This window comes from Balaenoptera physalus (genome assembly GCF_965194825.1).
Source record: "Balaenoptera physalus genome assembly, chromosome: 7".
In the NCBI taxonomy this organism is placed as follows: domain Eukaryota; kingdom Metazoa; phylum Chordata; class Mammalia; order Artiodactyla; family Balaenopteridae; genus Balaenoptera; species Balaenoptera physalus.
Window position 1 is genome coordinate 119,471,633 of NC_138886.1, and position 288,358 is coordinate 119,759,990.

The 288,358-nt window shown below is 37.2% G+C and overlaps 2 long non-coding RNA genes across 4 annotated transcripts; both read left to right on the forward strand.

The window, feature by feature from the left end:
• Window positions 1-40,232: 40,232 nt before the first annotated feature.
• On the forward strand, window positions 40,233-158,675 carry LOC309664103. 3 transcript variants are annotated; one of them, XR_014265612.1, is made up of 5 exons: window positions 50,878-51,986; window positions 83,217-83,287; window positions 129,968-135,870; window positions 144,270-144,403; window positions 155,881-158,675. It is a non-coding gene; the product is annotated as an uncharacterized lncRNA (long non-coding RNA). The 3 variants fall into 3 exon arrangements; XR_014265611.1 differs by lacking the exons at window positions 50,878-51,986; window positions 155,881-158,675 and adding an exon at window positions 40,233-42,871 and having other exon boundaries at window positions 144,270-149,874; XR_014265613.1 differs by lacking the exon at window positions 155,881-158,675 and having other exon boundaries at window positions 144,270-149,874.
• Window positions 158,676-162,413: 3,738 nt separating this feature from the next.
• On the forward strand, window positions 162,414-222,283 carry LOC309664114. Its single transcript, XR_014265627.1, has 3 exons — window positions 162,414-167,291; window positions 188,187-188,428; window positions 211,514-222,283. It is a non-coding gene; the product is annotated as an uncharacterized lncRNA (long non-coding RNA).
• The last annotated feature ends 66,075 nt before the right edge of the window (window positions 222,284-288,358 follow it).

Here is a 288,358-nt window from a genome sequence, read left to right on the forward strand (position 1 = left end):
TCTACATAAGCCTGGGCTGCCTCTGGGATATCCTAGCAGATAGTTTCTAGAGGCAAATATGCTACTTTGTATCCCTGCAGTGAGATCTTAGTCAGAGACCCAGATGAAATCAACGGGAAGGAGATAGTAACTGCTGTCATGGAAGTGTAGGAAGCTCTCTATAAAACAGGTGAAAGACAAGCGGGAAAAGAGGAGCGCTTGGATCAGAACACCACGGAAAACAAAAATACAAATAGCAGAATGAGGACCCTGGTCACGCAGGTAGAACGAAGCCAGCCAGCTACAGAGCAGGAACAACAGGATGAGAAGCTCCGAACCACGGCGGAAACCATGATGTAAAATGCTGTAAGCGTCACTAAAAGGTGAGGACTGAGAAACAGGTATTAAACTGACTTGAAATTTTTTTAAAAGGTTGCTTGCCTGATGGAAGAGCAATTTCCACCAGGTCGGGTGAGGGGCAGGAGGCAGGTGGACATGGGTTGAGAAATGGATAGGAAATGGGGAAGTCGAGACTCCAAGTCCAGGCAACTCTTGGAGAAGTTTTGCTAGGCAGTGTAACATGGCACCAAGGATGGGAAGAGAAGGGAAGAAATTATTTTTTTCCTATGTTTAACACATTTTAAAGATTTAAGGGTTTCGTATACCTTTTTTAAAAAATGAGGATGATATATAGCCTGTAAAACGGTGAAAGCCAAATACACAGAGAAAAGGAGAAAAGTCTTTGAGGATGGAAGAGTTTTCTGCACAAAGCAAATATAAAGAGCACAGATACAGAGATCAGTCTCAGGCAGAAAGCAGACTCTACATCCACGTAACTGGAGAGAAGGAGAAAAGGACCAGTGTGGACCAGCGTGGAATGGGCTCAGATCTGATGTCTTCCATCTTCCCTGTGAGGACAAAGGGAAAAAAATGACGCTTACGTAGAATGAAGTCTAAGAAGCCGAACTGAAGGTCTGAGGTTTATATACAGTAGTCACTGTAACATGGGAAAGCAATGACGTGTTTGTAACCAGAAAAACCATAATCGATTCCCGTAACGAAACTTTACTTGCAGTTTGCGTTGCTCATAAATGATCTGGGACACTTGGTCACAAATACGGACACCTTCCAAGCAAACCAATTAACAGTAGCCACTTCTGTGAACAGAAAGGTCACTAAAGAGCAAAAGTAATAGCAAAAGGAGCCATGCCCACCACCAGGGCTTGTTCCTGGGATGAACCCAGGATTCAGCACTTCTGGCCCCTGCTTGCCCCCTAACGGCTGCCTCTGGGCACTGATCAAACTGCTTCCTGTTTCAGGGGAATCATCAAAGGTCTCCACACTGTATCCTCCTAAACATCCTCAGTGTCTCTAACCAAGTTCCAGTCCCAGGCAACAATTCATCTTCCTGTCTGACTCATTTTTTATCCAGGCAGTTTTCTGTCAAAATCAATCTACTTTACTGGTCATCTGGTCACCAACTTCAATCTACTCCATGTGATAAATAACTCTTGGAAAGCAGAGGAAGATTTCATGTTAAGGTAAGATTTTTCACTACTGACAGGAAACTAGTGCTAAAGATTTTCAGTATGTCATCACCTTTGTAATACAGCTAATAAAACAGTGCTTGACCTAATATATTTAATCATAGTTTAGTGGCTGACAGTTTTTGGTATCAACTTTAGATTCTTATTTCGCAGGGATACTCTCTCAATATTTCTTAATACTAGCTTTCATTTTTTAAAAGGAATGATGAAAGGTTAGGTCTTACAGCATAAGATCTGGATCAACTGTCAGTTCACACCTTTAATTTTACACACTCTTCAGTGAATATACTTTAATGTATGGAAAACAACGAATTGTTATCCACTTCCTTTTGCTGGTTTCAATAAATGTTTTTTTTTAATAAGTTTATTTAATTTAATTAATTAATTAATTAGTTTTTGGCTGCAGTGGGTTTTCATTGCTGCGCGGGGGCTTTCTCTAGTTGTGGTGAGTGGGGCCTACTCTTCATTGCGGTGCATGGACTCTAGGTGCATGGGCGTCAGTAGTTTTGGCATGCAGCTCAATAGTTGTGGCACACGGGCTTAGTTGCTCTACAGCACGTGGGATCTTCCCAGACCAGGGCTTGAACCTGTGTCCCCTGCATTGGCAGGCGGATTCTTAACCACTGCGCCACCAGGGAAGTCCCTTCACTAACTGTTAATGTACTCTTTTCTTATTTTCCTCTTTAGTAATTTTATATTTAAGTGGCCTTATTTTGATTTTGGCTGTTAGGTATGGAAGGTGGAAGAAAAAATAAATTGTCTTTAAATATTATAATCAATCTTCTAAAAAATCTAGAAACAACTCTCAAAGCATGTACATTTTAAACATTAGAGAACTTTTTCGACAATATTGGAAAATGCCATAAAGGAGAATATTAAATAATTAAGTATATTTGTCAGTAAATACAAATTTAAAGGGTTTGAGAATACACAGGAGCTGATGGAGTTTGGGTATGATTTTAGGCATACTTAAGGTGAGAGATATTAGAAGCAGGAAGAGACATAGACAATTTAAGGCAATTAGAGATTTTGAAAGAGACGGAAGATTTGGTTAGTGATGGGACAATCAAGGCATGGAATCCATGCAACACTGGACAATGCAGAGCAGAGTAGGCTCTGAGCACCCAGGACAGGGCATGTTCCTAGACAGAATTCTCCTACAGCTTAAATATGGCCCACCTATTCATAAAGCCAAGGGGACACCCTCTATTTTACTACAGAAGGGATGAAAATTGGCTTTTAGAGTCCTCCTAACTCCTAGGTCCTGTGTCCAGAATACAGGCAAATTGAGTTCAAAAGTTCGGCAGATTTAGGAAGGCATGAGCAGGTCTACGTATGCAGCAGGGATGTTGGTAAATTAAGGAAAAACAATCAGATCTGTAAGCACTGTTTTCTGTCTTCAATGTTTTAACAATTGGGGGTTTTTTTTGCTCTCACACTGGGGGAAGCACACGGGATCTACAGCTTAATGTGACTAAATACTCTGGAGCAGCACTGCTCCAGGATGAGGCCGGGGCTAAATGGTTAGGGTTTTGCACACAGACTGACGGCACAGGCCACTAAAGACATTTTTAGAATTTTTAGTACAAATAAATCTTGTCCAGCTTGCCCACCTGTGCCAACTGGGTAGGCAATCCAGGTAATTGAACACTTCTTTATATATTTTGTTCTCTATTGTAGTTTATGTAGTCTATTTCACTCAAACATGTTTTCTGAATGCCTGACCGTATATTTGTTACATTAAAGTATTTATTTTCTGTATCTACAGGCTTGAATAATTAAGATACATTATAGTCACTTAGAAAATAATTGCAGATGTCCTTTGAACAGATGAAAAGCAATGTAACAGACTTCAAATAAGAGAGGTATAAATACAGTTTAAATAAACTATATGTAAAAATCTAAAGGATATATGTATATACTGAAATCAACATACAAAAATTGATTTTATTTCTATACAATAACAGTGAAAAATTCCAAAATAAGACAATCCCATTTACAATATCATCAAAATACCAAAATACATAGGAATAAATTTAACAGTGTAAGACATACACTAAAATCTGTAAAACACTACTGAAAGAAATTAAAGATATAAGATATAAGTAAATGAAAGGACATTCCACATCCATTGATTAGAAGACTTGAAACTGTTAAGATGTCAATACTTCTTAACTTAATCTATCAAGTCAACAGAAAGCTTATCAAAGTCCTACCTTTTTTCTTCCTTTTTTTCAGAAAATGACAAGTTTATCTGAAAATTCATGCAGAATTGTAAGAACACAGAACAGCAAAGCCATCTTAAGAAACAATAACAAAGTCATAGAATTCATGCTTCCCAATTTCAAAAGTTACTACAAATAAGAGTCATCAAGTCAGTGTGCAGTTGGCAGACAGGTTAACACAGAGCTCAATGGAGTGAAACTGTGAGTCCAGAAATAAACATGTACATTTTTCGTCAATTGATTTTGACAAGGAGGTCAGGAAATTTTAAGAGAGAAAGGATAATCTTTTAATCAAATCTTGCTGGGACAATTGTATACCAAACATGCCAAAGAATATAGGTGGCCCTCTTCTTTACACCATACACAAAAACTAACTCAAACTATAGATCATACGTACAAGTTAGCACTATAAAACTTTTAGAAAAAAATATAGGAGTATATCTTTGTGACTGTGGGTTAGGCAAAGCCTTTCTGAATACAATAAGAAAACCACAAACAGCACAAGTAAAACAGGTAAAAAGGACTACATCAAAATTTGAAAACTTTGTGCTGCAAACAATACTGTCATTAAAGTGAAAAATGCAGGCCATAGAATGGGAGAAAATGTTTGCAAAAGACATATACTTTAAAAGACTTTTACCTTGAATATAAAAAACAGTACCCCTAAACTAAAAAATTAAAATAACAGTTAAAAATGAGCAAAATATTTTAATAGACAGTGCTTCAAATAAGACACACAGAGAGACAATAACTGTGTAAAAATATGTTCAACATTTGTGATCTGGGAAATCCACATGGAAACAGGAAGGATATACCACTTCCCTTTCAGTAGAATGACTATAACCAAAATGACAATAACAAGGGTTCGTGAAGACACGTGGAAATTGGAACCCTCAGACAATGCTGGTGGAGAGATGTAAATGTGCAGCCACTTTGGAAAAAAGTTGGGCAGTTCCTCAAGATGTTAAACAGAATTACCATATAAATTCACAAATTCATTCCTTGAAAGATAATTAAATTAAAACATACATCCAGGGGGAGCTTCAAGATGGCAGAAGAGTAAGACGTGGAGATCACCTTCCTCCCCACAAGTACATCAGAAATACATCTACATGAGGAACAACTCCTACAGAACATCTACTGAACGCTGGCAGAAGACCTCAGACCTCCCAAAAGGCAAGAAACTCCCCACGTACCTGGGTAGGGCAAAATAAAAGAGAAAAAACAGAGACAAAAGAACAGGGACAGGACCTGCACCAGTGGGAGGGAGCTGTGAAGGAGGAAAGGTGTCCACACACTAGGAGCCCCTTCGCGGGCGGAGACCGCGGGTGGCGGAGGGGGGAGCTTTGGAGCCACGGAGGAGAGCGCAGCCACAGGGGTGCGGAGGGCAAAGCGGAGAGATTCCTGCACGGAGGATCGGTGCCGAGTAGCACTCACCAGCCCCAGAGGCTTGTCTGCTCAGCCGCCGGGGCGGGTGGGAGCTGGGAGTTGAGGCTTGGGCTTTGGTCGGATCGCAGGGAGAGGACTGGGGTTGGCAGCGTGAACACAGCCTGAAGGGGGCTAGTGCGCCACGGCTAGCTGGGAGGGAGTCCGGGAAAAGGTCTGGAGCTGCCAAAGAGACAAGAGACTTTTTCTTGCCTCTGCTTCCTGGTGCACGAGGAGAGGGGATTCAGAGCGCCACCTAAATGAACTCCAGAGACGGGCACGAGCCGCGGCGAACAGCGCGGGCCCCAGAGACGGGCATGAGACACTAAGGCTGCTGCTGCCGCCACCAAGAAGCCTGTCTGCGAGCACAGGTCACTCTCCACACCGCCCCTCCCGGGAGCCTGTGCAGCCCGCCACGGCCAGGGTCCCGTGATCCAGGGACATCTTCCCCGGGAGAACACATGGCGGCCTCAGGCTGGTGCAACGTCACTCCGGCCTCTGCCGCCGCAGGCTCGCCCCGCATCGTCTGTACCCCTCCCTCCCCCCGGCCTGAGTGAGCCAGAGCCCCCGAAGCAGCTGCTCCTTTAACCCTGTCCTGTCTGAGCAAAGAACAGATGCCCTCAGGCAACCTACACGCAGAGGCGGGTCCATATCCAAAGCTGAACCCCAGGAGCTGTGCGAACAAACAAGAGAAAGGGAAATCTCTCCCAGCAGCCTAAGGAGCAGCGGATTAAATCTCCACACTCAACTTGATGTACCCTGCATCTGTGGAAGACCTGAATACACAAAGAATCATCCCAAATTGAGGAGGTGGGCTTTGGGAGCAACGATATATATTTTTTTCCCTTTTTCTCTTTTTGTGAGTACGTATACGTATGCTTCTGTGTGTGATTTTGTCTGTACACCTTTGCTTTTACCATTTGTGCTAGGGTTCTGTCTGTCTGTTTTTTCATTTTTTTTTTTTTTTTTGGAAAGTTTTCAGCACTTGTTATCATTGGTGGGTATGTTTTTTGGTTTGGTTGTTCTCTTTTTCTTCTTTTTTAATTACTTTACAAATTTTTGGGCTTCGCTGGTGGCGCAGCGGTTGAGAATCGGCCTGCCAATGCAGGGGACACAAGTTCGAGCCCTGGTCTGGGAAGACCCCACATGCTGTGGAGCAACTAGGCCCGTGAGCCACAACTACTGAGCCTGCGCGTCTGGAGCCTGTGCTCCGCAACAAGAGAGGCCGCGACAGTGAGAGCCCCGCGCACCGCGATGAAGAGTAGCCCCTGCTTACCACAACTAGAGAAAGCCCTCGCACAGAAACGAAGACCCAACACAGCCAAAAATAAATATAAATAAATAAAAATTAAAATTTTTTTTTAATAATTATTTTTTGTTTTTTATTTTAATCTTTTTTGTTTTATTTTATTTTATATTTTTCTTTCTTTCTTTCTTTCTTTTTTTCTCCCTTTTATTCTGAGCCGTGTGGATGACAGGCTCTTGGTGCTCCAGCCAGGCAACAGGGATGTGCCTCTTAGGTGGGAGAGCCAAGTTCAGGACATTGGTCCACAAGAGATCTCCCAGCTCCATGTAATATCAAATGGTGAAAATCTCCCAGAGATCTCCATCTCAATTCCAAGACCCAGCTCCACTCACCGACCAGCAAGCTACAGTGCAGGACACCCTATGCCAAACAACTAGCAAGACAGGAACACAACCCCACCCATTAGCACAGAGGCTCCCTAAAATCATAATAAGGTCACAGACAGCCCAAAAAACACCACCAGACGTGGACCTGCCTACCAGAAAGACAAGATCCAGCCTCATCCACCAGAACACAGGAACCAGTCCCTTCCACAAGGAAGCCAACACAACCCACTGAACCAAATTTAGCCCTGGGGGCAGACACGAAAAACAAAGGGAACTAAGAACCTGCATCCTGCAAAAAGGAGACTGCAAACACAGTAAGTTAAGCAAAATGAGAAGAAAAAGAAACACACAGCAGAGGAAGGAGCAAGGTAAAAACCCACCAGACCTAACAAATGAAGAGGAAATAGGCAGTCTACCTGAAAAAGAGCTCAGAATAATGACAGTAAAGATGACCCAAAATCCTGGAAATAGAATGGAGAAAATACAAGAAAAGTTTAACAAAGACCTAGAAGAACTAAAGAGCAAACAAACAGTGATGAACAACACAATAAGTGAAATTAAAAATTCTCTAGAAGGGATCAACAGCAGAATGACTGAGGCAGAAGACCGGGTAAGTGACCTGGAACATAAAATAGTGGAAATAACCACTGCAGAGCAGAATAAAGAAAAAAGAATGAAAAGAATTGAGGACAGTCTCAGAGACTTCTGGGAAAACATTAAATGCACCAACATTCAAATTATAGGGGTCCCAGAAGAAGAAGAGAAAAGGGACTGAGAAAATATTTGAAGAGATTATATTTGAAAACTTCCCTAATATGGGAAAGGAAATAGTCAATCAAGTCCAGGAAGCGCAGAGGGTCCCATACAGGATAAATCCAAGGACAAACATGCCAAAACACATATTAATCAAACTATCAAAAATTAAATACAAAGAAAATATATTAAAAGCAGCAAGAGAGAAACAACAAATAACACACAAGGGAATCTCCATAAGGTTAACAGCTGATCTTTCAACAGAAACTCTGCAAGAAAGAAGGGAGTGGCAGGACATATTTAAAGTGATGAAGGAGAAAAACCTACAGCCAAGATTACTCTACCCAGCAAGGATCTCATTCAGATTTGATGGAGAAATTAAAACCTTTACAGACAAGCAAAAGCTAAGACAATTCAGCACCACCAAACGAGCTCTACAACAAATGCTAAAGGAACTTCTCTAGGCAAGAAACACAAGAGAAGGAAAAGATCTACAAGAACAAACCCAAAACAATTAAGAAAATGGTAATAGGAACATACATATCGATAATTACCTTAAAAGTAAATGGACTGAATGCTCCAACCAAAAGACAGAGACTGTCTGAATGGATACAAAAACAAGACCCGTATATATGCTGTCTACAAGAGACCCACTTCAGACCTAGGGACACATAGAGACTGAAAGCGAGGGGATGGAAAAAGATATTCCATGCAAATGGAAATCAAAAGAAAGCTGGAGTAGTGATTCTCATATCAGACAAAATAGACTTTAAAACAAAGACTATTACAAGAGACAAAGAAGGACACTACATAATGATCAAGGGGTCAATCCAAGAAGATATAACAATTGTAAATATTTATGCACGCAACACAGGAGCACCTCAACACATAAGTCAAATACTAACAGCCATAAAAGGGGAAATCGACAGTAACACAATCATAGTAGGGGACTTTAAAACCCCACTTTCACCAATGGACAGATCAACCAAAATGAAAATAAATAAGGAAACACAAGCTTTAAATGATACATTAAACAAAATGGACTTAATTGATATTTATAGGACATTCCATCCAAAAACAACAGAATACACTTTCTTCTCAAGTGCTAATGGAACATTCTCCAGGATAGATCCTATCTTGGGTCACAAATCAAGCCTTGGTAAATTTAAGAAAATTGAAATTGTATCAAGTATCTTTTCTGACCACAATGCTATGAGACTAGATATCAATTACAGGAAAAAAATCTGTAAAAAATACAAACACATGGAGGCTAAACAATACACTACTTAATAACCAAGAGATCACTGAAGAAATCAAAGAGGAAATCAAAAAATACCTAGAAACAAATGACAATGAAAACACGACGACCCAAAACCAATGGGATGCAGCAAAAGCAGTTATAAGAGGGAAGTTTATAGCAATACAAGCCTACATCAAGAAACAGGAAACATCTTTAATAAACAACCTAACCTTGCACCTAAAGCAATTAGAGAAAGAAGAACAAAAAAAACCCAAAGTTAGCAGAAGGAAAGAAATCATAAAGATCAGATCAGAAATAAATGAAAAAGAAATGAAGGAAACGATAGCAAAGATCAATAAAACTAAAAGCTGATTCTTTGAGAAGATAAAGTTGATAAACCATTAGCCAGACTCATGAAGAAAAAAAGGGAGAACACTCAATTCAACAGAGTTAGAAATGAAAAAGGAGAAGTAAAAACTGACACTGCAGAAACACAAAGGATCATGAGAGATTACTACAAGCAACTCTATGCCAATAAAATGGACAACCTGGAAGAAATGGACAGATTCTTAGAAATGCACAAACTGCCGAGACTGAACCAGGAAGAAATAGAAAATATGAACAGACCAATCACAAGCACTGAAATTGAAACTGTGATTAAAAATCTTCCAACAAACAAAAGCCCAGGGCCAGATGGCTTCACAGGCGAATTCTATCCAACATTTAGAGAAGAGCTAACACCTATCCTTCTCAAACTCTTCCAAAATACAGCAGAGAGAGGAACACTCCCAAACTCATTCTACGAGGCCACCATCACCCTGATACCAAAACCAGACAAAGATGTTACAAAAAAAGAAAACTACAGACCAACATAACTGATGAACATAGATGCAAAAATCCTCAACAAAATACTAGCAAACAGAATCCAACAGCACATTAAAAGGATCATACACCATGATCAAGTGGGGTTTATCCCAGGAATGCAAGGATTCCTCAATATATGCAAACCAATCAACGTGATACACCATATTAATAACGTGAAGGAGAAAAACCATATGATCATCTCAACAGATGCAGAGAAAGCTTTCAACAAAATTCGACACGCATTTACGGTAAAAATCCTCCAGAAAGTAGGCATAGAGGGAACTTTCCTCAACAAAATAAAGGCCATATGTGACAAACCCACAGCCACCATCGTCCTCAATGGTGAAAAACTGAAACCATTTCCACTAAGATCAGGAACAAGACAAGGATGTCCACTCTCAACACTATTACTCAACATAGTTTTGGAAGTTTTAGCCACAGCAATCAGACAAGAAAAAGAAATAAAAGGAATCCAAATCAAAAAAGAAGAAGTAAAGCTGTCACTGTTTGCAGATGACATGATACTGTACATAAAGAATCCTAAAGATGCTAACAGAAAACTAGTAGAGCTAATCTATGAATTTGGTAAAGTAGCAGGATACAAAATTAATGCACAGAAATCTCTTGCATTCCTATACACTAATGATGAAAAATCTGAAATTGAAATTAAAAAAACACTCCCATTTACCATTGCAACAAAAAGAATAAAATACCTAGGAATAAACCTACCTAAGGAGACAAAAGACCTGTATGCAGAAAATTATAAGACACTGATGAAAGAAATTAAGGATGATACAAATAGATGCAGAGATATACCATGTTTATTGGATTGGAAGAATCAACATTGTGATAATGACTATACTACCCAAACCAATCTACAGATTCAATGCAATCCCTATCAAACTACCACGGGCATTTTTCACAGAACTAGAACAAAAAAATGCACAATTTGTATGGAAACAAAAAAGACCCCAAATAGCCAAAGCAATCTTGAAAAAGAAAAACAGAGCTGCAAGAATCAGGCTCTCGGACTTCAGACTATACTACAAAGCTACAGTAATCAAGACAGTATGGTACTGGCACAAAAACAGAAATATAGATCAATGGAACAGGATAGAAAGCCCAGAGATAAGCCCACGCACATATGGTCACCTTATCTTTGATAAAGGTGGCAAGAATATACAATGGAGAAAACACAGCCTCTTCAATAAGTGGTGCTGGGAAAACTCGACAGCTACATGTAAAAGAATGAAATTAGAACACTCCCTAACACCATACACAAAAATAAACTCAAAATGGATTAAAGACCTAAATTTAAGGCCAGACACTATCAAACCCTTAGAGGAAAACACAGGCAAAACACTGTATGACATAAATCACAGTAAGATCCTTTTTGACACACCTCCTAGAGAAATGGAAATAAAAAACAAAAATAAACAAATGGGACCTAATGAAATTTAAAAGCTTTTCCACAGCAAAGCAAACCATAAACAAGACGAAAAGACAACCCTCCGAATGGGACAAAATATTTGCAAATGAAGCAACTGACAAAGGATTAATCTCCAAAATTTACAAGCAGTTCATGCAGCTCAATATCAAAAAAACAAACAACCCAATCCAAAAATGAGCTGAAGACCTAAATAGACATTTCTCCAAAGAAGATATACAGATTGCCAACAAACATATGAAAGAATGCTCAACATCATTAATCATTAGAGAAATGCAAATCAAAACTACAATGTGATATCATCTCACAGCGGTCAGAATGGCCATCATCAAAAAATCTACAAACAATAAATGCTGGAGAGGGTGTGGAGAAAAGGAAACCCTCATACTCTGTTGGTGGAACATAAATTGATACAGCCACTATGGAGAACAGTATGGAGGTTCCTTAAAAACCTAAAAATAGAACTTCCATATGACCCAGCAATCCCACTACTCAGCATATACCCTGAGAAAACCATTATTCAACAAGTCATGTACCACAATGTTCATTGCAGCTCTATTTACAATAGCCAGGACATGGAAGCAGCCTAAGTGTCCATCGTCAGGTGATCGGATAAAGAAGATGTGGCCCATATATACAAGGGACTATTACTCAGCCATAAAAAGGAACAAAACTGAGTTATCTGTCATGAGGTGGGTGGACCTAGAGTCTGTCATACAGAGTGAAGTAAGTCAGAAAGAGAAAAACAAATACCATATGCTAACACATATATATGGAATCTAAAAAAAAAAAAGAAAGGTCACGAAGAACCTAGGGGCAAGATGGGAATAAAGACACAGACCTACTAGAGAATGGACTTGAGGACACGGAGAGGGGGAAGGGTAGGCTGGGACAAAGTGAGAGAGTGGTAGTGTATATATGGACATATATACACTACCCAATGTAAAATAGATCGCTAGTGGGGAGCAGTCGCATAGCACAGGGAGATCAGCTCGGTGCTTCGTGACCAGCTAGAAGGGTGGGATATGGAGGGTGGGAGGGAGGGAGACGCAAGAGGGAAGAGATATGGGGATATATGTATACGTACAACTGATTCACTTTGTTATAAAGCAGAAACTAACACACCATTGTAAAGCAATTATACTCCAATAAAAATGTTAAAAAAAAAAACAAAAAAAAACCCAAAACATACATCCACACTAAAACTAGTACACACATGTTCATACCAGCACTGTTCACAGTAGCTGAGAAGTAGGAACAACCCAAATGCTCATCAATTGATGAAGATAAATAAAATGTGGTATATCCTTATTACATATGGAAGATGCTATCATATAAGCTAATGATGTACATGTCCCCATAGGATGATCTCATACCTCACCAATATCCTTCCTGTTTCAGGATAAAAATCCCTCAAGAAGCTGAAATATTCTGCTACCCTGCATTGGGCATTTCTGAATTTTCAGATTATATTATAAACTTCATTAGGTCAAGCACTGTGACCTCTAGATCACTGCTCACGTATGTGTATGCGTTCAGGAAATTGCTGCTAATTGCCTCTCTTGCATTTAGACAATTGTAGGGAAGCTGAGCAAGGCAAAGATTTAAACTGTCTTCAGCGAAGATAAAATTGCTTTGAGTTACGTGCCAGACTAGTGCAAGAGGACACAAAATACACGGGCAAATGAAAATGCCAAAATGTTACTCTTTTATGAAAGATTAGCTGAAATGTAAAATTTACTGAACATATCTTGTATTCTTCCCTGTGCCTGTTAAATACTGAGGAAGGATGCAAAGCTATATGCTAGCTGAATTTAGGTAATTTACCTAGAAATAAATTTCATTCTCTAAAGCATTTCTCTCATTTGCCAAACAATTATTCTATATTTTGCAAAAATGAAGTATTTCCATGTTCCTCCTTCAAACAGCAAACAATAAGGCAACATGATATTAAGATGTTGATATCTCATACTTAAGCAAGAGAAAGAAAGCAAAAACATCTTTAATAGTTTACAACTTAAATAATAGATTGATGACATTTTGATATTTAAATGAAGAGAAATATACATTTTACTCTATAAATGTATCTGTTCATTCAACTTAATTATAAAAGAGGTAAATAATGTTTTATGATAAATGGATATGTCTGCTGCTTTTATTTCTCACAGTAATTAAAATCAGAATGATAGCTGTTTAAAAACAGTTGTAACCATGACAAATTGTTCTTTTTGGTATTCATCAGAATCTAGGCAAGTTAATGAATGAAAATATTGACAGTTACATTATTTAAAACTGTTTGAATCTTATTTAACCACTATGATTAAACACAGATATTTACTGAGCAATTGCTAAACACAGGATACAATACATAGTAGGGAGGGGAAATGCTTAAAATTAAGACCTTAAGGGATTTATAATCTAATTATGATATAAGACAAGTACACAAACATCTAAAAGCAAAAAAATGTTAATTGCCAAAGTAGCCAAAGTATTAACATGGCATAAAGATGTAAAATCTATTCTGTTTAAGAAAGATTTTTTTTTAAAGAATATCAGGTAGTATTTGAATGGACCTTTTCATTTCATTGCTTATTTAAAATTCAGAGGCAGAAAACTGAACAAACCTTGTTTTTATAGATTATATTATGGCATATTCATTCTCACTTAATTCATGATGCTATATAATGCCCAATAAAAAGTGAAAAGGAAGCCATATAATTTGTTTCTCTGATGTCATAGGATTGAAAGGCTTCTACTGGAAGTTAAGAGATCCTGAGTTACTTAGAGGAAAAAAAATAAGCTAAGTGAAAAAAGACATTAACAGGTCCCAATTTACAGCTCCCCTCATGCTCAGTTTTCACCTATTTCCCCAAAGAAATTGATCTCTGGACAGAGTTTTATGCCTTTTTTCTTTGTCCTCTTTTGGCCTCTCTTCATATCCAAATTTCAAACTGATTTTTTCTCTTTTTGGTATTTTAAGCATTTTATTTCAAAAGCACTCATTATTGTACAATTAATAAATGGCATGTGACATTCATAACAAATAACTGATTTGGAAATTAAATGACTTTAACAGTCTATGGAACTCAAACTGAATTTCCAGTCATGGTGGGATTTATGTTGAATCAACCCTCCATCCCCTATGTGAACAAATTTATAAATTCAAGCAGAAGATTCTATGGTTAGGATGGCAATTTATACTTCCTAATAAACAGCTTTCCACATTGTGAGACATAGTAGAGGTTCTTTGTTTTCCATGAAGAAAGAATTTAATGAAGATAAGAGCTAGATAGAAATGTATTCATAGACTCAATCTACAAATATCAATGTTTGTACATGCCTATTATGTACTGGGAATACACTGGTGTACAAGATAAACAAGTTTCCTTTCTCAGTGTGATCAATAGATGAAATAAACATATCAGCAGTGAAAAATTGGGATGCAGGTACTTAATAAAGATGAATAAATCATAAAGTATCTTACCACCTTTATTTAAGATATAATTGACATATAACATTGTATAAGTTTAAGGTGTACAATGTGTCATTTGCTATACTTCTTTCTATATTGCAAAATGATTACCACCATAGCATTAGCTAACACCTCCATCACATAATTATCATGTCTTTTTGTGGTAAGAACATTTAAGATCTCCTCTCTTAACAGTTTTCAAGTATATAATACACTATTATTAACTATAATCACATGCTGTAAATTAGATCCCCTGAACCTATTCATCTTATAACTGGAAGTCTGTGTGCTTTGACCAACATCTCTCCATTTCCCCCATTCCCCAGCCTTTTAACTTCCATTCTAGTCTCTGTTTCTGCAAGTTCAGCTTTTTTAGATTCCATACATAAGGGATACCATACAGTATTCGTATTTCTCTCACTGACATATTTCCCTTAATGTCCTCAGGGTCCGTCTATGTTCTCAAAAATGGGAGGATTTCCTTTTTTTTCTCATGGCTGAGTAACATTCCATTGTATGTATGTGTGTGTGTGTGTGTGTGTGTGTATACACACACACGCTACATCTTCTTTATCAGTTCATCCATTGATGGACACTTAGGTTGTTTCCATATCTTGGTATTGTGAATGATGCTTCAGTAAAAGTGGAGAGCAAATATCTCTTCAAGGTCCTGTTTTTATTTCCTTTGGATTTATACCCAGAAGTGGGATTACTAAATCATATGGTAGTTCTATTTCTAATTTTCTGAGGAACCTTCATACTATTTTGCATGGTGGCTGCACAAATTTATGAGGGTTCTCTTTTCTCCACACCCTTACCAACACTTGTTATCTTTTCTCCTTCTTGATAACAGCCATTCTAATAGGTGTGACATAACATCTCATAGTTTTGATCTGCATTTCCCTGATGATTAGTGACATTTGGCACATTTTCATCTACCTGTCGGCCATCTGTATGTATGTTTTGAAAAAGTTTTATTCAGTTCCATTGCTCATTCTTTAATCATAATTTTTTTCTTTTGCTATTTAGTTCTCTTGAATTCCTCATACATTTTGGATATTAAGCCTTTATGATATATATGAATTACAAATATATCTCCCATTCTGTAGGTTTCCTTTGCATTGTGTTGATGGCTTGCAAAAGCATTTTAGTCTGATTTAGTTCCACTTGTTCATTTTTGCTTTTGTTACCTCTGCTTTTGGTGTCAAATCCAAATTCATTTCCAAGAATAATGTAAAAGATCTTTCCCACTATGTTTTCCTCCAGGAGTTTTATGGTTTCAGGTCTTACATTCAAGTTTTTAATACATTTTGAGTTGATTTTTGTGTGTGGTGTGAGATAAGGGTCCAGTTTCATTCTTTTGCAAGTGGCTGCCCAGTTTCCCCAATACCATTTATTGAAGAGGTTATTTTCTCCCCATTGCATATTATTGATTCCACTATTTTAAATTAATTTATTGTATATGTGTGGGTTTATATGTGGGCTCTCTATTCTGCTTCATTGATCTAGTGTCTGTTTTATGCCAATAACATACTGTCTTTTTTTTTTTTTAACATCCTTATTGGAGTATAATTGCTTTACAATGGTGTGTTAGTTTCTGCTTTACAACAAAGTGAATCAGTTATACATAATACATATGTTCCCACATCTCTTCTCTCTTGCGTATCCCTCCCTCCCACCATCCCTATCCTACCCCTCTACGTGGCCAAAAAGCACCGAGCTGATCTCCCTATGTTATGCGGCTGCTTCCCACTAGCTATATATTTTACGTTTGGTAGTGTATTTATGTCCATGCCACTCTCTCACTTTGGCACAGCTTACCCTTCCCCCTCCCCATGTCCTCAAGTCCATTCTCTAGTAGGTCTGTGTCTTTATTCCTGTCTTGCCCCTAGGTTCTTCATGACCATTTTTTTCCCCCTTAGATTCCATACATATGTGTTAGCATATGGTATTTGTTTTTCTCTTTCTTACTTACTTCACTCTGTATGACAAACTCTAGGTCCATCCACCTCACTACAAATAACTCAATTTCGTTTCTTTTTATGGCTGAGTAATATTCCATTGTATATATGTGACATATCTTCTTTATCCATTCATCTGTTGATGGACACTTAGGTTGCTTCCATGTCCTGGCTATTGTAAATAGAGCTGCAATGAACATTTTGGTACATGTCTCTTTTTGAATTATGGTTTTCTCAGGGTATATGCCCAGTAGTGGGATTGCTGGGTCATATAGAAGTACTATTTTTAGTTTTTTAAGGAACCTCCATACTGTTCTCCATAGTGGCTGTATCAATTTGCATTCCCACCAACAGTGCGAGAGGGTTCCCTTTTCTCCACACCCTCACCAGCATTGTTTGTAGATTTTTTGATGATGGCCATTCTGACCGATGTGAGATGATATCGCATTGTAGTTTTGATTTGCATTTCTCTAATGATTAATGATGTTGAGCATTCTTTCATGTGTTTGTTGGCAATCTGTATATCTTCTTTGGAGAAATGTCTATTTAGGTCTTCAGCCCATTTTTGGATTGGGTTGTTTTTTTGATATTGAGCTGCATGTGCTGCTTGTAAATTTTGGAGATAAATCCTTTGTCAGTTGCTTTATTTGCAAATATTTTGTCCCATTCTGAGGTTGTCTTTTCATCTTGTTTATGGTTTCCTTTGCTGTGGAAAAGCTTCTAAGTTTCATTAGGTCGCATTTTTTTATTTTTGTTTTTATTTCCATTTCTATAGGAGGTGGATCAAAAAAGATCTTGCTGTGATTTATGTCAAAGAGTGTTCTTCCTATGTTTTCCTCCAAGAGTTTTATAGTGTCCAGTCTTACATTTAGGTCTCTAATCCATTTTGAGTTTATTTTTGTGTATGGTGTTAGGGAGTGTTCTAATTTCATTCATTTACATGTAGCTGTCCAGTTTTCCCAGCATCACTTATTGAAGAGACTATCTTTTCTCCATTGTATGTCCGTGCCTCCTTTGTCATAGATTAGTTGACAATAGGTGCCTGGGTTTATCTTTGGGCTTTCTATCTTGTTCCATTGATCTACGTTTCTGTTTTTGTGCCAGTTCCATATTGTCATGATTACTGTAGCTTTGTAGTATAGTCTGAAGTCAGGGAGTCTGATTCCTCCAGCTCCATTTTTTTCCCGCAGGACTGCTTTGGCTATTCAGGGTCTTTTGTGTCTCCACACAAATTTTAAGATTTTTTGTTCTAGTTCTGTAAAAAATGCCATTGGTAATTTGATAGGGATTGCATTGAATCTGTAGATTACTTTGGGTAGTATAGTCATTTTCACATTATTGATTCTTCCAATCCAAGAACATGGTATATATCTCGACTGTTGGTATCATCTTTAATTTCTTTCATCAGTGTCTTATAGTTTTCTGCATACAGGTCTTTTGTCTCCCTAGGTAAGTTTATTCCTAGGTATTTTATTCTTTTTGTTGCAATGGTAAATGGGAGTGTTTCCTTAATTTCTCTTTCAGATTTTTCATCTTAGTGTATAGGAATGCAAGAGATTTCTGTGCATTAATTTTGTATCCTGCTACTTTACCAAATTCATTGATTAGCTCTAGTAGTTTTCTGGTAGCATCTTTAGGATTCTCTATGTATAGTATCATGTCATCTGCAAACAGTGACAGTTTTACTTCTTTACCAATTTGTATTTCTTTTATTTTCTTTTCTTCTCTGATTGCCATGGCTAGGACATCCAAATCTATGTTGAATAATAGTGGTGAGAGTGGACATCCTTGTCTTGTTCCTGATCTTAGAGGAAATGCTTTCAGTTTTTCACCATTGAGAACGATGTTTGCTGTGGGTTTGTCATATATTTCCTTTCTTATGTTGAGGTAGGTTCCCTCTATGCCCACTTTCTGCAGAGTTTTTATCATAAATGGGTGTTGAATTTTGTCAAAAGCTTTGTCTGCATCTATCGAGATGATCATCTGGTTTTTACTCTTCAATTTCTTAATATGGTGTATCACATTGATTGATTTGCGTGTACTGAAGAATCCTTGCATTCCTGGGATAAATCCCACTTGATCATGGTGTATGATCCTTTTAATGTTTTGTTGGATTCTGTTTGCTAGTATTTTATTGAGGATTTTTGCATCTATATTCATGAGTGATATTGGTCTGTAATTTTCCTTTTTTGTAGTATCTTTGTCTGGTTTTGGTATCAGGGTGATGGTGGCCTCATAGAATGAGTTTGGGAGTGTTCCTTCCTCTGCAATTTTCTGGAAGAGTCTGAGAAGGATAGGTGTTAGCTCTTCTCTAAATGTTTGATAGAATTCACCTTTGAAGCCATCTGGTCCTGGACTTTTGTTTGTTGGAAGATTTTTAACCACAGTTTCAATTTCATTACTAGTTATTGGTCTGTTCATATTCTCAATTTCTTCATGGTTCAGTCTTGGGAGATTATACCTTTCTAAGAATTTGTCCATTTCTTCCAGGTTGTCTATTTTATTGGCACAGAGTTGCCTGTAGTAGTCTCTTAGGATGCTTTGTATTTCTGCGGTGTCTGCTGTAACTTCTTTTTCATTTCTAATTTTATTGATTTGAGTCCTCTCCCTCTTTTTCTTGATGAGTCTGGCTAATGGTTTATCAATGTTGTTTATCTTTTCAAAGAACCAGCTATTGATCTTTGCTATTGTTTTCTTTGTTTCTATTTCATTTATTTCTGCTCTGATCTTTATGATTTCTTTCTTTCTGCGAACTTTTGGTTTTGTTTGTTCTCCTTTCTCTAATTCCTTTAGGTACAAGATAAGATTGTTTATTTGAGATTTTTCTTGTTTCCTGAGGTAGGCTTGTATTGCTATAAACTTCCCTCTTAGAACTGCTTTTGCTGCATCCCATAGGTTTTGGATTGTCTTGTTTTCATTGTCATTTGTCTCTAGGTATTTTTTGATTTCCTCTTGGATTTCTTCAGTGATCTCTTGGTTATTTAGTAACATATTGTTTAGCCTCCACGTGTTTGTGTTTTTTACTTTTTTTCCCTGTAATTCATTTCTAACCTCATAGTGTTGTGGTCAGAAAAGATGTTTGATATGATTTCAATTTTCTTAAATTTACTTAGGCTTGATTTGTGACCCAAGATGTGATCTATACTGGAGAATGTTCCATGCACACTTGAGAAAAAAGTGTAATCTGCTGTTTTTGGATGGAATGCCCTATAAATATCAATTAAATCTATCTGACCTATTGAGTCATTTAAAGCTTCTGTTTCCTTATTTATTTTCATTTTGGATGATCTGTCCATTGGTGTAAGTGAGGTGTTAAAGCCCCCCACTATTATTGTGCTACTGTTGATTTCCTCTTTTAGAGCTGTTAGCAGTTGCCTTATGTATTGAGGTGCTCCTATGTTGGGTGCATATATATTTATAATTGTTATATCTTCTTCTTGGATTGATCCCTTGATCATTATGTAGTGTTCTTCCTTGTCTCTTGTAACATTCTTTATTTTAAAGTCTATTTTATCTGATATGAGTATTGCTACTCCAGTTTTCTTTTGATTTCCATTTGCATGGAATATCTTTTTCCATCCCCTCACCTTCAGTCTGTATGTGTTTCTAGGTCTGAAGTGGGTCTCTTGTAGACAGCATATATATGAGTCTTCTTTTCGTATCCATTCAGCAAGCCTGTGTCTTTTGGCTGGAGCATTTAATCCATTCACTTTTAAGGTAATTATCGATATGTATGTTCCTATGACCATTTTCTTAATTGTTTTGGGTTTGTTTTTGTAGGTCCTTTTCTTCTCTTGTGTTTCTAAGTCTTCTCTTGTGTTTCTCGAAGGAATTTAGAGAAGTTCCTTTAGCATTTGTTGTAGAGCTGGTTTGGTGGTGCTGAATTCTCTTAGCTTTTGCTTGTCTGTAAAGCTTTTGATTTCTCCATCGAATCTGAATGAGATCCTTGCCAGGTAGAGTAATCTTGGTTGTAGGTTCTTCCCTTTCATCGCTTTAAGTATATCATGCCACTCCCTTCTGGCTTGTAGAGTTTCTGCTGAGAAATCAGCTGTTAACCTTATGGGAGTTCCCTTGTATGTTATTTGTTGTTTTTCCCTTGCTGCTTTCAATAATTTTTCTTTGTCTTTAATTTTTGCCAATTTGATTACTATGTGTCTCGGCGTGTTTCTCCTTGGGTTTATCCTGTATGGGACTCACTGCACTTCCTGGACTTTGGTGGCTATTTCCTTTCCCATGTTAGGGAAGTTTTTGACTATAATCTCTTCAAATATTTTCTCAGGTCCTTTCTCTCTCTCTTCTCCTTCTGGAACCCCTGTAATGCGAATGTTGTTGCATTTAATGTTGTCCCAGAGGTCTCTTAGGCTGTCTTCATTTGTTTTCATTCTTCTTTCTTTATCCTGTTCCGCAGCAGTGAATTCCACCATTCTGTCTTCCAGGTCACTTACCCGTTCTTCTGCCTCAGTTATTCTGCTATTGATTCCTTCTAATGTAGTCTTCATTTCAGTTATTGTATTGTTCATCTCTGTTTGTTTGTTCTTTAATTCTTCTAGGTCTTTGTTAAACATTTCTTGCATCTTCTCGATCTTTGCCTCCATTCTTTTTCCGAGGTCCTGCATCATCTTCACTATCATTATTCTGAATTCTTTTGCTGGAAGGTTGTCTATCTCCACTTCATTTAGTTGTTTTTCTGGGGTTTTATCTTGTTCCTTCACCTGGTACATAGCCCTCTGCCTTTTCATCCTATCTTTCTGTGAATGTGGTTTTTGTTCCACAGGCTGCAGGACTGTAGTTCTTCTTGCTTCTGCTGTCTGCCCTCTGGTGGATACGGCTATCTAAGAGGCTTGTAACCTTAATATTTTCATACCAATCAAATCCATATATATTTTGAGTGCTTTCTTAGATTTTGATTCTATTTTAATTGATATTTTCACTCCACAATTGGCATAAATACTGTTACCATAAATTCTACTGGGAGTAATAATTCATGTTATAGAATATAATCAGGTTCTTTTAAATAGGAAAAGAAATCTAATGACTAAATTATAAGAAGGTCTTGTAGTGCTTCCAAATATTATATATCATTTCTGTTCTGCATTTTAAATGTGGATTCCAAAGCATAATGGAATATGCACAGTATGAAAATAATGTGGATATGATGATTGCCTTGCCTGCTAAATATGGTCCATTTATAGTCTGTCTTACAATTCAATGCATTTTCTATGGAATTTACTGTGTTATAACTCAGCATTAAGCACTCAGATTTTATCAAGTATCATCATAAAAATCATCCATATGAAAATCATTTTTCATGGTCTATAATACCATCATTTTCTCCACACAGAAAATGTGTGAAAATGCCAATTTTCCTTTTTACATTCAATCTCTGAAATACTCTGAGAGAGAAACCACCAACAAACAAATATAATCCAATAATTTAAAATCTGCTGGGTAGCTTTAATATTTTGCTATACTATGTTTTGTTTACTTATTTACTTTTAATGGTAGAGGCTTATCAAGGAGGCCAAATATGTGGGACTATATACCTGCATACATTTTTGATATTCATACTTCTTGGAAAGTTCCAAAGGAATATCCACATCTGGGAAAATTCTCTATAAAGCTGCTGTGATGTAATTCATAGGGGGAGGAGACTCACTGTAAATGGCACCTTTTTGACAACAAATTACTTTTTCTAGTTCAATTAGTCTGGGTTATATAAATGTAAAGATATTTATCAAAGTCAAAAGAAAATGACTTGCAAATGAAAGTTAAATAATTTAAGTGTAGAATCTTTATTTTTAGCAGGGAAAACTGTTGATGACATAAAATTAAGAATGGAGGGAAACTGGGAGTACAAACACCCTAAGTTAGAAAGGTTCTAGAAATAAGTCCATCTGAGCAGACTGCCCTGGGTAACAAAACCACCTGCAACTGCAGTCACTCTGAGCTTCCTGCCCATAAAATCCCCTCTTTTCAATACTGTCTGTAGCCTTGTAGCATTTTGGAGTTCAACATAAATACTGCTTTTTATATATTGGTGTTTTCTAGGGATCCATGTGAAAGCAGAGTCTGAGAAGAAAGAAAGAAAGAGAAGCTACTGTAAGAGTGATTACTGACATCAACACGGAAACCAACAGGTGCTCTTTCCTGTGCGGGGCTTCAGAGGAGAGTAAGATGCTTCTCAGAAACATCAGCCTGGGGAAGGACCTTGAGAAGTGGTTACCACGAGTCCATCTTCCCTCTGCCTGAGATCTGCCAGAGGTGACAGCTCAGGCACAGATGTACAGAACAGAAGTACAGGGGGCAGAGAAGTCACAGTTTCTACAGAAGACTTAGTAACGTAATAGAACCTCTGTTACATTACTAAGTTCATGAAATAATCTGGCTGTGACTGGTACCACAGCTATCCTTGACATTCACCTTCTCCACCTTCTGCCACGCAGGCTAGACTGTCCTTACTCTCAGCCATGAATGTCCGATGTAGGACTCCTGCAGGTGTCTGTACCATATGAGAAACCCCAGAAGAGGTGAAGCTCCACTTGGCATACGCTGAAGTGAGAGGCTTAAAAACCATTCCCTTGCAGCCACAACTGAAATCAGAGGTGCATGAGAGCTTCTGGGGCATTCAATTCATTGGGAATGGCCTTTCCTGGCTGCACATACAACTGACCCAGCTTTTAGGCTAGCTTCATTACTAGAGTAGTATTGTTTCTTATCAGCATTTTATTCTTAGTGTCTTCTAGTTCTGGGGACTCAGTGGACAGTTAAGAGTTCATGAAAGAACACACAAATGAAGTAACTGATCTTCCCAGATACCCAAACTAGTCCTATCACATCCTGCATCCTTCTTTTCCTGGCCATTCTACTTAAGAAGTACCTTCCTACTCAATCCCCTTCCTTACCTTGTAGTACATTCCCTGCCATGCTGTTTGCATTTGCCATCAAATCTAAATTCCAAGGGTCAGAGAAGAAATAGGAAACAAAATCATATGCACAGAATTGGATCACGTTACCTGTCTATAAAATAGGCTGTCAGCTCCTTATTATTTTCAGTATGAAATACCAAATACTTTGCCTGGTCAATGAGGTCATTCACAATCTGGGAATAACCTACAGCATCCTCTCAAATCATATTACTACACTTCTATGTCCCAACACCAAGAAACTAGCAAATCCTTTTCAAAAGCATCATATTTTCACGCTTCTCTCCCTTGCTGTTCACTGCCCACAATGTTTTTCTCTCCTTTCTCAGTGTGAAAAACACTACTAAAGAATCTAGGTTAAAAGTTAACTTTCTTTTATTTATATCTTCTTTTATTTCTTTAGGAACAGTCACTCAGGCCACTTGTGACTTTCCTATCATATAAGTCTCCTCTTTTCTGTGATCCTCACATGCCATTTTTTTCACAAGTCTGAGAACTTCCTGAGGCCAGAATACACTTATCCTGATATCCTTGATATTATGCTAACTCATAGGAAAAATCCATCTCTTGATAAAAAGGAAGGAAAGGAGGAAGAGAGTGAGTGAGACAGGGAGGAAGGATGGAAGGGCAGAGAAGATGAAAAATGCCTTAAAGTTCCCCCTAAATGCCCAGTGGTCGCAGATGGGATCTGTGGATGTGACTACCTCATTCACACATATTTTTAAGTCTTTCAAACTTTTCTCTCAAGAAGGTCCCACAACACATTCTTCTGGCCTCAGAGGTAAAGAAAGTCACCCTCTGCATTTCCAAATTCTCTACACAGCGGAAAAGATGGTCAGCATGGGAAACTCCAGCCTCCATTCCGGGACAGGGATTAATGGGACAGCAGGCCGCTTGGAACTAAAGGTCACTGCACACATAGAAGGGTGTCCTGGCCATAATGTTTTTTTAATCTTCTGAGAAATGTGCACCTGTGGACATCTGGTGTAAGAACAGCAAGGATACTTCAGAGGGCCTAGCCTCCTGTCTGTGCGCAATCATCTCTCTCTCTCTCTCTCACACACACACACACACACACACACACACACACACATATACATGGCCCCTGCAGGCATGTCAGCTCTCATTCACTGTCTCGAGAAAGGAAGCTTACAGAGATGGCTGTGTTCTGCCATATGGCTGTTCTGTGACACCTGATTCTGACCTGCTCTTCTTAATTTCCTCTCTGCTCTGATCTCTTACAAGTTCCCTTACCCTAGACTGAGTGCTGAAGTGCTTCTCTTCTGTAGAGCAGGACTTGTGTTATATGCAGGGCACTCAGCTCACTCTATCTATTAAGATGGGTTTCAGACTGAAAACTCCTACCATGTATTTTCTGGCTGGATTTCCTGGTTGTGTCCTGAGCTGTCCATCTTGGCTTGCCCACTCTGACTGTACCTGTTTCCTCTCAGAATTAACCCAAGATTCAGATGCTGACTTGGAGACCTCATCACGACACCCCAACCATCCTAACCATCCAGCCTCAAACCTCTGAAAACCTGACCTTCCTCCTACACCCCTCAGATACAAATGATGACATAGTCTTGTTAACTCTACCTTCTAAATGTTCAGTAACCCTGTGATTCACTGTAACTGCTTTTATTAAAGTCTTAAAAAAAAATTTTTTTTTACCTCACCTGGTACCCAGCACATTGAAAGCTATCAATAATTGTTTGACAAAAGAATTAATTAATAATATTAAAGCCTAGTAATGTACCTTCATGGCTTCATTCCAACCTCTCTTGAATCCATATACCACCTTTTTGCCAGATTTCCCTATTTCAATAAATTAACATCCAAATTCCTTTGCAGGGCATATAGGGTCACTTCCCACTGAGCACTGCTCATATTTCTTGCTTTATCTTTTGAAGTCCCTGTATGGTTGCAAGCATTCTTTCTTCTTCCAGGAACTGCCACTGAGTGAAATCTCATTAAATTCTTCAAGACTAGGGATTTCCTCAGACAGAACTCTCATAAAAATGTTCTGCAGAAGCACTTTTTGTAATACACTGTCCCAGTCCCTCCGTCCCCGAACTAGATGTGAGCTCACTGAAATGAGGATTGCCCGCCTGGTCTAATAAGCAGCAGACAGCCTGGCACAGAGCAAGTTTTCAAGATTTTTAAAATAAACTGTATCCCTATTTCTCATCTTTATGTTTTGCCTTTACTTTACTTCTCAGACTGCCCCATCCTAACCTCAGCTTGGTCCACCACCCTGCATGGTTACAACAATCCAGCCTTCTAAGGCTACATGAGTATACAGTCTCCAGTTTATAAACAGAATCACATCTTTTTGAAACTATATAAGACAGAACTTTAAAATCCATTTTTTACTCCTTAAGAGAAAGAATAGAATCTCTAAAGTTTGTTGGGGCAGGCCACAGAGGGATAATCTACATTTTCAAATAAATAAAACAGAATACAGTAGCCAGTAGCCTTTTCACAGAAGATGATTCCAGGGGAAAAGGAAGGCACACCTCTTCAGTAGCCTCCAAACTGTGCCACATGCCACACAGATCTCACCAAGCATGATCAGCCAGTTGGGGAGAGACACTGGCTGACTTGCTCAGGAGGTGTGAGGTCCATGTCAGGTGTGGGAAAGAAAAATAAATGAGATTGCACACCCACTTTCAGGGAGAGCAGTCTTCACAATACTCTTTTGGGGCAGGCAATATTACATTCTCATGGAAAACAAACGACATTCTGAGGCCACAGTTAATAAATGGCAAGGCCACGATGGGAACCAGGTATGTCTGTGCCAACAAACCTGTGTTTTGTAACTCATTTTCCTGCACCTGCAGAAACACACAAGCCAATGACTCTGCTCTAATTTATCCAACAGAAATCTTCTGAAAGAAAACAAGACAGACTCTTAATTTAATGCACGGGTTATGGGAAATAAATACATTTTGGTCCAAATATACAAAGTGTAGGATTTTGAAAAATAGCTAATAGATTGATTAGCAATGAAATTCCTGAAGAAAGTAAGTGAGATGTATCTTAATTTAAAAAGTACAGCCATTTTCTCTATTTTCTGTGATTTGGGGGAAAATCTATTTTGTTTTGAAAGAAGGAAATTACCAGACATGCAATAGTAGATTCTTTTAGAATTGATACTTCTAGAGAAAAAAGAGGGTAAAAGATGGTTTCCTCAAGGGAGGTTGATGAAAAGGATATGCAAAATGTTTGATTTTTCTGAGTTCACAAAATGAAGAGGGCTTCCCTGGTGGCGCAGTGGTTGAGAATCTGCCTGCTAATGCAGGGGACACGGGTTCGAGCCCTGGTCTGGGAAGATCCCACATGCGGCGGAGCAACTAGGTCCGTGAGCCACAACTACTGAGCCTGCGCGTCTGGAACCTGTGCTCCGCAACAAGAGAGGCCGCGATAGTGAAGAGGCCCGCGCACCGCGATGAAGAGGGGCCCCCGCTTGCCGCAACTAGAGAAAGCCCTTGCACAGAAACGAAGACCCAACACAGCCAAAAATAAATATAAAAATAAATAAATAAATAAAAAAGATTACTATAAAAATGAAGAACTTCTGCAGGAAAACTGAAAAGCTGATTCTCTTGTGAACCCCCTTTTCTATAAGCAAACCATGAAGCTTTCCAGGAGAACTAAAGATCCAAAGAAGAAAAATAGTGCATGAACCTTCCTTTGGAAGCGTTCCCTTTTCTCCTGCAATCTTTTTTCTTCCTTCTTCTATAATACGCAGGCGTTATCTGTCACCCTTAGTTTCTCCAAGTCTCTTCTCCTCAATGATGTCGGGGAGAGCCTTCTCCCCAGGATTCAGAACAATCTCTCTGAACCTCTTTCCTCTTCCGTATGCACTCTACACACTCATTTAGAATCGTCTTCCTAACTCCCTTCAACACTTCAGATGATACTCCGGGCTCCTACAACTTCTCCCACCTCAACCAGTAACTTTTCTTCAACTAGATGCAAACCCAGTGGTGTGCTTAAAGGCTGTTAATTCACAAACAGAAGTGGAATGGGGGTAAAAAAAAGGAGGGTGGCAGATTTTTTCATTACTGTTATTAACCAGTAGTTGAAGGAAGCAGAGATCTAGGATTAAACGGACACATATGCATATTCTAGTCTTTCCTGCTGTCCAGGAACTTGTTCAATCAATTAGCCTGAATTTCCTTTCCATCTTAATACTTCCAACACCACTGTTTCCTTTTCTTCTGCCTCCAAATATACTCAGATATTCAAATCCAAAAAAAAATATTTTTAATAACTTGCAATCATTTCAAGCTATTTTCTCCATTTTTAATCCTTTGCTACTAAACTTTCCAGAACGTTCGTTGTCACTTATGCCTAAAAATCCTTTATTTTTTTTAATTTTTCTTTTTTATCATTGTATCGATAATACAAAGTTCAAAAAGCCAAACAGTTCTACGTGGCATCAAAAAAATGTTCAGTTCCTTACCCCACCCTCTCCACCTGCAAAGTTCACCATCCAGAGTCAACCTCTGGGCATTCTCAAGATGTTTCTCCTGTTATTTAATTCTTACTGCTACATAATAACTGCTACTTAGTTTTCTAATATTGGACAGTATAGAATACCTTCCAAAACACAAAAGAGAGAAATTTCGGTCTCTTCTATCATTGTCCCCTTTTCCCCAAAACACAGGAGCCCTCTGCTCTCCTCCCCTAATGTTAGTTTAAAATTTATGGTTAAATCCATTTTCAGGATTTGCAGCGTTTTATTAATAAAAGTTGTTCAATGCTGACCGATACTGTATGATTATATTTTCCTTCTTGTCCATCATGGTTTTTTGAAGTTACTAATTCCTGCATCTTTTAACTTAGTTATTTAACCTAATTACCCATCAATTATTACTGTAAGAACATGAACATCTTGCCACAGGACTCTCCTAACATGCCACGTATGGGAGGTACCTGATCCATTCCTTGTTTCCTCCTTAGAGCAATCTCCTGAGGAGCCCTTAACCTTCTTACTCTAACTGTATGAGCTGCTCTGTATTTTTCTGTTTATGTCTCTGTTTTTTCCAGTAAGCTGACAATTTCTCTAGATAAGGACTGTACCTCGTTTAGCATTTTCTTCCAAGCCCTAGAGAAATGCCTGGATGTAGTAAATATTTTAACTAAATGGATTGGTACAAATCATATCATTTTCCAAGCCCCAGCTGACACTTGTACTCTTCTCTTGAATTATGATCTTTTCTCATTTCCCTATTAAATTCTCACAACTCTTTGAGGTACCTACATCACATTTTTTGCCTTGTACAAACTTACTTTTGAATACACATAATTCCCTAGTTAGCAAACATGAATTTTTGTTTGTTTCACATAAAATCTTACACCTAATGATCACACAATGAGTTGATTTCAAAGAAGTAACAGGAAAGGATAAGTAAGATATTTCTTTTTTTCTTTTTTTTTGCTACCAAATTTCACCATTTATTTGGGGAATTTGGTGGGGATCAATGTAAAAAGTTTTAAGAGTGACTGGCAGTGGCCCTATGCAATTGCCTTGCACAGTTATCAGACATTAATAAGTCCAGTGTGTAAACTCAAAGAAAGTCAGTATAACCAAATGTGTCTGTCAAATATATTTCATTTAAAATGTTTTCTCCAAATAAATTTTTATCACAACACAGAGATAATCACAAGAAGCTTAATACCCATCCTGGAAAAACAGATGCTATAAAAAGCAAGACCAGGGGAGTAGAGCATTTTTGTGAAATAAGACATCTAGCAAAGAACATTCCATGTGATCTAATTGTCAGGAGATTATGAGATATAAGATTTCTAGAGTAGTCTGGCAAAGGATTAATCACTGAGGACAAGAAAAAAGGAACTAACAAATTCTCCCAGTTTCAAAAAGCACTACTTATTTCTTAACTGTTAATTAACGCAAGAATGAAAAACAGATGAATTGAAACTTGATTAGGATTTTATGTTCTAAGCCTGAAATTCTCCAGTTGAAAATGTTAGGACTTCTCTCTGAGCCTTATAATATTTAAAAACTCTCTTCCTCCACACGCAGACAATGTATCTCTGAGAATTCTCTGAGGCACGTCACGCCGGAAACAATCAGTGAAAACGTACAAAACTTCAGTATATGTTCACTATCCTCTAAAACAGACCTGCATTTGAGTTGAAAATAATAAGCTTCTTGGGAAAATGTATTTTCTCTCACTGACAGAGGGTTCAAACTGAGAGAAGGCCGTTAGGAGGCTCCAGGACAGAGCAGTGGAGCGGCTACAGGTGTAGACACTGGATCCCCACCGAGATGGTCTTGTCCCAGATTCACAGCCATCTATGTGAGCCACAAACCTCCCTGCACACATGCTCCGTATCCTATAAAATGAGGAGGACACCCAGTGGGGTGAGATGGGCCCACATGTAGTGAGGGCCCTTTCAGGACTTGGCTGTGCTGTGGGTGAAGGGATCAGGCAGACAACTGGACCTCAGCCGGGTGGGTCAGACCCAAGGTATAGGCTGTTTATCCAGAGATAAACCTTTCAGGGGTGTTCATGATCAAGATGCACCCCACTGTACTCTTTGGTTTGCTTTTTGTTTGTTTTAAAGACAAAATAGTAAATTCTTATACAACCACGTAGAGGTCTCTGAGAAATGCATAATGAATACCTGAATGTATCACATCAGGTTAAGAACTACTGAGACCAGATTCTCTCCTCATCTCAGGACCAACAAGACAACAGCAAAGACATACTTATTGTGAATGAAAAAGGTCACCTGCCCTATCAGTAAACAAAGGTTGTTGCAGCCATCAAGCCACTGCAGCTGCCCCAAACGGTGAGCCCTGAGGGGATTCAGGATGGAAACAGGATGCCTGCCATCAAGGCCTCAGCCACTGCAGCCCCCACCATGGTGCACCTTGAGGGGACTCAGGATGGGAAAGCACAGGACACAGGCCCCAGAGAGCTGAGGTGCACATCAAAGGAATGATTTCAGTCAGCCCAGACTCTTGCATCTTCCCATACATAGAAAACTGCTAAATTCCTTAACTTCAGATAGCTGGCTTTCTTTAATTACCAGTCATCTTTTGATGTTCCAACTACCTGGTCTTTTTTGCAAGACCCCTATAGATCCTGGCTCCTTGCTTACCTCCTGGGAGCAGCCCCTCAGAGCTGTCTGAGATGCTGCATCCCAGGCTTAAGTCCTCAGTTTTGTCTGTCAGATAAACCATAATTCTCAACTGTTAGGTTGTGCATTTTTTTCAGTCGGTACTATTTTCTTAACACTAGTGGGTCCATCATGGGGAAATGTGTTTCTTGCATGCTCTGTTGGTAAGTTAAAAAAAAAACCTAATACATTCTCCCTAAAAACAGATTACAGAGCTCAGGGTCCCAGATGAGTATTATAAAAACATGTTTAATCCATAAAAAACTGAAATATCATACATCAGCAATATTATTATTTGGTTCTATTTTATAGCTTATTTTTCAATTACCTTATATTTTATATAAAATATTAAATGACTAATAAACCATAATTCAGCAATTTTATATGAAAAAGTATGTGCCAAAATTCAAATAAAATACAATTGTTATTGCTTTCTTTAATGGCTAAAATTTATATACTATAATTACATTTTATTTCCATATTTACGTTTTTCTCATAAAAGTGATTTTAAGAGACACACACAGATACATGAAATGCAGCAAAAGACACTAATTAGAAGTCAGAAATTTTTAGTTAAAATGTCCTTTGACTTTGTGCACGTTTTTCCCTCATCCTGCTTTATTCCTTCCCCCTCTTACCTTTAACTTCTATTCACCCTTCAGCTTGCAGTCAAGGTTTGGTAGCTCACCTTGTCCTGGGCACCACACACATTTCTTTTTTTTTAAATTTTTATTTTATATTGGACTATAACTGATTTACAATGTTGTGTTAGTTTCAGGTGTACAGCAAAGTGATTTAGTTATACATGTACATGTATCTATTCTCTTTCAAATTCTTTTCCCATTTAGGTTATTACAGAATATTGAGCAGAGTTCCCTGTGGTATACAGTTGGTCCTTGTTGGTTATCTATTTTAAATATAGTAGCGTGTATAAGTAAATCCCAAGCTCCCAATCTATCCCTCCCCGCACCTTTCCCCTTTACCACACACATTTCTAAACCAGAAACCAAAACTCTCTCTACCACCTTCTCAGTAAAACACATGAAGAAAATATTAAAAAACAAAACTCACAACATAATGAAAAGCTAAAATTCTAATAAGATATCCTTTCAGAATTTGGAAGGAGTTTCCAGCAATTATAAATATAAACACAGTGGGGCTGAGTTGGAAACTGAGAAATATATTGGGATCTCCCTCATGGCTGTACAGTTTTTAAGTCATACAACAAAGGCAGCCTGCTTGGTCATTCAAACAGAAAAGTGGCAGCCTCTTCTCTCTCAGGATGGGGACGCTGAAGGAGACAGATGCCTTGTTGCTTCAGCCCTCTTTTTAGTCACCGCTGCACAAAGAGATATACACTGTAATAGCATATCTTTCTAATAAACACCATCCTTTTTGACAGGAACAAGAAGAACTCTGCTAGCAGAGCAGGCTAGGAATTTTAGTTCTGAAGATGCTCCATGAGTTCAAAGTGACAAACAGCCACCTCAAAACCATGAAAATCTTAGTGATAACTTAATACAGTATTTTCAAGACCTGTATATTGAGAAGAGCAAACCACTGGGAAGGGGAATTCAAGACCTAAAAAAAGAAAAAGAGAGAGATGTCTTTCACATATTGAAAGACAGTATTTTAAAGGTATGTACTCTTCAGATGTCTCTGTAGTTTCCATGCCAATTCCTATCATATTTCCAACTGAATGTTCCACAGACACTGACCAGCTGATTCTACCATTTACATGGAAATCCAAAGGACTGAGATTGGCTAATACAATTTAGAAAATAAAGAACAAATAGAGTACTTTAACCAACTGAAAACATTCAACATCCATTTATGATAAAAAACTCTCCAGCAAGTGGCCATAGAGGGAACCTACCTCAACATAATAAAGGCCGTACATGACAAACCCACAGCTAACATCATACACAACAGTGAAAAACTGAAAGCATTTCCAATAAGATCAGGAACAAGACAAGGATGTCCACTCTCACCATTATAATTCAACATAGTTTTGGAAGTCCTAGCCATGGCACTTAGAGAAGAGAAAGAAATAAAAGGAATCCTAATTGGAAAAGAAAAAGTAAAACGGTCACTGTTTGCAAATGACATGATGCTATAAATAGAAAATCCTAAAGACAGTACCAGAAAACTACTAGAGCTCATCAATGAATTCAGTAAAGTTGCAGGATACAAAATTAATACCCGGAAATCTGTTGCACTTCTATACATTAACAATGAAATATCAGAACAAGAAATTAAGGAAACAATCCCATTTACCATCACATCAAAAAGAATAAAATACCTAGGAATAAACCTACCTAAGGGGGCAAAAGACCTGTACTCTGAAAACTATGACTCTGATGAAAGAAACTGAAGACGACACAATCAGATGTAAAGATATACCATGTTCTTGGATTAGAAGAATCAATATTGTTAAAATGATTTCAAGACTTATTTTAAAGCTACAATAATCCAGACAGCATGCTAATGACATAATGGGTAGACATTTACACCGAAATAATAGAGCAGGGTCCAGAAACAGATGCACGCATATGCGTGGTCAATTTTCAACAAAATCAAGGCAATTTAATAGGAAAAAGATAATTTTTTCCGACAGTGCTGAAATACCTGGATATTCAGTCTAGGGTGGCCTGCAGTTTTTCTCACCATTGGATTGCCCTTAGACATCCTGGCAGCAATGCCATGGAAATGGAGCTGTGCCCTCTCAGTGTGTTCTGTTGGGAGGTACCAATACCCTTACTTCTTGCCACCCTGATCAGTTGGTGTAACTGCTCTCTGCCTGAGATCCTCCACCGTAAAGTTACATAAGTTTGCCTTTAACAAGTCCCTTGTGGGGAGATACCTGGAGACTATGCAATTATTTTATTTTTCATCACACTTTTTCCAGGTAATCTTAGCAGCCATCAATCAACCTTGTCTATGACATGTATTACAGAACTGTTTGCCTCATGGTGATTTTCTAGTACCCTCATTACTTCTACCTTCAATTGTTAGAATTCTACTGTAGGGAAGAGTTGTTCTTTCTTCCCCATTTAGTTATTTATTAGTTCACTTATGTAAACATGAACTAACTGATATTTATCCTATTTTATAGGTAATAGGTGAATATTATCATTATTCATGTTTTGTTCACATTATTCTGGCTTTGGTCATTGAGAACTCTTTCAGGTGCCTCCTGTGTGTCCCTTTAACCTGTCACCATCATTTCTAAGCACTTCTTTGCCTGCTGGCACCCTAAGCTATTCCAGTTTCACCTCTGACTTTCTCTGCCCCATCACTGCATTTAAGAATTTCCTTAAGGAGCTCTGGCATGTCTAATTGGATAATGGTGTTTAGAAATCCAACCTGGGTCCTAGATTTACCTGTTGCTTCTGGGTGCTATTGCTTTTAGTCTCAGCAGATAAAGCTAGGAAATCAGTGTATGTACTAACACACACGTGTATACATATTTTATCTCTGTATCTGTGTGATACTTTTTTTTATTAGAAACTAACAAAAACCCTTACATTCATAGCAATACCTCCAATCCCAATCCAACACTAGGGTTTGTTCTAATCTTCCCTCTTTCCACTTGTTCCCTGGCAGTGAGAAAACTGGCTGCCATTATCCACTATACATGTTTCTTATTAGTTTAACACTAGTGTGCACATAAATTGGATTCAGAAGTCACTACAGTATGTATTTGTTTATGGTTCATTTCTCCTTGACTTTACAATATATAGTCAAAACACTGTTTCCCAACATCACTTAAGTTAGTTCTTTCCTTCTCCAACCTCTTGAGTGTAGTTACATTATTCATCTAGAAGATAGATTTACGTGCTACTGACTACATTCCACTTGGGGCTTCCTCCATAACTGTTTGATTTTCATTAGCTATTTCCTTAGGATATATGACACAATGCCATGGTTCTAACAGTCAGAGAAATGAAAAAAGCTAAACTCCAAGTAGTGTCTCCCCTCTCATACCAATTACCTCATTCGTATTTCCCCATGATTTCTACCCCACTCCCATCAACTTTCTGTAGGCAAGAAATCTTATAAGTTTCTGATATTGTTTTATTTTGTACAATGTCTCTCAGCAATGAATTGCAGTTTTCAGTGTGCAGATCTTGTGTTTCTTGTGTCAAATTTATTTCTAAATATTTACACACTATTGTAAATGAACAATTAAAATATTCTTTTTGGATTTTTAGTATATGATAGAGAGAAATACAACTGATTCTCTGTATATCAAACTGTATCTTTTAGAAATATACTACCTTGCTAAAATCAAGTCCTTTTCCCTTTTTTTGCCTCATTGCACTAAGATTTCTAGTAAAATCACTGAATCAAAATGGTCCACATGTATACCTTTGTTTTGTAGCATCTCTGGATTTTGTTTTGTTCTTCTAAATGCTGTTGGTTTTAGTAAGCAATAACCTTGCCTGAATTTCAAATGTGAAATATCTTACTCCACAATGTACAACCCCTGATATCTCTACTCTGTTTCATATTGATTTGTTTAAGCCCAGCACCCCTAGCTGCTTCCCCTGTGTCTTCACAGTTTAGCAGGCAGTGATTTGAGCGGTTGTTATGCTAAGGTTTTATGCCAATGAGGCTTCTACCCTTTGCCTTCTCAGTAGATTGTGGATTGAGGGTCACATTGAATGGTTCAGCAAGTTTACAAATTTCTCCAGGTTTCAAATTTTCTCTAGGTTATCTGGGATGTCCAACAGGCACTGTTTAGTAGTCAGCAGGGATGCATAGAAGGTTTGTAAACTCAGTCTATCTATGGCCCTCTCACTCCCCAAATAACTTTTTAGCTGCTCTATCAGCCACACTGAAGTGACTCTATGCTTTCCAGCCAGAAAGAAGTGTCTGTAGCCTGAGCTGGGAGTGAGGGTGAGGTAGCAAGATGGGACAGCATCCAAGCAAGAAAGCCACAAACTTTCCACTAGCAGTTTTCATGTATACGCACTTCTCAACTTCTCACTGCCTTTGGTTGATTTCTAGTGCACTGAAATTTTAAAAAATAATTTTTTCCAGTTGCATACTTGTTTTGAGGAATTTGCTTGACTTTCCCACACTTCCATTACCAGGACTTCAAAACATTTTTAATAAAATACAGAAAAAAATATTCATGAATCCAAGATAGGTAAAGATTAAATAGAAAAAAAGCACTGAAAAAATATATATGAAATATATATATGAAACATAAATGAAAAAATAATAAATTTGACTACTTTAAATTTAAGAATTTTTGTTCATTAATAGATATCACTAAGAGAATGAAAAGGAGAGAATATGTGCAACATATTCAACCAAGAACTTACTCAAATATAGTTCTGTCTTGTATGGCACCGGAAGGAAGGGAACAGTTGTAACATCACAGGCCCATCAGCATGTCCCTGAAGGACACAGAAGAAGGAAATCCTCTCTGTGTGCAGCACTTTGAGAATCACACCTGGATGGTAAGTTTTGCCTTTAAGGTGAAATGGCTAGAGGTCCCGATCTACACTGATTCACTGTCTTGATAGTAACTGTATTAGTCAGGGTTCCCCAGAGAAACAGGAGCGCGAGAGAGAGAGAGCGAGAGCGAAAGAGAGAGAGAGAGAGAGAGCGAGAGCGAGAGCGAGAGAGAGAGAGGAGATATTAATTGATTTTAAGGAATTGGTTCATGCAATTATGGAGCAGACACGTCCAAAATCTGCAGGGTGGATGTACAGGAAGAATCAATTTTGCAGTTCAGTTGGAAAGGCTGTCTGCTGTCAGAATTCCTTCTTATTTGCGAGGAGTCAGTCTTTGTTCTATTAAGGCCTTCAACTGATTGAGTGAGACCCACCCACATTATGGAGGAGAGTCCACTTTACTCAAAGTCCACTGATTTTATCTCAGCAAAAGAACTCCCTCCCAGACACTGGGTGCTGTGGCCCAGCCAACCTAACACATAAAATTAACCATCAAAGTGAGAGACAAATAAGTGACAACTGAAAATGTGGTCACTGACATAAGTACACCTTAAACTTACAGAGTGCTGTATGTCAATTATATCGCAATAAAAGTAAACGGGGGAAAAAAAAAAAACAAGAAAATCTGGTAACAAGTAGGTCTGAGGAAGAGATGTTGATAGACGTTTAAGAACATGTACCAAAGTATTTGTGTCCCTATGAACACCCAAAACAACAACACTGGAGAGAAGACTCTCCATAATCTTGTGCATAAGATGGGCCCTAATAGGGCAGCATAAGCAAAGAGCAGTCACTGGTGACAAGTTTATCAAATTTAAGCTCTTCATAACAGAATAGGCAGCAGTTGATCCTCACTGGAATAAACACCTTCTGTAGATAGGCATCTTCCTTCCTGCCCATCCTGTATCTAAAGAATGCTTTGTTTATCAATGTTGTTTTCTAAACAGCATCATTTCTGACCAAGGAACTCATTTCATAATGAAGGAATATGACAATGGACTCATGCTCACTAATTCCTAATCTTATTAATGTCCCCTTACCCCAGATGAGGGGCATAAGCATGGAAGAGCCCACTGAAGTCCAGTTATGGTGCCGGCTGGGTGACAACACTTTGAGACCAAGTAGGTCTTCGTCAGCACAAGGGTGAGCTACATGTTGAAGGCAGAAGGTTGGCACACCCTCTTAAATACTGAATTCAATGGGAAAAGTGGCAAGTTTGGGATCTGACTTTTTAAAAAATGTTATTGGAGTCTAGTTGCTTTACAATGTTGTGTTAGTTTCTGCTGTACAGCAAAGTGAATCAGCCGTACATATACATCTATCCCCTCTTTTTTGGATTTCCTTCCCATTTAGGTCACTGCAGAGCACTGGGTAGAGTTCCCTGTGCTATACAGCAGGTTCTCATTAGTTACCTATTTTATACATGGTAGTGTGTATATGTCAGTCCCAATCTCCCAATTCATCCCACCCCCGCTTTCCCCCTAGGTATCCATACGTTTGTTGTCTACATCTGTGTCTCTATTTCTGCTTTGTAAATAAGATCGTCTATACCAATTTGTTCAGATTCCACATGTATGCGTTAATATACGACACTCGTTTTTCTCTGACTTAATTCACTCTGTATGACAGTCTCTAGGTCTATCCATGTCTCTACAAATGACCCAGTTTCATTCCTTTTTATGGCTGAGTAACAGTCTATTGTATATATGTACCACACCTTCTTTATCCATTCCTCTGTTGATGGACATTTAGGTTGTTTCCAAGAACTGGATGGGGTTCTTTGCCTGTTATTGAATCATCTTCCATCTTACCGCCTTCCATGCGCTCCATATTTCATAAGAGAAGCTGGGAATCCGGTCACCTGTGTGCTTTTCCCCAGAAGGTCTCTGGTCAGAGTCTGATACTGAGAGGTAGCCACGTGAGATCTGGAAGGCAGTGACTTCAGGAGAGAAGCCGCTGTCCTGGAAGCAGGTGCACACTGATGTGAGAGCAGATGCCGGAGCTCTGGGGCTCTCCAGATGGCTCTAGAGCACACCTGCTTCCATGCTTCTGACCGAGACCACTGGTGTCTGTTCCATCAGTACCTGCAAAGGCCGTGCAAACCTCTCCTTTCCTATGCTAAGGTCCTTATCCCTCTAACAAATAGCGTGACTGTGGCTTTTCTCTCTTAGGTGCCTCAACGACCTATACAGTTACACAACTATCCTGCACTTTTCTTTGAATGACTGAATTGGAGGCATCTCTGAGGATGAGGAGAACAGTGGAAGGAGGTGACAGATCTGCTCCTCACTGGAAACCCAAGAGTTTATCTAGAGTCCTCTAAAGACTTCTGGTCAAAACCTCGAATGCTTTCTAAATGACACACTCTAATAATTTTCTTGAAAAGTTTAGGCTTTTATATCAGTTACAGAGGTTTAAGAAAGAACAATTTTAACTTTTTTAAAGCTTCAATGGAGCTGATCTTAAACTATCTCAGGTGTATGACTTCATGTGCAACCACTGCCTTTTTCGTCAAACGGAGACGTTTGTTTCCGCCACACAGGCTCGTCAGTGGCTCTCACTGAGGGCTGACTTTACCTCCCAGGGGGATATTTGGCACTACCTGCAGACAGCTCTGATGGTCACAAATGGGGGTGAGAGGGTAGTGCTGTGTGCACAGAGATGGTAGAGGACAGAGGGGCTGCTAAACGTCACACGATGCAAAGGACAGCCCCCAGAACAAGAATTAACCTGTCCAAAATCACAACCTAGATGCTTACAAGGGTGATGTAATTATTCCGAATTTAGGGATAGTTAAACCGTGGCTCTGAGAAGTTAATTTATGATCTCCAGTTACACAACTACTAAATAAAATAGTCAAATTCTTGTTCTTTTCACTACATGTATGACTTCTAAGCCTAATATTAAGCAAGGTTGTTTTTACCAACTGCTAAGTGAGAAAACTTTAGAAATGCCAGACTTCACATTGTATTTAAGTGCACAGGATATGAAACAACTTGCAATATGTGAAAACTGCAAGCATTCTCACCCATAAAAAACGTTTTCTCCCCAGCTGTACAGATTAATTTTCTTTTTCAGACCTATTTTTCTGAGCAAAATTATCTGGTATACAATGTAGAAATACTCTGTATAAGTAAATAAATGTATTTTACAGCACAAGTTTATCTACGGAAACTAAATTTTTATACCATTCCCAGAGGTCCTACAAATAAATCGCAGTCGCTTTGTGATAATCACTCTAAAACACTAACAGATCTGTATATACTTTCTGGATACCCCTATATATCCCTGTTATGGGCTGAATTGTCTCCCCAAATTTCATATGTTGAAGTCTTAATCCTTAGTACCTCAGAATGTGATTGTATATAAAGATACATTCTTTAAAGAGGTAATCAACTTCTAATGAGGTAACTAGGGTGGACTCTCAATCTGATATGACTGGTGTCATTGTAAGAAAAGGAGATTCGGACACAGAGACACAGAAGGATGACCGCGTGAAGAAGCAGAGAGAACACAGCCGTCCACAAAAGGAGAGCAGCCTCAGGAGAAACCAACCCTGCCCACACCTCCATCTAGGACTTCCAGCCGCCAGAATGGTGAGAAACAAATTTCTGCTTAGTCACCTGGTCTGTAACGTTTGTTACGGTAACCCCAGCAAACAAACCCACTCCCCACAATAGAGCACAGCTGCACGCACACCTCAGATGCAGGATGTGACCAGTGTCACATTCCTAAAGCTCCTACACTATCTTCCTTACACTGACTGCCACGGAACCCTTGCCTCCCCTTCACCATGCTGTCTCCTGCCATCAGATATCTCTAAAATGTGAGTGAACAATGGCAAAGCCAGTCACCATGGCTTGGTTTGCTAGAGCAGACTTTCAGATATGTTTCTGTGGTAGTTGATCCTTAGGCTTAAGAGTAATAGACATTTAAGTGAAGATGGAGAGAATAATTTTTCCTAACAATTAGCAGTAATGAGTATAAAAACCTCAAAGAAAACGAACTCTGTGACTCAGGATAGGCTCTCAGATTAATACTCCACTCTCTGTAAAAAATGATTGCTGATATTTGTTCTCTTACATAGATATATAGATATAGATAGATAGATATAGACAGATACAGATAGACATAAATATATATATATATATATACACACACACACACACAAAATCAGTATCCTTGTCTTTTAAGACTTATTAAAAGAGTGGAATGGACTTTTGGTTTATTGCAGAGAAAGGGTATCTTCTGGGCTATTAGAGAGAAAGGGCATCTTCTTGGTTTACATAGATGTTTTCTGAAAATGATAATTGGAATATAATTTTCTCGAATTTGTAAGACAGAATTTTGTGCCTAGTATTTATCATATCTAATGTTTTTTAAATAAACAAATTAAAAAGGAGACTAGACAATGTAACTTCTAGTCACATCCAATGTATAAGATGTTACTTTAACTCCTTCATTTTAAATGACTATTAAATATTGGTCACATACTTTTCCCAATATATTTTAGATTAGAGCTTACATGCTTTCTATACAGATAAAACAGCTTCCTGGCTTTGTGTAACATACCAGCTCATGACTGTAAAATGAGGCAAATGGTTGCTGAACCAAAATTAGAAAGCTATCAAATGTACTTTAGAATAATATGACAAACCATCACTCAACCTGGGATTCACTAAAATTTGGAATAAGAAGAAATTAATACTAGATAAAGTTCATATCTAAAACTTGCCTAATTTTACTCAGAAGCTTGTGTCCAAAGCCATCTATGAAATCCACCCCCCCAAATTACCTAAGGTTTCCACAACTTCTTGTTAAATTAAACCGTCATTTAATGTGCATATTCAGTATCCCCCAACAATTCTTCCTCCCTGTAAGAAGGTAATTCCATGGAAATTACATGACGCCTAACACTTAACCACTCTCCTGCATTCTTTAACATTTTTATTTCCTTCTCCTAATAATGTTCAGGTCTCCCCAGTGCAAACACTTTAACCCGTCCAAGCTAGATTTAAAATTTATCCCTTCCATACGCACCTCCATTTTCACAATTTCAGTCATCGCTTGCCTGCTATGCCATCTACTTCTGTAACTTCTGTATCGCCTCTCAAATTTCTGCTCTTAATTTTCAACTGATGCCATAAAACATTTAAGGCCAAGTTTTCTCTCATAGGTCAAACACAATCTAACACTAAGTCTGATGCACCAGAAGTATCAGAAATGATTTTGAGCTCAAGTTATTCATGGTATTAAGAGAATAAAAATGGCATACATTCTCCAATAGTAACTGAAAATTATAAAAATATAACCATATAACCATTACGAATGCCAACAGCCATAATTGTTTGTATAAATATGAGAATTTCACTAGTCTGATTTCACAAGACTTGTCACCTGAGAATCGTTTAAACCTTATAAAAAATAAATAAGAATTCCAGTTTCAGCTAATATGGTAAAAGTAGGAATAAACATTGCTTCTAACTTTACAAGAAGGAAAAAGCTAGAGATCTGCAAATTAACAACTTTGATTTAAACTATCAGGGAACTGACGTCACACAGAAAATAATAAGAAATTCAAAAAAAAAAAAAAAAAATCCACCGCCAGGGCCATGTGATGTTCATTAAGTCTAATGCATAAGGAATCCACCTGAGAGGCAGCCCTTGTTAGGAGCCACGCGGAGGAGAAGCCCGAACGGGAGCTCTTTGCCCAGAACACCTGCACAAGACCACGTGGGGTCTCACAGCCACGTGAATGCCCCGCACCAGGGGCCACAGGCCACCCGCTTCTTCTACCGGCCTTGTCCCCACCCTCTGTGAGGCTGTCACCAAGAACATGCCTGAGTCCTGTCAGAGCCAGACAGGCTGGGACCGCGTCATCTCGGAGTGGCCACGGGAGGGCCCTGCGGGGCTCAGGACAGCTGTCCAAGCTCATCTCTTCCCGGGTCCGCCAGAACCAGACGGACCACATGGGCCACCACCTGGACAGAGAGATGGGCCAGAACCTTGTGTGCTGAGGTTTGCCAACAGGATCTATGGCCCATCCGGAACCTGGACATCACCTGTGTCAACCCTTACCTTCAAGAAGCCCTGAGGCCCTAGGGTGCTACTTCGATGAACTTGGGGTCATCCTGGACGTGATGCAGAACCACCTCCTGCAGACACTGTGTCTGGGCCACCGAGAAGCCCGCCTCCACCGACTGGGACAATGTCCCTTACCAGAAGGTCCCGGTGCGGAAAGGTACCTCCGAGGTGCAGGTGACCTACGTGGTTCCGGGCAGTGGGCAGGACCAGCCCTCCGACCCACCGAGAAGTTGAGGGGGCGAGGCCACCAAGGGGGGCCTAGACGACCCCATGGCCCCCGCGGGGCCACCTCCGGCACCCTGGCGGTTTGGCTGCCGTCCTCCTGGTGTTGAACCGAGGGGGCGGGGGCCCGGCATCCTGCGCCGCGGCCCAGCCCTGAAGGAGCGCGAGGCCGAGGCGGGCGGGCGGCTTTTTTCCAGCGCCCCAGGCCGCGGCAGCGCAGCCTGACGAGCGCGCACAGTCCCAAGAAGGTGACAGCGCCGCCTGCCCTTCAGCTCGGAGTCGGAGCTGCAGCTGCGCTCGCGGCGTTGACTGGACTCGGCGCGCCGCTCCCCGCACCTCCGGGAGCCCGTGCGCCGCGCGCGCAAAACGTGCGGAGGAGACGCGTGCCCGGCGTGACCCCTCCCGCGGGGGCGAGGCCCCGAGGCCGGCGAGCGGAGGGCGGGACAGGGCCTTCCGGGAGCCGGGCGCGTACAGGTGAGTGCGTCTGGGACCCCCCCCCAACCCCGCCCCTTGGCCCCGTCTGTCGTCTGTCTCCGTCCTTCCCACCTCCGGACCCCACTTAGGAGGACTCGGGAGCCTAGGCCTCAGCCTCCCATTCCGGCCCGGAGTCTCGCTGGTGGCCCGGCGACATGCGTCAACCCCAAGCCCTGACTGTCCCCGCCGCCGCAGGCCCTGCCTGAGCCAGTCGTGCCCACGGGACTGGGACAGAGGGAGGGAAAGAGAAGAGTGACCCTTCCATCTGTCCCGGGAGGGGCAGGGGGCCAGCCTGCTCCCCTGTGTGTGGCGGGCAGGTCCTCCGAAGGCTGGCGAGGGCGCGGCCTCTGGAGGACGCAGGGCCACCCCAGCCTCAGCGCCCCTCGACGTCCCTGGTCAGCAGCGGGGAGGGACCTCCGTCCTGCCCAGCAGGCCCCCCCGTGTCCCGGGCCCCCTGGACGACCCTCTGCCCAGCCAGCTCCCTCCCGCCTCCCCAGCTCTGCACTCCGCGGCCACCCCCTGGGCACAGGGCCCCCTTTAGAAACAAACAGCAACAATAATAACAACAAAAACATAAAGCAGGGTATTAGGAAAACCGGAGTGAAATTCAGTCCCTAACTAATTTAACTGCGGTACAATTACTATAATATACCTCATTTAAAGACAGCAAGGAAAAGGAGCAGAACTAAGTAACTTTGGAAAGCAGTGTTTCGATTGAATATTGTAAAGCTCAAAGCAAAGGAAAAAAAAAAAGTATAAAAACACTGTAATGTAGTTGGTAAATTTGTTTCTCATTGGTATGGTCACCAATTCTGAAAAGCCTTCAAACACATACTAGGGTTAAAGCGATGCTTTGTCAATAATAGAAACCAGATTTCTCACTGCCAGAGAAAAAAGTTACAAGTAAGCAAGAGAGGAAATGTTGATCAAAACTTGTGCCGAATGAGAGATACCACTATTAACTCCTTTTTATTTTAAGAGATGTAGAAATAAATATAGATACATGTGTGGGTTAGTTAGTACAAATATCCACATCGTTAGCAATATAGATATATGAGTTTCCTATCTCTGTCCTCTGAGAACTGTACAGTTGAAACGAGTGGTACATACCATTCCCCAGTAAAAGAAACCATGGTTCTTTGAAGAAGTGGCTGATTCTAGGCAGCAAAAATACAAAGTAGGTCTGGAACATCTTGTAGTTGCAAAAATAAGGAATTGCTAAAAATAAAAGGGGGAGGGGTGTCCCTGGAAAATCTCCCAATAACCAAAGCAAGAAAAATATGAGCAACAAAACAAATATGATTATACTGAATTATAACTGAAAGAATGATTTTAAAAACCAGGTAAGGCCATCCTGATAGTAAAGTGATAGAATAAATAGAGAAGAAGAGATAAATCTACCTTATCAAAGAATTCCAATTAATAAATGTAAAAGTAATGAGGAAAATAATCACCATTTGAGCACTAGAGTAATAATTGCAGTAGGCAAAATCCACTGATGGTTGCTAAAATTAACCGACTTTAAGAAGAAACAGAGGGACTTCCCTGGTGGTGCAGTGGTTAAGAATCCGCCTGCCAATGCAAGGGACACGGGTTTGAGCCCTGGTCCAGGAAGATACCACATGCCACGGAGCAACTAAGCCCATGCGCCACAACTACTGAGCCTGTGCTCTAGAGCCCATGAGCCACAACTGCTGAGCCCGTGCACCTAGAGCCCATGCTCTGCAACAAGAGAAGCCACTGCAATGAGAAGCCCACGCACCACAACGAAGAGTAGCCCCCGCTCGCCACAACTAGAGAAAGCCAGTGCACAGCAATGAAGACTCAACGCAGCCAAAACTAAATAAGTAAATAAATAAAATTTTAAAAAGTAAGAAATAGAATAGTTGCATAGCCTCAAATGATCTTCCCCAAAATATGTATTAATTACTGTGGTGTATTTAACATATGTCCACAAATTCTTTGATATTTCTTCCAGGATTTGAAACTTAACTCCCTTTTCCTTGAATGTAGGCTGAACTTAATGACTCACACCTTAGAAAATAGAGCATGGAAAGGGAAAAATAATGATTTTAGGGTATTCTGTCTTCAATTTCATAACCCGGCTCTATTCATGAGAAAACATCAGATAAACTGAAACTGTGGGACATTCTACAAAATACCTTCAAATATGTCAAGGCCATGAAAGGTAAGGAAACAGCAGGAAATGTCATAGATTGGAGGAGAATAAGGAGAGGATTGACTAAATGCAGTGTGATGTCATAGGTGGGATTCTGACTCGAAGACAGACACTAGTGAGAAAACAGTTGGCATCAAATATTATATGTGGTTTAGTTAAGTGCATTGTCCTAACATTATTTGCTTAGTTTTCATAACTGTACCAAGGTTACATTTATCAAAACTAAGAAGATGAGATATTAACATTAAGAGACTGGGTGAGGTTTCAGTGGGAATATTTTGCATTATTTTTTCCATTTCTCCTATAAATAATATAAATTATTTCAAAGTATGAAATTTTTAAACGTTTATGATACATCCAGACAATGGAATATTATTCAGCAATAAAAAGAAATAAGCTATCAAGCCTTGAAAAGAAATGGAGGAACCTTAAATGCATATTACTAAGTAAAGGAAGCCAATCTGAAAGGCTACATACTATATGATTCCAACTATATGATATTCTGGAAGAGCCAAAACTATAACTATGGTGACAGGATCAGAGGTTGCCAAGGCTTGGAGGGGTGATGGATGAATAGGGGGAGCACAGGATTTTTTTGAGCAGTGAAAATACTCTGTATGAGACTATAATGATGGATACATGTCATTATACATTGTCCTAACCGATAGAATATATGACACCAAGAGCAAACTATGGACTCTGGGTGATTATGAGGTGTCCTTATAGGTTCACCAGCTATAAGAACGTATCACTCTGGTGAGGGGTGTTGATAACGGGGGAAGTTATGCATGTGTGGGGCAGAGGGTAGATGGGAAATTTCTGTACCTTCCCCTGAATTTTGCTGTGAACCTAAAACTGCTCTAAAAAATGAATTCTTTAAAAACATTTAAAAAAAAGCTAACAAAAATAAAAGTGTAGTGAATGTAATGAACATTTTAAGTAATATAAATATGGATTATCCTTAAAAACATTTAAGCAGATATTGTAGAAGTTTTTCGTAAACGTAAACATAGGAACAGGCCGTAAAGGTCTACTTCTAGCCCATTGTGGCTGAATCTTGCTTATGATAGAATAGAAAAAGATGATTATCATAACCCTGAAATTAATGGCAGACATTTAAAACTCTTGTTTCCAGGTAAGCAGTGTAAATGAAGTGCCTACATGGTATCCAAGCACACATGCAGAGTTCCATTTTCATTAACACATCATTGCCAATTTGAAACAAAGTATCAGTGAACAGCATTTATACCTTCAGAAGGGAAACTGTAAATTCAAAAAGATTATAGTTGAGAAGCAGAAGTAAAGGTGGTATTCAAATCGAAAACCCAGTGACATATAGAAAGTGAAATGTCAAATATTTATGCTAACTTCTCTTTATGGGTAGCCTAGGCACGTAGAATACAAATTACTGTGTGTTAAATTACTATCAATAATATTGTCAGGTTTTCTACAAAGATTTGAAAAATTTCATGGAAAGAGATTCCTTGCTGTTACTACAGTACTTATTAAAGCAATTTCTAATCTAGGTTGTTTAAAAAAAATTCCTTTCCAATATATGTGATAAAAAAGGGATTTTCCTCTTTTGATCACAAGGACTTTAGAATCCCTTGAGAAAATAATTGAAGTGGTCTGGCCATCCACATAGATTATCAATTTAGTCCATTGTTATTTTGGCATAGTCTTTACTGACTGCAAGCTGGTGCTCTCTTTCTATATCTTAGGCTATATTCCCAAGCAAAGGGCACGTTAATTGTTCTGGAGTGAACACAGATTTAATGCACTGTGATGTCATTTTTATGTGTGTTAATTGCTCAACTTTACATTAGAATCAGTCATAAACCATAAACTATTTTGTATCCAACAGTGTGCCAAAAATATGAGTTACCCGCAGGTTAACTGTCTGTCTTTACTCATCCAAGGAGAGGAACTCTGTTCCTCAGATACGGAATACTTAGAATATCTGTGCCAAAATGCTCAAAATTCACTCATTATAGATAAACATAATCTAGAGTATGTCAGTTGGTGCAAACTTTTTCTTCTAACTGCTGACAGGTATTCTTACAGAATGACCATTCTGTTGTACTTGTTTGTAGATTGTGTCCTTCCAAAAGTTAAACTCACTCATTTTTTACTCTGCTGTGCAGTAAATAACCATCTGATCATTCTAAAGTGCTGTCATTGGAAGAGCCTAGAAGAAGTTAAGGTGAATTGGCATTTACCTCCAAAATGATAAGGATCATAGAGTAGAGTTACAAAGGATATAAAGAGACAATTCACAAAAAAACCCTCAGTAAGTAGTAATTCTATTAAAGATATTCAACTTCATTTGAATATTTTATACTTGAATATATAGGAAATATAAGTTACAAGTCTGGAGGGGGACAATTTGTCAGTGTTGTTTCTCAAAATGAAGTGGTGATTCCTGTCCTAGATCTTCAGTGACAGACAAATTATGGAGGTGGGGTGTGCGATGTGAAAGTTCAAAACAGTGGGGACAGCTCCATATAAAAGGAATTGTATAATGTACACCATTTGATATGTTTGAGATATATGATAAAGAAAAGTGATGAAATATAATTTCTGATGAGAACTGGATTGGGTGTCAGAACATGAAAAGTTAAGATTAAGAATTTCAAGTACGTAACTATAACAAGTCAAATTTAATTCCATGCTCCATCACTTACAAGATCAGGGAGCTTAGAAAAAAAATCACTTAACACCAACACTTCAGTTTTTCCATCTGTTAACAATGATAATAAAAATACCTACTTAATAGGGTTAATAGGCAAACTAGGTTGACTTTGCTTGCATTTAATAATACAGGTATATACCATTATTGTCATGATGTTGAAAGTCAATTTCAAGCTCAAAGACAGTAATCTGATGAAGGATTGAGTAGGAAGTCACTTTATTTCAAATAGCTTCTGGCTCAAAATTAGTCTCCTAGTGATTAACACCCGATTTTCTACAACATGTATATACAAGCAGAAAGAAATACAATGGATGGATGTTAATTTAATAAATGTTATTCACAGTGATAAGTTATCAATGAAATAGCACGTCCTACTCTCAGTGCATCAATTATGGAATTATTCTTAGTTTGGCATGAGATTCTAAATCTTATATCTAAGGGAAATAGTTCTCTTTGTTTAAATGAGCAAATGTATGAACTTAAAAAAAAACTAATCTAAAATGCTATGTGAATGATAAGGACTCAGTGTGTATTTATTGAACAGATAAATGGACTCCTGAGGAACTGGGAAGCCTCGATCAATTTATAGAAAGAGCAACGAGTTTAGGATTCAAGACCGCAAATCTTCCTCTTCACCCCTCTCTTTCTCTTCTTTGCGTTCTTCCTTTCCTGAGAAATTCAGGTGTAGAACTCTCAGGTGGGACAAAGCAGGGAAGGCGCGGGGCACAGTGGCTCAGGGTGCGGGGCAGAGCGCAGGTGGGCTGGGGCTAGTTTCCATGGGGACAGCGGAGGCCAGGGAAATCACAGGAGGGAAGGGCCTGTACTCAGAGGGCGGGAATCTGATGGGGAGAGGAGTGCCCCCGTCTCGGCGAGGGGGAGGGCATGGCACTTAGAGTCAGGTTTAGAGTCAGAGCCACAAAAAGGTCAGCAGGGCCCCCAGGCAGGAGGGCGACTCGGTCAGGGAGGGTGTGCAGTGTGAGGAGGAGGTCCTCGGGGGAGGCAGACAGCCGAGTTACCGTGAAGACAGCGGCCCTGAAAGCGGGCCCCAGGGCCAGGTCACCGCGGGAGAGTCACGCAAGCGGGCGTCCTCACCCGGGTATCGGGGCCCAGGCAGGGTAACGAGGATATTCTCACATGTAGAGCCAAACCGAAGTGCGGCGAGGAGACCGCATGGAGGAGGAGAAACCCAGAAAGAGGAAAAACTAGACTGAACCTTGTGGTTTGGATCTAAATGGGATATTTCACTGTGAACTCATGGTCTTTAATGCTTAGAAATGGATGTAGAAATAAATATGGATATTAACATGGATGTGCATATGTCTGTATGTGTGTGTGTGTGAATACATACATGTACAGCCTCTAATACCCACTGAGATGGCTTGGAGTGTGGAATAAAAATCAGCACGTCTAGTGGCCATAACTTGGTTTCTACTTAACATTATCCCCCAGAACAAAACCAAAACAGAGCTATTTGGAGAAACTGGTGATTTATGGACTAGGGCAAAGAAAATACAAAAGAACATGGAATATCTTCTGCCAGAAAGAAAGGCATTGCTAAATGAAAAAAAGGGAATATGACAAAGGACACAAAATGATAGGATTCCCTGCCCAAAACTGGGACAATTTGAGGATCAAAATAAATAATGATAGTAATTAAAAATAGCCCATTAAACAAAAGAGGAAATCACGGTCACATATAGACATAAGTAAATAGCTGAGTAAATTGAAATTTTAATGAAGTATGGAGAATTACTTAATTACGATGCATCTCGCAGAAAAATGCTTGTTAATTGTGATGGGAGGCATAACTTTATAGTGGAGAAGTCTGGCAGACAGTAAGTACCTTGTTTAATAAAGTGAGCACGTGAATTTCATCAGTAAATTGAAATATTGTGCCAACCTGTACGTGCAATGAGGATATAGCAACATTTGGAATGAGAGTCCTCTGACATTCCTGCCTAAGATACATAGCTTGAATCTAGTTATGGTGAAACAGGCAAATGTGATTTGAGAGACATTACAAAATAAATACCCAGTAATCTTCAAAAACTCAAGGTCACAAAAATCAAGAGAAGCCTGAGGAACTCATCTAGACTCAATAAAACTAAGAGACAAGGCAGCAATGTGCTCCATGACCCTCAGCTGGAACCTTTTGAACTAAAAGGCATTACTGAGACATGAATTCATCCTGGGATCAGATGGTATTTATGTTAATTAGATGATTTTGACAGTGAATTTTAGTTGTTTAGGAAAGTGTCCTGTTTGTCAGAAATATATAGTGAAGTAAAGAGGAAAGATGAGACGTCAGGTCAGCAAATTACTCCCAAGTGGTTCAGAAGAGACTTATTTTTACTGTCAATTTTTCTGTTAAGCTTGAAATTGTTAAAATAAGAAAAATTAAAGGTGGAGAGCAAAGAAGTTTACTTTTTAAGTAAAGCTCTTATTTTTACAACTGAGTTTGTGGAAATTCAAATGGAAACATGAACACAAAAGTACAAGTTCATTTAAACATGTTTTCAATCTCCTTCTATCCTGATAAGGTCAGGCAAACAACCATAATATAGTCCAGTAGCTGTTAAATTGAAGTTGACTTTTCTTTGCTCTGATTTTCTTAAACTGACTTCATATTCAAGTCATTTTTTAAAAATTTAAGGTATTTCATTTATAACAGATTTTTTTGTAAAAATAACTTGTGTGCATATCTTTCCTCATTCAATTTCCCAGAGGTACCACTTTCTAAGGAACACCTACCTAAATAAACACACACACAAATACATATATATGAGTGTACTTATGCACGTGTATCTCACACATCCACCGATACACACAAATGTATGTATAGTATATAATATACAAATATATACGTATATTTTATGTATATGTATATTTGTGCATGTACGTGTATGCATGCACACATGTATATTTTCCCCAAAAAATTTGTATTGCATATATTTTTCTGAAACTTATATTTACTTACCAGGTAACCACGTACGTATTCCCACATGTATCTGATACACTTGAAATCATTATTGAGTTTATTACAAATTTTAGTGCAACAGATATTCTACAATCAACATCTTAATGTATATAATATATATGTATATATAATATATATATACATATATATTATATATATATATCTCATTATAAATATGGATGGATACATCTTGTAGAATAAATTCTAGGATGTTAAATTCCTGGGGCAGGAATTTATGTATATATATAAACTTATTACCAAACTGATATTCAAGAAATTGTGCTCATGAACATTCATACCAACAGCCTAAGGAAAACAGTATTCTCGCATCCTCATCAATACTGGCTGTTGTCAATATTTTAAATATTTGCCGAATTAGTACTTAACAAACATTACCCATTATAGTAGTTTTCATTTTTTAAATTGTGATAAGGCTGGACCTCAGAAGCTTTCATTTTGTGTAGTTTTGGAATTGTTTAGGGATCATTTTAATTATTGGTTTTGAAAGTTAAAAAAAAGTACCTATTTAGCTATATAACATGAGCCTGGCATATATATATATTTTTAAGCCTGGCATATTTTTTCAGGGCGCATTTCTTTGTCAACTTTTTCAGCTGTCATGAGCATTGAGAAATGCAATTATCAACCAAATTAAAATATTAAGGGGAGCAGATCAGTAGATTATCTCCTTGTAAAACAAAAAATGGACAGCTGTTGACATATGCATGGAACTCTTTCAGTCCATTGACAGCGCATGTCTGAGAGCTTAGTCTAGACCAGGCACTGGTCTGGATACTGATACAGTAGTTAACACCATAGACAAAAATCTTGCACTCGTGGAGATTATATTCTACTGAAAAGAATGTAAATTGGATGTCTCAAAAATTAGGGACAACATATTATAAAGTCTATAAATATTATACAATCTTTAGAAAAGGGAAACATTTGCCCAGGATTCTGAATCTGAAGTCTGAAGGCAATGAGATTCTGTCTCTTGGTGGGAGCTCAGATGAACCGTATTCAATCAAGACCCTTTCAATTTGATTCAAATTATTCCCATGGACACATGTTTTCTTACAATACAGTATCGTCATTTACAGCCTAGTTAGAAATAACTGACTCTTTCAATTTTTAGTGTTATTTTATAAATTTATAACCAGATCTACTATGTGCTGATTTTGATTTTACAATTTCCAGGAAGAAAGTCAGAAAGAAATTTCACTTCCAAGTGCTAGGAAGACGTGTTCCTGTTTCCTTCATGTATCAGGTTTGGAAATACATGACATAATTACTGTATTATGTTAAATAGTAAGATGTATTCATTTAATACTAAATGTAATTTTTGTGAACTTTTTGGAATTACATTTTTTTCCTGATGTTGATTATATAATTTCCTTGCATATCAATTATTTCCATTATGGCATATTCTCATTTTACAATTTCCAGTTATTCTCTACAAATTGATTTTTTTTAAGATGGCATGAAGTCAAGAAATAAAATGCCACTGAATTGATAATTTTCCATTCCTTGCTGACTAATATGACTGTCGGAGTTAAACATTTCCACAATTGTAATGGTTATAATTAATGTTTATGTTTTAGTAGATTCTATTCAGTAGTATGTGATCACACCAATATTTTTCCTCCTAAGATAGAATACAAAAGGTTAAATATTTTTTCACTTAGAAAATGAATTTGAGTTTAAAGATATTTTCAAATTTTTAGGAAATTTATGAACTTTCAGTCTTTTTTTGAGAAGTATAATAATCACAGTAGATGAAGTTTGGGGATTTGGAGTTTGCAGATTACTTAATTACATGGAGAAGGTTACTCATACATAAAATGAAAAGGGTACATAAAATCAAATAATTTTGATATTATATATATTTAAATCCATAGTTAATTTTATAATTTCCAAAAAAAATAAATCACTAGAATTAAGTGTGTTAAGCTGTGGAGAAAAAAATATCAAAGGATAGTGGGGATACAGATAATTTCACTATTTTCCTAAAGATGTTTTTGTATTTCTAACATTTTTTTTTAGTGCCCAAAATCAAATATGTAAATATATCTTGAATACTTGTCCTGGGATAGACATAGACACTTTTCTATGCATTTTAGAGACATTATATGATTGAAATTTAATCATATAACTACTTAAAATATTAAATTACATAGCATCCTATGAATAATCTATTGTTTAAATACAATCCTATTATTTCTCTCTAAATAGGAAATTGTACAGTGAGGATTTTTACCCATATTGTCTTTCCCCTGAATCCCCCAAACATCCACTACTCAGTATTGACCTGTTGTTTATCTACTAGTTATAAACAGAAAAATTTAGTACTAAAATGATGTTTAGCAATAAAGTAGAAATAACACATTTTAGCTTGAATAAATGACACAGTTAAGAAGCAGCAAAAAATAGTCAATTCTGTCCATGGACATTTAGGTTGCTACCTTGTCTTGGCTGTTGTGAATAGTGCTGCTGTGAACATAGGGGTGCATGTATATTTTTGGATTACTGTCTGGGTATATGCCCAGGAGTGGGATTGCTGGATCATATGGTAATTCTATTTTTAGTTTTCTGAGGAACCTGCATACTGTTCTCCATAGTGGCTGCACCAATTTACATTCCCACCAACAGTGTAGGAGGGTTCCCTTTTCTCCATACCCTCTCCAGCATTTGTTATTTGTAGAATTTTTAATGACGGGCATCCTGACTGGTGTGAGGTGGTACCTCACTGTAGTTTTGATTTGCATTTGTCTAATAATTAGTGGTGTTGAGCATCTTTTCATGTTCCTATTGGCCATTTGCATTTTTTCTTTGGAGAAATGTCTGTTTAGGTCTTCTGCCCATTTTTGATTGGGTTGTTTGTTTTTTTGTTGTTGAGTTGTATGAGCTGTTTTTATATTTTGGAAATTAAGCCCTTGTCAGTTACATCGTTTGCAAATATTTTCTTCCATTACATAGGTTGTCTTTTCGTTTTGTTTATGGTTTACTTTGCTGTGCAAAGCTTGTAAGTTCGATTAGGTCCCATTTGTTTATTTTTGTTTTTATTTCTATGCCTTGGGAGACTGACCTAAGAATATTAGTATGATTTATGTCAGAGAATATTTTGCCTCTGATGAACAATAGTGTCCTACTGTGTAGCACAGAGAACTATATTCAGTATCTTATGATAAACTATAATGGAAAAGAATATAAAAAAAGAATGTATATGTGTATATAACTGAATCACTTTGCTGTACAGAGCAGTAATTAACACAACACTGTAAATCAACTATACTTCAGTTTAAAAAAAAAATGAAAAGAAACAGTGGAAAAAAGTCAATTCATAATATTGTATCAATAAAAATAACAGAAAATTCATAGTAGTTTTAATCAAAAGTTAGTTCAGTGAATACCATCTTGTCAAAATGTAAGATAAATGCAAAACATTTTATTCTACTGAGTGGTAACAGTGAGAAAAAAGCAAATAGTCAATAGTGCCTTACAAAGTAAAGAGTTTTGAGAGGTTAGTTGCTCAATACATGTTAATTTTCAATTGTGTTTTTGTAAGATGATTTTTATTTAGCGTCCTACTGTGTAGCACAAAGAACTATATTCAGTATGTTATGATAAACTATAATGGAAAAGAATATTAAAAAAATGTATATATGTGTATAACTGAAACACTTTGCTGTACAGAGCAGAAAATAACACAACATTGTAAATCAACTGTACTTCAATTTAAAAACATAGCAGAAGTCAGCCTTAGAAACAGCAGTTGAAGGGGAACCAGAATAGTGTTGTGTTTCAAAAGCTATGTAAGAATTTTGAAAGAGAGAACAGTGGTCAGCTATATCTGGTGAGGCAGTGATGACCAAATGCCTGTGGATTTAGATAAAAATACTAGAATTAGCAGTTAATAATGGGAACATTCAAGAGTCAATGTCATCATTGTAGCAAATGGCAAAGCCATATTTTGCTAAATATATGCTTTAAATATTTTAGGAAAAAAGTAGGATTATATATTTTTCATTATTCTTATGAAAAGGAGAAAGACAGTAGGGTTTTAGCGCCTAAGGATAACATAGTCAGAGTTCTTCTTTACTTTTTCTTTTTCTCCCTTCCTCCTTCTCTCTCTCTCTCTCTCTCTCCTCTTTCTGCTTTACTGAGGTATACTTTTATTAATTTTCATAACACTATCTTTTGAAGAGTAGAATGTGTAGCATACAGTAAAATTAATCAATTTTAAATGTACTGCTTGATGAATCTTAACAAATACATATAGTTGTGTGATACCAGCACAATTAGGCTATAGACCATTTTCACAACCTCAAAAATTCCTTCCTAACCATTGTGGATAATTCCCATCTCCTACCAAATTAGGAAAGCACTGGTTTGCTTTCTGTCACTATAACTTTCCTGTTTCTTGAACCATAGGGAATCATCACCAGCCTTCTCTCTCTGGAATCCATCTCATGGTAAATTTGCAGTTCATCCATCTTGTGAATAAACTACATTTAGTTTTATTGCCTGGTCATATTCAGTTTTGTACAGTTATTCATGCATTCACTTGAAGGTGGACATTTGGTTTGTTTCCATTCTGATGCTGTTTTAATAAAGCTGACACAAATACTCACTTGCAAGTGTTTTTGTGGACATACCCCTTTCAATTCTTTGTGATGAATACCTAAGAGAAATGGGTGAGTTCTTGCTCTGTATCCTCATCAACAGTTGGTAGTGAGAGTCTTCCTATTTTTAGGCGTTATATTGGGTGTGTAATATTATCTCATTGTAGCATGAATATGCATTTATCTAATGAGTTAAGATATTGTGCATCTGTTCATATGTTATGAAATTATTGGTATATTTTCCTTGACAAAATCCATATATTTTTACAAATTTTTGATTGAATAGTTTGTCTTGTTTTTGAATTGTAGGTGTTTAATACATTTTTGGATACAAATTATCAGATATATATTTCACAAATATTTAGCCCAGTCTGTGCCTTGCCCTTCAATGTTCTTAATTTTTCTTAACAATGTCTTTTAAAAAGCAAAAGTTATCATAACTTGCTTATTAGCTCTAATAGCTTCTTTGTAGATTTCTTATGATTTATTATATGGAAGGTTGTTATCTCCAAAGAAGAAAAATTGTGTGCTTTATATTTATTTTGAATGCCTTAAAAATATAAGCAGTGAGAACAGATACCCTTGTCTTTGAGTTGGATCTTAGGAGAGGAATATTTATTTTTTTCATCATTAAGTATAGTATAAGCTATTAGTTTATCATAGTTGTCATTTTTCAAGTAGAGGAAGATTTCTTCTGTACATAGTTCACTGAGTAAATGCCATAATGAATATTAAATTTTGTCAATTTGTTTTTGCAGTTTTTGATAAAAATCAAAGATTCTTCTACTTTACCCTATAACATAATGGATTACATTGATTGATTTTCAAATATTAATCTTGTATTCATGAGATAAATCCCATTTAGTCATGATGCACTATTCTTTTATAAGTCACTGGATTCAGTTTTTATTTTATTAAGCTTTTGTGTTTCCATGTTCATAGGAGTTATTGGGAAGTAATTTACTTTTCTTGTAAGTTTTTGTCTGATTTTGATATCTAGTACTGGCCTGATAAGATGAGTTGGAATGTATTCCTTCATCTTCAATTTTTGCATGATTGTGTTTGTCATTGGTAACTTTTCTTCTTTAAATATTTGGTGGAATTCACCAGGGGGAAATAACTGGGTATGAAGTTTTCTGTGTAAGAAGGTTTTAAATTAAAAATTGTGTTTTGTCTATAGATACAGGCTTCTTCACATCATCTTTTTCCTCTTGAGTGAACTGTGGTCGTTTGCGTCATTCAAGAAATTTGACCACTTCATCTAAGTTGTCATAATAAAGTTGTGAGTAGTGAATAAAGTTGAATAAATATGAATAAAGTTGTTCATAATCATCTTTATTGTCTTTCTAATGGCTATAGGCTCTGCCAGGGTGACTTTTTCATTCTGATATTGCTAATCTATTTCTTCTATTATTTTGTCTTGATAAGTCTGGCTAGAGATTTATAAAATTTATTAATCTTTTCAAAGAAACAGCATTTGTCTTCATTGGTTTTTCTATTGTTTTTCATGTTTTCTGTTTCATTACTTTTGTGTCTTCATTATTTTTTCCTTTGGTTATTTATATTTCCGTTCCTCTTCTTTTGTTAGTTTTTTTTCAGCTAAAAGCTGATATCATTGATTTTAGGATGCTCTTCCCTTTTAGTATGTGTTTAATTCTCTCCTTTTGTCTCCAAACACTGCTTTAGCTTGCATGCCACACATTTTTATGTTTGGTACTTTCATTTTTATTCAGTTCAAGACATTTTCCAATTTCTCTTTTGATGACTTTTTTCCTCATGAGTTATTTAGAAACTTGTCATTTAATATTCAAATATTTGGGGGGTTTCCAGATATGTGTGCGTGTGTGTGTGTGTGTGTGAATACACAGATGTAACATAGATAGATAGATATAACATAGGGATACATAGTTGATATATAGTTTAATTTCTTTGTGATGAGACAACATATTCTATGTAATGAAAACCTTTTAAGTATTGTGGCACTTATTTCATAGCACAGAACATGTTCTATCTTGGTGACTATTTCACGTACACTTAAAAAGAATGTGTCTTCTTCTGATTTGGGGTGTAGTGTTCCATAAATATTAATTACAACACAGTGAAGATAGTTTTTCAAGGTCTTTTATATCCCCCTTTTAAAAAAAAAAAAAACTTTTATTCCTTAACTGTGCATCAATTGATATTTTTACTTTTAGTTCTATCATTTTTTGCTTCATGTATTTTGAAGCTGTATTTTTAGGTATACAAATATTTAGTGTCTTCTTTCTTCATTTTGATAAATTGGTACACGTTTAATTATAAAAATACCTTTTCATCTCTTGTAATATTTCTTACTGTGAAGTCCAATTTTCCTTTAATTAGTATAAGAACTCCACTTAATTTTGATTAATTTTTCAACAGTGTGTTTCAGTGTTTTCCTTTCTTATTTTTAAGTCACTTCCTGTGTATGTTTTATCTGTGTTTATATATCTAGTTCAGTTTGACCCCCTCTATCTTCTAATTAAATGTAGTTAAATGTAATTATTGATACGTTTGGGTGTAAAAGTACCAACTTTCTCTTTATTTTGTATTTGTCCCATTTTTAAGTTTTCCTTTTTGTTTCTTTTTTCATGCCCACTTTGGGTTCAATATTTGTATAATTTTGTTGTATCCCACTATTAGTGCATTAGCTATAGCTCATTCTTTTACTTCTTTAGTGGCTGCATAGGGTTGACACTTTACAACTTTAGCTCATCCTAGTCTGCATTCAACTAATAGCGCTCCATTTTGTCAATAGTGTAAGAACCTTAAGACCATATACATCCATTTCTCCATTTCTCATACCCTTTGGTATATTATTGTCATACATTCACTTCAACATATGTATTATAAATATGTGTTTTTCCTTTGCTTTAAACAGTTTAACATATTAACAAATAATGTATTTTACATTTATCTGCAATTTTTAAATTTAGACATTTTTAACTGACAACCTTTTCCTTTAGCTGAAAAAAAACTTCCTTTAACCTTTCTTATTGTGCAGTACTGCTGGTGTGAATTCTTTCAGCTTCTGATTTCCTGAACACGTTTTCATTTTATCTTCATTTTTGGAAAGGCATTTTCTCTGGGATTTAGAATTCTAGAATGGCCTCTTTCTTTCTCTCTCTTTCTTTTTTTGAATATCTTTTTTTTGTGCTGCATTTTAATATTTTTTCTTCATTTTCACCAATTTTATATAATGTCAGTTTATTTTCAATGTTACATCTATTTGGATTTCATTGAGCTTCTTGCATTTTTAGTCCAGAGTTTTGATCAGATTTGGAAATCTGTGCACATTATTTACACAGTTTTTCTTCTGTCTACCTGCCCCTCAACTTCTGGGACTCTAAAGTATGATAGACTGTTCTGTATTGCCCAATGCTTCACTGAGGTTTTGTCATTCTTCTTCTTTCTATGTTTCATTTTGAATTTACTTGATTGTTATGCCTTCAACTTCTCTGGTGTTCTCTTCAGTTGTGTACAGTCTGCTCTTATTCCCAGTGTTTTTTCCACTTTCTATATTTTATGTTTAATTTCTAGAAGTTTCAGGTGGTTCTTAAGCTTATCATCTGTGGTCGACAGAATAATGGCCCCTAGAGACCCCAGGCCCTCTTTCCTGCAGTCTTCACGGTACCTTGTAAGGTAAAAGGGTCTCTGCGGATGTAATTGAGCGTGTTACCCTGCGAGGCTACTCTTATTATCAGGGTTACTCTGGCAACACGTGTCTGGGAAGAGAGAGGCATGGGCACGTGCTCCACGCTCAAGAGAGAATAGGCAATGTGGCCACTGAGACAGAGGCTGGGGCAGTGTGTCCACGGGTCAGGAAGTGTCAGCAGTCACTACGAGTGGCAGCAACAGGCCTTCCCACAGAGCTTGCCCAGGGAGCACAGCCCACCTTGATTTTGGCGTCAGTGAAACTGATTTCAGACTTCTGTGAGAAAATGCTTTCCAGTTGTTTTAAGTCACCAGTTTGTGGTACTTGGTTACAGCAGCCTCAGGAAATTAATGCTGTACCTGTTTTTCTTCTCAACACGCTCGTGTATTCCTCCATGTTCTCGAACATGTGAAACATTTACGATAGCTATTTTAAAATAATTGTGTTTTTATACTATGATCCCTGTTACTCCTGCATCAGATTCTATTGATTGAGTTTTCCTTTGATAATAGGTTATATATTTCTATCTATTGGACTGTTTGGTAACTTTTTTCTTCAGCTTACTGAGCTATATATTTTTCTGACCTTTGTAAAGTAAATATTTCATTAAATAATTGTAGCTTCTGGTGAGTTTTACCAACATTATTTCCTTTGGGTTTTACCACCATTCCACAATTTAAACTCAAATAGGAAGCTTTCATCATATGTAAACCAGTAATTTTTGCATTTGTTCTTTTTGAAAAAAACATTTCTACTCATGACTCTGCCTTTGTCAGTGTTGTTTCTCAGCCCTGAAAAACCTTTTCTCTGCTGGAGCATTTGGTAAATTCCTATTTATCTTTAAAAAGGTCTTAGAAACTATCTTCTCTGAAGTCCTCTCTTACTCGCCGCCTGCCCACAGAGTGAATCATCACATCTTCTGTGCCACCATCACTCCTTGAGCACATATTTTTATGGTGCTTATCACACCATATTGCAAACATTTGCCCATGTCTTCAATGCCTTGTAGTCTAATGGGAATTTCCTATGCACTTAAAGCTAATTCTAATTAGAATTCTAATTAGAATGTGCAAGAGCTAATTCTAATGTCCCTAGCACTTAGCAGGTGCTCAACAAAAATCGATTAAGTTGGTGAAAATATGCTGGGTGGTGTGAAGATAGAAAAGATGGGGAAGACAGTTTCTGCTTCAAGAAATTCAACATCTATAGCAGAAACAAACCTCAGTCCACAATCTCAGGTGACCTATGACTCAGTTTTCTTTCTACACTGAGCCCCTAACATAATCTCAGTTAATTAATTCATTGTTTCCCCTCTGCTACAAAGGTTTTCCCTGAAGTTATATCTGATTCCACCTCCTTGGTGAGGGCATGAGAGTTCTGTCCTTGAGGGTCATCCGTCCATGCTAGTATCCTCTGGGCCATTCTTGTTCTGGCCTTGTCTTCCATCTCTGTCCACAAGACCCCTCTAGGTCTGGGGGGGTCTTGTTGGCCCTTCCACGTCAAGCTGAGCTCAGTCATGGGTGGTCCTTCTTCTGCCCCCACCTCATGCTGGGCAGTACGGAACTTGATTATTTATACCTCCTTGAGCTCTCCCTGGTTGACAGGAGCTGCAGTCCCCATTGCTCTAGGATCTCTGAAACGTTTTAGGCTTCTGTCATTCCCTCTTTCCAAGTTACAGAGGGTGATCACTGAGACCCTTTGCAGAATTCCACAGGAGTTTGAGGTCTCCTCATGTCTCCTCCTAGCCTCTTCTCCATACCCCAAACAGGACGATGTTTCCTTAATCTCAGGGCCATGAAGCCCTTGCTCTTAGTCATTTTTTATCTCTGCCGTAAGTCCCCTTATAGCACAGAGTGTGGACCTGAGGCTCTAGAGCCTTTCCTCTGCTTTCCAGTGTAGGGGTCTTTCTCCAAGGCCATGAAGAGCTTGCAGTCAAGCTGTACAAATGGAGGAAGTGTCATGGGGTCCCTAGCAGCGACCATATCCTGCCACACCTCTAGTGCCAAAGAAAAGGTGTGCACAGCTAAGTGTACTTCCCCTGTGGCAGTCTGCACTGCCTGAGGCCAGGGCCAGTAGGCTCTGGAAGGCCTCAAATCCATGCTACGACTGGGAGAATACCTACTGACTCTCTGTGTTAGTTCAGTTCTCTCCACTCGAGACCTCCGCTACCTAGAAACAACTTTCCACTTCCCATGCAAATCTGCCTGTTTTTGACTACACAAAGTGGTACAGGGAGTCTCACTTAGAAGAGGCTGCCTTACTGCTCTTCCAAAACTGACCTCCAGCCTGGGCTTGACTGAGCTGTTGAATATGAGTGTAAGGTCCACCTGTCACCAGGTCTTTGCTACTTCCCAGACCTGCCACCTAACCAGGGTCTTTTCACTGCTGGCATTCACTGCTCTCATCTCCAGTCTTAGAGTTTTCAACCTGGTGTCTGAATAATTCTTGAGTATCACTAATATTCTTGAGATTAAAATTACAAAATACAAATTATATCCCTTGTTTAAAATTATTCTACCTTTATCAAAAGTGATGCTGCTAACGCATCAGCAGAAAGGCATAAAGCTCAAGCCATTTTCGTAGTGAGCGTGAGCTTGAACTGCTCTCGTGGTGAGTGGCGTGTCATTTTCTAGGTTGGCGGTCACAAGAAGGTTACGCGGCCTTGGTCTTTGCTTCATTAGCATTGTAAAGTTAACAAATTCATCATATCTTATGAGCTGTGCCATCAGATTATGTTCTAGGGAAAAGAGACTTGCAACAAAAACTGTTTTTGATTTTTCAATAATGAAAATTCAACTAGAAGTGGATCCAAGGTAGATTCTTTTATAGAGTTACATTGCATATTAAATAATGACATCGTGCATTTCCAGTTTGCATTTTACTGAAAGTAACCTTATACCCATCTTAGTCAAATTTTCCATCAGCATTTAAAACAATCACTAATTTCCACAGGTCTTTTTGTCAACAGAGTATCCTCGGTTACTTAAAAAGTTTATTTTTCAATGTTACTGAATCATTGATATGTTGCTAGCTAGGCTTGCTATCATTATGTAAATGCTATACAAGGAATAATTAACTCTTTTATTATTTTTCTTCTTTTTCCAGCTTTATTAAGATATAATTGATAGCGAGGTGTGATTTTTGATAGGTGTCTCCCTTGTAGATTTTATATTGTTGAGTGCTGCATTTTGTTGGATTTTATAAAATACTTTTGAATTTCAGTTACAATGCTCTTATGTAGTGTGAGCATCAGATTTTCCCCTTAGATGCCTGCTTTCAGTCTTTTTCTATGGCAGACCCAGGGTAGTTAGTCGAGGGCTACTTGGTCTCTCTACGAAGGTACGTCCATTATTTATTTATTTTTTTTTTTTTTAACATCGTTATTGGAGTATAATTGCTTTACAGTGGTGTGATAGTTTTTGCTTTATAACAAAGTGAATCAGTTATACATATACATATGTTCCCATATCTCTTCCATCTTGCGTCTCCCTCCCACCCACCCTCCCTATCCCACTCCTCTAGGTGGTCACAAAGCACCGAGCTGATCTCCCTGTGCTATGCGGCTGCTTCCCACTAGCTATCTATTTTACGTTTGGTAGTGTATATATGTCCATGCCACTCTCTCACTTTGTCCCAGCTTACCCTTCCCCTCCCCGTATCCTCAAGTCCATTCTCTAGTAGGTCTGTGTCTTTATTCCCGTCCTGCCACTAGGTTCTTCATGACCTTTTTTTTTTTTTCCTTAGATTCCATATATATGTGTTAGCATACTCTATTTGTTTTTCTCTTTCTGACTTACTTCACTGTGTATGACAGACTCTAACTCCATCCACTTCAGTACAAATAACTCAATTTCGTTTCTTTTTATGGCTGAGTAATATTCCATTATGAGAACTCTACTCAATCCCCGTGTGAAACCGGTATCCCGTTTTGCTGTTGGGAAGATAACTTCCCGCCCCATTGGAATTGTACAGTCCACTGCTTTTAGTGCTTCCGTCCTGTCATCTCCCACCTGCACCCCTCACATCCGGAGGCTCAGGCCGGCTGCTGCAAGTCTCCAGTGCTCTCTCCAGTTCTCACCTGGGAATTCCAACAGGGCCAGCCTCTCCAGAGGATTTCTGTCTCTGTAATTCAGCAAGGCCCGCAGGCTGTTATGATTTCCCAGCTCTGAGGGATAACTCGGAACCTGGTTAATACTGGGAAGTAATCTGGTGGAGTAATAGGGCTCATTTCATTGTCTCCTTTCTGTCAGGGTTTATAGCCCGTCACTGCCTGTCGTCTAATGTTTGAAAATCCTTGCTTAAGTTTTTGTTTGTTTTCTCCATTTGCTTCTGGCCAAATGGCAGGTTTTAAAGCAGTTAATCCTTAATGGGCAGAAGTAGAAGTCATTCCTCCCTGCCCCCCTTCTTTCTTCCCATTGTCATTAAAGAAACAAGTGGGGATTTATAGGGAGAAGGAAAAGGATTGATTCTTGTAGCATTAAGATGAAAAGACATAATAACATAGTCATGATATCGTAGAAGCAATATCAATAGGAGAGGAAGAGATAGTAACAATAATAACTAATTTATTTATAGGAGAGGAAGAGATAGTAACAATAATAACTAATTTATCTAGGACTCAGTTTGTGGGAGGTCAGCTAATGTAATGCATATCAATTAGTTTTCAAAAGGGGTATTGAGGAATAGGCAGACATTTATTTACAAGTCATTCAAAAATTCCTATGGTACATAAAAGCGTCATTATAACTATGTTGTAAATATATATGTGTTTGAGTTGAGGAGAAAAGACAGTTTGGTTAAAGCAGGGGTACCAGCAAGTGATTACAATGAATCTGTTCCATTTCCTTCCAGTAATTAATTCCTAATCCTTCTAATTTCAATGAGTTTCTCAAGCCAGTTCCACTGGCGTCAGCGGCCTCTGTCTCAATGTAAAATGTGAAAGGCTATGTTGCATGAAATAGATTTACGCATTACTACATAATGCCAACTTTATTAGCAGTGTGGCTTTTATGGAGTGTGTTGTATTTGCCACAGTCCACAAGCGTGTAAGCCTGTCCGTTGTTCCCCTGTACTGCTGATTGGTAAGCCCTCAGTGCCAAGGGCACTGGCTGAGGAAGCTGCAGGATGAACCCATTGGGGGTTATTATTATTAAAGCACAGCACAGAGAAGCAGCACAAAGGGTATCAGTAGCAGACAGTGGTGGATATTTAGAAATGTGTATATAATATAATGTTATATAAAACACGAAAACCTGTTTAGTCAAATATTGATGTATTGTAGACTTATGAAAAGAATGGTAGACTTTTCTTGAGAAAAATGGGGTTTCATAACACAAAACTTTTAAATTTGGATTGGGACAGTTAAGGCAAATTCATGATTTAGAATTGTTTAAAATGCAAACTCAAACAAGGATGAGTCAGAGTCAGTTGGCCAGCTACAGCATGGACTAGATTAAGTAATTGTATCTTTTAGAAGTTGGACAAAGAAAGCAGAAAGTTTTGCATAGAAGGCCAGATTTCCAAATCATTTAATTCACATACTTTACTGATCCTCCTTACGATTTAGAGCTATATATTGATAACTACTTTACACTAATGAAAAACAAAAAATGAGACAATGGTATTGTGGTAGGCAGAATAGTGAGCCTTCAAATAAGTACACGTCCTAATCCTTGAACCTGGGAATAGGTTACCTTACCTGGCAAAAGGGAATTTGTGGCTTTAAGTTAAATGCATTTAGGTGGGAGATTATCCTGGGTTATCCTGGAAGACACAGTGGAATCACAAGCGTCCTTAAAAGTAGAAGAGGAAGGTAGAGAATCACAGAAATGGCAGCATGAAAAGTACTCAACTCAACATTGCTGGCTTTGAAGTTGAGCAAGGAAACCATGATCCAAGGGAAATAGGCAGCCTTTAGGAGAAGGAAAATGCAAGGAAATGGATTTGTCTGAAGTCTCCAGGAAGGAATGCAGTCTGCTGATATCTTAGCCCAGTGAAAGCCCTGTTGGACTTCTAATCTACAGACTGTAAGATAATTAAATTTGTGCTTTTTAAAGTCACCACATTTATGGGTATTTGTTACAATAGAAAATAGCATCACTGTAATCAAGAAAGATAAGACACGTGGCCCATCAATGCAACTGATAGATTAGAAGAACTCAGGAAAACTTTTAGTTCCCAGAAATGTGAGCTTTTGTTCTCCATACCCTTTGAAATTTATCATAGGCATGATGTATTAATCAGTACCACTACAGTAACATGGCCACAATATCTCAGTACCTTTCAACAGAAAGTTGCATCTTTTGTTCACAGCAGTCAGGCAAGAAAAATAAATAGAAGACATCCAAATTGGAAGGGAAGAGGTAAAACTGTCACTATTTGCAGATGACATGATCCTGTATATAGAAAACCCTAAAGTCTCCACCAAAAAAACTATTAGAACTAATAAATGAATTCAGTAAACTTGCAGAATATAAGATTACTATACATAAATCTGTTGCTTTTCTATACACTAATAATGAACTATCAGAAACAGAAAGCAAGAAAACGATACAGTTTAAATCACAAAAAAAAAATGAATAAAATATCTAGGCATAAACGTAACTGGGAATGTGAAAGATCTATACTCTGAAAACTATAAAACATTGATGAAGGAATTTGAAAATGATAGAAAGAATTGGAAAGATATCCCATGATCATGGATTAGAAGAATTAATATTGTCAAAATGTCCATACTACTCAGAGCAATCTGCAGATTTAATGCAATCCCTATCAAAATACACATGCCATTTTACACAGAACTAGAACAAATAATCCTAAAATTTATATGGAAACAAAAAAGACACAAAATTTCAAAAGCAATCCTGAGGGAAAAGATTGGAGACATAACCCACCCAGAATTCCAACAATACTACAAAGCTACAGTCATCAAAACTGTATGGTACTGGCACAAAATCAGACATATAGATCAATGGAATAGAACAGAGAGCCCAGAAGTAAACCCATGCACATATGGTCAACTTTTCTTTTGCCGTTCTTATTGGGTAATTTCCATTATTCTATCTTCCAGATCACTTATGTGTTCTTCTGTATCACTTAGTCTGCTATTAATTTCTTGTAGTGTATTTTCCATCTCAGTTACTCAATTCTTCATTTCTGTGTTGGTCTTTTTTATGTTTTCTAGTTTCTTGTTAAAATTCTCACTGTGTTCATCTATTCTTTTCCCTAACTCAGTTAACATTCTTATTACCAATGCTTTGAATTCTTTATCTGGTAAATTATTTTTGTTTTCATTATTTATTTTTTCAGGGATTTCCTCTTGCTTTTTCAATTTTGACCAGTTCCTCTGCCTTTTCATTTCGCCTAACTTTCTCGGCCTCTATGAATTTAGGTGCAATAGTCACCTATTGCAGTCTTGAAGGGGTGTTCTTATGTGGGAGCATCTCTATACAGACTCATGTGCCCAGTGCCTTTGGTGCAGGGCTGGTTTTGACATGGACACAGTCACATCTTTCCTCAGGGGGCACTGGCAGCTATCTCCTGGGTTAAGGGGTGGGGCTGGAGATGGAGGGGCTAGAGCTGGAGTTGGGTGAGGAATGGGACTTCCCCTCTGCTCAGTGGCTGTCACCACCCTATCAGGGGTGGGGTCTGATCCCAAGTTGCTGGAGCAGAAGCCTTGAGGGTCAGCCCATGCTGGCTGTGTAAATTGTTCTTATAATAAAGATATTCTGGGCAAAATGGAAGCTAGATAAAGTATTTGGATTTTCAATTGAATTTTTTAAAATGGATATGCCATAACTACACACACATACACAATTAAATATATATGCATATATTTACATATATATACATGTGTACCTATAGGTATATGATGTCTAGGGATGGATTGAACATAGTAATTTGTACCCAGTATTTCATGATTTTTAGATCAAGAGGCTTGATCTGGTAGAGGCTCAATCATTTGTCTAGAATATTTATAAATGGTGTTGTGAGTACCTGGGGACACATAATGTACTATTGTGATGTTAGTAGCCATTCATAATTATTACCTATATCTATTATTTCATCAGGAGTTTGCAAAGCCTAATTATTATTTTATAGATATTTAGTAGATCATATAATTTCATAAAGAGAAAATGTCTCTCATGAACTATTTCACTCTGAAATGTACAAGAATAGTAAGTGAAATGCTTTATTGTTTTTCTTTATTCACAAAATTTTATAGTAATTAATGCTTTCCCTAAATCTTCAAAAGGTGACTATTTAAAAATATCTTTCTGATCTCATGGCTTTAATCTATTTCATATATTTTAGCTATTGAAATATTGGTTATCAGTGCCAAAATTGTAACCTTTATGTTCAGTGAGAGCCTGCTCTAATTGGCTTTTGAATCTGGTTGATATAATTTCAATAGTTTTTGATAGCTTGTATACATAAAAATGCGTATTTTCAGAATAACAATACCGGCAATATTGTGAAAAATGGTTATAATATTTTTCAGATTTTCTTGTCCTTACAAAGGCATTTCCTTTTATTAAGTCTAAGTTAGTATGTCCTGGTTTACAAAACACTCTAAGTATGAACAAATTATTGTTTCAAATTCACTTGATATGTTTTATCTCTTTATAGTAATGCCCCCCCAATCAATACCAGTTTGTTTCCTTTTTTCTATATAAATTGTTTATTCTCCTTATACTATTTTTATAATTGTGTTAAGCATTTACACATTTTCAAAGAAAATATACAAATTATAGAAATATTTTATATTTTCAACCATTTCAGACAATGTCAACATGTTTTTAATATGATAAAATTTAAATTCATCTATTTATTTGCAATGTATCATTCTGTAGTTACCCTTAAATCTGAAATAATCTCATTGCTTTGAAATCTATTTGTATACTCACTTTTTTATTTGACTTCACTTGGAGTACTTTTAAATGTGTTCTTCCCATTTGCTACTCCATCTTCACAATGTAATAAACTTTCAGTTTAAAAACTTTTAACTCATTCTCTCATCCTTTAACTATTGTCATCATATCTTTTACTTATACATACGTTATAAAACTTGTATTGCATTAGCATTATATTTTAAGTAGTCAGTTGCCTTTTAAGGAAATAATTGTAAAATTGTGTGTATATGCACTTTATATTTTATCAACTTATTATTTCTCATTCTCGTCATTCCTTTTGTAGAAGCTAATTTCCATTTTGTGTCATTTCACTTCAGTCTAAGCAACCACCTTTAGCATTCCTTTTAGTGTAGACAGACTAGCAGCAAATTCTCTTAAGTTTCATTTGTCTGAAAATCTCATTATTTCAGCCAAATACTTAAGATTATTCTTCCAATTTTTTTTCCTGCACTTTAGAGATATCATTTAATGATGTTTTAGCCTCCATAGTCTCTGATGAGACATCAGTGGTCATTCATATTATTATACTTATGTATGTGATGTGTTTTCTCCCCTTTGGCACACTTCAAAATTTCCTCTCTCTCCAAGCAAGACTTCCTCTCTATCCTTGAAGTTTGATTAGTATGTGCTTAGATGTATTTAATATTTAGTGGGCTTTGGCTTTATTGAGCTTCCATTTTGTTTCTCTTATCCCCTTGTGATATTTCAATTATATATTAGATATTATCTGATTCTCCTTGGTCATAGCACTTATTTACTGTTGAAGAATATAACTTATGAGTAATTTTAACCAGAACACAGACATACTAATACACCCTGAGAAGAACCTGTACAGACCTGATGATTCCAGTAACTGTAAATCTGTTTCAAATAAGGACCCAAATGTCTCAAAATTTTGTGTGCATGATTCTATAATTAATGTCCAATATATTTATGTAACAAACAGACATGTGCACCAACATTTCACTCCACAGGATGCTATAAATTCATAAATATCCCCTACTGTCTTCAAAAGCTCTTCCAGAAATTAAACTCTTACTTTGTATTAGGACTCTTTCAGTTCAAATTTAAGTTACTATGGGCAAGCCAATGTCTACTTATCATAATTAGCTTAGTGTGTTTAATCTTGCTGGTTTTACTTTGGGGATCTTTGACAGTTTAAGAAACTGTCTTCCCCTTAAAATTTTTTAATGAATTATTTATTATAATTTCTTAAAGGCTATAATTTTTTATTATCTCTCTATTTTCAAACTCTGTCAAAAGCATTTTAAATAAGTTAAATCTATGCGCTCTGTATTATTATTATTCATATTTCACATATCAGAAAACTGACTCCAAAGAAATTATAAATAACTTTCAAAGCTAGATAACTAATAAATAGACTGGGATATGAATTAAACTTTTCTTATTCTAGGGTTTCCAATCTTACCAATTACAATATAATGCCCTTGTGGAGAAAGGAATTAAAGCAGCTGGCTTGTAATCTGTTTCTTTCCAGCTATGGGGAAGGGGTGCTATTGGGGAAAGAATGAGGGGTTCCAGTCTAATGTCCTTATAAACATGCTGATAACTGACCTCCTGATAAAATCACTAATGATATTTGTTAGGAGAACACTTATCTGTGGAAACCTCCTAATAGAATATCCCTGGTTTTTAACTGCTTCTGACAAACAATCCTAGAATCTGTGGATTTATGAGTCATCATTCTCCAGAAAATCTCAAGTAAGGTATTATAGAAACCTGGGTATAAAAATGAGGTGTTTCATAACCTAAATTCTCGCTGTGTGGTGTCTGAGAAACCTCACTTAGAGATCGTGTCTACCACCGTGGGGTGCATCTGATGAAGGAAGAAAGGGAACCAGAAGCCACGTGCTGTAACCCAGACCCCCCTCTGCTTTTTCACTGCTTCTTGTTCCTTATGTCATTGAAGTGGTTCGTAAAGATCTACCCTAGATAAGATTTCTGATTCACATGTCTTATTTTGCAATTTAATTCTTTGTTAATATCTCACCTTATGTGGCAGAAGGGAGTTTGCATATGTGGTTAAGTTAAGGGTGTTAGGATGGAGAGCTTATCCTGGATTTTCAGAGTGAGAGGAGGTAATATAGTCATGAGGGTCTTTGTAAGAGGGAGTCAAAGAAGGAGCCGTCACGAGGAAAGCAGAGTCCTTGTGATGCAATGACAGGCAGTGGAGATGGGAGTTGCCAGAAACCAGGAATGAGGCAGCCTCTAGAACCCGGGAAAAGGTAAAGAAGCAAACTTTCCCCCAGAACCTCAGAAGGGACAGAGCCTTGCCAACAAGGCTTTTGACCTCCTGGACCATAAAATAATAAGTTTGTGTTGTTTTAAGTCACTGACTTTGTGGCTTTTTTTAATATATCAGCAATAGGAATCTAATGCAGGTTCATGTTGCCTTTGGTAATTACATGGGTATCAACTAAGTCTCCTTTTCTTCCAGTTTTAATTGGCCATGCTAAGTGAAAATTTGGGGTTTCCTCTTTCCACATCAGCACTTCAGAGTGAGGGAATAAACCCTTATTTCTCTCTCTTATATTGAGTATTGACTAATAGCCAGTGTTGGGAGAAACCCTGGTTGGATTTCCTCTGGTGGAAGAAGAGTGGGTTTCTACCGATTTTAAGCACTTCTTCAAGGTTCTACCTGGTGAGTGTGAGGAGAAGATGTGAGGTAGCACATCTGACAATGGAAAGTCAAGTGAATGGGATAAAGTAGAGGATGCAATAGAGCAGAACCTCTTTATCCTTCAGGCGGTAAGTCAAGATACGGATGTTGCTAAAACAGCTGCCTTGGTGTGACAGAACTCAGGTTAAGGCTGCCTGCCCAGTATGTCAGAGTTTACTATGATTCTTTAAGTCAAATTTAAATTTGCATGGAATGTATTTAAAGAAAATGGAAATGGAACCTAGGTAGTCTCAAAAGTGTCAGGTCTGGACATGATCGTATGGTCTGACAGTATAGATGTCTCCCCTCAGAAGTACACAAAGGACTTTTATGGAAGACTTTTAGTATATCCAGGTGAAGCTGTATTCAGAGGTAAGATATACCCAAATGAAAGTTTTGTTGGGTACCCACTATTTGGGAGTACAGACCATTTTCCCATATTTTACAATTTCTTAAATGTACAATGGGACAAAGTATGTGGTATTGTGATTGGCATCTGCCTCAGAGGGCCAAATGCTTGGTGGAGATATTAGGAGCTGGTCGTTGTGTACTAAGTGATGCTGCAAAATGTTACTAAAGGCTTTTTATCATGAAGAAAAAGACTTTTTAACCTAAACAGGGTCATCAGAAGGAGCTCTCTTTCAGAACGGAGAGACAGCACAGTTCTCATTGAATGGAATGATCAGTGATGACCGTATTCATACACGGCAGAAATTCTGGGAGGAGCTCCTAAACTCTCCCAGGAAGAACTACTGTTAAATACTGGAATCACAACAAAGTCTGATGTTTGCAAAGTTCTGCGTCTTAGAGAGCCCAGTAAAGGCATGTATGTAGCTATGGGCGAATTTTGATAAGGTTAAATTGTAGAACATCATTGTAGAGTGTGGCTTTCGTTGTGTTCTAATGGCCCAAGTGCCACAGATAAGAATGATATTCATCTTCCCTTTCTTGTTCGTTTGAGCCTCTCCATTTTGTATATCCTGGACCTGGTGAGGCAACAGGTTAGGAGTGAAAGAAAAGGGCACAATACAGCATATCCTTATGGGGGATAGATGGGCAATGCTATATAATGACAGGTGGAAGCTGCTATCTGTTAAAACCCTGCAGTGTATCTGCAAAATAGTTATGACCACAAACCACAGAGAATACAGACTTGACTGGAAGATTGCCTGTAGTCACCACCCCAGTTATTTCTAATGTGGAAAAAGTTGCTTCGGTTGGGAAAGGATGGAATATATGACTGTAATCCTAATTTACATACAGTGTAAAAATATGACTTTATTTGTTATAGCAATATGTTAACAAAGAGTTTTAAGTTCTCTTACTTGGAAACCTGATTTCTGCATACCATGATCCCAGGATGAGAAAATATTTTTGGAAGCTGAGATGAAGTCTTGAATTGACACAATACCTATGGAAACCAATTTAAATGAATGTAGCTTTAGGAAGATTATACAATCAAATGCCTCCAATAGATGGAAAGATTCAGTAAATGTGGATAAGAGAGGATAAACAGTAATTCAGCTGATTAAAGAAATATCAGTACACCTATGAAGAAATATAAATAACAGTTCACCTGTTTTGTAGAGGAAATTCCTGCTCCCCTTTGGAAAACAAATTCTGGTGATCACCATTATGTTATGCCATTATAGGAGGGATGCTCCCAGAGGGAAAAAAAGAAGGAATGTGATCCAATTTAATCTCACTGACAACATCATAAAGGAACCTAAGGGCTAGTTGTCTGAGGATGTTTGCCAGGAGGAGGGTCCTTATTTATGGAAGACTCTTTTTTTTTTTTTTTGGCTGCACTCACTGTGTGGCTTGTAGCTTGTGGGATCTTAGTTCCCTCCTAATAGGGTATATCTGATGAAAGATTGTAGTGAGTAAATAAACCCCAAATCTATAGTTTATTTGGCTTAACCCCTTGAAAAATGTCAAAAATGCTGCAGTGTAAAATGGAGATATTCATGAGATAATCATTCTCCACTAGGTGAGGTGAAGCCATATGCCATGTACCTTAATAGAAACATTGTCTATTTGAGGTAAGCAAGCCCTTTCTGTTGTGGGAATGAAGAACCTGAAACCCAAACGTAATGTCTCAGATCACTTTCTGCTCTTGTGAGCCTGCCTATGGCCGTGTGCACCTGAGAAATTTGTTGTAAAGCTTGAGTGATGGATGAGATCTCTGATCACATGAATCTGACTGTACAATCATATTGCTATGGATTGGGTTGTATCCCTGCCCCCCAAAATCCATATATTGAAGCCCTAACCCCCAGTGTGGGTGTTTGGGGATGAAGCTTTTGGAGTCAATAAGGGTTAGGATGAGCTCCTCGGAATCAGTGATCCTGTAGGAAAAGACACCATAGAGTTTGCTCTCTCTCTTCCTGCCTTGTGAGGTCACAGCAAAAAGGCAGCTTTCTACAAGCCAGGAAGAGAACGCTCACAGGGAACTAAGTCTTCTGGTACCTTGATCTTCGGCTTCCTAGTCTCCAGAACCCCGAGAAAATAAATTTCTGTCTTTAAGCCACCCAGTCTAGGGTATTTTGTTACGGGAGTTGGAGCCGACCAAGACATTTATCTTTTGTTATCTCAGTAACGCTGAAATCTGTGGATCCTTGATCAGTTCATGAAAATTCTTAGCCTTTGTGTGTTTCTTACACTCCTTTCTGATTTATCTATTTTCTGCACCATTTTTCTCCCCATACCACAGTACAGCAGTATGCAGGCAGCATCTGACCTATCATTAAGTTTACTACTTTATTTTTTCAGCAATGCCTAATATGCTGTTAACCATTTCTACTGATTACTTAACTTCAGTTACTGTAATTTTCATTTTAGAATTTTAATTTGCTCTTTTTATTGTATCTAGTTTCTTGCTGAAATTTTAAATCTTATTTAATTCCTTCAACATATTAATCATACTTATATAAAATTTCACATATCATAGAACCAGTATCTACATGTCATGTTTCTTTGTGTATTGTCTGTTTTTCTCTCAGTTCCCAATAAACTGTTATCTTTTTATGTGCTTAGTTACATTTAATTGAGTGCTGACATTATAAAAGAAATAAGGATTAATTTGAGGCTCCGGATGTGGTTTTCCTTTGCTTCTGGCAGGAACAAATCTAGGAAAGATCAATTTTATTGAGTCAGGAAATGAAATTATTTGAATGTTGTTATTTGAGGTCATATTACTCTGAGGATATCTTAGTGTGCATAGGCTGCTGAAACAAAATACCATAGACTTGGTGGCTTAAACAAGAGAGATTTATTTCTCATAGGTCTAGAGGCTGAGAAGTCCACCATAAAAGCGCCAGAAGATTTGGTCCTGTGTGAGGGCCCTCTTCCTGGCTTGCAGATGTGCCTTCTTGCCATGTGCTCACATGACCGCTTCTTTACATGCATGCAGAGAGAGGTGGTGGGGAGAAAGAGAGAGAAAGCTCTATGAGGACACTGATCCCATCTACAGGGCCCCATCCTCATGACCTCATTTAAACTTATCTCCCCAAAGGCCCATCTCCAAATACCATCATGTTGGGAGTTAGGGCTCTAGCATATGAATTTTGCGAGGACACAATTCAGCCTATAGCATAGCTCCTCAGTTTTCTCATCAAAACCCTGGGTTCCTTACTAAGCTTTCTAACTTCTTACAGTTTCTAAAAGTTAATGTTTGCCCCCTCAGCTCAGCCGCTCATTTTCCCAACTGTGTTTTTTGCTTCATAAAATATTGCCTCGAGGAGAAAACTGAACCAACGTCAGGTTCATATGTCCTAGCTTCTCTTATCTTTCTCTTTTTCCTAAGAACTCCCTGAGAACTGAATTCCTGTGCAGTCAGCAGTGTGTTGGGGCATGCTGGGGAGAGCTTCAGGTTTATAGTGTAGTAAGGTTAGACATTTGCCAGATACTACAGTACTTCATTTTGCTCCCCATGAATCATGTCATTATTCTGCTTTCAACAGTACTGACCCCAACTCTATGAGGTGGGACGGGTATCATTCCCATATTGCAGGTGATGAGCCCATGACTTAGAAATTTGAAATAATTTTCCCAAAGTTGCATGTCATGAAACCACAAATTTAGTTCTGTCAGACTTCCCTACTACAAAAAGCCTCACACTGAACTAAAACATAAAGATGCAATGAATTATACATAAAATCAATATACTATGCTGAGCCTTAACTCAGTATCATATTTTATAGAGGTTTTCCTGATTTCAGCAATAACTTTGAAAGTCTCACCAACAAGAAAAATATTTAAATTCATGTGTTATAAATATGCCCCTCAAAAATGTATTCGTTATATTAGCATTACCAATCATTAAAATTCTGAGTTTACATGAAATAACCTTCTGATTTCCTTATCATGCACTATTTTCAGTACCAATAATGAAAACTGAGAACTTGGAAAAACCAAAGCTACTGAAATCTTAGTCTTATTAACACCTAATTTAGATTTTTTCTCATCTCCATGTCCTTTGAGGTTTTTTTTTCTTTAAATTTTCTTTTTCATTCTTGCTCCTACTTCCCTAAACCTCTTTTTAAATTAAACTTTAAAAAATTATCCTGTCATCAATTAAAATCCTTTTTAATCTCATACTCACTATGACAAGAAAGTAAAGTGTTTTATGAACTAATAAATGATTAATGAGACATGCCTGAAAGAATGTTTGTCGCTCAAAAGCATAATAGAGCTAGAAGCAAAACTTAGGCATGAATGAATCAACACGGATATATGCTTAGGATAAATAGCCATTTATTTGCTTTGAAAAACAGTTTACTGCACTTAATACTTCTGAAATAGCATATTCTACTCTGCAAATGATACAAATGTTATCAATGTGCTAAAGTATTAAAACTTCTAGCATTGTAAATAGACTTATAAATTCAAACAGAAGCAGAAGCATTTGGTTGTAGTTTTTAATGCACATAGGAATTAAATTTTTCTCTAAGAAAATACAAGTCTCTGTTTTCTACTTGTTACCCAACCAAATGAAATTTTGTAGTAGGTGTGAAGTGTATTCACTAAGACCAGCTGGAAGACATTTTCTCATTTGGCCCAAGAAACTTACTGTTAATTGTGCCTTCTCTCAAATGCTGAAGAGCCGATATTGACAGCTTGTACGTACCATGCAGAGTACAGGCAAAGCATATCTCAGGAATGTCAGATGGCAACGATATGATAGTACCGTGAGGAATTTACCAGAAAAGAAATTTTAAAATGCAAACTGGTAATTTTTAATGCCTAGGAATGCTTAAATCATGTCCAGTTGCTGTTGGTCTAATATAAGTGTTCATTCCTTGATACCACTATTTCCACAGTTTTTCTGTGGCAAAGATACATTCCCCTCCCCCTTGCCCAAAAACGTTACTTCTTTTCATAACCAAACATGTTACAAACCTTACCAAATATATTTTTATATTTCCTCAAACAAAAATATGTATTATTCGTCTTGAATTTCCCCACAATTCTGTTTCGCTTTTTTAAAAAACAAATAGCTTATATGCTGATGCTATAATTGCTGTTTCATATCTGATCCTGTTGAGAAAACGAAACAGAATAATTAAAAGACTGATGCTTTCTTCCTTCTAATGAACACTTTTTTACAGCAGTAAATAGAAATAAGATTTCTGAACACTTCATTTTCCAAGTGTATTAAAATTAACAAGTTATTATATAACAGAGCTATTAAGTAAAAGAAATACATCTAATCAATAATAGGGCTCCCACTTTCATTAATCAATTAATGCTTTCTTGAATACAGCTGTTTTTGACTCCTTAGTATCTTCTGTTTTCAATACTTATTAACAAACTTATATTAGGAAGCAAAGAAAAGTATAATTACTTATCTCTACATTCAGTTGGGGTAATTATTAATAATTCGTTATTTTTATTCATGATGAACAGATTTTAAAACTAAAATCAAAACTTTCAAACTTACAATTTTGACTTATTCTACTTTATTTAAATACAAAATAAAAGGGAAGTAGTCTCAGGATCAACTAATTAAGACCTAAGAACACTTGGGAAAAATGCCATTCACTGCAAACATATTTCACACATTTGTAATCATTCCACTGGGCATTTTAGATAAATAGAAATAAATTAAGAGTCACACTAATGGAGAATGAAATTCTCCAGCTGCACAATAGGCATATGATTTAATAGGAATGAAATGATTTTTGTTTGTTTTGTATTGTATCTCAGCCTGAACTGAAAGACCTAGTTAAAGAATAAGGAGTCATGCATGACACTGAAAGAGTTTTCTTTTTTTTTAATTTTATTTATTTATTTTGGGCTGCATTGGGTCTTTGTTGCTGCACACGGGCTTTCTCTAGTTGCGGTGAGCGGGGGCTTCTCTTGTTGCAGAGCACGGGCTCTAGGCGCGCGGGCTTCAGTAGTTGTGGCTCATGGGCTCAGTAGTTGTGGCTCACAGACTTAGTTGCTCCGCGGCAGGCATGTGAGATCTTCCCGGACCAGGGTTCGAACCCGTGTACCCTTCATTGGCAGGCGGATTCTTAACCACTGCGCCACCAGGGAAGCCCCACTAAAAGAGTTTTGTTTGTGATAAGTTCATCTAACTCAAAGATTCAACTGAATCTAATAGAGATCATGAAAGATTTTATAAATTAATATAATCTGTGAGGCATATAATAGTACTTTAATGATTTATAATAAATATGAACCATTAGGATATCTGAGCAGGAAACTTCAAAGAATGATCAAAAGTGGTACTCAGTTTATGATTAACATATAGAGAGATATGTGAAAAAATATGCAGTATAGCTATTTCTTAAAATACCAGAGATGGTTTGTGAATGGAGGTTTATACACTTCTGTTTTAAAGTTTAGAAAGTCAAAATAAGCTACATAGAAAAAACAGTGGAATGAAATGTGACTGTCCATGTGTCCCCCAAATATTCACATCCACCTGGAACTTGTGGATGTGACTTTATTTGGAAACAGTCTTTACAGATGTAACTAGTTAAGATGAGGTCATACAGGAGCAGGGCAGGCCCTAAATCAATATGACTGGTGTCCTCCTAAGAAGATGAGGAGAGACAGACACAGAGACACACACAGGGGGAATGCGGTGTGCTGAGGGATGCAGAGATGGGTGTGTTGCATCTCCAAACCACAGCGCCGAGGATCGCCAGCAGCCGCCAGAAGCAGGGAGAGAGGCAAGGGATAGACTCCGCCTTAGGGCTCCTGGAAGCAACCACGCCTGCTGACACCTTGATCTCAGACTTGCAGCCTCCAGATCTGTGAGACAATAAATTGCTGTCGTCTTAAGCCACCCAGTCTATGACCACTTGTTAGGGCAGCCGGAAGAATACTAATGCAGCCCATCTACGTGGAATAACCGGATTTTAGCTGGATCAGGCTCCGGTGGAACGTGGGCCACAGAAGCAGGGTCTGCCTTTCTCTGTGTTGGCTTTATTTTCAAGAAAATGGTGACCAGAACCTCTCAGCTCATATTAGCCTTTAGTTAGCAACCCAAGAAAAGAGTGAAAGTTCCCTTCCTAATGGCACCTGATAAAAAGACTCCAGATAAGGACCGCTTGCCTGACTCAGTTCAGTTGCACTTAAAATAGTCAAGATGGCCAAAGGAGGGATTTCCCTGGTGATCCAGTGGTTAAGACTGCACTCTTCCACTGCAGTGGGCACGGGTTTGGTTCCTGGTCTGAGAACTAAGATCCCACATGCCATGCAGTGCGGCCAAAATAAATAAATAAATAAATAAATAAATAAATAGATGGCCAAAGAATAAAGAATTCTAACTGCAAAGGTCTGAGGCACATTCTAAATTCTACAGCCTGGTGCTGCATTAGAGAAGAAAGGTGATTACCCTTAAAAAACTTATGCAGAATAGAATCCTCTTACCCCTGCTAAAATATTAGCAGATATTCACACTGTAAAAATTCTGGACACTGATATTATATTGGAAATTTTCTAATGTAATAGGATTATTGAAACACAAATGATTTATGCTCATTTGAACTCTTGAAGAAAGTTACAGAGAATTATTATTTCCTATTAAGCAAACTCAAACATGTCCTCATAATAAGAGGATTAATTTCAGTCTCTGTAGAAAACTAGGGGAATTTACAGTTAAAAATAAATCATCTGAAGAGAGAGCTAAAATCTCATCACTTTTTCTCATCTGATACTTTTTTATAGAGATATATTCTATGGAACACTTTACCTATCTACTCCTTGCAAAAATATTTCCACCATTGTTTAGATCACAGATCACAAATTTAAATGATCACAAAAAATAGAAGTAAGTAAAATGTACATAATATATTTAAAATGTTCTTTGGATATTAGAGACAAGAACACACATATATAACATATATACACATACATATGTAAAAATATGGTCAGCACTTTTGAGTTTTAGAGGAAATAGATGCACAACAATTTTACTGGAAATTTCCCACTTTAAAGGTTTATTGATAATTCTAATAGAAAATTCTTATAGATATTTCAAAGTCCTCCTTTTCTCCATCATTTTACAAATTCTGTTCCATATGTTTATATGCTGTTTGCATTTACATATCTTATTTGTAATATATTCCTATTTGTACATTTAAACTACAATATAGTGAAACATAAATGTGTACTTGTATATACAAATAAAAATATCAAGCATATATTAATTTAGTGAAAGATTAATTTTTGTATAAATTTATATGACGACTAGAATAAATGAGTGATCAATAACTTCATTTTTTTTCACCAAATAAAATACTGTGATCACTGTTGCTTAGTGGAAGAAAAAATTGTGAGCTGAATCTCAAAAGGTAGATCAATGATAAGTGTATCTTGATGTTCGTGAGAACACCTTGGCATCAAAGTGGGCATAGGGACAGAATAAGAATGTAAAGAATAAATCTGCCTGGAAAAAGGGACTAGTGGGTTTGAAAAACAAAACAAAATAAAACTGAGAACTCATAGCCAGGTGTAGGGGCTTAGAAAAGTTGTGCTGATTTTAGTTCTATTCCAAAGAACACTTGGAACTCTGTGGTGTGTGTTAAGAAAGAGAAGTGTGCGAATGTTATGCTAAAAGTATGTATGAAGAATAGAACATAAGGAAGCAATGCAATTCCTAGAAACAAAACTGTTTCAAAACGATGCAGAATATTTCCATGATCGACGTTCCTCAATCCTGCAGATGGGGGTGCTTCAGAGGCACTTCCCTTACATCACACTGAAACCTTTGTGTATGTACTAGTATCATATCTTCAGTTTATAATTTACTTGAGAGGGACAATTTAATGTATGTTAAATGAACTCAGACCATTCCACTAGTAGTGGTATGTTAATACCACTTTAATCTTGCTGGGCTTTTAAACAGAACTAATTCATCAAAAGCGTAAAATCCTTGCAACTAACCATAGAGTTTACTTAGTAAAAAGAAACTTTGGAAATAACTATTGAAATTCTCAGTATTATACATTGTAAAAATTCTCCTGTACTTAAAGTTTATAATCTTTATCCAATATTATTTTGGTATAATAATTAAAACCTATCGTTGGAAGACCCTTAAACCTAAAATGGGAAATAAGTTCAACTCATTCCCACCTCATTTCTCTTCCTTAATCTTCCCATCCTTTGCTTACTATCTCTTCCAAATTTTGGCATTAAAACATAGGCAAATAATTTACAATATGAAGTTTTCCTCATTTGGATACCCTGCAAAATAAAGAAGCACATTCATATTCAACAATTACTAAATAAAGTGTGTTTCTGCATGAAGAGAGAAAGGCTCTGCCTGTGATCATTTCTGAGTAATTTCTCACATAGTACAACAGAGAGCTACTTCCCTGGTGGTCCAGTGGTAAAGAATCCACCTTACAATGCAGGGGATGCAGGTTCGATCCCTGGTCGGGGAACTACGATCCCCCATGCCGCGGGGCAACTAAGCCCGCCTGCCTCAGCTAGAGCCCATGTGTCGCAATCTACAGAGCCCACGCTCTCTGGAGCCCGCGCACCACAACTAGAGAGAGAAAATCCACATGCCACAACTAAAGAGAAGCCCGTGGGCTGCAACGAAGAGCCCAAGCCACAAGGAAGATCCGCATGCCTCAGCTAAGACCTGACACAGCCAAAAAAAGAAAGAAAGAAAGAAAGAAAAAAAAAAACAAACAGAGAAAGGGCTCAAGGTTCCATGATGTGGCAAACAGTGTGATACTGGGATGGGGAGAGATTTACAGAAATAGCCAAGGAAATATTTAGGGTCCAGGGCTCCATAATTTACTGTTAGAATAACTTAAAGTTACCACATTTAACAATTTTCCTACACGTTCCAAACCAGAAAAATTGCTAGCAAAGCATCTGTGCCCGTCTGTATTTATCACAATACTGCTATGGAGAGATTTCTTTCTTTTTTCCCACTTCCTCTTCAATTTCAATTTCTTCTTGATTGAAATATTTACAAAATGATGAGGGCAAAGGTAGGAAATGTGAAAAGCACATTAAGTATTCTTATTTCTCTAAGGCTCTAAGGCCCCTGGGGGAGGACCACTGACTAAAAACATGGATATTAATAACATATTTATATTTGCTTTTTAAGAGCATTTTTCAACGTCTTTCCTTTCCTGATATACTATAAGCTGCTTATAATATGAAAATTGCTCTCCATTTCTTGAACTAAATAAAGACTACAAATGGCCATGATCTTCATGGCCAAGGAGAACAGTCTTGGCATTAAATAGGATAACAATGAATTAAGGTTCATAATGGAGAATGTTAAAATGGTATAAAGAATAAAAAATAATCAAGATTTAAAGGAACAACTGAAGTTTCCCCTAAGAAGACTATCACAATTCTTATAACAAGTTATCTGTTTTTATTCTTTACTTGCCACTTGTTTGATGTTTCTAATCCTAGCAGACAGCATAAACAAGCTAATGGTTGTACTCAGAGGACAGCACACGTCCCGACAGTTATTTTGAGATCTTTCTTTTGGGCAATGAATTGTAACTTTTTAGAATTGACTGTGTTTCATATCTACAATTATATGCTTAATGAATTCTGAACTAAAATTATCTATATATTTGATCTAGTCTCTTGATAATATAAATAAATTAAGTATATTTTAAATGTATGAAAATATATTTCAAGATTTTAAATGAATCATAGAACAAAAGAAAATGGTATAAGATACTATAGCAATATTTGTGACATTTAAACACTGACAAAATGCAAGGCACTAAGATACGTGTTCTGGGGGTCCCAGAGATCGAAGAGATGTTCCTTTCTTTTAGGATCATTCCTTATTTTTCTTTTTGAAAGGTGAAACATTCTTATGAAAAAATGAAGTTTCTCCTGCTTAATATGAAGTGTAATAACCCAATTCCCGGTCTTTATGGAGAAAATCTTGTCATTAATATAATTTAAAGTTTGCCGATAATGTTACTCTATATCCATGTCTTGGTATTCGACTTGAGACTGTTAGGATAAAAATATACTGAATCAAAGCCACCTTGATGCGAAAGTGGTGGTGTGATGAATTGGGAGATTGGGATTGACATATATACACTAATATGTATAAAATGGATAACTAATAAGGACCTGCTGTATAAAAAAATAAAATAAAATTCAAAAAAAAATAGCCACCTTGATGCGAGCTCAGATAACAGCAACAAAATATTTTTACTGATGTCCATAAATGCTCCACAATGCTTAATAAATAAGTTCCTAACTTACTAATGGCTTATATCCTATTTTTTGTCATTGTACGCATCCCAGAGATGCACACTTGTATGTTGAAGGAGGTTATTGTCAAGCTGGGAAAATGAATTGTTCCTAGAGCCTCCTCTGAAGACTTGAAAATCTGTACCATTTTTAAAAACCAAAGATCCTTTGGAGGAATATTTAAGAAGCAAATAAAGCAATGTGGGAGCAACTTTATGAAGCAGCAGTTATGTCAGAGATTCCAGGATGGGGGCTGACTCTCAAACAATTGAAATCTAGTGACTACACAAACATGTATTGAGCACTCCTGTGTGTCAGGGGCTGTTCTTACTCCTGGGGACATATATTTGAAAGTCCACAGAAGACTCTGGTATTTATTTAACTTTTACCCACAATGGCAGGGTAGCAGAGGATAAACAATTGGATAAATAACTTTAAAAGAACGTGGAAAATACGGGTAAGTGCTATCATTTAAAGAGAAATATTAGTGATGTAGTTAGTAATGTAAAACAGCAGTGATAAAAGAACAGCTATACTTTGGTGATTAGTAAAGACCTTCCAATAACTTTAACTAACAAAAAGGCAACTTCCAAAATTAAACAAACAAAAACAAAACAACACAAAATACAGGAAGAGCAGCCTGGTGGGTGAAGTAAAGAGGTAAACAGCCTCTAAACTGGAAATGACTTGGTAGTTTTGGGAAACGCAGAAAAATGTGGCTGAATCCCAGGGAGCAAGTAAACACATAATGTTGGAGTCCTGGGCATGCCCCAGATCTGCGTGCTGTGAAGCCTGGATACTGAATTTGGATTTATACGTTTTCTCATTTGGGGAAGGAGCAAAGAGAGGATTTTAATCAGGAGAGCTGCATGCTTTCACTCATATATTTCATAAATTACTCTTGCAGGCATTTGGAGCATGGATGAATGAGGCACACAGAGAAAGAAGCAGACACGTTTCACTACTGCATCTGCCCAGGTGAGAGTATTGGTGAAAATAAGGAGAAGTTAACTTGCAATATGGTTCGAGCTGGAATCTGCAAGATATTCTGATGGATGGAGTAAGGAGCGGTACAAAGACAAGAGTGAAGGGTGCGTCCTGTGGGTTGACTTTTGTAGCCGGATGATGGGAAGGAGTGCTATTAACTGAGGTAAAAAAGATTGGGGAAATAGCAGGTTAAGGAGCTAGTTAAGAAAAATAAAATCTACTTCAGACTGATAATTTTGAGGTATCTTCGATTAAGTGGGGATTCTGAATAAGCAATTAGATATGGAAGACTGGCATATAAGAGCAAGGTCAGGACTAGAGATAAGAATTTGGCCCAGCTGTAAAAAAGAACGAAATAGTGCCATTTGCAGCAACTGGGATGCAACCAGAGATGATCACACTAAGTGAGGTAAGCCAGACAGAGGAAGACAAATACCATATGATATCACTTGCATGTGGAATCTGAAATATGACACAAATGAACGTGTCTATGAAACAGAAACAAACTCACAGACCTAGAGAACAGACTGGTGGTTGCCAAGGGGTCGGAGAGGTGGGGGAAGGATAGACTGGGAGTTTGGGGTTAGCAGATGCAAACTAGTATATACAGAATGGATAAACAACAAGGTCCTACCGTATAGCACGGGGAACTATATTCAATATCCTGTGATAAACCATAATGGAAAAGAATATGAAAAGGACTGTATATATATGTGTATAACTGAGTGACTTTGCTGTACAGCAGTAATTAACACAATATTGTAATCCAACTACACTTCAATAAAAAAGAATGAAAGAAAAAGAATTTGGGAGTCATAAACCTTCAGATGGAATTAGAAGTCCCATGACGCTGTGCGATGGCCTCGCCAGATAATGTGGAAGTAGCTCCCAGAGATGGCTGAAAAGCAGAAAATAGCACATTTCTTGTATGCATTGCTCCAGATTCAACTGGTCCAAGACTTCAAGTTTGGTTATGATAAGAATGATACAAAAGACTTGTGCTCCCATGTTCTGAATACTGAACCAGATAAAATAAACGTCAGAGTTTTCTAGGGTATTGTCAAAGAGCTCTGGATGAAAGAAGCCCTAATGCACAAGATCCTGGGGAAGACAGGCCTGGATGCATGCCAGCAGTGGGCCCCTGACTCTGGCCGCACACGTGCAGGACGCTGGCCTCCGCCCTGCAGCTGACATCCACAGCCCTGTGGACGCTCAGGGCCGGCCCCTCCCTGTGCGCCCCGATGCCACCAGTCAGTCCCTGGCCTCCACGGGCATGTGAGGACCTGCGACAAGACCCTGCAGCCACAAGAGTGCAGGCTGACAGCCAAGGTCCCCACAGATGCCCGTGGGCCTAGGTCTGTCCCTACCTCCGGTCGCTGGCCTGCCTCGCGGGGCTTACGTGCAACGAGTCCCTGCAGCGGTGCAGCTGCACCCACCAGCTTGACCGCTGGACTGGCCTCCGCGGCCGTGTGCGCGCCTGTGGTGAGACCCTGCAGCCACAGGATCGCACCCCGACAACCAAGGCCCTCGCAGCTGCAAGTGTGCCTGCCGTGGGTCCCGGCGTCTGCCGCTGCCACTGAGCTTTGCCACGACGTGTGCGTGCAGTGTGTACAGGCGCGCGCAGCCAGCCCCTGCCGCCGAGTGGGGGCGCACCACCGGCTCCGGCTCCCGCCACCGCCACCGCCGCCTGGACCCTGCCCGCTGGACCTGGATGTGCCGCGAAGACGTCGGCAGTCCTTGCAGGCCCTGCAGATACCCCAGAGCACTTGCAAAGGTTCGGGCAGTTGTTGATGTCGTGGACCCTCAGGGACATCCTGTCTGTCTGGACCCAGAGCCTGGACCAAGCAGAAGAAAGCACAGATGACTTGAAGACACATCATCTGAAATCATTCAGTCAGAGGAGCAGAAATAAAAAGAATGCAGAGGAATGAAGACGGCCCACGGGACTTAAGGGACGTCATTAAGAAAATAAACAGCACATTGTTGGAGGCCCAGAAGGAGAAGAGAGGGAGAAAGGGGTGGAAAGCTGATTTAAAGAAACAATGTCAGAGAACTTACCAAAACTGCGGAGATATTTGGACTCCCATGTTCACGAAGCTCATAGGTTCCCAAACAATTCAACTGAAAGAGAACTTCTCCAAGACCACTCCACTCGCAGAAGTTAACTAGAAATGGAATAAGGACTTGCATGTCAGACCTGAAACTGTAAAACTCCTCACACCTTCAGGATGGCTATTATCAAAAAGACAAGAGGTAATAAATGCTGGAGAGGGTGTGAAGAAAAGGGAACCCTTGTGCACTGTTGGTGGGAATGTAAATTGATAGAGCCACTGTGGAAATCATTGTGGAAGTTACTCAAAAATTAAAACTACCATATGATCTACAATTCCATTTCTGAGTACACTTCAGAAGGAAGTGAAATCACTATCTTGAAGATACATTTGCACCCCCATGTTTATAGCAGCTTTATTCACAAGAGCTGAGATACGAAAACAGCTTAAGTGTCCATCAACAGAGGAATGGATAAAGAAAATTTTGTAATTTAAAATATATATGGGGCTTCCCTGGTGGCACGGTGGTTGAGAATCTGCCTGCCAACGCAGGGGACACAGGTTTGAGCCCTGGTCTGGGAAGATCCCACATGCCACGGAGCAACTGGGCCCGTGAGCCACAACTACTGAGCCTGCGTGTCTGGAGCCTGTGCTCCGCAACAAGAGAGGCCGCGACAGTGAGAGGCCCGCGCACCGCGATGAAGAGTGGCTCCCACTCGCCGCAACTGGAGAAAGCCCTCGCGCAGAAATGAAGACCCAATAGAGCCAAAAATAATAAATAAATAAATAAATAAATAAATAAATAAATAAATAAATAAATAAATAAAATATATATTAAAATATTATGAGCATATAATATTTATGCTGTATATAATATGTTAACTAATATTTCTCTATTTTTTATTTATTATATATACATAGAGAAAGAGAGGAAGGAAGGAAGGAAGAAGAAAGAAAATATACATATGTCATTATATGTATAATTATATATATATATGTTGTCACAAATGGCTGGATTTCCTTCTTTCTCATGGCTGAATAATATTACACACACACAATGAAATACTATTCAGCCTCATGAATAAAGAAGGAAATCCTGCCGTTTAAGGACATATACTAAATGAACTAAGTCAGAGTAAGACAAGTGCTGTATAATCTCACATATATGTGGAATCTAAAAAAAAAAAAGCCCTACTCCTGGACACAGTGAGGAGAACGGTGGCTGCCAGAGGCTGAGTCGTGGGAAGAAATGAGAAGATGCTGGTCCAAAGATACAAACTTTCAGTCGTAAGAGGAATAAGTTCTGGGCATCTAATGTACAGCATGGGGACTCTGGTTAACAGTACTGTATTATATACCTGAAAGTTGCTAAGAGAATAAATCTAAAACGTTCTTCCCATAGCAACGACAAAAAAAATGGTAGTTACGTGAGGTGAAGGATGTGATAACTAGCATTATTATGGTAAACATTTTGTGATAGATACACAGATCAAATCATCACATCAAAACTACACCTTAAACTAGCACGATGCTATATGTCACGTATACCTCAATAAAACTGGGAGGAGAAAGAACAGAGAAGGACAAGAAAAATGAGTGCTGGGCTTGAGGAAAATCAATTCTTAGGAAAGGTTCTTTCTTAGGAGAATAAACCGAGGTAACTTTTCTTTGAAGTCTTTCCATCAGTGAAATACCTAGCATATTTCATCGCTTCAATGGATCATTTTTACACCCCTTCTAGTATGTGCTGATTTCTGTTTCCCCAAAATTCATATGCTGAAGTCCGGATTCACAGTAGCTCAGAGTGTTACTGTATTTGGAGACTGGGCCTTGAAAGAGGTTTTTAAGTCAGATGAGATCATATGGGTGGGCGCTAATTGAATGTGACCCTGTCCTCATAAGAAGGGAGATTAAAATCCCTGCCCTCTGGTTTTCCTGCCCCACCCGTAGCTCTCAGCAGACCCCATCTCCCTGGGTCATAGACAGCGTTTCTCTCCACACTCCTGCCTCTCTCGGGGTGGATGGCAGCTCCTGCTCCTTTAGGCATGGCCTGTGGGGAGGGGGACCTCTCAGCATCCCCTGGAGCCTGCTCCAGACTCAGGCTAAGACGTCCCTGAAAGCCTGAGCCTCAGGTGTGAGAGTTTCTCTGAGGTGCTGCCCTTCTTTCTTAAGCTGAAACCCTGCCTTTCCTATTCAACTGGGGTCCCCTCGCCTCCTACAGGGCCAGCGCAGCCCTCCTTTGTTCTAGTAAAAGATCCCCATCAGGATGCGGTTTCCTGCCCATCTCCCAGCAGGTCGTGACTGTCACTAAAGCCAGTACAGCAGTCTTGCCCAGGACTGAAAAGGGAGAATTCTCCACACTTCTTTTTTTTGTTTGTTTTAACATCTTTATTGGAGTATAATTGCTTTACAATGGTGTGTTAGTTTCTGCTGTATAACAAAGTGAATCAGCTGCACGTATACATATATCACCATATACAGCTTCCCTGTCACAGCAGCGTCACTTCCCAGGAGGGAGCACATTTCCTGGCCTTCCTCCCAGGACAGACGCCTTCAGGTGTGTATCAGACGGTCTGGAGTGTGAGTGGGTTTCAGGTCTGCCTACTAGCGGCCTCTAGTCAGTGCCTTTTATCCACTCAGAGCTTAGCGCTCGAGTGAAGATTCTCCATCCTTAAAACCTTGGCAAGCGCTACAGCGCCTGCATCTCCAAGGGAGATGCTAGTAAGTCCAGTATGCACATTTGCGTCCTTAGATCAAGTACTCTAGTGAAAAATGAGTATGAGCGATAGTTAGAAACCCAGTGGAGGAGTTAGGATAGGATACGATAGGGTGGAATAGAATAGAATAGAATGTATAGGACTTCCCTGGCAGCCCAGTGGTTAAGACTCTGCGCTCCCAATGCAGGGGGCACGGGTTCAGTCCCTGGTCAGGGAGCTAAGATCCCCGCATGCCACATAGCATGGCCAAAAAAAAAAAAACAACAACAACAACAACAAAGTTAGAACACTCAAAAAAAAAATAGAATATATATGTATTTACTGTGTGCATTATATACGTATATAATTACATGCGCATATTTACTATATACACACATGTAAACACATGTTTGTATATATTGTTTGCTTGTCGCTTTAATCCATTCTGCCTCTGTCCACCTCCCTGGCCGTGGATGCTCGCCTTGCCTCTATCCTAAGAACATAAACCCTGGCCATGGCCACCACAGCAAACCTCACATTCCTCTATCCTTGCTCAGAGTCCAGAGCTGGCTGCGGTGCGGTTCCCATTGTACGCGGTAAGCTTGGGACCTGAGCAACCCTAGAGCATGTGAAACGTGACCGAGCCCACAGAAGCTCTGTCTTCTCCAACGCTGCTCAGAGAAGGCTGCATGACACCCACTGTAAGTGCAGCCGGGAGGTGAGGAGATTGCCCTGAGGGCAGACTTGCAACAGTGAGAGACAGGATTCTTGATACATTTCTAGATAAATTGCTCTCTCTTCCTCCTAGATGCTCCGAACTCAGATAAAACGCTTCTTCTGCAATGTCCTTACTGGGGGAACATAAGTAAATTAAAAAGGGTCTGTCTTTTTCCGCAAACTGTGTCCAGCTTAGTAATTCATCTCCTTGTATTTGTTTCCTTTCTCACAATCTCACTTTCAGTTCCCTTCACTCTTGCTTGCTTGGAATGCGTCCCCTAATACATTAGCACATAATCTTTGCTTCGGTTCTGTTTTGCATGTTTGGGCCAAGATGTGGACTGATAAAGTCATAGGGAAAGGACAGGAGTGGGAGGTCAGAGGCCGAGGAGGAGAGTGGTTTGAGGATGAAGTGCTGGACTAAATCCAACGTGGCGACTGAGAAGCTGTGTAGCAAGGCATCACCAGGAGATTTGTCAGAGCCATTTCAATGCAGGGACAGTATCTATGGCTGTAAAATGAAACCAACCATGACCGCAGACTGCCGTGCACAGTGGACGCTCTTGATTTTCATTCAGCTCTGTTCACACACCCGAGATTGGAGAGTTACAGTGTCCTCTTGTTAAATGATCCCTCTGGTGTTAAATGTCCTTACCTTACAAGTGAATAATGATGCCTCGTTGAATTTCGTTGTTTTGGCAAAAACCCAGTAGTGGGTATTAGTGTACCTAATTTGTTAGTGTATACCCAAGAAATGTTACCTTAACTTGCTTTGAAGTTATTCCTACATCGGGAACTTTGCATGACATAGACCAAATATTTTCAGTTTGAATGGAAGCCTCTTTCAAAATAAAAATTGGTTGTTGACTAGATCAGTTACTGATCTAAATTTTTAAAATTCGCTATATTCCATTCTCAAAGTAATATTGAGAAACCAACTGTTAGCTGGATTGTTTAAACAAAATCTCTCAGTTGGCTATAAAACACGTTCACATTCCAGTCGTCATATACTTTTGGCTCTTTCTGTACAATCAGAAAGAAAGAAAGCAGGAGTGGCTGTAAACCCTAGAGCAAACAATTCAGCTCTGCACTGTAATTAAGAAAAGAATCACAGTGTAATTAAGGCTACATTATGAGACTCATTCAAAAGCTTGTGTATTTACCTATAGGACCCAGAAATACCAGCCAGGTATCAAAGCTCTGTATAATGGGGTGAAGTCTTTACCGCAGTGGGGTCCCAGTGAGTACACATGATGGGACTTTCCTTTTCAAACCACCACTGCTCCTTTCAGCGTCCACACCCTCTCTTTCTGTTTTGGAAATTAGGAAGATTATGAATTCCTAAGCCACTGAAAGATGAAAGCTCCTACATTTCACTTTTAATCAGGATCAGAAAATTTCAGAGCACAGATGACAAGCACGGTCAGTCCTGCTCAATGACCGAGGGGCGGTGTGCCAGATCGGGGGTTAGTAAAGTGTATCCCTTCACCAGAGAGAAGAAATAAAAACCTATGAGCATCTTAGGTGGTGCCAGGAAGTCACTAGGCTGACCAAAACCACAGACGGTCGACAGGCATTGGTTGGGTTTAGCTGTCTTTTGCCCGTCACACGTTTTTCCCCATGTGGTCCACCTCGAAAAGAAATAACCCCTTCTTTCTCCATCCTCCTAACCTTTACTAGAAACACTATCTCACAGAGCTTTCTTCCCGTTTTTCAGACCAGATGACTCTCCTCTGTTGTCCGCAGAAATGGGCTAAAGGGAATGCTCCTCTATTCTCTGTATTATTATGGAAGGGACTAAATGGCCTCCTTTTGGGGAGGTTACTTTTTAATACTCACTACTCTTTTTTTCTCTCAACAAAACTTATGCAAATGAAACGTGTAAGTCAGTGTGGAGTTTTGAACCTATTTTTAAAAGTTAGAAATCAGAAAGTTTCTTACGAAGTATAAACACATCTGCACTGTGACCCACCATGCCACTCCTAAATACTTTTCCGTAACAAATACAAACATATGTACACAAAAAGCATTGTATGAGAATTATCGTTGCAGTTAATTCATATTATCCCTAAGCTGAAAACAGCTCAAATGCCCAGTACAAGGAAATGGTTAAACACCCTGCGGCATAATGATACAATGGAACATAATTCAGTAGTAAAAGAAACAAAGTACTGATGCACTCAGTAATGTGAATAAATGTCATTGAGTAACGAAGCCAAGCACAAATAATAGATAGATAGATAGATACATAGATAGAAGAGAGGGAAGGAAGGAAGGAGAGAAGGGAGGGAGGGAGGAAGGAAGGAAGGAAGGAAGGGCAAGAACATGCCAACGTACCAGTGGTGATAGAAGTAAGTTGTTCCTTTGGGTGGAGGGGACAGTATTTACTGCTAAGAGTGAGGGAGCTCTCCATGGTAATGGAAATATTCTGTATCTTATTTTGGATAATGGCTTCATGGGTATATACAGTTGCCAAAACTCACTGAACTGATCGTTTGAGATCTGTACATTTTTGTACATTTTTTGTACATTAACTAGACTTCAGTTAAAAAGGAACATTTATTTTGTGTGTGTCTTTGAACATCTGGTATATCTATGTTGTTTCTTTTTTTGGAAAACATCAAATACACTTACTGACTATGCCTCTTCCTTCAACAATACTTAAGTGGTTATGTTTGTTACACTCTATTCACTGACTTTTAGAGCACTGTTTTTCTCACTAGGCTCTTTGCCATCCTGCCTGTTTTCTCCCTGCCCTGCTGAAGATAAAGGGGCTCTCATACTTAGACATATTTCTTCAGAGCAGTAGTTTTTACACATCATGCAGCAGCGGCTGTGTCAATAATATTTTACAAGCTTTGCAAGTGTAGTAGCAGTGAACCTGTATACCGACTATTTCTTGACTCTGCAACTATGGTTAGGGTTATTCATGAGTTTCAAATATTTTAACTCTACTGGGAGCCCCATAAACCTCTGGCTTATCATTAGATGTGTATCTTGCCTCAAAATATTAAGAACAGTCTAGCCCTGAGCCTTAAATTCTCTCCAATTTAACAAAACGTCACCTCCGTCTTTGCCACAGTAAATCCATCGTTCCATCCTTCCCTAGCCCTGACAAATTAGGAGATAAAACATACACTTTCTCTTTGAGAAACTAGCCCCTCTCCTGGGCACATATATCCTCTCTGCACAGGATGGAAGAGAGAACATTACCTTTGGTTTTTTTTTTTTTTGGAGGGGGGGAGTTAGTGATTGATTGATTGATTTGTTTATTTTTTAACATCTTTATTGGAGTATAGTTGCTTTACAATGTTGTGTTAGTTGCTGCTGTATAACAAAGTGAATCATCTATACGTATACACATATCCCCATATCCCCTCCCTCTTGCGTCTCCCTCCCACCCTCCCTATCCCACCCCTCTAGGTGGTCACAAAGCACCGAGCTGATCTCCCTGTGCTATGCGGCTACTTCCCACTAGCTATCTATTTTACATTTGGTGGTGTATATATGTCCATGCCAGTCTCTCATGAGGAGGGGGAAGGGTAAGCTGGGATGAAGTGAGAGAGAACATTACCTTTGAATTGATCTGGGAGCAATAGATTCTTCTGTAGATAACCACCTAGCCTGTCTCCAACTTTATTATGTTGTATACAAGTAATACAAGAAAGAGGGAATTCCCTGGTGGTCCAATGGTTGGGACTTGGCACTTTCATTTCCGCGGCCCAGGTTCAATCCCTGGTCGGGGAACTAAGATCCCATAAGTTGTGCGGCACGGCCAAAAAAAGAAAAAAAAAAAGAAGGAGAGTAGTTTTTTTCCCCATATTTTTGTTTCTTTTGCCTGAAAGTTTACAGTATTATAGTTGAAAGTAGCTCCTTTTGATGGTAGTCCTGGGGGCTGTTTCAAAAATCCCATTTCTCCCCCCAAGCATGAGGCAGAAATGCACTGACATGACACACAGAAGCTGGTCACAGCCGTGTGACTGTCTTTGGCCCACGAAGGGACGTGAAATATTTCAGGCGTGCTCCTCTCTCTTCCTCTATCCTGGTGGCGGGTAGTGTTCCCCACAGTGGCCACTTTATCAGCCTGTGTAACGGGAGGACAATGGACCAGAGTAAAGCCAATAGGCAGCATGATGAACGCATGTCCTGAGTCAGAAATAAAATATTGTTGCTTTAAGCTCCTGAGATTTTGAGTCTGTTCTTTGCACAGCATGCCCTAGAGACCATCCCAACTAATCAAAGATCTTTTAGTGCTTTTCGTGTTTGTCTGACATCCTCCCATTGCTTTTTTTATCCTAATATTGCTGTAGATAATGTCAATAGTTAACCAGAATAATTCCTGCAAGTTGCCCCTCTGGTTAGCTCCATTCAGAGTAAAGTTTCTCAGTGCCTTACTTCTGTCAACCAGCTTGAAGCAGTGATCAATATATAGCCTGGATTCCTGCCTGAACGTTAAGAAACAAGAAAGAAAATCAATGGCTGTGTTCAGAATGCATCACGGGCCTGCAGTGGGAGGTCTGCATATTGGTTCCAGGGTCTCTCCTCCCCTCTGGGAAAAAGTCTTCCCAGCACATTAAGTAACGTCCCATGAAACTCCTGGGTCCTTTTGAGTGTCTCCCTTTGGACACTGCTGACATAATACTGAATTTCTTCCCCTCAGAGGCCAAAACCCATACTGTGGTGGAAGTTTCTGTGAATTCTGGGTGCATAGTAAAATGATCACTTCCCAAGTGCCTGAGAAATGGTATGTGCTTATGCTCCCATGGCATATAAACCTCTTCTTCACCAGTGAAGCTGCCAGACATGACCACTACTTCCCCTGGACTGTGGCCTTCAGTTTCTAAGGGCAGGAAGATAATGTAGATTATTCCACAAAGCTACGGCTCTGAGTGTTTCTGCAGGAATCTGCCCGATTCTGCTCCATGAGTGGGCACAGGTTTGGAATGAACACATCCCCATGGGTCAAATAAAGCCTAAGGCTCCGATTACTTCTAAAGTTCTTTCACTTCCCACAGGACTTATGTCACCATATGTTTCTCTCAAAAGTGTTCTTCAAAGGAATCAGTGCAATGCTCAGCCCACAATTTTTTTTTTAATAGTATGTCAGGAAGCTTTTTTTTTTTAATTGAAGTATAGTTAATTTACAATGTTGTGATAGTTTCAGGTGTACAGCAAAGTGATTCAATTGTACGTATTTTTTTGCAGGTTTTTTTCCCTTACAGGTTATTACAAAATATTGAGTATAGTTCCCTGTGCTATACAGTAGGTCCTTGTTGGTTATCTATTTTATACATAGTAGTGTGTATCTGCTAATCCCAAACTACTAATTTATTCCTACCCCCCTTTCCCCTTTGGTAACCATAAATTTGTTTTCTATGTCTGTGGGTCTATTTTTGTTTTGTATATAAGTTCATCTATATCACTTTTTAAGATTCCACATATAAGGGATATCATATAATATTTGTCTTTCTCTGGCTTACTTCACTTAGTATGATAATCTCTAGATCCATCCATGTTGTTTCAAATGCATTATTTCATTCCTTTTTTATGGCTGAGTGATATTTCATTGTGTGTGTGTGTATATATATATATATATATATATATATATATATATATCTCCCACATCTTTTGTATCCATTCATCTGTCGATGGACATTTAGGTTGTTTCCATGTCTTGGCTATTGTAAATAGTGTTGCAGTGAACATTGGGGTGCATGTATCTTTTCAAATTATGGTTTCTCCAGATATACGATCAGGAGTGGGATTGCAGGATCATACGATAGCTCTATTTTTGTTTGTTTTAGGAACCTCCATACTGTTCTCCATAGTGGCTGTACCAATGTAGAAGTGTAGGAGGGGTCTTTTTTCTCCAACCCTCTCCAGCATTTATGGTTTGTAGATTTTTTGATGATGACCATTCTGACTGGTGTGAGGTGATACCTCATTGTAGTTTTGATTTGCATTTTTCTAATGATTAGTGATGTTGAGCATCCTTTCATGTGTTTGTTGGCAATTTGTATATCTTCTTTGAAGAAATGTCTGTGCAGGTCTTCTGCCCGTTTTTTGATTAGGTTGTTTGTTTTTCTGATGTTGAGCTGCATGAGCTGTTTATATGTTTTGGAAATTAAGCCCTTGTCGGTCACATCATTTGCAAATATTTTCTCCCATTCAGTAGGTTGTCTTTTCATTTTGTTTATGGTTTCCTTCACTGTGCAAAAGCCTTTAATTAGGTACCATTTTTTAAATTTTGGTTTTTATTTCCATTATTCTAGGAGATGGATCCAAAAAGATTTTGCTGGGATTTATGTCAAAGGGTGTTCTGCCTATGTTTTCCTCTAGGAGTTTTATAGTATCTTGTCTTGCATTTAGGTCTTTAATCCATTTTGAGTTTATTTTTGTGTATGGTGTTAGAGAATGTTCTAATTTCATTCTTTTATATGTAGCTGTCCAGTTTTCCCAGCACCACTTATTGAAGAGGCTGTCTTTTCTCCATTGCATATTCTTGCCTCCTTTGTCACAGATTGGGTGACCGTAGGTGCTTGGGTTTATCTCTGGACTTTCTATCCTGTTCCAGTGATCTATATTTCTGTTTTTGTGCCAGTACCATACTGTTTTGATTACTGTTGCTTTGTAGTATAGTCTGAAGTCAGGGAGCCTGATTCCTCCAGCTCCATTTTGTTTTTCTCTCAAGATTGCTTTGTCTATTTGGGGTCTTTTATACTATCCAAGGCAATCTACAGATTCATTGCAATCCCTATCAAATTACCCATGGTATTTTTCAGACAACTAGATCAGCCTACGATTTTTAATGAATTCTAGTGAGTTCCTTGGAGAGTAACTGGATTCTGTGAACCCTGTAGTCTTCCCACTTAGCCTCCCTTTGTCAACTTCCCGAAACCCCTCATACAATGGCTATTTGGCTAATGTAATATGAGTGACAAGTATTAGCAGTGACACCTTGGAGCCAGCTGGAATAAACTAATTAAAATATCCTCCTACAAGTTTTACCTGCCTAGGGAGTCCCAAATTTTCTTCATCTCTTGCATCAGAAGAGTTTTATTTTTCTACCAATGGGAACAGTGGGAAAAGTCATTTTCGTCTTTGTTCTTGAGCTATAAATCATTCTAAGTTATATCTAACAGTGGAACCATACTCTGTTGACCCATGGTATCTAGACACTTAAAAGTTGTCATTGTCAACTTCCAAATGTGGTAAGTATGTTTAGTCCTTGTCAAAATGGCCAGTTTTAGAACCATAAATTATTTTTTTTTCACAGTGAAATGAATATCCTTGATGTTCTAATTGTAGGTATTAGATTAAGTTTCTATTGCGATTGAGGGATGAGCTGTTTTGTACCTCTTAGAGTTGAAGATGGATGTCAGGGTTAGCAAAAGCCGCAGATTCTAAATCATGACTGACAACCTAGGTCTAGTTTTGTATGGAGGAAGGAATAAAAGCAAAGGCTCAAGTGACCATCAGAATACTTTAAGCTTATTAACAGCAGTGAATGGCTACGAGGGACAAGGAGGTCAGCTCTAGGAAGGAGAGATGTGGAAGTTGATCTATGAAAGACAGAGCTGGAAGTCACTAAAAGTCTTTGCAGCAAGCCCTAATGGCCGTGAAAAGTGTCAGGCATACACCATTCAGAAATAGCAGGTGAAATTAAAAATCAAAGAAACAAAAAATTTCTCAGCACATCAAATGCAGCTTAAATGTTATTGTACTATTATGCATTCACTAATTGTTAGTATTACCTATTTCTTATAATATAGCACTACAGATAAATATACTGAAGAAAGGTGAAATTCTACCATTTAATGATAAAATCCATTAACATCTTGATTCATCTTCTATCATATATTTATTTAAAAATATGTACACTCTTACACACATATGTATATATGTATATTTTTACATACACACAAATAGATGGATTGATATAAGTATCAATATATATTTTTGTTTTATTAAAAGGTAATTCTTTTGATACATATACACGAGTAGATGGATAGATATAGACAAATATTTTTGTTTGTTTTATAAGAAGATAATTATTTTTGGTAATGATTGTGACATAGTCCATGGTCATGGCTTTGAATGCTTCCTAACAGAAAAATCCAAAATTAGTGTTGACAGTATGTGCCAGAAATGGCATCTTCAGCAAATTCTTCTTCCTATGTGACCTTGGCTATCCACTGGAAAGCCTCTTTTGATTCCTGGCTGTTTTCTGAAACTAACTTGTTGGTCTCATATAAGATGCTATACACTTTAAATGTCTTTCCAATAATGGAGTACTTTTCTACTCAAATAAACGAAAGCAAGTTTTTCTTGTAACCAATAAAACTGACTTATAACCAGTTACTTCAGTATGCTTGTACTTTCTCAGTTTGTTTCTGTTCTTTTCTGGCTTCTCAGTTCAGTGTTTGTTTAGAGTGGGAGAAAATGGAAAGGACAGGAGAATACTTAAGACCACTTCTTCCTCCCATGCATTCTATTCCTCTCTAGTTACTGTTGTTTTCTGTCACTAACACAGCACATATGAGCAACATTCCAAAAATCTATTTCACGTTCAACACTTATTAAAAAGCCCTGTCCTTTTTAGTACTCGAAACATCCAAACCACAAAACATTTCCTGTGATAAAAAGACAAAAAAAAAAAAAAAGTGAGATGAAAAAGATCAGACATTTACTACATATGAGGCACTGTTCAAGATAGTTTATATACTATGGCTTCTAATAATTTTATGTGATATAAATTATGTTCCTCAATTTACAAATAAGGATATAGAACAGGAGGACGTGATTTGCTAAGACTCATAGATAAATGACAATGCCAGAATGTAAACTAGAGTTTTCTCACCGTAATTCAACATAATTTAAACTATATCATCTTTTTCCCCCTAAATTTTGCAAGCATATTTAATTTTGTCTCTCCTTTTGGAACACAAGTCCAAATTAAAGGCAGTGTGTGTGAAGATATGACAAGTTGAGATCTTGTAACTCATTTCCAAATTCCATGTTATCATTAGTAATAAACTCATCAGTGTATCTTAAAGGACTAAATCGTACTTTGAGATCACTTATAGGCTCTAAAATGGCCAAGGAATCTCAGATCAGAGTTAATGGGAACCAGGACTGGCTACTTTATTTTAGGGTTCATCCCTCAAAAACTATTACAAATTTCAATATTGTGATATCAAAGCATTAAGCCAAGCATGGACCCTTCAAGCATGAGAACTTGTATGATGGCACAGGTTATACACTTGTGAATCCGGTCCTGATTTGTGGATTCACTTCCAAATAATCCAATTTGGGTTGGTAATTGCATAAATAGAACATATAGGCCACAAGTTGGTAATTATTACAGCTCAATGACAAGATGGGGGTCATGATATTATAATTTCTACTTTGTATATGGTTGGAATTCTCTGTAGCAAACATTTAAAAAGAAAAATTTTGAAAATATGAACTAAGAAACATTTGATAATAACAAAAAATAAATAATATGATAGAATATAATAAATATGAAAGATGAAAAAGATCTGATATACACACAAATTATGTTCAGAGGAATAGAACAAAAAGTGTATTCAAAAATGTTATAGGAATTATTCTTCTATAAGAACATAAAAGAAAGTGTGCCTCAACTTTTCCAAACAGGAATATTTGAAACTGTGGATCAAAAGAATAACCTCTATCTTAGGAAAAAACAATACAGAATGATCGGTATATACAGGTAAATTTGCTGAAATATAATAAGAAAGAAACTCTAACAAAATCCAAGGGAAACTAACTACTAACCTATAAGTGAGAAAAATTCAGGCTGACCTCCAATTTCCCCTTAACAAGATTTTATGAAAGATTATGTAAAAACATCTACAAAGTTCTGGATGAAAGAGAATATGATCCAAGAATTTCTTTCAAGTAAGAGATAACAAACAGGTATTTAGGCTTCTACTAATCCAAGAAATATAGCACATTTAAGCCCTTCTTGAAAATAAACAAACCCTTTCTTGATAATGAAATCTAGCCAAACAAGAGATGAATCAACTCAGGAATAGGAAAATATGGTAAAAGCAGTGACTAGGGTCATTGAGTGTTAAAATAAATAAAGATGAAAAAATATCTATACATTATAGTTACAGAAATGGAGACAAAATCTTGGTGACTGTGAAAATATTTTCTAATAAGCAGTCAGTATTTATAGTTTAGGTGAGTTGGGCAGAGTACACATGTCCTCATATTTCATTGCAGTAAGTTAATAGCCAATGTCTAGAACTGAAACTTATTGCAGAAAAAAAAATGTTTTCTTCATGTTTTTTATGTTGAAGATGTCTTTTGTAAAGTAATAGTTTTGTTTTTAAGGAAACATTCATTTAAAATTCAATCATTCCTTCAGTTTTACTTCTATTTTTGTTGTTTCTGACAAATTCAAATCGATTTGTGTTTCATATTTTGGTTGCCATGACATATTGAGAAATGTTCATTTGAGAATAAAATGCCTGCCAAATTCTCTCTCTCCACTCGTCTGTCATTGTAATGACCCTTCTGTCTGCATACATGTGATCAGGATGATGTTCACCAAATATTACCTAAGGCTAGTTCTAGCAGGTGGGGTGTCGAGTGTTTCTTCCAGTTAGTTTTCAGTGTCTTTGACTCTTTTAAAAAATGCATCAATTATTTATGGTTTTTTTCTTAAAAATTAAGAAATTTAAAATATCGTTACTAGTAACACATATTTTATTCAGCTGTAGTTACTAATTTGAGATGCCATTTTTATAAGATAAATATCGGTACAATAACATGTAAGCTGCACTTGATGTGTTAACTGAGAAATCTTTTTGTTTCTTTGTTTTTTAATTTCACCTGCTATTTCTGAATGATGTATGCCTGACATTTTTCACTGCCGTTAGGGCTTGCTGCAAAGACTTTTAGCGACTTGCAGCTCTGTCTTTCATAGATCAACTTCCACATCTCTCCTTCCTAGAGCTGACCTCCTTGTCCCTCGTAGCCATCCACTGCTGTTAATAAGCTTAAAGTATTCTGATAGTCACTTGAGCCTTTGCTTTTACTCCTTCCTCCATACAAAACTAGACCTAGGTTATCAGTCATGACTTAGAATCTGCTGCTTTTGCTATCCATGATATCCATCATTAACTCCAAAAGGTACAAAATAGCCCATCCCTCAATCGCAATAAAAATTTAATTAGATATAATGTGTTTGTATTGATATTACAGTCATATACTCACATCTATGCTTAACAGAAACAGTAAAATCTTCAAATTTTCACAAGCATTATTATTCTTAAGGGCATATTCTCAAGAAACATGATCATAAAACATATTAGACATACACATAAAAGTCTGTCAAAATCTGCCATGATTCCCCACCCTGAAATCACATTTTATCATGTATCTTCCATCCATAAGCTACCTAGGAAGTGCATGCTGTCTGGTCAGCCTCAGAAAAAAAAAAATATTTTAAAATATGGTCAGAGTGTGACAATTGTAGCAAAGTAAAAACATCAAAAACTAAAAACTAGGAGAGCAGACATTAAGTGCAGGCTTTACGACTTTCTAGTTTTGTGGACTTCCTAGGTTATTTAACTGGAATTGAAATAATTGTTCTGCTAATGGTAAGTATAATTCGTTGGGGGAAGGGATGCTGTCATATTTAAATCAGGCTTAAAGTGGGTCACCTGATCACCAGATGTGCAACAGCTGATACCCAGGTCCCTGACACATTCCTCAGCTGTGCTATTCTGGTGACTTACCATTCCTTGTTCTTGTTCTGTTCTAACTTAAAACACCCACACCTGACTTTCTTGCTGCCCCCAGTTCACAGGCACTCATTCCTGAGGCACTCGCCAATTTGGGGGTACTCCTTGGTCACTTCCTAATTTTTACTTCTGACCGTGGTTCATGTTCTCAGTTACTCCATAACCTCTGTCAATTATGGTCGCTATAGATGTCTGTCAGGAGAAAACTAACTTGCAAATTTTAATTATTATATATTGTTGTATTGAAGAAAAAGGTTTTTTCTCCCCTGTGTACCCTGTTATACCTCTTTGCTGATGTTGATATTTAATATCAGTTCTATATATTAGATATACTGAAAGTGAATTAAACATATATTTAATCAAAAAAGGCCAGTAGCCCATAGACAGGAAGCAGTGCAAATACTTCCATGTCCATTAATGTTTGGGAGAGTGAAATAAGAACAGAGTCAACCTGAGGCCAGGCTGCTGACCAGACACCACCTGAGTCCCTCAGAGACAGAGGTGTGCAGGTGTTGGGTGAAACCTCTTCCCAGTGATTCTCCCAGAGCCCTGAGCTGAGAGAAAGGAAAGGATGCCGGTCCAAGGACTCTACCAGGAATGAATCTCCATTGTGCACAATGATTAATTTATGGTTATTATAAATCCTGAGTTCATGTCCTCATAGTAACGTTTGAATGGGGTGATGACCGCCAAGTTGGAGCTCCTCTAGTTCATGTGTTTAATTACTGTCCTTGACTAAGAGAAGATTAATTTTTATGAGGTAAAGGAAGTAAGTATGATCATAAGCAAACTCCCAAAACACTAGGCAGGTTTTATTTTGAAAGAGAAAAATGAAGGCATTTGGAGCTGAAAATAAACCCGACCAGATATGTTCATTCAGACATTGTTAGTGAATATAAATGAGATGGTCTAAATTTGTAAAAGTTGCGACAGAAGCATGTAGCACTGATTTTATGAATACTTGTAATGGGAAGGTTGTTTAACAAAACAATAATCTGTCCAGTTATTCCCATTAAACGTAATGAAATGTAAGGCTTCCATGGAATATCGAATGGGAGAGTATGTGCAAAAGTCCATGCAGTATGGATGGCTAGAGCAAAACTGTCGAGAAAATGGGAGGCAGACACTTTGGAGGCTATGGATAAATTTTCACTGCTAAATATTGACAAAACAGACTAAATCTCTTGATTCCTGGTCCATGGTAGAACTTTCCTGCTTCAGTTTGCTAGGGCTGTCATAACAAAGTACTACACACTGGGTGGCTTAAACAACAGAAATTGATTGTTTTCACAATTCTGGAGACTCGAGGTCTGAAATCAAGGTCTCAGCAGGGTCTGAGGACTCTTCTCTTGGCTGGTAGGTGATCATCTTCTCCCTGTGTCCTCATATGGTCTTTCCTCTCTCTGTGTCAATCCCTCTTCTTCTAAGGACACCAGTCATATTAGATTAGTGTCCACCCTAAGACCTCATTTTAACTTAATTACCCCTTTAAAGAACCTGCGTTCAAATACAGTCATATTCTGATGTACTAGGGATTAGAACTTCAACATATAAATTTTAAGGGAACCAAAGTAAATCATCACTCTCTCTTTGTAAAAGAAAAAACCTTTATTTCCTTTTAATATCTTGTTCGATTTGAAAAGATCTGGGTTTACTTGCATGAAGAGAACTATAATAAACACTGAGAATGGAAAAGTGAGAAAACAATTGGATTCTGCCTTCAGTGAAATTACTGTGAATTAAGAAAAATAGATGTGTGAATTACTGTCACATTAATTTTAAAATAGAAGTTCATAAGAGGCAGAGACACTTAGAGAAGGGTTGTCTTACTTTAAGAACAAGCATAGGGAGGCATCACATGTAAGTAATATTTACTAGGTTTCTAAGAATTTTAGTATTTTTCTGGAGAGCTAAAGAAGAACTTTCAAGACCAGGTAAACAGACTGTGCAAAATAGGAAATAGAAAATACAAATAAAGTTCTCCACAAATTGCAATATGCTTGGTGTAACTGTATTATGCAGTTGGAGAAGTATTAATAAAAGAGTCATGGAACATGGGTAGCCTTACATGAAAAAAATCTCAAAATAATTTTGCTGAGTGACAAAAAAACCAAAACAACAAAACATAATTTATTCAATTATTTGATTTTATAAAGTTTTAGAAAATGCAAATTGAAAATTGACCTTTAATGAATGAAGAAATTAGGGGGTGGGTCACATACATGCTCAGTTTCTTGGCTGTGATGAGACTTCATAGATGTATTATATGTATGTCAACGCTCATCAAACTGTCCACTCTAAATAAGTGCAGTTTTGCATATGTCCATTACACACCAATAACGCTGTTAAATGAGAAACAATTATATTGGGGAAGGAGTTAGTTTGCTACCTTTATATCATTTGTATGCTGGTCATAGATGCTCCATTATGATGGGGAAGTTCTCTATTGTTCCTAGTTTGCTGAGTTTTTATCAGGAATTGAAGTTAGATTTTGCCAAATTATTTTCCTGGATGGCAGTATAGCTTTTAGTAATTAATTAATAATTAATTAATTATTGATTAATTGGTGTTTAATTTAGACTTTATTTTTTAGAGCAGTTTTAGGTTCACAGTAAAATTGAGGGGAAGTTATTCCCATATACTCAACAACCCCACACATGCACGGCCTCCCTCATTATCAACATCCCCCACCAGATGGTCCATGTGTTACAATTGATGAACCTGCATGGACACAACATGATCACGCAAAGTCAGTAGTTTACATTAGGGCTCACTCTTGGTGATGTATATTCTATGGGTTTGGATAAATGTAAAATGACATGTATCTGTCATTATGGTCACCATACAGAGTATTTTCACTGCCCTAAAATTCTTCTGTGCCTCACCTATTAATTCCTCTCCTCCCACCCCCAGCCCTTAGCAACCACTGATCCTTTTACTGTCTCCATGGTTTTGATTTTTGTAGACTGTCATATAGTTGAAATCATAGAGTATGTAGCCTTTTCAGATTGGCTTCTTTCACTTACACATCCATTCATCTACAGAAGGACATCTTGGTTGCTTCCAAGTTAGACAATTATGAATAGAGCTGCCGTAAAGATCCATGTATGTTTAGTTTTGTAAGAAACCACAAAACTGCCTTCCAAACTTGCTATACCATTTTGCATTCCTATCAGAAATAAATGAGAGTTCCTTTTGCTCTGTAACATTGCCAGCATTTGGTGATGTCCACGTTTCAGATTTTGTCATTCTAATAGGTGTGTACCGGTATCTCATTGCTTCGCATTTTCCTGATCTGATGACATATAATGTGCATCATCTTTTCTTTTCCTTTCTTTTAATTTGTTTTATTTTATTTTTTTACATCTTTATTGGAGTATAATTCCTTTACAATGGTGTCTTAGTTTCTGCTTTATAACAAAGTGAATAAGCTATACATACACATATATACCCATATCTCCTCCCTCTTGCCTCTCCCTCCCACCCTCCCCATCCCACCCCTCTAGGTGGTCACAAAGCACCAAGCTGATCTCCCTGTGCTATGTGGCTGCATCCCACTAGCTATCTATTTTACATTTGGTAGTGTATATATGTCCATGCCACTCTCTCACTTCATCCCAACTTACACTTGCCTCTCCCCATGTCCTCAACTCCATTCTCTACGTATGCGTCTTTATTCCTGTCCTGCCCCTATCTTCTTCAGAACCATTTTTTTTTTTTTTTAGATTCCATATGTATGTGTTAGCATATGGTATTTGTTTTTCTCTGACTTACTTCACCCTGTATGACAGACTCTGGGTCCATCCACCTCACTACAAATAACTCAATTTTGTTTCTTTTTATGGCTGAGTAATATTCCATTGTATATCTGTGCCACACCTTCTTTATCCATTCATCTGTCAATGGACAGTTAGGTTGCTTCCATGTCCTGGCTATTGTAAATAGTGCTGCAATGAACATTGTGGTACATGACACATTTGAATTATGGTTTTCTCAGGGTATATGCCCAGTAGTGGGATTGCTGGGTCATATGGTAGTTCTATTTTTAGTTTTTTACAGAACCTCCATACTGCTCTCCATAGTGACTGTATCAGTTTACATTCCCACCAACAGTGCAAAGGTTTCTCCACACCCTCTCCAGCATTTATTGTTTGTAGACTTTTTGATGATGGCCATTCTGACTGGTGTGAGGTGATACCTCATTGTAGTTTTGATTTGCATTTTTCTAGTGATTAGTGATGTTGAGAATCCTTTCATGTGTTTGTTGGCAATCTGTATGTCTTCTTTGGAGAAATGTCTGTTTAGGTCTTCTGCCCATTTTGGGATTGGGTTTTTGTTTTTTGATATTCAGCTGCATGAGCTGCTTGTACATTTTGGAGATTAATCCTTTGTCAGTTGCTTCATTTGCAAATATTTTCTCCTATTCTGAGGGTTGTCTTTTCGTCTTGTTTATGGTTTCCTTTGCTGTGCAAAAGCTTTTAAGTTTCATTAGGTCCCATTTGTTTATTTTTGTTTTTATTTCCATTTCTCTAGGAGGTGGGTCAAAAAGGATCTTGCTGTGATTTATGTCATAGAGTGTTCTTCCTATGTTTTCCTCTAAGAATTTTATAGTGTCTGGCCTTACGTTTAGGTCTTTAATCCATTTTGAGTTTATTTTTGTGTATGATGTTAGGGAGTGTTCTAATTTCATTCTTTTACATGTAGCTGTCCAGTTTTCCCAGCACCACTTATTGAACAGGCTGTCTTTTCTCCATTGTATATTCTTGCTTCCTTTATCAAAGATAAGGTGATCATATGTGCGTGAGTTTATCTCTGGGCTTTCTATCCTGTTCCACTGATCTATATTTCTGTTTTTGTGCCAATAGCATATTGTCTTGATTCCTGTAGCTTTGTAGTATAGTCTGAAGTCCGGTAGCCTGATTCCTCCAGCTCTATTTTTCTTTCTGAAGATAGCTTTGGCTATTAGAGGTCTTTTGTGTTTCCATAAATATTGTGAAAATTTTTGTTCTGGTTCTGTGAAAAATGCCACTGGTAGTTTGATAGGGATTGCATTGAATCTGTAGATTGCTTTGGGTAATATAGTCATTTTCACAATGTTGATTCTTCCAATCCAAGAACATGGTATATCTCTCCATCTATTTGTATCATCTTTAATTTCTTTCATCAGTGTCTTATAATTTTCTGCATATAGGTCTTTTGTCTCCTTAGGTAGGTTTATTCATAGGTATTTTATTCTTTTTGTTGCAGTGGTAAATGGGAGTGTTTCCTTAATTTCTCTTTCAGATTTTTCATTATTAGTGTATAGGAATGCAAGAGTTTTTTTTATACTTTGTTAATATTACAGATTTCATATATTTTCCTTCGTGCTTTTTTTTCCCTCTTGCCTTGTTATCTCTCATGGTGTCTCAATGATAAACAAAATTCTTAATTTTAATGTAGTCTAATTTATCAATATTGGTACTCATTATATATTTATTTATATGTAATGTTTTTCTTCTACAAGATTTATTTTATCTTAAATGTTTACATTTATCATCTACCTAAAATTGATTTTTATGTATAGCATAATCTTTGAAACAAGAAATTTTTTCATTATGAATTTTTATCAACTGGTAGCATTGATTTACAAGATAAAGTTAAGTTGAAATCATTTTGATATCCTTATTATTGTTGAAATTAATGACTTGATTTTAAGTTTTATATGGCAATACAAAGCAAAAACCATAACCAAGACACTCTTGAAAATGAAGAACTTTTTTGTGGTACTTATATGATCAAATATAAAAACTTATTATAAAGCTATATCACTTAAGACAGTGCTCTCCTGCCATAAAGATGAACAATAGACAGAACAGAAGAGAGAATTCATCTACAGACACATATACGTGAACATTTGATTTATGACAAAGTGGCACTGCAGAACTACACTTGGTGACAGCCTTCATAAGATTGGAAGGAGGTCCTGATAGCTCCGGTTTTTGTGGATCTCTCTAGAATAGAGCACAATTAATACATCTTTACCAAAGCATTTCGACCGTAGTGGCCAATTTCAGGGCAGCGCTGAAGATTTAGCATTTTGATTAGATTAAGGTGTCTGTACTATGCGAGAGCTGAACATGTTTATGGACTATTTTTCAAATAGGTTTTAAAAAAAACAGTACATAGATTAGGGAACCCAGAGACAAGGAAAGGATTTTATGATGTATGCGATTGCAACATGCTTCAAAGAGAAAGACTAAGAGAGAGAGAAAGAGAGAATAGAAATGCACAGCAAGCACTTTTCAAAAAAAATAGGTATTTGAGAATATAGGTGAAAAATTGGCTCTGAAGAAAAGACGTGTAATATTTCAGATTCCAGCTAATAAAACAGAAGCAGAGTCTTTTAGACAAGATGGAACACAGTAGTGTATACATACTAAATTACATGTTTTCATATAGTAGTTCCTTAGTGTTTCTATTCAGATACCATAAAGTTAATTTAACAGGAAAAAAATGGTGCACTTTGAATATTCCCCACAAAATGCAATGCTGCGGTCTCTTAAGTGAAACCACAAATGGTCACAAATTAAACTACAAGTGAAAAAAATATTAGCAGAAATACTGTAAAATATAAAATTAGATGAAAATTAAAGGCCTGTGAGACTAATTTCTTCATGAAAACATTGGTCAAATTAGAGACAGCATCATTGTTTCATGTATTGAGAAATCGTCAAAATTTTTAATTATAAACTTCTATTAAAACACACAATTACAGAAAATAATATCATAGACATTAATATACTATGACCCAGATATAGCACAAGAATCTTCTTTAAATACTTTAATTGTAGTATCATTTTAATTAATCATTTGCTATCTTTGTCAAGTTTCTAGTCTATGTGGTCATTTGTGTGTCTTTGAAATATTGCATATCACACATAGGTTAAAGAAGCTCTAACTTTTCCTGATGATCAGCGTTAATTATTCCTGCTGAGACTCTGACTCTTCATGTTTGCTGATCTTTTAGCATCAGGAATCTGAAATGATCAGATGTGGCTTACTTAGTGGTTTAATGGGACTGTTGCTCTGCCCCTTGCTAGAAGCAGCCACACTCTAGGAAACAGTACCTCTGAACCCACAGGGCTCAGAGTGATGGTGACGAAGACACATTCCCTAAGAGGGTCACTGGAATTGATGGTAGGGGGGGGCCACTCCTGCTTTCATCCTTCTACCTATTGGCCAAAAAGCCATTCCACTGCTCCAGGCCAGCAGCTTCTGGTTTAGAGACCAGAAGATCACATACCATGTGCCCACTGCTGTAGCTCCTTTTCTGGAAAGTAGCTTCCATAGTTTCATGTAATTTAAAGATTGGAATCCTGTGCTGGTAGAAGAACAAACAGATTGAAACTTTTAAGCTCTCAGAAAGCACCATGATCAAGCGCCAGGAGAGAGAAAGGCAAACTTCTGTCTGAAATAAATGTAGGTTCCAGCCAATTTTAATTGCTGCCTCTTCCAGGGTTAATGGGATTAAAAAATAGCTTGCCATCAAGTAACTGGTCTCTGAGAGGAGAGGTGCTGTATTGGGGGAGTACCATTGGTCTCAGCTGCTGGCAAGTTGGACTCAGCACTGGCACTAACTAGGTTTCAGCTTTCATGAGCATGAGCCTGTGTCATTAACCCCAAGCTTAGCTTCAGGCTCTGCCGTCATGGCTGAATCATTCTGTCTACTGGGTATTTAGTGCCTCTTCAGTGCTAAGTGCTGTCTGGTGAGCACTGATAGGATACACAAAGACTTTCCAGCTCTATGTTCACTCCCATAGTTTATTTCCCCTAATCTCCTTGTCCCTTATATTCCCATATTTCCCTTTTCAGGTTGCTGATCAAATAGTCAAGATACTTACCACTGCCCACTAGTACTGTATTTTCTAATCTATGGCCATTATTTTTCCCAGACATGGGTGTAGTCAGTCCTGCGTGCCCATTGGGAATTTCCCTCTATACTGTTTTTCAGGCCCCTCTAGGTGGGGCTAATGTCCACACCCATATCCAGAGCTGAGTTGAGGGAGAGCTGCCAGTGTAATAGTGGTTGATAACATACGAGTCTGGACCACCGTCTTATGCAGCATCTACCCCTTGGTTGTGTTCCTGCTTGACATAAAATATGTCACTCACATCTTATGATGGATTGCTACTGGTCCAGTCTGGCCTTATGATTTGGTTGGTATGACAGGACCTAGTTCACAGAGGGTAGTTCTGACCATGAGTTCTCTTGATATCTCAGGGCCCAGTAATAGGACAGGATCTGTTTTGCAAAAAGTTTATAGATGTCTACTGCAGATGGCATGACCTTGACCCATCACCTTAGAGGTCTACTTGTGATTCTATTGATTGATTCTATTGGGGCTTGCTGTAAGCTCCACACGGCATCCTTCCCCTTTACAGATATGTATAACACCATTTATTCAGCTAGGTCACATTGTCCGTGTGGTAGAGCCACTTCAGTGTCAGCCTGGACCCAACTGGCTTTTGATGGGCAACACTGGTGGATTTAATGCTGTTTTTTATGTCTTTAAGGTTGGTAGTAATCTCTGCTACTGCCTCAGAATATGGCATTCTTTTGATTTATTTTCTTTGTGAATGAGAGGGAGATGGTGTCAGAGACTTCTAATTGACCTTCGAATATGATAGCTCATACGCCAGAGACCAAAAACCTGATGTGAAATTTTGAACTTTTGTGGAATATATCCATTTCAATTATACATTTGGCCATCATAGAATTACCCCTGGGGGCTCTATACACTTATTGAATGTACTGTGGACCAGGCTTGATCACAGACTAAATTTATTACAACTTCCCCATACACACCCACTCGACAGAAATCCATAAAATGCTTTGGGTCTTCTGCTATCAATGTTAATTTAGACCCCATGTCCAATAGTCTTCAAATGTTTTGGCATTCCTCCTTCCCAGGATGTTAATACCAAAGTAAAAGGCCATATATCCATTTGGAAAGGATTCAGAGCTCATTATCAAATGCCCTTGCCATGGTATTGAATGATCGTTGCATCTTGGAACCAGGCCTCTCTTACACTCAGTAGTTTCCAGGTCTGAAAACTGGCTCAGGTTCAGGAAATTGGCAAAGGATAACAACTTTTATTTGGAGTGGCTGGCCACAGTTTCCCGATTATCCATCCTTGAGTTCTTTTGAAACGCATTCTAGCCAGACACTCATTAATTATGCCAAAGATTGTTGTTTTAGTAAGCATCTCCTTTGCTCTCTATAACGATATGGATTGAAACTAGAAACCTCCCTCTGCATTAGAACAATCCTGCCCACCTTTCATTTCTGATGGTGAAGAACATCCACTTGGCCTTTATTTTTTCCAGATTGGTTCATCCCATTGTTACCAGAAAGCTCAGTGCTATAATGGCTTATTACACTGTCACTTATGCCCTAAAGAGAGCAGTCACCACTGATCTTTTCAGAGTCACCAGGACATCCCTTATTGCTTTGATAAATGAAGTGTCTTCTGGGACCACTCCACTCATGCATAGTATTCATCTGGTGGGTTTTCCGACTTTATGTAGTATACGTTCTCTAGCGTGGCCACTTCTTTGAGTCTTTCTCTTCCTTCCTTCAAAATCTCTCATGGTAGATTTGGCATTTCTACTTCATATACCATGGGCAGTAACTTTCTTCAGGCTTTTGCGGTTTCCTGGAATCCCTTGCTAGGATGTTACATTCTGTATCACGGGAAAAGACTTGCATATTGACAGAATCTCCTTTCCCAAAATTTGTATTTACCTCTCCAGTCCCTTGTTCATTCTCCTGCTCCTCCCAAGACATTTTGTCAAGCTCTCACAGATCTGTCAGAGGATAGCCCTTTTTTCCTCTTAGCAAACCCAGCACTTACCTGCTTATATTATATTGTGACTTATTCCTTGTCATTGGTCTGGTAGACCAGAGAAAGGGTGTGAGAAGATTGGAGAGAAACATTGCTGGCTTGATAGACAGAGGCATCTGTATCATCTTCAAAGAAGCTGGAATCACTAGCGTTTCCCAAAGAGGAAGCCTAGACTTTTGTTATTGTTGTTGTTCATTTACCCAGATTTCCCAATCCCCTGTCTAGTAATTCTACCCTTTCCCACTCAGGGTCCTGACTTTTGTATAGTATAATTATCAGTGATGAGAGTTCAACTTTCTCTGGAGCAACACTCCCCTTGCAAGCAAGTGCTGGGCTTGAAGCTTTTTTCTGACCTCTATAGCAGGTGATGAGATTCCCTTCCTGTGCTATCAAGAAGACCCTCTGGTTTTCCCATTTTGCGATAAATTAGTGATTCATCATTCTCATCCTTTCATTATCTTTCTTTTTCTAATTCCTCATTAGTACCCAACAAGACCACTTCATTCTCTAGTCTTTGTAATTATTGTTTCTCCAGTATTTCTCAAATGCCTGATAAATGGCCTGCATCAGGGCACTTCTGAAGCTGAATCCGGCCTCTGTACCCCAGCACTGAATTAAATCTTGGAGACAGTTTTGGGTGAAGTAGAAAAGAATAGCTTTATTGCTTTTTCCAGGCAAAGAGGGCCACAGTGGGCTAATGCCCTCAGAACTCTGTGTCCCAACCCGGGGGGAGGGGGGAGGGTTGTGAGGAGTTTTATAGTCCAGGGGCTGGGTTGCTGATAAGGATCAGAGTGCTTGCAGGGACCACACTCCTTCAATCCAGAGATACCTGGCAGCAGGTGATGATAGGCGACTCCTTCAATCCAGAGATACCTGGCAGCAGGTGATGATAGGTGACTCCTTCAATCCAGAGATACCTGGCAGCAGGTGATGATAGGCGACTCCTTCAATCCAGAGATACCTGGCAGCAGGTGATGATAGGAGACTCCTTCAATCCAGAGATACCTGGCAGCAGGTGATGATAGGAGACTCCTTCAATCCAGAGATACCTGGCAGCAGGTGATGATAGGAGACTCCTTCAATCCAGAGATACCTGGCAGCAGGTGATGATGGGCGAGCTGTGACCTTCTGTGGACATGAAGAATGCTTCATAATGTAGTTAACAGCTTCCATTTGGTGGGGGCTTTAGTTCTGCAGAAGAGCTCAAAGATATTGTTGTGTGTATCCCTTGAGGGGGAACCAGGACCCTGCCCCAAGGCTGCACTATTGTTTCTCCAATGCTCCTCCCTTGTCTCTGCATCCCCTCCCTTCCCTGATTAGCAACTATTTGAATCTGCCCCTTGAAACTCAGGGAAGGAGACACAGAAAGGCTTTTGTACCCAGGAGCCCCACAGGGTCCTGCTGGGTTTCACTTTCTTCTACCAAAATAGTTCACTTCCAGTAAATTTTAACACTTGCACCAATTGCGTGTGCTGGAGCCTATGTGTTCTCAAACTATCACAGATGATGGGGTTTTATTAACAGGCAGCTGATGGATGATCCAGTTCCAAAACCCCATGTCAGCGTTGGGTCTGCTGTCTTAAACCACTTCTGCTGCCAGCCAATGCTGTTGAGGTCCCTTGAGAAGCACTGTGAGAGGGAGATTTGTGTGCACCTTTTATTGAGCAGAATTTCAGGGTCAATCCCAGTGCACTGTCAACCTCAAAAAATAAAATATCTCGTTACTCCATCAGCAAAATGGGTTTATTCGGGAAGAGCAGAGAATTGCAATTCGGGACAGGCAAACTATGGTGAATCATAGGCAAGTCCGAGGAGACAAAGGGAAGGCCAGCTTTCATTAGGTTTCAGGGGGAAACTGGGGAGGGTTGTTTTGAGTAAAGGTTCTTTGGAGAAGAACACGAGTTGGAGGTTTGGTGGCTTCTCATTGGCTGCAAGAGGTCGCGACAGAGTTGTTGAGGCAGGGAGGGATCTTCCTTTTCTTAAAAGCAGGAGAGGAAACTCCCACGTGAAAAATGTTCTCCCTTGCACCAGAAGAAAAGTAATATTCTTATCACCATAGATAAGATGTTGAGACGGAGGGCATCTCATATTGGGTTGGCCAAAATGTTTGTGAGGGTTTTCTGTAAGATCTCAACGGAAAAACCCGAGCGAACTTTTTGGCCAACACATGCAAAGACTTCTATACAAACAAGCCCTGTTAAAGTCATTCTTATCTTCCTTCTCCCTGCCAGTTTTGCAGGCTGCAAAGAAGGTCCATGCCTGAGAACTCTCCCTCAGGGCTTCCTGACTCCATTTTAAATGAGGTTTTCTTCTGCAGAAGGACAAAGTGAATGATGACCTTTCGTTGAAGTAGCTCTTGAATGTCCTTTGTAATTGGGGCACCCCCCGCCCCGTTGACCAGTCATAGAGTGGGAGATGTTCCTAAGTGAGAAAGCTCTCTTCTCCTGATGGCAGATCTCGGAGAGGGACTTGGGTGAAGACTGGTGAGCCACCAGCACGCCTGGGAGGTCAGCGGATGAGTGCCTCAGTCCTAAGAAATGAAAACCTGATGAAACGTTGTAAATTTGAAAGGTGGAAACAACATAAATCCACGTCAATAGGGGGATATAAATATGATATAGAGGAAGAGACAATAATGTTGAACAGTAAAATCAGTAAAAGTAGGTCTTCAGATATCAATGTGAACAGTTCTCAAAAAATTGAATACTAAAAGCAATATGCAGAGTAACAGATATGTTTATCATTTACATAAATAAATAATGCACAGAATAATTCCCTGTGTTCTTCATTAATATAATCAAGAGGTTGTGAAAATAATAAGTTAACTAAAAGGATAAATATAAAATTATTGACAGCATTTGTCACTGGGGAGAGGAACCCACACAAAATACAAGTTTCTCTGAATATTATCACTGTATCATTTGTATGAAAATATGGAAAAAGTGTTTGCCAGTGCAAATATTTAAACTCTGGTCTCTCCAATTGCAAGGTGAATGCTTAATAGCATTGAAACTCTTTCCTAAGCATTATCTACTCTATCCCAAGACAGCCCACTCCAATTTTCTCTTCATTTCCACTGCTACCAACTGCATTCATATCTTACCATGTGTGCTTGAATGATTTAATGTTATCATGTGCCTATTGGCTACCTCCTCCAATTCATCTTACATATTATTATTATGAAATAATAATATTCCCTAAACACATCACTAATCGTATCACTACCCTGTTCAAATCCATCAGTTGCTCCTCACTGTTCAGTAAATTATGCAGAAAAAACAAAAAGATAGAAAATATAAGGAAATAGATGATAAGAAAGATTCCAGGATATCAGCACCAACAAAAGGACTCCAGAAATATAGTAAAGTGAAAAGGGAGGAATTTTTTCAAACAAAAAGTACCTGTAATCTTAAATTATGGCTTAAATTATTCCTTCTTTTTTTACAAGAAATCTTCAAATATAGGAGATAGCATTCATGTGTCTTATAATTAGGACAAACATATATTCTGCTTTGCTTAGCACTGTCCTGGTTGACCTGGTTATCCTAGCATAATTAGTAAGAGTCCTTCTTTTTAGTCTCTCAAATGTCGCAGTTTGTCCTAAAATTTATATATTCACCCTACATCAAACCTTGTATTTTTGAAACCAAAATCCTTGTAACCTTTAATTATGTGAAACTATTATATTTAAGTCTTAACAAATCCAACCCTAGTAAAAATTAAGGTGAAAGGTTATACTAAATTAAAGAACATCCTCAAGGTATTCAGAGGAAAAAAAATGGACACACTGAAAAATAATGAGAGTAAGACAGGCATCAGAATCTCATTAGTAAAATTGAACACTGGAAAACAGAGCTAGGTGTTCACAATTTTTATGCAAATTTGTGTTGAGCTTAGAATTATATTTCATTAATCAGTGTGAGAACAGAATAAAAGCATTTTCAGAAATGTCAGAAGACAAAGTTTTCTGCTATGTACTACTTTTTAAGGGGTTACTTAAGGATTTCTTCCAAAAAATTGAGTGTATCAAGGATTACATACACGATCCCAGAACTGTGGATCCACAGGAGAGAGAGAGAGAAGCCTTCAGGCGTCATCTGGGTGACAGGAGAGAGAGCAAGCATCACAGTTTAGAACACAGGGGACAAGACTTTGAAAGACTTCCAGATTAGACAGGGGAGTCAGTAGAATGAACAATAAGATTGATGGTTCAGAAAACCGTGGGAATAGGCTGTATCTTAGCCAAGAAAAGATGGCACAGAAAGCAGAAATATAAATGCGTAATTTGAAGTTTTAGTGATGATCACCAGAAGAACTGAGAATAATATTGTAATAATATTGGGAAAAAGGAGGGTGAGGAGAGATGCAGTGTTGTGTGAATGAGGTAAATCTTACCTATCAAAGCAGAAGATAATAGATTAGGTCAAAAGTGTAAAAATCGACATATTTAAAAATCAACAAGAAGTGTAAGCAAATTATTCACAGATATAGGGGTAAAGACTAGAGTAACTAAATTAGGTTAATGATAAAGTAGTTAGTTCTGGAAAGTTATAATTAAAAATTAAAGGTGGGAAGATATCGGGAAGAAACTGTTGCTCATTCTAGACTTTTCTAAGTTATGTAAATATTTCCTTGATCAATAAATAAACAATAAACAAGCAAACAAAACTACGGATGATAAGAGAGACTATTAAACACTGCCTTTGCTAATGTGTGATGTAGCTTTGTTTTCTGGTTTCTTTCATCAAAATGCAACCACATGGCCCAGAAACAATATCTACTTTCAGCAGAGGAAAAATTCGCTAGATTAATATTTGTTCACACATGCATTCATTCATCTGACAGATGTATGTGGGGCATCTTCCACTGTACTATATGAGAGTTAAAATGTAAAACAAACAAACAAAAAAAAATCAAATCTGTTTTTTTCTAATTTCAAATATTTTACACTAATGATATTAGGCAATGAAATAGATAACAGAGAGCATGACTGATGAATGTTACTAGTGTATTAGTCAGAGGGTACTAAGGGAACAGAAAAAACATAGGAAACTAAATTCAGGATGATGTACTACTTTTATGGAAATGACAATTGCATTGACTCAAATATCACAGTGATATTAAAAAACTAAATATCAGTTTCCCTGAGTGTGCTCCAATAATGAAAATCCAACATTATGCACATATATACACGTCTATTGAATGTGATCCAGTGAGTAAACCCAACTTTTTCCTTATATTGTAAAATAAACAAGTCTACTGTTTAATTCACTTAGTGTTCAGGTTAAGAATGCTCTAAATCTTCAGAAACTAAAATTGACTGAATATATTTTAGTTTTCTAACATGGTACTTTAAAGAAGTGAATTATACTAGAAAGAGGATAACGAAGGCTTAGATCTATGGAAACAGTCATTGGTAGCAGAGAAGGAAAAAAAACAAAAGGACATGCCCAGTAAAAGGAAAGGTGAGAGTGAATTTGAGCCAAGGTAATAACAGAACCTTTGAGGAGGAATGTAAAAACAAGACAAAAAACTTCCCCTGTTTAGGTGACAGAAACGCTATTCAGCTGCTGCTGCTACACAGACTCTGAGTGACATTCTGGGCCAGGTGGGTGGAGCTGTGTGGACGCTGGGTCCTGGACAGAAGAGGGGACAGGCGTGGGCACTGAGAAGGTTTCTGGTGAGGACAAGCAGGCAGGATGGTAGGTGAGGATGCAATATCAACGGGATTGTTGGAGACTTTAACAGTGCAGAGTTGAGCCACGGTCAGTGCCAGCTCCTCTCTTGTGAGGGGGTGAACAAGACTACCAGCCACAGAGGTTGAAAGCACAGGAAGATTCAAGAAACATGTTGAAGGACGAAGGAGCAAGGATTGTGGCTGGCGAAGGCTGACTGGGAGTGAAGGAAGCTGGAGGGATTAAGATGATACAGAGCTTTCCGTCTGAGTGGCGCTAAAATGATGTTGCCGTTTTGTAAATAAGTTCATTTGTATCTTTTTTTTTTAGATTCCACATATAAGTGATATCATACGATATTTGACATTCTCTGTCTGACTTACTTCACTTAGTATGATAATCTCTAGGTCCATCCATGTTGCTGCAAATGGCATTATTTCATTCTTTTTTATGGCTGAGTAATATTCCATAGTGTATATATACCACATCTTCTTTATCTGTTCATCTATAAGGGAAAAGGATATGAAAAAGAATATATACAAATATATGGATAACTGAATCACTGTGCTGTACACCTGAAACTAACACAACATTGTAAATCAACTATACTTCAATTTAAAAAAAGATGTTATCATAACAGATATAGGGAAACAAGAACAGGGAACTCATTTAAAAGAAACAAACAAAAGAGAAATAGAAAGTAGAGTAAATGTTAAAACCAATCAACATACCATTAAATCATTTTAGGCTTAAGAAATTGCTCAACTAAAACAAGTGCTCCAAATACAAGAAAACTTTCTCAGTACTGTATTTTATTTTTCTTAACTTAAAGACAAAAATTGAGTTTTAAAGATACTCTATTAACGTAAGACATTATATGAGAATATATTCATATGTGAGAATATTTACCTCATAATTCTCTGCTACCTGTCCTAATATTTTTAAAAGTTTAATTGTAAGTACTTTCTAAACAAGAAATTTGGTAATTTTCCCTAGTTATTACATCTCCGGCTGATGAAACTTGCTTCACTTTGATGTTTTTCCAGGAAGAGTTTTCCTTTTCTCTGGTGACATCTGAATCACTGAAAGACTGCACCTTGACTATAAAATTAACAGTATGTTGGTAGGCATCTAAATCTTTTCAGATGTGATATATAATTCATGTTTATTTCCCTTCTCTGTTGTGGAAGTGAGCCTGGTTATTTACAGCTTATTCAAGGAAGAAGTATGTCAAATGTGTTGTTGCTAAAATTTTGTTGCTAAGAAAAGCAAGAGATCGCTAATCTTGTCTCACTCCCCACTCCCCCATGGTAACTCACTTGAGCATAGGACAGAAAGAACTACCACTGCGGTACTTTTTAAATTTCAAAAGGCTTGATGTAATCTTTTTGTTTCTCTTTATTAAGTTGTGAATTTCTTCAAAATACAGAACATGCACACACAATATGTCAAAGACAGTGTTAGAAAAATCCAAAAAAACTACCAAATCTCATTATTTCTAGATAAAAACATGCATCTCTGCTAAACAGTAAATCTAAATTTTGAGAGCAAAGCAAAAGCTTCAGGATAAGACTTGCATATAAACTGAAGTAAACATAATTTTGACTTGCACTTATAAAATCTTACTGTTGAGCAGGGTAAATATGAAAAAAGATAAATATGAGAAAATATATAAATGTCACCATTATTAATGAACAAAAAGGATATTGAGCAGGCAGCAAGGTCATTTTTAGTGATAAACAATTGAAATGTAAGAGTTAATGTGAAATGTGCTCCTTTTTTTTTTTAAACTGAATCATAATTATCATAGTTCTCTTTTATTTATTTATTTATTTATTTATTTTTGACTGTGTTGGGTCTTTGTTTCTGCGCGAGGGCTTTCTCTAGTTACGGCAAGTGGGAGCCACTCTTCATCGCGGTGCGCGGGCCTCTCGCTATCGCGGCCTCTCTTGTTGCGGAGCACAGGCTCCAGACGCGCAGGCTCAATAATTGTGGCTCACGGGCCCAGTTGCTCCGCGGCATGTGGGATCTTCCCAGACCAGGGCTCGAACCCGTGTCCCCTGCATTGGCAGGCGGATTCTCAACCACCAGGGAAGCCTGAAATGTGCTTATTAGTATGCTAGTCCATGAAAACCCAAGTTCAAGGGAAATAACTGAACTGACCTTTTCTTTAACTTGAGTGAGAGAATAGGAAAACATTGCAAGTCAACACAAACGTCTAATTGTTCCAACATATAAAAGGAGACCTCTTTATTAAATAATTCATTTCTCTCCTCCTGGGTTCATTTGTTTTCTTCTCCTTAACATATATAAAAATAACCATACGGGCCTTGCTGTTTTTATAATCTTTATATAATAAATATCATTTTACTGAATTGTAAATCAAATAGGCTTTTGTAAAATCACCTGTCCACTCAGGTTTTTTTAATGATTGTTTTATGTTCTCATACTAAACTATTATAAATTGTGTATGAGTGATTGTATTACAGAAATGTTTACACACACACACACACACACACACACACACACACACACTCTCATGACTAGAGAGAGAGTAGCCAGTGTTCCCCTTTGTTACCATCTCTGATCTGTAGCAATTGCTACAGTCAAACCAATACTGTGTTGATCCATTATTGTTTGAAAATTTTAAAGCAAATTCAAGAAAACAACTTATTTTACACTTAGGTAGCCCAATATATACTTCTCATGAGACGTTATTCTTTTTTAATACAACCATAATGGTATTCTTACCCATTAAAAAAATTCTTCAGTATAAACTAATATCCAGTCCATGTTCAAATTCTCCCGTGTATCAAAAGTATTATTTTTGTACTTGGTTTATTTGAATTCTTAAACGTTTTCTGATATCTACCTCTGTTATTATAGGGTATGTGAATTATACATATGACTATTAATGTACATAAATCTATATATTTCTAGTGCAAATATTTGTACAAGTTTTTGCAAACAACACGATTTCAGCATCATATACATTGGAGTTTTAAATTTTATTGAAAGATATGGGTGAATATGTGTTTGTGGTTTAAGTATATAATTTTTACTCTAATCATAACTATTAGGCTAGATTTTATGCTATAACCTAAGACGTACATAGCATGAGATTGATAGCTCAAACTGTAGTTTTCAAAATTAATTAAAACATTCCACAAATATTTACTGAACACATACACTAAGAACCTATTACTATGCTCCCATTTGTATACAAGAGAAAAATCAAAAGGGGAGAATTTCGTTGATTTTTTTTTACGCTAGGACCATGTGAAGAATCTATTAAATATTGTATGAAAGGGAAAGCTGTATTTGATAACATGTAGAGACAACTAACGAGCTGAAGATGCTGGAATCTTGAGGAAACATCATTGGCTGGAAACAGCTTTGCCAAAGTAGGTGGCAGTTTTATTTGGTTTTCATGGCAGCAACTTTCAAAGACTAACATGAAAGTAAGTCAAAGTAAGATCTGTTTAGAGGAGAGTAAATGAACAAGGCTAGTAAATATTAAGCATTTATTTGGAGAGCTGATTTAAAGTGAGAAAACTGTGGGATAATAGAAGTTCTTTAATTCAAAATTAAGGTATATTGATTATGTGACCGTGAAGGGAACAATCCACTTTAGGTGTTTTAGGCAGAAAAGTGTTTGATGTCGGGCATTTCATGATTCATGATTGTACCCATGATCTCTTTAGCTGACACTCATATGGTTTCAAAAAATGGCTGATGTAAATCCACAGCATGTTACCTATTCTATTTTATTTTGAGATTTTTTTTTTTAAAGGAGGAGTCCTTTTGAGCACCCACATGGCTTAGAAATACTGCCCACGTCTGGGTGTGCGGGAGGACTTCTTTCTTACCTCCGCGTAAGGGCTCCTCATGTCCAAACTTCCAATCTTGTTTCCCTCAAGCTTCTCACCATCTTGCAGCCTGACTTGTCATTGATCATTAAAAGCCTATAAATATACCTCTGTCCATATAACTTTTCAAGCAAAGTAAAAACCTTGATGGGTTATTGGAAGTTCTACCTGCCAGGATGATTTTCCTCCCTGCTGTTGTTTGGGGCTTCTCCTGGGTGGTAATCTTACCTTGCGGTCGTCCAATTCTGAAAAACAGCAGATTCTATTGCATAACTATCCATAAACCAGACACAAATATTATTTTTTTGGACAACCATCATATGAAACACCACTAGAGGTTATAAGCGGAAATAGGTCTATTGCAAATATGAGCAGCCAATGCATCTGTCTTGTGCTGTTACACTGCTGTCAGGACCTGCTGTCTACCACTTTTGAAATATACCACCTTCATTTCATGATGGAATTCTGCTGCATGCACAGAGCTGTAGGACTTGACAGATAAGATAATATCCACATTCTTTTGGGCTGGTCAGTTCACTCATCACTTGGTGTCCTACGGTCAAGTCTTTCTTGTTGGACTCAGCAAGGAGCAGTCTCAAAACTTGAATACTTATCGCTAAAGAGAACATGGCTTTTTGACAAAACACTGCATGGTATTTCTTCTCCTGAGCATATCACAGGCACTACTATGCTTACAAACCTACCACGGATAGTCTGAACTCTATTATATCTGCTGAGAAGTGAAACTGAAGTTCAAGTGGCAGTGCAGCCTCTCCTGCAGCAGGAAAAAGTTAGCATTCTTTTGTCCCAGGAACCACGTGAAGCAGGCAGCCTGACAGGTTCTTCAGTAGATAAAGAGGGGCGACACAACCAATATGGTAAATGTCTCACCAAAAGTCTCTAAAAAGGACCAGCAAATGACGTGCTATTTCCTATCGGTAGTCAGCACAAGAGACAGAACCTCATCTTTCACTTCTAAGAGAATAGCCTGATGTAGGACCTCCAGAAAATTCATTGCGATGACAAGCCCCTCAATGTTTCTAAGGTTAATTCCCTATTTTCTGGCATTCATATTTCTTACTAAGGTAGGTGGATAACCTGCTACTTCCTGCATCGCTGAAGCTTCTGAACAAACTGTAGTCAACACTGTGAAACATTGTGATGATTGTGGGATGGTCAAGATTTTTCAGAAACAGTGTAGTAAGAAATTTAGAATTTTGACTTACCCTGAGAAACAACAATGAAGGTTTGTATCCATAACCTGTTAAAGTAACCATGATGACCTTGCCTCTTTTACGGGGCTTCATTGGCATGTGCCATTTCTGAATGTTATCTGTAGTACATCGTCATGGTAATAGCCCCCAGTGGATCACACCTCCTATATCCACACCCTTCTTTTATACCCTTCCAGATTGACCCTGGGCTTGATTATGAGCCCCCCTTGTCTGGCCATTGGTATATTAGCATATATGACAAGCAGAGACTTGAAAATCCCCTGAGCTTTAGGTCTTGCCCCCTTATTTCTAGAAAATTTTCCAGGACCATGTTAAAAAATGAGGTTAGGCTCTTATGAGATGAGAGCATATGGAAAAAGTGCCAGTACTTCCAGCCAGCCCACCATTCCAGTGAAAGCCCAAACCCATGAAGAGCCCAGCCAGTACCATGTGAAAGAGAGGAAGCAACTCAACTGAACCGAGTCCAAAGTGTAAACCTTCAGAGCTATAATTAAGTGAATGATTATTTAAGGTTCCTGAATCTGGGGGTGGTTTATTAGGGAGAAATCGATAATCAGTAGGGAAATTGGTGGCTGGAATTGGGACTATAACAAAAATATAAAGCATATGGTAGATTCTGTGAGACTGGGTGGGAGGTGCAGTCTGGGGAGGCACAAGGAAATGGTTGGTGAAGGTGGCAGATAAAGAGCCTATACTGGAAAAGCAGTGAGGGAACAGCTACTGGAGATTGGAAGATGATGACTCATGTACTTTAAAAACAATTGTCCACCCACCGAAGTACAGGCAACTTTGACAAAGGATCTTTGACAAAGGAACAAAAAGCAACGCAAAGGAGCCAATGAAGCAAAGGAAGTTTTTTCAATAAATGATGCTGAGATAACTGGACATCCCCATGCAAAAAAGGAAACTAGACACAGATTTTATACTCTTCACAAAAGTTAACTGAAAATGGATCATAGACATAAATAAAAATGCAAAACTCTAAAACTTCTAGAAGATAACATAGGAGAAAACTTTGACGTTATGACAATGACCTTTTAGTTTTAACACCAAAGGCACTATCCATGAAAGAAATAATGGATAAGCTAGACTTCATTAAAATTAAAAGCTTCTGCACTGTAAAAGATAATGTCAAGAGAATGAGAAGACAAGTCACAGACTGGGAGAAGATACTTGGAAAAGACACATCTGATGAAGGACTGATATCCTAAATATACAAAGAACTCTTGTGTCGATAATTCAACTATAAGAAAACAACCAATTAAAATATGGTCCAAAGACATCTCACTAAAGAAGATATACAGATACTGAATAAGCATATGAAAAAATCCACATCATATGTCATAAAGATTAGGAAAATGCAAAATAAGCCAACAGTGAGATACCATGGCACACCTATTAGAATAGCCAAAATCTGGAACACTGGCAACACCAAATGTTGGCAAGGATGTTGAACAACAGGAACTTTCATTCACAATTGTGGGAACTTAAAATGGTACAGCCAGTTTGGTGGTTTATTATAAAACTAAACATGCTTTTATCATATAATCCAGAAATTGTACTTGGTATTTATCCAAAGGAGTTCAAAACTTATATCCACACAAAAACAAATGCACAAGGATGTTTATAGCAGCTTTATTCATAATTGCCAAAACTTGGAAGATATACTTCAGAAAGTGAATGGATAAGTAAACTGTGGTCCATCCAGACATTGGAATATTATTCAGCACTAAAAAGAAATGAGCTATCAAGCCATGAAAACACACAGAGGAACCTTAAATACCTATTACTAAGTGAAAGGAGCTGCAAAGTCTACATACTATATGATCCCAACTATATGACCTTCTGGAAAAGGCAACACTATGGAAACAGTAAAAAGGTTGGTAGTTGCCAAGGCTTGAGGGGAAGGATGACTAGGCAGAGCACAGAGGATTTTTTGTGCAGTGAGAATACACTGTGTGATGCTATAATGATGGATACATATCGTTATAAATTGTCTAAACCCACAGAATGTACAGCACCAAGAGTGAGCCATAAGGCAGACTCTGGACTCTGGGTGGTTATGACATGTCAGTGAAAGTTCACTGATTGGTAACCAATGTACCATCTGTTGGGGGGAATGTTGATAATGCGGGGGAGGTCTATGCACTTAGGGGGTCAGGGAGTATATGGGCAATCTCTGTACCTTTGCTTCAACTTTGCTGTGAACCTAAAGCTGCTCTAAAAAAATAAAATTTTAAAAAACATTGTCAAAAGTTGCCTGTGATAACTAGGATGATATAAAACACACCTAATCAATATATAGAGCTTGCTTTCCAGGGAGAACTTCTCTGAACTGCTTGGAGTCATACAATAAAGTTCAGGGAGTCCAAAGTTCCCCATCGTCTTCCTAAGACACATACTATTTTTAGTTACCAATTCTGGCAAGGTTGAGCTATTTTAAATCATATTTCTGAGGTTCAGGAATGATTCTTCTCTTATCCGCAGAATTTCTCTCAAAGAGTTACTTTACTTTGCAAGTTGAAAAATATTTTGTCCTTGTTATTTTGCAGCTCATGGATTCCAATGGTTTCCCTAATTACTGCTGCCATTTTGGTAATTGGTCAATATGCACATGTACTTCTTCCTTTTATTCTCCCAACTGCTTCCTTTCTAGGTTATGTTGAACTGTTTAAATAATTTCAGAGATGCAGAAAATCCTTCAGAGATATTTTCTGATAAAATTTCAACCTTGGAATATTGCTTCTGAAATTCTATTATTCATCTTAGTGTTTTTCCTAAACATTGAAAATCTGAAATTCACTCTCCCTGTTTGCTCATGATAAGTTCTAAGGCACACATGTGTGTGTAATTGTCAAAGCTCAGTGAATACAGTTAATATTTGTTTATTTTATAGTATGTAAATGTTATATCAAAACTATCATTGAACTATGTAATGGCACGCATGCTGAAGTATTCAGAGGAAATCTACTGATGTCTGAGGTTTGAAATGTAACAGAAAATACGATGGAGGAGTGGATGGATAGAGGTATGGATAAAGGATCGGTATGTGAGCAGCAAACGTTAAAATGTGATCGTAGAATCTGGTTGGTGGGAATAGGAAGTCTTCACTGTAACAATTTTCCCAACTTTTGTCTGTGTTTGAAAATTTTCATAGTAAAATATTAGGGGAAAAATTTCCAAGACAGATGTATTATCCTCCAGAATGTATGGAAATCATTATTCTCTTACAGAAATTCTCTAAGTCTCTTTTCTTATTGAAAACTCTGACTAGTGCTTTGAGACTTCATAAACTACTTAAATTGTTTCCTGAAAATGCTTCCTTGCTTTCACTGTTTGTGTTTGTTTTGTTTGGGTTGCTCTTTGAGCTGTGATTGGCTCAGTAAAAGATTCTGATTCATTGTCATGTTCTCTAAAAATTCAATCAGAACTTTGTCATCATCAGAAACGTTACAAGTACATGCATCATTTATGTTCTCCTGTGGCAGTTGCGACTTTAGGTGATTCTTTTATCTTCAGGGATTGGCAGCCTCAGTAAACAGAAAGCAATGTGACACATCATCTATTCAGAGTCAGAGGACCCTAAATAGAGGCAGACCGTGGTGGTTGCGAGCACAAAGCCCTGGAACCCACCGTCTGCCTAGACGGAGAACAGCCCTCACAATCTTCCTTCCTGGGCAAGCAGCAGAAAAAAGCCCTTATTTCAGCCTGCCTGCTTACCCAGGAAGAATACCTAGGCTGTATGATAAGGGTCACCGTTCGCATGGTTAATTACGACTGGACACAACTAGAATGCAGTTCTTCAGTTTCCTATACGATGACGGTTATATGGATCACATTGGGTATTTAGAGGTCCATATTTAGTTAGCCAGGACTCCTGTTCATTTGCTTGATTTCACATTCATTAAAAATAATAAAATGTCAGTACAAAGGGAAAAAAGTTTATTTTGCTATAAAAATTAGAAGTATAATTGAAAATTTAAAAAGAAAAAACTAACAAATGAAAAGGTCAGCCAACAAAGAAAATGCTAATGTATCTCTACTAACAACACACACTTTTAAAACTACAAGACAAATACATAGCCGGCCGCCCACTGGCCGCTCCCCAAAGTGACAGACATAGAGAATGGACTTGAGGACACGGGGAGGGGGAAGGGTAAGCTGGGACGAAGTGAGAGAGTGTCATGGACATATATATACTACCAAACGTAAAATAGATAGCTAGTGGAAGCAGCCGCATAGCACAGGGAGATCAGCTCGGTGCGTTGTGACCACCTAGAGGGGTGGGAGGGAGATGCAAGTGGGAGGAGATATGGGGATATATGTATATGTATAGCTGATTCACTTTGTTATACAGCAGAAACTAACACAACATTGTAAAGCAATTATACTCCAATAAAGATGTTAAAAAAAAAAATACAAACACATAGAAGACAAAATCAGGCGGATTTTTTAGCCACTTGGAAAACGGAAATTTTCCATTTTTTAATCGATATCAATGCATTCCTTCACAAAATTTGTAATAATTGCTATAATTGCTGCCACTTGGATTCTCGTTAATCTTAGTACCATTGCATAGTTTGGGACCAATCTTGGTTCTAGTCAAGGATTGTTTAACAAAACCTAGTTTGGTAGTTTACGGTTAAAGAGGGAACCTGAGATCATCTGAATTGAAACTGCAGGGGCTGTTATCAATACCCTAATCTCTATGCAAGTTAGAAGTCAACTCATGCTGTCTCTCTATTGCTTTTTCATAGATCCTGTGGATTTCAGTATCCCTGCAGATGCAAATGGTGACACATAATTTTCAAAGGTGGCGAACCACTGCCAAATCTAAAGATAGTCACAAACACTTGTTGAACACTAGTGCAAGGAACTCTTAAAAAGTGCTTTGTGCGCCTTAACTCAAGCGTAGTGTCATCATTTCCCTCTTGCAGATAAGAGATTTGGGGCTCACAACATTAGAAACTTTCCAACAGTTTAAAATGCTACTGAGAATTAAAGCTGGGATTTAAACTCAACCAGGTTGGTTCCAAACTTATGTTTGTAATCATTTTACTGAAGGGTAAATTAGAGGTTCAAGAGTCTGGTCTGAGTAATTAATAAGTTAACTACCTCCTTATTCCTTGTGTTTAAATCTCCAGACCTAAGTTCCAGCGACAAGGTCACTATCTCAATAACATTCAGAGTGCGCCAGTTCCTTCCAAATTGCACAATCCAGTAATAGGAGCACTATAACCCTTACCCAAACAATTTATTGATGGTAATAATAATAATATTTATTGTTCATTGTGGGCCTCATATACATATTACATTTGCATTCATGATCTCTTTTTTTTTTAATTGGAGTGTAGTTGCTTTACACTGCTGTGTCAGTTTCTGCTGTACAGTAAAGGGAATCAGCCATACGTATACATCTATCCCCTCTTTTTTGGATTTCCTTCTCATTTAGGTCACCACAGAGCACCGAGTAGCGTTCCCTGTACTATACAATAGGTTCTCATTAGTTATCTGTTTTATACATAGTAGTGTATATATGTCAATCCCAATCTCCCAGTTCATCCCAGCGCCCCCTTTCCCCCTTGGTATCCATACCTTTGTTCTCTACGTCTGTGTCTGTATTTCTGCTTTGCAAATAAGATCATCTATACCATTTTTCTAGATTCCACATATATGCGTTAATATACAATATTTGTTTTTCTCTTTCTGACTTACTTCACTCTGTATCACAGTCTCTAGGTCCATCCATGTCTCTGCAAATGACACAACTTCATTCCTTTTTATGGCTGAGTAATATTCCATTGTATATATGTACCACATCTTCTTTATTGCATTCATGATCTCTTGATTCTTACAGCAATGTTAAGAGCTACTTACTATTATTAACATATTTACAGATGAGGTAACTGAAGCTTATGAAAGTTTACTTACATGTTCAAGATATACAGAAATTAAGTGTTTACAAATGTACCTGTAACATCCACAGAGATGTCTGGCAATTGCAGGTGCCCAGTGAACAGGCAAAGGAAGTGAGGTCACATAGATTATAACTGGTTTAGTCAGCACAGTGTGAATAAAAAGTCCTCTCTCTACATTATGTCATAATTGCATTTTGGGGACCCTTTTTATTACCTTCTGCTTGAACCTCGATTGTTTGGCCTGCCCTGTGTGGTCTGCTTATTCCCTAGATCCCAGATGCCTCTCTTCTGACCCATTATAATCCCAGGGAGGGTTCATTCCCATTATGTGTTGATGAAATCGAAAATGAGGATTTGTTCTTTTCAAATAAGAGATTAAGTATGCATGTCAAGATATGAAAATAGAGAGAAGCGTGAATCAGGTTTGTCTTGGGTTTCCCAACCTTATTTCCCACTCAAATTATAGTTTTTTCACCACGATTTAATAATGTAGAGGAACTAAAACAACAGCAACAACAATGAAATCTTTCCTGTATCCTCTTAGGTTCAGTAACTGGAGCCTGCAAATCAAACTGATAAAAGACAGATTAACAGGAGAAAGGTTCATTTTGCATGCATACAGGGAGCCTCACAGAAAAGAAGTGGAAACCACAAAGAAGTGGTTAGATCTAGAGGCTTATATATCATTTTAACAAAGGGCAATAAACTGTGAAGTCACTCAACAAAGGAAGGGAAGGATGTGTTTCTAGGGCAGTAAATGGGGATAGATAAAATATACGGGGGCAACTAGTGCAAGATGAGGGTTATTTAGTAAGGTGTGTTATGCAGACTCAATTTGATGCCTTTTTCATTGACGAGAGTTGTCTTCAGTTCAGTCATCCTCCTCTCCCTGGTTCTGGAAAAAGTGACACCTTTGCAAAGGGGAATTTATGTCCTGCTTTTAGACTGAAAGGGTGAGGGCAGAAAGCTAATTGCTTTCAGCTTGAAACAATCCTTATGCCAAGTGGAATATTTGGGGGCAGCAAATTCTGATTCCCTTCTGTATCTAATTAATATTATGAAGCTTTTGACCTAAAACATGGCTACCCAGATTTCAGGCATATAAAACTAATATGCTAAGGAAATTATTTAAATAGCTAAGGCAATATTTTAAAAACATCTAATACCAACATATATTTATTTCTTTATTATATTGTCACGGTGAGTCACTCAGAAAATTACTATAAGAGGGCAGAATGTGCTTTGAAAAAAAGTAACAGTGTGGGATTTAAGTAAAACTTCCCTAGCAGATAATTTCCTATACTGTCTTTAAAACAACTCAAGTATTTTTAAGATAAAGATATTTAATTTATATTAATGTCCAATTTAAATGTTAAAATTCATGCGTTTGACAGACTCTAGCATACCTTGTAATTTTAGACAGCATTCTTAGAGGGCATTTTCTTTTTATAACTGATACTTTCCTCATTTAGTATATTATGCAGTCACATAATGAGTTTGAAAACTCATTAACAAATTACAGATGAAAACAATGCATCTCTTGGGATTACAGTTTTAATACCAAGCCTAGTTATATATCTACCAGGTAATAAAAATTATTTAAAAGGGAGTATTATTTTCATGATATAAAGAGTATCTAGTCCTCAAAAAGAAAATTTTACTATATAATATTATAAAACAATAATATTAGATATGTTTAAGGATTCCTGCAGAAAGATTGCAAACCTTCAAACTTAAAAATACAGATATTGACTACTTTTTGCCCCACTATTTCTCTTTTACAGCCTTACCATGTTTGTTACAGTGATATTTCTTAACAGCCATCTGCTAAAAAGATTTTCTCTTGGGTTATAGAGAAAATAACCTGTTTTCCTGTTGTATTCTAATTAGAGACCTTTGGCTTTAAGATGAATATTTGCAACTAAGAACAAATTGGAGTAAAACTATTCAGTGCCCCTGGGAATCCCACAGCATCTGTTCTACAGTACTTATTCCACTTTGGTGTTCCCACATCCCCCCAAAAAGTATGTTGAGATATCAACATTCACAGTCATCATTTATAATAACCATATGAGAATATTCTGAGTACTTTCTCAGATTTATATGTTTTCTTCACATTATAATTATGCTTTAATTTTCAGTTAAAATGATAAAATTCTTATCTTTTGAAATAGTTTTTGTTTTATTTTATTATATACTTCATACAAGATATATGCATATATCTTATAAATGTACATACACACATGTGTTATATGTGTAGTATATCTATCCGTTTGAATGTTGGCATCGCCAGTTAGGCAACTTCACATTTTTTCTTTTCAGTTTCAGATACAATATATCCTTTGCGTGCTTAAAACTTTTAATTATAGATGGCATCCATAAAGGGCATTCTTGTTATTTTTGCCTAAATTATGTAGTATACAGTACACAGTAATAATCATTATCAGGCATAAGTGTGCTTATATCACCTAGTCCTTCTCCTTTTTTGGAATCTAGAATGACTCCTAATCACCTCTGAAAACCCTTAATTCATGACTTCACTATTCCTTCTTAGTCACCTTCCTTTTACCTTAGTTGCCCTAAGAGTTCAATGTACTTCAGCATTGCGTTTCAAGCTAAGAAACTCTGTGTCCTTTACTACAGTTTGAACATGACCAGTATTATTTTTCCTAAGAAGTAGACAACTTTGTTTTAAATAATCTCCCTGTCCCTCTTTGAAAAGTCCATGTGTCATCTCCTGTGTATTCCAATTTTTGTTTCCTAAATTGCATCACACTTAAATCTACATGCTAATCCAGTGGTTTACATTTGTGTTCACGTGTCTGCATTTTGTGTTTGCTTTTAGGCTTACTTCTAGATGGCAAGGTCCTGAGTAGAGAGATGCATCATCTCAGTCTGCAGAAATTCCTGAAAGAATGAACACTCAGAAGGATGTTTACTGATCATACTACTTGATGAGTTTCCTTACTCAACTAAAGGCTCCCGTGAAAGCACATGAAGATACCTTCACGTGTTCAGGTAACTATTATACAGTATAGTCTAAAAATAAAATAAAGAGCTTAAATTTAAAATAAACACTTTGTGTGACATGCTGGAATTTATAAAGATATCTTGCTACAAATCCTAATGTAAGGAATTTATGATTTAGTTGTAAAGCCACAACTAACACGTGTGTAAGACAGCTCCCAGTACTGAACTGTATTCTATCTGCCCAAAGTGAAATAAGTATTATGGGAATGACTGAAAAAAAGAAAGGGGAGCTGGGTCTTCTGCTAGGTCATGGCATTTTCCATTTAAATCCCTCTTCAAATATTGTCTCATAAAAATATATGTAAATTAAAACTTCTGTCTTCTCCAGGAAATATGAACTAGTCATATTGCTTTCAAATCCTTTTTCCTGATAAAGTAAATATCTTCTACTGTTAAGATTGGCTTGACAGTTTCTGAGAGATAAAAATATTTCCATGAATTATATGGCAGCCTTGAAACATGCTAAATTAACCTGTGCTAACTCGTATTTAGAAATGGAAGAATCTGAGGACTTCAGAATTTTCTCGAGGGTATAGCTAATTAGATTTAAAAGAAATAAAAACTGGCATGAATTAGGAATATACCAAAAAGCAGTTCAGTGTAGTGATGAAATATAGTAATTCAGCATTACCTTAATGCCTCAGTGACAATAGTGAATGCCTAACTGCTGTGAAATTATTAACCTTTTGTACAATAAGTTTTGATGTTTGAATCATAGCTAAGATTAATAAGTAGTCTGGTCCAAAGCACACAATTCTTTATATGCCTACAACCTCAATACGCCTGGTGTAAGAAGAACATCTATAAAGGAATAATCAAAGATATGCTGGCAATCTAAACACTAAATTATGTCAGATTTTTTCCTTTTCTAAAGTAAATGTTTAAATATTATACTCTTAATGCCTTTCACTTCAAGTAAACTTGCCTAGAATTTGTAGATTTGGAGATACCAAATTAATGAAAACTTGAATTTATCCTCGAATCCAATTCCTTTCCTTCATTTTGTAAATATAAATAACCCCAGGTAGATGTTGAGGTGTGAAAGTGGGGTACCCTTGGACTTGCACACCCCACCCTTCTTATTTCCCTTCTCTGTTCCAAACCCTCTGAACTGAGGGATTCAGATATTTGAAAAACCGAGTCTCCCCGTGTCAGTGTTCCATCTCCTGTGACTGTCCTGTGGTTGTATTTGTGCCTGCCAGGGGCATTTCCAGATTGCTCTACCTTTTTCTTCTTATTTTCCCGCCACTCTCTCATCCTTCTCTTATTCAAGATCAGTAAAAGCCAGGTAGATCAGCAGTGAAAGAAGACAGCTTTTTAATATACATGTAAATGTCTAACCTGAGTGGTTGGCATAGACGGGATTGTTCCAGACCTGTCCTGGAAAGCTTTTCTCTCTCCACTCTTGTGTCCGTAATACCGTCCTGTAACCTCCCTCTCAGTTGTCCTTCAGGAATTACTGAGACATCACCCCCTGTCTTGGTATCTGCAGGGACATCTGAAAATTTCACATGCAGACCACCTCCAATTATGAAACTCAGTTTCCTTTTGTTAGAGGCTCTCCTTGGGAGACCCTAATCCTGTAACCTTGCTCTTTGGGACTCTCTTGTTTTTTCTCTGTAACAGCACTTTTACAAGGGTCAGGAAGGCGATGATCTGTAAAATGTCTTTCATCTTTCCCTGCTCTGTTGTGCTAATTTGGCACTTTCTCCTCTTTTATAATAGAGTACTGAGGTCCTGTTTTTCAATTAGGATTTTCTGATTAATTCTTCGTGATTTAGAGCATCTTTATCTCTTCAAGGAATCAGATTCAGTTAACCTAGAGTAACCTCAATTTTGTACACGACATAAGAAATGCTTTCTTTACTTCTACCTTTTTCATACAGTCATGCTTAGACGATTTTTTCTGGTAATCTTAGGGGAACTTAAAAGGAAGATTTAGGTAAAATATTGTAAGAGCAGAAAGCTAATTGGAATCTCAATTAAAAAATTAATTGCCATATCCTACAACAATAAGGAGGTCAAACAAATCTCCACTGTATTTTGCCAGCAATACATTTGCGTTAGAAAAATCAATAGAAGGTAATATAACAAATCAATTTAGAAAGGTTAAATTGATTTGTTAACCCTTGTATTACCATTAGGGCTGGTGCTACTGATGGAAATAAAACTGGTTTTGACATAACTGGTCTTATTCCTGCTTTGTACTGAATGGTCTCCGAGAGTCCTCTATAATAATTACGGGTATGCATGCAGTAAGCTATGACAACAGTTTTTCTGAACCTTTTATGGAACTAGAGGCATGGGGTTTAGAGATTGCCCATTGAAGGTACGTGTATGTGTGTGTATGTATTTCTTATTTTCAAAATTTTGTAGACATACATGATGTATTTTCAACCAGAGACCAGTGAAACACCTGCCACACATTTCTCTTTCCTCTGTTCATCCATTTTTGGGCACCCGTATTTGGAAGAACACAGGCTCCACTTGAAATAATCCAAGTTGGTTGGTTTGCCAGGACAGTTCCACAGTAAAAGGGGAAAATGGTTTGTAGGCATGCTGCTTAAGAACTTCCTTGACAGTCCTTTTTCCACTTTGCTCAATATCTCCTTGCAAAATATTTCTCATTATTAGTTTTCAACATCTCCTCTAGTACTTTATTTAAAAATATGCCTACTAACACCCCAGTGATCACCATAATTTGAGCAATTCTGTCATGAGTAGGATTTCCCTCTACGAAGTTTGTTAATCTTGACCATATCCCCTCACAGGTCTTTTGATGTTCTTTTACCAGCAGAAATACTTTTTTCTTTTCCTGTTATCTATAATGATTTAGAAATTTATACATGTGATAATGGAGGCATTTAATTGAGTGTGTATTTTTCCTGAAGCCAAATTTAAATGTTTTTCTGGGAAATCTGTTTCCATAGGCATTCTATTACTTGAGGGTTTACATCAGACTCCCCCAGAATATTTTCTCATCCTGGGCACCATCATCTACCACAGGGGCTAGCAAGCTATTTCTGAAAAGGGCTTCTGTGTTTGCTTTCTCGCTGCTGCAGTAACAAATTACTGCTAATTTAGTGGTTTAAAACAACACACATTTTTTTTCTGCTACAGTCCTGGTAGACAAAAGTCTAAATTGAGTCTAACAGAGCTAACCTCAGGGAGTCATCAGGGCTGGTTCTCTGGAGACCCTGAGCGGAGGGTTCATCCACTTGCCTTTTTCAGCTGCTAGAGGCCACATGGACACTATGGTCTCCTGCTTTCATCTTCAAATATCCTGTAGTCTCTCATCTCCTGCTTCCCTCTCATCAGGACCCTTGTGATTACTTGGGACCCACCTAGATAACCCCAGATACTCTCTCCATTTTAACATCCTTAATCACATCTGCAATGTCCCTTTTGCCAGATAAGGTAACATTCTCAGGTTCTGGGGATTAGGATATGGACATTTTGGGGGATGGGGGAGTATTAATCAGCCTAGCACAGCCAGATCGTAAATGCTTAAGGCTTTGCAGGCCACAGTCTTTATCACATATTCTTCTTTGTTTTATTTGTTTATTTGTTTATAACCCTTTAAAAATCTTAAAACCATACTTAACTCATGGGCCATATAAAAATATATTACCGGCCAAATCTGGCCTAAGGGCATTAGTTTATTGGCCACTGGTCTACATAAGTCTGGTTTTTATTTAATTCTGTTTATGGATGTACAAATCCTTTGTTACACCACATAACCGTACTGGAGATATTAACATCTTATTTGCCACACCATACAGCGTGTATTTGAAGAGTCTTTTTCTTTCCAACATACCACACAGTCTCAGTGATGGCAATGGTGACTAGAATTAATATTATTTTGTCAATTCTGGATTCCATCTGGTTTGCAAATATAACTACACTGTAAAGCAAGTTTTTACAATTGACAACTTTCAGTCGTCATTATAACACCATCTGCATCCCCTAATGTTTCTAAGAGGTGTTTTTCCTTTATTTGTCCATTCCCAGCCAATCGTACCATTGGTGAGATAAATTTTACTTTCATCCAGAAGACAATGAAAACCACACTGTCCAGTGACAACCTGCCATAAGTTTGGTTTGCCTTCGATTTCCCATGGTTGGTCTTCCTTAGCCTGACTCTCCAGGACTCCAGTCACTTCAAATACAGTCCATCCTGCTCTCAGCGTTGTTGACAGAGGTGAGGTTCCCGTAGTCATTATCCTGTTAATTCATCCAATTAGATATTCGTTGTCCCTCCAGACCAGTTTTCTAAATGTGGCCTGCTTCCTGGAAGAGAACTTCCTCTGTGTCATCATGAGAATTTGCAAGTCCTTCACATCATGACGAAAAACCTAAAATAACTGATCATACCCTAAGAGCAGTTCCTAACACACCTGGGTCACAGTGGGACCAGTGTTGATCAAGCCATCGCATACGCCACTGCTTTACACACTAACGAATCTCGTACCGTTTGAGAAAGTGCCCTGCACCAAACAAACATTGTGTGTCCCATGAGACTGTCATCTGGGGCTATTCTAACCCCATAACAGCTCTAGCTGGGAAGGCCATTCGTCTTCCCATTCCGGTGGAATGGAGGTGACCTGACCGTAATTTTAGCCACCAAATCACACCCAAATCCGTCTTTTTGGTGACTGTCTACAGTCCATTTCCACTGTCTTTAAGTAAATTCTATGTTTCCTCCACAGACCAGTGGTGACATACTGGCCAGGCAGCTCCATTCCGCTTTTCATCACATTAAGGCTGCTGTCTTAGCAGTTCCATGTTCAAGCTTTATTTATGGCCACCCGGAGTGCAGAATCTCTGTTTTTCAGCCTTCCACTCTGCCCAGTGTGTTGGTAATATTTCCTCCATCTAATCTGATAATCAACCAGACAAATCCACGTGGCTGACGAACTGGCAACCAGCTGTATTTGACTCCTGTAAGTTGCATCACCTGAGGGCACCTTCTCACTCCTCTACTCAAGATGATTGAGATGAACCCTTTAGGTGGAACTTGTAATTCAGCAATAGTCTATTTGTTCTTCTCCAGAGAGGACAGCTCCCAGAAGTTTTTCCCCAACATTGGTCATTAGCACCAGATCTGAGACAGGTAGGAGTGTTGTTCTAGTGCTTCATACACTTGGGGGAAGTGGAATGGTTTGCCCACCCCCAATTGTAATAGAATTCTACGAGCCTCTTCCCTATGCTAGGATCTCCCGCTTTTTCCATTTACTCCCTCTTTTAACCTCCCCTTCTCTGTGGTTGAGCTTTCCAGATCAGCAGAAATACTACTTACCCACAAAGATAATAACAGCAGACTAGCTCACACTTCTCCCGAGCCCCACTTCAAGGCAGATACTGTAAGTTTAGACAGGAGAGGAATCAAGATTTTCCTTCCCACTGAGGAATGGAGATGCATTCAGAGCTTGTTAAATTTACCTGCAGAGGGAAGAAGTTAGATTTACCCCTAAAGAACACTTACAAATACACGTTTTCAAAGGCGGTGGTTTAAATGTCATTCACATCTCTTGCTGACATGTAAATTTGAATCCAGGCCTAGAACAACACACCAAGCAAAATGAAAGAGTTTTTATGGGGTGATGAAGGAGTGAAAGCAGCTGGCTTGCGATCCCGTCACTCAGTTTACCAGAGCAGGGGCCGCTGGCAAAAAGAAGAAGAGTGACGCACCTGCTGACCTTGTTACTTGGACTACAGGTAAATAGACTAGAGGGGTGGTATTTCTCATGTGAAGAGATGTTATCTACTGAATAACTTTAGTAGGGTGCCCCTTGCTAAGGATGGCTTACAGTAAGGGAGCAAAGAACCCATGAGGCATGTCTCTCTAGAAACATGTAAACAACCCTAGGATAATAAAAAAAAAAAATGAAATCTTTCATAACTGAAATATTTCTAAGGAACTCCTAAAATCCTACATCCAGACCTCATAGTTATCCTGGGCCAGGCAGCACAGGTCAGCTGTGAGAGGCAGGACCTAGGGAAGAACTCGAGCTGGTCTGGACCACTCTCCTTTCTCATTTGTTTCATTGCCTGTATCCTTGAACTTATTAGGAACAGCTGTAACACTTGATATTAGATACATGGATGGTTCTTGTGAATCTGACTTGAAAATCTGATCTGTTTTTCTCTAATTTCTTTTTTGTAAATTTTTAAATAAAATTGCGTATATTTAAACATAACAACATGATGTTTTGGTACACATATACATAGTGAAGTGATGACTACAGCCAAGGTAATTAGCATACACATCTCCTTATGGTTACCTTTTTCGTTACCCGAAATCTACTCTCTCAAGAGGTACCTCAGGTGGGAAAAATACAAATTGTGTAACTGTATCCTCTCCAGCCTCAGACTGGGTTGTTCTTTACTATCCAGTTTATCTGAGGCCCAGAGGCCTGACCATACAGTAAAGCCATTGAATGTCTAAATGCTTTCCCGAGGATCTGGACCTAACTCATCATCAGCTTAAAAATAGCTAGCTAGTGGGAAGCAGCCGCATAGCACAGGGAGATCAGCTCAGTGTTTTGTGTCCACCTAGAGGGGTGGGATAGGGAGGGTGGGAGGGAGACGCAAGAGGGAGGGGATATGGGGATGTATGTATACATATAGCTGATTCACTTTGTTATACAGCAGCAACTAACATACCATTGTAAAGCAATTATACTCCAATAAAGATATTTAAAAAAAAAAAAAACAGTACGGCCAACTTAAAAATCGCTTCAAAATTTAAAAGGCTAGATCTCGTGTTAAGTATTCCTACCATAATAAAATTTTAAAAATTTAAAGTATAATGTTGGTATTTAGTATACATTAAGTGCTTAATAAATATTAGTTCCTTGTCAAAAAACAGAGTCCAGACTCCTCCCACTCTTGAGACTTGCCCTTCCTCCTGTAGCAAGATTTTGGCATTTGCAGGGCCTGTGGCTGATTTCCAAGTGCCATGGGCCTGATCCGTGGAATCTGCGTGGGAGCCAGGCAGCTTACTGTGGCACAGCTGGGAAAGAAGGGTGGGTCTGACCACCCAGGAGCAGAGGAGACGAGGTCCTCAGATGGCTCCGTGGTTGGGCACAGGGGCAGTGAAGCAACACCTCCTGTATATGACAAAACTGCCCCGACCTCCGCAAGGTACCCCTCGTGGTGTATTCTCCAGCATACCATTTCCAATTCAGAGTTAAATCTGTCACACTGCCCCTTCCATCTTCTAATCCCTTCCCCAATACCCTCTAAGACATGATGGAATTTTCTGACCTCAGAATTTTCTAATGCCTTTTTTTATCAAGAGAGCAATCTTGATTACTGCCAAGCAATGTACCAACGATTACCTTTCAAATCTGGTGTCGTGAGTGACTTTCTCATGTAGCCTAGAATCTCAAACCCAAAAAGTCACCACTGGGTGGCATGTGTCAGTTTGGGACAAAGGCTCCTGTCTGCACACGTGGTCTGCTATTACCTGAGCAGATAGGTCGTAAGTACCTCCTAGGAGTGCCTGTGCCATTTACCCCCGTAAAACGTTCAGTTGTTTCTGCTCAGACCACATGCAAATTCAGGCCTCTTCATCTTGATTTTGGGAAGCGGGCACAATAAAATTCCTAGATGAGAATGATAATTTTACCAAAAGCAAACAGACTTGCTAGTCTCTGAAGTTCTTTATTAGCAGGCCCTTGGGAAATAATGATTAACTTCTCATAATTAGATTGTTACGTTTGGTTGCTCTGGCCCTTTTAACTTATGGGAATGTTACAGAATCACTTGGTCCATGAATTTCATCAGGGTTTATGCACTAGACACCATTCGTCACTAAGGTGTCACACCAGTGGTCCTTACCCCCTCCCCCCAAAACACTTCTTCTGAGAAGCAGTTACCATGATATCCTTAATGTCCTATACTGACTTGTCCTCAAGGGTTTTCAGTTCTGACTCAAAGATGATGCCAACATACCATGACATTTAGATATACTTTTGTCACCCATTAAATGTATACTGGGACTTCCATTTCATAAGAATACAACTTTTGCCTGACTGACTTTCAAAACTGGAATCACACAGAAGAGGAACCCAGGTCTGTAATGTAATAGAAGCTCGCCTTCAGCTGTGTTCTTCCTAAGTCATCTTCATCGCCGTCGTTACAGTGGAGAATTCAGAGGAAACCCCTTGGTGTCTCAGCCATTATGCCTTCAAAGTCTGAAAGGCAGTCTTGCTGCCAGTATCAACCTGATATAACACCAAGGATCAGAACATCAAATCAGAGTCACACAAATTATAAGATCTTTTCCAATATCACGCTCTCTTAAGAATTTCTAGGGTACTAGTAATGGAGATGCACATATGAAGCAGCTTAGCTCCCAAGTTTTTTTTTCATATCATGCATCTTCTAAGCAAATACACAGAAGATGCTGTATCAGTCATAAAGCACCCCAGTATTTTTGGAGACAATAACATAGGTCACATGGCGTTTTCCAGGGACAGCCATAATTCATAGATTCCTATTATTTAAATTATACGTATAAATATGTATATATATTTAAATTATACGTATAAATATGTATATATATTTAAATTATACGTATAAATATGTATATATATATTTACCATAAGACAGATTCTGCTATGAGCGTTTCAGAGATAATGGCTCTCCTGCCAACAGAAACCATGTACTGTTGACCCTTGAACAACAGGAGTTTGAACTGGGTGGGTCCATTTTCATACAGATTTTTTTCCATAGTAAATGTTACAGTACCGCAAGATCCAAGGCTGGTTGAATCTGTTTATGAGGAACTGCTGATATGCAGGAACCGCAGATACACAGGACCAACTCTAAGTTAAATTAGCACCCTTAAATATCGTGACCCCCGTTAAATCAATCGTCCTTCTTAAATCTATTGACGTTCACTAAACCAACCAAACGCCCTAGGTCTCCTGAGCCTGATTCAATCAACCCCCTTAGGTTTCCTGACCCCCATTAAATGAATATGCCTTCTGAAGTCTCCTGACACCCATTAAGAAGGATGATTGATTGAATTAGGGTCACCATATGTAAGAAGGCAGATTGAATAAAAGGGAATGCTCCCAAGCACCCCCTAGGGTACAGCTGGGGAGGGGGGGGTGCTTGGTGTGTGGTGGTGGTGGTGTGGTGCCATCCCTTGTAGGGGAGAGTTTGGGTGCCCCGTGGGGGGCCTGTGCACCCCCTCGTGTACAGCAAGTGCAGGCACGGTCCATGTCCCTAACCCCCAATGTGTTGTTCAAGGGTCAGCTGTAGTCTGTTCCCAAAGAAGCCTGCCATTAGTATGTTTACAAGAAGGGTGAATCGGGTCACCTGCCTTTTTCCCTTCTAGAGCTTTCCCCGCCATTTCCTAATCCTCCAGCCAGACAAAGCAAAGGAAGGGTTTAAGGATTGTAGGTATGCAAACTTTTCTAATGCTTCTTTTTCCTATGCTAGCAGTAATTTCTGTTTTTATAGTGTTTCTGAGAGGTAGAAAAATGAAAAAAATCTTTGCTAACTTCCTTGAATACTGATCAGTTTTTAATATAGTTTTTGCTTTTATGTAGTTGATTATCATGTTAATATTCTTAGGCAAACTCTGATAGTCAAGTCCATCTATGCTTTTAAAAGTAGGTTTTAATAAAAATCAGTATGTGTTAGGATGATAGCATCAATTCTCAACATATTTTTATACTTTTAACCCTCATTTCTTGGAAAATCTTATTTTTAAAAATATCAATGTTGGCAAACTTGACTTTGAAGTTTAGTTTTCAAAACAACCAAAAAAATTTAGATCATGCCTGATGAATATAGTTTTGGTTAATTAAAATGAGTTTTAGAATATTAAGTCTAAATCCAGAGGTTAAGATAATAGGGGAAATTTTGTCACAGTCCTTATTAATTTGCTGTGAAGTTCAATTCATAAAATGGAAGCAATATGCTTTTATTTTAAATTTTTCTAACACATACAACTGATTATATTTTTGTGGTACCCATTGAAGAAATCACAGTTTAAGGAGATAAAGTGATTTATCAATCTTCTAATATATGATATGATATAAATAATATAATACACATCTATACATATACCCAAATACAAACTTTATGGCCTAGGTGAGGTAAGGTTATAGTATATTGTTTTGAGTAACTGTTTTTTCTCATAAAAATTTACTGAAGAGCTCAGAATAATGAAATATAATTTTATATATTTGTTATAATTAAATAAATAAATATTATTGTATTTCCGTGGAAAAGAAGGGCCAAATGAATGTTAGGATGAATTCAGGTAAGACCATCTTCAGAAACTTCTGTATAATAGTCAGTAACTGTTACTTAATCTTTTGACATATTACAAAATACAGTACTATCTTATGTATTAGATTTTGAGTTATATGTTATTCTGCAATAGTAACCTAAAGATAACAATTCTTAAAAATTAAGATTCATTTAAGAATACTATTGATACTTGTTTTAAAATGAAATCGGACATTTCAGTGAAAAATATTTGTATAGGGTTGAATAGCTCATGAGGAAAATCTTCATGTTATGTTAAAAATAAACTACCCATACATCTTTCTTTGGGTGAATGTGGCAAAAGGACATTTCAGAAACAGATGAAGTGACAATGGGATTATAAATTCCCCTCTGCTCACATTCTCACTCCCAAATGAAAAGGTGAAAATAACAAGGAAGCCCTGCCTTCCTTTGCTTACTTGCTCTCTATAAAGTCTGCCTGCTCTCCGCACATCTGCCGGCATTGGGTAGAGAGTAATGAAGTTTTCCACCTTAATTTAGGAAACGCAGAGTCTGGATTTAGTCTGTGAGCGCTGGGAGCTGAAGTTTCAGGAGGATCACTTGCTGGATTAATGTAATGCAGCTGTAATTCAGTAAATGGTATCTCATTGCTCAAAAACTCTTCTTTAATTTTAAATAAAATAGTACTAAACTAAACGTGAACAGGATTTCTAAAAGGAATAAACAAGTCTCTAAACAGCCACGTGCATATTCCTCAGCCGAATGCTGTAAAAAACAAAGCAGAATAGTCCTTAGAAAATCATTCTTTTACATGAAAAAGTAATGTTAATAAAACACCAAATTGAATTCTGTCTACAGTAATCTCTTAGCAACTTGTTAAATACGTATGTAAAATACTGTTAACTTCTATTAAGATCTTATTTTCTGACGAAAAATATAGTCTTTTCCTTATGTGAAAAGTGAGTGGGGTTTGATAGATGATCTTTTGGTTTATTTCCAGTATAGAACAACAAAAAAAAAAATCTAAGGATGAAATGGATAAGATACTTAATGACTTACTTGTAATGTGTTACATATGTTTGACAATATACTGGAATGTATGAGCATTTTTCCTGTTATTAGCCAGTTCTCCAGGGCTAAGGGGTAAGAAGATCATAATCACTTTACTAAGTGACACCTGGCATGTGATTAGGAAACACGTTTAGCTCAAGGACTTCTTCCTGCTAAATCATTACGAATACATTGATGATCATTTTGTGCCTACCCAGCTCACTCACTTCTTCCCACGTGATGTCAAAATCTAACAGAGTATTTTAGAAAATCCACAAATCCAAGAATGCTTTTGCTTTTGTTATGCTAGTGTCAGATTTCAAATCAGGGGAGTGCAGTTGAAGAGGCAAGAAAACTGAAAGGTGCATTGAATAACCTTTTCAAGGAACTTTTTCAAGAACAAAACCCATGCTTGACTAGATGATTTAATTGATACATTTATTAAAGAGATACCGATAATCTAGTCTATGCCTGGCTCTGGGGATATAACTTGAAAATATGGTTTCTTGTCTAAAGGATTTTATAAAATTTTTGAGGGGACAAATAAGTAGATTTGAGAACGCAGCTGTATTTTGTCAAATCAGACATTAATGAGATTTGCAAAATGTGAAACAATCTCACTTCTAATCAAATTTATGTGTGGTTTTGAGGAATATTCTTCTATTCCATGAAAATATTTTATTTATGTTAACTTTTAATGAGTTTATTAATGTTATTTTAAATATACTATAAGATTTTTTTAAATTATTATTTTAAATTATAAAATGATAAATATCAATAGATGTAACCCACATAAACAAAAGCTCTAGGGGGACCTTAATAAAATTGACTAATTTAAAGGATTCCTTAGACCTCAAAGATTGAGAACCTCTGTTTTTATAACAATGGTTCCTTCTCAAGCAATAGGATTTGAGAGCGATGAAATTTGAAAGGTTAGAGGATATTTTTTTCACCTATTTTTTTGTATGCCTTGTTTTCTCATTTGTTTCCCAGATCCTATTTTGCAGTTTTTTAGATCCCACCCAGTTTATCTTCAACTGCTAATTTTATATGCTATTTAGACATCATCGAAGGGTACTTATTTTTCCAGTTGCTGAAAATACTACAATATAAATGAATTTGCTATGCTAATTCAACAGAGACTGAAAAAGATTCATTCCAAAAATTATTCCTCCTAATCCTTGAAGAAATGTGTGCTCTCTTTTTGAGATATTCTTAAAGCACAAAAAAGGTTTTAAAATATAGAAAGTGCATAGAGGTGAGGGAAATAATTCTCTAATCTTACCAGGAATATTTGCAAGATGATTACTTAAAACAGGTTCTCAGACCTGGGAGAAACTTCCTTCCAGCTGGAATTATATCTTACAGGTGTATTGATCAGCAAGTTTTTTTCACATTACTAAATTTAATAAATAGTTTTTAATGAGTGAAAATACAAGTAGTATTCTCTACCAGTAGTGTGGGGTTTTTGTTGTTGTTGTTCGTATGTATATACTAGGTTCATTTCGAAAAATTGTTTCATTTAAAGATTTGATTTGGGGGCTGGAGTTTCACCTCAGCCCATTTATTACATCATCCGACCAGTAAGTATGTACTGGCAACCTTCTGGCTATATAAATCTTGAACATGAATGGCAGGAATAAAAAAATGACTACATTACAACACTGAGTATTTGCAGTCAAGCAATACAACCCAGTGTTTGAGTCTAAAATACCTATGGAAAATCAAACTACAGGTAGTTGTCCTAAAGTAAAGAGGGACCTGCCTGTGTTATATTCTAAAAAATAGTTGTTATTCTATTAATTAAATATGTAACATGCACTAGTATATCAAAGTACATGCATTTCATCACGAAGAAATTGACAAATGCTTCTTTCAGTAGTCTTAGAATAGTAGTTGAACTGTAGTTTCTTCAGGATCACTTGGGCTGGATAGAAAATACAGATCAAAGATGAACACAGAGTACCAAAGTTAGGGTAAATTATCAAATATTAGATTAGTAAACACATCTTCATTTTCTTTAATTTGTGAAGCTTTTCCTCTTCTGTCTCTAAAAAACATACAACAGTACATTTTCTATAGGAAAATAATTATTCAACCTCTGTTTTGGGTTTAAGACGCTAATATAAGTATGTAACCATATTAAAACAGGTTTAAATATAATTACTTTAGAAAATACATTGCACTTACTCTGTGTCAACCTCCAAAATATATCTGCTATTGGAGGAATTGTTATGTGACGATGCTTCTCTTCAGACATGATGAAAGTATAAAATATATTGCCAGAATCATCTTCTCTGTTTTATCTAAAACCCTCTAAATATGACTATATAATCCCATGGGAGTTTTTGAGTCATGTGAACCCTGCTGTAATACTCCTGTGTATGGTTCTCAATTTAATGAAGTTAAGCTTGACAGCCAGAGAACTGCATATAAACAAGTTGTTTCTGTGAATGAGCATTTTAATTATTGGTTTTACTCTGTACACATCCGTGAAGTTAATAAAGTACTCTCCTTGTCATCAAGTCTATTACAAGAGAGACTCAATGAGAAAGATATTTCATTTTTACAATTAACTAACAGCTCACTTCCCTATGCCCCACAGATATATTTTAATTTTGTTGTGTATCAATTAAAGTATGTCAAGGGTGAGAATACAATAAGTAAGCCAGTATCCCAATTAAGAATGTGATTTTGCAGATTTAAAAACCATGGCTTCATTTATATTTAATTGACAGGAACTAAAATAATGCAATGCATTTCTCATAATCAAGAAAGGAAAAAAATGTTCCTTTTTGTCTTTAACTCTGCAGTAGTAATTTTAAACTCTGAACACTTGAGAGGAAAAAAAAAGATGCCGTCAGCAATTGAGCTCTGAATACTTCACAGCTGCCTGCTCCTCAACCCAGATTACAGAGCGATAATGAAGACCGTCCTCATGATTCAGGTATGAATGGATTTCCCCCACCTGACTTAGTAGTTTATTCCAGTGGTTTTATTTTCTATCTTTAATTGCATAGGCTTGATGAAGGGATCAGAAAGTCTTGGGTTGAGACTCAGTGCTGTTTCACACTGCCTGTGTGGTGATGGAGAATGTACCAAACCATTGGGGGATCTGGGGGATGGTCAGTAGTACCTCATCAGTTCATTTGTGAATTAGATAAGACACTGAACATTAAGCCCTTTGCCTAGTGTTCGGCGCATAGTAGGCGCTCAGCAGTGTCGATATTCTTCCCTTGTTCAGTTTCCCTCATTTCACGGAGAGGAGTCACAGACGTCCCTCCCCCTTGGCTTCTCTTCCGGGGGTCATTCCTTTGTGGATTCTGAAACGATAGTTTTACAACCTTGCTATAAAGTACTTACACCTCGAGTACTCACAACTTTGTGGATGAGCTCTTTGGAGACAGAACAGTATGGAGGTTCCCTAAAAAACTAAAAATAGAACTACCATGTGACCCAGCAATCCCACTACTGGGCATATACCCTGAGAAAACCATAATTCAAAAAGAGCCATGTACCACAGTGTTCACTGCAGCACTATTTACAATAGCCAGGACATGGAAGCAACCTAAGTGTCCATCGACAGGGGAATGGATAAAGAAGATGTGGCACATATATACAGTGGAATATTACTCAGCCATAAAAAGAAATGAAATTGAGTTATTTGTAGTGAGGTGGATGGACCTAGAGACTGTCATATAGAGTGAAGTAAGTCAGAAAGAGAAAATCAAATACCATATGCTAACGCATATATATGGAATCTAAAAAAAAAAAAATGGTTCTGATGAACCTAGGGGCAGGACAGGAATAAAGATGCAGACGTAGAGAATGGACTTGAGGACACGGGGAGGGGCAAGGGTAAGCTGGGACGAAGTGAGAGAGTGGCATGGACATATATACACTACCAAATGTAAAATAGATAGCTAGTGGGAAGCAGCCGCATAGCACAGGGAGATCAGCTCGGTGCTTTGTGACCACCTAGAGGGGTGGGATAGGGAGGGTGGGAGGGAGACGCAAGAGGGAGGAGATATGGGGATATATGTATATGTATAGCTGATTCACCTTTACACAGCAGAAACTAACACAACATTGTAAAGCAGTTATACTCTAACAAAGATGTTAAAAAAAAAAAAAAAGAAATAGGGTTATGATCGATCTTACGTCACACAAGACACACGGATACAGAAACCTACCTGAATCTGAAGCCATTCTGCTGCTTTTCTGTTCTGCTGTGGGTCTCATGCAGCAGCCAGTGTGCTAAGCATAACATGGGTGGATTTAACCCAAGTTTCTAAGAGCTGCTTGGGGAAATGACACATTATAGAAAAGACGTCGGTGTCATCGCTGTTTTATTGTTTTAACCTTAGAAATCTCTTAATAGCGTCTAATACTCTATATTTTCCCTATACTGTCACTTTGCCTTTTTTCCTCACCATCTAAACCAAAGTGTGACTTAGGGTACTAAAATAAAAGCTTTCCCAGTGTTTACAGCTACTGATGTCACTGAAAAATATAAAACCATGAGACAGAACTTTAAAAGATGTTTTTATCCTTCATCATCTCCCCTCATTCCATCTGCACCTACACTTCCCTACTACCCTTTCATCCCCATGGAAGAAATATATCTCCTGTTCATGTCCAACCACTTTGGTAACACTTCCTCTCAGTGGTCTTCAAAAGATTATTTTTTGTGCCTGATAAAATCATTTAAAAAATACTTTTAAACTGGAAGATTTAAAAAACATTTTTAACTTTAAATCAAAATATTTTATCATGTGTTTACATGATTGACACAGATTCAATTTACCATGTTGTGCAAATATTGACAATTTAAATTATATATGTTACATTAGTCTTTTAATATTTAACAAAGTGCAAATGAATCCAATCAAGAAGCTGGTGTTTATAATCAGAAAGTTGACATTTCCCTTTTATCACTATGAACCTGTATTTCCATTACTTTGCCCCAAAAGAAGTTTATCTTATAGTAACATATTTTATTCTTAAATTATCTTATTAATTGGCAATAAATACATACTCATATACACAAAATAAAATTAGATACTTTTTTTTAAGTTTCTTATTACCATAAATCTCTAAGTGTGAACATTTTTCTTCTGGTTTGAATTATCATTGCTATTATTATTATTACCACAAATTAATCAAGCTGACAAATTTTAAATTAAATACATAGAACATATTTGATGAAAATTTTAGTTGGAAATTACCATTTAATTAGAAAAATGGAGCCTTATAATAAATTTATTAATTCACATGCTGGAACGAGTCATTCCATCATCAATTCTATTACTATTTTTAGGTGCTGCTACAAATACAAATTCTGAGAACCTCTTTCCAAGTGATACACTAACAATCCCTGTGGGATATATTATTACATTTATTTTTAATGTTATATCAGCTGATGATTCTGTTAGGTAATACTAAAATTTTGAAAATGAGGAATTGAAAAACTTATGATTGCAGAGTAGTTTAGTATCCAGTCATAAGAATCATTCATTATTTTCAGTACCACAGCCAATATTGAGAACTATCCTTTCATTTGGACATGTGTGTTCCCTGGAGAAACATGCCTGGGTGTAAATAGGAGGAGAATGGTTATCAAGAAGTCGGGGAAAATTGATCCGGCATGTGGAAGTTGAGGATCTAAAATTGATTCCCATAAGACCATCTCTGCCTCAGTCACCAGCAGAATGTATCTGTGCTCCTAGGAAGGTCCAGACTCCAGTGTCAAGACTGCAGTGAAATATCTCTTTTCCCCTTTGCATGCCTCACACTCTTCTCTGTCTTTAGTCTTTGTCTGCTCTACTGATTTTTCAATAAAGTCAGTCCTTTGTAAACAAGGGCTGAGCATCTGCAGATTCAACCAACCTCAGGTCAAAAATACTAGAACAAAATTTCCAGAAATTTCCAAAAAGCAGAACCTGGATTTGCTGCACACCGGCAACTATTTACATAGCACTTGCATTGTATTTACAGCTCTGTATGTAGCATTTACATTGTATTAGGTATCATAAGTTATCTAGAGATGATTTAAAGTCTATGGGAGGATGTAGGTGGGTTATATGCAAATATACACTGTTTTATACAGCAGACTTGAGTGTCTGTGGATTGGTGTCCATGGGGTTCCTGGAACCAGTTCTTGGAGGGACTACTGTATGTAAAATTGCTTGATTTCTCCTTCATAAAGCATAAAACATCCCCCTGAGCTATATCCCACTGTAGTCACTTTCCTATCTCTCTTAAGAAATTAAAAAAATATATTACTCCAAATTTGATTTTATTACCTTACATCCACTTCACCTGTTTTCTAGTTACTGGTCTCTCTAGGACATTGACATTATGTTTATTAGCATCACCAATGACCTCCTTATGAATGTAGTTATACAGATGCTCAAGTCACTTGTATGAAATGGTGCGTGTTTGCATGTAACCTACGCATATCCTCCCATAGAGTTTAAATCGTCTCTAGATAACTTATGATAGCTAATACAATGTAAATGATATGCAAATGGTTGTCAATACAATGTATATACTATGTAAGTAGTTGTTGGCATGCAGCAAATCCAAGTTTTGCTTTTTGGAGCTTCTTGGAATTTTTTTTCAAATATTTTTGATCAGAATTGCTTGAATCCACATATGCCAGAACCCTCTGATACAGAAGGCTGACTTTATTGAAAAATCAATAGAGCAGACAAAGACTAAAGACAGAGAAGAGTGTGAGGCGTGCAAAGGGGAAAAGGGATATTTTGCTGTAGTCTTGACTGGGGTCTGGACCCTCCTAGGAGCACAGATACATTCTGCTTGTGACTGAGGCAGAGATGGTCTTAACGGGAATCAATTTTAGATCCTCACCTTCCACATGTACTTGGTCCTAAAGCTGATCTGCCGGATCCATTTTCCCCTGACTTCTTGATAACCATTCTCCTCCTATTTGCAAATAAACCTTTGCACATCCTCCCATACACTTTAAATCATCTCTGTATTACTTATAATACCTAATTCAGTGCAAATGCTATGTAAATAGTTGTAAAGACCATGTATGTGCTATGTAAATAGTGGCCAGCCCAGAGCAAATCCAAGTTTTACTTTCTGGAACCTTCTGGAATTTTATTTTTACTATTTGCGATCTGCGGTTGGTTAAATCTGCAGATGCAGGACCTGCAGATACGGAGGGCTGACGGTATATCTAATAGACACTTTCTTTTCCTTTACTGCGTTCTCTTCATTTCGTCATATAACATATCTATTGAGTCTACACTCTGTGTCTAGGACTACATTTGGGGGAAGGGATACAGCAATAAGGAAGTGAAGATGTCCAGTGGAGGGGCACTGTGGACCATCTTCTCCCTTTGGGACAATTAATCTAACATTCAGTTTACAGTAAGAAGAGCCTGGGCATTGAGAGCCCAGGTCAAATGCCTAAAGCTATATTTCCAAGAAATGGTGGACCTGGGAGGCACCAGACAGCCTGCCGCCAGAGTCCATACCCTTCCCTGTTCCTCTACGGTGCCTCTCAGACCACTGCTCAGTTGTTTACATGTTTCAAAGACCCACAGGAAACCAGACATCTTGTGAAATTCTAATGAAATATTCTGGGGACTTCCCTGGTGACGCAGTGGTTAAGAATCCGCCTGCCAATGCAGGGGACACGGGTTCGAGCCCTGGTCCGGGAAGATCCCACATGCCGTGGAGCCACTAAGCCCGTGCACCACAATTACTGAGCCTGCACTCTAGAGCCCATGAACCACAACTACTGAGCCCGTGTGCCATAACTATTGAAGCCCATGCACCTAGAGCCCAGGCTCTGCAACAAGAGAAGCCACCGCAATGAGAAGCCCGTGCACCGCAATGAAGAGTAGCCCCCTCTCGCCGCAACTAGAGAAAGCCCAAGTGCAGCAACAAGGACCCAACACAGCCAAAGAGAAAAAGAAATATTCTGTTTATCCTGGCGACATTGGTCTCGCGGTACCTGGAGGTACAGCGTCTGCCACCTGCTTCCTTCACTGAGCACACTCACTCCACGGAAGGTGAAAGGGGCCTGGAGTCAACATCGTTTCTCCTGCAGAGGTAACTCCTCCTCCTCCAGAGTTTGTGATGCCCAGACAGACAAGGTCTCCTTTTGCATTTGGCTGTTGCCTGAAGTGCTGGACTCAAGGGCTCAGTTCCTTCTTTCTGCAAGATGTCCTGAGTGAAATCAATACAACGCCAAAGCGGAGGGCTTGAAACTGGTCACTGAAGGAGGCTGTGCAGTCCTCCTAGTTCTGGAGGACAAGGGAGTTGGCAGGTTAGCCTCCTTCCCTACAGTGCTCTGGGAGAGCTTCCTGGTCTTTCAGTTAAAAAAAAAAAAAAAACTACATCATCCTCATGTTGACTTTAAAAATGCACAGACTAGAAGTTGAGGGTTATGTGTTATTTGGCAGACAAAACTGAGCACTTACACCCAGGACACAGCATCTCAAACAGCTCTGAGGGGCTGATCTGAAGAGGTCAGGGAGGAGCGGGGATTATAGGGGGTTTTGCAACAAACACCGGGTAGTCAGGACAACAAAAGTTTACTGTTAATTAAAGAAAACCAGACATCTCAAGTTAAGGAATTTAGTGCTTTTTTGTGTACAAAGGTGCAAGAGTCTGGGCTCACTGAAATCATTCCTTTGATGCGCACCTCAGCTCTCTGGGGCCAGTGTCTTGTGCTTTCTCATCCTGGGTCTACTAAGGATGTACTGTCGTCAGGGGTGGGCTGCAGTGGCTGAGGGCTAGAAGGTGGGCATCCTGTTTCCATCCTGAATCCCCTGAGGCTCCCTGTTGTGGAGGCTGCAATGTTATGGCTTGACGGCTGCAGCATCCTGTGTTTACTGATATGGCAGCAACATTCTTTCACTGACGCTCAGAATTGGGTGTGTTAGGTTGGGGAGACCTGGCAAAGCAGGAGGTACAGTTATATTATGTCAGATATGGCATAGTCCGCTATGGCTCCGTAGCTCTGATTATTCCCCCCTCTAACTCCACAGCTTAGCTAGGCGTACCTCCAGCAGGGAAAAAGCCCTCTGACACCAGGGAGATAAATTAGTGGCTAAATAGATAGATACAGGACTGATTAGGAAGCATACTTATCAAAATATGCAAAAGGATAATATTTGGGTGATGGGCTACTATTGCTTAGCTGTTTTTGCCTGTCATATGTATTTCTGTATTACAATTTACTTTAAAAGTACGTAAATGATATACACATGGTAACTATTATAAATAATCTATAATTTTCTATTTTCTACACATCCAAAAGCTGTTTTCAAAAGTTATGTAGGGGCTTCCCTGGTAGCACAATGGTTGAGAGTCTGCCTGCCAATGCAGGGGACACGGGTTTGCGCCCTGGTCTGGGAAGATCCCACATGCCGCGGAACAACTAGGCCCGTGAGCCACAACTACTGAGCCTGCGTGTCTGAAGCCTGTGCTCTGCAACAAGAAGAGGCCGCGACAGTGAGAGGCCCGCGCACCGCGATGAAGAGTGGCCCCTACTCGCCGCAACTAGAGAAAGCCCGCGCACAGAAACGAAGACCCAACACAGCCAAAAATTAATTAATTAATTAATTAATTTAAAAAAAAAGTTATGTAGCAGGACATGTGTTCCCACAGTTTCAAGTTCCTGCATTATTTTGTAAAATAGGAATTTCCATGTTTTGAGAAATTTGGGAAGAAATCTACTGTGCTGTCTACTTGGCTCTTCTACATGGGGTCATTTACATGCTTAGTGAGACTGCAAACTCTGCATCCTTTGGTCTCCATTTCTTCCTTGGCTTAATTTAAAGATGTCATGGCCCCTGCACATAGAAGGACTCTATCCTTCTCCTTCTGAACGTTGCACAGCAGGAATGTGGTGCCTGCCATGAGCTCCACGCAGCTGGTTGGGTGCATGAGCTCTATTTGGAGCACTGAATACACACGTGCAAATCCCATGGTCTTGACTTGTAGTGAATCAGGAAGGAGGGGGAGACATGATGTGCTGCCCTACCTGCAAAAGAGCCATCCTTTAGTTGGTCCATAGCACTGCCCAGGACCTCCTGCAAAGTCCCCTGGTGTAAACCTCAGCGAGCTGTGGAATTCCACGTGCATTCAGTTTATAGGCTTATGGCACCAGCAAAGCCGAGACACACAACAAGGAAAACAGTAATCAAATAAAAGAGATGTGGAGAGAATCTAAAAAAAAGTAGAAAGACCCAATTTTCATTTTAAATTGAATGGAACTGTTAGGTCATTTTGAAACTAACCATTTACCCCAAATTTAATATATTTTAGGTTTTAAATACACTAGACTGCACCTAACCTAAAAACGAACTTACCAATATCATGCTCTTGCTTTAATTTTATCTCTTTCTACCTCTTCAATATCCTTTGACATATGTTTCCCTAGTCTTTTTTTTTTCTTTTTTAATCTCTTGTTTTGAAATTACAGTGGGACAAAAGGCAGAGAGCCCCTCGCTGGAAGTTGCACTGTGGCAACAGCACTGCCCACCTTTGTGTAAATGGTGATTCCTCCCTTGAAAAGTGACATGCAATTGTGGAGGAAAGAATTAAAGGGAATGACACACAGCAAGCAATGAAGCTTCTAGTCATGGAGGGACCAATCCCTTAAAGATTTTATAAAAATCACTCTTATCCTTCCATGGTGGGTCTTCTCAGAGGCTACTTGTCATTTTTAACTTAAACTTGGGCTATTTAGAACTCTCTTTAATGTTTATCACCTTATGAATACAAACATACTTTCAACATATCGTTTCTTACTTGCCTATTTTTTCCAGTAACTTCATGTTCAGTATGATCCCTCTAATACTCATCCCTTCTATGTATTTTCTTTCCCATCGTATGTTAGGAAAAAGTCCTGATTATACATAAAAATGTTTCTGATACATAAATATATATATATATATATATATATATATATATATATATATATCTCAGTATATATCTCAGAAACATATACATACACACACACACACACACACTTTTAAGTTATCATCCATGGTCACACTTTTAACTATTAGAGGGAAGAAAAACATTCCACCCAAAACATGAGGTAATAAAATATATTAATACAATGTATAAATATATATAATAAACGTGTAATAAAATAATAAATATATAAAATGTAACAGTATTACAAAGTAGGTAAATCCTCATCTGGCAGACTTAAACTAAGTTACAATTATCTCAAATGTTATAACTAGGTCAGATTACATTTTGTTTATGTCTTTTCCAACAGACACATACACACTCAATTCTAAATGCTGAAATTTTCTTGTTTTGTGGTTTGAATGTTCATTCTTCAGAGCATAGTTTAATCTCTCTGGAATCTTAATTTTTGGACATGAGAGTATTTCAGTGAAAGATAGTTATTAAGAAACTGCCCTGAGCAGAAAATGCATCAATTAATACTACTAAAAGTATGATGGAATGTTTAATTCATTCTTGGACATGTAAGAAGCAGGGTATTTGGAACTTTGACGTATATATAAAACCATATTAGCAAAGATGTTCTCTGATAACAGTAAAATGTATCAGTTTGCCCACAAGTAAGAAGTAAAGGTACTGGTATTCCTGTGTCATTTATCATCTGCAATCATATAACTAATGCATGGCTTTTCCTTTCACTCTAAAATAGACTGTCTACTTGGTGATAGTTTACATGGCCAAAGATAATTCAATCTGAAGAGAGTAAAGACCAAAGAAATTAATTCAGAAATCTTCACTAGAGGATTTAAATAAAAAACAGAAGCCGTCATAAAACTTTTTGATAAACAGGAGTTTGGAAGTCCAGGAAAGGGGCTGGCTTCAATTGCAGATATATTTGGTGTATAGAGATGCTCTTGGTGAAACTTCAGGGCCATGAAGGCAAGCTCCAGGTGTGGGAGGGCTGGCGTCAGTGGAGAAGGACTCATTCCGGGCAACTTTAGTCCACAAGCATCAATTTAGCACTTACTATCCATTCAACACATCTTGAATTGTGGCAGTCAGTATTCTAGGTACTAGAAACAAAACAATGCGCAAAGCAGACACAGGACCTACTCTCAAGGAGCCAGCTTTTTACCAGGGGAAAGTATATACATATCAAAAGATGTCAGTGCTCTGCAGGTAATTAAGGTAGGGTAATGATACTGAAAGCTACCTGAGACCTGTTTTAGATTTGGTAGCTTTAAAAGTATGCTAGCCAGGATGCTGTCAAGAAGCAAATGGTCTGCTGCAACAGGACCATTGAGCAATGTTTAATAAGGGAGAGTTTTTATAAAGAAAGATGTGGGTAGGGGTAAGAAAAGCTGGGTAAGTTCCTTGGGCTGAGAACTGAGGGGCCATTAGCACCCCAAGTCTGAAGAGGCATGTAGAGGGCGTGGTCAGAGAATCCCAGACAGGGTAAGTGTGGGACAGGAGTGACAGGAGCTGCCAGACTTTGGGAAGGAGAACACCTGGGGAGAGGCAGGAGGGATGCGGGAGAGGAATGGCCGAAGGTCAGCCCTTTTGTCCCACTCCTGAGTCTCTCACTGACCAGGTCACAGGGCAAGGAATCAATGGAGGCAATCCACACAGTCAGCCTCTGAGGGGCAGGGCAAGTGGAGCATGGCACAGAGTGGCAGCGCAGAAGGCCTTTCTCAGCAGGTGACATTTAGTCTAAAGCTGAACGCCTAACAGAAAATACGGGTGTAAAGGTCTGGGATGGGAAGGCGCTGCGAGCTGGCGACCCCGAAACTATTTACAACACTTCTTAAAAAAAACATTTTTTAATGGAAGTGTGGTTGATTTACAATGTTTCAGGTATACAGCAAAGTGATAAAGTTACTCATATACATATATATGTATATATATTCTTTTCCCTTATAGGTTGTTACAAGATATTGAATGCAGTTCCCTGTGCTCTACAATAGGTCCTTGTTGGTTTTCTATTTTATGTATAGTAGTTTGTATCTGCTAACCCCCAAATCCTAATTTATCCCTCCTCCAACTCCCAGTTTGTTTTCTATGTCTGTGAGTCTATTACTGTTTTGCATATAAGTTCATTTGTATCATTTTTTAGATTCCACATATAAGCGATATCATATGATATTTGTCTTTCTCTGTCTGACTTACTTCACTTTGTATGATCATCTCTAGGTCCATCCATGTTGCTGCAAATGGCATTATTTCATTTTTGTTTTTTATGGCTGAGTAGTGTTCCATTGTGTATATGGACCACATCTTCTCTATCCATTCCTCTGTCGATGGACACTTACAATGTTTCCATGTCTTCTTCCTCCTTCTACTATTACAAAAGCTAAAAAGCCCCACCTTCTTTTCATCTAGCAGTGTCAATGTGATGTATTTATGACCAGTGTGGTGAACGGGGAAATATGAAAGTGGGGTTTTTCTACCATAATATATGGGCAAATGCTCCCAGGGAAGAGACTTTGGTCCCTTCCTCCTGCTTGTACGTGGACGTGATGCCTGAAATTAGAGCAGCTGTTTTTCTTCCATAAGGCTAAAAGAGAGACATAAAACATGGTCCTGCAGAGCTAAAAAGATCCTGAATATTTTTGGATATGATTGAGCCATCAGGTCATTCCTAGATATCCTGCCCTTGAATTTTTGTTGTGAGAGAGATAAACCTCTTTATTCTTTTAAAAACAATTTGATGGAAATGTTGATGACTCCTTGTTGAGCGCAATTATGACACTTAAAACAATTATCACTGACGGATGAAGAAGACCTTACTCTGGGAACCAACTGGGTTAGTTTAAGGCATGTGGAGAAGGCCAGTGTCATTGGAGCATAAGGTGTGAGCAGTTGGTCAGGACCGATCCAGGGTCTTATTCTGTCAGTCAGAATTTGGAGAAGATCATAAATCTAGTGGGAATCTAAGAAGAGCTTTAAGGAGTAAAGTAACATAATGTGATATGTTTTACTAAAATTCTACCCTGTCTGTGATATGAATAATGTGCTATAGGAAAAAGGAGATTTAGGCATACGAATTTTAAAAATATCTATGAGCTTAGTTTTTTAAAAGGTACAAACTACCAGTCATAAAATAAATAAGTTCTGGGAGGTCATGCATAGCATGGTGACTATTAGTTAACGGTACTGTATTGTATATTTTAAAGTTGCTAAGAGAATAGATTTTTAAATCTCCCATCACAAGAAAGAAAATATTTGTAACTATGTGTGGTGATAAATATTAACTAGACTTACTGTGGTGATCATTTAGCAACATATACAAACATTGAGTCTTGTTGTACATCTGAGACTAATATAATGCTATATGTCAATTATACCTCAATAAAAAAGAGCCTATTACTACATGTGACAGAGACTGTTCCCTGTTAAAATCCATGCTCTTTCCTTCTTCCTGGCACACATCTGGACTATATTATCCACCCTCTCTTGCAGTTACATTGGTCATGGTGTTGAATTCCAGGCAATAGAAAGTGAACAGAAGTAATGTTTGCCCTGCCATTACCTACTACGAGAGTTCCATCGACCCCCATCTGTCTTACTCCATGCTGGCTCCCTCCCCTGGCAGCCTGGCATGGGAATGCCCAAGGGGGTCTTTGGAATTTATGCACTGAAGCTGACAGAGCCACCTTTGGCCTGGGTTAGATGAAGTAGCAGAGCTTTTCCCCCTTAACCAGGAATCAAAAAACAAGAAACAAGCAAGAAACACACTTCTATGTTTGTTGAGCCCTTACATTTTGGGTCACTTTGGTAAGCTAGTCTAATATACTGTCAACCAGGTACGATATTGGCTATCATAGGAGCAGCTGGTTAGTGAAGGAAGGTGTTAACGGCGTTTTGCATTGATTGAGTTTAAACAACTTGATCAGCCTCCTGTAATTATTTGAAGGCCAAGTTCAGATTTTCTGGAAGCTCATTTCGAGTGAATAAAGATTTGAAAGTACACATTAAAAGATGCAAATAGAGGGGTGACTGGAGTAAAGTGTAAGAGAGAATGTCTCAAGACGTGCTTTCTGATAATGATCACGGAGATTAAGAGTCAGCAAATGGGAAGAAGACTGTTGTGCAAACCGCCTACGCGGGCCGAGGACCTTTCCAAGCCAACTATTGCTGTCAGCCCAGCTAGGACTTTGCTTCCTCTTGTGGTTAATTCCTTCTAATGTGCCCATGTTATTTATCTTCCATACTAGGGCACTTTTGAGAGTGAACAGAGGTTAAAATTAATGAATCCATCTGGAAAGTCTACATAAATGTGGACAATCCTGGCCAAATGGAAATAAAAGGTGAACACAGACCACAGTAGTTAATCCAGAACCGGCGTGGATGGAGCCTTTCCTCCACAAACCTCTATTCCAGATGGCTAGCTTCCTCAATCAGAGGCTGCCGAAACAAAAAGCACCCAGCATTCTGTGGTGTATCCAGAGTTTATATGTTATATATGGAGGGATGGTGAACATACATGGTCACGCACAGATCATAAATCTAATCAGTTTTGACACATGCAGACGCTCTTTTCACCCACATTCCCATCGAGATATTAGCATTTCGACCACCCCAGAGAACCACCTGCTGCCTTTTCTCAGTCAAGCTCGCTCCTCAAGGAACCTCTGTTCTGATTTCTATCACCATCAGTTACTTTGCTCATTGCGTGACAGTCGTGTGGTATAGTTCTACCTGTTTTGTGTTTGATTTCCCTCAGAGAGCACCACGTCTGTGAAATCCAACTTTGTTGTGTTGAATGTCAATAGTATGTTCCCTTTTAACGCTGAATTGGGTCTTCCAGATGTTGTTGTTCATTCTCTCAAAACAAATTTTATTCTTACAAATTGATTCCTTATGCCTGAATATGGTATCTCTAAAAAAGAGAGAAACTTTAGAGATGGGAAAAACAATCAGATACCAAACTCTTTTTAATCATTCTTTCTATGTCTGATGATCTCTATAACTTACCCTATATGAACAATTCCGAGATTCTGTATCACCGAGTAGAAGAGATTCATCAAGGACAAATGTAAGCAGGACCCAAGGGTTTGTTACTCCTTTTATTTAGTGACTGTTTTATGCCGTCTCAAGCCTATTTATAACCCATTCTTCAGGAAAAAACTTTGAAGAGAAGTAGCAGAGGTAGCTATGTCAGATATTTACATTGATTTTGTGAGGGAAACAGGGATCATCTTAGCAGCCTATTTCAAAGATGTCAAATATATTAATATCTGGTTTCTATCATCTCATTATTGATTAAACTCTCATGCTGACATATTTCTTCGACAACAGAGGTTCTGCTACTGGAACAGGTCAATGACAAATGGATGATTATCCTTATAATGTACAAGATGCACTGAATTAACCAGTGCTTATTGGGCTTACTTTCAGATTGATTTCATTTTTAGTAGTTCCATTTAATTAAACAATGAAGCTAGAAACTTAATTGACATCAAACTTCCATGAATTCTGATTTTTTCCTCCATTCATTAAGCTCATACTCTATTATTTTTGAACTTGCAGTCAGCCTTCTGGTAATTAACTAAATGAAATTTATTGATGGCAATATCATACTGTGAAAGTGTGTTCATTTTCTTTGGGGGAAATTGAAAAGAAACAAATTATTACTTTCCATTGAGATGGATTTTCCAGTCTTCATTCTCTGAGTAGATAATTGTCAAGATGAGACTTAAAGAATTAGAAGTGGTTGGAGTTGCAATGATCCAGGGAACAGAAATTCAGGCAGAAGGGGCACATGTAGATAAGTCAGAAAAGAGCTTGGCAAGTATAAAAAAACTGATCTTTAGTCACCGGGAGGAGGGTTTATTATTGTCATAGAAATGAGTCATAATAAAATCAAACACATTAAGACTACAGAATGAGTCTCCCCAGCACTAAAGAAAGATATGCCTTTCTACACATCTGCCTCCCTTACATTAGCAGAGGTTGATCTAGAAAACTTTATTTCCCCTAATTCTAAAGTACATTAGTAATATTTACATGGGACAAAAAGCTTAAATGACAAATGTGTTATAAATATGTTAGCACCTTAGCCTGTAATTGGAATAAGCCAAAGTAGGGGTTTATTGTATAGGGCATATGGTTAGATATATGTTGTTCAATTATAAAAGATGTCAAATGCTCCCTCAGACAATGTTAGAAAGTACCAACTCTGGGTGAATCAATACTGGGTTGGAAATAAATATATTAGATTAAACCAAGGGTTAAATATATATATATATATATATATATATATACACATGCATATATATATGAGTTATATACTTATATAAAACCTTTGAGCAAAATAAGTAACCTTCTGTCTCTCTTGTCTCTCATTTTTAAAATAGGTGAACATATACCTATGTAATGGGACTATTATGGGTATTGAAATCACTGATACATGCAAATAACTTAGAAAAAATGCCCAGAATATAAAACCTTGTTAATAAATGTTAGTTGTTGCTGTTGCTTTTGTTGTTATAAGCTGTGTAAACCTCTGTGTCTGGTATTGGGAAAGGCACTGTTACTGACAAGCACCTTAATTACTAACTAGTGGAGTTTTGAGAATGCTTGTCTCTTGTTTTAGTACAAAAGGCAGAAGGACCTGGGCAGATTATGAGCGTGACATATGAAGAATTTTCCTATATGCTGTATTGTATGAGAATGGACATTTCCCAGGGTCAAGGGATAATTAAAGATTACTGGTCTTGAGTTTCAGCTATAAAGTTTATATACTTCCCATAAATACTGAAAATTGCCTTTCATCTTTTTGAAAAGACTGTCTACGAAAAATACTTGGTATTACATTTTTGATGTATAAAATCATCAGCAGAAATAGTTTCAGTGATACGAGTTTCTAATAACCATGAGATAATTAACTGTTGCCTCATTAAAAAAAATTCAGATGAAAACTTTCTATGCAATATAAAATGGACTTAGGGTTGAATTATATAAGAAACTACATAATTCTAATCACCATCCCCCCTACACACACACACACACACACACACACACACACACACACACACACATGCAAATTCCTGTCAACTAGATCCTAAAGCAAATTGTTGTTTTAGGCTAGTGGCTACTCAAGTTTTCTGTTAAATCCAACTCTGTATTGTTTACTGACATGATCTTATTTATGAAAACGATGCACTTTTATGCTCTCCCCTTAGACATTGGTGATTTTTGTAGTTTTCTTTGTTTAACTGTATGATCATTACAGTCTTTACATATGTTTCAGAATTACAGGAGGAAAAAATGTTTAAAAAAATTTAACAAACACTTTTGAAACACATTGTTTTCGCAAATAAGACAAATTTGAGGTTAATTTTTGTGTTGATCGATTTGAGTCCTATCATTGCATGCTCTAGATTACTCAATTCCAGTTTCCTCTAAGAAAAAGAGAGTATCCCAGAAGTCCTTGAATATATTAGTAATCCAAACACCATATGATCAATAATTGAAGTAATGGCTTCTAATTTGATCATCCTTCCTGTGTAATCATCCTCCCCTTCTGACTCTGGGCTTGGCTGTGTGACTTCTTTTGGCTGGTCAATGGGATAATAGCAAAGGTAATGCACAAGAGTTTTGAAAAGTATTTGGACATTGGGGATTTTTTGTTGTTGCTGCCCTCAAAACTAATTCCATCCTGTCTTAGTCAGTCCAGGATGCTGTAACAGAATACCACAGATTAGGTGGCTTAAACAACAAACATTTGTTTCTCACAGTTCTGGAGGCTGGAGTCCAAGATCCAGGCACTGACAGATCTGGTGTCAGGTGAGGGACCCTTCCTGGTTTGCAGTACTCATCAACGTAAGCATCATAGCATCCAGTAACCAATAATTTTAAAAATATATATTAAAGATTAGGAAAAGCCAGGAAACATGACCCATAACTAGGAAAATAATCAGTTGCTATGATCATATGCAAAAATAAAGGAATTTTTTCATAATAGTTTCAGTAGAAGAGTGGGGATAACAGGGCTGATGAGTTGGGGAGGGGTGATAAATATCACCCATGAGTAAGAGATCCCTCTTATTTCTATGCAGTCCCTCTTGACCGCAACCCTTGGTGGGAGAAGAGGAATATTTCTTCCCACTTCCTATCTGCATATAAACTACAACAGATAAATATTCTGAGTCTTTAGCCAATATAAATTCAGTCTTGGTTCTACATAACCCCCAACTATATTTATAAAGTGCTTACTGAAAAATATGCTAAAGAAATTCCTAGCCACAAATAATCTTTCAGAACCTAGGAATTAGAGGGAGGAAATGTGGTGGTAAAGCACAAGATGCTTTAGACCTATTTGACAAATTTAGAAACAAATCATTTATCAGCAGTAGATGGCACTGACCAAGGGTCTTAAGAAACTCTAGGACGAACTTGTGAAGCTCTTGGCCAAATTGTAACCTTGCAGTTGCAAATAGCCACATGCCACTGGAGTGGCAGATTTCCAGACAGACTTGGGCTGACAAGGGCCACAGAGGAGAGCTGAGAACTACAGACAGGACGGTCTTACTTCCAACTCCAGTATGTTGTTAAAAATTATGATGAAGTGGACACCTACACACTTAGAAGCCTAATCTTCCATTTTGAATGTGTCTCTCATTCTCAGAGGGGAAGCAGGGTGGTCCCTGTGGAACAAGCAACAACTGTAAATTGGGAGACTCACTCTCATGTCTGTTTTGCTCCTACTGAGATTGAATCACCCTGTGTCTCATGAAGAAAGAAAGAAAGGGAAAGAAAGAAAGAAAGGTGAAAGTAGAAGATATAATCACTAAAATAGCTATTTCAAGTATTTCAAGTGTTTAAAGGAAAACATGGATGTAATAAGGAGGGAAATTGAAAATACAAAAACAAACCAAATGAAATGAAGTGTCCCATGAAAAGCATAATAACTGAAATGAAAAATCCACTGATAGAATTAATAGTAGATTAAATGCAGACAAAGCAAAGATCATTGAACCTGAAGACATAGAAAATAATATAAACTATCCAAATTGAAACAGCAAGATAGAGACAAATATAAAAAGAAAGAATAACAGACCAAGAAAATTAACAGACTCAGTGATACATGAACTGATGACAAGTAGTCTAATATAGGTGTAATTGGAGTCTCAGAAAGAGAGAATAGAGGGTAAAATCGATAAAGGAAAAATGACTGAACATTTCCCAAAGCTGATGAAAACTATGAGAATGTTGGTCCAAAACACCCCCAGCAATTCCAAAAAGATACACACCAAGAAAACTACACCAATCCAGAGTATATTCAAATTAATGAAAAATACTGTTAAGGAGAAAAGTATGAAGGCAGCCAGAGGTAAGCAACACAGTAAGTTTAGAGGGAAAAGTACAAGAATGACAACAGACCTCATCAGAAACTAGGCAAACCAGAAAACAATAAAAAAAAAAAATCTATAAGGTGTTGAAAAACATATTTTAAAAACCCTTACAACCCAGAACTTTACACACAGAAAAATAATCTTGCAAAAATGGGTTAACTACTTCACTTTAAGTGAAGTAACTGCTGTTTTGTTGTTGTTATTATTGTTGTTGTTGTTATTGTTCCCTAGGTAATGTTGCTACTAATTCCCAGGAGAGGATGAATAATAATAGATGTTTCAAGCCATGTGGGAGGGAACCTGAGAAGTTGTAGTAATGCTAAATTTTTAATAAATTATATCTATTGAATAAAAAAAATTCTTGCAAAACTGATGGCAAATTAAAAACTTTTAAAAACAAACAGAAGTTTAGAGAATTTCTCAATGACAGACCTGCACTACAAGATGGAAGTTTGGAGCTACACACAGGGATTAAGATTACTGTATATGGTAAATAGGTAGGTATGTATAAAGGGGTTTTGTATCACGTTTAAATCACGCGGACTCTTGATCAGAAGGTCAAGTCAAACTCACAGAACCATAGATCGTACCCAGGATCAGGTTTTACTAAATAATTTAAGAACATAAAAACAACTCAGAAAAAGGCTTAGATGAAGAAGAAAGAGATATGGGACTTGGGGGGGGGGGCGGGGAGGGGGGCGGTGCCTTTCCTCCCATGTCAGACATGCCCCTTTGGCCTAGAATATTAGAGGGCTTTAAGTAAGGTTCATGGGATTCCTCACAAAGAGGTAAGAATTTATGTTATGAAAGAGCCTGAAGGGTTGTACAGCCTTTGGGACATTTCTGGGGACATTTCTCATACACGCTAGGTTCTATTTAGTATGGGATCTCCAGCTAGGGATATTTCAGAGATTGGGTCCCTTACTCTTAATAATATCATTAATCTGTCTGAGGTCCACTTAGCAAAAAAGACATTTCCAGGAACTTACCCTTCTTTTCTTCCTACCAGGAACTTCTACCAAGTAAAAAGAGTAAATGGATCACAGACAACTTACTTTAATTCCTTTCTTTCAACTTTTCAAAGCAAAATTAATAACCATTTATTTTGGATTTTATAACATATGTAGTAGTATAATGTATACAAATATAGCACAAAATTGGGTTGTGGGGAAACAGTGTGTACTATTATAGATTCTTACATTATTCATGTAGTATACGCTTGTTTGAAACTTGACTGTAATAAAAAGATGCATATTTTAAACCCAAGAAACCATTAATACAATAAAAAATTGTATCTACGAAATCAATAGTAAAGGTAAAATGGAACCTAAAAGTACACACGGATCAAAAGTAAGACAAGAAAAGAGAAGGAAAAGGGCAATAAAGAAAATGTGAGAAAACAGAAACAAATATCAAGATGACAGATATAAAAACCAAGAAATCAATAGTTATATTAAATGTGAATGATTAAACAATTCTCTTAAAAGGCATAGATTTTCAGGTGGGATAGAAAACCAGGGCCCGATTATATGTTGTCTCCAAGAAGCACAATTAAATGGAAAAACACATGGGCTGAAGATAAAGTGACAAAAGATACACCACACACATCTAAGCACAAGAATTGTGAGTGACTGTGTTAAATCAGAGGAAGTAGACTTCTGAACAAGAAATGTTGCCAGGGCCATAGGAGGGTATTTTGTAATGAGAAAGGAGTCAATTTATCAAGAAGACACAATAGTCCTGAGATGGCACCAAACATCAGCACTTCAAAGTCTATGAAGCAAGAGCTGAAAGAATTGAAAATTCGAAAAGGACATCCATGGACTTGATTGACACAGGGTTGTCACAAATCTTGAATTTGTAAAAACTGTAATATCTGCAAAGCACAATAAAGTGAAGTGTGGCGAAACAAAGTATGCCTGTATTGGAAATTTAACAGTACTCTTTTATTAGATGGTGGAACAACCAACTTGCAGAATGGCAAAAATCAAATGATAAACGTGAGTTGTAGTGCACTACTAAGCAGTGTTAAATTCGTGCAATCATGTTGGAAGACTGGCAGCGTCTAGTAAAACTCAACACTGTCTCCTCAGTCCAGAAATCTCATTCCTTGGAAGAGACTGAGTAAAAATGTGTGTGTAAATGTATGTGTAACGAGGCGCACACAAGAATGCTCAAGTTAACAAACACTGGAATCAACTCAAATGGCTGTCAGGAGTAGAGTGGATAAATAAATTGTGATATTTTCATAAAATAAAAACTGGATGGCAGTTAAAATGAATTATCTATAATTACACACTATAATATGTATGAATCTCACAGACATTATGTTGCATTAAAGAAGCCAGACACAAATAGTGCATGTAAATTATTCCATTTACATGAAGTACAAAAACAGGAAAAAATAATCTCTGCTGTTAGTACTCAGGCCAGTGATTTACTGTGGGTGTTTAGTGACTGGGCGATAAGACAAGTCTTCTCAGATGCTAGTGTTATTTAATCTCTTAATGTGAATGCTGCTTAACAGGGGTATTCACTTTGTGAAAATGTTTTGATTTGTATGCTTATGATTTCTCTATGCATATTAAACTGCAACAAACTTTAAAAAGGACAAAAGAAAAGAAAACTAGGATGATGGGGCATGTAAAACAATGCATATGCACAAAGAGACATTGATATATGCATATTTTTTTAAATTAAAGCTACACAGTGATGGGAGAAAGAAACTTGATTGAGGCTGTAGATATGCTTTTAACTATGACACTTCGAGTCAATCACTTAATTTCTCTTGGTTTAATTTTTCCACCTATCATGACTGAGTCTGGCTAGTTAACATGCAAAATATTATTTAATTTGAATGCTACATATTACTATGTATGATGTCATCATGGCACAAATATAATGGGCAAACTACTGACAAGATATGGAACCCAAAAATGTATAGAACTTTTGGATTAGATGCCCATTTATTTAGGTAAAATTTTGAAGTAAAGGAAAAGCAAAATGTCAGAAATGACTTTTACTCCTCTGTATCCATTTATATGCAACTTAAAATTCTTAACACATTTCTTTTTCAGGATTAAAAAATATGTGTTTGCAGACAGATTGGCAATGTATCTGGCTTGAATAATTAAAATCACATATGTTATACAATATGTATAAAATTATCCTTCTGTTTTTCAAACACGTGTGATACAAATGCCAGGAACAGAAGTTATATTTCCTCTATTATTTGAATTTGCATTATTTTCTTCACAGCCATGAGAGCATATTTTTAATATGTCTTTCTTTAGTTATCTATTGAGGTACTGAATAATTAAATTCCTCTGTGTATAAATAGCAAAGAATGCTTCTATCTTTAAAATATTGCGATCTCATATTCTGATATTTACATTGTAATATCTCTCTACTGCACTCATGATCTGATGCTGGAAAAGTATATAATTTCTTTGGATCCTCAACCAAGTAAAATATGTATAATTCAGCTTTATCTTTGACAAATCCAATGGATATTTTATATCTTTTACTCCATGAATGAGGGAGAATTATTTAATTCCCTTTCTATTTCATTGAATCTTCATATGCCAAAGAAGAGTATCTTTTATTTCCATCTCCTTTTTCATTTTTGAAAACATTATTTGTCAGTTTTCTTCTTTAATTTGGAAACATAAAATAGGAAAATATTCCCCAGATTGACCACAAACACTTTGTCTTCTTAATCCTTGAAAAACTGGCATATATACACATATATGCTCACATACACATGTGCACTGTGTATATATACATACATTGTATGTATTGTACATATATAACCATGTGTGTGACTTTGAATAAATGTGTATGTATAATATAAAAATATAGTATGCATATATAGTAATATAGTGAAAAAACATAATTTCCAAAATTAAGGAAAACAACTCCATACTCATTCAAGGCAACAGATTCGAAAAGTTTTTTTATGATTACTGCAGGAAAAAAATCACGTGTCTCTTTATATGTTTCTAAGTATGTGCATATGAATATATCATACATATATGATATAGCATATATAACATATATATTAAATGGGAGAATAAAAACTAGCTAGACTCCTAGGTGCAATCATTAAGTCTCTTTATTTCTTTTCCTTCTCTGTCCTTCTAAACATCTGTGGAACGAATTATTTCCCTTTTCTCACTGCAATCTTCTGCAAACCTCATGAATTTTCTAGTCACTTTCAGGTAACGAAAAGTCACCTAGTAACAGCCAGTCCTCCAAACAGTTTCATTTCAGTGTTATTTTATTCCCATTGAAAATGTATCTTTTCCCCTGGTTTGGGCTGGCTGCAGGTTAGTTGCTAACAGTGGGAAAGGGGGTAGTCAGCCCCTTCCCCCTTTTATCTTTTCACCTGATTCCTCTTCTCTCCAGCTTCTTAAGTGTGGTTTTGGAACCTGATAGGGTCAAAATCATACAGGAAGGTGGAAGACTTAAGGAAGCTGGAAAGGTCTTACTTGACTAACCCTCTTGCGAACCAGCATCTGCGTTCCCTGAGCTGAGCAGAAGTTGACATTGACCATGGTAGCCGTGGTTTGGTTCTACAGAAGTCCTCCACATCGCTAGACATTTCTTGCCTGCACTTCTCTTGAGTTGCATGCATTTCTCTAGCTGGTTGCTCTTGGTCCATAGCCATCTGCCTGTAAATCCCCAGCCTCTTTCAGCAGAGGCCTTCTCTTTCCAGGTGAGACTCAAGCCAGCTCTAAAACATCCCCTTGCCAACACTCACGTGGCAGAAGTCTTGTGTTTTTGATTCACTGATTTTCAGAGCATATATACACATATATGCTCACATACACAAATCCAATGGACTTGCTCTAAAACAAGCCAGCTCTAAAACATCCCCTTGCCAACACTCATGTGGCAGAAGTCTTGTGTTTTTGATTCACTGATTTTCAGAGCCCTCTACCCTTCTTCTCTTTACAGCCTCAGGCCACTTCATCTGGGCCATACTCTGTGTAATACCAGTCTATTCATTTCAAAATCTGATCGTATCCCATAAATTTATTTTATTATTCCCTTTTTGTTGCTATCACCAACAATTAACTTTATTTCCCATGACATCGGCTACATTTTCAATTGTTAGAAACATCGGTGAGTAGTGTTCTGAGATTTCATGAGAATACCTATTTCTCCATACCCTAACTGACACTGGTGTGGCAGGCACTGTTGTTTACCTTTTTGTTCTAAAGGCCTTTCCTCATTTTCCCTTAGTTTAGGAAACCCAATGTGCCCCAAGTGAAGGTGACGAGGTATGGCTAGCCTAAACCAGTAATTGCAATTTCATTCTCTTTTACTGGATATGTGACTAAGTTGTCCAAAAGGAGATATCTGCTGGGAATCCTCAGGAAAAGATTTTGTTCTCTTCAACAGGTTTGAAAATGGATCATTAAACCTGAAGCACTCGTGTTGCTCCTGTGCATTGACAAGCCTGAGGATGGAAACCCACCACCTTGGAGATGGCAGAGCAGAGATTAGAAGGTATCTGGGTTCTGGATAATATTGCTGAACTGTCACACCAATCATAGAACTACTGATGATCGATTTTTCTTATATGAGTCAAAGAAAAAACTTTAGTGCTTAAGCTACTTTGGATGGATAATCTGTTGCTTACAGTCAAAAACATCTTAATTGATTAAACTTGATATCATCAAACTTTACTTCTAAGAAACTGGGCAAAAATATATTTATCCCTTTTATAAGCCAGAAATGGAATATGAAAAACAAAGGCTATTTTTTGATGTTCAAAACTGAATCCATCTAATTGGTAGCTCTTCTGAAATAACGTGTTATTTTGATTTTATGAAAATATAGCCGCAAAATATCTAAGTCACTCCTTTAGGTTGTAGAAAATTAAAGGCGTTGTTTGTTTTTGAGTTGGCACTAGATCGAGTGTCACCCTGGATCAGCCCACCGAATTCAACTCCGTACTGTGGAGAAATAGAACCTCCCTGGATTTCTTGGTACTCCTTAGACACAGAAATTTATACCGCATACTGATAGAGGGAGTGTTTGCTTTCACTTTCCTTAGAAACATCTTACTATTCATATAGCATGATAATTAGTCCGGTATCCATTTATCTAATATATTGCTCTGATATGAAAGAATAATAAAGTTTCTGTTAACTTCCAATAGGGCTAAATGATTCCAGTCAGAGTAGTTTCCTGGTAGCAAGGACTCTCTCCTTACCCACGTTTTAATCAGGCTCCTCTGAGCCGTCTTGACTAGACCTGGATCTTGGTCTGCTACCCTGCTCGTGGCCTGTCCAATTTTAGCAAAGAATCCCACTAATCCCGGTTAGCAAGAATACTTCCACCTTTTATAGCTGATCAATTTCCACCCTTGGCCTGCCTTTAGCAAGATCCTGTTAAGTTATTTTAGCAAGAATCTTCCTGCCCTTGATACCTAATCAAGTTCTTGTTAGTAACTTTCCGTGCACTGACCCCCTCACTCTGCTTGTTGGCTCTAAATCACCAGCTGTCTTTGCTGTCTTTGGAATTGAGCTCAGTCACATACTAAGGTCTTTTTCCCCTACTGCAGTGACTCCAAATAAATCTGTTTTGCTATTTTTAACATGTGTCTGCTGCAAAATGTTTCTTTACCCTGGGTTAAGCTACTGAGGCACTGGGAAAAATGGAGTGCTATCACCCTTGGTATTTATGTTTCAAAGAGATAAAGCCCAGACTTGAAGACTTCTCTGGCTCATGGAAGTGGAAGACACCCAGGGTTTATCCAGGCCGTGGAAAGGCATGTGTATATTCCAAAAGGTTAGGTGAGAACCCGGGGCCCTTCCGTCCCGTGTCAGAGGAGCGGTTTTTACCTTTCTCCTTCGAGGGGAGGGAGAGATAGCTTCTTCTCTCCTGTGTGTAAATGGTGTGTTGGCACGCCTGAAAAGCCTAGGAGATGAAATTCTGCCCCTTTAGGCCACATCTTACTGAAATACAGTAAGTCCCCTACATACAAACCTTCAAGTCACGAACTTTCAAAGATGCGAACATGCATCTAGTTCCAGCAAGGAGCCAGAACCTGTGCCATCAACGTCAGGCATGAGTGAAATTGCAGCTTGCCCTCCATCTCCTATTGCTGACCATCCTTCAGCTCTACCATCTCCCACCTCCTCTCCCCCCCTCCAGTCAGTAACTCTTCTTGCCTGTTCCCTCGATGCCAGCCCCGGTATGCCAGCTGCTGTACTAGACTACTGTACTTTTCAAGGTACTGTACTGTAAGATTTAAAATGTTTTCTTTATTTTTTGTTTGTTTTTTATGTATTATTTGTGTGAAAAGTATTATAAACCCATTACAGTACAGTACTATATAGCCGATTGTGTTAGTTGGGTACCTAGGCTAACTTTGTTGGACTTATGAACAAATTGGACTTACGGACGCACTCTTGGAACAGAACTCATTCATATGTAGGGGACTTGCTGTAGATCAGGAGCAAGATCGACCAACCCATTTTGGCCCATAGTTAATCAGGATGTTCTCTTAATGATGTGACCTGTTACCCAGGGGTAACTAGAGGTAGGTTCTGTCCAAGAAAAGAATAAAAAGCAAACCCAGAGAGGAGGGAAGGAGGGAGAGAAAGAGACAAGGAGAGAGTCAGACACACAAAGAGAAGCAGTGAAAAGAGAATCCAAGAGACTCCAGAAAGACTGAGAGATTAACCGTAATCATTTCCCTCCCATTTATCATCTTTAAATTTGACCCTATTTGTTCTCAACCCTTTCATTTCTGTAATGGTTGTCTCCTCTTTGCCTCCCATCCCATGTTAGATGTAAGTTACTTTGAGTATATTTCTGTTTCTTACAACAAATGGTTCTTGGGTGAAATACTTTGTTCACTTTAACTATTTTAATCATATGTACATTTTAGAAAAATGACAAGTCAAGATGGAACTTCTGACCATCATTCTACACTTCCTCATTCATATATAATATATCGCTAGTATATTTAATTAAAGCTACCTACTAGTACCATCAATGAACATGTTTTTGAGAGAAAATTCTTAAAAACTTGCCCAACCTAAATTAGCTTCTTTACTTGTTCTTAAATTTAAAACAAGTATGTGGAAGAGATACCTTTGGTAAAGAATATGTTTCTTTTAGCAAAGCTTTTATGTCCTATGCCATTATTTCTATTTTTGCCTTTTCAAGAAAATGGATTCAGAGGAATTTATTGATACTATTTAATACTGGGTCCATTGTTATAGATCAGTGATTTATAAATCTTTTCTGAATAACAAAATCACTAGGGAAGCTTTTAAAATACAGATTATTTAGCTTCATTCCTGTCCAACTAAATCAGTAACTCCAGGGGTGGGTCTGAAATTTTTCTGTTTATTTAAATGACTCCAAAATATTCTGATGATAAGTCATGTTTGGAACCCACTGCTATATTTCTCAAAATAGGATGCAGAGTAGTATTACCTGGAAAAATAAAAACCAGCAAACAAGCCTGATGGCCAAATCCTGCCCCGAGGTATCGTGATTTAAAAAGTCTAGTGGAGCCTGGTACTGGTGTTTCTTCAGAGCTCCCCAGGTGACTCCAACATGCAGACAGATTTCAGAACCTTTACCCAGGTGTCCCCCCGGCCTCTCAGGCTTAGAAAGAGCCTTTCTTTGAACTATCCCTGGAGAACTTCGTAATATTATTATCATCAGAGCTCTATCTCTGTAGTCATCTTTGCACCATTCAGAAACTTCTGGCACAAGCAAAGATCTCAATCAAAATCTCAGAGCATCCCATTACAGAATCACTCAACTTGGCCTCTGCAAAAGGGAGAAGACCTGGGTCGTGTGAGAAGAAACGAACTTTTTTAACAGCATGAGGGTTCATTGTGTGGCTGGCACATTTATTCAGCTGTCCATCAGTTAATTCATCCCACAACTGTTTATTGAGAATCTACTATAAAATCAGATACTATAGTAGATATTGATACATATTTAAACCTGGGTGGAAAAAGTGTCATTAAACAATTATATTAAGAGCTAGAAATGAAGATGGGCTGGTTGACAGGAGAGTCTGTATTGAGGATAAAATAAATAGTCTAAATTAGGAGATTAAGGAAGATTTCCTTGAGTAGATGACATACAAGGATTTGAAGATTGCATTTTCCAGGTGTAGATGCAAAGCACATTTTTTAAAATCCTTTATTTTTGTTTTTATTCTTAATTTATTTTTAAATTTTATTGGAGTATAGTTGATTTACAATGTTGTGTTAATTTCAGGTGTACAGCAAAGTGATTCAGTTAGACATATGCATATATTCATTCTTTTTCAGATCCTTTTCTCATATAGATTATCACAAAATATTGAGTAGGGTTCCCTGTGCTATACAGTAGGTCCCTGCTGGTTATCTATCTTGTATATAGTAGTGTGTGTATTTTAATCCCAAGCTCCCGATTTATCCCTCCCCCTCACGTTTCCCCTTTGGTAACCATAAGTTTGTTTTCTAAGTCTGTTTCTGTTTTGTAAATAAGTTCATTTGTATCATTTTTCTAGATTCCACATATAAGTGATATCATATGATATTTGTCTTTCTCTGTCTGACTTACTTCACTTAGTATGATAATCTCTAGGTCCATCCCTGTTGCTGCAAATGGTATTATTTCATTCTTTTTTATGGCTGAATAATATTCCATTGTATATATGTACCATATCTTCTTTATCCATCCCTCTGTCAATGGACATTTAGGTTGCTTCCATGTCTTGGCCATTGATAGTGCTGCAGTGAACATTGGGGTGCATGTATCTTTTCGAATTATGGTTTTCTCTGGATACACACCCAAGAGTGGGATTGCTGGATCATATGGTAGTTCTATTTTTAGATTTTTTCATGTTTTTTAGGAAACCTCCACACTGTTCTCCATAGTGGTTGTACAATTTACATTCCCACCAACAGTGCAAGAGGGTTCCCTTTTCTCCACACCCTCTCCAGCATTTATTGTTTGTAGATTTTTTGATGATGGCCATTCTGACAGGTGTGAGGTGATACCTCATTGTACTTTTGATTTGCATTTCTCTGATTTGCACATTTTTGATGGCCCAGAACCAAGGTAAAGAGAAATTTGTCTTTATGATTGAATTGAAACCAGTATGACTAAACATAGTGAGTGAAGGAGAAATACATATGATTAGGCGAGAGATAAGCAGAGTCAAACTGCAGAGCTGAGTACGTCTCCTTAAGGATTTATTTTTTACTTTATTCTAAGTTCATTTTGAATCAACTGAATAATATAAAGCAAGGAAGCAAGAACCTGTGACAGTTTGGACCAGGATGGAGGCAGTTGAAATGTAAATTGTTGACAAGTCAAGATATATTTGGTAAAATTGTCAGAGTGAGACGATTTGGTCAACTGTAGAGATTATAAGAGTGTGTAAGAGATAAATGCACCCCCATGTTCATTGCAGCACTATTACAATATCCAAGACATGGAAACAACTTAAGTGTCCATCGACAGATGAATGGATAAAGAAAATGTGGTACATATATACATATATATATATATATACACACGCACACACAGACACAATGGAATATTATTCGTCCATAAAAATAACAAAATACTTCCATTTGCAACAACTTGAATGGACCTTAAGGGTATTATGCTAAGTGAAATAAGTGAGACAAAGGTAAATACTGTATGATCTCTCTTATATGTGGAATCTGAAAAACAACAACAACAAAACAAACAACAACAACAAAAAAGCCCAAGCTCAAAGCTCACAGATAAAGAGAACAAACGTGGTTGTCATAGGCAAGGGGTGTGTGTGTGATGGGGTGCGGGGGAGAAATGGGTGAAGGGGATCAAAAGGTAAAAAGAAAAAGTAGTGAATTAGGAAAAAACTGCCGATTTTCTTTTCATCTTTATCATAATTGATTTTACCTGTGCATCATCTTGGGTCTTGTTTCTTACACATGTTTGTAATGTAGATTAAAAAAAATTACTGGAAATGACTCAAGTCCTTTTGTAAAGGACAATAATGGTTCAATAAACTAGGAAGCAGCCATCCATAGGATGGAATACTACAAAGCTGTGATAAAAGAATGAGGAATCTCTCTCTGTACCCACACGGAAAGATCCCTAGGACATATTCTTAAGGACAAAAGGCAAGGCACAGAACAGCTTATATAATGTGCTGCCTTTTGTATAAAAGAGTAAGAGGGGGAATAAGAACATATATTCATACGTGCTTGCATTTACGTGAACACTGTACGGATATATGAAACACTATTGAATGGTACTAACAAGGGACTGGGGGCCTAAAGCGGGGACCAGAACTGAGATGGAAGTAATACTGCTCAACATATATCTTTCAGAATGATTTTGTCCTGTTTTTAACGTACCTTGAGCACCTGATTCATTTGGTAGTGGGGTTGGGGGGATCTGTGTTCTCTGTTGGAACCAAGTGGTCAGGACTCAAGACTCCTCACCTGGGCCTGCTAGCACTCATCAACCTCAGGACAGTGATAATTTCGGTCAGAGGAGCAGCAGGGCTGTTACTTGACTATCTTCCTAGGGAAGGAGCAACTGATAACACACGCGGGTCCATGTAATTTGAACGTTATGTGTAAGACTAGGTTAACTCAGCTTCTAAAACTGTTTGACCAGCAGGGATGTGACACGGTGGTAATAAAGGGGGTGGAGGGGAGACCAGGGTAGAGAGTGGCCATCCCTGTCTTCTCCCTTTACAATTTGACTTTTTATTCTTGGGTTTTCATAGTGGGCTTTTGTGAAGTGGGGAGATTTAAATCCATCTCTAGGATTTCAACTATCTTAAGGCCGCTTTCAACACAAGTGCTTTTCTATAAATCACTCTCGTGGTTCTCCTTCCCGAGACAAAAAAGAAGAGAGAAGGAGAGGAAAAGGGGCACATCGGGGGTTTATCTGGTTTGTGGGGTAAGAGGATTGGCACAAAAATGAATAAAATAAAATTAAGCCAGTTGTCTTAGAGAGAGAGAGAGAGGTGCCAGCCGAGAGTCCTGGCTGTTGTTGTATGGGGCTGATGGGGCACCACTGCTGATTTATGGAAGAGGTTTGGGAAAGAGCACGAGTTCTATCTGGTTAGGTTTCTTTATAAATGCAAATGAGAAATTCAAACGGAGATGTTTAGTAGGCCATTTGATATGCTACCCTGGAGATCGTGAGAGTAAGCGTCTAGATACATTTTGAGGAGAGCCATGAATCCCTAGCAGTGGATGACATATCAAAGGTAGAAGATGTATTACGATAAGAGACAAACCTCCGAGAAACTCCAGTATTGAAAGATCAAGGGGGAGACGAGGAACCTGCAGAGAGACACAGGGAATACAGCAAATTGTGGAATTATGACACTCAAGGGAAGAGTGTCCCCAGGAGGAAGGGGTAGGTAGAGGCAGAAGATTGTCACATGGCATTTTTTTTTAAAAGAGCTATGCATTCAGATATGATAGAAGCAACTGGGGAATCATTTGACATCCCATATTCCTGTGTGGGAAGTGAGAAGAGCTTTTTTTTTTTTTTTTTTCCAATATCCCATAGCATACTTTTCTTTTCTTATAGGAGGGAAGGCAGTTGTGAAGCAGTGGGTTGAACAGTATCCAGTTTGTTACTGCTGGGCATTTTTATACTCTCCCGGCTGCTGGGACGTGGGAAGTTATCAGTTGCTGACCTGCTGAGTGACAATTGTGCCAGTAACTTATCAGTATTGTATCGTACGCTTAAAAATCTAGGAGGGTAGATCTCATGTTGTGTTCATACCAACATACAATAAAACAAAATAAAAATAGACTTCGATTATTGCACTGTATCTTATATGCCTTGTTGCCCTAGTCCTTATGTTATAAAGGTGATGAATATTAATGGAAAATTATTAAAGACTATTATGACAGGTAGAACGAGGCACGATTCCTTGATTTATTGGTCAAATTACTTTAAACATTGATGAGTAAAATGGAAATGGATTAATTCTCAGATGGATGGGTTGGTTGGTAAGGGTCCCAAGAGAGGTTAAATTTTAGGATGAATCTTAAAGAAAATGATAGGTATTTTGTTGTTTTTTAAAAAATATTGTGAGCTAAAAATCCAACTGTTACATATAAATCATGTCAAAAATATTTAACTGTATAATTACTAAGGAATTCACAGACTCAGTGAATTGTCATTAGACACCCTAAAATAAAAAAATGTCATGAGTCAGGGATTCAAGAAACCATGTGAGTTAAATTATAGATATTCAAGATAATTCTTTTAATGTAAATGGCTAAAAGCATAGAGTCAAGTATTTGTTCTTCCTTTTGTATTTTCCCATATTTAGAAAGAAAAGCTGATATCTTAAAATGTTTATTATTCGCTTCCCTATCAGCACCACCAAATACCCCCAAAATACAAGTGAATCTTTATTAAAAGTATTATATCCCTTATAGATGATTAAAGTAGTAGGTTGCGACTATATTGTATTTTTTTTCTGTAAGAGAAACAAAGAATAACCTATTATGGAACTTGCCATTACTTTTTCTTAAACAAAGCTGGGATATTGTAATCTGTTTTGCTATTCAAGTGCAATGGTGTTCTCTTTTAGCATGCTTTAGAATTATGGGTTTGAACTGGACATTTTTTACTACCACTAGTTCAACTTTTTCTGAAAAAAATGATAATAAATTCAGAAACTGCATTTGAGCTAAATGAGGTTTAAGTGTTATCTGGGTTTTATTCTTATTTCAATAGAAATCTCTAAAATATTCTATTCCATTTTCAGTAGTCAGAGACAGTCCCATGAATTTTCCTAACTCTTGTTTCTCATAATCTAGAATCTGTTCTTCATATTTTATTTTGAAATGTACCCCTTTTTTTTTCAAATTTAGTAGCAGTTGCCCTTGTTCTTTTCAGAGTGGTTTTAATTATTTTCCCTGAGAAATTCCTAATTTTGACTAAATTCCATTTTCTTCCTAATGTAGTTATCAATATGAGTTTTAACGCCACCTTGTGATTCAAGTAGAGAAATGTTCATCATATTAAAAGAAGCCAAGCAAGTCAGAGAAAGGAGAGTTTGAACAACGTAAGAAAATATTTACCTAAATAAAAGGTTCATGATTCTATCACCAACTTAATGTTATATTCCTATTTTTTAAGAAAATCAAAATATCCTTATTATTGTAAATAGTCAATCCTTCATACAGTACACCTTACTCCCTAAAGTATTAGTATGTCCAAGGAGGATGTTGTATCAGTTACCAACAATCACAAATAATCCCAACATGGCTCTTGCTTTGCCCAGAGTTAAAAGGTCAGGAACTATAAAAATGCTATCAGATACATTAAAATGGTTATGGAGAATTACTTCATATTTAGGCAATCTTTATGTCCTATGATAAGTTTAATCTTACAAAATCAATCCCATGAAAACCTACGTTGAATTTTAATTGTACTGAGAAAGGTTTGTGGCGGAGATGGGCTCCCTGTCCATCTATTTCTTTGACAGAGAACCAGACAGCATTTCCCTGCCAACCCCCCAGTTAGACTTGGCCAGGGACTTAGTTAGGTCCTGGACCCAGGGCTGGCCAATGAAATCCACCCATGCGCAGCCCTCCCTGTCCTTACTGCCTCTGCTGGATGGATACAGATAAGCAGGGCAAACTTGAGGGCCCATCTTGGAAACAACAATTCTACAAGATGAGAAGAGGCGTCTGGTCCACAAAATCTTTCTTAGAGGCAACTTGCCTTCAGTCAGATGATCTCATTTAGATTTTTCTATTAAAAATACATATACCTATATTTTGATAAGCCATTGAAATTTTTGGTTTCGTTTGTAAAGTTGTGTTATATTTTTAAAATTATTTTATTATATTATTGTAAGGACATTTAGCATGAGGTCTACTCTCTCATCAGATATAAGTGTACAGTACAGTAAGCACAATATTGTACAGCAGATTTTTAGAATTTAGCCATCCAATGTGTGGTTCATTTTACATATCAACTTGACACCAGATAGCTGGTGAAGCATCGTGTCTGCTGTGTCTGTGAGGGCAGCGCTGGAAGGGGTTAGCTTTGAGTCAGCAGGCTGAGTAAAGTAGATGGTCTTCAGCAATGCAGGTGGGCATCATCCAATCTGCTGAGGGTGAACAGAATAAAGGCAGGAAGAAGGGCAAATTCACTCTGCTTGAACTGAGGCATCCAACTTCTACCCTCAGACATCAGTTCTGCTGGTCTCAGGCTTTGGGACTCAAACTGGGACTTAGACACTATTGAGCCCCAGATTCTCAGGCCTTCAGACTCAGAATGAATTACACCTCCAGCTTGAAAATGGCAGACTGGGGGACTTCTCGCCCTCCACAACCAGGTGAGCTAATTCCTATAGTAAATCTATAACTCTATTTATCATCTATCTATCAGTCATCTGTTTATCTATCTATCCATCTATTTGTCAGTCATCTATCTATTGGGTGGGCCAAGACGTTCGTTCATGTATTTTTTTAATATTTTTAAAATTTGTTTATTTTACTTATTTTTGGCTGCATTGCTGTGCACGGGCTTTCTCTAGTTGTGGCGAGCAGGGGCTACTCTTCGTTGCGGTGTGCGGGCTTTTCATTGCGGTGGCTTCTCTTGTTGCGGAGCACGGGCTCCAGGTGTGCAGACTTCAGTAGTTGTGGCTCGCAGGCTCTAGAGCACAGGCTCAGTAGTTGTGGCGCACGGGCTTAGTTGCTCTGCAGCATGTGGGATCTTCTCGGACCAGGGCTCAAACCCATGTCCCCTGCATTGGCAGGTGGATTCTTAACCACTGCACCACCAGGGAAGTCCCTGTTCAGTTTTCTCAGTAAGATGGCTCTAGTAGCACTTAGTTGTCTTTAACTTCTTTCAAAACAATTTTGTTGATTTTATGTGACAGCTGTCATATCAACGTGCATTTAAAAAAAGGCTTATCAAAATTGGTGAATTTTTGTATAGCCATTTTAATATTGAAGATAGAAGAAAAAAAGCAACATTTTCGGCATATTATGTTTTATGATTTCAAGAAAGGTAAAAATGCAACTGAAATGCAAAAAATGATTTGTGCAGTGTATGGAGAAAGTGATGTGACTGATTGAACGTGTCAAAAGTGGTTTGCGAAATTTCGTGCTGGAGATTCCTCACTGGACGATGCTCCACGTTCGGGTAGACCAGTTGAAGTGGACAGCGATCAAATCAAAACAGTAATTGAGAACAATCAACGTTATACCAAGCGGGAGAGAGCCGACATACTCAAAATATCCAAATCAAGTGTTGAAAATCATTTGCACCAGCTTGGTTATGTGAATCACTTTGATGTTTGGGTTTCACATAAGTTAAGCAAAGAAAACCTTCTTGACCATATTTCCACATGCGATTCTCTACTGAAACGTAATTAAAACGTTCTGTTTTTAAAACAAATTGTGATGGGCGATGAAAAGTGGATACTGTACAATAATGTGGAATGGAAGAGATCATGGGGCAAGCGAAATGAACCACCACCAACCACACAAAAGGCTGGTCTTCATCCAAAGAAGGTGATGTTGTGTATATGGTGGGATTGGAAGGGAGTCCTCTGTTATGCGCTCCTTCTGGAAAACCAAATTATTAATTCCAACAAGTACTGCTCCCAATTAGACCAACTGAAAGCAGCACTCGACGAAAAGCGTCCAGAATTAGTCAACAGAAAATGCATAATCTTCCATTAGGATACCACAAGACCGCATGTTTCTTTGATGACCAGGCAAAAACCGTTACAGCTTGGCTAGGAAGTTCTGATTCATCCGCCGTATTCACCAGGCATTGCACCTTCGGATTTCCTTTTATTTTGGTCTTTACAGAATTCTCTTAATGGAAAAAATTTTAATTCCCTGGAAGACTATAAAAGGCACCTGGAACAGTTCTTTGCTCAAAAAGATTAAAAGTTTTGGGAAGATGGAATTATGCAGTTACCTGAAAAATGGCAGAAGGTAGTGGAACAAAAGGGCGAATACGTTGTTCAATAAAGTTCTGGGTGAAAATGAAAAATGTGTCTTTTATTTTTACTTAAAAAACGAAGGCACTTTTTGGTTCACCTAATATTTATGAATCATCTGTCTATCCATCCGTCTGTCATAATCATGTGAGCCAGTTCCTTTAGTAAATCTATATCTATATATCTATCATCTATCTATTTATCAATCATCTAATTATCTATCCATTGATCTATGAATCATCTATCTACTCATCTATTTATTATCTATCATCTATGTATCTATCATCTATCTTTCTATTTATCAATCATCTAATTATCTATCCATCTATCTATGAATCATCTATCTACTCATCTATTTATTATCTATCTATCTATCACCTATCTAACTATTGACTCTGTTTCCCTGGAGCACTCTTATGCATCTCACATGACTGCAACCACATGCCCCTTGACTAGCAACTCCGCATGTCCTCCTCCCCTCAGCCCCTGGTAACCACCTTTCTACTCTGTGGATCCATGAGTTTGGCTAGTTTAGGTACCTCCTGTAAGTAGAATCAGGCAGTATTTGTACTTCTGGGACTGATTTATTTTACTTAGCATAATGTAATGTCCTCAGGTACATTCATGTTGTGGCATATTGCATAATTTCCTCCTATCTTAAGGCTGAATAAAATTCCATTGTATGTATAGACCACATATTCTTTATCCATCTGTCAGTGGATATTTAAGTTGTTTCACCTTTTAGCTGCTGTGAATACTGCACAATTAACATGGGAGTGTTAATATTTCTCTGAGACCCTGATTTCAATCCTTTTGGGTAAGTACCCACAAATGGGATTGCTGGATCATATGGTAGCTGTATTTGTAGTTTTTTGAGGAACTTCCGTATTGTTTTCCATAATGGCTGCACCATTTTGCATTCTTACCAACATTGAACAAGGATTCCCTTTTCCTCTGTGTCCTCATCTACACTTTTTGTCTTTTTTTTGGTGATAACCGTCTTAGATTTTTTAACTTTCCTCATGAGTCTTTGTCTTTTTAAACAACATTATACGTTTCCTGGATCATAGAACAGAATTTAATGTGATCAAAAACATATAAATGTCCTAATAATATAGAAAAAGCAGATAAAATGGTTGTATCATATTTCCTATATAATTAATTTCAAATTGGGTTTATTTCAAAATTTGAAAATGTTCTCAAAAAGCAATCAGTTAATTTGCACTTTTATTTGCATATATTTATTTTGTTGGTAAATCCATTAACTACTCACCTCTGTGGTTACCGACCAATTCTTGGATTTGCTAAAATTATAGCAAATAATGGTGGTGAATTTGACTTCTTAGTTTCCAAGCTTATATTTCCTATATGTTGGCATTATATAAAACTAAATAATACGGTTCATAACTCTTTTACAAATTATATTTATATTGTTTTATAAATACCATTGTTGTATTCATCATACTCCACAGTATCAAGCCTATAAACTCATTGAAAACAGTGAGGCTTAGTCATCCTTATCTTCAGCACCAAGTATAGTTGAATGAATGAATGAATTCCACTACCCAATAATTTTTGGTGAAAAATATGAAATAAGTGTTATATAAGAATTTCTTAAGAGATAGTATTATGCTCTTTTAATACTCATATTTTATAGTTAATATAGTAAAACATTGAAAAATATTAACATTAAAATTAAATAACCTGATATTCCTGATGTGTCAATATTTCTCGGCAGACTACGTTTTATTTATAGATGGCTACTTCTTTATTTTTATGAGCCCATTACATTTTTTTTCCTCCCCTGTGGTCTACGTGGGTTCTTTACTTATTTACCTCTACAAAAGTCATGCCCAGAAACGAGGGCATATACATGATAATGGAAACTCAGAAAGGATTTTGGAATAAATAACTACTGCATATCAACAACACATTGTAATTCTCAATTATTCCTACTTTACTGATCTCTGAATCTTTTTGATAGTGTACTCCATCAGGAAAAATTTAATATATGCTGACATAAATGTTTTTGATTTATAAACTATGTAGATGTATTAGCACATTAATATAACACAATGCTAAGTACCTCAAAATATAAGTTCAAATGAAATAAGATGTTTACTGATATTTTTGTTGTGTGCTCACAAGTGGACATTTTTTGGGCACTTTCTGGAGTGTGCAAACCTCGCTTTAAATCTCACTACCCAACTGACTTCTATTAGTTTTGCTTTTAGGTGAGAGAGAGAGATGGAGAGATAGATTAAGAGGAGCATCCACACTGAAAATAAATCTCTCAAAGCATTAGATAACTTTTATTTTGTTAGACAAACTTTTGGCCCTATAATTCTGCAGACTAGATAAGGGTTATTATTAGTAAAGAAATGAGAATGTATCAAGTATACTGTGATGTTTATATTCTTCCATTTTGTCATGTTGAGTTTTGGACTTCTATGTACTGCTTATTCATTAATTCTATTATGTTTTAATGACATCAAATGCACTCAGTCAGGACCAATTCCAGACTCCTGCAATGGCTGCCATAAAAAAATGCATTAAGAAATAAAGTGGTGTGTCTGTATGCACCATCTTCAGAATTCATTAGGGCGTCTGGTTGTTAAAATATAGAGAAACCATTTAATTATATGATATGCTATGCTATAATGATTTACCAGCCCATCTAACTAAAGCCAGGAGCCATCATCTAAGAATTCCCAAAGGACTTACATGCAGGAAGACCTCAATTATCTGGAGACTGACTTCTGGCAATATGCTGCATCAGAGTGCATAGGACTGACATATAACAGTGATAAAAATATCAGGAAGAGAAACAAATGAGAAGCAAAGAAAAACAGCAAACCCTAGGAGCTCCAAGGAAAGGAGTTCAAAAGAATGGAAAAACGGTTCAGAGCCAGGGCAGTTAGCAACAAGAATCATGAGAGAAGAATAGAGAAAGGCCAAGTGAGGATAAAGAAGATAAATGTCTCCACAGTACTGTGACACTAGCAACTCTCTAACCATTTATCCCTCCCAAAGCCTTTGCTGTACAGTCCCCCAAAGTACATTAGTGGTAGAAGGACCATGCATTATGCTTTCTCCTGGGACATTTGAGAGAAAAACCTAAGCTATTCAATAATGATGAATAAATATTTAATAATTTTAACACTTCCTATCTGCAACATAGGATTCTAATGCATGAATGCATGCATGTGTAATACAATAACTCCCCTCCATATCCCTATGAAATAGGAACAACTATGATCGCCACTCTAATGATGAGGAAAGGGATACACAGAGAGGTTAAATACCTGACCCATAGACACTCAGATAAAAAAACGGCACAGTAAATTTGAACCTGACAGATAAACTATGGAGAACATTGGTCCAAAAAATATTGGGTCAACTCCAGTCATGTGCTAGGCACTAGTCTATGCATTCTGGATATACAAGTGAACAACACAGAAGATCTCTGCCAAGGTGGAGTTCCCTACACGGCCTCAACAGCGTAGAAGTCATTACTATATTCTAGAATGACAGTGATAGTCTCATTAAATATTAGCACCTAGCAGAAATTTGCAAAAAGCCATCTTTGTCCCTAATTCAACAGCATATTTGTACAATGTTTTGCAGAGAGAAATATTACACTAATGTGATAAAGATAAAAAAAATGAGAAAAGTCCTAATGTCTCACAAAAATTTTCCTTTTATTTAAAGAAGTAACATTTCAGATCATCTTCTTGAACTAGATAACATTCACCCCTAGGTCCTATAGTATCAACATCTCCTGTCTTAGAGTGAGCAAAATACCAAGCTGACTTTCAAAATTATGACCCTGGGGATTGCAGTTTTAGTTGATTTCAGTTGTACTTTATTAAGGAAAGAAACTTCAAAGTTCATTTCATTAAATAACATTCAGATGCAGTAAAATGTTAGACTTCAGTTAACAGGAAAACCTAATCATCTGGTAAAGGTCATTCTCCAGTGATACTAAGAGAAACCAGAAACAAGGCCCATTTCCTGAGAGAGGCAGGCATTTTTCTTGACCTCCCATATTCACGTTGAAGGAATAAGAAAATTAATCTTTGGAATTAAAACCTCCTCTGACACATCGGTCTTAAATAACTGTTCTTAATAGATCTGCACGTTAGAACTGCACTTTGAATCTCCCCATTTGTTGCTTTCTCTTTAAGCTTTTTACCTTAACCATTATTCACCAGGGACAGGTGTCTCCTTAATTTGACATGTGCTGTTTCTTTAAATTCTTCTTCAAACCTGCAGATGAGAGAAGTGTTGACAATGATACGCGTTACTGAACTAACTGAAGCTCGCTTAGAGGTTTTCTCTCTTAAGCGAGCTTCAGTTCCTCCTGTTTTATGCAATAGTGTTAAACGAAGTTGTCATTTTCAACGTGTAACCTCATTTATTATTAAAAATAATAAATAGGTAGTTGGAGAAGTAATCATTAAGTAATGGGTATTTTGCTTTTATCCCTTCTTTTAAAAAACATTTCACAAACATAACTTGGCAGTAACACAGACATGCAGCAAATTTTGCAGCACAAAAGTAATTTTAAAATAGTCGAGGAAAGTAAGCAACAGATGAAATGAGCTTTGGAACATTTATCCAGTTGACAGTGAGATTATCATAGTGCCAAAGAGTTTATAGTCAACTTCTCCAAGAAGTGAAATATCTTGTTTTGTTTCAAAGTATATTAATGCATTAATACCAGGAAGAGCACTAACAATTTTACAGTAGGTAACAACAAAAAGGCAGTTCATGCTGATTTTAGGAGCACACTTTACTGTAGCTAAGAAATACATAAGTAGCTCCATCCCTATCTTCTCGCTTCCACGCACAGATACAGATAACACAAACATGATACAGGAACAACGACCAATGACTCAGAGAAATAAAGAAATGACAGTAATACAGAAAACCATAATCCCTTTGCATCAAGCAGAAATATTTGCACAGCTTTTAATAGCTTCCAAAGAGTTACCAATTTCCGACACTTAAATAATTCAACCGAGTGAAAAAAGTCAGAATACAATCCAGGTGTTCTAACTCCCGGCCCAATGTTCTAGTTCTTTCCTTTCAGGCACCCACTGAATCCAATGAGCCATCTGTGTCTGAGAACTCTATTGGAGAATTGTGAATGCTAAACATCTAACATTTATGAACGGAGATGGCCCTGTGAAAGTTTACAATCAATTTAAAAATCAAGTAACATGGCTGACACAGAGCACACATCCAACAACAAAACCCAGTCTAGACAAACGTGTGTCTTCATGGTTCAGCTATAAGTTCTTTCAATTAAGTCCAACAATTTTGCTGCCTTATCCTTCCTTATAGTTTTCCCTTCCATCGCAGTCAAAGTTTTCTACCCCATCCCCTTCCCTAGAATAACTCACCATGTTCTCTTGATTCTATTCCCTCTGAAGTACTGCTGGATTCTGAACATTAATTATCCACCCGGCTTTTTTTTTAATGCTTATATTTTAATGAGTAATTGTATTCGTTTGCTAGGACTACCATAACAAAGTACCACAACATGAGGTCATACTGAAGTATGACCCTAGTCCAGTATTAATGGTGTTCTTATAACAAAAGAGGAAATTGGGACACAGACACATATACACCTACAACAACCCTATTCCCAAATAAGGTCACAATCTGAGGCCCTGGGGTTAAGACTAATATATGAATTTTGGAGGAACACAATTCAACCCAAACAGTAATATATACCTAAGAAAAAATTCAAACCATTAACAATAGTATTCAGTGATGAAGAAGTCTTTCTCTCCCCAAATCTTGACCAAGTTGTTCCTCTTCCAGAGCATACCGGTAAAAGTTTCTTTCTTATCCTTCCAAAGATAGTCTACATAAAAATAAGTATGATTACATAAATATTTATAATTTTTCACACATGTGCTGCCCTGATGGAAAGTCACTGTTCTTGAATCTTCTCATTTCAAGTAATTAAGATTTTTAGAGGAGGAGAATAGCAAATGCAACTTCGTGGTAAGTGAAAACATTAAAAATCACTCCCATCGTCACCACTAAGGCTATAACCTCCTCCATCCATACATTGCCATCTGCCATGCTGGCCATGGAGTAATAATACGTCACTGTGTATGTAACAAATGTCTTATTGTTCTTTCCTTAACCTGCTCTAACTATCAGCAGTCTGGACAAAGAGTTGCACGTGGAAGGCTCAGTATTTCATTCCCGGTGTGAGACCCTCCAGGTCTGTCTCTCTCTGCAGTAACTGCCAGCAGTGCCTGTGATGACAGCAGCATTGGATGAGGGCTAATAATGCACCAGACATGAAGTCTGAACAAAAAGTAAACGATTATTGTTTACGCTGCTGACATGTGAGGGCTCTTTTGCACACGGCAAAACACACAGCCCAACCCATTTTGGCTAATAAACATACTGTGGCTATTAGTTTATTTTGAAAAATCAGTGACTTTCTTTTGATTAGCGTTCAGTGATGTGTGTTTTGTTTTCCACCTATGTTTTTTATATTTTATGTGATTTTCTCATAGACAGCATAGGCTGAGCCTTGTTTTTTATCCAAATGAACAATCCCTTCTTTTTAATTGCGATAATTTTATTTACATTAACATTTAGGGTGGTTATCGATATGTTCATTTAAATCTACCATCTTCCTATTTCTTTTCTTTTTTTTTTTTTTTACAATTATAAAGATTGTCATTCATTTATTTTTTATGCATTCATTCCTCACATGTTCATAAGAGAATTAAGGACGTATAAGAATATGCACGCACATAGTATAGAAATATCAAATACATGTAAAAATAAGTTGAGACAAAATTACCTGCATTGGAAAGCAAGTTGAAGCCAAGCCTGGAGTGAGGGTAACATCCAAAATATTATGAAATCCATAAACTAGATCCTCATTGTTTTCTATTTTTCTGATATGTTCTTTTCTAACTTATTCTTTCTCTACCTCCTTTTGTATTAACTGAGTATAGTCTTTTTTTTTTAAATTGAAGTATAGTTGATTTACAATGTTGTGTTAGTTTCTGGTGTACAGCAAAATGATTCAGTTATATATATCTATACCTATATTTAGATCTATTATTTTTCATATTCTTTTCCATCATAGTTTATTATAAGATATTCAATATAGTTCCCTGTGCTATGCAGTAGGACTCTGTTGTTTTTCTATTTTAGATATAGTAGTATGTATCTGCTAATCCCAAACTTCTAGTTTATCCCTCCCCCTCTTTCCCCTTTGGTGACCATAAGTTTGTTTTATATGTCCGTAAATCTGTTTCTGTTTTATAAATAAGTTCATTTGTGTCATATTTTAGATTTCACATATAAGTGATATCATATATTTGTCTTTCTCCTTCTGACTTACTTCACTTACTATGATAATCTCTAGGGCCATGCATGTTGCTGCAAATGGCATTATTTCCTTCTGTTTCATGGCGGAGTAATCATTGTGTATATATACACCATATCTTCTTTTTCTAGTATATTCTTTTTTATGCAATCAGTATCTATTTAGTGACTACTACATACATTCTATGATTCCAGTTTATCTCCTTCTTTTGGCTTACTAATTCCAACTCTATTTTATTTCTCTTGTGCCTGCTTTAGGATTTATAGTATCTTATAGTATAGTATCTTTCAAGTACTATTATGCCACCTCACATATAAGAACCTTACAATATTATATTTCTATTTCTTCCATTTAAACCTTTTGATATTATTGTCATGTTTTACATGTAATTACTTTTAATTTTGTTATATATGCCACAATACATTATTAATTTTTTACACCATCAGTTATTTTTAACTATTAAAAATATTTCATTTTTACTGTTTCCCATCCTCTTCATCCCATTGAGCTGATCTAGCTTTCCTTTGGGTATCATTTCCTTTTTTTCTGAAGAACTTGTATTTCTCATACTGCAGGACTGATTACAATCATTTCTTTCAAATTTTACATTGAAAGAATTTTAATTTTGCCTTCATGTTTGAAAGATATTTCCAGTGGGTATGGGATTGTAGGCTGACAGTTTGTCTTTCATAACTTTAAAAGAGTTGCTTCATGCATGGATTATGGTAAGAAGTCAGCATTAGGATTTACTGTGTTCTTTTATACTTCATGTGCATTTTTCTATGACCTTGTTTATGATTTATCGCTGATTTTGAGGAAGTTCATTATACTGTGCATTTTTATAGTTTTCTTCATGTTTCTTGTTTGGGGTTTCATTGAACTTCTTGGAACTTCTTTCATCAAATGTGATACATTTTTGCTATTATTTTTCAAAAATACCTTTATCTACCAATTTCCTAATTTTTCTTTGGGGACAAATTTCTCATATTTTAGGCCACTTGAGGCTGTTCCACAGCTCACTTATGCTTTATTTTTATTTCATTTTATTTCATTTTTTCTCATTGTGTTTCATTTTGTGTAGTTTCTATTTTGATGCCCTCAAATTTTTGCGTTTTTACTTTTGTCTATGTATTATTTGCCATTAATCCCATCTAATATGTATTTTTAATCTCAGACACTGTGATGTTCATTTCTAAGAAGTTGATTTGGCTCCTAAAGGAAAAAAAAAATCTTCCATTTCCATATTCACCAAACTCTTGCCAGGGCCCTCTCAGTCCTCTCCTAGCTGGGCTTCCACCTTGGCAGATAAAACTGCAGCCCCTCAGCCCAAGTGACCTGTCCATCTCTCCCTGCCGCCCACACACATACACACGCTGGAAGACATGAACAAACACTGACAGGGTTTCCAACAGCTCAAGGCTGCGTTCCTAGGATGATCCTTCTCCTTATAAAGTGCCTGCCTGAGAAAGCTCACGGCTGCCAACTTAATGGACTGCTCCAGCCAACACCTGCAGGGAGGGCCCCTCTCCCAGCCTCCGTGGGTGGGGAGGGGCCTGACTTTGATCAACTCCAGACTGCAACCCAGATGGGCTTCTTGTGGACCTGACTCTGTTCAAACCCCAGCAGTTCCCACTCCCTGCTCCCACACTCTCCCTTTAAAACATCCAGTCTCTTCTGTACAAATCCACGCTGCCTTCAGTTCATGCTGGACCCTCTTACTTAGTGCACCAGATATTCTAATTAAAATCTGTCCTGACCATTTTAGTGTCCGGCTTTGTTTATCATTGGTGCTGTGTTCAGTCTCCTCCAGCTTCATGAACATGTGGAATACAGTTAAAATAACTGTTTAATTGTCCTCTTCTGATAATTCTTGTTTATTATTTACTGTGTGGGCCAGGACAGTCTTTAAGAAAAGGCTACCTTTTTGCACCACAGCTTAGCAATGACTTTCTGTTTAATCGATGCTCCTCGAATGACACGTGTTTCCTCTACAGCTGATGGAAATGCAAACTATTCCCAGCTGGGCTTGAGCTCAGACACTCTTTGCCTCAACATTTTCTTCCAGGTGGGGCTCTCCCCAGTCTCGTTTGGTTTCATCTCGTAGATGCACCGCTTCCTTATTTGTCTGGAGATACAGGGATAGCTACGAGCAGAACTACAGAGCTCTCCCATCCGCAGCTTTCTCCTGTCCAGCAGTCTGCCTGGTGCACCCTGGCACCCTTGGATCCAATCTGTTCCTCAACTCTGTGAGAACACCAGGGTCCCCCCGGGCATCCCCTTCCTGGGGCACCGCAGATACTCCGAGAGGTAAGGTGGGCAATTACAAGCTTCCTATCCTGTGTTTCCTCTATTTCACTGTGTTTTTTCTGACTCTGGTAAACTGTTGTTTGATCTATTTTGTCTGGTTCTTTTTTATAGGCTAGAGGGTAAATATGGTACTTGTTTTTCCATATTTGGAAAGTGCCTGCTTTCTCAGGCAGGCACTTTTTAAGGAAAAGGATCATCCTAGGAATGCAGCCTTGAGCTGTTAGAAACCATGTCAGTGTTTGTTCACGTCTTCCAGTGTGGGTGGCAGGGAAGCAAAAGTACCCCTCCCCCCCACGCACACAATTTCAAAATTGAAGCTCGTGTCTCCCTTCTTTATATCCCCAGCCCCCAAAGTAATATTTGACATACAGTGGGCCCTCTGCATGCTTTCTGAATCAATAAATAAATGAATCAGAGAATGAATGCCCCATAGAGAGAAAGATGAGATCCTGTTTCCTTCAAGGCTGTACAAAGGTAAATGTGCTCCCCTGCTGAAACCTTCAGTCTCCAAAGATGCTCACATCTTCAGATACACACACAAGTAGGAAGTCTTTCTAATTTACACACATTGCTTTTTCCTTTACTGAAGAAGTGTTTGTGAACCTAAATTGCGTTCACCTCTCTCATAGTTCATACACCCTACAGTAGACTGGATTCTGCCCCCATCATTCGGCTGATTTTGTTCTATTTTACATAAGACATGGTCACCTAATTGCTGAGTCAAATATCTATTTCAGCTCTTATTCTCTTTGACATCTCTTGAGGATCTGAAGTTTTGAATCATCACCTTCTTCGTAAAAATTTGTTTCTTTGTTTCTTATTTTTCACTGCCACCCTTTGCAAGATGGTGACATGACTCCTTGGAATTGATTTTGGATCCCAATATGCTAAAGAGGCAAAAGCATTATTTTACTTCTCAACTTTCTTTACTGTGTCCTCTTACCAATCTTTACATTTTGTAGTGCTCTAAGATGTAGTTCACTGCTTTTGTTTGTATATTATTTTGCTGTAATTACTCTTCCTAGGTAATTCCATATAAGTCAAATAGCTTTTAAGTCTACATACAATGGTGGCTCTGAAATTTATATCTGCAGCTTTGACCTTGTCATTGAGTTCTAGACCTTTTTATCTGATTGCCCACTTGACATTATCCATTGGCCATCTGTACACTTAAAAGATATATCATGTCAAAAATAACTTTGATCCTATCCATCTGTAATTGCCCAAATTTTCCTAACCCAGTAAATATTCAGAATAAAAATGTAGCTGTTAAATTTTGAATCCTTACTTTATTCACAGCCCATATTAATCAACAAGCTTTAAAAATAAATTTCAAATCTGTCCACTTCTCAAATTCCTAACTCTGCCACTCTTTTCAAGACATCATCACTTCCACTGAGATTATCACAATTCCTGCCTAATAATTCCCCTCCTTTGGTTCCTCATTCCTGCTTTTGTTTTAATCCTCCAAATAGCAAACAGAAATTATCCTTTTTTTTTTAAACAGATGTTCTTTTTTTTTTTAATTTTTATTTATTTATTTATTTATTTATTTATTTATTTATTTATTTATTTATGGCTGTGTTGGGTCTTCATTTCTGTGCGAGGGCTTTCTCTAGTTGCGGCAAGTGGGGGCCACTCTTCATCGCAGTGCGCGGGCCTCTCACTATCGCGGCCTCTCTTGTTGCAGAGCACAGGCTCCAGACGCGCAGGCTCAGTAATTGTGGCTCACGGGCCTAGTTGCTCCATGGCATGTGGGATCTTCCCAGACCAGGGCTCGAACCCGTGTCCCCAGCATTGGCAGGCAGATTCTCAACCACTGCGCCACCAGGGAAGCCCCAATGATCCTTATTTTTAACTTGTAACTTGGGTTGTATTATTCTCTTGCTCAAAGTTATCCTACGGCTTCTTACTGCATATAGGGTACTCAGGGGCTTAAACAACAGAAGATTATTGGCTCACAGTCTGGAGGGTCGAAGTCTGAAATTAAGGGTTGGTTCCTTCTGAGGGCTGTGAGGGGAAAATGTGCTCCAAGTCCCTCTCCCTGGCTGTGTCGATGGCCATCTTCTCCCTGGGCCCCTTCCCATCATCTTCCCTCTGTGTGTCTGTCTCTGTGCCCAAATGCCTTCTTTTAATAAGGCCAACAGTCATGTTGGATTAGGGCCCACCTTAATGACCTCATTTTAACTTGATTACCTCTGTGAAGACCCCATCTCTAAATAAGGCCACCTTCTGAGGTACTGGGGGTTAGGACTCTAGACATCTTTTTTGGGGAGATACGGTTCAACCCCTAGCACATGGTATATAAGGTATATAAGGACCAGCTGGTCCTTGCCTGCCTGCCTGCCTGCCTGATCTGTGTCCTTCCATCTTCTCCCCTTCTCCCTCTGTTTAGACATAATGAACTTGGTTGTTGCTGCTGCTGCTGCCGCCTATGTTGCTTTTTTTCTACTGGAAGGTTCATTTCCATCTCATTGTCTTACATACAATGTTCACTTTGCCAGGAATAGTCCATCCCCTGTCTTCCCTTTTTCACTCCTTCACTGCAGTTAGCTCTCTGAGCAAATATCCCTTCCTGAGATGTGCTTTCCATGATCGCTGTACCTAAATACAGGAACCCCGTCATCACTCTGTCTCTCTCCACTACTTTATTCATCGTTGGAGTTACTATGTCTATCTGGATATGTCCCAGTAGAATATAAACGCCATGTTGAAAGGACTGTGTTTGTATTGCCCTTTTTATAATCCCAGAGATGAAAACAGTTCCTGCCACACATATGGCGTTCATTCATTCACGCATTCATTCATTCTCAGGAAAGTCCAAGACACACAAAACCTTTGCTCTCAACTTCAGTAATGAGCAGACTTTCCAATTTGAAGTTTTGAGATAGCATTTTTCATCTATCAAATGAGCAATATTAATGGCAATACTTAGTGCTGGCAATAGTTTTGTGAGACGGAACTCTAATGAACTTTAGGAGGTAGCATGAATTGCTGCAGTAGACATTTTTGGCAGTACATATTTAGAAACATTAAAACGTTTACACCCTTGAACTTAGTCACTTTTTTATTGATACTTAACAGTGTATCGTGAGGAAATAACAACGTCTTCAGAAGTAGACATATGACCACGATTTATTCAATGCTTCTGATTCTAGTTATGGAAAAACTTGAGAAAAATTCAATATCTAAGAAACTAAAGGATTTCAATTATAAGTGTATGTAGTTGTATGCAACAAATCCCCTACTACCTTGGCTTGAGCAAATGTAAACTTATTTTATCTAACTTAACTAGACGTCCAAAGGCAGGCAGTTCAACAATCCTACAAGGACCGAAGCTGTTTGTATAACCAGGCCTTCCATCCTTTGCACTTTTACTGTCGTATGTTTGGTGCTACATGATTGCTAATGACTACTTTCCTCCAGGATTTGAATCATAAGTATGGAAAGAAAAGAAAGAAGGTAGAACACTATGAGGTTATATCTCTACTGGGAAAGCAAAGTTTCCCCAGAAACCTTCAGTTTACTGGGCATTCTGTCATGTATCTACACCTAGAATATCAGGGAGATCAGAGGCAGCCCAGCCTTAGAAATTTGATTGTGCCTTCAGGATCAATATTGGTGAGGGTAGAGTGGAGAGAAAAGCAGATTGAGAGCTTCTGAATTCTGGTGGTCATAGTCAAGGGCTGAGCTTATTCCACATGACCCCCTTGACTTGTCCCATCTCAAGGTCAGGGGCTGGTACTTTATACTGCATATTAAACAGTCGTTAGATGCAGACTGCCCCCAGGGAGGGTGTGATTTAGATGAAGCAAGTCCCTTGGGCTGAATATACTGTCTAGAGAGGAACACAGCTGAGAGCCTTCAGTCATGAATGTAGCCGAAATTTGGCTTCTGTATCCTGGTACCGAATTGAATTTCAGAGACAGAGTTTTTGGTGTGGAAAAGAATAGCTTTATTGCTTTGCCAGGCAGAGGGGGCCACAGTGGGCTAATGCCCTCAAAACAGTCTGTCCCAACCCTGGAGGGGGTAGTGAGAGATTTTATAGTAATGGTTCAAAGAGGGCGTGGTCAGCTCATGGACATTCTTCTGATTGGTTGGTGGTGAGGTAATCGGGTGTCAGCATCATCAACCTTCTGGTTCCACCCCGTCTGGGGTCTCCGTGTTTGTGGGCAGCATACAGTTAACTTCTCCCACCTGGTGGGGGCTTCAGTATCTGCAAAACAGCTCAAAGATATTGTTACGTAAATATATCCCTTCAGGGGGAACCAGAACCCTGCCTGAAGGATGCACTACTGTTTTTCTGACTACTCCTCTCCTCCCTTCCCTGATTAGCAGCTGTTTGAACCTGACCTTTGGAACTCAGGGAAGGTCATGGAGGCTGAATGAAGCCTATTTTCTGCCAACAAGAAATGGGGGACACAGAAAGGCTTTGGTACCCAGGTGCCCCTCAAGGTCCTGGTTTCATGAACATGGGCAGAGATGGGCAAGGAAGTGCTTAGTCCTGAAGGAGTGATCTGGGTGGTACGACACAGCATCCCTACATTGCTGAGTAAATTATGGATATTCAGGGAAATGCAGACTTTAAAAGAATGCTTTTGAAGAATAAATGGAATAGAGAAATGCACATGAAAAGTGAAGAAATTTCTACAAAACTCTGTGGTATGATTGCAAATGAGCATCACATTTGCGTGTCTGCATCCTTGAGGATTAGAGCTTGGGTGAATATTGCCCACATCTGTGCTCTGAAATTTCTACCAGCGTGCACACTTTACCCCTGTTTAACCACAGTGATTTGGAATTCACACATATAAGTACTTTAGTTGCCATAAAATGGAACGTCATTGGCTCCAGAAGAGACATATGTTCAATGTGCTTAATTATCTCACTGCTCTTTGGAGTCAGTGTCTTTATAATAACAATGATACATAGTTCCTGGTTTAAAAATCATTATCTTTTACAGAGAAGAGACACATGTCCAGTATTTTAATATACTATTGTGTATTATATGATGTATAATATCATTAGATTATTTTAACTTATTCCTTTCTTACTATATACTTGACTCAGTTGAGAACACTATAAAAATATTTCTGTGATATAGTATTTTGTAAGCCTCAGTGAAGAAGTACTTCTTTTAGCTGCCTGGCCTCCTTCTTATAGGGCTGCTCAAGCCTTTGTTGTTTGTTCTGGTGGTGAGATCCTATTAATCCCCTGTGAGTATTTAACAAACAAACAAATAAACAAAAAGCCCACTGAAGAGCTTTCTGGAGTAACCATATTGACTTACTGTTCACAATTGGACCAATTATGACTGCATTGCCAGAACATATTTTGAGATCTTCCTAGCTCTACTAAACTGATTCATTTATTTATTTTTGTAATCTCTAATCATATAAATGTTCTAAATGTTGGTATGTGCCCATAACATTATCATTGCTCCATGACTTCTTGTCTATAGAGCAAAATACCCTTATACCAAGGTTCTACTCTCAAAGACAGGCATTCTGAATAATGGATTTTTCTTCTGATATACTGTTTTATTCTTCCTGTCCTCCTTATTCTACTGATCAAAATGTATCCTTTCTTTAGTTAATATTTCTGACACCCTTTCTACTAAACATTGGTAAGAGATCTGTTGTGTTGAAGTGTCACATTTATTGCTTAATAACCCATATTTGTGCCTTATAGGAAGACAGTAAGGGTCTAAATATGTCTTATACTCTTCCCACTTGAATTGTTTTACAAACTGTAAGAACCTTCCTTCAATTATTTAATTTTGTCAAAGAACTTGTACTGGCTGGAATTAGGTTTGCCTTCAATAATTAGAAAATGTAGCATAACAGTGACTCAAGCAAGATATTAGTTTAATTCTGTCTGTCCTAAAGGAGTCATAACGTAGGCAGATAAGGGATGCAGTTATCTTGCTATAGTTCTGGTCTTGGTAACATCCTTTGGTTCTGTTTGACTTCTCAAGTAATAGCCATCTCTGCTTTCCAGACAGCCAACATGAAGAAAGATGGATAAAGAAAATCTCTCTGCCTTTTAAACTATTTTTAATTAATATGATACACAGAAAGTTGCATAAATCAAATATACCACTAATAAATTACCATAAGGCATTGTAACTATCACCCAATTAAGAGATAATAATCTTGCCATACGTCAGAGAAGCCCTCTACTTGTCACCTCAAATCCCAACCCTCTCCTTCCTCTCTGAGTGATTATACCTGACTTTTATTATAAACTTACTTACTTTTCCTCACAGATTTAACTCTTAAATGAATACAGCTAAACTCTTTATAATTTACTTTTACCACTATGTTATATTAGTTGATTTTAATCAATGTAATTGCCTCTATCTTTCTCTTATTTTTTAATTTTTTTGCCTGCAATTTATTTGTTGAGGAACCTTGATGTCTCATCGAGTTTCTTACAGTCAAGATTTTGCTGGTTGCATTTCTCTTGTACAATTTAACATGTTCCCCTATCCTCTGAGTTTCATGTGAATTGTTAGGTGAATCCAGAGGCTGAGTCTGATTCAGGAATAATGGTTTTCCAGGATTGGCCAGGTGCTGATATTTTCCTTAGGAAGCATACGATGCCCGTTGATGCTTGATACACACAGTTAATTAATGTATTAGGAGTTGCACAATGGCAATATTACAATTCCATTATTCTACCTACCTTCATTTAACTTCCAGAATACTTCTATTAAGGGAAATCGTGTCTCATCCACTATTTGGTTACCCAGAGGTAAAGTCTGATTAGGAAAGGCAAGACAAATACTAAATAATTTTATTTACTAGTTAAAAAAAATAAAATTGGTTGCCTAGCATAGTACAGAGGTGACCAATTCAGTATTATTTTGGAAAGTTAATGGGTAATGAGTTAAAGTATATTTGACTTGTTTTGATCCACCTATTAGCTTTTGATGTTTACATTTTCCACCCTTTGGCCAATGGAAGCTCTTATAGTTGATTCCCAAATTCTTCAGACCTTCACCCAATGTTCCATGATAGTTTCCTATCTCTCCGGTGTCACAAAATGACTCAGGTTGTCTTGTATATTCCTTGCTCTATTCCTAAAATCAGTCATTTTCCCAAGAAACCCTGATTTCCTTTAGTGGAAGTGGAAGTTGTAGATCAGTGCCAGGCTACTGTGGATTGATATCTACTAGATTGGTTATAATTTCTAGGTCTTTATAGTGGAACCTCATGAGTACAAAATTTTATGTCCATTTTGAATTCACTACTGCAGGGGTTTCCTTAATTTCTTCAATCCTGAAACTGTATTTTTTAAAAAGCCAAACAGAGCATCTGTTTTTTTAAAAGAACATTGTGAAGAAGAACATTAGACTACCAAGTAATTACTGACAAGTTTTATTTCATATTACAGGTAAAATTTTCCAGATAATAACACTTTCATAAACACCAGTATTTGATGACTGACATATGTTCTTCCCATTCTCACTTCATTTTTTCACAGCTGTACTTATCTACATTGTCAGAGCAGATAACTATTACAAACTATACACCCTTCCATATATATGTCTCTGTAATCTTAGTTCTATGTGTAAAATTGTATATCTGAGGCTCACCATCATTCTCTATATCAGTGCATTTCCAGTTATTTTGAATGTGTGATATCCAGTATGAAAACATTTAGGTAATAAAGACAAGTTCAGTTCATGGACAAAATATTTACTAAATTCTTGCATAGTAATGAAGTTTTATCTTTAGCCTTTAGAACTGAAAATCAGTTTGACTGTTTTAAATCATTCATTTAAAAATTTGTCCTTGATTATCTTAAGTGTATTGTTCCATATTCTTCTGAAAGAAAGCTTCATTTACAAAGTGACTAATGGCAAACTGATTTTATATCCCTTATAAATGACTTCGTTTTTCTGTCTGTATGAAAAGATTTAGGATTTATTCTTATATTCTTCAATATTAAATCATTTTGCTAGAATTTATTTCATTACTGATTATTTTATGAAGATTTAGCAGAGTGAGCCCTTTCAAAATATGTGGGTATGTAGCATATAAGCTATGTATTTATGTATTGTATGTATGTATGTATCTGTCCATCTGTCTATCAGGAAGCTATCCTTGAGTTGTAGTCTGTAGTGTTCCTTCTCTTCATTTGCTTTGATTTTTTAAAGATAATCCAATTACACATATTGAAACTTCTTTACCTTTTATCTTTGTCATTCTTGAATCTTCTTTTTAAAATTTATCAACTTTTCATCTTGTTATCACTTGATAATTTTTTATAGCGTTTGTTTTGTTTTGCTCGTATGGTTCCTTCGAGTTTAATCTTCAGTTCTGAAATGATATTTTTCCTGCATTTCTCATTGCTTCCTAAAATGCAATAAAACATTTTTGGTGTTTCTTTTTTTTTCTTTTTTTTAATATTTTCATAACATTTTGAATCTCATTTGAAATATTAGATAATTATTTTCAGCTGTATCTTTCTGGAATGATTCCATCTTATATAGGAATGCTATTGTTATAATATTCTCTTCTTTCTTACCAGAACTTTGGAGATTGAACTTAAATTTTTTTTTGTTTTTTCTTTGTTGTTTTTAAGCTAAGTTTTTTGAATGAGGCATGTTAGAGGATAGGTTTGTTTGTTTTTAATTGAAAGTCTCCAGAGTTCCTTCTCCTGCGTTTTTGTAAAGTTCAACAACATGGTAGTAACTTCTGGTTTCAGTTTCAGCCTGTAAAGTCCTTAGATGCCGTCACTCCCGACACTCCTGAATTGCTTTGTCCAGTAAAAGCTGGACAAACTAAATATCAGTGACTTTTCTTAGACCCATAAAAGAACTGAAGTCTCAGGGTAAACTGCCTCCCTGAAACCTGAAGTGACAGGTGCTTCCAGGTATCTTCTCACCTAGATCAAGAGGCAGCAGAGCCCTAAAATGGGGGAAACATTTAAATATTAATTTTGATGAATGATAAAGGCTAAGTGGGAACTAGCGTGAGAGTGAACTCCTGCAAGCTCCAGTCTTAGGGGCACGATACATTTTCATGGACCTTCCCTCTAAGAAATGCATCAGGTTCTCATGGTGAAAAATTGAGAAAGGCACCCTTCTGGCTCTGGCATGAGGAGAGCAAGAAAACCACTTGGAAAGGAAATGCTAGAAATAAAAAACAGAGTGACAGAAAAGAAAGATGCCTTTGATGAGCTCTTCAGTAGACTCAACACAGCTGTGCAAAAAAAATATATCAGTGAGCTTCAAGATAGGTCTATAGCAACTTCCCATACTTAAATGCAAAAAGAAAAAATGGAGGAAAAAAGAATAGAGTATCAACAAATTTTGAGACAATTTCAAAATATATAACATATGTATAGTTGAAATATGAGACAAAAACTCAGATCCTAAACCTTAAGAACATAAAATAGGATTAAAAAAATAGGCATATCTTATTCAAAACACATAAAACCAAAAAGAAAGTCTTGAATTTGTTGGTGAGAAGCACCTTACACAGAGTGAACAAGAGTAAAAATTACAGTGAACTTCTAGTTAGAAATCATGCAAGCAAGACGAGAAGGAAATGAAGTGTTTAAAGGGCTGAAAAAACAAACTACCAACCAACAATTTTATATCCAGTGAAATTATCCTTCAAAAATAAGGGATATACAAAAATACGCTGGCTTACTCTTAGACATCTCATGTATCTGCTCCTTTCCCCACTCTTATCTGTACTGTTCCTTCCTTTATGTCTCTTGCTCTCATCCTGTTCAGTGTGGATTCTATTACCAGAAGTTGCTCTCATTGTGGAGATTCTCCTGGAATGGCACTTTGGTTGACTTTGAGAATTCATTGGCTAATTGGTCTCATGCTTAACTGACCTTAAGTATGATTTCCTTGCTGTTTCAGCTGCTATCCTCACTTTTTTTTTTTTTTTTTTTTTGCTCAACTTTTGATTCAATGCCTGTTTGTTTCTTGAGTTCTCAGGCCTGACAGGTTCAATACTGTGTATCTGAGTCTTCCTGCACAATTTCTTTACCATGGACTCTTGTAACTGTTATCATGAAAGTCATTATCATGAAAGATAATGGTGGTTCATTATCATGACCTCATATTGGGGGATTTGAGGAAAAATCTTGCTTCATAATCTTCTGTGGATGTTTGATATGGGCTTTTGTCTTTGTTATTTAATCTTCCTTTTCTGTTTTTATTGTTGTATTTGTGCAGATTAAAAAAGCTATATCACCAATATTATCTTTCCAGGACCACCTTTATGTTTTTTTCCCTTTAAAGACACTTCTTCAAAGTGGCATAGAACACACATGCTTTCATCCCTTTCATCCAACTTAGTCATATTGCCAAATTTAGCTTTAACAGAATCTGGAAAATTTAATATTTATTCTGGGCTGCCATATACCCAATTTAAAACCATGTGTCCATTTCCTAAGGTAGCTTAAAACCATGAGTTATTTTCCTAAGTTATTATTGGAAGTTGAGGAAGGAAGCTAGCAGGACACAGAAACTTGTAAACTTTTGCTCTGAAAAAATGATAAACAGAATACACAATCCCTCATTCTGTAGCTCAGTAAGGACTCAGGGAAAAGGCAAATTCATCAGATTGCCAGTATCAAATCAGTTGTCTCAAATCTTTGCTCATTCTATTACTCACTAAATTATTACTGACAGATTTTTTCCACTTATTTTGTTCTGTTTTCCCACAGAATTTTTCTCAACTTCTTATTTAAATCATCTTGATAAAGATAAAATTTCCTGAAATATGTCTCCTTATATTCATAAAATATCACCTTTTCTATAGGAGAAAACATAATCCCATCATTATATATATACTATGTATATAAATATACATTTAGGAACTTGAATCTTCTTCCATTATCTATATTTAATGTCTTTACTTTCTACATATTTCTGCTCCAATCAGATATTTATTAACTAAAATAGGAGATTAAAATGTGATATAGGCTCTCAGTTTCTACATATTTCTGCTCCGATCAGATATTTATTAACTAAAATAGGAGATTAAAATGTGATATAGGCTCTCAGTTTCTCTAGTTCCCTCTCAGTTCTTCAAGGACATTAAAGTTATGCTTGATATTCCTTCTAGATTGTTTATTCCCATCCTTTAATAATTGGCTAATTTGTGACTCATCTCATTTTCTACACTATTTGGGGTAGTTCTTATCATATGAATCAAATACGTTTGAAAGTTTTCAATGGATTTAATAAATTTTGGGATGCTCTTCATTCTGACTATAGCACGCTTCATAATGAAACACACCACCAGATCAGGCGTTTGGTAATCTCATTACGCTTCTAGTGTAGCTAAGGCATGCTGAATTGTTGTGAGTCAGCATGGTGCAGTGGAAAGAATCCTGAACGAGAAGAGTTGATTACTGAGTCAGAGTCCAAGATACACTAATACCTTGCACTAGAGAAAGTGTATGTGAAGGCCTTCTACCCCCACTGCTAGATGCTATGTATCTACGGTCTTTAATATTCCAGGAGATTATATAGTTATGTGTCTGTGCCTTACGATCTTTGATCTAGTCCTTGGCTTCCAAACTTTCAATTGAAAGACCATTCCACTGTTGGAGGGAACACATCTTCTCTCTGGATGTTTGTCCTTCCATGCTGTAGAAGCTCAGTTAGTGCAATATTTCTAGCATTTCATGGCCCCTTCACTTCCTCTACCGGAAGAAGTAGACCTCTCTAGTAGGTAAATTGGAGGGGAAAAAAATTGCTTGTTATATCCTCTGTTTCCTTTCTTCATAAAACTGCCCTGTCTCAGAGGGCCCCCTCCTGTGGGGTAGCCAACACTAGGCCAGAATTGCTGGAGGGCCAAACCCTCCTCCTCTTTTGGAAGCATGGAAGAAGAAAGAGGAGAAAGCATGGAATACCCACTGCTTTCCTGTAAGCAGTGAATTTTGCAGCAGCATGCTCTGATCCTTGGAATAAGGCAGGTGAGCTGCAGTTTTCTGAGCCTAACATAAAATGCCCCAATATCTAGTAAATCAGCCTGTAAGCCATAAGAAATAAATAAATAGAGTAAAAATTGGGAAAGCAAATATAAGCAAGGTGAAAAAGCTTCTTGCATGGTCAGGATGGGAAACTAAATTTTTGTGGCCCTTTGTAACATACTAGGTTATACAAATTTAATATTACTTAGTTTTTAACTTTTGAGGCTTTGTGCCTCAGGAATACTGAGGTTGTATAGTCCAGACTAAGGAGGCATAACAATGACAAATTTCAAATATAGAGGAAAAAAAGACTTTCTGTATCCAAGAATTTAGACATTATGGGGTTGAACATCATTTGCTACTATTATTAGTTTCTTGTCTAGGTCTTCCAGAGGGTTTTTTTTTAATAGATAGGTCATATATTTAAGTACAACATATATGTATTACAGAGCACAAGTGTGTGAGATGCAAAGTTATAACTTGACATTTTTGGTGGCAAAAAATATATGAGGTATTATTAGGCTGCCCTAATTATGTTTTTTTAAGGTTGTTTTGAGTAGCTGTCAGAGAACACTAGGGGAATAATGGAGGGAATAACCTTGAATTCTTCGGTTTTTCCATGTGGCTCAAGAGTTAACACTGGCCTACTCCCTGTAACACATGTGAGGTTTCTATTGGATATGTAAGGCAGAAACATTATAATAGATCTCATACTGAATTTAGTGCTCAGTGCAAAAAAAAAAACAAAACAAAACAGATTTTCAAAGGTGAAATGAAGATTAAAAGGTTTGTATATACCAAGATAAACTTTTTCTAGGATTTTCCCCCTATTTCACTTTATATTTACTGGCTTTAATACTAGACAACTGGCATTAAGTGGCTGGCAGCCTAGTGAATGTAAACAAAATATTTTCCATCTACCCTGACTTACCTTTGACTTTTTGCAACAGGCTTTGCTGACATTAACTGCTGAGTTCATAAAACATTACTGGATATAAATTCTAAGGATCAACATTTGGCTTATTTTCTAAAGTTCATGGTTGAGAGTTTTCAGTACTTTGATATTGTATATACCCTAATAGTTATTTGGAGTCTTTAAATAAAAGCCCATTTGAAACTGAACGTTGAGTTAGTGAGAAGTTAGCTGCCTGAAAAGAACAGCCAAATCTATGAAGTCCTAGGTGCAGTCATCCCAATTCTAAATGGGGACTCAGAACTTCTCCAGCTGAAACTAAGCAAAATATGGAGATGGGAGCAAAAGGGACCAAGGTCTTATTAACTCACAAAGGAAAATTTTTTACAGTAAGTCCCCTACATAAGAACCTTCAAGTTGTGAACTTTCAAAGATACGAACTTGCATTCTTATGTCCAATCACATAAGTTAGTTCACGTGTCTGGCGTACATTGTCACATGTGTGCATCATCTACAAGTGGTTGTTCTTTTGTGTACTTCACTGTATAGGACTGTATAGAGTACAATAGTACAGTATCTTTATTTCAAGCCCAGGATGTCTGGAAGCAAGTGTAAAGGCAGCAGTGATGTAAATAGCTGGTACTACTGTACTTTTCAAGGTACTGTACTGTAAGATTAAAAATGTTGTCTTTATTTTTTGTGTTTGTTTTTTATGTATTATTTGTGTGAAAAGTATTATAAACCTTTTACAGTACAGTACTATATAGCCGATTCTGTTAGTGGGGGACCTAGGTTAACTTTGTTGGACTTACGAACAAATTGGACATATGAATGCACTCTTGGAATGGAACATGTTCGTATGTAGGGGACTGACTGTATCTCAGGATTTACTTTCTTTGGTATTTTACTTGCAGAAGAGTTTGCTTCTCAGGCTTTGATTTTGCTCTAGGATTTGGGGCATCTTGTAGCCACTGTTGTATTCCTACAGTGTCACTGTGCACTTTTATTAGAGTGTCTTTATGATATCATTTGATATTGTCAAACCTCTGGTGGACATATTGTATCATGAGCATACCATGATATGAGTTGAGAAATACAATAGGAAATGAAGTTAGAGGTTTGGAAATGAAGTGATCTTCAGGTTAATAGGATTAATATTTTGTTCAGATGCATTTCAGAGATTTTTAAGGCAAAATGTAACTGATAATCTCAGTGACATATAAAAAGAGAAGTTATTGGTTTTGGCAGTGTGGATTTAGGAAGGTGAGGGCAGGAGTGACCACCTCTGCTTCCAGAGAGTCACAACAGGTACAGGGTATTTAATCCCAACAGGTACATAGAGAAAACAACTAGGGAATCTTGGAAATATGTTTTTTCTCAATCCCTGATGCTTTCTTTTGTGTGACCTTTTGTGTGACACTCAATAATCTGCAACTTCTGTCTTTTCTTTACTCTTTTACTAATTTGAGGGATTGGAGTAGTTTACTTGATTGATAAATTTACAAAGAATAACCAGAGCATGACTTGTATCTCTTCCAAGTGAATTGACCATGAGGCTACAGAGATCTCTGCTCTTCCAGGACCTTCCACACAGCCATACCTGCCTTAGACCATAAAATATGTAAAAGGGTGGATAAGAAAGCCCATTTCTGACTTTAGTGAAAAGAATCTCTGCAAATTCCAAGTCTCATTCCCAAAGCTATGAATGCTAACTGAGCCCAAGTTATGAGTTGTGTGTGTATGTTTCTCCAGAAACACCTGAAAATCTCCAAGATCAGAAAATTAGAAAATCATAATTAAGGAAAGAAAAATCAGCAGGGTAATTATAAGAGTGACATTTGGAAAAGCAAGAGGAGTTGGGCCATTACCCTGTTGCCTGTGTAAACAGAACTGTGGATTGCAGATTTCTGCTCAGTTTGAGTCCTAACAATTATAATTTAAATGAAGTTACTGAACTTTTTCCAGTGGTGGGGGGAAGCTACAGTGGTACTTAAATGGAAAATTATAGCACTTAATGGATTATGTGCAGAAGGAAGAAGATAATGGCCTCAATTTTCACCCTAATTTCTTGAGAGCAAATGAAATGCAGTGCATAAAGATATGAGAAAAAATGAAAGAAAACATAACAGAAAAACAGGGAAAGTCAAAAGCTGGCTGTTAGAGAAGATCAATAAAATTGGTGAACTGCAAGCCAGACTGATCAAGAAAAAGGTCAGGACATCCCAATGTTAGTAATGAGAGTTAATATCACTGCAGATTTTATAGATAGGAAAAGGAAAATAAGAAAATATTATGAATACATTTAAGTAAATAAATTCAGTAGCTTGGACGAAATGAAAATGTTCCTCAAAAGATACATGTAACCAAATCTCACTAACAAATAATAGTTAATACTTAAAAAACCCTCCACAAAAATCCTTTAGACCAAAATGGCTTTACTGATGAATTATACAAAGAAATTTGGATGAAATATTATCAAACTCTTCAGGAAAATTTAAGTAGAATGAATGCTTCCAACTCATCTATGAGGCCAGCATTACCTTGATATCCAAAAGCAGACAAAAATATTACAAGGAAAGAAAACTATGGACCAATATCCCTCATGAACACAAGTAAAAATATTCTTTATAGCTTCTTAAAAGATTTAGAATACTTACGTAAATGTAATTCAACCATTTGTAAAAAGGATACTATATCATGACCAAATGGGGTTTATGCTAGCAATGCAGGAATGATTTACATTTAAAAAACAATAAATATATTTCAGCATTTTAACAGACTGAAAAAGGAAAATTGTGGATTATCTCAAAGATGATGGAAAAATCATTTAACAAAATACAACTATTTCTGATTGAAACTCTTTTCAAACTAGAAATAGAATGGAACTTTTTCAACCTGACAAAGGCCCCTTCAAAAACCCAGAGCTGACACTTTTAAAATACTATATATGTTTCTCCCTAAGAACAGGAATAAGGCAAGAACATTTGCTCTCATACTCCTATTCAATCTTATAATGTGATTCTAATCAGTGCAATAGGCAAGAAAAAGGAATAGACAATTACTACATTAGTCACAGTTGTATCTGAATATGCCTTTACTTTGCATTAATTCTTGAATATGTGCCTGATAAAATTTTACGCTGACAAACTTTTTCCTTCAGCACCTCAGAGAAGTAGTTCTGCCGATTTCTGGCTCCCAAAGTTTTTGATGAGAATTGAGCAAATATTTGGAATTACTGTTTCCCTGTCATGTTCTATTTCTGCTTTTTAAAAGTTTCCCTTTATTTTTGGTTTTTATCAATTTGAGTATGGTGAAACTAAGCATGGATTTCTTCATATCTACTATTCTTGGAGTTTGCTAACCTTTAGAAATGTGTATACTTATTTTTTTCACCAAATTTGGAAAAATTCAGGTGGTCGTCTTTCAAATTTTTTTCTCTGTTCTCTTTCTAGAACACCAAGTGCATGCATGTTCACCGTTTTGATATTGTTCAACAATTCCCTCAGTCATCATTTATTTTTCTCTTTTCTTTAAATAAGGTAATTTCTATTGGTCTTTCTTCAAATTCATTAAGTCTGTTCTCTTGTTATTTCCTTTCATTTATTATGTACTTCCAATGATATTTTTGAAATTTCAGAAATTGTGTTTTTTATCTCTAGAAGTTCCATTGGATTCTTTTTCATAGTTTTCATAGTTACTGTTTCTCTCCTGAGACTTCCTACTCAGGAAGTAGAAGTCCTACTGAGAAGATATTGTCCTTTACCTCATCAAGCACAGTTATAATAGTGGCTTTAAAATCCTTGCCTGCTAACTGCTAATTTCAGCATCTTGGGCTGTTGATTTTATTTCCTGTTGAGAATGGGTCACATTCTTTGGTTCTTGAAATGTTGATTAATTTGGGATTTTTATCCTCCCTTAGGCTAAAAGGCATAAACAAGTTTGTGTATTTTGTTCGGAATAGTTATTATCTGCATGAAGCCTGCTTTGGTAGAGATTACTCCAGCGTGCTAGAAGAAAAATAGTCATATATTGGCATTAACTCACTCTACAAACATATTTTATTTTAGTTAACTACACAATGCATTTTCCATTTCATGCATATTTAACTTTTGTTATTCTTTATTCTTTCTTGCATTTCCATGCTCCCTTCTGGGATCATTTTCTTCTGAATATTATAATATTTTCTTTAGCATAAATTTTGCTGGTAACAACTTCTCTCCATTTTTGTTTTTCTGAACATTTCTTTTTTTTTCCTCCACCTTAATACTTGTTGGTTGTTGTAGCTGGCTATAGACTCTTGTTAGAAGGTAAGTTTTTGAGCACACCGAAAATAATATTTCGTGATCTTCTGATTTGCATTGTTTTAATGTACTATCCATCATTATTGACTCTGTAAAAATACTTTTTTCTCTTAAAAAGATTCTCTTGTATATATATATATTTAGATATATTTTTAAATTATAATATGCCTAGGTGTTTTTTTTTTTTTCTTTTTCTTTTTTCTTCTTGGTATTTGCAGAATTTCTTAAATCTCTGCTTTGTTGTCTTTTGCATTATCATTTCAATTGCTTGAATCCGGCTGTCTCTCCTGTGTTCCTCTTGATTTCCTTTACACGTACATTTGACTTTTATATTATGACACTTATGTCCCTTGGGTTATTTTCTGTATTTTATATTTTTCTGTATTTCTAGACTTCTCAATATATATTTTTCTCATCTGTCTTCAAGCTCACTAATCTTGTTTTTGGCTAGGCTAGGCCCTATCTATCTCTACCCACTCAATTAATAACTTCTGAACTTTTTAGAGTTCTGAATTTTTAGTTCTAGAATTCCTGTGTGTTATGCTTTTTATATATTCTATTTAGTTGCCAATATTATGACTTACTTTATATATCCACGAATATTTAAGGTCTATATTAAACACTTCGCCTTTCTGAATACAGTTCAGTTTGTGTCTGTTTTAGTTATTTTTTGTCTCTTGTTTTGTGGTTATATTTCATATGCCTGAGTTTTTTAAGTTGCAACCCTAATGTTGTATGTGAAAACAATATAGACATCATTTGAGACCTAGTATAGTGTTATTCATCATTTAAAGGATTTCTCTTTGCTATAGGTAAGAAGCTAGAGTTACTAACAGTTCTGGATTATGTTAATCCAATCAGGCTCCAGTCTTTGCAAGGGCCAATTTATTTCCAGTTCACTTTTGTACCTATTTTATAACCTTTCTGGGTTGCAAACCAAAGGTGGTAGACCAGGGTGATTTACATGTGCTTTTTGTAGGTCGGCCCTAACTTCAACTTGCCTTCCTAGTCCTATGGTGAACTTTTTGATAGTTCTGCACATCTTTTCAATTCTTTGGGCACCTCAGGAGGAGTGTTCATTTGGCTCTAGGACGTAAGTGACACCAAATGTGACCTTTAGCATTTTATGCTTCTTTTTTTCTTCTAGTTTTTGCTTCATACATTTTCACTGCTTTTTTTTTTTAGCTCTCTGGGGCCTCAGACATATATTTTCTGAAGCATATTAGTTTTTCTTAGAGCAGCTTTTCTAATTATTCTCTTTAGGATAGATTTTCTGAGTTACATTCCTACAGATACTAGAGACAAAACAATACAATATAATAAGCTGAGAAAAATAAAATCTAATTTACTTTCTGAAACATTATTCATTGATGCATTTCTTGCCGCAGAATTCACGTTATAATGCTTCCAGAGATCTTCCCTTGGGAGGGTTTTCTATGGCAATTTTCTACTGATTGACTTGAATTCAGCAGCTGGCACATACATTCTATGGAGCGTTTAGGAAGGTGTTTAAACATACTGCGACATACAGTACTAAAACTATAGTATTGCAACACATAGTATTATAATATATTGTGTTAAAAACAAGACTACAGGCCCCAGAAGGAGTCACTTCTCTAAGCCCCACCGGATGGAAGCTTAATTATGGTTTCAGCTTTCCCAGAAATAGAACCCTAAACTGGTCAATCAGGAATCACCTGGTCAGCAGTTAGTGAGGTCATCTGCCCGATAGACCCCTCCCATCCCCTAAAGGAGGGTGACCTTGACACAACCAGTCCGCTATTTGCTGGTATAACTTCCTTGCCCCTGCTCCCTTCTGCCGATAAAAGTCTTTGTTTTGTACAGCTCCTAGGAGCTCCTTTCTACCTGCTAGATGGAATGCTGCCTGTATCAGCAATAGTTGAATAAAGTCAATAAGATCTTTAAAATGTACTCAGTTGAATTTTGTTTTTTAACAGTAGCAAACATAAATTAGTCTAGGTTGCCAATGCAGGCTTGGAATGAGGCAGACTGAGTTTATCACCTACTAGCGTTTGGACATGGAACAATTTACCTAATATCTCTATGCCTTGGATTTTTCAACTGTTGAATGAAGAAAACAGTATATTCTTAGAAAGTTTACGTAAGTTAAATATGAAAGCAGTAAGAACACTGAGTACTAATATGGCCCAAATACCCCATCACCAGTTTCAGAGTATTTTATTTATTCTCTTACCATATATATCATATCCTTTCCTGGGATTTTCTTGAACAACAATAGTCTTTATTATTGTCTGTCAGTCAAGCATTTGACACACAAACATTTAAAATAATTATACTAACAGTCTCATTTATCAGATATGAAGAAATTAACCATCAGGTTTGGGAATATAAAGTCATATACATAGTGAGGGTTTTTTCTCCTCTTCAATAAATAAAATAAAAAATAGGGTAAAGGCTTTACAAAGATAAAACCCAAAGAAAGGCAAAAATCAGCAGCTTTGGCTAAATATAATAAAGATTGCAGAGGATAACTAACACCCCAGACCCCAAATATCACCAATAAAGAGTAGAAATAATAATAAGAGAGAAAGAAGTACTAAAGTCAAGTTAGCTAATAAAGTTGACCTTTTTACAGGTCTGTGAAATAGTGAAATCATCCATCTGTTTACTGTGTCTAGATGTTCTAAGTGCTTTCATATAATTTTCCCAACTCCCCAACTCCCTTTTTTTTTTTCGGGAGGGAAGAAATCATTATGCTTCCTCCGCAAAGAAATTTTCCTCTTCAACAACCAATCTCCACCAATACCGCCCCAAATGTATATTCAATAGCATAAAAATGCTTGCTTTTTAGCACTATGCTATTTAGTATTATGGATGGCTACTATACGCAACCTAAACTTTCTCAGTGTTTGGCTATAAAAGAAGTTCAAGGAGGACCCAGCATTGCCCAGTCACTAAGTTTTGTCCTTTCACCCCCCAATTATCTGCTGCAAACACACATTACTATCCATCCTCATTGCCACCATTTCTCCATGGTTACAAGCATCTCACAAGGAAGAAAGTGACAGAATTGTGTGTGCTCTCCTTGCCCTCAGTCTTGCTTTTTCTAACGTATTCTTCACAAAGCAGCCAGAGTGAAATAGTTAATAAGGTTTAGTAACTTCACTCTCTTGCTTAAAATAAATCTGCCTTTTTATAGGCATCAGAACAAGTACAGACTCCTATCATAATGTACAAGAATACCTTCTAAGAGACTTTCATTTCAAAGACGTACCGGTGTTTCTAATAGCTGCAACTCAGGCCACTGTCTGCCATGCCCAGTACATTCCTCAGATACCTGGCTCTTTCCAGGAAACTTTATCTGTCAGACTCATATTTGGATGCACCATATACTAGCCACTGTGCCTGGAAGACCCTTCACCAGCCTTCCTAGCCTTCCCCCCAGGTCTATCTCCTGAACATCCACAGGTCTCACTTTAAATATCACATTACCTGTAAAGCCTTTCCTCACCCTGTACCTTTTCTTAGGAAATAAACTGACTTCTGCATCTGTGTTTACCTGTTCCTGCTGTAACGTAACATAACATGTCTTTCTGATTTGCTTTTATACAACAAGTGTCCTAGTATTTGGTACACAGACAATAATTAAAATAAGATTTATTGTTGAAATGATTTTTCCCATTAGACCCAGAAATCACTCGTGAACTCCATATATCGGACCTGCAACTGAGAAACAGGAGTTCTCGTTACTTACCCTTCAAGTGTTCGTTCTCTGGATCATGCCAGAGCACACTGGCATTATAATTATGAAATAGTTTCATAGAATTTCTCACGACATCCCAGAGTAAGGAGACAAGACAAGTAATTTATTTTCTGAGCAGCTTCTCCTATATCTCTCTCCCTTTTTTGTAATTGATTAACAATGTCAGGGATCAGGGCAAGCTGGGAATTTTAGACCTGATTTTGAGGAGAACAATGAGCTCTCAGAAATACCCGCACTTCAAGTCAGACTGTGCAGTATCAACATAACGCATTTAGGGCATGATAAGGAGCCGCCTATTGTTTCTGGAGATAAAGGGCTAGGGAAAAATGATACATACCTCTTCCCAAGGAGCTTACATACCAGACAGGGAAACTGACGTTAAACCAATAATGTATACAAACTGAGATGCGTATTCTGAAAATATGAAACATGGTTCTACAGGAGCTTAGAACAAAGGGCTGTGATCTAAACTACTATTTGAAAGAAAAGCTTGAGTTGAAATTAGAAGATGGTAAAATTTAACTGGCGAACAGGTGGAGAGCATTCCAGATGGAGAAACAGGATATGCAAAGACCTTGAATCAGCAAGAATCACTGCACAGCCCTGGAGTTGAAGAACACTCGGGAGGGGAAATGCAGAGCCAAGATGCTTATCAGCTTTGGGAAAGATTTTATTTTATCTTTGTCCTAAGAGCCTATGGAACCATTGATACATTTTAAAGACAGAAATGGCATAATCAGATTTTATTTGTGACTTGATATCTAAAAAAATCCCTATGGTTTAGCTTATCACCTCTCTTCATTCTAGTTCAAGAAGATGAATTAAATTACTGGAAGAACAAATAGAATGATCATATCCACTGAGATTCCTCAGTGCTTACTAGGTTGGCTGGAAAGAGGCATTAAAGAATTGAAATGAAATCCCCTTTGGTAACTTCACATACTGTCCCCTTGACAATCAGTTTTGATTTTGTTTCTTAGGTTTTTTTTTTTGAAGCTATGAATCCTTTGAGTATAGAACAGAAACTTTACTGCCAGGCGTACACACTAGTATGATATTTGAAGATGTAAAATCCTAATTTAATATAATAGGAAGAAAGAAGTTTCAAGCCATCTTTAATAAAAAAAAAAAAAAAAGGGCTTCAGAGGTCAGTATTTTGTATCAGAATTCAAAACAACTATAATAACCAGAAACTAGATAGCAATATAAACACTATTCCTTGGGGAAAGTATATATGCTTGAAATAAAAGTGCTTGGATATAAACATGATATTTAAACAGGGTTAGAACAACAATATGATCAGCTGTATACAAAGTGATTTAATCTAAAGCAAAATCTTTCAGCATTTGCATTCCATTTTCTATAGTTTATAGTATTGTGATGATACTGTCTCTTAAAATTTTAAATCACACTATATCATACCTGGATGTTTAAAAAACAAATAAGGAAAAACAAGTTTAACATTCTTTATCTCAAATAAATGATTCTTATCTAACAAGAAATGTAATTTTATGGATTTTCTGAGTATTAAAAAAGGGGCTCAAGTATAGGCTAGGGTTTGTAAAGTTTAAGAATTATTTTCTACATGCTATACTTTGAATTTTTAATTGATAATTATTTGTGGTATTTCATAATTAATGTATTTCAGAGAAATTATAAAATAAAAGTAAAATCTAAATGTAACGGCATTGATATACTTCATGTTGCTGGTAAGGTAGAAGAACCCACTGTCACCATACTTATTAAGTAGAAAGAACACAGGCATAGAATTAGAACTAACATTGAGATCAAGCTTCCTTCGAAGTTTTACAGTGGGTATTACATTTATATATATAAATGAGTAAAATATGCCCTACCCATAGGAAAAGTGTAAGCATTCAGTGTTATAGCGGAGAAGAGATAGTCCTCTCGCCTGGGTAATTGGAAGAGGTTTTACGAAAGACCATTGACAAAGAAGTGGCCAGAGTTTAGGAAAACCACATGGCAAAGGGTGGTGATCCAGGGCTAGTAACCATAAAAGAAAGAAAGAGTAGGTTGAAAGGCCCATCTAACAGGAGATCTGGTCTTGAGTGGAGGACACAGTCCACATGAGGAATTTTGCATGAAGGGACTCATGTATTACATATACTGACCTTACTCTCCCATTTTTTCCTTCTCTCTGGATCTTCTACCAGTGCGTACCTCTGGCCAAACTTACCTGGACGCTAGAAGATAAAGGATGCACATATACAACCTTTATAGCTCAGCCTCCTGGCACAGAGGAAGGTAGAGTACAGAGAAGAATAGAAGCAAATGGAAGAAATACAGCTCAGTAAGTACCAATAGATTTTTTTTTAAAGTAAACTTTTCTGGTTGAATGAGATGTTTAACAAATTATACATTTGATAAATTTTCACAAAGTGAAATGCAACCAATTCAGGAAGCAAGATAAATAAATGGTATTGGCGATGAGAATGCAGGAGATGTGTCGCCCAAAAACATTGGAAGTTATTTTTCTTGAGCTGTGAGCAGCCATTGAGCCTCTCAAAACTGGAAGTAATTTCCCTTGCCGATGACATGGAGCCCTTCTCTCCCTCTGCCTCCTGAATCCCTTTCAACACTTGTGCCTTGAATTCAGCTGCTTTAGGGAGAACCTTTTGGAACAGGGCTGAGGTTTGTCTATGTCCAAGGGGAGCTGAGTGACATACGCACCTGTCCAAATAGGTAGGAACTTGGGGAGAGGAGAACTCAAACTTTTATGACTCCACTGGGTACAGGGACTCAAGTCACTACTGTATCCAGTGTCGGGTAGGGGGTGGGGACGGTGCTGCTTCATCTGGATTTGAGTGATGGGGTTTCCTCAAGGTTCTCAAAGAAAGCTAAGGTGACCTTGTAGGGGGACCCCTTGGGCCAGTTTTGTGCTCTGCTATTGTTGCCTCCATCCCTGAATATATACTGGAAATTAATGTCATATGCTTGTACTTCTCCATCCCAAAGTGCCAAATTGGTTAGCTGCACCCTTTGAGAAGTGCTATTGGGACATACAGATCCTTACTATCTCCTCTTCCCTCCCAGGTGGTCCAACAGAAACAATTTGGGGAAGATGGGGAATCACAGCCCTAATTAAAGACCTAAAGGCAGCAGGGTTAAGAAGAGATGTGATAATATCTCTGGGCAGTGGCCGAAGTACAAAGAACTTACTTTGATAGACACGGTTAAAGGACATGGTAAATTTAAAGTATAAAAGTTGTAAATACATATGAAGTCCCCCTTTTTGAGCTACTTGACAAATCATTTTTTTGTGCATGGTGCAGGCAGTAGTCAACGTAGTTAGGATTATTTAAGGATGGCTCTCCTAATGGCAGACACAGTATCTCCGGGCAGTAGCCCTGTGTGCCAATCAAAAGGAGCATCTGGAGCTACGGGCTTACAGAGGGTCATCATGAACTGAATTCACTCCTTGGGCCTAGTGTCCCAGCTGTTCCAGATACTGCGGGTGGGGCTGAATCATCACACAGGCTGAGGGCCCTCGGTCGCTGTCTTGGACATTACCAATGCCCTATATTCTGTACCACTGGCAGCGAGGGACCAAGACTAATTCACACGCATGTGGCATGGCCTCCAATAGATGTCTGCAGTTCTCCCCTGCCATTTGCCACCAGCAATGGGTCAAGATATAGGACACTTCCGATATCCAACATTTTCACTGTGTGGGTGATGTCTGATCGATCAGCAACTCAGAACTTCAGTCTTAAGGTCTAGATGTGATGTTATCATAACCTACCAGCAGGAGTGGCTGAGAAACCCTGACAAAATGCAGGTCTGCTCGCCAAATCAAGTTCGCCAGGATTGTGTGGGTGGATTCCCAATGCAAGGTCCCTCCAGCAGTCTGGGGAAGACTTAATCCCCACCACCAAGAAGGAGACCCAACACCTGTGGAAGTTTTGGGAAATTGGAGGCAGTAGGTGCCTCACCTGGGCATTCTTGATCTTTTATGCCGGCTCCCTGCAAATGCACATGCTCTCAGTGGGCCCAGACCAGCTGTGGTGTGCGCGCTCTACCTCTGTGGCCTCTGCAAGTGTGAGCATCCCCCTGGGCTACAGTCTCTGGAGCTTTCTCCTCATTGCAGGATTACTCCACTGAGAGTGTGCTTGCGCTGTGCTTCTCCACTGGTTACTGACACCTCAAGTCCTTATAAGGCACTTGCTTTGACGCCCCAGCTGTAAGCACTGCAGAGGACCCTCAGGCAGAAAACTAAAAACGTGTAAATGTCCTTCAGTACCATTTCTGTCTTTCACAAGTAGACTCTTCTCCAGTTTCTGCCTTCTTTTGGTGACACTAGAGTGCTTTCAAATAGATTTTTTTTTCAGGCTTTATCCTTATTGTCCACAGGAGGTTTAGTCTGACGATCTATTCCACCATTACCAAAATCTGGAACCTCTAATTTTTTTAATTTACATTTCCCTAATGACTTAAACACATTTCCATGTGTTTAACGGAATTTTGGATACCTGAAAGCTACTTGTTCAAGTTTTAGCTCATTTTTCTCTTGGGCTGTCTTCTTTGGTTATGTAGACCTAGTTCATTCCCTTTGACCTCTTAGCAGCAGTGGTTTTTAGCCTGAAATGTGGGCTCGCATTCATATATTTTTGAACTTTTAGCTACAGGTTAAACATTAGAATATCATTTATTTTCCATTTTCAGCTGAACTTACTTTGTTGAACCTGTACATTTGGAATACACGCTGTGGTGACCAAGTCTGTCTGAAGCCTTGCCATTAGGAGAGCCATCCTTAAATAATCTTAACTACATTGACTACTGCCTACACCATGCACAAAACAATGATTTGTTAAGTAGCTCAAAAAGGGGGACTTCATATGTATTTACAACTTTTATACTTTAAATTTACCATGTCCTTTAACCGTGTCTATCAAAGTAAGTTCTTCGTACTTCAGCCACTGCCCAACAATCCTTATCTCCTTCCCGAACAACCTCAAAACCTCAACAGATTGGATTTATTCTTAATTTCTCCTGCAGTATATCTTTGATAAATAAAATATTTGAGACACATAACATCTTTGAGATACATATCAAGTTATCAGTAAGAAGATTCAGTATTATGCAGATGTGGGCTCTTTTCAAATACATAAGTTTAATATAATCTCAAAAATAATTTCAATTGGATTTCAATATTTATAAAGTAACTTTTAAAGAAGAAATAGTTAAAGCAGCTCTATGGCAAAAATAGTAGAAATTTTCCCAACCATATAGTAAAATGTTTTGTGGAACAACAGTAAGTAAATGAAGTGGCTTATAGTACAAAATAAGAGTAAGGTTAATCGCATGGAATATAAAGCGAGTTGATGTCATGTAAGTGGCATTTCAAGTGAAAAAAATACCAAAACATCATTAAAATTTCTATTCATCAAAGAGAAACTACAAATTTCAATGAACTATTTTTATCTACTGCATGTATAATAGTTAATTCCCTGTATACTTTACAATGTGGAAAAACAGGCCGTCATACAATACTGACAGTTTTTAAAACTAGTATATTTCTAAAGAAAATCTTGATAACATGTATCAATAATACAACTCCAAAATAAATTAGTCTCATTAAGACCAATTCCACTTCTAAGAACTGATATAAGAAAATTATTAGCTAAAATGTAAAAAGACAAGCACAAAAAGTGACCATAGAAAAAAATTGCTTATTGTACCCAAAGTCTTCTTTTTTTAAATTAATTAATTTATTTATTTATTTTTGGCTGTGTTGGGTCTTAGTTTCTGTGCGAGGGCTTTCTCTAGTTGCGGCAAGTGGGGGCCACTCTTCATCGCGGTGCGTGGGCCTCTCACTATCGCGGCCTCTCTTGTTGCGGAGCACAGGCTCCAGATGCGCAGGCTCAGTAATTGTGGCTCATGGGTATAGTTGCTCCGCGGCATGTGGGATCCTCCCAGACCAGGGCTCGAACCCGTGTCCCCTGCATTGGCAGGCAGATTCCCAACCACTGCGCCACCAGGGAAGCCCCCAAAGTCTTCTTTTTAAAGGAACTTGGTTAATTAATATTTTTTTTTAGAAAAAGGAATCATAAACCACTCAAAATATTTATCTGGTTATATCTTTATATTTAGGAATTTTTAATATTTTATAGGAGGAAAATGAAAATATATGAATGTCATGATTAAATTGTTTTTAAAAATAAAATTTATACATGTTTACATGCATACATACAAGTAAGATCCATTGTGATATACAAAAAATTCTAATGGTATTTTTCTGGAGGAATTATGGGTAATAATTTTTTGTTACACAATTCATTACATCACATTCTTTTTCGTACAGTCTTTTAAATTTTGAGCATGAATTCATTTAATAATCTGAAAAATCTATTTGTAATATTTTAGAAACAACTTTGAAATAATTTTACCCAGGGAATTATGAGTTATTTACATGTCAAATAATATTTTCAGGAAGTTGTGAATGATCTCTTCCTAGGAATGATAAAACATACTTCACAGAAGTTGAAGGAGATTATCACTATGGACTCATTCAATTCTAAATTCTGAGTCTATAGTTAATTTAGGTTTGTTTATAAACAGTATGCATTATGTATACATTTCTTGTATGGTGTCAGGGAAGAAAAATTTTCCTCTACCCTTCCCAGTTCTTCTGGCTGGTCTAATAAGTCAATTGACATGAGACATTAAAGGGAGAAAATCAAATTTAATTTCATATGAAAGGGGGCTCCATAAGAATATAAAGCACTCAGGAGAGTTAGGCAACTGACTCTATAGCTATTAGCTAATAGGGACTTCAAAGAGGGAGGAAGACCCTCTTTGAAGGGAAGGGAAGAGCAAACTTTTGGTCAACAAGAGTTGCCCTGTCCTGTGGAGAAGTCTTTCTCAGGTAAAACAAAGTTACCTTAGGTGACAGCTCTCTTCCTGGTGCATCCCCCCTATCTAAATTATTTTAAGCTGTTAAGGGGAGGTTAAAAAGAAAAACTTCCTGAGTGTTCTGTTTCTTAAAAATAATCAGCCTAACATAATTCTCATGCCAAAGAAACACATTTTGGTGTGGCAAAATTTGCTCCCCTACAATGCTTATAGAAAAAAAATCATATTCGTATTTAGTACAGACAGTACTTGATTAGACAGTGCCTAAATTATTGTTAAAGTCATTTACCTTCCTCTGCCTCCATGCCATAAAATTCATTTATATTAGACCCTTTAAAGTAGGGAACAAGTCCTACAGTTTAATTGCATCTTTCCATGTTACCAATCATAATACATTCAGTTACTAATCAAAAGATAGAAGTTAGCCTCATGATGTCAGGGAATATGTTCTCTTTACTTTTTTTGTTAGCTCTAGTATCTAGAATGTACCTGGAACAGAATGAGTATTCACTAACTATTTGTTAAAAATGAATAACGTTTGATAATGAAGATGAGTTTGCGAGACTTAAAACAAGGTAATTAATAATATTTCATATATCTCTACCCCACTATTTTATATGTCTTCCTTGCAATCAAAATTTATCAAGAACTTGGTGATTTTTAATCATATTTGCCATAGAACTACCTGACATCGAGCATTTGAACAATGCTCTGATTTGTTCATATTTAATATCAGCTTCCAAATTCTACATTAAAGCACAATGTTTTTTAAACTACTTAGGCTTTGGTAAAAGGCCAGATTTGACGGCAAGGAGGATGTGATCAGTGATTATCACACTCCTAGATCATAAAGCCAAGAAAAAAGAGACGAGGAAATGGGTGATATTGTGGTGAACCACAGCTTATTGGCGGTAGCTGAGTCACATCATAAAACTGTCATTCAATCCAGGAAAGGGAAACTCCGGTATTGCTTCTAATTTTTCTCTGAGCCCTGTTCGTGGTAGGAAAACTTGTGAACAACCTTCTGTTAATAGCCAGTCAAATGCTCCTTTTTTATTTGCAGAAATATTTTCTTGAGAAATATTTGTATTGACCTTTCTTTAGGAAATACACACAAAAATGTGAACATTTTTATTTTAATAAAGGTCAAAATCCATTTAATAATCAAAATTCAGATGCATATTAAAATCTGGGGATAAAAAAATATTGTTATTCTTGTTCCTCTCTTCTTGTGTTACAGACTGAATTGTGTCACTCCAACATTTATATGTTGAAATCCTAACCCCCAGTGTGACTATATTTAGAGGTAGGGCCTTTAAGGAGATGCTGGACCTTAGCTAAATGAGGGCATAGTGTGGGACCCTAATCCAATAGGACTGCTGTCCTGATAGAATGAGGAAGAGACATCAGAGATCTCTCTCTTCACACAGAGAAGAGGCCACGTGAGGACACGGAGAGAAAGCGGCTGTCTTCGTGCCCAGAAGAGGGCTGTCACCAGAAAACAGCCCTGCAGGCACCTTGATCTTGGACTTCCAGCCTCCAGAACCGTAAGAAAATACATTTCTGTTTTTTAAGTCACCCAGCCTGTAGTGTGCTGTTATGGCAGCCCTAACAGTAATACGAGAGTCGATAATAGTCTCCTTTGCTCTTTTTATTATTCGAATAGAATTGAGGGTGGAGTTCCCCTAATGTCAAGTTCCACTCAAGCATGTGCTATCAGACTTTTCATTTTCTTCAAGCATCACTAACCACCATAGGTGTCAGCCACCCCCGAACTGCTGTTTCTGTAGTCTTGTTCATAGAGCGGAGTGTGCGGACTCAGAGCTCGTTCCATTTTCTGGGCGGGGTGTGCCTCCTTCTGGAAGGCTTTGCACTAGATGTGACTAAGGGGATGGAGGTGCCCTAAGAGTTTCCAAATGGCCGGAGGTGTCATTGCCTACCATGAGGCTCCCTCAGCAGGCCGTGTGCTGACCCAGGCATCTCTTCATGCCAACACTGCGACCCTTTACTGAGTGTCCCTGCCTGTTCCTTTCCCACTGCGTGTTTACTTTACATTAATATAACTTGAATGCCAAATAAGCTGTTGTTCGTGCCAAAGCTGCTGTCATTCTAGCTGGGTAGAAGCAAGTGTTACAAGTAAACGGGAGAAACCCTTTCAGGGTAACAGACAAATCAAGGTTGACACTTCCTCGTTTATAGAGTTAAACATTTTCAAGGTGAGAGACCGAAATGTCTACTGACAGGAACCATTAAACTCACCGAGTGATGGTGAAAAATAAGTAAGTCACAGCTAGAAGGACCTGTTTTCTCCAGTGGAATAAAAATACCGGAATTTAGCTGTGTAGTCACTGTGGAAAAGGAGTCAAAACAAAAGGTCAACGGGGAATTCGAAGGGGGCAGCAGGGTTTTCGGCATCCTGTCATAGAAAAATATTCCTTTAATCTAGGACATATGCAGAGGTTCAATCAACGTGATTGAAATAATCCTGAAATAAATCAGATAACTAAAAAAGGAGTACTTTTGCTGTATATAATTGCTTCAACGATAGAGAACCAATACTCACTGGAAAGCATGTAACTTTCTGAATGTTAAGAGAGGTTGATTTTTTTTTTTAATTATTTGTTTTATTTATTTATTTTTGGCTGCGTTAGATCTTCGTTGCAGTGCGCGGGCTTCTTATTGTGGTGGCTTCTCTTGTTGTAGAGCACAGACTGCAGGCACGCGGGCTTCAGTAGTTGTGGCTCGCGGGCTCTAGAGAGCAGGCTTGGTAGTTGTGGTGCACGGGCTCAGCTGCTCCGCGGCATGTGGGATCTTCCGGGACCAGGGATTGAACCCGTGTCCCCTGCATTGGCAGGCGGATTCTTAACCACTGCGCCACCAGGGAAGCCCGAGAGGTTGATTTTATGAGTTCCAAGATTCCGCTGAGATATGACATCCCACAGTTATAAACCAAACCTCCACTGTGATTTAAATTCATCTTCATTTATATAGGACATGGCTGTCCCCCCAACTATTTTCGTGATACCTGTGTCACATCTATATTGTGATAGATGGCATATACAGCGATGTATACCCAATAAAATCTTGTGCAAAAGTGTACGCTCGCCAACTTACTTACAACATTAGCATAATCACCAGCAAGGTAAAAAAAAATACAAAGTTACCTGTGTACTGGAAGTGCCCCCTTACTTCCCTCTGATCCCTGTTCACACTACTTTTTTACGCTAAAACTTCATTCTGATTTCCACGCTAATCACTTTCTTGCTGATTTTTAGGATCTTTTTTTCTTAAACATGTATCCCTAAAAACTAAAATGAATGGAATTATACGAATATGGATAATTCTGCAGTTGTTTCTTAGCTCAGTATTACATTTTAGAGAATCGCCCACCTTGTTCTGTGTGTGTGTGCAAGTATCTCTGATGGGTCTATAGTCAGGAGTGGGTTTTCTGGGTCATAAGATAAGAGTATCACCAAATAGAGGAAATATAAATTACCAAACTGTTCACCACAACGGTCAGACTAGGTTACTTACCCAGTAGGATTGTAGGTGAGTCTCTGTTGTATCACTTTTTTCTTTCAGCAATTATGGTTAATGGGTAGTAGGATTGCTTCGTGGATTTAGTTTTCATTTCCTTAATTATTATTGAGACTGAACATCTCTTTTTGACTAATGTAACCGAGCAAGGGCTCATGTGCTGGAGGTGCAGAAACCCAACCTGATAGTGGGCATTTGCAGCAAAGTAAGAGTCTATTGCAGGTGCCAAGCAAGAGAGTAAGAGACAAGCATCAGACCCACTCCCCCTTGGTCTGTAGCTGTTATTTATTTTTTTAAAGGGGAGAAACAAAGAGGCTAGGGTTAATCATTGTCTAGTGACATTTCTGTGACCTTTCTTCATCATGGTTTCAGCAGTCAGGATGTCTCTGGTTTCTGAGTCTCTGGCCGGGTGGTCTATGGCTGGGGTCCATGGCTGGGGCTCATCTTGCCCTGGAGACACAACCTGAATTTGTATGATAATGGTGCGTGTCTAGAATAACAGTTTTAGTACACTAACGATGTTATCGACAACAGCTATTTTAGTCATCTGACTCTGGTTGATGAGTGTTCAGTGAGCACCGAATTAAGATCAGAGGGGACAAGAAAGGGAAAAAAGTTTTGGATGGAGAGATGAATCATAAATTCGGCAGGGGAACTCGATTTTAGGGGACTTGGTTTCACTAATTAGGTCAAAAACATTTCCTTTTGGAAATCCTCCCTTGTGAAGAGCCTTTATAAGTCTCTTAAGCATTTTTCCTTTGGGTACGTTGGTTTGGAGGAGTTCTTCATAAATTATTTCCTTAGATGACATTTGTTGATTACATGTGTCAGAAATATCATTTCTTACTCTTGGCTTGCCTTTTCTCTACTGGTATCTTTTGATAAATAGAAATTATTATTTTAAATATAGTATAATTAATCATATTTTCCTTTATGGTTGATAACTTTATGTCTAGCTTAAAAAATATTTTCCACCCAAATAGTAAAGGTATTCTCCTATATTATATTTTAAAAACTTTGTGTTGCTTTTATATTAGATCTGTGTTCACCTGGAATTAAGTTTTTGTGCATGTCGAGGTGGGTCGAGGGTGCTTACTTTTTTCTCTTTTTTCTTTGAGGGTAGAAGGTAAGGAGTATCACATTGTCAAGACAACATTTGAAGATGTGTTCCTCCTCACTGCTGTGCAGTGCTGCCTGGGTTTATACACACATCTGTCTTGTCCAGGGCTCTATTTTACTCTGTCTCTCCTGTCCGTCACTGAGCCAGGACCCGCTGCCTACATTATGCAAGTTTAAAACAGCTCTCAATATCATTTATAGCCAATCCTCCCTCTTATTCTTCCAGAATGTCTTATCTACTCTTCCCCTTTGTATTGACATAACTATATTAAAATCAGCATGTCAGTTGCCACCCGGAGCAAACACATTTCTAGTACTGTGATTGGAATTGTTGTTCTTACGGTGATCAGTTCAGGGAGAATTGACATCTCTAAATATTAAGTATTTTAATCAAAAATTATGGCATATAGTATATCTCCACATTGATTTCTCTCAATTATAAAAGGTATATTTTTGCTTTACCTCTGTATGTTATCAGTTTTAGAAATGTAACTGATTTTTCTAAATAACCCTTTTTATCTTTCCATCATTGATTAATATATTCTTTAGGATTTTTGAATCTATGTCTACAGAGAGATTTGTCTGAGCGTCACTTTCTCCTTAGAACTGTAAGAGATTCTTATACCAAAGTTTTGCTTGTCTCATGTAATGGATGGATAAGTGTTTCCACTTTTTATATTCTCTGGAAATATTTATTCAGTCAGCAATATGTCTTTCTTAGATGAGTGATAAGATTTGTTGGTGAAGCCACGTGAGCCTGAAATTAAGGGAAGGCTTAAAATTGTGAGATTTAATATTTTTAATAAGTATAAGATGTGTAATTTTTCTCTTTTTGCTCTGAATTTTGATAAGATGTGTTTTTCTAGGCCTTTGAGCATTACCCCTAACTTTTCAAATTTACTACCTTAAAACTGTTTATAATGTCCTTATTTTATAAGGACATTATAAACATTAAATATTCATAGAAACTGTATTGATTTCCCACTCTTATCAGTGAGGTTTATTGTTTGTGCACTTTTTTGTTTCTGCTGTTCAGTCTCATCAAGAATTTATTGAATTTATTTAATACATTCAAGAATCAACTTTAGGCTTTGTTGGTCTTCTTTATTTCATTTTTTTTTATCTTATTCATTTATTCTCTTTTTCATTTCCTTCAGCCTTCCTTCTTTGTGAATGAATGGGTTTGATTTAATATAAAAAAGATTATTCTGCAAGTCAGCCTCATGTCAGAGGCTTACCCAGTATCAGGCTTCACTCATCTATACTTGTGTTGAAATGAGATGTTTACCTTCATTTTTGAAGATTTTTGCTGTGTTGGAGAATCTAGGTTGGTGGTTGTTTTACTGGCTTCCATTATTTTATATTGAGAAATCAACACTCATTATTGTCATTGCCCCTCCGAATGTACATCTCTTTTTCCTCTGCCCCCCTTCCCCAAGAATTTTCTCTCGGTTTCAGTCTTGCTGTGCCTGCCTGTGACCTCCCTTCTCTTTCCCTTTCTTGGGGCTCAGAGAAGTGCCTGGATGCCTTTGCTACTCTGGAAAACTCTCAGACACCATGTCTTCAAACACGGCTTCTCTCTCCTCTTCTTGTAGCATCTGACTAGGTGTTTGTGATCCTCTCTGCCCTATGCCATGTGCCCTGATTCCCATTTCCCTCCTGTTGTCTCTATAATTTCATGTGGATGTTTTCTACTGAAAATAATTCTCCCTCCAGTTGTTGTGGTAGGAATGGCCCCCCAAATGTCCATGCCTTAATCCCTGGAATCTGTGAACACTTTACATGACATGACAAGAGGGGCTTCACAAATGGAAATAAAGTCACAGACCTTAACATAAGAAGGTTATCCTGGATTGTCTGGTGGGCCCAATCTCATCACATGAGCCCTTAAAGCAGAAGACTTTCTCTGGCTAACAGGACAGATTAGACAGAAGAGAGAAGCTGATGCAGAGGAAGTTGAGGGATTTGTGGTACAAAAAGGATTTGACCTGCTGTTGCTGACTCTGAAATGTGGGGACCCACACGGACCAGACAGAGGACTCTAGCATCTCAGGGCAGCAACCCTCTAACAGCAGCAAGGACTGGGGTTTTCAGTCCTACAACCCCAAGGAATGGAATCTGACCAACAACCTGAATGAGTTTGGAAGTGAGTTTATCCCCAGATCTTCCATAAGGGAACACAGCCCAGCCACACCTTGATTTTGGTCTTGGAGACTAAGCAGAAGACCCCTTTGGGTCGTGCTATACCCACACTTCTCATCTACAGGACTCCCAGATCATAAGTAGGTGCTATATTAAAGCCACAGAATTGGTGCTGATTTGTTACGCAGCTGTGGAAAATGGATACATTTGTATAGTCTGCCATTAAATCAGTCATGTCCCTAGTATCAGTGACCATCTGCTTCCCTGTGTGTAAATTTCTGTATCTGTGGTTTCTGCTCCTTCCATTTCATGTTGGTTTACTCCTTATGTGCACTTCAATTTTTGTATTGTTTGCCAAACATTGTATTTTCAAAATTATTATTGAAATAATTTGATTTCAAATTTAGGTAGAATGATTGTGTCATCTTCCAGAGATTTTCTTTTGCTTGTGAGACAGGAAAGGGGCAGGGCACAACCTTTAAAAGAATACCATAGCCCGAGGACACGACAGAAACTGATTAGAACCAATGAGGTCCAAGATGGCGGACGAGTTGACTTCCACTAGACCTTGACCCTCAGTATACACTCACTGTAACACATCAGCTAAATCACACACCCATAGGTGCCATGACAGTTCCAAGGCCGACCATAAAAGGTCAAAAAGTGGGTGGTGGCCCAATTCCTGGAAATCCCCACCCCTTCCCCCAAATAGCTGGAATACTCCTCCCATTCCTCCCACTCTCAGGAGCTGAGATTATTTGTAGCTAAAATGCAATCCCTGTGAACATTTGTATAATTTCTTGTTTTACTTACATCCTGGGGTGCCGTCTTTCTTGTGCCTCAACCACACATTCCCAGTCTGGCTCTGGACATCCATCTTTATCCCTTCTGCCCAGATCAGTAATTCATCACTACCTTGTTGGGTCTCCAGTGCCCTCCAGCAGACATTTCTTATATTTTGTACAGCATTTTTAGCTTTTGGAAGCAAAAATATTATTCCAAAGTAAACCTTACTTTAAACTTTGAAAGCAAAAGGGTCTCTATCTTCCCAACTGTTTAATTTGAAATCCTACATTTAATATAAAACTTGTAAATAAATATACCTACATGCTATTTGATATATAACCCGGTGAGTCTTTAAGAGCCTTGGCTATGGAGCCAAACTACTTGGGTTCAAACTCTTGTTCTGGTATCTATTAATGTGTGACCTTGAGAAATGTACCTAACTAATCTCTGCTTTAATTATCTCCTTTGTAAAATAGAGATTATAGCGGTACTTCTTCCAAAGGGTAATGGTGACGATTGAATTCGTTAATGTGAGCATAATAATGAGAGCATTGCCTTCACCTAGTAGGAAATTAATTAAATATATCTCTAAATTTTATTAGAAGATGTTTCTAGTGAGAAGAAAGTTAGGTGTTACAGCCACCAATTTGCCTATATTTTCTGTTTATAAACAACTTCTTAGCCAGTGCTGATGTTTTTCAATGTCATAACTCTCTCTTTCCTCTCTAATAGAAAGGTAAAAGTTTAATGAATCTATCCTCTACTGCACAACTTGCATGTAGGGTGACTTAGATGAGTCATAGGATTTGCATTTTCCTTGCTATTGATTGACTTAGATGTGGGCATGCAATGCAATTCTGACCAATAAGTAGGTGCAAGTTTTTGAAGGCCTTCTTGGAAATGAAGGACACCAAAAGGAGCAGTCCCTGCACTGCTGCTTTAAGAGGTATATGACTGTGGTGCTTGGCAATCTTTAAGGAAACTAAGCTGCCTGCAGAGAACAGCAGAGATGGAAGGGAGCAGGGGCCCTGGTGACATCTTGGTGCTACTGAACCCAACAGCTTTGTAGCCAGCCACTCTGTATCCTGGTTGTCTGAGAAAATACAGGGTGTGTTGTCATTGTTTACGACAAGTTAACTGAGGTGCAGCCAAAGCTGTTTTACCTGATGCAGTCAGCATCCTCAGTTCTTTCCTCTGCGTGAATACCCTGTTAATCCATCCCCTTGGGTGCCTTGAAGGGTCCATGTGGACAAGTTTTCTGTTTAGGAAGCATGCTAAAACTGGGGGTGAGGGCAATGAAAGGTAAATGTCCCTTTATTTACAGTATATTTTTATACTGAAATAGGGATCTATGTCTATTGATGTCAGATGATCAGTATTCACATAATTGTTCACCAAGTACTTGAAAACAATTATTCATTTTCTCTCAGCCTTCCTTCAGTTTCTTTAATCTTTGCTCATAAATCATCCTTCCCTTAATCATTTTTGTGTCTTTTCATTGGACACCTTCCATTTCCTTCCACATTCACCTTAAGATGGGAGCATGGGAAAAGAAGAGAGGAACAAAAGAACAGTCAAAATAAAATTTCTGACCAATTTCACAGCAGCCCCAGCTGGCCAAGGGAAAACAGAAATGCACTGCCCATTTTCTTTATGCATTAAGGAGGAAACAGTAATTGGGATCTCTGAATTAAAACATCTGCCTTATTTACCTGTGACAGAGGGCGACCAGGAATGAGTTTCAGGGGAGCCTTTTTATCATGAGGTTATTCAGTGAATGGGCTTTAAAACAGAGCAGAGGAATGAAAGAGGAACCTTTCTGTGATCAGCCTCTGTGATGTGAGGCTGATTAGTGGTTAAATTGCTTTAGGTCTCTTATCAAACGATGTTTGCCCTGTATTACTAGGCAAAGTTTAAACCTTTGCTATCAGGATAGTGGATGATGTCAAAGAAATCAAGGCAGTCATTTGCTTATTTTACCATATCTGGGGAAAATAAGAAGAGATTACAATTGCATTGAATAGCTATCTGAAAAAATTTTCATTTCCCAAATTTCCATAATATTGTCATTCTCAGTGGAATGTGTTATTTATTTTATCTCTGATATGGACATAACTTATTACTATGTGTCATTCTTCATATGTTTACAATTCCCAATGGATGGTGATAAATTGTATTTATTAAGATTGGAGAAATGAGTCTGGAGGGTTTTATTTAATATCTATTTTATCAGATGCATATTTGATTATCAGTTTTTACATGTGCATGATAATGATGAATGGGTAATTTATATGCATATAATTGAACAAAGGCAAAACAAAACTTGTCCAAATAGAACTAAGACTGCATTTAATGATTTAAATTGAAACATTTTCATTTTGTAAAGTAATGAACCAAGTTACAAAAAAAATACTTAGTATAATGTAACACCTGCATAATAGTCAAGCAACATTCTAGAAAGATAACTTGGTGAGTGGGGCCCCTGATGGTTTTATGTTTTTGCCATCATGCATTTGGCAACCTGGTAAAGCCTAGTGACCAATCTCAGAATAATCATAATAGTGGTTAATAGTAATAACAACAACATATGTATATATACATGCATAAACTAAAATATAAAATTATGAAGGCAGCTATGTTTATTGAAATAAATGTCAAAACATAAATGTGTGGTATAGTAGCATATATAAATCTTTAATAATGCATTACCCAGTGAGGTATAGCCATGGCTCTGATAATTTTAAACTAGTGGTAAAGGTAAATGATATTTGAGAATTTTGCAATAATTTAAAAGTCATATAAAATTATCTGTAATTTCTATTGGTGACAAAATTACAGGTGCTCATAATACTACTGTGATATGTTGCCTGGATTCATTAATAGAAAAATACTAAATTTCAATTAGATATTAGTAAAAATAAAGGCACAATTTCTCATTCGCATTCCTGGGCCCACTGATTTCTGTCTATGGACATTTGGGGACTCATAATTTCCATAATTAGACGCCCTTGGATGAATCAAGGCTGTTGGCAAACCTGGCCTTTCCCAGTCAGAAATCCTGGCTTTCCTAGTTAATAATTGTGAAACTTTGGAAGAGTCCTTCCACCATTCTGAACTTAATTTTATAATCTAAAAAGTAGAAAGCATAACAATATCTATTTTTCAGTTATATTGTCACTGAGCTATCTCATAGCAATGCATAATATATGCTCTCAAAACACTGCAAGACTTCTTAGGTTATAAAAATATATTACAGTTTTTTTTGCTTTTAAATGCATAGTTAGTTTAATCAATATATTTCGAATCCTGGTGGGTGTCTGTGTGTGTGTATACAAGTGTATTTAAGTTCAATCTCCAACAATATTGCATAGTAAGAATAATTTCATTCTTTTACATTTTCAACTCATTTAGTCTTTTATACTTCTACTTTTTCATACTTCTTTCCCGTTCAGATCAGCCCTTTCTTCTCTCATTGTTCATCTTCCTAGAACTACTGCATGAACGGCCACCCAGAGCCGTGCTAAAATCCTTTCTTGGTTTGGCCTTGACTGCAGCAACCTGCAGACCTTGTCTCAGATTCCAGCCCGTATCCCTGACCCTCTTATGCCTCCTTCAGCTGTTGCCTGAACCTTGAACTGCCCTTCAGGCTTACACCCCTCCCGCATGTGCATTAGTTTCCTATCGCTGTTATAACTACTGCCCACAGAGCCAGGGGCTTGAAAAACACACGTTTATTGTCTTGCTGTTCTGGAGGTCAGAGTCGACAGCGGGTCTACCTGGTGCTGGCAGAGCTGCGATGCTCCCCGGAATCTGTACCCCTGTCTCCTCCATCTGCTAGAGGCCCCCCTGGGTTCCTGGTTCATGCCCCTCCATCTTCAAGGGCATCAGGGACTGCTTGGTTCTTTCCCATGTGCATCGCTCTGACCCTGACTGTCCTTCCTCCCTCTGCCATGTTTAAGGGCCCTTGTGGATACACACACACACTGGGCTTAGCCAGGTAAGACCAGGGTATTCTCCCTCTCTTGAAATCAACTGCTTCGTGAACCCCTTTGCACAGAACACCACATTCCCAGGTTCCAGGCATGAGGACCTGGACCTCTTTGGGAGGCCAGGGGTCTCTTCACGGCACCAGGCGATGATGATGAGATGCTTTTTTTTTTTTAAGAGCCCCAACTGTGAGGTGAGTGTGACAAGGATACTGAGACTGAGGATTTTTTTTTAATTTATTTATTTAATTTATTTATTTTTGGCTGCGTTGGGTCTTCGTTGCAGTGCGCGGGCTTTCTCTAGTTGCGGCGAGCAGAGGCTACTTTTCGTTGCGGTGCGCGGGCTTCTCATTGTGGTGGCTTCTCTTGTTGTAGAGCACGGGCTCTAGGCACCTGGGCTTCAGGAATTGTGGCACGTGGGCTCAGTAGTTGTGGCTTGCGGTCTCTGGAGCGCAGGCTCAGTAGTTGTGGCACACAGGCTTAGTTGCTCCGCGGCATGTGGGATCTTCCTGGACCAGGGCTCGTACCTGTGTCCCTGCATTGGCAGGCAGATTCTTAACCACTGCACCACCAGGGAAGCCCTGAGATGCTTGTTAATATGCAAACAGAGGCTAAGGAGTTCATAGCTTTCTTCTTGCAGACATATTGTTAAGGGATTTTCAAAGAACAGTGCCTTCACCCAAAGCAGTGACTCTTAATAGGTGTAATTTCAATCTTTACAATAAGACAGTGGGGGAGCAGTCTCTGGCATCATCATGTCTCTAAATCACACTGGGTAGGTGGCCTTCTATTCTGCATGCATGACGTGCTCTACATAAATAACCCAAAAAAGGCTGTGTTTTAAGTTGAATGTATTATGGAAAAATGTCTGTGTGTCCTTGATAAAGCTCCAGGTGAAAGCACATATGGAAATTTAAATTCGTGGTCCAGATGTAGGGAGTAAAACTGCAGCTGTATACCACCATGCTTTATTAATTCTGATCATATCTTTATTTCTACTCAGACTTTATGTGTGAAATTTGAATACAAGGACAATTTTGTGTCTAATTTCAAAATACAGAAATAATATCAGCTATGTTATAACAGGATACAGGTTAAAAACTGTTTTGTGTTGTATCCAAACTCTGCTGCTTGGGTCTTAAATACTGTACTTTGCAGTACTCAGAAGTCAATGAAGTATCCTCTTTTATAACACAGATCTTTGCAGAGTGTTGTATTATGTTCTCTATGTCTCTATAAGCTTATGTGCCTATTCATACTGCATGGATTAATTTAAAGAATTCATGTTATAAAATGATTTCAGATTGCCATACCTGCTGAAGGAAAATACTGAATTGGGTGGGTATTTGGCCGTGATGGACCGGCTGTTCCTATAGAAACGTTGCAAAGCTAAGCATCACAAAATCTCAGGGACATACAATATGCCTACATGCCTAGGGCTTGCTGGGTTGGATAGACAGCTGCCACTCCGAAGGCTCGGGGTGGACCGATGGTCCACTGACCTGGGCTGCCTACAGCCAGGTAGTTGGAAAGTCTCAGCTCTGCCCAACTCCTCCCATCTTCACCAGACAAATGAGGCTTTGTAGAGGCAGCAGAGTCCCAAGGGCACATGAAAACATGGCTGAAATAATTTCCTTCCCTGTAATCACTCATAGATGCAATGAGAATTTTCAGGTTTTCCTATCAAGAAATGGAGTCTGCATGCGTTTGCCATTCCTTGAGTCTGGGCCGGCTTTTTGAGTTCTTTTAGCAAACAGCATGTAGCGGAAGAGACATATGTCTCACAAGGGCTTGCATGCTTCACCTCATTCTCTTGGAATGCTGCCCAAGCACTATGAGAATAGCCCAGGCTAGCTTGCTGGATGCCGAGAGACCCCCACTGTCCCAGCAGACAGACAGCCAACCCCCAGACACAGGAGGCTCTCCTGCAGGAGCCAGCCCTCAGCCAAACAGCCCTCCGACCACAGGTGCGCTAAAGAGCCAAGCTAAGATCAACTGACCGTGGCCTGCATTTGCAGGAGTGCCCAGTGCCCACTCAGCCCACAGACTTGTGAGCAATGCAAAATGTTTTTGTTGCATTAATCTACCAAGTTTGGGTATGATAATACAATCCATCTTCTAAAAAAATAAATTGATTCAGTATGAGTTTATACCTAGTAAGCAGCGTGCTTCTTACTATAACAGGCATTTTAGCACATGTCTTACTTAATGATTGTTTTTGTTCTTTTTATTTATACTCTAAAATTTTTTTTGTTTCCATATTAGAGTTTTACTTAACCATTGTCTTATAAAATAGTTATTTTTATTCTCAATACTTTATCTTCCAAGTTCAATAGCTTCAGATGGATACTTTTATAAATCTACCTACTGGCTCTTTTTTGCCAGCAGAGATTTTAGAAGAGCTGATTCCTCTTTGATATGTTATCAAACTGTTCTGATTTCTGAGTCATGTATATAAATAAAAACAAAGAATCAATGTGGAATATAGTAATTTAGATGGTGTGCCTGAATTTTGCACTCTTTCAAAAATCAGTTTTTCCCTTTATTCAATTTATAGTACAGCTTGGCCTATCCTATATTCCTTAAAATCAAAGCCTGCTTGAGTTAATTAATTTTAGGTATCCTAACGTTGAAGAAGACTTTCAACTGAATTTTCCCTTGAAATTTAATATTTTTAAATATTTAATGCTTATTTAATATTAATTCAATGAGTAATTCATGGGCATTAAATATTCAATATAAAGAAATGTTAAATAAAATAATAACTCTATTTTCTAATTTTATAAATATGTTTGTTTTTTAACTTTTAGAAAACTTATATCTACAGAACACAAAAATAGATCTCCAGAATTCTTAGGTAACAGACCACTGGGCAGAAATATTGTTTACAATTTAAGTAAAAAGTAGTATAATAATTTTTTTCTAACCAGTAAACTTTTTCATGCTTTAAGTTACAGAACAAAATTAATATCTTCCAAGAAATTCTTGCCAGTTCTCTCAAGCAGCATTAGTGTGCTTATTTCTGTGCTCATGGCAAGTTTTCTCGTTACACTTTTTCACTTGTCTCCCCAACTAAATCTCATCTTCCTCAAGGTGACATTTACATAGTAAAGACTTCACACAGTCGTCCACTCTAAGGGCTCCTGAAGGTTGAATGGATGGATTCAGTCTGCATTAAACATATTTTTACTCTTTATTTTAATGTTCCTGTTCCTCATTTACTGTGGCATTAAAAAAATGCCTGATCTTTTGCCCTAAATTCTAAAAATGTGCAAACATTTTATGTTATCACTGAATACTGATACTTTACTAGTTCTTAGCATGGATACAGTATAAAATCACATCCCAGGTACTCTCCTTTGAATTCTTATTTTACCTGTAGGCACAGCATGGTGATAAGTGAAAACATAGAATTAGACAGAGAATTTTGAATATTGCTATATCTAAAATATTCATATTCTCAGACACATAGGACAGATTCGGGTATACAGTCTGCACTCATTTCTTTTTTTTAACTGATAGGTGAAAGTAATTAAATGTTTTTTTTTTTTTTATTTCTCTACAAAATGATTGGATTGAAGCAGAAAATCTGAATAGAGACACAGGTATCTACCTTCTTTAATACTACTTCATGTTCATTTTTTCCTGTACTAAAGATCAGTAGATGTAGCACAATCTTTAAGTGCATATAAGCAGCTTGCTTTCCTTTTTGGAGTTCACGTCTGAAAACTCCCTTAAGATACTTTCAAGTTTCACCAGTACTCTCCTTATTTTGTTTCATATACTCCCTTATATGTAAACTCACAAAGGCCCTCAGCTCACTAAAGGCTCATTCCTCAAAATTTATTCTTTACCATGGCAGTGCATGCCTACTCCCACTGAACTTTCATTTATGAATTCCTCAGCTTTCAAGTCTTGGAGCAAAAGGACAAAGCATTATTTTGTCATGAGATTTAATAGAAACTAAGACAATTGAGAGGTTGATGTAGCAAAAATATTGTTCAGTCTGTAAGACATTGATTTTTTGCATTACTTTTATTGAATATCCATTAAAGCCCATGAATTATTGGGGTGTATATGTTCCTTTAATGTGATTGGTTAATTTTTAGAGGTTGGTGCACTATGAAGAGAGTGATTTACTCTTAATCTCCCCTTTCCCTTAAATTATTTAGCTCTACAATTTATCAGCAGTTCCCAAACAATGCTCTCCTGTTAATGAGAATACATTATATCAGAAATCACAAGGCTTTAGCCCAATAACATGGATTTAAAAGAAATGGCTATTCTTTATTTATTAGTTGAACATTTATAATGTATGAGTACTAAAGATGAGTTTGAAATCTGTTATGGGCTTGAATTATGGGAGGTTTTGCATCGATGGGTGTGAAAAGAACAGGACATTAAATGTAGAAGAACCATCTTGTTCATTTGAGCAAGACTCACATTGTAGGATTAGTCAATCTTTTTATGTATAAATATCATCCTGGTAGTTGAAGTACAGTTTGTGATATCACGTTTTGTAAAAGGGTACATTTGCAGTGATATTATCAAATCTTTGCAGCATATCCATTGGTGAAACTTGGAAGAAGAATGGACTCTCTTTATATAAATTATCAGAAGCGGCATTTGTTATATATTCTAAAGAAATGGCTGTATAAGATGCAGGCTCCTGTCATTGGTTTGAAGGCTGACAGTAAGGAATGATATGGACACAAGCTGTTAGGCAGGTACACGGACAGGAGTCTCATTAAGTCAAGTCATGGTGATACTGATGACTCCCTGCAGTGATTTGTCATGGAAAGAAATATTCATACATGGAGTCTGACAGGTGGTGAATGACAGGTTTATAGTTGGATAGTAAGTTGGAAGCTAGCAGATAATGTTCATGTGCTAGATTTACATTTCACCCACTTTGTGGGCCTTTGATAATCTTACTTCCTATAAAAATTGTATCTGCCTTCGTATTTTCCATCTTTCCTCGGCTGCCATGGATTCATTACAATTTTTTTCCATGTTAATGCACTGAAAAATATTCCTGATATTATTTCTTTTTTTTTTGCATAACATTTTACCATGACCCTTACAAAATGAGCCTGCTGAATTAATTGAAGCAAAGAGTTAGGTAAATTAGAATATACTACAGATTAGTCTAAAATTCTCTAAAAATCATCATGCATTTATTCTGAAATATGTTTACTAAGTAGTTGACCAATCAATATTCAGTCAGAGCAATTCCAAATCAAGTATATAATATGTAACAATAATAGCCATTTCATCCAGAGCAGGAGAATAAATCAACCTTAGTCTAGTTGTAGACCCTCAATTTCCTTTAACCACAGACGTCTTAAATATAGACTTTTATATCCTTGCATTTAAAAAATCAATAAGAATTTCTCACAGCAATTTCTAGTAAAAATATAATTGTCTTAAATATTCTAGTCACATTCTGTAAGAATGAGATAAAGTTAACTTTTGCTCTAACTGCCAAACGTAATTACTAAAACTCAAGAGAAGAAGAAAAATCTGTTCCATTTACCCATACTTTAACTCTTTGCACTGTTTTGCTCACTTTCTGGATTTTCAATTTTATTCTTTTATAATTTCCGCTCTGTTTCAAGAATTCCCTTTAGCCACTTTCTTAGGATAGGTCTGATTGTGAATAATGCTTTTACTTTTCCTTTGACTGAGAATGTCTTGATTTTCTTTTCATTCCTGAAGAATATTTTCACTGGATATAAAATTTTGAGTTGACTTTTTTTTTTTTTTTAATAGCATTTGTAAAATGGTGTGCCACTTCCTTCTGGCCTCCATCATTTCTGAAATAAGTCCGCTGTCATTCAAACTGTTCTTCCCCTATAAGGTAATATGATGTTTCTCTCTGGCTACTGTGAACATTTTTTTTTCCTTAAAAATTAGTAATTCAGGTGAGCAGTGGTGGAATAAGAAGACCCAAACCTCATTCCCCCATAGACACACTGACTTAACAACAATACCTGACCATAAACCCTTTTGAGAACACCATAAACCCTTTTGAGAACTCCAGAAACCAGTTAAGAAGTCACAGTACCCAAGGCAAGTGCTAAGCCAGAATAAATGCATTGAAATGGATAATAAAAGTTATTGTATTTCACTTTTTGTGGCCCTTCCACAAAGTCAGCACAACTCAGTGCAGTGGGGGGAAAATACCCAATTTGTATCTTCTTCCTTAGGAAGTATTAAAATTTTGTTAAATTAACTTTGTTAAGTAAAGCACCAGGGTGCTGGATGGTGAGCAGTGGTTCAACAGCAGACCACAGGGAAATTGAAATAGAGAGGTTTATTACTCACAGGTACTGGAGGAGGTGCACGGCACACCTCCTGGGGGGCCATGTGGGAAAGTCAAGGTCAAGGCAGGTGCAGGCAGAAGGAGACAGATCCTGGGGCACATGCCTTTATTAGGGTCTGTCGCTGGAGTGCTTTGGGGTTCCTGGGCTAAGGCCAGAGTGGTCAATTCAAGCCAAGAAGAGTGGGGTTTGATATGCTCTGTGGGAGTCTTATTGAAGGGGCACAAGAGGAAGGCCCTGGGTGGTGGCAGGACTGCTTATCATGAGGAGTCACATCAGGAACTTACCTGCAGGCTTTTATCTAGGGAGTGTGTTTGTGTGAGGGGCTAGTGTCAATATAAGTCTTCTCAGGCTGCTTGGCCAAATAAAATGGATGCTGAGGCAGCAATACCATGGAACAGCTTAGCCAGACTCTCAACAGAAGGGAAAAAAAGAGTGAAATGTGTGCCCCAAATTCCCGCTTTTAGGAAGACTTCCCAAAGGATTGATTTCTCTCTTGCCAACTCAAAGCACTGATGAGGAACAGCATACCTTCCATGCCTGGCAGTCTAGGGCAAAGGAGAGTTCACCAGCTCTGGAGGGACCAGAGAAACTGTGGTACTGCAGGCAGATACCAGAGGGGGCAAGAGACAAAGAGCTCCTGAAAAATAAACCTGCAGACCCCTCTCATTGTGGAATTACAGGCACGCTCCCTGGATGATGCTTCCCCCCAAAATATTTGAGAAGCCCCAGGAATCGTTGGCCAGGATAACTGATGGAGGCCTCTCCTGTATAGAGTCCATTCGTAAAGACTGGGAGAGGTGGCTTTTTCAAATGCCCAAATCCAAGCAATACAATATAATACAATACAAAAATAAAATACTGTAACAAGGCATACAAAGAAACTGAGAGATATAGTCTAATCAAAACAATAAAATAAATCTCCAGAAAGCAACCTGAAGAAATGGGGAACTGTGAATTACCTGACAAAGAATTCAAAATAATCAAAGAAGTTCAGTGAGGTACTGAGAGAACACAGATAGACAACTCAGTGAAATCAGGAAAATGATGGATGAACAAAGTGAGAATATCAACAGAGACAGAAGCTATAAAAATAACTAAACAGAAATTCTCGAGCTGAAGAATGAAATAACTGAATTGAAAAATTCAGTAGCTAGGCTCAACATCAGAGTCCAGTAAGCAGAGGAAAGGATCAGCCAACTGGCAGGCAAGTCATTTGAAATATCAAGGAAAAACAAGAAAAAAATAATGAAAAAAATGAAGAAAGCCTGAGAGACTTATAGGACCAATACATGCATTTGGGGAGTCCCGAAAGTAAAAGAGACAGAAAATGGGACTGTTATAAACTGAATATTTGTGCCCCCACCCAAATTCATATGTTAAAGTCCTAACCTCCAATGAGTGGTATTAGGAGGTGAGCCTTTGGGGTTGATTGGGTTATAAGAGTGAAGCCCCTATGAATGAGATTACTGCCCTTACAAAGAAGAACCCAGAGAGTTCTCTCACCCTTTCCTACCCTGTGAAGATAAAATGAGAAGATCGCAGTGTGTAACTGGAAGAGGACTCTCACCAGAGCCCAAACATGCTGGCATCCTGATGTCAGAATTCTAGCTCCCAGAACTGTGAGAAATAAGTTTTTGCTATTTCTTAGCCTCTCAGTCTGTGGTATGCCATTAGAGCAGCCTGCACTGACCATACAGAGTCAGAGAGCCTATTTGAAGAAATAATGGCCTAAAGATTCACAAATTAAAGGAAGAAAATGGTGATCCAGATTCAGGAAGCTCAAAAGACTCCATTGAGGGTGAACCCAAAGAGTCCCACACATAGACACATTATAATTAACCTGTCAAAAGTGAGAGACAAAGAGGTAATCTTGAAAGCAACAAGAGAACAGTGACAAATCATGTACAAGGGAGCTGCCAAAAGACTGTCAGTGGATTTCTCAGCAGAAGGGAGTGGAATGAGAGCCCTTGCAAAGTAATGAAAGAAATAAAAAGTGTCAACCAAGAATAATATTGTCAGCAAAACTATCCTTCAAGAATAAAGGAGAAATAGTGACCTTCCCAGATAAATAAAAAGTTGAGAGAGTTCATCGCCACTAGAAATGCTAAAGGGAGCCCTTCAAGTTGAAATGAAGGACCACTAGACAACAACGCAAAAGCATATGGAAATATAAAGCTATCTGGTAAAGGTAAATATATAGACTGATACTAGATCCTGTATTTCTGTTAGGTGGTGTATAAATCGCTTTTATAATAATTCTGGAATAGAGTTTAAAAGGTAAAATAGCTATAAAACCATAAAAAAGTAGCAAACAATCACTATACCTCTAAGACTATGTTAATATATATGAAATATTAAAAGATGTAATTTGTGAAATCAGTAACACAAAGCATGTGTGAGGGGAGCTGTAAAGAAGTAGAGTTTTTGCAGGTGATTGAAATTAAATTGTTACCAGTTTGAAATAGATTGTGATAAGATGTTTTATGTAATCCCATGATAATCACAAAGAAAATATCTGTAGAAGATACACAAAAGAAAATGAGAAAGTCATCAGAGCATGTCACTACACTACAAAAAAAAATAATAACAAAATACAAATTAAGACAGGAAAAGAGAGTAAGAGGGCCAAAAACCTATAAGACGTTAAAAACACTGAATAAAGTAACAAGAGTAAGTCCTCCTATATCAATAATTCCTTTAAATGTAAATGGATTAAACAACCAAATTAAAAAACATAGAGTGGTTAAATGGAGGAAAAAAACGCAAGATCCAACTATGTGCTGTCTACAAGACACTCACTTTAACTTTAAGGACACATAGGCTAAAAGTAAATGATGGGAATTCAAAAAGAGTCATGTACCACAATGTTCATTGCAGCTCTATTTACAATAGCCAGGACATGGAAGCAACCTAAGCGTCCAATGACAGATGAATGGATAAAGAAGATGTGGCACATATATACAATGGAATATTGCTCAGCCATAAAAGGAAATGAAATTGAGTTATTTGTAGCGAGGTGGATGGACCTAGAGACTATACAGAGTGAAGTAAGTCAGAAAGAGAAAAACAAATACCATGTGCTAACACATATATAGGGTATCTAAAAAAAAAAAAAAGTTCTGAAGAACCTAGGGGCAGGACAGGAATAAAGACGCAGACATAGAGAATGACCTTGAGGACACAGGGAGGGGGAAGTGTAAGCTGGGACGAAGTGAGAGAGTGGCATGGACATATATACACTACCAAATGTAAAATAGATAGCTAGTGGGAAGCAGCCGCATAGCACAGGGAGATCAGCTCAGTGCTTTGTGACCACCTAGAGGGGTGGGATAGGGAGGGTGGGAGGGAGGGAGATGCAAGAGGGAAGAGATATGGGGATGTATGTACTTGTATAGCTGATTCACTTTGTTATACAGCAGAAACTAACACACCATTGTAAAGCAATTATACTCCAATAAAGATGTTAAAATTTTTAAAAAAAGTAAATGATGGGAAAAGATGTTCCATGTAAATGGTAATGGAAGAGAGCCAGAGTGGCTATGGATTTGAAAGTCAAAATGGACTATCAAAAACAGTCAGAGAGACAAAGAAGGACATTATATAATGATGAAAGTGTCAACTCACCAAAAAGATGTAAGAATTATAACCATATCTGCACCTAACAGCAGAGCACACAAATATATGAAGCAAACATTGACAGGCTTGAAGGAAGAAACAGACAGTAAGATAATACTAGCTGGAAATTTCAATACCCCACTCTCAGAATGGGATTCACCAGACAAAAGATCAATATGGGAATAGAACAATGTAGATCAGTTGAACCTAACAGACATGCAAAGAACACTCCACCCAACAATGCCAGAGTAAACATTCTACTCAAGTGCACATACTACATTGTCCAGGATATATCATATGAAAAAGGAAAACTATGGACAATTCACACATATGTGGAAATTAAGTAACACACTTTTGAACAATCAATGTGTCGAAAAGGAAGTCAAAATTGGAAAATATATTGAGATGAATAAAATTCAAAACATACTATACCAAAATTTATGGAATAGAGCAAAAAGCAGTACTAAGAGGGAAGTTTGCTATAACATATTCATTTCAAAAAGAAAAAAAAAAAGATTTGAAATCACCAACCTAACTTTACACCTCAAGAAACTGTAAAAAGAGGGTCAAACTAAACCCAAAGTTAGCAGAATGAAGGAAATAATAAAGATTAGAACAGAAATAAAATAGATCATAGAAAATATCTATGAAACTAGAAGTTTATTGAAATGATCAACAAAATTGACAAACCCTCAAATAGACTAGAAAAATAGAAAAGACTCTAATAACAAAAATATGGAAGGAATAAGGGGGAAATTCCCTAGTGGTCCAGTGCTTAGGACTTGGCATTTTCACTGCTGGGATCCGGGTTCGATCCCTGGTTGGGGAACTGAGATCCTGTGACCAAAAAATAAAAAAATAAGGGGATGAAGCCACAGAAGTTAAAAAAAAAAAAATCGTAAGAGACTACTATGGACAATTGTACACCAAAAAATTAGGTAACTTAGGAGGAATAGATAAATTCCCAGAAACACACTACTTACCCAGACTGTATCTTGAAGTAGTAAAAAGTCTGACTAGACCAATAGTGAGCAAGGAGATTGAAGCAGTAATCAAAAATCTCCCAACAAACAAAACCCCAGGACCAGATGGCTTCACCAGTGAAATCTACCAAACGTTTAAAGAAAAATTAGTACCAGTTCTTCTCAAACTGTTTTATATAGTTGAAGAGGAAGGAACACTCACAAACTCATTTTATGAGGCCAGCACTCCTGTAGTGTAAGTGCCTGACGTTAAGTTTTTGATTGCCAAGGCATCCATTTCAAAGACATCCATCTCAAATAAACATGTTGCCAGTTGTCTGTCACAACTACTAAGAACCAACTAAATACGGAACCAGGTCCCCCTACCCATGATGGTCCTCTTTTAGAAAACCCTGGGCGAACCATGTAACTGACAGCTTGAGTGACCCCACTTCTCCTTTCCTGCTCCCTAATTCCGGCTCTTATGTTTTAAATCCACCAATGAGTAAACCCACAGAAACCTTCAGACCCTAATAAAGGCAGAGCCCCAGGTCCATGCCAATTTCCTCCTCTTATAAGGGTACCAACATTATTGGACTAGGTCCTACCCTAAAGACCTCATGTTAATGTAATTACCTCTTTAAAAACCTGGTCTCCAAACACAGTCACTTTCTGAGGTACTTGGGGTTCAGACATCAACATAATTTTGGAAGGGACACAATTCAGCCCTTAAATGTCCACAGATGGCACACACTTGCCTTAGGTCACCTAAAACTAGCAGTATTTATGTACTCTCTACCTTTACAAGTAATTGTAATAATTCTATGTAAGTAGGACCCTAGCTGTGGTTAACTAAATTATGTAGCACCCTTGTAGAGGCAAAATATTGACCTATAACAGTTACTATATGGTTTCTCTATATTTTAAAAACTTTACAATACAATAAACCATTGCATGATGTCTATACATTTTTTTTCAAATATATAGCATAGAATAGGAATATAAAAATCAGAAAAGATGAGTATTTTATCTCAATGAAACACTCAAATAACTTTGAAGTAGCAAGGCAAGAGATCCATCTTTGCTTTCATCAGCTAAAATGGCTTTGATGACTTCTAGAATTGTTATTCATTTACTTGTAATGGAAAACCGATGGTCAGAAAACTTACAAGAAGGAAAAAGAATATTGAAAATTTGATGAGTTCAAGATGAGAAGTGTTCAGAATCATTAAACTCATTCACAGAGAATTTTATCTATATCTTTCCTATATAGATAACAGGGCACTCCATCAAGTAAAAGACTACGAATTTAATTATCATCCTGATATTATGCTTTCTAGAAAATTTAAAAAGTCTTGTGACAATTTAATTTCATAAAGCAATTGCTTACTAAGTCATCAAAATTTAAAGACATATATATATATATATATATATATATATATATATTAGAGTGATGGATTTCACTAACAATTTCATTGAAACCACTTTTATCTCTTATATGAAGCTTATTTTAGATAGATGGACTGGTGTATTATAACTGATGCCAAAACTGAGCTTTCTATCAGGGGATTCTGTGTCTTTTGAGTTCAAAATAACCTTGCTGGATACATGGAAAAAAAGAAACTGTACTTTTTTAAAAAGAAAAAAATATATTTTATTGCAATTGCTCTAAAGTGGTAAATAAGAGTAGATAAATACAATAAGCAGTAGTAAAATCATTAATTTTATTTTTTACTTTGACTTTGATAATGAATTTTAAATAACCACTTATTTTCAATTTAGGTTAGCACATGTTTATTATACAAATCACATAGACCTTTCATGTTCCTGTCAATTTCTATAATTTGTCAATTGCTTCTCTTTACAAAATAAGAGTTTTAGAGGTATGGTATCTATGTGTCCTGGAAATCACAATTCTACATTCAATTCTGCATTCAGTGAAGGCTGAACTCTATAGTGAATAAAGGTATATCAAACAAGTCTTCTTTATTCAGCAAACAAAAAGAAAATGATTTACATGTTCAAAATAAATTTCATATTTTCACTTTTTAATTAAAGTACTTTAACATTATTCAAAATGTTTGATGCATACAATTTAGTGAATTCATCTTGACTTAGATCATTGTATGATGTCCACAACCTAGTTTAAATATAAGTTCTCTTCATTTCGTGTAGCACTATAAGAATACCCGTGAAATTCATGGACAAAGGTTAGGTGTGGATTGTGCACTCATTTAAGATTTCATGGTGCTGGGGCTTGGCTCTCTCCTATAGGCGACACTGCCCTGTGCTCTCCTGAGGTAGAAATGAGGTCGCAGACCTGGCCCCATGGACTTAATCCTCACCAGTTCTGTAGGTATGCAGTGGCATGCACATACTATGTTGGTCAGTATACTCTGTTTTGTGTTGTGGTACCAAACAATTCCCGCGTCCGTGTGGTTTAAATCCACAAACATCAACTTCTTCCTTGTAAATTGGATCCATCACCTACAGCAGTGGTTGTTATAGTCTCCAGATTTCCAGGGTGAAGAACTGGAATGAACATTTCAAATACTACCAGGAGAGGGAAGAAGGAGAACAAAGAAGGATATTGTGTTGACAGTTAACTAACTATCCAGTCTGGAAATAAGAAATGTCACTTCTGCTCCAAGCTCACTGGTCAAACCTAGTCACAGCTCTACCAACCACAAAAGGATTAGAAGGTGCATTGTTGCTGTATTTTGGAAGAGGAAAGAAGTGAAAATATCTGGTGGACAGAACTTATAACAACCACAGTCCTTGCCATCTTTACCTATTAAATTCACCCCAGTTTCACCACACACACACACACACACGCACACACACACACACACTTCAAGATGGAAGGAATTCTGCCATTTTTCTCCCATATTTATGAGACCCCTCTCCAAAATGGCAATTAAGTTCATTGTTTTTTTTTTTAAATTTGTAGTGAAATATGGTTGATTTACAATGTTGTGTTAGTTTCAGGTGTACAGCAAAGTGAATCAGTTCTACATATACATATACCCATTCTTTTTCAGATTCTTTTCCCATATAGATTATTACAGAGTACTGAGTAGAGTTCCCTGTGCTATACAGTAGGTCCTTACTAGTTATCTATTTTATATATAGTAGTGTATATATGTCAGTCCCAATCTCCCAATTTATCACTTACCCCCACGTTTACCCTTTGGTAACCATAAGTTTGATTTCAACATCTGCGAGTCTGTTTCTGTTTTGTAAATAAGTTCATTTGTATCATTTTTTATTAGATTCCACAAAGAAGTGATATCATGATATTTGTCTTTGTCTGACTTACTTCACTTAGTATGATAATCTCTAGGTCCATCCATGTTGCTGCAAGGGGCATTATTTTGTTCTTTTTATGGCTGAGTAGTACTCCATTGTATATATATATATACCACGTCTTCTTTATTCATTCATCTGTCGATGGACACTTAGGTTGCTTCCGTGGCTTGACTATTGTAAACAGCGCTGCAGTGCACATTGGGATGCATGTATCCTTTTGAACCATGGTTTTCTCTAGATATATGCCCAGGGAGTTAGTTTGGTTTTTGTCTTTTTTTTTCTTAATCAACACTGGAGGCTTTGCTAATTAGCATTGTAAGTTTAGGATATTATATTAGGTATTGGTTAGGGCTCTCCAGAGAAAGAGAGAAATGGGATATATAGAGAGATACATAGATAAATAGATGATAGATAGATAAATAGATAAATAGACAATCAGTTCTGTTTATTAAAAAAACATTGAAAACGTCAGTCATTTTTCTTATAAAACCTTTACTTAATCAGATGAAACCCAACCATATTATGGAGGGTAATTACCTTAATTCAAAATCTACTGATTTAAATGTTAATTTTATCTAAAAAAATACCTTCACAGAAAGATCTAGAATAACGTTTGACCAAATGTCTGGGTACCATGGCCTAACCAAGTTAGCACATAAAATTAACCACCCCCGATATCATCAAACTGGAGAGGTTGGCTGCTAGCTAACCATCAGGAACAAGGTGGATATAATTACTTACCATTATGGGCCACCGCCCTGCATGGCAACCAGTAGCTTGTGATGCACAGGAATCTGTGGTGGTAACTAACAGACTGCTGTGTCCTGTGGATGAGACTGATGGGGAGGCAAAGGCTATAATCAAAAATCATAAAAATCTGGTGGACAGAAAACCAATATCAGCTCCACAGTTGAAAACCATAATTTGTTTTCTAGTATCCAGAGCGAGCGTTTCTCATGCCCAGATATTGTTGATTTAAGAATAACCCAGTTCTCCTGTGGAAAAAACCTAAAATACCTCTGGATTTGTATATTACTATTTCCCCACTCTTTCTCCAGTGGACCTAAAGCCAGTGACCTGTATGACTATATATTAGGAAGGGGACAACCCAGATCTTTTCAGGGTTGTTAGATACAGGACCTGAGCCGACAATGATTCTAGGAGAACCAAAGTGCCATTATATTTTAACTGTTGGGCTGAAGGTAAATGGTGGCCAGATGATAAGTGGAATATTGATCCAAGTTCCTCTTGAAGGGGATCCAATGGGTCTGCAAACTACCTAACTTCCCCTCGTCCCCCCGACCCCCAGGACTTAAGTACATAATACGGATAAATACACTTAGCAGCTGGCACAACCTCACACTAGTTCTATGATCTTATGATCTTTGGCGTGTAATCATAATGGAAGAAAGGGAGATGTGAGGGACCCTAAAACTCCACATCCACCTCAACTAGAAAATATAGTCAGAAGCAAAATGACCTCCTGAGTGGCATACTGAAGGTGAATGTTCCCTCAAAGACACAAAGAGTTCAGTGGTGTCGATCTCTGTTATGGCCTCCATGTAATTCATTTAAAGGATTTTTGAAAAGTAAACAGATGGCAGAGAACCACCATAAAATTAAGTATATGGAAACCTCACTGCAGTTCTGTGCTGGATGCAATTATCATTACTAAAAGAGATTGATACATACTATAACTTTTGGTAAGTTTTATTGATTTGGAAAATGTGTTCTTTTCTAGTCTCCAAAAAGAAAGAGTATAAAAGTAGTAGTTCCAATCCACCTGGGAGGATATACAGAAAATCCACTCTCTGAGGTTAACTGTCTTCTCTAGATGAGCGGACCTTCCTTACCTTGTCACCCAGGAGAGCATCACTGTGGACCTCTGTTTTTGTACTCTCCTGTGAATTGGATTTGGTGAGCAGAGCATCAGAAATAATTTGGCAGCAAGCATGTGCCAAGAGTGAGAGATTAGCCATGTCCATTGTGGCACTGCCATACTGGTCATTATTTTGGTGATTCAATGACCTGGTCCACATCATAACATACACTCTAAAATTAAGGTCAAGTTACTTTGCTTTGCCTCCTACCTCTAAAAAAGAAGACAGTGTTTTGTGAGTATTTTTGAATTTTGGAGTATAGTTGATTTACAGTGTTGTGTTAATTTTTGTCATACAGCAAAGTGATTCAGAGTTATATATATAGATATGTATTCTTTTTCATATTCTTTTCCATTATGGTTTATTACAGGATATTGAATATAGTTCCCTGTGCTATACAGTAGGGCCTTTTTGTTTATCTTATATATAATAGTTTGCATCTGCTAATCCCAAACTCCCAACCTATCCCTCCCCCACCCCCATCCCTCTTGGCAACCACAGTCTGTTCTCTATGTCTATGAGTCTGTTTCTGTTTCATAGATAAGTTCATTGAAAAACAGCCACAATTTTTGATTAGCAAAAGTACTCCGTAAGTAGTATAAAAGAGATAAATGGAAAAAGCTGGGTATAATTGCAATTTATATCATAGAAAATTATTATTCCTAATATGTATAAACTTTATTAACAAAGAATACAAAGACTAGCAGTCCTATGGAAAAATGAGAAGTAACAGGAGTATAGCATTCATAGAAAAAGAAATGCAGTGGATAAAATGAATGCTTAAACGTGTGTTATATATACAGAAGAAAAAGGGATGGTAACTCAGTGTCTTTGAATATCATTTTTATCTGACACTGAAACTGAATAAATGTTTGTACAATTACAAAACAAAAATGAAATCAACATTAAAAAAGTGATTCCTAAAAACCAAAGTAAACGGAACCAAGTGCACTTCCCCAGGTGTGTATGGAGTTGATGGCTTAGTCACACAGATTAAATGTTCCCAGATATTTTAAAGCTGAGTAATTTTCAGATCCCTAGTAGAATATAAGCCAAGAACAAAATGAACTGTAAGATAAGATTTACACATTTTCTATAACCATATTTTAGTAATAATAGTGATGTTACTCTGAATATATTAGGTGTATTAATCTATATATAAATGTACACCTCTGAATCATATATATGTGTATATGTATACATATTAATATATACATATATATGAATTTAAGAAAAGTTATATTACTATCATTAGCAAATAAGAGTTTTACAAGAGAAAAACATGAAAAACAAATTATGTTAATTAAAACTGAAATAGATAAAATATGGTAATTTAAAATTTAAATTAGACATATAAGTATGAATTCATGATGTATTTTCATTTAAAATAACAAAATAAACATGTAAAATTATATATGATATTCATTATAAACGTATGCATACATATGTGTGCATTTCTTACTTCTACTCCCACTACAAAGATCCAGAATAAATGATAACTCAGTAGCACTGATGACCCCAAATGTCTACACTGTGGTTTCTAATGACCATTTCTCATTCAAGGGAACCATTATTTCTTAAATAGGTGACTGATTTCAGATGTGGAGCAAGGCATATACAAGTGAAACTGAGTGATATTATTATTCAAAAACCAATGAATCTTTGAAAAATTATTGATTTAATCTTAAAAGGGTATAGCTGTCAACTTGAAGAGGCTCCCATTCACCAAAGACGGGCAATGCAATAAAGGAAAATAAGAATGCATTTATGCTGACTTTCCTATGTGAACTGTACCTTGGGCAACAAAAAGTTGATGAGAGAATGTCTTCTTTATAGGAGAATTTTGTTAATAAATGATACCACTGGAATATAGCATTTGCAGAACACTGAATAAGATAATAGAATATATCATCAATGGTTTCTAAAACCATTAAGTGTTTTTAGGAGAGGAATTTTATAACACTGGGTTGGCCGAAAAGTTTTTTCAGGTTTTTCCGTAAGCTGTTACGGACCAAACTTTTTGGCCAACTCAATAAGTAAACTGAAACACTTGAACCCACGATCAAAATTACCAGCAAGAAAAGAGCTACAACTGAACTGAATTATGTGTCTTCTGATGTGATGCAAGTGAAAGTATATAGCACCATGTATGATAAATCCTTGACAAAATGTCAAACCTAAATCTGACAGAGCCTCTCCATCTAAATGTCATTTTATTGGAGGATAGAACATATTATGCAAACAATGGGATCCAATCATCAAAATCCAGATGGTAAATCATTCTACAGGGAAAATGTTTTGGTTTCTTCCATAACAAATAGCAAGAAGAAAATAAAAGAGGGGATCTAGATTAAAAGAGAAATCTAGGAAGCAAATTCAATAAATGGATTGTGAATGCTGATATGAACAAACCAGCTTTAAAAATGTGATATTGAATTTTAATAACACCTGTGTGATTGGTAATCTTATGAAATTAGTGTTAATATGTTTAAGAGTTTAGTTATTTGTGTGATGTTGTGTAATACATGAGAAATTGACTGTATTCAAATTTGTAACGTTATAGACAATCCTAAAAAACAATTGCATTTGCTTTATTTTTAATTTGAGATTAAGTCCATGAATAAAAGTAGGTAACATTATAATTCATTCAATATATAAGCCCTAGAACTACTGATATAATTTGCATATGAAAATACTTTTCTTAAAAAGAGCATAGTAATCAAATAATATTGATGGCTTATTGCAGCTGCTTTGTCTATGTGAAGTGAACATTATCCCAATAGTCAATGGAAAAAAAACTTTAAAAATTTAAATTTCTCATTTTTGTCATTTCTTATAATTGTTATTAACTTATAGTCTTTTCCATGACAGTATATCTAAAATAATTATAAAGAGCTGTTCAAAAATATTATATTGCCATAGATGGTGTTTATCCTTGTGATTACATCAGACACATCAGGTGATCTAGAATGATCTCCTCCTTTCAACATCTTTAACTAGATTACACCTGCAAAGTCCCTTTTACCACGTATGGTAACATTTTCACAGATTCTGGGGATTAGGACATGGGCATTTTTACATAGGGGCCTACCACACTATAACATAGATTTGTGATTTCTTTGCAAAATACAAATACAAATTTGAGCTACTGAATATATATTTTTGGTAATCATCAGCTTATCTCAATATATTAGGAGTTTTTAGTCTGAAAGATCATTTCTATTTTAGTCTCTTTCTATTTGAACTTTCCATTACATGTCAACAATTTTAAAAAGTGAGAACAAACAACAACAATGACAAGAAGATTACCAGATGGCCCTTTGATAGGGTGTCACCACGAAGCAGGAGTTTATCTAGTTATTTTTGTGCTGTTGTGTGAGACATGAGACAAATTACTGTTAAAACTTTGTGGTTTTGGCTTAAAAAGATATTATTTTCTATAATTTTCATGTTGACCATTTCATTAATTTAAGGTACATTATAGCATTTGCTATGTGCCAGATGCCATCCTGAGACTGTATGAATATCACTGTAGTTAGCCTTCAAGTACTCTTTCTAGCCTCATTACAAGTGAGGAAACTGAGGCACAGAGAGTTCAGATGTCTTGCTTAAGATGGCACAACTAGTGAGTGGTGGGGCTTGGGTTCCCACCCAAACAGTCTGGTTTCACCAAGAGCAGAGCCTGCAGATTTAACCACCACACTAGGGCTGTCTACAAGTCAGCAAGCGCAGATGGATATTAAAGCAATGAAGTTTTCTGTATAGTTGCTGATAAATCAGGAGTTTCTTCCATTGCTAATCCCCAAATGATAGCGCTCTTTTCATCCACGAAGAAAGATGTTTTTCCCAAGTCGAGGTCAAGTTATAAGTAACTTTGGGCTTGGGTGGCAGGGTTCATGCCATCCATAGCCACTGTTGACAAACTCAGCATGTATCTTGAGTGACCTATGCCTAGCTGTTGAGTTCAGATCACTAACCCAGACTCCTCCTCCTTTAGTTTTGTTCCCTCCAAATATCCCAAGTCTCCAATACATAAAAAATGTAAAAATAATTACAAATTTCAAAAGAGAATGATTGAAGGTAAACTGTCAGTTGCTGATGAAAATGATTTAAAGAAGATTGAGTTACCTAATAAGAGACCCCATATGCACACATACAGACATTTATGTATCTTGTATGTTACATAACAAAAATATATTTCTGTATATATAAACATATAAATGCATATATATGTGTGTGTATATATACACATATACATATATATATACCTTATATTATGAACTACCATTTCAAAAGAATAATTTATGTCTTTAAAGTAATACAAAGCATTTATACCACTTAACTGCAACCAACATAAAATTAATTTTTTTGGTTAAAGTCCCTTTGTAATAATATGAGCAAATTTGCATTGCTCAACATAGCTTATATATTACCTACATCTTTATGTACTCATTCAAAATCAGATGTTGAAATGTAAATTTAAGATTATTTGAAGACAAGAGGCTAAATTATTATTAGTTTCTTAAAAGCAATACAAAAGAGATAACTTCATAACATATCTCTGATTTCAGAAATTTTCCAAAATAGATTAGCACTCTTGCAACTTAAAAATTTAGAGCTTTAAGAACAGACAAAACTGTTAGTAAGAATTTCAATTCCATTGTTTTCTTGCACAGCCACAAAACATATTTTTATTTATGCCAAAATTTGTATATTTCTATTACTTTAAATTATCCTAGTAAGAGTGATTTTTATTTTATGTTATTCTCATACTTAATTTATTTTTCCCAAAATCTTATTTCTAAAGATTGGATAATTAAGACATTTATTGTTAGAGAAAAATATCTATAAAATCATGAAGTGTGTTTTTTTGCTTACAGGATTTTGTGAATTTCTGCCTTTAAATTTCTTACCCCATTTTGCTTTGTGTATTGGCATATAATTAACAACAAAACAAGATTTTAAAGCTTTCAAGGCAAATAGATCTTATAGAACAGATCTTGGGCAAATAGATCTTAGGAAAAAAAAAAACCTCAACAGGCAAGAAAACCTGAACAACCCAATTTAAAAAGTAGGCAAAGGACTTGAATAGACATTTATCCAAAGAAGATATATAAGTGACCAATATGTACATGAAAAGAAGTTCAGCATCACTAATCATTAGAGAGATGCAAATCTTAACCACAATGAGAAAATGATTAAGTTTATTTTAACTTAAAAAAGAATCCAGGATGAAGGAATTGCTAAATTTCATATAAATGTTTTTCTACCAAAAAGATGTAACTACTAAAAACCAGTACATGCATGCAAGTGTGTGTGCGTATGTGTGTGTGTGTGCGTGCATACACAGGAGTGCACAAGCACATATGCTCACCTGGTAGAGTTGAAAATATTAAGTGGTTGTAGGTTACATTTCTTATTCACTACATGTTTCCATTTTAGGTGTATTCAGGCTCATTGCTTCATTAGATGATGAAATAAGCAAAGACACAATTATACATGCTCCCACCTCCATCTCTCTGGTCTTTTTTAAGCTAGATTATACATTTTACCATGTCAAACTTTTTTTAAAAAATTAATTTATTTATTTTGGCTGCATTGGGTCTTCATTGCTGCGCAGGGGCTTTTCTCTAGTTGTGGTGAGCAGGGGCTACTCTTCGTTGTGGTGCATGGGCTTCTCATTGTGGTGGCTTCTCTTGTTGCAGAGCACAGGCTCTAGGAGCCCGGACTTCAGTAGTTGTGGCACATGGGCTTAGTTGCTCCGCAGCATGTGGGAATCTTCTTGGACCAGGGCTCCAACCCGTGTCCCCTGCATTGGCAGGCGGACTCTTAACCACTGCACCACCAGGGAAGCCCTACCATGTCAAACTTTAACTGTTGTATTGTTACTATAAATCCCCTCTGTCAGTGAGTCTCAGTTCTATATTTAAAGGAATTTAATGCCCATCAGTAGTTTAATTTTTGCGTTTCTAGGATGTATAATTTCCTTCATCTCACAGTCTGCCTTTCATTATCAGATCATTTTATTCAGAAAGTCGCACATGCTCTATATCCCCTGACTTCTCATGTGTTTGAGAACGTTGGTCTGTTAGCTTCATGCTGAAGACACCTTGGACAGTCATTGTATTGTTCACACATCTCTGTAGACATTGTTCTGTACATTTTGTTGTTTTATGTTGCTGTAAAGACGTTTAGATCCAAACTCAAAGATTATTTGCCTTCTTATGTTTGGCAAATAGAGAGAGAACATCCCTATTTACGACTAAAAGAGAACATCTTTTAGTCATAAAGTTCAGTAATATCATCAGTATAAGCTTTGAAGTTGATCATTTTTTAAGTCACTTTTTCCTAGCAAATATTATACAGTTTTTATCCAGAGGTTTAATTTTTCCTTTATTTCAGGAAAGCATGCCTGCATTTATGTTAGCGTAATTTATTTGCCTGGTGTTTCATTTGTTTAAATCTCTTCTTTAAGAAGACCAGCATCTATGTATATTGGACTCCATTTTTCTGCCTTCCTAACAATCCTCTTCTACCAAATCATTTTTATACATGAATTTTTTTTTCTATTTTGTTTCCTGGGGATTTTAAAGTTTGGCTACAATGCCTCTTTTTAGTCATGGTTATTAACACTTCTTTTTTCTAAGATGATTTTCTTCTCCGCATGTCTTGTTTTCATCTCATCTACCCTGAGTAAGACCAACTTCATTTTAATCTCTGTTTGCTGTATCATAATCTCTTCTCTCAACCATTGTACCTCATTTTTACATTTTTTTTGTGTTCATAGAGAAGTCAAAGTGTTTGGAATTTTACATTTTTTCTCTGAAATAGTCATGCATTTTACTGATTATCTACATTTATTATGTCTTATTCATCTAACTTTAGTTTATGCTTCTCTCTCTCTTCTTATTTTGTTTTTGCAATTTTTTGAGCTGAGGTCAGGCTAGGTCAGGTATGAACTCCTGTGTGATTATGGAATAGGGCAGGTGCACATGTGGTGTGTGTGTGTGTGTGTGTGTGTGTGTGTGTGTGTGTGTGTGTGTGTCATGTTCTCTTGGAAGGGAGGCAGCTGGGTTGCCCTTCAGGCCTTACGAGGATTTATTCTAACACCATATACAAGCTGTTTCCTCTGGAAGCTTATGGCCTTTTATTATTCAATCTACACACCAGTGGTGAGTTGAGCTGTATAGTTACTGAGTTGTAGTTCTGTCCCTTTCTTTTTTCTTTGAATAAAGCAGTAATACTTCTCAATATACTTTCTCACTGAAATTGGAAATAGAGTAGTGAGCAAAGATACCTTCCTTTGGCCATCAGACTTGGAGCTTGAAAAAAAATTTAATAACTCCTGAAAACTTTGAATAGGCATATCATAACATTCTTCTTTTTTTATTTTTTATTAAAGTATAGTTGATGTACAATATTACATGTTATAGGTGTCAATATAGTGCTTCACAATTTTTAAAGGTTATACTCCATTTATAGTTATTATAAAATATTGGCTATACTCCCTGTGTTGTACAGTATATCCTTGTAGCTTATTTTATTTTATTTAACATCTTTATTGTAGTATAACTGCTTCACAATGGTGTGTTTGTTTCTGCTTTATAACAAAGTGAATCAGCTATACATATACATATATCCCCATATCTCCTCGCTCTTGCATCTCCCTCCCACCCTCCCTATCCCATCCCTCTAGGTGATACAAAGCATCGAGCTGATCTCCCTGTGCTATGCAGCTGCTTCGCACTAGCTACATATTTACGTATATGTCCATGCCAGTCTCTCACTTCGTCCCAGCTTACCCTCCCCCCCCCCATGTCCTCAAGTCCATTCTCTAAGTCTGCATCTTTATTCCTGTCCTGCCCCTAGTTTCTTCAGATCCATTTTTTTTCTACTTTCTTTGGATTCCATATATATGTGTTAGCATACGGTATTTGTTTCTCTCTTTCTGACTTACTTCACTCTGTATGACAGTCTCTAGGTCCATCCACCTCATTACAAATAACTCAATATCATTTCTTTTAATGGCTGAGTAATATTCCATTGTATATATGTGCCACATCTTCTTTATCCATTCATCTGTTGATGGACACTTAGGTCGCTTCCATGTTCTGGCTATTGTAAATAGAGCTGCAATGAACATTTTAGTATATGACTCTTCTTGAATTATGGTTTTCTCAGGGTATATGCCCAGTAGTGAGATTGCTGGGTTGTATGGTAGTTCTATTTTTAGTTTTTTAAGGAACCTCCATACTGTTCTCCATAGTGGCTGTATCAACTCACATTCCCACCAACAGTGCAAGAGTGTTCCCTTTTCTCCACACCCTCTCCAGCATTTATTGTTTGTAGATTTTGTGATGATGGCCATTCTGACTGGTGTGAGATGATATCTCATTGTAGTTTTGATTTGCATTTCTCTAATGAATAATGATGTTGAGCATTCTTTCCTGTGTTTGTTGGCAATCTGTATATCTTCTTTGGAGAAATGTCTATTTAGGGCTTCTGCCCATTTTTGGATGGGGTTGTTTGTTTTTTGATATTGAGCTGCATGAGTTGCTTGTACGTTTTGGAGATTAATCCTTTGTCAGTTGCTTCATTTGCAAATATTTTCTCCCATTCTGAGGGTTGTCTTTTTATCTTGTTTATGGTTTCCTTTGCTATGCAAAAGCTTTTAAGTTTCATTAGGTTCCATTTGTTTATTTTTGTTTTTATTTCCATTTCTCTAGGAGCTGTATCAAAAAGGATCTTGCTGTGATTTATGTCATAGAGTGTTCTGCCTATGTTTTCCTCTAAGAATTTTATAGTGTCTGGCCTTACATTTAGGTCTTCAATCCATTTTGAGTTTATTTTTGTGTATGGTGTTAGGGAGTGTTCTAATTTCATTCTTTTACATGTAGCTATCCAGTTTTCCCAGCACCACTTATTGAAGAGGCTGTCTTTTCTCCACTGTATATTCTTGTCTCCTTTATCAAAGATAAGGTGACCATATGTGCGTGGGTTTACCTCTGGGCTTTCTAGCCTGTGCCATTGACCTATATTTCTGTTTTTGTACCAGTACCATAATGTCTTGATTACTGTAGCTTTGTAGTATAGTCTGAAGTCAGGGAGCCTGATTCCTCCAGCTCCGTTTTTCTTTCTCAAGATTGCTTTGGTTATTCGGGGTCTTTTGTGTTTCCATACAAATTGTGAAATTTTTTGTTCTAGTTCTGTGAAAAATGCCAGTGGTAGTTTGATAGGGATTGCATTGACTCTGTAGATTGCTTTGGGTAGTAGAGTCATTTTCACAATGTTGATTCTTCCAATCCAAGAACATGGTATATCTCTCCATCTATTTGTATCCTCTTTAATTTCTTTCATCACTGTCTTATAATTTTCTGCATACAGGTCTTTTGTCTCCTTAGGTGGGTTTATTCCTAGATATTTTATTCTTTTTGTTGAAATGGTAAATGAGAGTGTTTCCATAATTTCTCGTTCAGATTTTTCATCATTAGTGTATAGGAATGCAAGAGATTTCTGTGCGTTAATTTACCAAATTAATGCTACTTTACCAAATTCATTGATTAGCTCTAGTAGTTTTCTGGTAGCATCTTTAGGATTCTCTATATATAGTATCATGTCATCTGCAAACAGTGACAGCTTTACTTCTTCTTTTTCAATTTGGATTCCTTTAATTTCTTTTTCTTCTCTGATTGCTGTGGCTGAAACTTCCAAAACTATGTTGCATAATAGTGGTGAGAGTGGGCAACCTTGTCTTGTTCCTGATCTTAGTGGAAATGGTTTCAGTTTTTCACCATTGAGGACGATGTTGGCTGTGGGTTTGTCATATATGGCCTTTATTATGTTGAGGAAAGTTCCCTCTATGCCTGCTTTCTTGAGGGTGTTTATCATAAATGAGTGTTGAATTTTGTCGAAAGCTTTCTCTGCATCTTTTGAGATGATCATATGGTTTTTCTCCTTCAGTTTGTTAATATGATGTATCACGTTGATTGATTTGCATATATTGAAGAATCCTTGCATTCCTGGGATAAACCCCACTTGATCATAGTGTATGATCCTTTTAATGTGCTGTTGGATTCTGTTTGCTAGCATTTTGTTGAGGATTTTTGCATCTATGTTCATCAGTGATATTGGCCTGTAGTTTTCTTTCTTTGTGAAATCTTTGTCTGGTTTTGGTATCAGCGTGATGGTGGCTTCGTAGAATGAGTTTGGGAGTGTTCCTCCCTCTGCTATATTTTGGAAGAGTTTGAGAAGGATATGTGTTAGCTCTTGTCTAATTGTTTGATAGAATTCGCCTGTGAAGCCATCTGGTCCTGGGCTTTTGTTTGTTGGAAGATTTTTTTTTTTTTTTTTTTTTTTAGAAATTCACGTTCTTTTATTTATTTATTTATGGCTGTGTTGGGTCTTCGTTTCTGTGCGAGGGCTTTCTCTAGTTGTGGCAAGTGGGGACCACTCTTCATCGCGGTGCGCGGGCCTCTCACCATCGCGGCCTCCCTTGTTGCAGAGCACAGGCTCCAGACGCGCAGGCTCAGTAATTGTGGCTCACGGGCCCAGTTGCTCCGTGGCATGTGGGATCCTCCCAGACCAGGGCTCGAACCCGTGTCCCCTGCATTGGCAGGCAGATTCTCAACCACTGCGCCACCAGGGAAGCCCTGTTGGAAGATTTTTAATCACAGTTTCAATTTCAGTGCTTGTGATTGGTCTGTTCATATTTTCTGTTTCTTCCTGGTTCAGTCTCAGAAGGTTGTGCATTTCTAAGAATTTGTCCATTTCTTCCAGGTTGTCCATTTTATTGGCATAGAGTTGCTTGTAGTAATCTCTCATGATCCTTTGTATTTCTGCAGTGTCGGTTACTTCTCCTTTTTCATTTCTAATTCTATTGATTTGAGTCTTCTCCCTTTTTTTCTTGATAAGTCTGGCAGTGCTTTATCAATTTTGTTTATCTTCTCAAAGAAACAGCTTTTAGTTGTATTGATCTTTGCTATCGTTTCCTTTATTTCTTTTTCATTTATTTCTGATCTGATCTTTATGATTTCTTTCCTTCTGCTAACTTTGGGGGTTTTTTGTTCTTCTTTCTCTAATTGCTTTAGGTGTAAGGTTAGGTTGTTTCTTTGAGATCTTTCTTGTTTCTTAAGGTAGGATTGTATTGCTATACACTTCCCTCTTAGAACTGCTTTTGCTGCATCCCATAGGTTTTGGGTCATTGTGTTTTCATTGTCATTTGTTTCTAGGTATTTTTTGATTCCCTCTTTGATTTCTTCAGTGATCTCTTGGTTATTAAGTAGTGTGTTGTTTAGCCTCCATGTGTTTGTATTTCTTACAGATTTTTTCCTGTAGTTGATATCTAGTGTCAAAACGTTGTGGTCAGAAAAGATACTTGATACGATTTCAACGTTCTTAAATTTACCAAGGCTTGATTTGTGACCCAAGATATGATCCATCCTGGCGAATGTTCCATGAGCACTTGAGAAGAATGTGTATTCTGTTGTTTTTGGATGGAATGCCCTATAAATATCAATTAAGTCCATCTTGTTTAATGTATCATATAAAGATTGTGTTTCCTTATTTATTTTCATTTTGGATGATCTGTCTGTTGGTGAAAGTGGAGTGTTAAAGTCCCCTACTATGATTGTGTTACTGTCGATTTCCCCTTTTATGGCTGTTAGTATTTGCCTTATGTATTGAGGTGCTCCTATGTTGGATGCATAAATATTTACAATTGTTATATCTTCTTCTTGGATTGATCCCTTGATAATTATGTAGTGTCCTTCTTTGTCTCTTTTAATAGTCTTTGTTTCAAAGTCTATTTTGTCTGATATGAGAAATGCTACTCCAGCTTTCTTTTGCTTTCCATTTGCATGGAATATCTTTTTCCATTCCCTCACTTTCAGTCTGTATGTGTCCCTAGGTCTGAAGTGGGTCTCTTGTAGACAGCATACATACGGGTCTTGTTTTTGTATCCATTCAGCCAGTCTGTGTCTTTTGGTTGGAGCATTTAATCCTTTTACATTTAAGGTAATTATCGATATACATGTTCCTATTACCACTTTCTTAATTGTTTTGGGTTTATTATTGTAGGTCTTTTCCTTCTCTTGTGTTTCCTGCCTAGAGAAGTTCCTTTAGCATTTGTTATAAAGTTGGTTTGGTGGTGCTGAATTCTCTTAGCTTTTGCTTGTCTGCAAAGGTTTTAATTTCTCCGTCAAATCTGAATGAGATCCTTGCTTGGTACGGGAATCTTGGTTGTAGGTTTTTGTCCTTCATCACTTTAAATATGTCCTGCCACTCCCTTCTGGCTGGCAGAGTTTCTGCTGAAAGATCAGCTGTTAACCTTATGGGGATTACCTTATGTGTTATTTGTTGTTTTTCCCTTGCTGCTTTTAATATTTGTTCTTTGTGTTTAATTTTTGATAGTTTGATTAATATTTGTCTTGGCATGTTTCTCCTTGGATTTATCCTGTATGGGACTCTCTGTGTTTCCTGGACTTGATTAACTATTTCCTTTCCCATATTAGAGAAATTTTCAACTATAATCTGTTCAACTATTTTCTCAGTTCCTTTCTTTTTCTCTTCTTCTTATGGGACCCCTATAATTCGAATGTTGGTGAGTTTAATGTTGTCCCAGAGGTCTCTGAGACTGTCCTCAATTCTTTTCCTTCTGTTTTCTTTATTCTGCTCTGCAGTAGTTATTTCCACTATTTTATCTTCCAGGTCACTTATCTGTTCTTCTGCCTCAGTTATTCTGCTATTGATCCCGTCTAGAGAATTTTTAATTTCATTTATTGTGTTGTTCATCACTGTTTGTTTGCTCTTTAGTTCTTCTAGGTCCTTGTTAAACGTTTCTTGTATTTTCTCCATTCTATTTCCAAGATTTTGGATCATCTTTACTATCATTATTCTGAATTCTTTTTCAGGTAGATTACCTATTTCCTCTTCATTTGTTAGGTCTAGTGGGTTTTTGCCTTGCTCCTTCATCTGCTTTGTGTTTCTCTGTCTTCTCATTTTGCTTAACTTACTGTGTGTGGGGTCTCCTTTTCACAGCCTACATGTTCGTAGTTTCCGTTGTTTTTGGTGTCTGCCCCCAGTGGGTAAGGTTGGTTCAGTGGGTTGTGTAGGCTTCCTGGTGGAGGGGACTGGTGCCTGTGTTCTGGAGGATGAGGCTGGATCTTGTCTTTCTGGTGGGCACGTCCACATCTGGTGGTGTATTTTGGGGTGTCTGTGACCTTATTATGATTTTATGCAGCCTCTCTGCTAATGGGTGGGGTTGTGTTCCTGTCTTGCTAGTTGTTTGGCATAGGGTGTCCAGCACTGTAGCTTGCTGGTCGTTGAGTAGAGCTGGGTCTTGGCATTGAGATGGAGATCTCTGGGAGATTTTCGCCATTTGATATTATGTGGAGCTGGGAGGTCTCTTGTGGACCAGTGTCCTGAACTTGGCTCTCTCACCTCAGTGACACAGCCCTGACGCCTGGCTGGAGCACCAAGAGCCTTTCATCCACACGGCTCAGAATAAAAGGGAGAAAAACTTTTGGGAGGTCTGAGGTCTTCTACCGGCATTCAGTAGGTGTTCTGTAGGAGTTGTTCCACATGTAGATGTATTTCTGATGTATTTGTGGGGAGGAATGTGATCTCTGCATCTTACTCTTCTGCCATCTTGAAGCTCCTCCTTGTAGCTTATTTTATACCTAATGGTTTATACCTCTTAATCTCCTACCCCTATATTGCCCCTCCCCCCTTCCCTCTCCCCTCTGGTAACCACTAGTTTGTTCTCTGTGTCAGTCAGTCTGCTTGTTTTTCATTATATTCACTAGTTTGTTGTATTTTTTAGATTCCACATTTAAATGATATCATACAGTATTTGTCTTTTTCTGTTTGAGTTATTTCACTTAGCATAATGCCCTCCAAGTCTATCCATGTTGCTTCAAATGGCAAAATTTCATTTTTTTTATGGCCTGATTAAAAAATGGACAGAACTGAATAGACATTTTTCCAAAGGTGAAATGCAGATGGCCAACAGGCACATGAGAAGATACTCAACTTCGTTAATTACAGGGAAATGCAAATCAAAACCACGACGAGGTACCACCTCATACCTGTCAGAATGGCTGTCATCAGAAAGAACACAAATAACAACTGTTGGCGAGGATGTGAACAGAAGGGAACCCTCCTACACTGTTGGTGGGAACGTAAATTGGTGCAGCCACTGTGGGAAACAGTATGGAGGTTTCACAAAAACTAAAAATGGAACTACTGTATGATCCAGCAATTTCGCTCCTGGGCATATATGTGAAAAAAACAAAAACACTAATCCGAAAAGATACATGTACCCCAGTGTTCATTTCAGCATCATTTACAATAGCCAAGACATGGAAGCAACCTAAGTGTCCATTGAGAGACGAATGGATAAAAAAAGGTGTCGTATATATAGATTATGAAATACTACTCTACCATAAAAAAGAATGAAACAAAATTCTTCTTTTAAAAAAAAGTTTATATATTTGCTTTTTGTTGCCCAAAATCTGTGTGAAAGTGTGAGCTGAAGTATGACTGTGTAACACTTAATTAAGTGGAGTGAGTTAGTAGACATTTGGGAAGATTAAAGTATTCTAAGCAGTAAGTTAGTAAAACTCCCAATTTTTTGTAAGTTTTTGTTTCAAAGAAACATTACTGATGTAGTATATATAGCGAACAAAGCGCATAGCATTATAAGCATTCTCATCCAGGTTTAAATTTGGTTTTGGAAACAGTCTCTATATCTTAAAACAATAAACGAAGCTTGTATATCTAGACATAATCAATGGAAAGTTTTCCAGTAGTAATTATTTTTTACTTTGCATTGCTGAATAGCATCAGAATTACAAAATCAGCTTGTGTCCTCATATATAATTGTAATAAGCCTTAATATATACTCTTGTGTATCTAAATAACATCATTTGCAAAAACAAATTTAGTCTGATTAAAATTTAGGCAGTCCTAAAAAGGTTTTGATTACATTATCACAATAGCTGTAGTTAAATTGTAAAGAACCTAGAAATACAGCATGGCTTAGCAAGCATATTTTTAGGCACCTAGGAAACAGGAAAATGTAAGATTTATGATTTTAATTAAAATGGATGGAAACAGAGTATTACTTATAAAGCTTTTCATTGATATTTTTGCTGCCTCAGTTTTCCCGAGAGTCTTAAAACATTTTTATAGCCCTTACTTTGTAGTTAATAAACTCCATTGCTTTCCTACCAGAACCAAAAGTTTTTTTGTGAAGCAGTTTGACTTTGCTTTATATCGAATGAATAACATGATATGAAAGATTTTAGACATTTGGTGTGATGTTGATGGACTGGTATGAATATATCTCAATTTGAAAATATTTATCATTTTCATTTTTGTGATTTGCAGTTTACTAATCACTGTGGAATATTTTTATATATTTGTTACAGTGCACAATGGAGAGTACCACTAGACCAGGAGATTTTGTAGAAGGAATAATAGATTTGGAAAGATCACTTTCCAACGGGACCCAGCAATGTTTTGATGGATATTTTATCTTGCAGTTTGCAAACATAATTGGAATAATCCAAAGTACAATATCTAGGACTAAAATCTGCACTTAATTATGCATTTACATTAATTTCAAAACCAGACAACTCTCCCTCAAATATTTTAGGATGATAAAATCATTAGAAATATTGGGGTTATCATTTTTATCTTAGCACTTTTATTAGAATGCTTTCTAGATGTGATCAGCATATCAGTTTTTTGGATGAGATATTCTGGGTTAATATTAATGACTTGTTGCCTGAAGCCCTGCTTGCCTTTCACCAGTACCAATATCATTACTGACAAGTGAAGCTCCTTCCAAATGGCAATTAGCAGAAGGATAACAGGTAAACCTCATGTTGTTGCAGTGTGCGAACGCTGACTCACACCAGCACCCAAATCTGCGTTTATTTATGTAATTTTGGTGGCTTGAAGTCAGCCACTGTGGGAGTTTTTGCACCATGGAAATCAGCAAATACCCTAAACAAGGACTTTTTATAAAATATGAAAGAGCTGGTTATTAAACATCTGCCAGCATACCATTGCCTAACCATGCCAAGGAAAAATGCAAGTTTTCATTAATTCAGGGTGTACATAGCAGGAGCGGGAGGACAGGATGTTGAGTCTGTGATTGTGTCAATATACCACCAACACTTATCGTCAACCTTATGGAAGAATCAAGTGATTATAAAATGTCATGTAAGAAACAAGCCACAGTTCATTCAGTGAGGTTCTGTCTTGTTGATCAATTGCTATATAACCTGTAACTTCCAGAGAGCTGCACCGAGCTTGAGGAAGCTGGTGTGAGCTCTGAAGCTACCAGTTCCTACCTATGATACTTTGGGAAGTTTACCTGCTACATTCGGTACTATTTCCCAATCAGTAAAGTGTGAATGAGAGTGATTCCTCACTTGATGCATTGTTTTAAAGATTGAATAATAAAATTCATATACCAGGAGAATCCCAAACTACCTACACTCTAAATGTTAGTTGCTATCATTAGGCTCTTTTTAGCTACTTTGAGTTTATACCGTATCTTTCATTTCTTCTTTTTTTATAATTGCTTTTACCAGATTTCCTCATTTCTAATAATCTTCCCAAGTCCTCAGGGTTAACCTTCCATCTTCAATAATTATTTCCACTTTTCTGAGTTTTTGTGTCAGATTGTCAAAGGGGTCACCTCCCGATAGAGATAAAATCCCAGAGGACTCTAATGAGAGCAAAGGGTTGCTATAATTCATACGTGCACACTGCATTTTATTAAAAATGAATAAATAATAATAGTTCTTCCTTTGGGATTATCTCATTCCCCTCCCTTTACTTTTATTTTGATATATTTGAGTTTGGTTCTTTTTTGTGTCAAGGAAATAAGACAGTATAAGGTAGGGGCAGATATCATTTTGAAAAAAGTATCAGTATTGTATGCTTTTAAAATTTGTGTACAATACGTCGTTCACTTGGAACTGTTAAATATGATTAAATAGGGATGTGGGGTTTCATGTTCATCACAGTGCTGCACAGATTAAAGCAAACTGAGAAACAGTGTGAACCTAAAGACGGTTGCGTCAAATGCGCTCTAAAGAAAGTAACTCTTCTTTAATGTCATTAAATTCTGCTTCTCTTTTTGTCCATTTTGATGGTAAGTTCTAAATGTCTAGGTCTTAAATGTCGTACCGCTTCTTTATCTTTTCGTGTATTATCAATCTGCTCTTTATGACTACAGCCTGAATATATCCTGCCTTTCTTTATATTTTAATCTATTGCTGTATTTGACCTATTGGATACTATGTGATTTTTTAAATTTCTTTTCATAAAAAGGAAACATCAGCTTTTTGATGGAGGCGGTTGAGACTTTGAGGAGGGCTGTAGATGGGGAGCAGGAAGTATTTTAAAGCAACGGCCCAGTGACACCACAGCCCTTCTTGTGCCAAAACAGTGTCAGGAAAACATGGGACTTCAGTTTTCCCATCCCACAGTAAAACCTAGTTAAAGGAAAATCTTTTACATTGCTCAGTGCTGTGCAAACGTTCAGCATGAATTATTTGTCATACCAACTCACACAAAAATAAAGAGAACAAAATCCAACTTCCATTAATCTCCAAATCCATTTCAAACATGTTCTTTCCCGGATCTCCAAAACACACACATCAAGCAGGCACGCCCTAAAGCCATCTTCACTAAAGTTCTGGCAAGAACAGATAAGGCACCACGAACATCTAGATCTTCCTTCCAATCCCAACATCTATACCTCAGAGTGGGTCTCTGCTGAGCAGGACGGACTGTAAGAGGTAATGCATATGCTGCGTTCTCTTGTCACTGGAATTGGTATGGGGAGGACAGCAGAATAATGTACGCGATGAATCTGATGTAGTGAATCAGGTTCTAGAGGCCAGTAAATGACCACCCACCAAACCTGAGCTAAGGTTTAGGGAGTAGCGTGAATTCTCCCAGGTTCCTAGACTTCACATTACCAACCCAAGAAGCAACACTTGATAGAAAAAATGATATTCATGCTTAGTAGGAATGGGGAAGAGTATTTTTGTGATTTATGAAAAGCAAGGCAAATTAACAGTCAGTTTCATAAGCAGATTATTATACGAGGAATCAAAAAAACTTTCTATCACAAAGCGTATATACTGTGTAACTCAGAAGAAAGCACTGAAATTTTCTTCATTAATAAGTTTCTCAATCAAAATAGATAAATAGGGACTGGTCTAACTCTTAAAGGATTTATTTTGAAATAGTTTAAGTATTTTCTAATTTTTCTTTATCTGCCAAGATGCAATATTTTGAGAACCAGTGCCAAATTTGAATTAATTGAAACCATTGCTATTTTAATTTTACATTCCCGTAAAAAAATTTATAGCTTTTAATGGATTTTTAAAATTCTAAAATATTGGCCTTCAGCCATTTTGAGTATAAAAAACTCTTTATAAGTTATTGTTAAAATTTTTAAAGATGGAATTAATGGCAATTAATTATACATTCTGTATCTATTGAAGAAAATACATATCAACCAAAAAACTACAGTGACTTCAGTGTATCTTTCAATGCCCTCTGCATTTTATGAAGTCAGTATTTTTGAAAACTAATATTGTATCTATATAGAGAGCTGTGTCTGAGTGTATTCTTGGGCCACTTCTAATTACTTTGCAATGCCTCAGGCACTCATGTCCCAGGCACGGTAACAAACATGATGAAAGGAGTCCTATAAAACAGAAAACTGTTGAAATGATGGGAGAATGTGTAGATATAAGAGATTTAAAATATATGACAGTCGTATTATTTTTTTATCAATAGCAAATTTTCTAATTTAATTTTGTGTATGCTCCAAAGCTGTGGCACAAAATGAAAAATTGATTTACTTAGTTTTTGTTGTTGATATATGGGAACTATTTAGATTAAAGTACTCGTGATTTATAAAGAGCCTAATTTATTTATAAATGGCATATAAATCATCGCTTCCCTCATTGGCTCCAATTTAATTTTCTGAGTGCTGAATTCTTCTGCTGGATGTGATGTATTCCTCAGGCAGTTGTGGAATATTTTGATTGATATAACACTTTTAAGATAAAAAAATCTAGAAAGAATTTTTAAATAAAAATTTCCACTATACTTTAGTAACCTGACAACTGGCATTGGTTTTGCACTCTGGCTTATTTTCTTTAAAAAAGTATCAGTTTACACTGCTATGCATGCAAGGGTAACTAATCCTTAAATTGAGAATTTAAATAATTTACACATTTGAGGTAAGTGTGAATTAACTATCAGGATATAGCTTTCCTAGTATTATCTACACTTAAAGTAAAAGTGTTATTTTCCATGCATCTTCTCTCTAACATGTGCATTTATACCTTGTTTAAAATTTACATTTATAAACTTGACATTAAAATAATCTCGAAAGATTCACTGATTTGAAAAGGGTCTGTGAATTTGCTTTTGTATTGTTACTGTTGTTGCTGTCATGTACCCTCAGTCGTTTTCTTCAGAGTTCTTTGGAATTCAAGGAGAATATTTTGAAGCTTCCATTTCAACTCAGCTCTTCCCTCCTTACCAGGTCAATTTCTTTCATGCATGGCAATGCCAAAATCCATGCTAGCTGAATAATAAAATGAAAACATTCACAAAATCGTAGACTCTTGGATTATTTTCTATTCACTGTAAGAATACATTTTATAACAAAATAGACTTTAAATCATTTATTTTAAATTTATGTGACATTTATTCTGTAACATACATACTTAAATTCTGTCATGTACTGTTCCCTTTTTATTCCAATGGCTTCACATTTTCTCATGTTGTTTCTCTAATAAAATAATAAATGATTTTTTAATTGTAGTATTGTTTTACAATATTATATTAGCTTCAGGTGTACAACAGTGATTCAGTATTTTTATAGATTATACTCCCTTTAAAGTTATTACAAAATAATGGGTATATTTTCCTGTGCTGGACAATATATCCTTGTATCTTATTTATTTTATACATAGTAGTTTATATCTCTTAATCCCATATGCATATGTTGTCCCTCCCCCCGGCTTCTCCCCACTGGTAACTACTAGTTTGTTCTCTATATCTGTGAGTCTGTTTCTGTTTTGTTATATGTATTTGTTTGTTTTATTATTTAGATTCCACATTTAAGTGATAACATACAGTATTTGTCTTTCTCTGACTTATTTCACTAAGCATAATAACTTCTAGGTCCAACTACATTGTTGCAAATGGCAGACTTTCATTTCTTATGGCTGAGTAATCCTGTGAATATACGTGTGTGTGTGTGTGTGTGTGTGTGTGTGTGTGTGTGTGTGTGTAATATCTTCCTTATCCATTCATCTGTTGATGGACACTTAGGGTTGCTTCCATATCTTGGCTATTGTAAATAACATTGCTATGAACATTGGGATGCATGTATCTTTTTGTATTAGTGTTTTTGTTTTCTTTGGATATATACCCAGGAGTGGAATTGCTAGATCATATGGTAGTTCTAGTTTTAGTTTTTGGAGGAACCTCCATACTGTTCTCCATAGTGGCTGCACCAACTTACATTCCCACCAACAGTGTAGGAGGGTTCCCTTTTCTCCACATCCTCACCAACATTTGTGATTTGTGGTCTTTTTGATGATGGCCATTCTGACAGGTGTGAAGTGATATCTCATTGTGGTTTTGATCTGCATTTCTGTGATGATTAGTGATGCTGAGCTTTTTTTCATGTGCCTGTTGACCATCTGAATATCTCGTTTGGAAAAATGTCTATTAGATCTTTTAAATGGGTTGTTTGTTTTTTGATATTGAGTTGTATGAGCTGTTTATATGTTTTGGATATCAACCCCTTATTAGTGATATCATTTACAAATATTTTCTCCCATTCAGTAGGTGGTCTTTTCCTTTTGTCAATAGCTTCCTTTGCTGTGCAAAATCTTTTAGGTTTAATCTGTCCCATTTAAAATTTTTTTGTTTTTGTTTCCTTTGTCTTAGGAGACAGATCCAAAAAAATATTGCTATTATTTATGTCAAAGAGTGTTCTGCCTATGTTCTCTTCTAGGAGTTTTATGGTTTCAGGTCTTACATTTAGATCTATAATCCACTTTGAGTTTATTTTTATATATTGAGTGAGAAAATATTCTAATCTTATTCTTTTACATGTAGCTGTCCAGTTTTCCCAGCACTACTTACTGAAGAGATTGTCTTTTCTCCATTGTATATTCTGAGCTCCTTTGTTGTAGATTAATTGACTGTAGTGTGTGGGTTTATTTCTGGGCTGTCTATGCTGTTCCATTGATCTATGTGTCTGCTTTTGTGCCAGGACCATGCTATTTTGATTATTGTAGCTTTATAATATAGTCTGAAATCTGGCAGGAGTGTACATACAGCTTTGTTTCTTTTCTTTCCCTCAAGATTGCTTTGGCAATTTGGAGTCTTTTGTAGGTCCAACTTTTGTTGAAGTGAGACTCTTGTTGAAGTGCGGTCTTGTTTTTTTATTTCTTCAGCAACTCTGTCTTTTGATTGGAGCATTTAGTCTATTTACATTTAAAGTAATTATTGATAGGTATGTACTTATTGCCATTTTTGTTATTTGTTTTCTGGATGTTTTTGCAGTTCTTTGTCTTTTCTTCTTTAATTTCTCCCCTTATGGTTTGATGATTTTCTTTAGTGGTATGCTTGTATTCCTTTTTCTCTACTTTTTGTGTATATTGTAGGTTTTTGATTTGTTTACCAGGGGGTTCATATATATGTTGATGTATAACTATATCAACTTGTTTTAAACAGGTAGCCATTTAAGTTCAAACACATTCTGAAAGAGCTACACTTTTAACTCCCTGACATTTTGTGTTCATGATGTCATATTTTAAATCTTCATATTTATCCCTTTACTGAGTATTGTAGTTATAGTTGGTCTTACATTTTTTTTTTGCCTTTTAATTTTTGTACTTGCTTATTTAAGTGATTGATCCTCAGACTTTACTATATGTTTTCCTTTACTAGTGGTATTTCTCCTTTCCCATAGACTCTTACTTCTTGTTATAGCCTTTTCTTTTCCATTTAGAGAAGACCTTTAACACTTCTTTTAGGGTCAGTTTAGTATTAATGAACTCTTTCAGTTTTTCCTTTCCTTAAAAGTTCATTATCTCTACTTCAGTTCTAAATCATAAGCTTGCTGGGTTGCAGGTTTTTCCCTTTCAGCACCTTAAATATATCATTCCACACCCTTCACGCTGCAAAGTTTTTGCAGAAAAATCACCTGATAGCCTTATGGGGGTTCCCTTGTACATGACTCTTTGTTTTTCTCTTGCTGCCTTTAGAATTCTCTCTTTATCTATAATTTTTGCCATTTTAATTATGATATGTCTTGATTTGGGTCCAGTTGAGATCATCTTGTTTGGGACCTTCTGTGCTTCCTGTACCTGGATATCTGTTTCCTTCTTTAGATTTGGGAAGTTTCAGCCATAATTTCATTAAACACACTTTCGACCCCCTTCTCTCTCTTTTAGACTTCTGGCTATAATGTGAATGTTGGTATGCTTGAGTTTGTCCCAGAGATCCCTTAATCTGTTCTCATTTTTTAATTTGTTTTTCTTTTTGCTGTTTTGATTGGGTGATTTCCATTATTCTATCTTCCAGATCACTTATGCATTCTTCTCTATCACCAATTTGTTATTTCCTTCTAGCACGTTTTTCATTTCAGTTATTGTAGTCTTCAGTTCTGACTGATTGTCTTTTATATTTTCTAGTTCCTTGTTAAAATTCTCACCGTGTTCATCTATTCTTTTCCCTAAATCAGCATTCTTATTACTAATGCTTTGAACTCTTTATCTGGTACAATATTTATTTCTGTTTTATTAGTTGTTTTTTCAGGGGTTTTCTCTTGCTCTTTCAATTGAAAAATTCCTGTCTTCTTTTTGCCTAACACTCTGTCTCTATGAAATTAGGTGAAACAGTTACCTACCCAAGTCTTGAAAGGGTGTCCTTGTGGGGCACCGTGCCTGTACAGTCTTCACGTGCCCAGTGGCTTTGCTGGGAGACCTGGATCTGACATGAACACAAGTCATGGCTTTGCTTAGAGTGTGCTGGCAGCTGTCTCCTTGGTAGGAAGTGGAGCTGGAGATGGAGAGGCTAGAACCAGAGCCAGGGGTGAGATAGGGCTACTCTTCAGCTCGGTGGTTGTCACCACTCTATCAGGGGTGGGGCCAGTTTCCTAGTCTCTGGCGCAGAAGCCCTGAGGGTCAAGTCCAAGCTGGATCTGTCCCCTTAACTGTCCCCATATCCCAGAATCCCAGGAACCCTTGCCCCACAGGGGAGCATTGCTGGAGCAAGAGGGGCTGATGCGGGTGCTTGACATGGGTTTGGGCATGCAGGGTTATAGGTTATGTGGGCCGCAGCCAGTCAGTGGCCCAGACCACTTGGGATGCACTGCCTGTGTAAACACCAGTAATGGCTCCCCCACCCTTCTCAGATGCTGCTCTGAGTCTGAACCACCTTTGTGCCTCAAAGCTGAGCTCTTTCCTCATCTGCTGCCATCCTCTCTCCAGCATAGAGCCGTGTCATAAAACAAGCAGGGCCAGAGTGATCATTCGGCTCAGGCTGGGGTGTGTGCTATAGGGCTGTTGTGGGAAAGCACCCAGAGACCCACGTAGTTTCGATTCACCTTCTGCCCTGTTTTGGGAGTAAGCAAGTGTGTGCACACTCTCCTCACGAGAGGATTCCAGGCTTCCCACAGCCCTCCTGCTGGTCACACTGGCCCTGCAACCAGCCAAGGGGGCTGGTCTTCCCTCTGTTGGCCCCCAGGACTGGGAGGCCCAGTACATGGCTGGTACTACTCACTCCCAAGGGAGGGTCTCTGCTCCTATAATCCTCCTCCTTTTCTGAGTCTCCTCCCAGTGGACAGGTCCTGACCTGACTGCTTCTCTTCCCTTTCCACCCAATTTCATGTGTATCTCTTTTATAGCCTTGGTTGGACAAGAGTCTTTCTGCCAGTCTCCAGTTAGTTTGCAGTGAGAATTAATTGTTCCACATGTAGATGTATTTTTGATGTGTTTGTGGAAGAGGTGAGTTCCACATCCTCCTAAACCACCCTCTTGATTTCCTCCCCTAAAATGATTAATTCTCCTAAAAACATATGTTGCACTTACCTTCCATGTTCCACAGCCACACACCACACACAATATTTAATAATAGTTTTTGATTGATTAAAATTGAGACACTAAATAATGCACACTGAAAGCACTGCATGTAATTTGTATTTTCATGCAAGAAAGTTTTAGTAAATATACCAGACTTTCATCATTCATCAGTAATCATGGTAAGGCAGAAATCTGTTTCTCATATATTTTCTTAAATGAATTTCTGACAAGAGCATTTTCCATTAAGAATAATCATGTATTCCACGATTAACATGAAAAATAAATCTAAGTCCATGATTTTTTTTTTTTACCCTAGTGATCCACATCATGGTCTTTGTAACCAGACTTCTGACCTCTGTTCCAGAAGTTTCCTTAGATACAGAATCCAATTTCATTTTTTTCTGAATTGAAATTTTTATACATGCTATCTGTACATACATAGGTAAGCTGAAGTGGAAAACTAGACAAAATATTTTAGTGAGGTTGATAATTAGAATTTAATGAATGCATTTTACTCAATGGATATATCACTGTTAAATTATTTTGATAAATGCTTTCATTCCTTTCATTGTCTATTTTATATCTTTATACTTACCAGTCTTTTGGAAGAGAGCTATAGTAAAATACACCTAAATTTTTTTAAAAAACTTCTATTTTGAATAGTACTCTTATGAAATAATTAAAATAATTCACTATGAAAAGAAAATATCAAATATCTGGGCTAATAAATTACATTTTCAAATGCATTGACTTATTTAGTATAAATTTGCAATATTCACATTAATTGTCAATTATAACATTTACATTAATTTGCTTCTGATGATTTACTTGATAGTTATATTTTACTTGTTTCTCAGCAGATATCTCATCAACTTTGGGTAGTGACAATATAGACTTAAAAATTTTTTTGGTATTAAAAGAAATGGGAAAGAGGGTCAATCTATCATATCTCACAGAATGAAGAAGACTAAAGTTTTCACATAGTTTCAACATTAGCAGTAGGCACCTTCACCATGGCTTCATTTGGTATCTGTGGACTTGTCAGTTGGACATTGAATATTCAAAATCTGTTAATCACATTTTCAGTAAACATTACAATCCTAATCTTTTTAATGTTTATTATATTTTCTGAGGAAAAACAATAGAAATGTTTTCACCTGTTACACAGTATAATTAAAAGAAAGACATTGATTAATGTGTAACTTGATTCAATGATCTGTAATTTAAAATGAGATAGGTATTTGCTCTCAACAGAGCATGATGCTCTTTTTCTTATTATCATCCTATTTTTAGTCTAATATTGGAATGACTTTATAAACAAAATTATTATTGATTCAAAGTAACAACAAAATGCATTACTGTCCAAATTAGAAGCAAGAAAATTTTGTTTCTTCATTAGTGAGACCAGCATATTTTTATTGTGCAATATTAACTCCCTCTACTGTAATTGCCTTTAATTTTCCAAATATATTTTAACTTTTTTTTTCAAAAAATATAAGCAAGTAATTAAAAAGTTACTTGCCCTAGATGGCATATAAACAATATACACAATACTCTTTATCTTTTCTTATTAATTCACATAGATAAATGAAAATAGATACATGCCAGACTTTTTGTTTTCATTCTAATATGAAACATAATTTGACTGTCTCTTTGAATAACTTTTTTCCTTGGAGACTATTCATTAAAGAAGATGAAATTATTTTTTTAATTTTTATTTTATATTGGAGTATAGTTGATTTAAAATGTGTTAGTTTTAGGTGTACAGCAAAGTGATTTAGTTATACATACATCTATTCTTTTTCAGATTCTTTTCCCATAAAGGTTATAACAGAGTATTGAGTATATTTCCCTGTGCTATACAGTAGGTCCTTGTTGGTTATCTATTTTATATGACAAACTCCTCATTTGTCCCTCCCCCTTTCCCCTCTGGCAACCATAAGTTTGTTTTCTGTGCCTGTTGAGTCTCTTTTCGTTTTGGAAATAAGTTCATTTGTATCATTTTTTTAGATGCCACATATAAGTAATATCATATGATATTGGCCTTTCTCTGTCTGACTTACATCATTTAGTATGATAATCTCTAGGTCCATCCATGTTGCTGCAAATGGCATTATTTCATTCTTTTTTATATGGCTGAGTAATATTCCATTGTATATATACCATGTCTTCTTTATCCATCCATCTGTCAATGGACATTTAGGTTTCTTCCCTGTCTTGGCTATTGTAAGTATTGCTGCACTGAACATTGGGGTGCATGTATCTTTTCAGATTACTGTTTTCTCCAGATATATGCCAAGGAGTGGGATTGCTGGATCATATGGTAGCTCTATTTTTAGTTTTTTAAGGAACCTCCATACTGTTCTCCATAGTGGTTGTACCAATTTGCATTCCCACCAGCACTGTAGGAGGGTTTCCTTTTCTCCATGCACTCTCCAGCATTTATTATTTGTAGACTTTCTGATGTTTTCCATTCTGACCAATGTGAGGTGATACCTCATTGTAGTTTTGATTTGCATTTCTCTGATTATTAGCAATGTTGAGCATTATTTTCATGTGATTTTTGGCCATCTGTATGTCTTTGGAAAAATTTCTATTTAGATCTTCTGCCCATTTTTTAATTTGGTTGGTTGTTTTGTTTTTTGTTTTTATATTGAGCTGCATGTGCTGTTTGTATATTTTGGAAAGTAAGCTCTTGTCAGTTGCATCGTATGCAAATATCTTCTCCCATTCTGTGAGTTATCTTTTTGTTTGGTTTATGGTTACCTTTGCTGTGCAAAAGATTTTAAGTTTAATTAGATCCCATTTTTTACTTTTTGTTTTTATTAGATTAATTGACCATAGGTGTGTGGGTTTATTTCTGGGCTTTCTATCCTGTTCCATTGATCTATAATTCTGACTTTGTGCCAGTACTGTAATGTTTTGATTACTGTAGCTTTATAGTATAGTCTGAAGTCAGGGAACCTGATTCCTCCAGCTCCATTTTTCTTTCCCAAGATTGCTTTGGCTATTTGGGGTCTTTTTTTTTCCATACAAATTTTAAGATATTTTTTGTTCTAGATCTGCAAAAAAAAATGCCATTGGTAATTTGATAGGGATTGCATTGACTCTTTAGATTGGTAATGTAGCCTTTTGACAGTATTGATTCTTTCAATCCAAGAACATGGTATATCTTTCCATCTGTTTGTGTCATCTTTAATTTCTTTCATCAGCATATTACAGTTTTTGGAGTACACATCTTTTGCTTCCTTATATAGGTTTATTCCTAGGTATTTTATTCTTTTTGATGTGATGATAAATGGGATTGTTTCCTTAACTTCTCTTTCTGATATTTCGTCGTTAGTGTATAGAAATACGACAGATTTCCATGCATTAATTTTGTATCCTGCAACTTTACCAAATTCATTGATGAGCTCTAGTAGTTTTCTGGTAGCATCTTTAGGATTTTCTATGTATGGTATCACGTCATCTACAAACAGTGACAGTTTTACTTCTTCTTTTACAGTTTGGGTCCCTTTTATTTGTTTCTCTTCTCTTAGTGCCATGGCTAGGACTTCCAAAACTATGTTGAACAAAAGTGGTGAAAGTAGACATACTTGTCTTGTTCCTGATTAGAGGAAATGCTTTCAGTTGTTCACTTTTGAGTATGATGTTAGCTGTGAGTTTTTCATATAGGTCCTTTATTATATTGAGGTATGTTCCTTCTATGCCCTTTCTGGGGAGTTTTTATGATAAATGGGTGTTGAATTTTGTCAAAGGTTTTTATGCAGTTTTTGAAATGATCATATGGTTTTTATTCTTCAGTTTGTTTATGTGATATATCACACTTATTGATTTGTGGATATTGAAATATCCTTGCATCTCTGGGATAAATCCCACTTGATCATGTTGTATGATCCCTTTACTATATTGTTGGATTCAGTTTGCTAGTACTTTTTTGAGGGTTTTTGTGTCTAAGTTCATCAGTGATATTGGCCTGTAATTTTCTTTTTTGTGGTATCATCAGTAAAGGCAAATATACAGTAAAAGTAGGAAATAATCCACGCACAAATATGACATCAAAACCAACAATCATGAGAAGAGGAGAGCACAAATGCAGGATATTTGAAATGTATTTGAAATTAAGAGACCAACAACTTAAAACAATCTTGTATATATATAGTATATATATATACTATATCAAAACCTGATGTTAACCACAAACCAAAAATGTACAATAGATATACACATAAAAAAGTAAAAGGAATCCAAACACAACACTAAAGATAATCATCAAATCACAAGAACAGAGAACAAAATGGAAGGAAGAAGAAAGACCTACAAAAGCAAATCCAAAACAACTAACAAAATGGCAATAAGAACATACATATCAGTAATTACCTTAAATGTAAATGGATTAAATGCTCCAACCAAAAGACATAGACTAGCTGAATGGATACAAAAACAAGACCCATATATATGCTGTGTACAAGACACCCACTTCAGACCTAGGGACACATACAGACTGAAAGTGAGGGGATGGAAAAAGATATTCCATGCAAATGGAAGTCAAAAGAAAGCTGGAGTAGCAATTCTCATATCAGACAAAATAGACTTTAAATTAAAGACTGTTGCAAGAGACAAAGAAGGACACTACATAATGATCAAGGGATCAATCCAAGCAGAAGATATAGCAATTGTAAATATATATACACCCAACATAGGAGCACCCCAATACATAAGGCAAATGCAAACAGCCATAAAAGGAATAATTGACTGTAACATAATAATAGTGAGGGACTTTAACACCCCACTTACATCAATGGACAGATCATGCAGACAGAAAATCAATAAGGAAATACATACCTTAAGTGACACATTAGACCAGTTGGACTTAATTGATATTTACAGAGCATTCCATCTGAAAGCAGCAGAATACACATTCTTTTCAAGTGCACATGGAACATTCTCCAGGATATATCACATGCTGGGCTATAAAGGAAGCCTAGGTAAATTTAAGAAAATTGAAATTATATCAAACATCTTTTTCTACAACAATGCTATGAGATTAGAAGTCAACTACAAGGGAAAAAACTATAAAAAGTGAAAATACATGGAGGCTAAACAATATGCTACTAAACAACCAATGGATCACTGAAGAAAGAGGAAATAAAAAAATACCTAGAGACAAATGAAAATGAAAACATATCAATCCAAAACCTATGGCATGCAGCAAAAGCAATTCTAAGAGAGAACTTTATAGCAAGTAAGTTTATAATCTCACATCAGGAAATAAGAAAAATCACAAATAAACAACTTAACCTTACACGTAAAGCAACTAGAGAAAGAAGAACAAACAAAACCCAAAATTAGCAGAAGGAAAGAAATCAAAGATCAGAGCAGAAATAAATGAAGTAGAGACTAAGTAAACAGTAGAAAAGATCAATGAAACTAAAAGCTGGTTCTTTGAAAAGATAAACAAAATTGATAAATCTTTAGCCAGACTCATCAAGAAAATAAGGGAGAGGGCTTAATTCAATAAAATTAGAAATGAAAAAGGAGAAGTTACAACTGACACCACAGAAATACTAAGGATCGTAAGAGACTGTTACAAGCAACTCTATGCCAATAAAATGGACAACCTAGAAGAAATGGACAAATTCTTGGAAAGGTGCAATCTCCCAATACTGAACCAGGAAGAAACAGAAAATATGAACAGGCCAATCACAAAAACTGAAATTGAAAGTGTCATTAAAAAACTCCCAACAAACAAAAGTCCAGATGGCTTCACAGACGAATTCTGTCAAACATTTAGAGAAGAGTTAACAACTATCCTTCTGAAACTATTTCAAAAAATTGCATGGGAAGGAACACTCCCAAACTCATTCTATGAGGCCACCATCACTCTGATACCAAAACCAGAGAAGATGCAATGTTTAGTATGTGGGTTTTTATATGTCTACATTATTATCACTATTTTACTTATTAAAACTTCAATGTATTTGGAATTTAAAAAGAAGAAATCAATTTTTAAGGAATTTCAGAATCTAAATATGCCCTTAGGAATTTGGATTGTGAATATTATAGCATATTAATGAATCATAAAGGAACTTTCAATAAGTTATCATTATGATTATAAATTCATAACTACAATTGTTACTTGGGTTCCATCCAATGTTAATAATGAGGTAATAAGTCACATTTCATTATTTAATTATTTTTCTTAGTACTGTCAAAGTTTTTTGTCAGAAGTAATATAGTATTACTCTTACATTTTATGATACTTAGAGGGAATATAGAAGGTGAAAAATCTCTCATGAACTAGGTCAGATATCTATTCCATCATTCATAAACCTATCTAATTAATTCATCCAAATCTGAAATCCTTTTTGCTACTCTCTATATTTTTATGCTACTCTGTATGTAGTTTTCTTTTGGCCATAGGACTTACAATCATATATACCACATAAAACAGTTATTTATTGTATTTAATGTTTATTGACTTCTCTCTCTATAGTGTAATCTTAAGGAAAGGAGTTTTTCTTAACTTGTTAATGATTCTGGAAAAATTTGAATCCATATGCAAAAAGAAATGAAAAATGCTCCATCCCTTGCATCAAGTAGAAAAATTACCTCAAAATGGATTATAACCCTAAATGAAAACCTAAAACTACAAAACTTCCAGAAGAAAAAAATAAGAGAAAACTCCTTGGAACCTCAGGTTGGGCAAAATTTCTTACACTTGATAGGAAAAATGTGATCTACAAAAGAAAAAAGAAGATAAAACTTTATCACAAGTTTTTCATGATAAAAAACATTGTTGAAAGTAAAAAAATAAGATAGACTGGGAGAATATATTTGCAAAGTATATAGCTGATAAAGAATTTTTATCAAGAATCAATATAGAAATTACAAACCTCAATTTTAGTAAAATATCACGCTAAAAATAGGCATAAAGTTTTTGACACCTCACCAGAGACGTGTATGAAAACGTATTCAACATCACTGGTAACTAGGGAAATGCAAATAAAAACCAAGGTAAGATACCATTACACACCATCACAATGGGATGTAAAGAAAATGACAGACACCAGGTCCTGGTCAGGCTGCAGACAGTGGGAACAGTCATCCATTGCTGGTGTGGATTTAAGATGGAACAGCCATGTGAGCAAAGAATCTGTAGCATCTCATAAAAGGAAACACACTCAGAGAAATGCAGTTGAGGGCAGAATGAGATACCAGGACACAAGGAGCAAAATTCTAAAAGTGAAAAAGAAAATACCAAATTGGTAAAGACTTGAAGCAACGGAAACTCACAACTGTTCCTGCTGGGAGAACATAAGAGTAAGACCACTTTGAGAAGCTCTCGGAAATATCTGCTATCAAAGAACACACGTAGATCCTATAGCGCAGAAACGTCACTCCCCGGCTTGTGACCAGTGGCAAACTGTGGAGACACTCATACAAGTGCACAAGAATATTCAGAAAAGCTCTGTGCCTTATAGCCCCAAAGTAGAAAGTACCCAGATGTCCATCAGATACACAATGGTATCATAGCTCATTCATAAAATTTGAACTTTTTTCAAAATTCACTGTCCATGATAAGTTCTCTTTTCTGTATGTGTATTAAACCTCATTTAAAAGCTAAACAAAAGTCCATGTTATATATGATTGGTTAACTTTATACAGGGCAATAAAACAATATTATCTTTAAAAAAATAAATAAAAGTAAGCATACAATTGCCGTATGATCCAAAAATCTCACTCTGATGTATTGATCCCAATAAAATTTAAATTCGTATTCACAGAAAACCTTTTCACAAATGCTTAGAGCAATTTTATTCACGTTCACCCAAAACTCAAAGTCCCAATGTCCTTCGCTGGATAGATGGATAAACCAACTCGTACGTTTATGCAATGGTCTGCTATTTGTCAACACAAAGGAATAAAGTAGTGCTACAGTTAACATAGATAATTGTGGAATACTTTATGCTAATTTAGGTGAGCAAGATTCAGACGGCAATATAAGAATGATTCCCTTTATAAGCCTTTCTGGGAAAGCAAAACAACAGGGGCAGAAAACAAATAGCAGCTATCATAAGACAGGTGGGCAATCACCTTTGAGCAGTAAATTACTGTAATGGGTACCAAGAGCTGAGGGGAGCCTGAGTTATAAAAATATATTTACCATCATCATGATTGTGTCTCACTGTGTTATGTGTCATGTTTTCATTGCACACAGGCACATGACGTACCTCATCACAGTCCATGTTTTTGAAAGTTAAAGACGATATTTTACTTATTTAGGGACTTGAACCTTGATATTAACCAACAATATCATAATTTAAAAAAATTTTACACATTTATGTGGGAATATTTTGTAACTTTTTCTTTTCATATAATATGGCTAATCCTCACTCCCGGACAATGATTTCAGTGTGTCCGATTTCAACATTTTTAATAAAGTTACATTTCACTCTGCTCTTGAAAGGCTATCACAGAAAGGCCCCATCTGTGACTAGGCTCCTGGTTTCCCCTAAGTCAGCACCAAAGAACGATCAAAGACAGAAACAAAGATCCATTTGTGGATACAAAGAATGAATATTATAGACCATTATAACATAACATCAGTTACACACCTGTCAGCAGTGTCTAGAGAATTATTAAGCCATAATAAAGTTTCAAAAAGTAACTCAGAAAAAGTAGAACTAGTTACAGTTTTGCAGAACAGGTAAGGTTTTTTTTGTTTTGTTTTGTTTTTTTTAATAAAAATCTTTAAATGATCCTTTATGATGGTTGTAGTAGAAAATTTAACTGACACTGTAAAGCTGGAGTTCAAAAGATTTTGCTTGCCTGGGACTTTGTTTATCATAAATTTCATCATTAAACGTTTACCTTTAGAAAAGACTTCACATGAAAGGCAGAAAGCTGATATTTCAGATTCAGGAGAAAGTACATTATTTATGTGAGTAGTTGTATTTTAGGGAAAACTCCACAAGTGTGCAAATTCATAAAAGAACATTTACCTGAAAATGGGAGACGTGAAGTAGCTATTCTATTTTTATTTTTAATAGGCCTACTTATAATACATAGAAATTTTGTCAGGGTATACTAAAGTCTGATAAAAAATATTTATTCTAAAGTCAAAAAAATTTTTGACTTTAGTATAAATATTTATATATTTATAAATAAAATATTTTTAGTATAAATATTTATATATTTATAAATAAAATATTTATAAATAAAAAATATTTATACTAAAGTCAAAAAAATTTTGTCAGGGTATACTAAAGTCTGATAAAAAATGTTCAAATTCAAAATATAAATGGAAATATGAGGTTGTTATCATACTTCTTAAATAGCAATAAATTTGTAAGCATTTTACCAATATTTATTTGTATCAAAGGTGTAATATGCTGATATTACCCTGGCTTTAGCTTTATTTTTTTTCTTTAAAGGTTATTCCACAAGGTTATTCTGTAATAACCTTGTGGAATATTTTGTTATTCTATATCAATACTTCTCTGGGTGTTCTATAACTTGACTTTAAGTAATAGGTATTCATTTCAAACTTTTCACTAATTTTCACATTAATGTGCTTTTGCTCTTTTATAAAATGTCTGATTTAATTAAGAAACTAAATCTCATTAGTGAGAGAATAGGAATTGTAAAACAGCAAGAAGAAGCTCTCATTTATTGCTGGTGGAAATGCAAAATGGTACAGCCACTTTGGAAGATAGTTTGGCAGTTTCTTACAAATCTAAACATAGTCTTACTATACAATTCAGTAACTATGCCTCTAAGTATTTACCCAACTGATTTGAAAACATATCCACACAAAAACCTGCATGTGAATGTTTATAGCAGCTTTATTCATAATTGCAAAAACTGGAAGGAACCCAGATATCTTTAATAGGTGAAAGGAAAAACAAACTACTACACATCCATTCAACGAAATACTATTTGTCCATAAAAAGAAACTTGCTGTTAAGCCACAAAAGGACATGGATCAACCTTAAATACGTATTGGAAGTAAAAGAAACTGGTCTGAAAATGCTACACACTGTATGATTCCAATTGTATGATATTCTGGAAAAGGTAAATCTGTTAAAAAAAAATCAGCAGCTGTCAAAGTTTTGGAGAGAGGGAACTACAGCTTTAATAGGTAAGGCACATGGATTTTTTTTTGTGGGGGGGGGTGAAATAGTGGACGCAGGACATGCATTTGTCCAAACCCATAGCATTTTATAGCACAAAGAGTGAATCTTAATATATGCAATTAAAAAAATCACTTAGGAGCTCAAGGATGACAGTTTGGGATGCAGAATGTGACAACACAGTCTAACAATGTCATCCATGTTCAGTGGGTGGCGGGATCCAGGTCTCCCAGTGTTGGAGAGGAAGTTACAGATAAGCAAAGAGAGGAGCTCTAAAAAAAAAAAAAAAAAAAAAAGAGGAGCTCTGACATGCCCCTGGTGCAAACAGACTGGAGTGGGAGATGTCGGTATGAACTCGTATCAACTTAGTACAGATACAGATGATTGCATACAGCTATAATTATAGATATCTGTATTTTCACGAGTTAGTATACTTGCATACATGTCCTTTCTCTGTCAGCTGAGAGGGTCTAAAAGCAATGTCACTCCAGTGGTGATGGCTACACTTAGCACTCAGATCTTGGTGTCTAATATGATTATCTAGTAAAAGAAAACAGGTCTTTTAGAGAGATGGATGATTCTAGGACTGGGCAGGAAATATACAAGATGAGCCTGGAATATCTTTTAGTGCAAGAAAGAAAGAAAATGCTAAAAAAAAATGATGGGAGTTTGTCAGGGACACAGAAGCCAATCGAAAGATCACCTGATGTTCAAAGCTGGAAATATTTAAGCAAAATTATAGATAATGTATCACTGGATTATAATCTAAAATAAATATCCGTGAGCTCATACTGATATAAGTAAATGATTGAATAAATATATAAGGAAGAAGAGACAAATTTTCCATGCAGAAAAATTCCCAATAATGTATGCAGATAGTCTGTTTTCCAGGAGGTGGAACATAGGTAAACCCTCCACCCCTTAAGTGTTGGCTGCACGTAGCAAGTTCCTTCCAAAGAGTACAGTATGGAGAAGGGGACAGGGGGAGGAATTTACTAGTGAATAGATCTGACCAACCCTACCTCAATCAGGTGATCAAGGTTAACATCTTAGTGATAAGATAAGGCAAGTTGATCGTACATACTCTTGGTATCATGTGACAATTATGACACTACCTCTGTGGTCTTCTCCGCAAAACAAAACCCCAGTCTAATTGTAAGAAGAAAGTTAGACATATCCTGCTTGAGGGGAATTCTATAAAATACCTGACCAGTACTCAGCAAAACTGTCAAGGTCATCTAACACAAGGAAAGTCTCAGAAACTGTCACAGCCAAGAGAAGTCTAAGGAGAAATGAAGTCTAAATGTAATGTGGGATCCTGGAACAGAAAAAAGATTTTAAGTAAAAACTGAGGAAATCTGAATAAATTATGGACTTTAGTTAGTGATCATCAATATTGATTGATATAACAATATCAATATTCATTATAGTTGATGTGTCGTATAAATATAAAATGGGGAAACTGCACTTTATCTTTGCAATTTTTTGGAAATCTAAAACTTCTCTAAAATTATTTTTGAAAGTAAGAAGAGATAAAAATGGAAAATATAGACCAATGAAATATACAGATTTGATTTATATGGAACATTGAGCCATATGACCATATCTAAGATTATGAACAAGAAAACTTGGCAGGAGTATATAATGTCGACTTTATTAATTGAAATCTCTTCAAGATGACACACAATTTTAGATGTCATGAATCTTGTTAAATTTTTCAAAATATAAGATACAGTGGAGGAACTAAGTGTAGTGTACAGTAGCTCTTTTGCACATTTTCCCCAAAATCAATGGGAACAAAATATTTAGTATAATTTCTGAATAAAAATTTTGAAATAGTTATTACTCTCACAGAAACCTTGCTCTAATACTTTATGTATGTGGGAAAAAAGTTGTATATCCTAGAAAGAAATGGTTAATAGAGTTGCTTTAAGAAGTAAGATCCATTTAAATTTATACGATAAAAATAGAGGTTGGCAATTAAAAGAAGATATAAATTCCTATAGAAATTGTGAATATTTTTCTTAGGAAAAATTTGGTGCAGGGAAGATAAAACCATTCAAGAGAATGAGATTTATTATAAGTATTTATTCATCACTGAATCTAAGGGACCTTCAAACAGGGGGACTCCAGAGAGACTGCAGTCCAGGAAACGTTTTCGATTGCTCCTTTTTTTCTCTGATATCTGCTGCTTTCAGCACAAAACTGCATGTAACTTTTGCATACTCACTAATCATTTTGAAAAAATTCATTGTGAGATTGGCTGTTTGGTCTAAGAGATGACAATCATCTCTACCTGGTGACCTTTCATTCAGTAGCTCGAGTTGCTTTTTTGGTTGACTCAGACAAAAAATTAAACTTCACATTACAGATATGTTTGGAGTCTAGAGTCAGGTGACATATTTTAATTTAAAATACGTGATTGCGAATTCAACCTCGTCCGTTCTTAGAATAGCTTCCTGTTCCATCTGAAGATCTTCCTTCCTGTGGTAACTCATAAGGTTCCAGAGATATCGCACAGTCCAAAATGTCATGTAGTTATATGTTATTTCGTCCGGACATAATCATGTCAGGATGTACTCCGCAGAGTCTCCACGCACTGCCTCTGCTGCGTGGTGGCAAACTTCGTTTCCACTTGAGAGCCAGCGTCCATCACTGTAGGTGCCAGAGCCCCTTCCCAGACTTCAGCAAGAGTCCTCCAGGAAATCTTGCTGTGCATTGAGGCCTCTCACGTCTCCAGTTTTAATTCAACTCCCCCGCCCCCGCCCCAGCTAGAAGCTCTGCTGCTTCTCTTTCAGCCCCTGCCCTCCCTGAATCCTGCCTTTGCCCCCAGCATGTACCCCAAGTGGGTGAAAGCCTCAGGGAAACACGTGGGTGCCAGGACCCCAGTTACCAGCAATTACTACTAAGATAAAAATAAGTGCTTTTTGATATTTCAAGCCTTAGACAATGAGAGCTAGAATTTACTTTTTAGTCTAGACCTGTATAAGTAATCAGATTGTTAAAATAAACTTGTCCTAAAATATCACTTTCAGCAAAACTTTAGAAATTAATTTGATTATTATGTTTGTGTTTAGAAATTGACTTGTATTCAGTTATATATTAACATGAATCTTATTAATCATGCTTAGAGATATTTTAGTTATGGTTTACATGAAATAATTTATAATTCCAGGGAACTAGAAACTGTATATTTGTTTGATAATTTGCTTCTTCAGATCAAATTACCGAAACACTCTTTTTTGTTGTTGTAAAGTTGAATTGACAAGTATTAAAATTTCCATTTAAGTTTCAAAAGGTTATTTTATGCAAATTAACTTTATTCCATATAATGTTCTATAAAAAATTCCATTCTCTCCTGCCGCTTCCACGCCTACCTGAGGCCTCCTCCCGCTGTCTCACCTGCAGGGTGTGTGGTTCTTCTCACTTGTGTGTCTAGTTATTCTCACCTGGGCACCGGTCTGTTACAGATTACTCAGTCTGCCCAGAAGATGGAGATTCTATCTCTTTAAAAAGAGGAAGAAAATCTTTTTATGGAAGGATATTCTACATAAAAAGCATACAAACCCGAAGTAAACACTCGATGAGTTATAACAATGAACACAGCTGTGTAAACAAGACATAGGCAAGAAAAAGGATTGGGGACTTCCCTGGCGGTCCAGTGGTTAAGACTCTGTGTTTCCAGTGTAGGGGGTGCGGGTTTGGGCCCTGGTCGGGGAACTAAGATGCCACGTAGCGCGGCCAAAACAAAAAACAAAACCCCAAAGAACCCAGGGGATTTCCAGAGACACATAATTCTCTCTTGCACATCTCCCAACTTCTGTCTAATATAATATACCCACAAGTAACCAATTTTTTGACTTCTGGTTAGGTTCAAACTTGACTTTTGAAAATGAAATAATTTACATAAATTTGTGAAGACAATTATACAGGATGTATTTTGTGTGCGGCTGACTTTTTTATTCAACATTATGTTAGCAAGATTCATCAAATGGTGTGCAAAGTGTTGGTTTGTTAGTTTTTATTGCTGTATTGTATTTTGAGGTATGGATATGTACGAGATTATCAGTTTCTTGTCTTTGGGTACTTGGGTTGTGTCCACGCTGGTGGCTGTGAATATTCTAGAACATGTCTTCATACATGCTACCACTTCCTTTCAACCTTCTGAGCTATTTCTGGGACCTTTCTCCCAGAGGGGGCCCCTTCAACCCGTCAGCATGGACATTAATGCAAGGTTTCTGCAGATAAGTTATCTTAGTTTTTCTTTTACTTATGGGGAGACAGATAGGTAATAAATTTTGCCTTTATTTTTGAAGGAAATTTTTTTCGGATGTAGAATTCTATGCCTGGTCATATTGACATCCTTATACATTGTAACAAGTGTCTGTTACAAGAAACCGTATTCTCAAGCCAGCAATTACTACTAAGATAAAAATAAGTGCTTTTTGATATTTCAAGCCTTAGACAATGAGAGCTAGAATTTATTTTTTAGTCTAGACCTGTATAAGTAATCAGATTGTTAAAATAAACTTGTCCTAAAATATCACTTTCAGCAAAACTTTAGAAATTAATTTGATTATTATGTTTACGTTTAGAAATTGACTTGTATTCAGTTATATATTAACATGAATCTTATAATCATGCTTAGAGATATTTTAGTTATGGTTTACATGAAATAATTTATAATTCCAGGGAACTAGAAACTGTATATTTGTTTGATAATTTGCTTCTTCAGATCAAATTACCGAAACACTCTTTTTTGTTGTTGTAAAGTTGAATTGAGAAGTATTAAAATTTCCATTTAAGTTTCAAAAGGTTATTTTATGCAAATTAACTTTATTCCATATAATGTTCTATAAAAAATTTCATCAGATTAGAATTCTACTTTTCACATGAGCATATTAAATCCTACAGAGCTAAACCAACCCCAGTTTTACATGATCAATTTATAACATTCTTTTGTTTTGAAACTACTGTATCAAAAGAAAGGAAGATAATAAAACTTTGTATTAGTCAGAACTCTTGGTTTCCCACTACAAAATCCAAATTAATCCTAATCTTATGTTTAAAAAAAAACAAACGAATCCATTGTTCACCTGAATATATTATGAGAAATCATGGGGGAATTTAACTTTAGGGATGGTTGAAACCCATGTGCCTAGACATTGTAAATATCTCTTCCTTCTTTTTTCATTTCTGCCTCTTCCTGAATGTTGCCTTCATTCATGAAGCCTAGCTCTCCTAAAGGCAGGCTTGCCTCTTTACAACTTCTAAGCCAGAAAAGAGTCTTGTCTATAAACCTAACCAGGAAAATGTCCAGGAAAGACTTTAATGTCTCAGCTCATCACCTCTGGACCAATCACTATGATGTGAGTGGAGTGTTAGAATTACTCCAAGTTTGGTTAGATGCCCACTTCTGAAGTCGGGGGCTGGTTGGCAAACCGAAACAGGATCACTTGGTTAGGGCAAGAAAAAAGCAGTTCCTCATATAAAGGAGGGAGGCTGTTATCCGAATTTCCAGAGAAAAAGAAGTGCATACACTTTGTATATAATAACTATCAGTGATAATATTTTGCACTGAGAAGTACACTATGGCAGAAATCCTATTCTTACAATTCAAGATAGTTTTATGAGAGATTGAACTCATTTAAAATGACTATTTCCACAGAACCACGTAGGAGTAGGCATAATATCACACTACCGCTAGAGTTCTAACATTTCATGTTTTTCTGTGTTTTATCCTCTTCTTTTATCCTTTTCTCACCAATATCTTTTCTTTCCCATTGTCATGATAAATCTCAAGCGAGAACTAGAAAATTCATTATATGTCAGTCAACATTGACTATAATGATCAATAAGAAACTAACATCCCACTACGCGTGATCCTGGCTGGCAAAAGCACTAGATAAGCGTCTGTCGGTACCACTAAAAGGGTATCATTTTATTATGTCTTCCCACTTTTATCTGCCTCTGAGACAAGAGGCATGAAGCATCACATGCGGGTATTTTCCCCATCATCTCATTTTGCCAAGGACAGAAATATGAAGGTGATAAAGAGGAGCGGCTGGTGGTGAGGAGATAAAGTAACAAAGCACTAGAGATAACGTCCAGCAGCAGGAGGTGGAGGACGGACACAAGTGAGCCGCAGAGGCCTTGAACCCATGCTCCTAGGACCTCTCAGAAACATACTGCTGTCAAAGTCCGTGCACCTCAAATAATGACACACCACGTGGAGTACTATTTTGAAAAGACCTTCAAGGATGTCCAGTGACAGAAGCCTATGAAATGGGTTAAGTGGAGCTGGCATCTCTAATGGTACTTTTCTGCAAACTTACTTTTCATGGTGCAGAATTTCATGAACTTATTATTTTGGAGCTCACATATGCTGATACAACTTTATAAGACTTAGAATATAGTATGCACCAGGGACTTTTGTAATGAAAAGGGGTGATTTCCCATACCAAAAAGATGTATAGTAAGAAAAATGACTCAGAGTAACTCCCTTGACTTTGCAGGTTACAAGTACTGGATACTTATATTTAAATCTGGAACATGTTTCTGTAACATAAGTTTATTAATTTAAAATGTAAAAGACTTTTATTTGAAAATAAAATTTTTAATTAGGAGAATATATTTTTCCCACAGGAAGCTGTTCACTTATTCATACTAGCTTAAAGCATTTAAAAAAAAAAAGAAAGAAAAGAGTTGCAGACCGTATAAACGTATGAACAGAATGGAATATGAATTCATTTTTACCATCACATATTACAGTTGTGGTTTATAGAACATTATTTTAGAGGTCGAAGAAATCAGACTTTCCCTTGTATATTATAATGTGCATGTTTTTTATAACCAGTTTATAAAGTGAAATTGAAAAAGGCATTGGAATTTCTATATATTTATATCTGAACAAGTACATTAATAGTCTAGGTACATAAAGCAATAAATAAGAATAAAGTTGTAAAAAAATAACTGATATGGGTCTAAATATCTAGTATATAAAATTATATATACACTCATAAAAATGTGCAAAAGTGTGATTCACATCATAAAATCCACACAATGGTATTCTGACCACCCCCCAGAACACTGCAACTAGTATTCACCTAAATGTTTTAAATAAGGAAATTCACAAAATGTTATAAATTAATGTAACTGTTTAAAGTAAGCCTAAATTCAGAATCGTTTAATATTGTATTCTTACTGGGAGCTTAGTATATATTAAGGGCTTTACATACATCATCTCATTTTATCCTCATTTCAAAGGAGATTTCTATTTTAATCCTCAGTTCTGAGAAAAGGAAATGGAAGTTTAGATAGACTAAACAATTTCCCCAACAAAAAGCAAAAACAAAACTATTCAGTGCCTGGCTCTGAATCCATTTTTTCCTAGTTACAAAGTTGATGTTTTTAACCTTTAATTGTAGATGTTTCTACTACTTGTATTCTACTCAGGTTTGATTAATATGTAGCATGAGACATACCTGTGGAGTGCTCATATTTTAAAACGAGTTTGACTTTGGAAAACTCAAGATGCAGTTTATCTGTAAAAGTTGAAACCTTAATATTTGGCACCAGTATTTGAGAATGGTTTTATTCCCACATCCATTTACTCATTTAATTATTTAACCAAGTTTTATTACAGTCCAACCATGTCCCAAGTGCTGTTTTAAGGACAGTTGATGTAGCAGGAAAAAAAATTAAACAGACAAAAATCCATGCCCTCATGGAAATAACATTCTGGAGGACAGAGATAGGCAATTAATTAAATAAGCATCTATCTACCTATCTACCTACCTACCTACCTACCTATGTCATTTTAAATGGTGAGAAATCCCATGGAGAGAAAAATTTTAAATTTTCAATAATAATAAAAAATAAAGAGTCACAGGATATGTTAGGATTGCAATTTGAAATAGAGCATTTGGAGAAGTCCTCACTAAGGACGTGAGCTGGATAGGGAACCAGGTGAATATCTGGGGAAAGAGCCTTCCCGGGAAGGAGCTGCGAGTATAAAGATGGACACGTGTGAGGAATGTTCAGTGAAGAACCAGGTATCAGAACTGGAGGGGAAAGTGAGGTCAAGAGAACTTTCCCTGATGTTTTTTGTTTTAGGAGAAAAATATTGTTTTACTTCTTCTAACATTAGAAAAATTGAAGGTGAAGGAAGGTCAAGGGGAATTACAGAAAGAAGTTCTGTGGGTAAGTAGGAAGACACGGAAGCTGTTTCAAGAGTGACCATATCTGCCTTTCCTGGGAACATAGGCAGTCCCTCCGTAAAAAGTCTAAGAGAAGGTAAAAGTACATGGGTGTGGGGAGGTAAATAGACAGGGTAGTAAAAGCTTGTGAATTATCTCCCCTGATTGCTTCAATTTTCTCAGAAACTTAGGAAGTGAGGTCATCTGTTACCAGTACAGAGGAAGAGGGTTTGAGTAGATGAAATCTATGTGAAATCAACATACAAAATAGAGAATGGAGCAAAGAGATGGGATAATGTGACTGCTTGTTAGCATTGGGTCCACCTGAGAGTAAAAGGTGTGAATGAGCAGACATTCACGGTGAGGTGGTGATGTATCTTTTTCCAGCCACATTCCTCTGCGTTTCCTGTTAGACTCTACATAGTCTCTCTAGATAATAGGAAAGAGAGATTTACTTAATAGCTCTGCCAGAACCACTTGATGTCCCCAAAGAAAAACCACTATTTCCAGGCAGGTTATGGCTTAATCACAGCTTGAATTTGACTGCAAAGCCTCAGGTCAGCATGTGGGTTCAACTGCTCTGATCTCTGGGGGAAACATGACCATTAACTCTTCTTCCAGGTCTGTGCAACATGCAAGCTCAGGTGAAATTTTCAGGACTGTATTTAATTGACTTAAATATATAACAAATGATATTTCTTCATATATGTGCATTTTAATTTCAAGTTTAATAACTTGGAGAGTGTTGTCTGTTTCATGCCTGGCAAGAACAGTTCTTGAGGTTTTCTTAGGGTCCACACTCTCATGATATAGTGAAAACAGTGATTTCTCAGAACAAAAGCCAAAAACTAGGAGCCAACAGGAACGACAGGAACAGGCATCTAATCTCCAGTCATAAAATGGGAGAGAACACTATGATTTGTAAGTAACATGGATTTCTTTCCCATACGTCTATTTCAGACTCAAAATTTTCCATCAGCATCTCTGTATCCATCACTGGAGATGAAATAAAAAGGTTGCCAAGAAGTCCATCACTTAAAACCTGTGTTTTTTGACTGCACAAGCAATTCAAAGCTCTTAAGGAAATTAAGGAGATAAAACATCTTACTTTTGGGGGCTGAAATTTTGAGTAGGGAACCATAAAATAGAAATATTGTTATCTTTCAAAGTTCCCAAATTGCATCATAAGCATAAAAATATGCTCAACAACTATTTTAACTTTAATAAGAAATTGCAGTATTTTCCCTCCCCAAGATTTTATTTTTAATTGAAGCGGTAGATGAGGGACAGTGGCTGTCAACAGCCCTTGGTGGGAAAGCTGCCCATTAAGTGAAATTCTTGACAATTGACCATCTGGGATTTTTCCTGATGAATTAGCTTTCTGAAACCTGTGTAATGTCATTGTTTATCCCATGCTATCTTGAGGGTAAATACTAATGGGTGCACCTCTCTCTCTATGTATATTTTAAGCTAACGTAGCCTTTTCACTTTTAGTTGTAAACTCATTAAACCTCTTTTTTCTCTTCATTCACACAAGCTCCAAGGTCAGGAGCATGCCCATCAACTATAATAGTATTTCCAGAAGTCACTCACAGAGTCTAACTTACAAGTTTTTAGACACTGAATGTCTTGACCATGTGATGTACCCTTGGGTCATTTCCATTGTCCTTTTGTTCTAAGGGAAGCTTACGGCTGTATTACCATTGAGCCAAGTAGCGACTGTGTCTTTGTATATTTTCCTATCTGGTTATTCAGAGAGCATAAAAATTGGCATGTGACTCATTGGAAAGGAGAAAAAATGTCTGCAAAATGCTGACACAACATTATACTTACAGTCATCAAACTGTAAGGAAATTAAGCCTGTAATAACAATAGTTTTGAATTTTAAATGTCCTGTAATTTATGAATACCTATTGTAGAATTAATCTCACACGATCTCAAGTACATTTCAGGAAGCCTGGATAAAGCTGTGAGACAAAAAGCATACAGATATTTTAACCCTTA